Source organism: Apiotrichum porosum (assembly GCF_003942205.1).
Source record: "Apiotrichum porosum strain DSM 27194 chromosome Unknown scaffold_8, whole genome shotgun sequence".
NCBI lineage: Eukaryota > Fungi > Basidiomycota > Tremellomycetes > Trichosporonales > Trichosporonaceae > Apiotrichum > Apiotrichum porosum.
The window spans coordinates 1-211,449 of NW_021167115.1; the positions used below are offsets into that span (position 1 = coordinate 1).

Consider the following 211,449-nt stretch of genomic DNA (forward strand, 5'->3'; position numbering starts at 1 on the left):
CCCCTAACCCCCTAACCCCCTACCCCCTAACCCCCTAACCCCCTAACCCCCTAACCCCCTACCCCCTAACCCCCTAAGCCCCCTACCCCCTAACCCCCTAACCCCCTAACCCTGGTGTCGCTCACACTGCTCTTGAGTCACCTATTGCTGACACTCCTCTGGCTGGGCACGTGCACACGCGCACGCAGGTGTGATGAGAGTCGCATCACCCCGTGTAGGCCGCTAGTCAAATACACCCTCACATCTAGTATTTAAATTGTAATTTCTGTAGTTATATATCTTCACTCGTCCCATAGGCTGTGTGCTGTGCGTGCCCTTCACCCACTGAAGTCAGGTCTACCCGTCTGCGCGTTGATTTGGGCATGTGTGACATCCAGGGGCAATGTGTTAATGTGGAATTTGGGATGTCTTACATGGTATTGAGAGAGATAAAGGAGACGGAGATGGATATGGTCTTGAGGGCGACCGTCGGCGCCCACTGTACGGTAAGTCGGGTGCCCGTCTAAGCGTGGAATAGCAGAAAACGGTTGGGTCTAATTAACGACCATCCTACATTCATTGATTCATTGATTCATTCAGTCAGTCACTCATTGCTGTCTGTCTGTCTGCTCTTCACCCGTTGGCCTTTGCCTCCATCACCCTACGCAGCTACCTTGTGACCAACGACTTCCCCGTCGACAATCTTCTGCGCGTCGAGGATCTTGATGGCTTCCTTGGCGGCCTGGAGTATGAGCACTGCCTGACTGGCTGAGGACGCTTGCCCACCTTGACGCCGCTCGCGAGCATGCCTCCAAACGTCGCGCCCATCCGGTTCGCGCCGTCCAGCTCGGACAGCTCCATTCCGCCCGTGATAAGGCCCGGGACCACCTCGCGCGTGTTGTTGACAATGTAGTCCTCCGCCGAGGTCATGTTGAGCTGGGTGTGTGAGCGGTGAGAACACAGAGCCAACCCACCGCACGCATGTTCTTGAGCTGCTCCACCATGCCAGTGGCAACGAGGCGCTTGACGCTGAACGCACCGAACGGGCCGTCGTGTCCCGCAAACGAGCACACCAGCGGCGCAGTGATAGTCTGCGGGTCCATGCCTGGGGGGTGTGAGTGCTGCCCCGAGGGATCACCTTACAGCTCTGCAAACCGTGCGCGAGGGTCACGAGGGTCCTGTGGCATCAGCAGGTGTTTCCGGTCCCAGCACCACGCCGCTCACCAGTTAGACACGACGCCCGCGACGCGAAGCCCGCCGCCGAGCGGGTCGGGGCGCGTGATGAGGTCCTCGACCGCCGTGGCGTTGTACACTTGCGTTGTCAGCTCGCATCACCCCAGCACGTACGCACGCTTGACATTCGGCAGGGCAAGCACCTTGCTGAGCACGGTGCTGGTGAACAGCGCGGCGTGCTTGACGACCACAAAGTCGCCCTCGTCCTCGAACGGCACGCCAATGTCCACGAGGATGGCGTGCGCGGGCTTGCGCACAACCATGGCGCTCATGAGTTGCCCGCCGAGCCAGGCGCCGCCGCCGGGAGCGACGCCCGCCTCAATGATCGTGATCGCGAGGTCGGGCCGCGCGGTCCCCAGCGCCCACGCGCACGTGAGCCCCGCAGAGCCCGCACCGACAATCACCACGTCGCTCACGGCTGTGCGGTACAGGTCGTCCCCGTACCGCTTCGTCATGGCCCGCGCCACCTGCCACTCCTTGATCGGCGCGAACGTGTACCCGCCGTCCCAGTCCTCGGTGGGGATGCGGGCCTTGGCGTTGTCTGCGACGTCATGCGACACCGTCGACGCGGTCTCTGCCGTGCTGGGCGGCGGAGAGGGCGGGCGCGTGAACAGCCCCGGCGCCGCGGGGGCTGGCTCGGTGCGTTTGAAGGCGATGCTGGACTTGAACGACGTCTCGACCATAGTGGGAGGGGGGAACTTAATGGGGGAGGGAAGGTAGCTTAGGGGAAGAAGCACGTCCACGCAGGCTTATAACCCGACGCGCTGAAGCCTACCTCCCACATGCATGCATGATGCCAGCAAGCCGCCCAGCTGTCCAGCATGTCCAGCCGCCCATTTACCAGACTATGGCACTGGCGTCGTTGTGCCACACCAGCCACGGAACCCCGCACGCCCGCCCCGCCGGAGACCCGCGCCGCCAGCTCCGAGATAACTCAGCTCCGGGCGGCATTTCCCATCTGCGCACGATTCGATACGCTGCACGACACTAGTGCATCGGCGTGCGACAGACAGGCGGCAGGTAGGCGCCGCCGGCATATGCATTACCAATCGCTGTGATGAGGCCGGAGCTGAGGCGCCCAGCGGATGAGAGTCCCCGCGCCAGTCGCTGGCGGAGCGGAGCTGGGGGGTGTTCTTGTTCTTGGACGGAGACGTCACTGCGGTGGGTGAGTGCGTTGGGGACGTTGAGCCGCGGGTGCGGATGCCCTCGTTGGCGGCTGCGGCCCAATTCCACGCCTGCATGAGTAGCGCCGCGGCGACTTGTCGATGACGATTGGTACGGCCTGCGTGCTGCTGCCTCTGCTATGATGCCTGCGGTCTCGCGAATCCGCTCCGCTGCCCATGCTCCAGCTGAGCTTGGCGCAGTTGTGGTCGTCCTCGAGTTGCGTGATTCAACAGCTTTCCGAGGACGAGAACAATACGGAGGAACACTAAGAAACCCAAGCTTGTCGGCAGAAGCCGGGTTCGGATGTTGAAGTGGCTCAAGCAGCTTTTACATCACCACTACAGACAATCACCCATCTACAGCTGACGCTCCCCATCCTTTGGGCCAGCAGCCGTCTTCTCCCTTGTCATCCACATGTGACTGGCAGAGAGCTAACTCCTAACCCCCTAGCCCTCGCACGCTTTGTCTGCTGTACCATTCCGGGTCGCTCGGCGCCTTGATGGTCTGCTCCAGGGATGAGCGACAGCGAACTTGAAATAGCCAGCACATGCCATCACTCGCGACTCGTCTACCGGCTCGCGGTCTTTTCCTCCAGGACTTGCAAGCTATTGCAAGCCTGCCATGAGCGTCCGAAACCGTGTGTTACATTTGCCGACGACGCACAGCTGGTACACCGGCAGTACTGCCCTGGCCACCGATTTGCACTCTTCGGCACAGTCTCGTCTGCCCCTCACCTAGAGGCAGGGTCATGCAGCCGACCATGGTGTCGGTAGCCGGCGGCAAAGGCCATCGAACGGGCCGAACGGGGGTTATGGTTATTGGCCGCTGTAATCACAAAATCCCCGGCTGTGGAATGCGGCGTCTCGGGGCTGGTTGCTGGAGCTGCTGGGGCACGGAGCACGGAGCCATGAGTGGTATCATCATTGCCGATCGGTTGCATGTTGGGAAAATATAACCCCATGCCCATGTGATATCCGCTGCAAAGCTGCCATTGTTGGTGTTTATTCTCGGAGCTGAACTTCAGCAACCGCAGTTCTTCGGTGCTGGACTTATTCGTATTGTATATCCCTAAGGTACAAGACGCTGTTGCTCCCTTGCCGGACGAGGGGCGACCTTCCTGCAGACCTCACCAATGGTGTCACCACGCTCAATGATTAGGTGTGAGACGCCAAGAGCCTTGAGGCGGGGAGCAAGGGCGATACCGCTGACAATGTCAGTAACACGTTGACAAGGTGGACTCACTTTTGGCCACCACCAACGATCAGGACGTCGGGCTGGATCTCGTCGACATCCTTGGCACGCTGGCTTTCCCAGCTGATGTCGCCGGTCATGTGCCCATCGGCAGGGGGGAGCTCGGGGAAGTTGATCAAGTCCTCGGCCGCGGTGTGCACGGTCCAAAGCTTCCAGCCCTCCTTGGTGAGAACAGCGTTGATCATGGCCGAGCCATGAACAAGCTTTGTGTCAAAAGCGACTGAGAACTGGAGGAACGACAGGTCGGGGTAAGGACGCTCAATCTTGGGGGTAGGGGTGAAGAGGCGGACATTCATGACGGGAGTCGAATGCAGGAGGTCGGCTGCAGCACGTCCAATGTTCTCACGAAAGTTGAAGGTCCTGTAGTCCCAAGTGAACGAGAGCTTGTCGCGCGGGGTCGACGTAAAGTGGTGTTCTCTGATCTCTTCTGTCTGATGGTAAGGAGGTTGACAAGTCATCCACCTGAGGGCGAGCAGTATCCAACCACAACAAGCTCATGAGCAGCGTACATGTCGCCAGTTGTTGGCAGTTCAGCCGTCAGTCCGTAGCGCAGGTGTATGCAGTAAGGCCCAGCACATTCTGCATGTCGGTAACGCGTGGGGCGCGACGTGTATTTTTCACAGTGGCCGTCCTCTGCTCTCATTTGCTGCCTCCAGACCCTACATCAGTGTGCGCGCTGGTGCTCTGCGTGCAGATATAAAAATGAGTGGGGATCTGCTCTAGCATGCTAGCGGCTAGAGCGAGTTGAGCGTGGCGCCACGACCGGCGTTTGCGGCGTTTGCGCGCTCGTCTGCGTAGCGTCGAGCGTGGGAATCGACTGCGTTGTGGGCGCGTTTGAAGGTTTAACGCGCGCAGATGTAGATGGTGGGCGTCTGGTGGTCATGGCGGCGTAGGACGACGAGGTAACCTGGAAATCGACCGCTGGCCGGCCGCCCTCGTAGCTGTCGTCCGTCTTGAAGACGACCTTGCCCTTGTAGATGCGGAAATTGTGAAGATCGACGGTCCAACCGTGACGGCGTAGAGCCTTGGTTGAAATCGTCAAATCGGTCGTGTCCGCAGAATAGTAAACGTCATGAATAACGGTGGTGTTGTCGTCTTGCGCGATGCGCATAGAGCCGACAGTAGAGAGGATAAGATGGAAACGCGAGCCACCGAGGCGTACGCGCAAAGGAACCGGAACTGGCTTGACGCCAAAGAGAATTGATTGATCGCTGACAATGTGCTCTGTGCAGCCGGTGTCGACGAGGAACTTGAAGGAGGAGGAAGACGAGGATGAGAAACACTCGACGGTCATGTTACTGTTGCTAGCGACGCGATTGACAGGCTGGCGCTTAGTAGTGACGGCGTCGCAAAGGCTCGTCTGCAATCCTCTAACGCACTCAGAAACGGCGTGCGGCGCGCTGTGAGGGTGATACGCGCAGACGCGCGCGGAGGGCGAGAACAAGACGTGCTTGACGGCCATGCTGCTGCTAGAGCCATCGTAATAGGCGTCTTCAATCTCGACGATCGACGCGCTGCTCGTAGGTGCGGGCGTGGGCGCCTTGTCGACTTGTTTCTGGACCTTCTTCTTGTCGTTCTTCTTCGGCGGGCCTCTGACGCATTCAGATGTGTCGTGCGACGTACTGTTAGGGTGGTTATCGCAGTGTTTAGCGACTTTGCTGTCCTTGCCCTTTTTGGTCCTTGCTGCATTTGGCTGACCAGTCTTGCCGCCTTTGGTGATCGTGAGAGACGCGTTGCTCTCGACGGCAGGGATACGCTCGGTATTTTTGAGATCATTGATGAAGTCGTAGAACACAGAGGTAAAGTTGTCCCAAGTCTTGTCGCTCTGCGCGCGCCAGGTCGTCTCAATGAGGATCTTGTAGGTAACAGGTAGGGCGCCAATGATGGTTGACACCTTTTCCTCGTCTGCGTAGGGCTTTTGAAGCCTAGCCATGGCGGCGTAGTTCGTTACGAAGCTCTTGAAGAACGTGTTGCAGACGGCAGAGCTTGCGCCAGCCTGTAGACGCGTGCTGTGGACCTTTGCCTTGATTTGAGAGATTCTAGAAACATTCTCCTTGCGGAAACGCGTCATGCTGCAAGACACGCCTGACATGACACCCGAGATACCCCAAGTCCATAAAGGGACCAAAAACGAAAACTAATACCTCCCTCTAGGCGTCCCCATAGGCATCGAGTAACGAGCCATAGTCCTCCTCTCCCTCATCATCTGCCTCACCCCCATCGACCTTACGACGGCGTCCGGGCGATCGCTGGGGCGACTTCGGCTGGAGCGACGTGGCGTTCACCGCACCAGCGACTGCGGTGGGGCGAGCGGGCTCCACAACACTCGACTCTTCGATCACGGGCATCACTGTCTTGCGCGGAGTGAGGATGCCCGAAGCGACTGGCGCGGCTGCGGGACGGACCATGCGGATGACGGAAAGCAACTCGCGACCGGCCCGTCGCTTGATGACCGTCTTGCACTCAAGACCCTCGGCACGCATGCGGGCAATAATCTCGTCCGGCTTGTTCTGATGGATGGCCACGAGGTAGAACCTGCCGCCTGGTGCGAGGAGTGTGGGGAGACGTTCTAGCACGAGGTTGGTCACGCTCATGCCAAAGTTTCCCCCGGCCCATGCACCGCCAATGTCGCGACCTTGCTGGGTAGCAGTCATCTCCGCTTCTTCAGTCTCGACGTACGGCGGGTTGAAAATGAGCAGATCGACGCTTCCCTCCATGCGCTGCGATAACGGGGCGAGGAGGTTGGCCAGGACGGGGTTCAGCGGAACACCGTTGGCGTCGCCTGTACGGCGCGTTGCGTCGGTCGCGTACGGGTTGATGTCCGTAGACATCATTACCGCCGAGGCAGGGCCGAGCATGGTACCGATAAACGTGGACGCAATACCTGAACCAGAGCCAATCTCGACACAGAGGGCGGGCTTGGCGGCGCGGATGACGCGAGCGTCAGCCTCGAGGGCGTCGAGGAGGATGAAACTGTCCTCGGCTGGCTCGTAGACGTGGTCATAGTCTTCCTCGGTGAGATGGGCAATCTGCGGAGTCGGCAGTTCGAGGGGCTCCTCCGGCTCGGGTGCAGGAGCCGGCTCTGCGACAGCAGGTGCAGACTGAGTCTGCGCCATTGCTGCCGCGAGGCTTGGCATGGCGGGTGTTTCGGCCTCGATGGGCGACAGAGCAAGCCCACGGCCAAGACCGTTGCCTCCCTCTGAAGAGCGGACGGTGCTCGCGTCACTTTCGTACGGTGTGTAAGGGTCGTTGTGCCTGAAGTCCGAGTCCGACATGCTGTTGTTGCGCGAAGAGCGGCTGGCGGCCATGAACGCCGCCGTCGAACCGATAGAGTCTCCCATGTTGCCACGCTTGTTAGGCACGGGGGAACGGGGACGGGGGCCCATGCTGTTGCGGCTGCCAATGCGGTACAGAGGACTGTCGCGCTGGGGAGGGGAAGCGAGGCCAGGAGTGGGAGACCTCGACCGAGATGGGGGGATGTGCGAGTTAGACGCACGACGGGCCGAGGTCGACAGCAGCAAGGGCCGGGGTCCGGAGGTGACGCGCGGGGTCGTCTCGGTAGGGCGCGGCGCTACAGTCAGACTGGACGCAAGACCAGAGAGTTTGTCTTGCAGGCTGGTGACGGACAAGGCCGAGGTGGACGCGACACTGTCGCTGCGGGACCGCCTTGCTGCCATGGACGTCGAGAGGCCAACAGGGTATGAGAAACGCTTGTTGTTTTCTGGTGTGGGGGCCTTGTGCTGACGGCCCGGCGATTCGAGGTGGCCAGGAGTAGACGGCAACGAGTGGTTAAACTCGTACTCTTCACCGGATATGGATGCGTCGTCGTCGTCCTTCTTCTTGAACCAGCGGCCAGCCGCTGAGCCCAAACCCTTCCAGTCGGGACCCTTCCAGTCGGGGCTCTTCATCTCGGGCGCTTTCACAGGCGGAACAGCCTGCCACCTAGCCATGGCGTTGGCAGTAAAGTTGGTCGAGGCTTTGGAGAGCTGTGCGACAGTGTCGGACTGTGCGTACGACGAGAAGAAACGGCCAGTCGACGCCGACGCGCCCTGCGCGGCTTGACGGAGCCTGGCTGTTGCCCAACCTTTACGGTTGGCCGCTGCGTCGCGCGCCTCTGCCCATGCTACAGTGTCGGGATCCTCTCCCGCGACAAGTGCCGCGCGGCGGGCTTGGTTGAGCTCAAACGTAGTATTGAGGAGCATCCACACACCGCCAACCTGGTCGAGCGGGTAGTTGCGGAAGAGCTGCAGACAGCGCACAAATGCCTCGTCGGGGTCCTCAGGGTCGCCTGGAATGTCCGTGTCCTCAGCCCCGGTCCACAAGTTGGGCTTGGGTGACTGAGGGTGCGTCTTTTGGGGCGGGTACACGACCTGGTTCTTCACCATGACAACAAGTGCCACACACATGTCGATGAGAAGGTCCAGCTTGGGCGCCATTTGGTCGGCCATGGTCGGGGGCTGCGCAAACAAAAAGTCCCAGATGGGAATCAAGTGTGCGCGGTCGTGGGCGAGCAAGGTTGTGAGCCACCGGAAGGTGTAGAGTGGTAGCGCCGGGTCGAGGTTTCGCTCTTTCAGCACCGCCCACAGTGGCTCGTCCGCCCAACGAACACGGTTCCCAAGTCGCCTCAGCGCCGAAGTCACAGCGACATCGCCAGGGACTCCCGATACGAGGTCACCAAACTCGCTCATGAGCGACCAGAACGCCCAGTAGGTCTCCTCTTCGGCATGCCTGGCGCGACCAGCACGCTGGGCCTTGGCGATGTTGGCCTCGCAAAAGACCAGGTAGAGAGGGACGGCAATCTCCACAAAGGCGGGTCCGTAGCTCCACCGCGGGTTGGCACGGCAGAACACGTACATGAGACGCATAAGCGCCTCGGCATGAGTGTCTGGGAGCGCCGCTGCCGATGTGGGGGACACGGGCGAGGGTGGCTCAGATCCGTCGGCTGGGACTTGGGGAGAGAGGAGTGTGATGGGTGATGATGGGCGGCTAGCGCTGTCTTCGGGAATTGTAAGTTGCAAAGACGGTGTGGGGGCTGGGTTTCGTTCGCGTGGAGCCCTGTCGCCCGAAAGCACGATACGGGGCGTTGACACGCTCTCTCGTCGCTTGCCCTTGGCAGTGGGCTGCTGGTGCAGCTGGGCCATAAGCGCGTCCACGCGGCTGAAGAGTGCTCGGCGTGTAGGAATCGGAGGCAGTCGAGTGCGCTGACGGGCCGGGCGGCGTGGGGTGGCGCGGTCCTCACTCTCGTCGTGCTGCTGCTGTTCGTCGCCCGATGAAGACGAGGAGGTCGCTTCGCTCGAGTCTGTTCCGCTGATGGGGCCCGGAGGGGAAAGCGGAGAGAGGTGGGACGGCGCAGTGCGGGCATGGAGCACCGGCAAGTCGAGACGGTCAATGTCCTTTGCGATACGGAGCGCAAGTGCATCGACGGCGCTCAATGGATCCTCGGGCTGTGGTGCGGAGTCAGTGCTGTGGTCAAAGGGTGAGAGCGGGTATCGCGTACCGGCGGTGCAATGTCGAGCTCGTCCATAAAGGAGCGAACAAGGTCGTAGTACCTGTCGCGTTGTTGCCTGGCGGAAGTCTTCCATGCCTTCTTATCCTGAGGCAATGTGTTGAGCAGCAAGGAATAGGCGAGCGGGCGGAGGTGCGAGGGCTGGTCGGGGATGCCTGAGGGCGCGGTAAGTGAGCACAGCGTGTCGTCGGGGCCAAGTCTTCTCTTCTACGCACCTCTTGCACATAGCCTTCTAAGAGTGTTCGTCTCTACCCGGGGCTCGAGGGCTTCACGGGAGCCATCAAGCAGCGTCTGGAACGCACGCAGCCTGGGTGGTCAGCTTGTGAAGTCTGCGGCAAAGTGCGCGCCGATAGTATTCACCTCTCCTGGAGCTGGTCTTGATGGGCCGACATTCTTCACGGCCGTCTCAGAGAGATGGAGAGAAGAGTGTTTGTGTTTGGCCTCTGCTTGCTCTCGCTGTACCGCTGTCAAAGGCGATGTGTTCGAACGATATGCTCCCCCTGGTGCTCCGTCGCATGCGGTCCGCAGATCTCGGACACGCGGAGCGCGGGGGGTTGGGAGCACACCCGTGGGAAAGTCAATTTCATCGGAATCAGACGCGTCGCGTGGAAAATTCACGGAGGTTGGGTTCCAATGTCCGCACACTTACGTAACTCAACCCCCCCGGTAAAACTTTATACCCGATATTATCCGGGGCTCCGGTCCGTCCGGTCAATCGGCTTTCTGTCTATTGTCTGTCGCGCCCGTTGGGGTGGCCCGTTGGCCCGTTGGCTGCCTTCGTATCGTCACATCTCTTCTCATCTCTCTCTCGCACTCGCGCATCTACCACATCGCCATTGCAGCTATCTGTCTGTAGTCATACCACGCATCGCACTCTAAACGCACCACGACCATGCGCCCCATACAGCGCGTCGTCGGCGCCTTTCCTCGTCGCCAACTCGCCGCGTCCGTCGCCCCGCTTTCGTCCGGCCTCCCGCGCACGACCACTGCTCGCACTCTCCACACCTCTCACACCGTCAATGCCAGTTCGTACATGAGCAGGACCCCTTTCAATTTCAACGCCCGTCGTTGCTTTACCACCGCTGCGGGCCAACCCCGCACGCTCATCTCCAATGACGAAGGCACCGTCACTGTCGGCCCTGGATACGTGTCGTACGCTGGACCCTCTCCTGCCAGTGACAAGACTGGCATTGAGAGTGTATCCAGTGCAATCACCTACTCACGACTGCGAGACTGCTGCCCTTGCCCACGGTGCATCCACCCTTCCACAAGGCAAAAGACGCACACATCCGGTGAAGCGTTCCGCGAGACGTTTGAGCTCGGAAACGAAGTCCTGGATGGGCGCACGGTGCACCCGGCCACCAATGCCGAGGGCGAGCATGGAATCGAAGTGCACTGGCCCGTGGCGATTGACGGTCACCCACATCCGTCCTTTTACCCCATCTCGCTCCTGCAACGGCTGGCATCGGGTCGTGTCCGTGGCCACACCTACTTGAACGACACTTTGAGGCGCAAGCTCTGGGACCGCGAGTCGTTGCTCAAGGATGGCAAGGACTTGTGGATTGATTTCAGCGAACTCAACGGAGCTGCTGATGGTGAGCCCTTCCAACTCCGACCAGAGGTGCATCTACGTCTCCTCGAGCAGCTCCAGCTGTATGGTGTGGCAGTAGTTCGCGGCCTCCCCACAGACCGCACCGACAACACCGACTGTCGTCTGCGCGAGTTTGCAGAGACCATTGGTGGTCTGCGAAACACCTTCTACGGCGAGACATGGGACGTCAAGAGCGTCGTTAACAGCAAAAATGTGGCCTATACAAACCTTAATCTGGGCTTGCACATGGACCTTCTGTGAGTATCGCAAAGACTTTGGTTGCAGTGGACTCGCCTTTCCTTATGACGGCCAGCGCATCGCTAATACCTATACAGCTACTTTGCTCTTCCCCCACGCTTCCAGTTCCTGCACTCACTCCGTAACCGCGTCATTGGCGGCGCCTCATACTTTGTGGACAGCTTTGCAGCTGCCGACAAGCTCAGGCGCGAACAGCCCCACCTGTACGCGTCCCTCCAGGCCAATCCCTTGGAGTACGAGTACGACAATGACAACCACTACATGACTTTCCAGCACCCCGTTCTCCCTGCAGGTGAACTGGGTGGTTCCGACCTGCACCAGCACATCAACTGGAGCCCGCCGTTCCAGGCGCCCAACGTGCGTCCCACCAAGGACGCCAACGGCCAGTACCCAGTCGACCCTGCTGCCGCCGCCCTGGCCGAGGAGACGTTTTACTTGGCCCTCAGCGAGTTCCAGCGGGCACTCGACTCGCCCGAGTTCCGGTATGAGTTTACGATGCAAGAAGGCGACATTGTGCTGTTTGATAACCAGCGTGTACTGCATGCTCGTACGGCTTTCAGGGACAAGACCGACCAAGAAGTCAAGGCTGATGGAACCGTCATTGTCCCCGGGGAGCCGACACGCTGGCTGAAGGGCTGTTACCTCGATGGGTCGACCGTGTGGGACAAGCTTGCGGTACTCAACGACCAGGTGCGCGGTGTAACCTCTGTCTAAACCATCTCTCTGCATGGGTCTCTGGTGTATATATTAAATTGTACACTGCAACATGAATCGTCTGCTCCAAGGTTGACGCACACTATGCACATGCATTACCGCTCTCTCTGACTCTCTATCTACAAGCGCCCGGCCCATACTGCAGGTTCCCCTCTCGCCTTGCTTACATGAGACGCATCTTGGAGATAGGAAGACGGTAGCCGGGGAGCTCCCAGTACCTCCTCCTGACCCCACGCCAGACCTCCTCGGCGAGCGACTGTGGAATCGCGACGTCGTGCCACACCGTATCAAGGCCTACGTCGTCGAGGTGAAGTTCGGCGAGAGATGACGAAACGGCGTAGATTGTGGGGTCTGAGACATTAATTAGCCATGGGTCTCGAGCAGACACACGCTTCACTCACTGGTAGCACCCAGACCGTTCCAGAAGGAGAAGATGCCGTTCTCGGCCTCGAGAACGTCCGGCAGGGCCTCGAAGAACGCCTTGAGGTCTATTCTTTGTCAGCCATTACCGCCATGGTAAAAGTCTCTCAGCTGCGTACCCTCGTAACCCTCGGCGAACGTGTCCACAAAGATGGCGTCGAAGCCCATACCGCCTGGTGTGCCCTCGAGCAGTGTGACGAGCTTTTCGGGGTCGAGCACCCAGTCCTGCCACCTGCCCTCGAGAATAGTGACGCCAGGGATCTTGTCAACACCTTGCTCGCGCATGTGTTTCAGGACTTGAGGGTGCGCCTCGATAATGGTGTGCTGCACGGGCTTTGTCTCTTGGAACAGGCGGTCGACAATGCCGAGACCGTAGCCCACATTCAGAATGGCCATGCCTTCGCCGCCCTTGGCCACGGCCGAGGGGTGGTCGGTCATGAGACGGACATGTTCCTTCACTGTTCAAGGTGTTAGCCATCGGCGTCAGTTGACGGAGAGGGACTCACTGAGAGGCTCTTCCCACCCCATCATGACACCATTCCCGTCGGCGTCGAGCACGCGTTCCCTCCCATCCTCCCCAAGGTCCCAAGTAAGCTCGCTCCTGAGAAACTCGAGGTTGTCGCCAGCGCTTGTCTTGTCCTCTGCGCGCAAAGTGATACCGCCCTCCGTCTCAGCCTGCTGCGAGGCTCCCAGAGCATGGTGGAGCATCTCGGTACGCACACCTTCGTTGCGGATCATCTCCCAGCCTTGCTGGTCGCCGAGGGAGAGACATACTTCGCCGGCAGTGCGGCCCCAGTGGTCGACGGCGTTCCACACTGCTCCGCCACGGAGCAAGGCGCCAATCAACGCAGGCTCGCGGCGCTCGGCAGCGTAGAAGAGTGCGGACCAGCCAAGCGAGTCGTCCTGGTACCATGCCGGAGCGCCTTGCTTGAGGAGTGCCGCAACGTCGCTTGCGGACCCGACCTTGGCGGCTGCCAGAAGGGCGTTGGCGAGGACCAGGAACTCCTCCGGAAGCTCGCCATCCGTGGTGGGTGCTGGGGCTGCTGTGTCGTTGCTGCTCATCGTTACCGTTTGATGGGATGATGGGTGATGGATGGAATTCGAATTGGCCAAATGGAGAAATCATCCCGTTTGTGACTTTTTTGGTGGCAAAGAAAGATTGTGATTGTGGGTGCCTGTTTTGGGAAACTTGTCAACACACCATCACCATCACCCACACCGGGCCACACCCACACCGGGCCACACCCGTCCTCGCCATTCCATCCAACGAGCTCCCTCGCGATCGCTCGCCCACAGCACGTCATGGGCAAGAGAGCAAGGAAACGTTCGGCCCATGCAGCCCTTGGGCCGCCGCAGCCACCGCCCCCAAACACGACATCGGCACCTACTGCCGCCGTCGCCGCCGACGAGAATGATGTTGCCCAGCCTCGTGCAGCCAAGCGGCGCCGTCATCGTCAGGCCGAACGTCGCCTCGGTCCCGCACCAGGTTCGGCGTATCTCCAGCCGGCCCCCGTGGTGGGCCCACCTGTCCTCCCTGCCGAGCTGCGGGTGTCGCTCTCGCCTGTTGCGGTCGTGAAGAACGCCTCTCGGTCCAGCCCTCCGCCCTCCCCAAGTCATCGTCGTACCATCAGCCCCCCGCGGAACAAGATGCCCTCGTCCCAGGCGGCCACAATGGAACTGAACGAATCACAAGTACTAGCTCACCATCAAACTGCCAGTCAAGAGTTCGAAGACGAGCCTGAGCCCGAGCCGGTAGCCGGTCCGTCTAGGACTCGCAGCGCCAGCGCAAGCGTGCAGATCGTGGGATCGCGCGCGGCCTCTGCTTCCCCGACCAACTCTACGATGCCACCGTCGGGTTCTGCGACCAAGGGCAAGGAGCGTGCTGCTGAGGAAGCCGAAGGCGACGACGATGAGGTCATTGTTAAGCCCGAGCCGCATTCCTCACCCATGGCAGCTCCAGTAAGGCGCCCTACCGGCTGGCTCGCAAGGATGGCCCTCCAAGCCGCCCAGGTTACCCCGGCGCTGTCTATTCTGCAAGACATGCAAATAGGCCCCGTCCTGCCCTCGGATGTGCGTCTTGGTCTTCCTTTTTGCGCCGCATTACTGACTTGTCGTACAGGACCTGTTGATCTCTCTCCACGCGCACGCGGCCCGTTTCTTTGCCTCACACGACCTCCTGAGTGTGCCACCACCACTCAGGATTCGCCCACAGTTCAAAACCAAGAAGAGACTGGAGCTAGAGGCGGAGGGTGCCTTTGTCAGTGAGAACAAGAGATCATTACGATCACGAGCAAGCGAAGTCGACAGCCCAACTGGTGTGGGACGACGAACCCGCGCGACGGCAGTTGGCCATGGTGGGGAGGACCATGCAGCCGGTGAGGGATGGCAATCAGAAGGAGAAGGAGAAGAAGCGGACGGAGCAGAGCGACGACACAAGAGACGACGTTACCGGCGTATCGACATGCACACGTCAATGGAGGGTAACGCACTCCTTGCTCTTGGTGAGTTTTCATTTCCGCAAGGGAGCTAACTGTTGCTCGTAGGTGTCCTTGTCGAAGAACAGATTGCACACGAGCTTCGTGCCGCTGGCTACGTCTCTCAGGAAACCCTTACTCCCGCGGCGCGGTCGCACGCGTCTTCGGCTGCTTCGTCCGCAAGTGACGGCGATGACAGTTCCGCCAACGATGAGGACTAGGACACGGATGGCGAGGAGAATGACAACGATGGGGAGGTTGACGAAGAGACGCGGAACGAACAGTACGACAGCAACGAGAATGACCGAGACTTGACGGTGGCATTCCAAATGGTGGCATTCCAAAATGCATACATGTATTCCCCCATTCTATGCGGGTGTCTGTCACCCTCAGCTCACACCTCCTCGCGGGCAACAGGCTGATACCCGCCAGTCCTAGCCAGACGGGCGCGGTACGCCGCCCATCCCTCGGCCGGCACTTCATACAGGTGGACATAGTCGAGTTCAGGCGCGCCAGTCCAAAAGTCGGTGCAGTTCTGAACAAACACGAATATCAGCAAATGGTCCCCTATCGGATAGAGATTGTGTATTACTGACCTTGACAAAGCCGAGATCGAAGGGGTTCTGGTCCCTACCGGCCCGTGCCATCCCGCTGACTGCACGACCGCGCGTAAACGTGTCAAAGCCAACGAGGCGGAACAGAGGACCGGTGATGATGTGCCAGAGCGCACCACATACGCTGCCGACGACACCACACCGGTGGTTGTGGTTGTGTGCGTGGTTGTGGCCACCGTGGCCGTGGCCATGGCCCGGACCAGAAGGGGCAGACGAGTCGACACCATCGGTGCCATCCTCGGCGACCATGGGGCGGAACTGGGTGTTGCCCAACGCCCCGTGCTGGTCGCGCAGTGACGTTCCTCCGCGACCACCCATGTATCCGTACCTGCCCAGGTTGGAGACTTCAAAGGTGGTCATTTGGCGGGCAATCTGCCACAGGTGCGACAGAGCCAACACAAACGTCCAAGTGAGCTGGAGCATGGACCAAAAGGCCGCGGCCACGACGAACGAGTCATACCGAGTGGCGCGGCACAGCGTAACGCTAATGTCGCAGAGTGACAGCTCGGGCGTCTCGGGAATCTCGTAGGCGGGCGCATTCTCAACCATGTAGGCGGTGGTGAGACGGAGAAAGTAGATGATGCCTGCGATGAGGAAAAGAACGAACAGGAGGAAATAGCGATGGTTGTTGTACCCGACGCAGTTCCAGATCCACGGACAGTGGTGGTCAAACCGCCCGACGCAACGGTTGCACACGCGGCAGTGCTTGGAGCGGAGGGGCTTGCGAACCATGCAAAAGATGCAAAAGTTGGTACCGTTCAAACGGCCTTGGTCGGTAAGCTCCTCAATGGCCTCTTTGCACTCGTCGTCGTTCTCGGGCTTGGGGATGAACCCGGGGTCGGTACGGATCGATTTGTAGAACGTGAACGCGCAGAGGGAAAACGACACAAAGAAGCCCAGTTGGCTGTATAGGTATCCCGGAGTGCCGGTCAACAGACGAGTGACAAAGCAGTAAAACACCCAGAAGAGTGAAGCGGTGATGATGGCGGCGTAAAACGGTGACGAAGCCATACGCTCGCCGGCAGGCCTGTGACGAAGGAGCACTTTGATAGACACCTTTGCAGTTAGCTATGGAGACTCTCGCTTCGTCACTCACATAGTGCATGCCGTAAAAGTAGGCAAAGGTGAGTGGCAGGGACAAGTAGGCTGGTAACAGGGCAAACGTCTCAAAGACGGCACCAAGGGCGACGATCGGCACCAAAAACAGGAGGGCAAGGGTGGTACGCTGGCCGAACCTAGGCTGGATTGTCCTTCCATAGGCATCACAGTTGGCCTGTTCGAGCGCCTTTGTCAGTGGAACAGTGCTCTTGAGCTCGTCGGCCATGTCGCGCGGAGTTTTGCCCTGTTCTTCCTTGATGTTCATGTCCGCGCCGGCCTCGACGAGGTGCTTGATACACGCTGGCGAGCCCTTGACCACGGCCCAATGCAGAGGCGTCAAACCCGCATTGTCGCGCGATGCGACGGACGCGCCAGCCTTGAGCAGGAGGTCGGTGCTAATACCGTCGCCTTGGTACGCTGCCCACATGAGAGACGTGTGTCCATCCGTGTCCTTTTCGTCAACGGCAACGGGCTGCTGAAGCTGAAAAGACGAGTCAGCTATGGTGTCACGGGCGTGTTGGATCACTTACCATGTAAAGCAGCGGCATGACCGCGCTCGAGTGTGTCACCAAATGCAATGTGTTGAAGCCCTGTGCATCACGGATGTTGGGGTCAGCACCCCGTGTCATGAGGAGGTGCACCACGTAGAGGTGCCCATTGCTGCTGTGTCAGCACAACCTCACACTTCCTGCGTGTGCACTGTCAACCCACCGAGCAGCCCATTGCAAAGGCGTAGCCTTGAGCTCTCCGCCAATAGCATCAACGTCGGCTCCGTGGTCGAGCAACCACCGCGCCGCGGCGATGTGCGCATTGATAGCTGCCCAGTGCAGCGGTGTAACGTCCTGCGCGTCGCGAGAGTTGACGTCCACTTTAGGGTCGGCCGCCAGCATGGCATCAAGCGCGCGCACATCACCCTGCTGTGCGAGCTGGTGGATTGTGGGCTGGGGGACATTGTCAGCTGCGTGTCGTGGAAGACAAGGGCCAGAGTGCTTGGCACGGGCGACGTCTGGTCTCTGGGAGTGACAACGACGTGTTCCTCGGCCCCCATTACGATTTTGCGCTGCAAAAGCACCAACGCGTGACGTTACTACTCACCTCTGGCGGGGCTTCCTCCATCATGGTCTCAAGGCCGACCTCGTCGCTCATTCTGCGGTTGAGTGGGTCGTCTGTCTGCGGAGATGTAGGGAGGCCCGCAGCGTCTCGCGCTGGCGGTGTCGCCGTGGTGGTGATGATGGTGGGCACTTTGCTCATGGTGCCTCGCCGCCGGTGTGTCCGTTGTGACGAGAGCGAGAGCGATAAAGTGCGGGATGGTTGTTGATGAAAGAGACAAGGAGAGGGGAGATTGAAAATGACAAGAAGAGATGCGATGGCCAAAGGCGATGCGATGCACCCAAAAGAAGCGCATGACGACGGCGGCGGCGGCGGCTGCGACGCGTGGGCCGAAATCATCACGAGTAGCCCCCACGACGCGCCGACGCGTTCAGAGATGGCGAGGACATACAATCACAACAATAACATCACAACAACGTGTACAAGTGTATGCATGCAGGGGGGGAACATATGGGTGTGGGTGTGCTGGGTATCTACATGCAAGCGTGTGCGCCGTCTTTCCATCTCTCTTCTCGGCGTGGCCGTCATGTGAACCAGCCTACTCGTCATACTCAATCTCATCGCCGTCGGCCTCGTCCTCTTCGCCTCCACTGTACTCCTCACCCTCCACAAGCTCCACATCGTCGTTGAACGACTCGTCGTCCCTCGTCAATGGCCCAGGCGCCACAGAGGCGACAGGTGCCCCGTCCGCAGTGGTCGGCAGGCGGTCGGGCTTGCGGTCCGCGGTCGCTATGGCACAGCGTCAGCTAGACGGCCAAACGTATTGGGTGATACTACTACTCACCCCATGGTCTACGGTCCATTGGGCACTGGCCCTTGGACGACTCGGTGTCGACCCACTTGAGCAGGCAGTGCATGTGGAAGACGTGTGTGCACTCGCCCCAGACTGCGGGTGTTTCATGTCAGCACTGTTCGTAGCTGCTGGCCAGAGAGGTCGCGCCGCTGCACCATCCCAGCAGCTAGCAGCTGACCTTCCCCCGTCTTGACTCACTCAGTGGACAGTCGTCTCCTGGCACTTTGCACTCTGGGCAGCAGCTCTCAAATGCCAGGCGGCAGATGCCACACACGTCGTCCTCGTCCTCGTCCTCGTCGTCGTAGCCGCCAGCAGCGGCTGTCCCACTGCGTTGTGCATGGTGGTACAGCTTGTGGGGATCCGTGGAGGTGTCCCACTTCCAGACTGCCACCGGGTGGTACGCGGTGATGGTCATCTTCATGGCTGGTAGAGAGGGTTGTTGGGTGCTGGCCGTGCCGGGTGCTGGGCAGGAGGGTCGTCGTGTCGCAGTGCTGGCCCGTGGCGAGGGTGTGATCGTTTGCTAAAGAGGCGTGGGAGAATGGGCAATGAAATTGTTTGCTGAAAGAGTGGAGAGTGGTTGATCGCCTGTTGTCGTCCTCGTCGCCGCCGTCGCGCAAGTTCAATGTGTGTCTCACTCGCACAACAACAAACGGAACGGTCAGCAGACCACAATTTATCCGGCCGGCCCAGTTAAGGCGGCGCCGACGCCGACCGTGACGCCGAGCATGCATAGCGATGGCCTGCTCGACGATGACAGTCGGGGGTATGCATATGTGACAGACTGTGTTCACAATTCTACAGTGTCTACAGGCCTTTGTGGGCCATCAAACGAGCCTTGTTCGTCATTCGACCCACCCACACCCAACCTTCCCTTGCGCGTGCCTTCTCTCCGTTTTCCGCCGCCGCACCAACTCGGTTTCGTTCGTCTCCTCCTTTCCATCTCGACAACTCACAAACCACAACCATGGTCGTCCGCATCCGTCTCGCCCGCCACGGCCAGCGCCACACCCCCGTCTACCACGTCGTCGCCATCAACGCATCCAAGCGTCGCGACGCACGCCCGCTCGAAAAGCTCGGCGAGTACGACCCCATCCCGCGCACCCCAGCTGCCTTTGCGGCGTTGCCTCCCAAGGCAAACGTCTTTGGCCCGCAAAAGTTCGAGGTCCCCAAGGAGAAGCGCATCGAGTGGAACGTCGAGAGGATAAACTACTGGCTGTCCGTCGGTGCGGAGCCTACCCGGTCCGTGGTCAAGCTCCTCGAGCGTGTAAGTAGAGGGGAGAGATTGCAGATGGAAGCGACGACGACTGACAGCCCGCTCACAGGGAGGCGTCCTCACCACTCCTCACAAGTGGCAGCACCGCTGGTCGCCCGCTCCCCCCGTCACCGAGCGTGGTATCGTTGTGGCTGAGGAGTAGACTGGCGACAAAGCAGCAGCAACGAGACAGACGAGAGACAGGGTCGACGACGCGCGGGGGGAAACGAGCGACGCAGAGAGGACTCTCTTTTCAGATACAGAGGTCTTTCTTTGGTTTTTCCGTTTTGTATGTCCCCACTTGCATAGAGGCGAGGGGAGGCGTCACAAGAGGTCTGCATTTCAACCAACATGCATTGTATAGCACACGCAGGACTGCATGCAGCAGCAAGCAGCGACGAGAGCATGGCAGAGCACGACACGGGCGTGGAGGGAAATGGCCCGTCCGTTATTTTACAGCCGCAGAGGCGCGCGGGTGCCCCGCTCGCTGCAACTTTTTTGGGCACAGTGAATTCCATCCACACCTAACCATTTCCCTCTCCTCCATCCATCCCACCATCGTCCAACTCTCTCACACACACACAATGTCCCTCCCAAACGCAGAGGCAAGCTCCTCGAAGCACAACCACAAGCACAGCCGCGACGCAAGCACAAAGGTCTCAAAGTCCAAGTCTTCAAAGCATGCAGCGGACAGCAAGAAGAGCAGCAAGAAGAGTAGCAGTAAGAAGACTGCTGCCGCCGCCGCCGATGGCCCCTTTGAGCACCGCGTCCAGCACATGCGTCTGAGCGTCCCACCAAAGTTCTCTGCGGACTGGCTCGAGGGTGTCCGCGAGACTCTCAACAGCATGCTCATGCAGTGAGTAGTGGACTGTGGAGACTGGGGGCAGCTGTTGTTTTGTTTCCTTCCCCATCCCACTTGCTAACCACCCGCACCAGGTACGTTGGCCAGCTCGGTGGTGTCCTCCTGGCCCATTGGGAGCACGAGTTTGCCGACGACACCGTCAAGCTCATCAACGAGTGCCCCTTTGGCGTCGTCGAGGTGCAGTTCCACTCGATCGTGTGGGCTCCCAAAGTGGGCCAGCTGCTGTCGGGCACCCACTCGCTCTCGTCTCCTTCCCACCTGTCCCTCCTCTTCTCCAAGACCTTCAACGTCTCGATTCCGCTCAACCACATCCCCCAGGACAAGTACGAGTTTGAGCACACGGACGAGGGAGCCGACGAGGACGACATGTCGAGCGACGATGAGAGCGACGATGGCGGTCTGTCGACCCCGTCGGCCGTTCACGAGGTCGGCCGCTGGAAGGACAAGAGCACCGGTGCCATCCTCGGCAGCGCTGGTGAGCGCGTGGCCTTTACCGTCATTGGTATGCAGGTGACCAACAACATGCTCTCGCTCACGGGCTCGCTCCTCGCCGACCCGTCCAAGGCCCCCGCCATGCCCACTGTTGTCGCCTCTGCTGTCGCACGCTCGCCGTCCCCCGACCTCCCCGAGCCTCCCGCCAAGCGCCAGGCAACTGCCAAGGTCGCCGCTCCCAGGGCCACCAAGGCCCCTGCTGCTGCTCGTAAGAGCGCGGCTCCTCCAGTGCCCGAGGTCGACACGAGCAACATGAACGCCCGTGAGCTCAAAAAGTTCCGCAAGGAGCAGGACAAGCTCAAGCGCGACGCCCGCAAGGCCCGCAAGGGAGACGCTGGTGGTGGCGACGAGGAGAAGGAGGACGCGGATGCCAGGGACCTGGAGGTGTCGACTGGCGGCAAGCGCAAGGCGGAGGACCAAGGTGGAGAGCGCAAGAAGAAGCGCACAGACTAGATTGTGTGTGTGTGTGTGTGTGTTTTGCATGCATCTTGGGTGTTACTATAGATTGTGCTGGGTGAGAGAGCAGTGTGTAGGACGTTGCACGAGGGCGAGCCCGACTGTCGTCCTGTCCTCGTCAGCGAAGGGTGGTGGTGGGACGGACCCGGCGGCAGATGCTCCGACCGTCCGTCGCCTTCGCCAACCAGGTGTCCATTTCTTCCAATTCGACAACAACAAATCCTGCATCTTTGATCTCATCCGCTCCATCCTTTTTGTCCACCCACTTTCCACTCATTCTCGCTGCACACGATGGGCTACGCCATTCTCATGCAGTGGACGACAACGGTCCCGCCGGGCCCACGCACAAACATCTCGGACCTCGTCCTCTCGCGCGTCCTCGAGCACTACAACATCACACACCCGATGCGCTCCAGCGTCCAGCTGCGCACCTTTCGCGCAATGTTCCCAGAGGCCATCACACCGGCATCCGCGGCCCTCGGCGCGGGAGCCACCCCGCCAGCACCGCGCTTGCTCACGACGATCACGTATTCGCTCCCCATTCCGCCAGTCCGCGATGTCCCAGTCCCACTGGGCGCCAGGGACGACACGACCTATCTGTTTCTCGAGGACAGAGGTATCCCTGCTGCTGCTCCTGCGACATCGACACCGGCTGGTGCTACCCCAGTTCCAACTCCCACTCCAGCAGCAGCTCCAGCAGACCCCAAGGCGAACGGCACCGGCGACAAGGACGGCGCGATCGAAATCAAGGACACGCTTGAGGATGATGGGTTTGAGATCGTTGACGTGACCATGACCGATGGCGAGAAGCCTGCTGCTGGGGACGCGGCCACAGCTACGACGATCGAGACTGCACTACCAGCAGTACCCGCGGCCAAGCAGGCGGCACCACCAGCACCACGGAGGGAAAAGTACAAGATCCTCGCCGTCAAGCCCGCTACCCTCGTCATGCCCACACTACACAACTTGCTGTCGCCCTTTGTGCTAGGCCTGTCCAAGTCTGCCCGTGCAGCAGCGTCCACTACGGCCCAGGCAGCAGCACCGACACCCTTGACAGGTACACCTCTGATCCTCACGACACTGGCGTTCCCGCCCACCGCGCACCCCCACCCCTCGCTCAGCCTCAGCGTGCACATCTTGCCCAACGCAAACGCGCAAACCATCTTTCTGGAGGGCGAATGGGACGGTGCAGTGCCTGCTGAGGCGGCCACGAGCGTGTTGAAAGAGTTTTTGCTCGGCTGTGTCCCAGAGGGTGTGGCTGGTGACGCACGCTTCATGAGCTGGGAAGGCGCCGACGAATGTGGTCTTGAAGGGTGGACAAGTGTGGAGAAGACAAGGCGGATGACCATGTTGCTTACGCGCGCGCTGCGCGAAAGCCAGTTCATCTAGGCAGAGGGGGTATACATGCATTGGTAGTTAGGTTTTTTCGTCTAGGTCTTTGTTCTACAGATCATCCCCCCACAACACTCACACGGCGGTCGCGTTACCATAGGTCGTGTTGGCCAGACCACGAGCGACGAGGGCAAACTCATGCAGCGCCTCACGCATCTTGCGCGTCGTTCGCGAACGCAGGATGTGGCCCTTGAGCCTGGACTTGGCCTCGGTTGTGGCCCGAGCATCGGGAAAGTTGGGCTCACCCAAAATCACGTCGAGCCAGGACGACATGTCGGGTCCGGAAACGCGGGTGACGAGCGAAGCCAACAGTTCAGCCAGGTTGGGAATGACAGAGCGCGGGCCCTCGGAGCCAGCGGACAGCAAGAGCGCGCGTAGGATGCGGGGACCAAACACGTTGATCAGAGACTCGGTGGCGCTCTCGAGTGGTGATGGATAGCGCGTGTTGGCAAAGAGAGCAATGAAGAATTCGGCGGCCGTTTTCAGTGAGAAGCGCTCCTGCGTGCCAAGACCCATGACGCCGAGGGACATGTAGACTTGGACGACGGGCTCGGGCAGGCGCAAGAGGACACCGGGGTAGCGCGAGGCAACAGCCGAGGAAAACTTGAACCACGACTCGACGACGTCCGGGTTATCGTGCATGCCGCCGTCAGGACCCAGCATCTGCCCCGCCATGGACGCCAGACGCTGCGCCGCGTCGGCGACAACGTTCCAGCGCTCGCGGTCCTCTTCAAGCTTTTGCTGCTCTTCAACTTGCGACTTGTCCTTTTTCAGCTGGAGCGGCGAGGTGGCGGTACCGATCCTCAAGGTAAGAGTCGATGCGAGTGACATCCACAGTGCCGACGGTGAGCGCTCGCAAGCGGCGCAGACAAGGGAAAGGAGTGGCAAGGGGGACAGAGAGATGAGAGTCTCGGTCGACGACAAAGTGGCCTGTTTGAGCAACGACGAGATAGAGTCGGCCACCTCGCTGTCGCCGTTCCATACTGCCACAACGCCAGAGATGGCCTGCTCGGTCTGGGCCCTCAGCGCCGTCATGCCCGGGTCTGCGCGGGCCGTGGCAATAGCAGCAGCCTTGACGTCATCGTCACCGTCCAGCGAGTCAAACATGTCGTCGTCAGAAGGGGACAGGCCCTTGAAGCACGCCGTGAGCGCGTTCATCGATTGAACCAGGAGGGGTGTTGCGTCGGCTCGATTGGGGGCAGTCGCTGCGGCTTGGCCGGCTTGGCCGAGACGCTCCACAATGGGCCCAAGGATACCTTGCACGGGGCCTACGGCGTCAATGGGTTGCAGCGCCTGGATGACGCTTGTGATAGCCTCGATGACTTTGGTCTGCTCGTCACCGCCCAGGTCGCCAATCTTGCCGTGGAGCTCGGAAAATGCGCCAATATGTTGAACAAGTTTTGTGCGGCAAATGTCACACAACGCCTTGAGTGAATCGGCGGCCGAGCGCGATACGAGGTGCGAGGTAGTGAGCGAGGGGACGAGGTAGGAAAGGACGGGGAGGAGGTGTTCGGGGTGAAACTTGAACCATTCCTCGTACGCGCGGATGAGGCACACGACGGTCAAACGAAGTCGCTCCTCACCCAGGCCAGCGAGTGGCCGTTGCAAGAGACGGTTGATGACCTGCTCGGAGAAGATGATCGGCAAGCTCTTGTCCTCACCAAGGGGCACACCTTCGCCAGAGTACCGGATGCAGTGGAGAGTAGCCTCAATGTCTTGCCATGGAGCGCCGGCTGCAATCTGCTCCGTCGCAGTCTGAGTCAATGACGCGAGCATCTCGTCGCGGAGAATGTAGTAGGCACCGACAATGACCTCGCCAGCGTCTCGGCGCCAAGTGTCGAATGCCTCGCGTTCCTCGCGGTCCAAGCCTCCCAGGCTAGACTCTTCGCCGCTGCCTGGCCACCGCACTTTGCGCCGCGTGACATCGACGAGCTCGCGGAAAAAGCCCTTTGCGATCGCCCAGCTGGCGCTTGTTTCGTGCGGCTCTGAGAACACGTCCGAGTCCATGATGGCTTCTTGGATTAAAGGATAGATGGGCAGTGTGAGCTCCGATACCGACTCGTCGACACCACCGCTTCCCTTCCATCCCGTTATACGCAGGATGGTGCGCAAGAATGCCTGCACGTCGGCCTGTTGCAGCCGTGCCACCAGCCATTCAGACGAGTGCTCGACCAGTGCCGCCAGCATCTTGGTAAAGGCCAGGACTTCTTCAGAGTCGTCGTCGTTAAGGAGGGACTGTCCTGCGGGACTGATGACCCATGCGAGAAGCGGCTCGGTGATAATCTTGGTGCCCTTGCCATACTTGAAGATGCTTTCGGACAGCACCTCGACGAGTGTGGATGACGCTGCTGGCAGTGGAAGGAGGGCGTAGAGGTGTGGAAGGAGGGCGGCGAGTTCGTCGGCGCCGAGGCCATAGTTGATCCATGACTCGGCGCACTTGCATGCCGCCTCGGCAGCCTTTTGGTCGAGCTGGCCCGTCATAGATTCTGTGATGGTGGTCATGACTGCAGGCATGTCCGTTTCGATGTGCTTGCGCAGTGCGTTGCGCTTTTGCTCGCTGATGCCGGCGCGGGCAATCTCCTCGACACAGATTCCACACCATTCGAGCGCCCATAGACGCATACGTGACCGCAGACGTGCCTCATCGTCAAGGGTGTGATGAGGGTGGTGCGTCGGTGTGTTGTAGCCGGAGACGGGGGCGCTGGGCGGCAGCTGGGTCGCACGGGCGAGGGCGGTGGACAGAGTCTGGAGAACGGTGGAGATGGGGTCGGGGAACTGGTAGAAGGGGAGGCGGAGGAGAAGGGAAGCGAGACAGCCAAACAGCTTGCGGACCACGACGGCGTTTGCAGGTTGATAGGTGTTTGCGTTTGTGGGGTCAATGGCGGACGAGAGGGTGCTGAGGAGAAGACCCAAGAGCGACGGCTGGAGCGGTGCTGGGAGAGTGTCCCAGTCGCGCGAGATCTTGACCTGTGCAGTGTGCGCCGAGAAGAAGCGAACGTTGGCGTCGCTGTGGTTGGCGAGACCGGCAATGAGACCCCATGCCTCTGGCCTTGCCTGGAGTTCTTGCAGCTGTTGCTGGAGCTGCTTGGCGAGGGTCGGGTTGGAGGCCGTTGCCGGGTGGAAGAGGTGGAGGATGGTGGCCGCGACGTGGTCAATGTCGGACGGGGCGAGGACGGGGAACGACATGGTCCCCACGGGTGTGGGGGTTGTGCCGTCGGCGACCATGGTGGTGTGTGGGGATTGGGAGATGAACAGTGATCCAGTGAGCAAACAAAAGCCCAACAGGAACAAAATACGCGCGACGAAAGACCCCATCATATCATCATGGCCGCCCCTGGGTGAGCGTATTTGCTTCCGTCGTCGTTGGGTGGCGAATATACATCTCCCCGGACGACTGCGGCATCGCTATCCAGTGTGCATCCACGACGCATCCACGACTTGACTTGAATGTACACAATGGCAGCGGGGAGCGGGGGCGGGGGAGAGAGCATGGTGTGTGATCGTGTGTGAGACGGGTAGTTGTGTAATGATCGGTTGTGGCAGCCCATTGTGAGATATGACCACATCGGATACCCGGTTGGAATTCAACAGTTTCGCTACAAGTCTCGACTCTGGTTGCAATTGACAGGAAGCAAGACGCATGTGTATGTTCAGGACCTCGCTGATTACCTCTAAATATCTCTATAGGCCGGTCATGCGCGCCGTGTCAAGAAGAGGACAAAAATACAATTACAAAAAGCATTATCGACGTATTTATTGCTCCGCAAGGCAACTATGTACTCGATGCGTTCTCTGGATCCAACACCAAGAGCGCCGGTCCGGCCTGGTCCGTTTATACCATTCATGCTGACGGACGACGAGTTGCCCGCAACCCTCGTCCTCGACGACTGGGTTTTGCCAAGGGTGGATCAGGCCAGGGGAAAACACAGCTGTTTACCAGCCCACGGAGGTGCAAAATCGGTGATGGCGAGATCCATCCATCTGACGTGCGAAGAGAATCAAAGGATCAAAGGATAAACTCTCGTTTCAAATAACGAAGATGTAGTTGTTTGTGCGGCGGCGTGTGTATGTGAAAGTTGCAACGAGGGCCCCACCTCACTGCCTCAACCGGCCCGAAACATGTCTCAATCAGGATCTAGAGGATCTAGTTGTTGCATTGGAGCTCGACGTTCTGGAGCGCAGCACCCGTTGACGTTGATGAGTCGACAGACCCGACATGCTATTTGATCTCCCAATCATGGGTTGCTGTGTAGGCAATACAGACACGTTGAATACAGTAATGCTGTGCAACATACCTCGCCGTTGACCATTCCCCGAAGAAGTCTCTTTGACACGGGCTAAGTATAGATCATTGGTTCGTCACATGCCAGACAGTCCCCGTTCTATTCAGCAGACTCTACTGTAGATATTGTAGACATGGTAGCCACCCCATAATAAGTGGCGGCGCCGTACGTGATCTCAACCTTTAGCCCATCACCGTTCCCACTGCCGCTCTCCGAGATCAATCGCCATGCTCTTTACCAAACTACTTCCCCTCGCTTCATTGTTCATCGCCACAGCAGCCGCTGATTCGTTCAACGATGGCGGCCACAAGCCCCTTGGAGGCTTCAAGAAAGTGCCCATCCTTTGCAAAGGTCTTAAGACCGAGGACAACGGGTGCACACGCTGTAAGCTCGGCTCCTTTCGCCAAGTTGATCGCCAACCGGAATCGTTCCATAGACACCCAAGGTTTCGACATTACTGGGGTCGTGACGACACTCGAGCTGTCGTTCCCTGACGTCAAGAACGTCTGCGACTGCATCCAGGAATGCCTCAATCGCCCTGGGACCTGTGCCAATTACGTTTTCGACTTTCACGATGCCGACGCCATCAAGAGCGGCCACCGCACCTGTATCCTGTACTCCAACTTTAACCTCCCCAGCGACGTCACCGTTGTTTTCGCCCCCGACGACCCGCAGAACATGAACATCCAGACGTTGGAGGATAACCCGCAGGCGGGTGGGCCGGTCCCGCAGGCATTCACCGACGACCAAGGCACAGTCCCGGATGATGGGGCCTTCTCCGGGTAGGTGACTCAAGCGATTGCACTGGTTGACGCATTCAGGCCTGTCTGGCAGCTGGCAAACGGAAATGTCCAGTGTTGAGGATGCAAGCGCCTCACAAGGAAGTAAGACTATGCTTGAAGGTATATATGATGTCCCCCCGAAGTTTAGCTTTTCATTATTATCCCGTAGTGTTTTCGTAGTAGTGTAATGAATGTTGCCCAAGCAGATGTACTGTAGGTACGGCCGCCACTCAAGATAGAGCCGGGTGTAGTGGCACGCACTTGGGCAGGGGGTGAAGGACGGTGGCTAGAGGATACATTGGGTACAGACATGACAGTTCCAGCTCGGACTCGAGAAATGCGAGTCCATTGATATGTATCCGGTGCGCCGGTGTCTGTGGTATCTCCAATCCATGGTGCTGCTTGTCAAGTGTCGCCATGCCTCTATCTGCAGTTCTGTGATCTGTAACATGCCGTCAGCCAGCGTCAGCCAGCGTCAGCCAGCGCACCGGATATAGGCCATGGGCCATAGGGGGGTAGGTGTAATCTCCCCGTTCCGTCCGGCCTCCGACCGAGAATGTGAAATGATTGGCGTGGAGATCGAGACCATGTTGCTCTGTTACTCAGTGTGCGGGGGAGTGGGGACTGGATAGCGATAGTCTTCCAGTACGTCCCATTACCCAACACACACCTCAGCCCATCTCTTGAGGTCTTCATCGTCCATCGGTCCCCTCCCACCATACACTGTATCGCTGCACCACCCTCCACTCTGTCTAGAACGACAGGTAGCCTCTCAGCTTGCTGGCCCCTCGTACATACCCCACACACTGCCATGCCCAAGACCGTGAGCGGACCAACCGGCGCGAGTCGTGAGTCCTACACTGGCCGAAGGCTCCAAGCTGACCCCTTGCCCCAGGTGCATGCGTGAGCTTTGCGATGGAGGGAAGCAGTGAGCCAAGATCTGACCTGCAGGACTCGTGCCACCGGATGAAGATCCGATGTATCGATCGAGCCAGCCCGCCATGCCGACGGTGCTCCACGATGAAGATCGACTGCACGTTCACGCTCGAGCAGACCCCCTCATCTTACCGGATCAAGAGCAATCAGGAGTAAGGCCAAGGGCAGACTTAAGGAAATGGACAGCGCACTGACAGTCAGTCGCGTCGCGCACCTGGAGAACCAGATGGACGAGGTCCAGAAGGGTATGCGGAACATGCAGAACCTGCTACGGATCCTCGTGGAGCAAGGCAGCTCCAACACTCCAGACTCGGTGGGAGGACTTGGGCGGGTCAGACCAGCAACGCTTAACGAGTGGGTTCACTCGACTGCATCACCGTTAAATCGAGTGGCGTCGAGCGATACTGTCGACACTGAGCCCCACACCGCTCTCCACGCCGTAACCCACCATGACCACGGAAGTGTGCCGCTCTTCGCATCGACACATCCGGTTATGGCCCATGACTCAAACGCCGCGTCCGGGGAAGACTACGAGAAGGAAGACGAGGAGTTCTTGTTGGCCGCAGCGGCAGGGGCTGGGCTAAAGCACTTCATGCACCGCGACGAAGAGGAGCGACTACGACAAGAGAGTCTGGCATCGCCTTTGGGCGGTTCCAAGCCCTCGCCAAAAGGGAAGGGCCGAGGGACAACAGAGTCGATGGGGCGCCTCTTCAAACGTCTGGGAGTGCCCATTCCGACCCCGCGAGGCGACCTGTTGCACGATTTTCCAGATCCAGTCCAGTTGGGATACTGCACGGAGGAGGAAGGACACCACCTGTTTGACCTGTGAGATGGTCGTGGCACCCAGTCGCTAATCGCCAGGTATTTCCAAGGCGCCCACGCCTTCCTTCCTGTTTTTGATGTCACAAAGGATACTTGGGCTAGGTGAGGCTCGTCACCGGGCCTCTGCGGCTGACAAGAGCAGTCTTCGAGCCAGGTCATCGTTCTGTATTACCGCAATCATGATGGCCGGGCAGATTGCCGCAGCTGGGAGTGGTCAGTGCTTGACGGTAGAGTTAAAGTGCTAAACACCATCCCAGCTCGCCCATCAAGCGCTGCCAGCGCGTTGAGGCAGAAACTGATTCAGCACGCCGAGAAGATAGGTGCGTTGTCCTCTCAACCAGGACGCTAACACTCGTAACAGCGTTGACAACCGTCTTTTCTCCTGTCGCGAGTATCGAAGCTGTACAAGCCATGGGTAAGATCGCCAACCGCCATGCCATTCACTCTGGTTCTGACACAACATGTAGTGATTCTTGCCAATTGGGGGGATACAGCCTGGCGACCTGGGAGTGAGTATCAGCAGCCATGTACCAATGCATGTCACTCACCGCTCAGACCACACACTCAGCCTGGCGTAGGTCGATAATGTCTACTGGGGAACCACACCTGACAGCTACACCGACAGATACGATATGGACCTGCACCTTTGCATGCCTTACCTCGCCAACACGGGAATGGGTCGTAACAAGACTCCCGAGGAGCTTGAACGCGAACGGCCGCTGGTGGCGGGGGCACGCATCTGGCTTGCTGTGAGCGCGGAAGACTGTACTGCCTTTTCCTTTGTTCTACTGACCCAATAGACGATGAAGACACACACCGAGTACGTCAACAGCGCACACATGTGGCGGAAGCTGACCCACCAAGGATGTGCCTCAACCACGGCCGCCCTATATTGTGCTCTGCCGATGACGAGTCCATAAAGCTGGGCCGTCTTTTCTTGGAACACCCACTGGCGACAAAGGAGGATAGCCGTTGCCTAGTACTGTGCGAGGTCCTTGCCATGCGGCAGCCTCTGTTTCGAGCAATGATCGGTGGTGTGCAGGGCGAGGAGCTGGACCGCCTGGTCTCCGAGGTGATGCAAAGGCTACCAGAGTGGGAGAACTATTGGCTGGACTACTACTGTGGGTGCGGAAAACGTGATATATATACGCTGACGCTGCAGCCAGGATAGGGTTGGCAGACGATGATTTTATGGTGACAGAGTGTGAGTCGTTTCCAGCGCCAAAGTACTCACCTGAAGTGGCGACCATCAAGTACTACACCATGTGAGTCAAACAGGGATCCAGTGCAAGTCGGCGCTAATGTCAGCCTCCAAGTCAATATCGCACTGGTATCGGGAGTAAAGAGCAAACGAGACATTCGCCAGTTATCAAGCGAACGCCACGACGGCTTGGTATTGGCGGTGAGAGCCGCAGCTGAGCTCGTTGCGAGAGCTGCCCGTGGTACAGAGGTGAGAGCTTCCGGTGGGCATGCCGTCGATGCAGGCTGATGTCGACTGCAGAATGCCAAGCTGCGCCATGGTACGTGACTATCGAGATTGATAGAAGCTAATCCCCGTGAAGGAAACCGTAATGTCCGTGAGTATCCTGCGGACTTGTGAACTCGGGCGCTGAACGGCGAACCACAGGCCTTGGAATTGCTAGCGCGGCACGGTCACTTATACGCATGGCGAGCCTCATGCCTGAGGCTATCGACCTGCGGGAGGTGGCCAAAGACGTGGAGCTGCTGGCGGATCAGCTTGCGCGCTGTGAGTCGCGCGACACATTGGCAGAGAGGTGCCACTCCAGCTGACCCCTCAGTCCCAGACTTTTACTTCTCTCAGTTCCTTCACCACGTCGTCGTCGAAGCGCGGCGCAGACAAGAACTGCCATCGGTGTCTGCCGTTCCCTCACCCCCTGCGGCGTCGTCGACTCTTGGATCACTCGGCGGTGCAGAAGTGACCAACACCGGCAGGGATGGCGAGTTGGACTTTGACTTCACCATCGCAGATGACATTTTCGCGTCGGAAGACTGGATGAGCATCCTTGGCGCCGTCGGATCGAGGGACCAGCAACCCGCTGTGGAGCCTAGCGCGGCGTTCCCGTTCTTGCCCCTGGGTGCGTGAATGTTATCTACGCTCTAACATCCTGCAGAGACATCCCCTTTCCAATCGACCGGGGCCGCGCCATCGTCCAGCCAGCACCAATTCTCCATACCGATGGAATCCAGCGAGAACGGGAACATTTGGGACTTGGCTCAGAAGTGGTTTCATTAGACATTTTCAGGAGGAATGAGGAGCAAGCCCGTCCGCGGGTATCAGACTGGAAAATGGTCCTGGAGCATTCGTGCAGTTAACTGTGTCTCTTGAAGAATGCAGGGAGTATAAAACCCAGTGCGAGCCATTGTATTGCTTGAGTTGGGGAGGGAGACCATACATGGATCTGTGAGTGGCTGCTTCCATTGATCCCCGACATCGGCACACCATATTGTTCCAAGGCGACACAAGGTGCCAAGTTGTCAACCCAATTGAATGATGAGCTAAGGCATGGAAGCTTAGTAAGCCAAGAATAGAGCTTGACGAGGGGACCGGAGCCGTCGTGTGCGGAATCGCGTGACTGGCGGATTAAATTTCATTTTTCACCACTTTTCATGATAGTGAAAGCCCTTCGTAATGCTCAAACACAGGCCCTTGCACATTTCAATGACGAATCCATGAGCGTAATACTACTTGCAAGACTGGATACGGATAGTTCCCGTGGCCAGGGAGCCCGAAGTGACGACGAAGCCCATCGCTCCGCCGACGTACTGTTCATCGGTGGCTGTGAGAGTGACACCACCGACGCTTCCGGTGATGGTCGGCCCATTGGCAGCGAGGCTGATCTCGTAAGGGGAATCGAGCGTCCACTGGAACTCGGCCGTGGCAAGCTCGATACGCTGCTCGTCGAGCGCCTTGACGAGAGACACATACTTGCCCTCGGTGGACTCGGAGAACAAGAGGGCGTACCACCGCCGCAGGCCCCGTACGCGAATGGTGACGCCGGCGGGACTGCCCAGCTTCATGACAAAGTCGCTCACCGTGACGCGGTAGTCGGTCCAGTCACGCGTACCGTAGCTGACGAGGCCCTCACCGATGTCCTGCGCAATGAGGAGGGTCGTGGGCGGAAAGGCGAAGAAACCACTCACGTTCTGGACCCACTGCAGGTCCCAGAAGGTGCTGGCGGCGTGAGGCGCGCTGTTGGGGCGGGAGATGGTGAGGTCCGGCTGGCCGCTCCAGCCAAAGCTGTCAAGCCACACCGTGCCGCTGCTGCCCGTGGTGACGACCCCGGCCTCGGCGATGGGGTATCCATGGGCAATCTGAGGGATGGTCCATTCGAGCACGTGCAGCTCGTCGTCGCCGGGAGTCAAGAGGACAAAGTCTTCGCTGTCGACCGGGACAATGTTGTTGTCCGCGTAGAACACCTGGAGGCGGATGCGCGCCTCGACAGGCTGGCTGAGGTCCGCTCCGGCGCGCAGAGCAACACGGAGGCGCTGGCCGGGGTACACAAGCGGGGAGGACGAGAGAAAATATGTGGTCGGCATGGAGAGGTACTCCTTGGGTGCGCTAATGGGGGTGGTGACCTCGATGGGGCCGTCGAGCTCCAGACAGAGGGCTGGTCCGCGCTTGGTGTCGACAGCCTGGTATGCTGATCCCTTGGAGCTGCGAACACGAAAGCCCTGGGTTGAGCCGGGCAGGGTGAAGTGAAACTGCGCGCCGTCCTTGGCCGGCGGGAGGGGGGCCTTGCGAGCGAGGCAGCGGCCCATGTTGACAATGTCGGTCGCAATACGCGCGGCGCTGTTGATAGAGTAGCCGTTGTCCGCGCTGGAGATAATGGCGCGGTCACCGATGGGACCCCTCCAGTCTGGCGCACCGGGGCGGTCAAAGGCGTCCATGCCGAGCATGATGGCCATGAGACACCCAACATTGCCCGAGTTGCAGTCTGTGTCCCAACCGGACGTGTTGACAATCTCCATGGAGCGTGTAAAGTCATTTTCTGCGTAGAGAAGGGACATGACCATGATGCAGTGGTTAGGGACGACGTGGCAGTGGCCTGGGAACTTGTCATAGCCGTACGTGTCTTCGATGCGCTGGCGGGTCGCGACCCAGTCGCGGTCGTCCTTGACCCACGCGCGAACGTCGGCGACAATACTCGCAATAAGCGAGTCGCGAGGGATAAACTTCAGGCCGGTGTTGATGAGGTGGTCGACGTCGCTGGAGACATACGCCTCGGCCTCCATGGCAGCCCAGAGCACGGCGGCGTGCACCGACTCGCCGTCGTGACTGACCCTGCCTGCGGCCTCGGCAAGGCTAGCTGCGAGCTCGGGGCGGCCGGGGCAGGCCATGGCCCAGCCGTCGATGAAGATTTGAGCGCCAATCTGCTCCGCCACCGTCTGGCCGTTTGTCTTGATGCTGCCGCTGTCCGGCGCGGGTATGCCCTGCTTGAGGTTGAGGAACGCGGTGTGCTCGGTCGACAGGCCCCTGCCGCCCCACCAGAACACGCTCTTGTGCTCGACGACCTGGTTGAGCCACGTCTTGCCAATCTCCAGGCTGCCAAGTGAGTGCGCGTCGTGCTCTTCCAGCGCGCGCACAAACGCAAATGTGCCCGACACGTCGTCGTCTGTCACGACACACGGCACATTCAACTGCTCATGCACATAGTACTTGATGGGGCCTAGCTCAGCCATGATCCTCTGGTGCGTCCAGCCCTCAAATGGCCGGCCAAGGTAGACGCCAATCAACTTGCCAAGCACCCCAGCGTACGTGCGCTCGAGGTAGTCGGGTGGGAGCGTCACGGCCGGGGTGGTGGCGACGGAGGATGGCATAGTAAGTGGATTGTGGTGTATGAGGGGGCCTGCAGTCGTAGGTTCAACGCATGCGAGTGCCGGGTAGGACAAGGCCATAGGAGCACGCGGTTAGCGTTCAGCCTCAAAAGGAGCAGATGTCAACCTACCAGTGTCGAGCGGTTTCGGCCCCAGGTGTGGTCGTGGAAGATGGGCTAAGCGAGAGGGGGTGAGGGGTGAGGGTGGTGTCGTCGACGAAGAACCAAACCCCACATTAAGTACCACACCGCAGGCACTCATGGACTCGTATTGCAGCACATGTGATAGCAACTCAGAGACCCATGGCTCTCTTCCCCCTTCCGTCTCGCTCGCGCCCATCCACTCCCCACATAGCGCCGACCTCCGTCCGATGCATAATCTCTGGTCGACAGCAACACACGGCGCCGACATTGGCAATCGGCCGGACCGTGTGCGCGCCGACGTGCTACGCGGACGACTGGCCCCAGGTAATCCAGATGATGGGATGATCCATAGCCGCTCACCACCCGGCGTGAAGGGAGAACCAAGTGGTGTAAGCGTCCACACGACCGAACAGTCTGCCAGGCCACAGGCCACAGGACCGCGGATGCGACCGACTGTGGCTGTGGCGTGTTTCTAATCGTTGCCAATTGCCCGGTCGGAGGTCGGGGCCACTGTTGCTCTCCACTCTCTTTCGTTCCTCCAACTCGGGTCCCCACCTTTTCACCTTGCCCATGTCGTGGCCCCGCAGAACACCCTTTATAATGTGGTGCACCTCAATGCGATCCACATCTCGCCAAGGACTCTCGACTCTCACCGCCTCGCCTCGGCCCTCCTCTCCGCCACATACCTACCAGCCCGCCGCGTCTCTCCCATGTCCGCACCTGAGAAAGGCCACCAGCCCGACGACAAGGACCCCAACGGGTCTGTTACCGAGGTCGATATTTCAGAAGTCACGACCGTCCCCGTCGAGCGCATCGAGGAAGCGGCCGGTTTCCACGAGGCGGCGCGCCTAGCCATCGAGCGCGAACATGCCCTCTCCTTCCGCACCGCGCTCCGCCTCTACCCCGGCGCTTTCTGGTGGGCCGTCGCCATCTCTTTCACAATTGTCATGGAGGGCTACGACACATACCTGCTCGGCAACTTCTTCGCATACCCGCAGTTCGAGAAGAAGTACGGCACGTACCACCCAGACATGGACCGGTGGATCGTGGCACCCAAATGGCAGGTGGCGCTCACGGACGTGAGCCAGGCAGGTAACATTGTCGGCCTGCTGCTCATGGGCACTCTCACGGACCGGTTTGGGCACCGCATGGTCATCCAAGGCGGCCTGGTCAGCATCGCCTGCTTCAACCTTGTCACCTTCTTCGCGCCCAACGTCAAAGTCCTGACTGTCGCCATGGCGCTGGCGGGCATCCCACAGGGCATCTTTGGCATCTTGGGCTCGGCCTACGCGTCCGAGGTCGCACCCCTAGCGCTTCGCGGCTTTCTCACATCGTTTGTCAACATTTGCTGGATCATCGGACAGCTCGTGGCCGGCGGCGTGCTCAACGGCCTCGTTGACAACCCCACCGAGTGGTCCTTCCGCATCCCCTTTGCGATCCAGTGGGTATGGCCCATCCCCATCTTTGCTTTGGCGTACTTTGCGCCCGACTCGCCGTGGTGGTGCATCCGCAAGGGCAACCTTGCTGAGGCGGAGAAGTCGCTCCAGCGCCTGTCCTCTGGCTCGACTACTGCCGAGATCCGTGGCACCCTGGCCATGATGGTCCACACCGACAAGATTGAGACGGCCATGAAGACCGAGACCAGCATCTGGGACTGCTTCAAGGGCACCAACCGCCGCCGCACGGAGATTGCCTGCATGGTCCTCGCTGCCCAGTCACTGTCCGGCCAGCCCTTTGCGTACGGCTCCACATACTTTTTCACCCAGGCCGGCCTCAGCCCCTCCAACTCGTACAAGCTGAACTTTGGGGCCTCCGCCGTCGCCTTCGTGGCCACGTGTGGCTCGTGGATCCTCATGATCTGGTGCGGCCGCCGTCCCCTCATCCTCTACGGCCTGATTGCCATGACGTCCTGCCTCCTGCTCATCGGCATCCTCGCCTTTGTCAACACCCAGGCGGCCATCTGGACCCAGGCAGCCCTCACCGTCATCTGGCTCGGGCTGTACTCCCTCACACTCGGCCCGCAGTCATTCGGCCTCGCGGCAGAGGTCTCGGCGACCAGGCTGCGTTCCGCGACCGTCGCCCTCGCCCGTATGGCCTACATGATTGTCAGCCTTGTCGGCAATACTGTCGAGCCGTACCTCATCAACCCCACCGCTGCCAACCTCAAGGGCAAGACGGCGTTTGTATGGTTCGGCGTGTCGGTTCTGACAATCATCTGGTGTGCTTTCCGCATGCCCGAGACCAAGGGCATCACGTACGCCGAGCTGGACATTCTCTTCGAGAAGCACACCCCGGCCTGGAGGTTCAAGAAAGCCCGCGTGGACATCATCGACGACGACGAGGTTCACCAGGCCAGCGTGTAAGGTAGGGTTGTGGGGAGCAGCCCAGAGGCCAGAGGCTAGAGGGTTGTGCTGGAATAAAATAAGCAGAGACGGCGTGTAAGCGAGTCAAATCTGAAGTGCAGAAGTGGTGCCACTCGGGAATTATGTGTTGAAATGGGAAAGGTGGAAACGGGACATGCATACCATCGCGTCCATTCAGCTATAGAAGGGTTGACGTTTCGCGCACGAAACGAAAGGCAGCGTTAATCTCGGTGATAGGGGTGTCCGGTCAAAAGCCAAAACGGGTCATGGCCTAAACGGCTGGTCAACGTTGTCTGTCGCCTCGCAGTGATGCCGGGGGGTCGTCATCAATTGTGAAAACCTACTCCTCTCCCGGGAGGCTGGACCACGGATCCACGGACCCACAAACACGCCATCAAGGCCGGGGCGGGGGGGGGGGGGGGGGGGGGGGTTACAGAAAAAGAAGGCCACCGGTATCTCCTCCTTGTACTCAAGACAACTGCACAGTGATTACAAAATACATGTTCAGTCGCATTGAGGGTCATCCTGCTACACACATAACGTGTCGGTCATATTCCGACTGCTTCGTCTCTCTGTCTCTCTGTCTCTCTGTCTCTTCTCTCTGACGTCCGTCCACTCCATACTCGCGCCCCCTAGGCATTCAGTACAACGCTGTCCAGGCTTGTCTGGGTGAAAGTGCTGTCCTCCATGTGCTTGGAGCTGGCGCGGCGGTCGCTTGCGCGACCGGCTGTGGGTCGCTCTGGTGGTTGCAGCACGGGAGACGAGCCACAAGTCGAGGTTGAGGGCGAGCGCACTGGTGTGGTGTGGAGGGAGTCGCACACTGGCGCCGTGACTGACGTGTCCGTTGCCTCGGAGAACATGTCGTTGCCTGCCTCGCGCAGGAACTCGTCCATGCGAGCAGGCGAAATGATAACGATCCGAGGGTTGTTCGCGTTGAGTGCCCGAAGCAGAATTTCAAAGTCGCGGCGGTGGCGAGCGGAATTCCACAGAGAGTATGTGCTTGCCTCGGCGCCAAGAGGTAAGTCTTCGTCCAGACCAAAGTCGGCCATTAAGGCGTCGTGTGGACCTAAGGCTTCGTCTCCCGAACCAGCGCCGGATGGAGAGGCGTCATGTGGAGGGAGGTTACCACGGCGTTTAGAACCTCCAGAGCGGGGGCCAGAGCTACGGCAGCTACGGCCAGAGCCAGAGCCTGAACCAGAACCTCACGAGCTGCAGCCACAAGATCCGCATGAGGTTCCAAGCCATCATTCAACTTGGTTATCGTGTTCAACAGAGCCGATAGGCGGGAGGGGCTGAGGGGGCTTGGCCTTCGTAGGCATTCAGATGTGATCTGGTCGTTGAGCGCGAATGACGCCGCAAAAACGTTGAGATACACTTGAATGGAATCCGCGTTCAAGCGACGCCAGGCGTTCGGCATCGCTTCGGGAAGGAGGAAGTCGTGGGGCAGTCGATCGGCAAGATCCAAACGTTTGAGGAGGTCGGAGACGCCCATTTCTCCCTCGGGAAGCAAGAGGTCGAGAAGGATTGTGTCTTGGCAGGTGAATACTCGTACGAAACGAGTGCAGCAGACGAAGACACCAAATTGAGCTCCAAAGGCCGCGTGCGAGGACAGAGAATAAATGAGCGTCTGCGCCAAGCCCAGCCTTGCTTTTTCACGCAAGTCGATCCGCATCAGCTGGTCCAGCCAGGATTGCCGATGGCCAGGAGGAGGGGCGAACTCATCCCATCGGAACAACCCGGTGTCGCCTGGTTTGCTGTACTCGAACAACAGCCGCGTAGCGAAAACGTCTGGAATGTCACAAATATTATTGAGCACATCCACCACAACTGGCACTGCAGTGACCAGATCGTTCAACTCCTGGCCCTCGTCTCCAGCTTCCTGCGCCTGTTAGTTCGGAATCAATACCGTAACATACGAGAAGAGGCTGCGATTCCCGCGGGTTCGCTTCAGGGGTGAAGTCCTTGTTCGGTCCAGTTCTGCTTGCGTGCAGGAGGAGGGCCGCCTTCCGGAGGCGATACATAAAGTCGGCATCGTCCAACGGCCTGGAAAACGACGACCTAGCCGACTCGACCTCGATAGTAATTGCCGGTACCACGTGGGAGTTGTTGTGCCGCATGGCACACTGAAGGATGCCGGTGTAGATGACGCGCTCATGCTGTCAGGATTGCCGTCCGAGTTGAGTATGGCCGACTCGGCGATGATCAATTTCTGGAGAGAGCCCTCCTCATACGGTATGCCGTCCCAAATGTCGAGTGACGTGAGGTCCAGTTTGGGGTATATCGCAATCGAGCGGTCACACTCCTCGACGGGTCCATGGAGAGCAGAGTCTAGCTTCTGTTTTAGGTGGGCCTCATATCGCTCAATTTCGTGCTCTACAGCACTCGCTTGCGCAATAAGAGCGTCCTCAAAGGCGCCAAGGCCGTGTCCGAGATGTCTGGCGTCGAAGGCCGCACTGGCGGCGACAAGGGTGTGAGCCCAAGAGCCAGGACGAGGCCGGTGGTGGCTGTGGTGGCTGAGGGACTCGAGATAGGGTCGTGTATTATTTGAAGACGGAAGACGCTGCATGCGGGGTAATGCAGGAATACTTGACCAGGAGGAAGACGAAGCGGGATGGTGTGTGCGATGGTGCTGTTGACACAGTCAATGACCTGTTGTTGTTGTTGTTGTTGTTTGCGGTTGACGTAACCTGTTGCTGGCCACTAAAGAGATTACGTAATTATTGGTTATGACGACGTTTTCTCAAACCCGCGCCCCGCCTCTCATGTGCCTCCTCTCATCCGATCGTCCTCTTCTCCGTCACCTTTTCATATCGCCCACCCCATTCGGCTCCACCATGCTGCCTCTACGGAGTCGGGCTGTGCTCGCCTCCTCAAGATGGATAGCAGCAAGGGCAAACCATACCGGTACACGGTCTCCCGATACCACCACAAAAACAACGCCCAGGCCAGCAGCTCTCACGGGCGCGGCAAAGCTCCTCGCCGAGGCCGCAGAAGAAGAGGCTCGTTTGCCATCCGAGGACCGGTCGAGAGACCACCTCGTCGCATCCCAAGGCCCCGTCTGGTCCGGCGACGAGTCTCAACATGATGCGGTCTTGCGCATGCTTGTCGATGCACACAAGCCACATCGTACCGGTGAAGGAATCAAGTCCGATTCGGCCGACAAACGTATCTCGCAATGGATGGTCAACCTCGACATGAGCCCGCGGGAGCCGGTTGTCAAACCTCGCTATGAGGTTGATGGGTCCGCTCCTATTCCCCTCCGGTCGGACAGCCAAGGCATCAACCCCCACCGTACCAACATTCCACCGCACCTTCACCGACCATGGCACGCGACTTATACGGGCGACAACCAGGAGGTCGTCGATGCGCCAAGAGTCAAGTGGGGCACGTTCGAGTCCACCCAGGAAGTCGAGAACCTGTTTAGCGACCTCGAGCTCCGCCTGTCGCCAAACGCGGATGGCACTACACGCCAAAAGAATCGCCAGGCGAGGCGAACTGCTCGCCTCCAAGGAAGGCTTGACGGCGCAAGAGAGGGCGCGCTTGACTACCACTTGGGAGTCAAGGACGGCGACCTCACAGACGGCGGCAAAGACGACGACGACGATGTCGGATCGACGTTCCGCGGCAACCGCCAGCTGAGGGGTTTGAGTGTTCTTGGCGCCCAAAGGGGCGGCGCGAGCGGGATGCGTGCGTGGACTGGTCTCGTTGAGGACAGAATCCAGCGTGCAATGGATAACGGACACTTCAAACATGTCCAGGGGCGAGGGAAGCCTCTCGTCAACGACCCAGAGATGAGGAACCCAACTCTTGAGCCTGCAGAGGTCTTCATGTGAGTGCCAGGTGCGATGGGTCCAGTACTGACGCCCCAGGAACCGCATTATCAAGCGCCAAGGGGCCCTTCCTCCGTGGATCGAGATGCAAAACCTCGTCGACACCAACCTGTCGTCGTTCCGCACCATGCTCTTTGATTCATACACTCGCCACCTCGTCCGTTCGGTCCTCTCCGCCCACGGTCTGCACCCATTACCACCCCGCCATGCCATTCCAGATCGCGACGAGACATGGGAGGCCCGGGAGGAAAAGTTCCACGACGCAAGTGTCAAGTCTATCAATGACTTGATCTTCAAGATGAATGCCCAGGCCCCGGCTCCCGCCCGCCGTCCCAAGATCACCCGCGAAGTTGAGCTGAACCGTATCCGCGGCGACCCTCTGCGCCAAGCGGTGTGGGCTGGAATTGAGCAGCGGGCACAGGACATCAAGGACCTCGAGGCGCGTGGACCACCCCAGCGTCACAGTTTTTTGACATCGGGTCAGAACGTCACCTCGCGGTTTGGAGACCACGTATCCAAGTCTCTTGGCTCGTTTGGTGCAAGCCAAGGCGACGGCCGCGGTCACTCTGGCGGCGACAATGTATCTGGCGGATCCATGTCCCATGACTCCCACCACGCTGGTGGCGGCGGCAAGGGCCTGCTCATCTTTGCTTGCGTGGGTCTGGGCACTATCGTCTATTTCCGCCGCCATGAGCTCCGCACCGAGTCCCTCGACCCCGATCTTATCCCCTTAATCCCCCTTCACGATGACGAGGAGGAGCCACCATCTGACGAGCCTTTTCTGGTTTCATCGCCCAAGGAGCCCCACTATTCCGTCCTCCAAGTCTTGAACGCCTACATCCTCGAGCCCTTCCTCACTCTCGTGCGCTTCCTTCATCTTGCGATCCTCTTCGGCCCCGTCATCATTACGGCCCCGATGCTGTTCGTGGGCTCTACACCCAGGCGCCGCCCTGGCAAACCGGTGGCAGAGCAAGAAGAAGGTTGGGGCGCTGTGTGGTGGTATGGCTTCCTCGTTGCCCAGATGGAACACGCTGGCCCGTCATTCATCAAGCTCGCTCAATGGGCGGCATCACGTACCGATCTGTTCCCGGCTCCGCTTTGTCAGAAAATGTCCAAGCTCCACTCGAACAACGACCCGCACCCGTTCAAGTACACCAAGAAGGTTATCGAAAAGTCGTTTGGCGTGTCCTTTGACGACATTTTCGAAGAGTTTGACGAGACACCCATTGGTTGTGGTGCCATTGCTCAGGTGTACCGTGCCAAACTCCGTCCCTCTGTCTGGGCGCACAGTGACGCCGAGGCCCAGACTCTTGCTCTCGAGATTGCCGAAAAGACAAATGGTGACCAGCGCCTCGTGACCACTGTGGCTGTAAAAGTTCTCCACCCGCGTGTCGAAAAGCTCGTCAGCCGTGACATTGCCATCATGTCCATCTTCGCCAACATTGTCAACGCCTTCCCCGGTATGGAGTGGATCTCTCTGCCCGAGGAGGTGCTCGTGTTTGGCGAAATGATGAACCAGCAACTCGACCTGCGCGTCGAGGCCGCCAACTTGTATCGCTTCGAACGCAACTTTTCCCACCGCGGCAAGATTGTCACCTTCCCCCGCCCCATCAAGGTTGGCGACGACAGCCAGACGTTTGCCAGCCGCGAAGTCCTCATCGAAGAATTTGAGGATGCTCTCCCGCTCAAGTACTTTTTGCGCAACGGCGGCGGACCGTACGACGAAAAGATTGCCAACTATGGTCTGGATGCCTTTCTTGAAATGCTGCTGCTGGACAACTGGACCCACGGCGATCTCCACCCTGGAAACATCATGGTCCGCTTCATCAAGCCCGGTACCACCCACATTATCCGCCCGCTCCTGAACCGCCTGCATCGAAACTTGCCCCCGCAGGAATCGCCCATCCCCATGGAATCGATTTCGGCCGTCGAGCTGGTCCACGAGCTCAAGGACATTGCGCACGACAAGGACAAGTGGCTTGAACGCCTCGACGAGCTCAGCGATGAAGGGTACGCGCCGCAGCTGGTGTTCATTGACGCTGGCCTCGTCACCTCGCTCAATGAGAAGAACCGTCGCGACTTTTTGGACCTGTTCCAGGCCGTCGCCGAGTTTGACGGCTACCGCGCCGGAAAGCTCATGGTGGAACGCTGCCGTCGTCCCGACCTGGCCATTGACGAGGAGACGTTTGCGCTCAAGATCCAACATTTAGTCTTGAGCGTGAAGTCGAAAACCTTTTCGCTTGCCAAAATCAAAATCTCGGATATCCTGACCGACGTCCTAGTCGCTGTCCGTCAGCACCACGTCAAGCTCGAGGGCGATTTTGTCAACACTGTACTCTCCATTTTGCTTTTGGAAGGAATTGGACGTCAGCTTGACCCGGACATGGACCTGTTCAAGTCTGCTCTCCCCATCCTGCGCCAACTGGGTAGGCAGATGGGTCCGCGTGAAGCCATGGCCGGTGTGCAGACCGGTAGTATCTGGGCTATGGCCAAGCTGTGGGTCTGGGCCGAGGCGCGCGGTGTCATGGGTGAGGCAAGTGCGATTGATAAATGGGTCAAGTATGACTGGCTGTCGCCGAATATTTGATTCACCCACTTTAGAATTAGAGAGAGAGAGAGAGAGAGAATGTGTGTTGCCAAGTAGGAAAGAAAGAAGAACATTTTTGTAGCCTTGTATACCGCTCATTCTATGCAACAACATCGTACCAGTCCTATCGCTAGCCTAGTGCTGCGCAGGCTCAAACTCAAACCCGATACCTTGGCACCAGTCGGCAACGTGACCGACAATGGCCGACCATCTGTATCCAGCCGGGACACGAGCCTCCCCTGGTCCACCGCCGGTCCCATTACCAAACCACTGGCTGACGCGCTGGTTAGTGACGACCTGGATACCGTCCACCCAAGCGCCGTAGCGCAGGTTGAAACCAATGACAAACTCTCCGCCTTGGAGGTTGAAGTCGGCTGGGCGGCCGCCTCGTTTGCCAAAGATGAGTCCACCGGGGAAGAGCTCCACGCCATCCAGTGCCATACCGGCGTGGACTCGGATACGGTTGAGGTTGGGCGGGACGGGTATGGTAACTGCGTTTCCGTTCTGGCGACCCATCTCGTTGGTCCGCACGACTCCAGGCCGGGTTGGGTACATGCCGATGGTGTCCTTGAGCTGGACGTCGTTGAGCCTGCCGCCGTCTGTGGTGAGCACGGTGATGCGGTCAAAGCCTTTGCTGTCGAGGTACTGGCGCTGGAACGAGTGTGAGTTGGGCGGCCCGTTCTGTTGGGTCGTAAAGTCGGTGAACGTGTCTGCCGTCTCCTTGCCGGGCATACGGTACTCGATGGCCAGAATGCGGGACGTTGGGGTGTAGACGTGCAGCATGTCGTGAGTGGCAGTGAGGAGGATGGGCTGTCGGGCTGCGTCAATGCCTCTTGACTGCTCATATGGTGAAGCGAAGCCTGGGTGGCCGACGTAGCGGAGAGCATCGAGACGGTGCCACGCGCACTCGTTGTTGTCGTCGGCGTCAACGGCGAGGAAGCTCTTGTGCAACCGGGTGTAGTCGCGGAGCATGACACCAGACGACTGGTGTGGTGAGCCGAGCGAGTGGCCGACCTCGTGCATCATGGCGCCAATGCCGACGTTGGCAGCCATGCCGTACACTTTACCTTCGCAGTCGATGCCGCAGTACCGCGTGTCGACGGGCTGTTGGCTCAAGAACGCCTGGGGAATTTCGTCGACACAGGTTGGCCACGAGAAGCAGGTGTGGGAGCCAAAGATGGCAAAGGGGTTGCCCCCAATGTTTCCACCCAGCGCAGCATGGCCCGTGATGAGGCCATCGCGAGTGTGTGTCGCATCGATGATGAGGGCGACAAACTGGCGACCTTTGAGCTTGTCACCCGAGAACTCGGGAGCCTCCTTGACAGCGTTGCCGGCAATGTCAAAGAGCGACTCCTTTGACTGGGCATGCTTGTTCTGCTGTGCAAGATTGGTGTTACGGATCTCGGCCATTGTACGCTTGCTCCGCACGACCGTAATCTTGGCGACGCTCGCCTGTGGGCCTAGGCTGCCTGGCGGACCGACCGTCGTGTCGTTGCCGCGCTCCTCTGTAAACTGAAAGGTACGCGGTCCAAACCCGTGACGGGTCATCTGCTCGCTCGTGTATGCTTGCCACAGGTATGCAGCCATGCGGTAGCGACGCACCGCATCGTCGAGGGTGGTAGGGCGCACATCGTCAAAGCGCAGGGGCGAGTCGCGGCCGGCGACAATGACGAGGTCGATGGCGGGGTTGTTCGGCTGGGGCTCGTATGCAAGCATGTGGTCGGCAGTCACGCCGCCAACGTTAAAGTGCAGTGCATTGGGACCGGGGACAAGAGGTGCGACGACCTTGAACCTGCCCGAAGCGTGGACTGGAAAGTTGTACCGGAGCTGGGCAGGTGTTGTGACGGTGACGTACGAGCCCTGTGGAGGTGCGGGGCTTGCTTGTCCGATGATGATGACGAGATGGGAGTGGACCGAGGTGTTGGTCTGGGGGGAGAGGATGGTTATGTGGGGGCTGGCGGGTGGCATGCTTGGAGCTTGGAGGGTGATGATGAGGATGTCGACAGTGGAATGGAGGACCAAGGGGGGGTTGCAGCAAATGACGCACCCACCCCGCGCGGAAACATATATGGGGGGGTGACTTCAACACCTCTCTCTCTCGATGTCATCAACGTCCATCGTGCCATCGTGCGAGTGTCAATGGGTTGTGCCCTGCTACGCTCCACTTTGCTGCATTCCATTGCATTTTCATCACACTTCACCTGCTCAGCCCGAGTGTCGACCCACCGCGGCCCATTCCGGAACGCGTCGTGGCTGTCGGTTTGTGGTTGTCATTTTGGTTGCCGAGTGTTATCGTCGCGCTGTGATTGTTTTTTCTGGTGTAAACTCTATTGCCAACTCTGGCGGCAAGTCGCGTCCACGCAAAGCAGTAGCTGCTCCCCCGATATGTATGTACAGACCACAGATTGCGATGTGTGGCCGAAGTTTGCCTGGTGCTGCGACGGGGGCCGCGGGGGGGCCAGTGCGGCCTCGCTTCTTCGTTGACGCTGTTGGTGGTGGCGTCAACCCTCCTTCGTCGACTGTACTGAAACACACCAGGTCACACCCAGTTTGGCTTTTGTCTCATTTCCACCGCACCAACAACAACAATGATGAGGCAGCAGCATCCACCACGGCCACCCACAGGTCCTCCCCCGCACCACCACATGCTCCACCCCCTCCACCATCGCCCCATCGTCACTCCAGGAGGTCCTACACCGCCTGGGCCTAGCTTGTTCTTCTTTCGAGGCCCTCCTCCTCCTCCCCTCTTTCCTCCGTTTGGGGGTGCCATCCCACCACATCCACCCATCCCGCTACCCCCACTACCGTCGCCATCCTCCTCGCCATCAAGACCCCCACCAGATCCCATGACCCCAACACGGTCTCACTACGAGGTGCTGGGAGTGGACACTGCGGCAACAACAGTAGAGAGTGAGTGGCAAGGGCCGGCAGCAGCAGACACAAAATAGCCTGACAGTTCCCAGTCCGTAAAGCATACCGCTCGCTCGCACTCGAGTCTCACCCAGACAAGGTAGACGAGAAGAACCGCGAGGCAGCCACGGAGCGGTTCAAGTGCATTGCAGGTGGGTGGTTGTTATCATTTTACCCGTCCGGCGGCTCCTGTGACCCTGTATTGGTACTGATGATGGCCCACAGTCGCCTACAATATCCTGTCCGACCCCGAGCAACGCGCCGAGTATGACCTCCAACAGGCCTCCCCCGTCCCCCACCCAGCCTCTGCGACCAGGGCAAACGGACCCCGGACTTGGGAGGAAATGGTTCAGATGCACGCACAGGCTCGCTTCCACGACGACTACCTGCGGCGGTTTGGGCCGATGGCGGCGGAGCGGATGGGACCCGGTGGTCACGCCCGTGGCAATAACATGGAGGGGTTCGACCATGACAGCTGGTTTGCTGCACAAGAACAAGCCGCACAGGCTGCCCAAGCGTCGTTTGCCCGCAGTGGTGAACGTGCACGCGAGCATGTGCGGCGTCAGTCGGCATCGGCTCCGCGTCGCCCGCCCTCATACAACGCGCCGCCGTTCATCTTCCCGGGTCGCTCCCCTTACGTTGACGACTGGGAGCCGCCGCTTGGTACGCTGGATACACCGTTCGGCCGGAGGGCCAACCTGGACGAGCTCGACGTATTCAACCCGCGGACGCTGGAGGACATGGACCTCGAGTACACTGCCGTCCAAATCCAACACGAGATGGATCGTCGACGCCGTGTCCGCCAGCATCAGCGCCAGAACGGCGGCAACGCGCACAGCCCAATGCCTAAACCGCCACCACCGTTTTTTGACCAACACCCATCTCTCGCTCGCTCGCGGTCTACACAATACATGGCTCGTCAAGCGCGGCCTTCCCCGCCTGGAGCTGCTCGTCCGGTTCCTGCTCCTGTTCCTGCTCCAGCCCCATTCGTCTACTCAACCTATCCCCAGTCCCGTGGAGGCATCAATCCGGGGCCGAGCCGCTTCCCAATCCAGCACTCTCCCGCTCGCGAATTCCTCTGGCGGTAGCTATTGGGGACTATGAATGGCGCATGGCGGCCTCGGTGAGATCAAGGACCTGGCGAGTGTCAATAGAAGTATTTTCTTGTATCTGTGTAATTTCTCTCTCTTTTGTTTTGGTCTTCTTACCTGCTGGATATCGGGTCGTTGTTCTGGGTCCACAACGAGCATGGCGTCAATGAGCTTGGTCAGACGCTCAGAGTAGCCTCCCGGGTGTCGGTACCTGCCCGACATGACGGCCATGGCAAGCGAGCTGCCGTCCGTCTCGAATGGGCTGAATCCATATGCGACGGCAAAGAGGGTGCACCCGAGAGACCAAATGTCGACCTTTTCGTCAAGCGTCTTGCCCGTCTTGACGTCAAAGAGCTCGGGTGCGCGGTATGGCATGGTGGAGTGCTCGGCCGCAATGTCCTGCTCCAGCAGCGCCTGTTGCCTAGTGGTAACCTCGATGCGCGCTTTGATCGTTGAGCCAAAGTCCATGAGGATCGGCGTGTCGTCGTCGGCGAGCATGATGTTACCCGGCTTGATATCCCTGTGAGCGTAGGGGACCAGCTCGCCAACTTGTCCAGGCTCGTCCTCTGGCGCGTCAAACACAAGCTCGTCGGGCATGAGGGGGTCCTCATCGCGTTGGGGCGGGTATGTCGCGTTGACTGCAGGGAGGCGGTACTGGTGCATGGCGCGCACGCTGCAACATGTGGTTAGCTAGTTGGCCAGGGTGTGTGTGCTGCTGCTGCTGCACAGCAAAAAGCACCACCACTCACCCAAGGCACGTGCCGTGGAACATACGCAGCAAGCGGTCCTCCTCGACGCGGTTTCCAGTCACCGATACCTGCGCCATGAGGTCTTGCAGGTTGCCGTGGGTGTAGTAAGGAAGGAACCTGTGTGGCCGTCAGTAAAAGGCCTTGCTTGCACGGGCGCCATGGAGCCAGCCTGTGCTGATGTTGCTGCCGCTGCTGCGCACATGTAAATGATCTTGCCGTCAGCCGACTCGTCCTGTACAACAGCAGAGTCGAACAGCTTGATAATGTTGGGGTGACGGAAACGACGGTAGGCCTCAATCTCGCGCATGGCGGCTTGGACACCTTCCTGCCCAGTCATGATGATGACCTTTTTGAGGGCAAACAGGCGGCCGCTCGACGTGTCGCGGATCAAGTAGACAAACGAAAAGCCGCCCTCGCCCAGCAGGCGTTCAACCTTGAACTGGCGTCCATTGATCTTGAGCGTCGCGTCGCTGGAGCGTTAGCCATGCATCTGGGTGTCCGGGGGACCGAGTTTCTCACGGCCTGCAGATACACTGGAGCGGTGTCAGTGGTTGTTCCGAGACCCCAGATGGTGTGTGGGGTAGCTAGTAGCATGGTTACGGACCTGTGTGACAGTGACCAAAGCATCGCGTGCGTAAAACTTGATGCGGTCTAGGGCGATGAGGAGGTTGTGCTCGTTCATGGTGGGGGATGGTGTGGTCCAGTGGGTGGTGTGCAGTGAACAACATTGAGAGACGTGGGTTGCTCGCCATCTGATTACACGTTGACCCGCATTCCGAGCCCCGCATTTTGCGTTTTAACACGGACTGTGCCGTGTTCTTGCAACCGTTTGGCTTCTGCATCTCCTCTCTTTTTTATTATTGCATGCTACGCACCCTCCGTAGCTGCACCATTGCCTACACCCGTCTAGCCCGGCCACGCATGATGAGCTCGTCCACCGCAGCCACATCGCCCCTCTACGCGCCGCCGGGCTCGATCCACCTCAACGACAAGGAGGAGAAATTTGTCCAACTCCTCGACCAGTTTGCCCGTTCTCTCCAGCCGCCCATCGAGTGCCGCATCGCAGGAGGGTGGGTACGCGATAAGCTGCTGGATTTGCCTTCGCACGACCTTGATGTCGCGCTCTCTACCACATCGGGATACCAGTTTGCCGTCGACTTTGCCCACTTTCTCCACGCCCACAATGTCACGACGGGCTCGGTTGGACGTGTCGCCGCCAACCCCGAGCAGAGCAAACACTTGGAGACGGGAACGACGCGCGTAATGGACCTCGAGTGCGACTTTGTGGGCCTCCGCAGCGAGACGTACAGCGACTCGCGCATCCCGGACCAGGTCCAGCTGGGCACTCCACTGGAGGACGCAGAGCGCCGTGACCTAACCCTCAACTCGCTCTTCTTCAACGTCCACTCGCGCCAGGTCGAAGACTGGACTCGTCATGGACTCGAAGACTTGAAGAACAAGGTCGCACGCACTCCCTTGCCCCCACGCCAGACCTTTTTGGACGACCCGCTCCGTGTCCTCCGTGCGGTCCGCTTTGCCAGCAGGTTTGACCTCGCCATTGAGCCCAGCGTCGAGGCCGCCATCAAAGACGCCGACATTCAGACCGCGCTCCAGTCCAAAGTGTCCAAAGAGCGCGTCGGTATCGAGACTACAAAGATGATGCACAAGAACCCCCTCCTCGCCATCCAGCTCATCCACAGGCTCGGCCTGCACGAGCCCATGTTCACCTGCTCCGTCCCACCTCCTCACCCCCGCTCCGAGGCCCTTGCCGCCGCCGAGATTCTCCACGCGGCCATTGAACGAGGTGCCGGCGAGGGTACCGAGCTGCTTTGGCTTGCTGCCGCCACTTGCCCTTACCGCGACGCAGAGGTTCCAGGCAAAAAGCCAGTCCCTGCCGTTTCCGCGATCATGGCAGAGGGACTCAAGCTCAGTACCGAGCACCGTAATGGTGTCGCACACCTCTTTGACGCTGCCAAGATGCTTGACCCTTCGCTCGAAGGCCGCTCGCGTATCGGTATAGTTCTCCAGAACACGGCGGTCCGGCCCTGGTGCCAGTCGTTTGTATGGGCCGTTGTCATGCGCATCCTCCCCACCTGGAAGGGTATGTGGACCAGCGAGCACGACGAGGTTCTTTCAACATTTTTCAGGTTCCGCGACCACATCGAGGAGCTCGGTCTGCCAGCTGCTATTGACCAGCACCCCATTGTTGATGTAAGTTGTCTCGTGTGTTGTTTCAGTTTTGCTGACGCACTCTCAGGGCAAGCAAGTGCAGGCTCTGCTAGAGATCAAGCCCAGCCCACTGTTCGCCGTCATCATGCGCGCGATCAACGAGTGGCAGCTTGACCACCCATCAGCAACCGCAGACGACTGCCGCCAGTGGCTCCTGGCCCAGTGGCAAGGCGATGGTCGAGTCACTTGGGAAGGACAAGTGCCAGCTCCGGTCAACAGGAGCAAGAAGACGGCCAAGAGGTAGGAACGCGCCGCGGCAGCCGAGGAGGTCTCGTCGCGGACCAAGAAACAGAAGACTGCAACTGCAAGCCCATAGACGCGGCCAGGGATCCAGGCAGAGGGGAGCAGGAAGCCAAGCCGCAGCAAATGTACATCACGAGGCCACTCCCAGAGGAGGTGCGCTCTATTCTATTCATCACCATATACAATCATGGGCTGCAGTGTCAGTGGCAGTGGTAGCCTGGGAGCAAAATTCACTCACAGGATAGTGGCAACGACCTTTCGCCCATCTTCACGACCGCCCCATCCGCTGCCCGAGTACTATATCTGTCAGCAACATATCGGCTTGTGGCTCAGGCATACCCTAAACTCGGCCAGGTAGATTCCCTGCCATGTGCCAAGGACAAGCTTGCCATTGGAGATGGGGAGGGTGATGCTGTTGCCCACAAGCGAGGTCTTGAGGTGGGACACTGAATCACTGCGGACGGGTGAGCTGCGCCATGAAGGAGAGCGGTGGACTCACTCGGGTCCCTCGTCGGTGTGCTCCCACGGAAAGTCCTCTGGGACGATACGGTCCAAAGCCATGTCCATGTCTGTGAGGTGTCAGCTGAAAGCCATCATCAGCCATCTAGATGACATACCTGTGCGGACCGAGCTGCAGTTGGGCGTCAGATGGAGAGGGATCGAGGGACTAGATGTGGCTCACGGGTCGCAGTTTTCGTTCACCTGGTCGTCAGCAACACACATGATCGCGTACTCACCGTCAGACCGGCGCTCGTGTGCAGACAGTTAAGAGTGAAGATGCCGATCTTGACGTCCTTGAGCCCCTCCTCGCACTCGCGGACGACGTCGCGGGTGACGAGGTGCATGCCCTTCTTGTGGAACGGCAAGCGGCTGGTGTTAGAGATGATGAGCCACTTAGTCGGTCAGCCCATGGGGACCCACAATGTCTTCTGCCAGGGCATTGCTAAAGAGATGTGTGTGTGTGAGATACGTGAACAATGCAGCAAACACTGCTCGTCACTGTCGTTCATGCACTCCTCACTCCTCGCCGGCGTACCGGCGTCGGACCGGCGGCATCGACGGCGAACAAGTGGAGGTCGTCGCATGTCGCGCGCCTTCCACCGTTAGCGCGCCTGTGGCCATTTTCATGTTGTTTCGAACGGACATCATCATCATTAACCATCATCATCCACTCGTCCATAATCAACAGCCACAGCAATGGTGAGCTCGCCGCATCAGGTCTCTCTAACATACAGTCTCTCGTCTACCTCCCACAAGAAACAACACCCGGTATGTCGTGCTTATCCGCCCACAACCTCCTGCGTTCCCCCAGTCGCCGCCTTCCCTGCCTTCCCCGCCTTCTGTTGACAACCGACATGCTAACCCTTCTCAGTGCAAAAGGATGCTCTGTGGGCACTGACATGGGCCGGTGACCGCCTTGTCTCTGGCGGTGCCGACGGTATTGTCCGCCTGCACGACCCCGCCGACCTGGCCTTGCCCCTCAACGAGCTGCCGGCCCTCCCGCTCGCCGTCGGCTCGCTCACGTCCACGCGCGACGGCAAATGGGCCCTCGCCGCTAGCCTGGATGGAACCGCAGCCTTGGTCAACGTCGGCCGTGGTCGTCTGAGCAGCAAGGTCGAGACGGGCCGTGAAGGCGTCGCTCCCGGCGAGAGTGGTGAGTTGCCAAACGAGGGCGCCAACAGCGACGTTACTGACAGGCTCTCTGCAGAGCTCGCGGCGTACGCTGCTGCGATCCACCCCACTGCAGCGTGCTGGGCATGGACTGGACGTGGCTCCAAACTCGCCATTCGCTCCATTGACACGGCTGCGCTCGAAGCCGCCGACGCCGAGACGCAAGACGAAGATGGCGAGCAGGCCACCCAGGCTGGGCCCAGCAATGCTCTGTCCGGCTCGGGAAGCGTAGTGGACACTGTCAAGGGCAAGTTTGGCATGGCTGTCGAGTTTGTAAGTGACCCAAAACATGTAGCCACAGACTAACGCGCAGTCCCCCGACGGAACCCAAGTCGCCGTCGGACTCGAGACCGGCCACGTCGTTGTCGCGGACGTCGAGACCAAGTCGGTCGTGGCCACATACTCTGCGCACGCCATGACCGTCCGCTCGCTTGCGTGGTCGCCCGACAGCCAGTGGCTGTACACTGGCGCCGACGATGCGCGTATTGTCCTGCACGACGTCCGCGCTGGAAGCACCTCGGGCGCCAAAGGAGAAGGAGCCGTGGCCATCATGCAGGGTCACAACGGATGGGTTCTGTCAATGGCTGCGAGCCCCGATGGCCGCTTGCTGGGCAGCGGGTGAGTCAAAGGCTATTCGCCAACGTCGAAATGTGTAGCTGACACTTTTTGCAGTGGCGCAGACTCTACGGTCAAGCTGTGGGACGTGGGCCAGCGTTCGTGTGTGAGCACCAACAACCTGGACGCCGAGGTGTGGGGCTTTGCCTGGCAGGCCGAGTATGAGGGCTCGCTGGCTCCGGGCAAGCAGTTTGCAGTCGCTGGTGACGACAAGAAGGTCAGCCTCTTCCGCGCTGCAGGTGCAGTTTAAGCGGGAGTTATCAAACGCGAGAGAATGACTTTGGAGAGTTTCTTTAGGAGCAGAGGGATGCCTGTAGCTATGACAAGAACAAGAGAGACAAGTAGAGATACACTTCTGGCCACCATCATGCATTCGTGATCCGGACACGTTTCACGTTACCGCCCCTCATTACAACTGCATACAGGTATATACGTCCTTTTAACCGGCGTGCTCGACAATCTCCGTAACGAGCTTGCCGTTGACGACCTTGGACCTCATCTGCTCGGGTACGGGGGTCTCCTTGTAGTCGCCCTCGTCGCTGGTGGGGATGGAAATGTTAAGCGCCGAAGTCTTCGAAGTGATAATCTCGACCGTGTCCAGGCATTCCTTGGACAAGTAAACCTGACCCGAGTCGGTCGTGTCAATCTGGATTGTGGGTACCAAACCAGTGATTTGGACCTCAAAGCTCGGGGACGAGGTGATCGAGAGACTCGAAACGGCAGCGTCAACGATGAGCGACGTCTTCTTGCAGTTGAGCATCGTAACCGCGTTGATCTTGCCGTGGACGCGGATAACCGAGTCTTTGCATCCAAAGATGTGAACAGTGTGGTGCAGCGCAGTGTCGGTGATCTCAATCTGGCGGTTGTCCTCTTGGTACTCGACAATCCACTTGTTGCCATCCTCGAGCTCGAGCTTTGGGGGCTTCTTGGCCGGCTGCTTGGTAAACGCCGAGGGCTTGGCCTTGATGGGGGGTGGGGACGCGCGCTGCGGCGATGTCTTTTGAGCAGTGTCAGGGACAGTGCCACCGGCGCGGAGCTCGGGGTTCTTGTGCGTCTGCATCGACGAGTCGACCTTGCGCAGGCCCGAGGTGATGGCACCGCCCTTGTTGAGGTCGGCGAGAAGAGCCGCAGTGCCGCCGCCACCACCACCCGACGAGGGAGCAGCAGCAGCGGGGGGAGGAGGGGGCGGGGGGGGAGCCGTGGCCGAGGGGACAGTCGCAGGGGGGACGGGCCCCTGAGGGTTCCAGGCGACACCGGTGGTGTGCCACTGCTTGACATACTTTTGCAGCGCGTCAACGAGACCCGTGAATGAGCGAGCCCAAGCAACAGCGTCGGGCTTGGCGTCCTTGTGACGCTTGATGACACGGTCGACCCAGAACTGCGACGCATTCTTCATCTCACCGACGTAGGGTGCCGGGGCAGGCTCAACCTGCACCCATCCCCATGCGCCGGCACCCTCGGCGAGCACGCTGAAAGCCTCGGCCCAGTCACGGCCCTCCTTGGTGCGACCAAGCTTGTCCTTGGCCTCCATGATCGCGCCAATGGCGTCAGCCTGGGGTTTGAGGAGGCCGGGAAGGGCAGCACCGGTAGGCTTCTGGACACCAGACGCCATCTTGAGGTAGGCATACTGAGCGTCGACGAGCTTGGGAACGAGCTTGGACTAGGGTGGTGTGAGCAGAGTAATCAAACTCGGGCCAGCTGGCTGCCACAGCAACTTACGTGCTCCTCGACAGGACCGCCGACCTTTTGGGCCGCCGCAGTAAACTCGGCGAGCGCGCCATCGACAATGTCAGTGGTGTAGGCTTGAACCGCGGGCGTCAAAGTCTCCTCCTCGACAACGGGGGGAGGGGGAGGCGGAGGAGGGGGAGGAGGAGGGGGAGCACCACCGGACTTGGATGCGTCCGTCGCTGCAGCCGCAGCTGCGCCGGCAGCAGCACCAGCACCGGCAGGGGCGATGACGCCGGCGAGACCGTCGTGAGTGCCGCCAGTAGGAGTACGGAGGGACGCGCTAACGGCGGCCGACTGCTGCGAGATGGCCACGTCCTCGAGGCGGGACGTAACGGCTGAACGAGTTAGCTAACGGTGCCGTGCAGAGGGCAGAGACATGTGGTGCGTCCATGTTTACAATAGCCCAGAAGCGAGCGCCACAGTCCACACTTGTATGCACTGCAAGTGTTATCGCAAAGATAACCCACCTTCAAGACGTTTCCTGCGCCCGAGGTCAGTTGCTGTGCGGACGACGCGAGAGATGTTCAACTTACAGGATCGTGCTGAGCGAGTGGAGGCCCTGCGGCTGCTGCGCCTGGGCCATTGTGCTCTAGAATCTATGTATGTCAGCTGCTGCTGGAAATAGTATGAGAGACTCACACGCTGTTGCGGAGAAGAAGGAGAGGGAGAGACAGAGAGAGACGGGAGACGGAGCGACGACAAGATGCACGATGACGACCGGCGACCCCCAACAGCCAACGCGTCACTCAGTGACGAAGCGAGCAGCGAGCGCCGATCGCCCCAGCCAAAAAATGACGTGTGTTTTATTTGATTGCATGCTGTGGCGGGCCGACCGGCGTATGGTATGGCCTTTTGGCCTTCTATGGAGACGCTCATAAGGGACATGCATATGTTTGCATGGACGGGGTGGCCATGCTTGAACGCAATTCAAATGTTATATACACGGAACATCATTGTCCTGGGGCTCATTTGGGCTCATTGTTCGCTATTGTCCGTCACTTCGTTTTGGGGTACGCTTTGGATTGGTTTTGGATTTGCGCGGGTTGGAGGGTGACTGTTGCCTAGACCTTGGTCGTGGTCCAGATCTGGTTCGTGTTTCCAGTCGAACACTGCCAGAGCTGAAGCATGTTGCCATCGGTCAAGTCGCCGTTTGTCAGGTCAAGACAAAACCCTTTGCCCTCGATGGCAATGCGGTCGTCGTCAGTGTACCACCACGACTGGCCGATGTCGCCCTGCGCGCAGTACTGGAACGAGATGCCATTGCCGTTGCCACCTCCAGTCCAGGTGTGCGTGAGGCCTTGACGCAAAGTTAGATACAGCAAAAGGGTGGCTGCTGACTCGAGAAGACTCACCTTCGCCACCGGTCATGCAGTACGACGGGTTGTCGCCAAACTTGATGCTCCCAATGCCACCGTAAACATACGTGGCGCCACAGTTGATGTTCCACTGCTGGTCTGGGTTGCTACTGTTGCACGTCTGGCTGAGAATATTTGTTGGTCACCGCGTCGACCCCGAAGGAAGAGCAGATACTCACATGGTGACGCCCCGCAGGTGCTGGTGGACGTTGGGAACAACACCGACGCACTTGTTGTTGTTGCCGTTCGGGTGGATCCTGACAAACGCAGCCGAGGCGAGAGCGGCGTAGAGGACTGCAACAAGGAAGAACTTCATGGTTTTGGAGTAAGGTGAGCGAGAAGATGGGAGTAGAGTCACTTGTCACTTGCAGTCGTAACGTTATTTGTAAGGACGCCCGAGGCGGTACAGTCCTGTCTCACAAAAAGAAGTTGATGTTGTTGGTTCTCGTCGGTTCTCATCGGTACAAGTGAGAGACAAGTGAGAGACTGGGACGCCAGTACACTGGCACAGCCTCGGCGCTGTATACAAGCGTGTGCTAAATAGAGACTGAGCCAAGCGGGTCCACTGCCGGGTCTCAAAAGCAACAACATGCCCATCGGTCATTTATGGTTCGACTACCAAAACCGGGGATCTTCTGACGTTACCCTCAGATCCGCTGAAGACGCACACGACGGCCCAACACCCGCGCCGCATTCCTGAAGCACACGTGTACACCTGACGCGCTCCACGACACAAGTCAATGCCCGTTCCGAACGATGCAGCCGATATGTCGGCTCCGAAGGATGTTAGGCATAGGTGGGACCTGTCAACTAAGCTTGTTCCATTCCCTCGGAGCATACCCGGCCCTGGGCCGAGAGGCTGTGCAGTGATCGTGACAACACTCGTGATGATTCTGAGCAGCTGACTCGCGGCTCCCAAAGCGAACGAAAGCTTCTGGCAACGTCATCACTGCCACCTGCATGCGTTTCAGGCCACCAGGCATGTCCGAAACCCGACCAGAGACCTGAACACCCCCAGAGAGTGCTAGTTGAGTTGTGTTCATTCAACAGACCGGGTTCCAGGCTTTCCGCCTCCGGTACAGTCCGGGAGGTTTCTTGTCACAATACATCAGAGAACCATTGGCTGATAATACAGAACCATGACAAGAACAGATTCAGAATGGCAAGGGACGCTGACCAAAACCTACATGGGACATGACATCGCGGTGTGGTCGGAATTGGCCGATGTTGGCAGGCAATTCCTCCTCGGTCCTCTTCCACGCGTCCCTGATGTCTAACGGTCGCCAATAGATCGATAGATCTTCTTCTTTCACACTCTTGTTGAAGTGGCAGCGGGTAGGGGCGGTGGGTTCTCGTCGATTCCCGAAACCCACAATGTTGTACCCATTAGGTATGATGATTATGACCTTCTAGGACTCGTAGGTGATCTGTGAGCTATGATGAAGTGGATATGTCCAAATGAGGCCTAGTCAAGGGCGACCATGATCTCCATTTGAATTCTCTTCAACACAGCCCAGGTCCCCCACTGAGAGGATCGCCACAAGACAAGGAGGAATGGAGGGAGGTGCGAAATATTATTTAATATCCAACTCCATGAGGTCTGCTTCGATTCCACCGACAAGGACAACGAGGACATTCCCTAGTGCATGACGGCCTTAATCGCTGAGTTGACCCCCGGGGAATGTTATTATGGCACGAATTGGCTCAGCAAGTACACAGAAGCGCGAGGTGTGAAAGACACGCAAAGCTCTCCCCCCGAATCAGTGGCACTTTTTCGCCCCGAAATGTGTGGTGGATCGATTGCGACCGCTACGCTCGAGCCGCCCTCAATCCTCCTGGCTGGGAACGTCTGTCTGATGGAGACGGCCCGAGCCAATCCGTGTCAGCTGGCCCGTAAAGGATTATGAGAGGGAGGAACTCGACACTGCCGCCTTTGCTGCGGCCCTATCCACTCCACTGCTTCCTTTGTGTTATATGCCTCATAAAAATATACATGCACGGGTGTGGGGCCTCTGCTCTGATGTCTCTCTTCGTGTTGTCGTCCTTCTTCTAAATGCTAATACCCGATACAAATAACCTAGTGGTGGCTGCCGCCCGAGGGCTTGAGGCGCAGAGTCTTGTCGGTGGTCACTGAAGGGTCAGCTTTCTGAAGTTGCCTCAAGGAAACCAAAGTACTCACGGTGCTTGATGCACATGTAGACGGAACCGGTGCAGGCGACAGTGACGACCGCGACGAGTGGGTAAACATCAACTGGGAAGGCTACAGGACATGTCAGCGTATGATCAAGCAGGCCATAAACATGTTCCGACTCACCCTTCATGAAAGGCATAAACTCCTCCGCGCCCTGGGGGACCTTCTTGCCAGCAGCAGTCGAGGCGTTGCGACGAGCAACCATAGAGAGCGAAGTGGCGCGGGGCATAGCACGGGGGATGGTACGGAGACCGGCCGAGGCGACAGTGCGGGACATGGCGGGGAACATTGTTGACAAGTTCTGTTGGGGGATGAGGAGTGGTGGTGTGTGGTGGTGGTGGTGAGGCTGTTTGGGTTACTGTTGTTGGAATGGAGGGTGAGACGCCGTCGACTAACGCGTCTCTTATAGCTGCGGTGAGCACGGCACGCAACGCATCGGGAGGCCTCGCGGTACAGCCAACAACAACAGTTAGTGATTCCCGGCCACACCGGCCCACTGAAGCGCCTGGTTCCCTCTCGACACAATAATGATTGCAATGGTCGGCCAGTGGACGCAACATGGCTGTCATCCCCCGCCGCACCATTGTCCTCTAGCACCCTTCCCAATGTCCCGCCCGCAGGCACCCGGGCCGACACCCCTTCGCGCTCTGGCGTTCGCGCGCGACGTCATTTCCAGGCTGGCGAGCGGCGGCGGTGGCACGACGACGGCGAATTTCTCTCGGCGTCTCTCGAACCCCGGCGAGAACCGGATCGACCTATTGTTCTGTCCACCCCCGCCTCCCGCCCACCGTTTCCCTTTTCCTGGCAAGCATTTGGTCCCACAGCCGGCGGCACGACAGCACGCACGCATCGCCCCCCAGCCCCAGCCCAAGCCACAGCAATGGGGGCTCCGCTTGGGTATGATAACAGATGGGAGGTGAGAATTGGTATTTCCCGCAGCACCCCCCACGTGGCATTGGCTCTATTGTTAATTGTTTCCTATTGTTCTTCGGTGGCTGTTGTGTCCCCCCACCGCGACGAGGACAGCCGTACAGCCCGACAGCGTGACGCTCCCAGTGCATTACGTGTCCTGTCACTGGACAAAAGGCTTGTCGGCAGCTATTGTGTGCACAAAATTGAGTAATCCACCAGTGATGTGCGGTCGATGGACTGGCAGTGGGCGTGGTGACTCGTTTCAGTCTTCGCTCGGACCGACTCTGTACCGTGTGGCTCACGGTGACACAACATGCAATGCTTCTACAGACGGACAATGTACAGCGTTTCCCCCCTCCCTCTCAGCGCTTAACCCAGAACTCGCCATGCACAGGCAGGCCGCCGACTTGGAGCAAACCACCACTGAACAGATCGGCCTCAATGTCAGCCACCCCACCTATGCCCGCCATGGCACCGCCCTTGAACACGACTTTGCTAACAAAGCCGCGCAAGATGCCGTCGCGCCCGGGGAGCACATCGAGTGCCAAGTCCGTAAAAGGTGCTCTAACGATGAGAATGTCTGGTCGGTTGGGGTCCGTACCGGGCTCAGTCGTAGAGTTGAGAAAGACGTCGGGTGAGATGCGGCCAAATGCCTTTGGCGGGGGGTTCTCGGGGTCGTACTCGTCGCCCCCTTGGTCATCTTCAACACCATCCGATACCATGACGTCTGGTTTGATGGCGGTGACGTTGATATGAATCTGCTCCAACCCGCGTGGCAACTCCACGTCGGCGACCACGGTCCCGCTGGCGATCATCTGGCCGTTGGCTTCACCAATCTTCATTCCCTCGATGGTGACTTGTTTCACAATCTCGGGTTTGGGGTTAGGACCAGGGAACTCGAGGTCAACGGAGAGAGAGGGGAGCGTCTTCAGGACCCATGGGGGCGGGATGTCGGAGTGTTCGTAACCATGTGGCATCGCACCATGGCCGCGTACGGTGATGGGACTACCTTCGCCCCGGAGGTAGTGTTGGAGCAAGTTGTTGAGGGGCTCGCTGTTGGCCAGCGTGGACACGTCTCCGCTGAGCTGGATTTCAATAGTGCTGGTAGTCACTCGCGACGCACGGGCGACTACCTGGGCCATGGTCGTCCCCTCGACGAGGATTGCAAACGGAAGGGCAAACGGGACGGAACGGAGAGATGGGTTGGGGACAGAAGCGGTGGCTGCAATCTTGATACCGCCCGCGTTGTTGGACAAGGCGTACTCGTGAAGTGTCACCAGTCGCGTGAGGTTGAGAGGCCGGCCGGGTGGGGGGAAATTGGGTACGGCAGGCACTGGGCCGTTAGAGCTGGAAGGAGCGGGGTACTTTGGCAGTCTCAGCACGCGCAGGGAGACAGGCGGGTGGGGCGGGGGCGCGATTGTGACTTACCTGGCATTTGCAGAGGGACCGACAGGTCGCGTTGAGTGACTGTCGCCCATTGGCTCCACCATGCGCCGGGGACAGATGCCTGGGCCTCGCGCACGCTGATCACAACATCGAGTGTCCCGTTTGCCCACACGTGTTGTCCCCATGTCCACAGCTTACCGACCGGTGCCACGGGTGTACCCACCGCCTCGATCGAGAGCGGTAAAAGCTCGCCGTGGGTGAGTGGGACGACGACCTGGCCGGGGAGAGACACGTTCAAAAGGGGCAGGTTGTCAAGACCAACGCTGGCTCCTGTGGCCGCATAGAGGAGCACCTCGGGGACGTTGACGTGGACGGCCTGTGTTGGTAGCACACCGAGGACTGCGTGCGCCGTTCCCCGACGCAGGGTTTGCCACCATGAAGCATCCTTGCTGTCGTCCAGTCTCAGGGCAACGTTGACATCGACTGCTCCATGGAACGTGACGTTGACATGCACGCCGTCGTCTTTAACGTTGAGAATGTCGACCTGCGGGTCGATGTACTTGAACGCCGACTGGAGGTGGGCCTGGTCTGTCTTATCGGGAATCAACGAGGCCACGAGGATGAGTGTTATGAATATGGCCAACCCCAGAATGAGGGATCCGGCCACAGCAAGCACTGCAAAGCGCCGTGTACGTCGATGTGAGTGTCCTGTTGCGGGAGTGTCGACGGTGTACTCTGCCGAGTAGGTGGAAGAAGACTCCGAGTCCACCCCGTTGTGCAGGAGGGGTGTGCGCTCTGCGGCAATGGCGGCAGCTGTGCGCTCGAGTGCGGGGTCGCGAAGGGGTCTGGATTTGCCCTTGGCGAGGGGTGGCATGGTGGATAAGAAGAATGGATGGAAGGTGTGTGGATGGATGGAAGTGTGGAGCCAGCGAGAGATATCGGTGGGAACCGCAGGAGTCGTTTGTTGCCACCCAGAAAGGGGAGACGTCGAGTTGCCGGTCAGAGGTGTGCTGGAGGCTGGTTTTCGGCGTCGGAGAGGGCGGTGTTGGGTCACGTCTGGCGATGTTGGTTGTTGGGGCCAGTGGCCAGTGAGAGCCAGTGAGCGATGGTGTAAACGACACACGGCGGCCACACGCCGGATCTAGCGTCGGCACCATCTCACAGCAGAGCCAAGAGCGGGGGTTTGTTGTCGGGTTGTCACAACGTCATTCCTGCTCCCGGTCTTTTTCATTTCCACCCAATTCGCCCTCCTTCTCTCAACCTCGGATGGCCGCCTTCCAACCCCCTCCCCAGGAGGCCCTCGCAGGTCGCGGCAGGGTAGCCACCCTCGGTGAGCACCACTGACGGGGACAATGTCCACGCTGACGCCGCTCCAGGCATGCTCATCATCGACCACTTTGAAGTCCGGGACGACCAAGGCAACCCCGTCCCGCTGCCAGACGCCGAGATTGTAAGTAAACTCTAGTTTTCCGACGAGACGGTACATGCTGAGACATCACGTCCTTTCCTTGTCGCGCCTAACTCCCTACTCACCACCGTACTTATTGTTCAATACAATGTCCTCGTGTTCTTCACTCGTCATCGTTAGCTGGGCGGTGGGGGAGTCTACGCAACGAGCTCGGCACGCATGTTCCTCCCAGCAACCCACGTCGCCTTCATCGCCGATGTCGGGCCAGACCTCAGCCCAGCCTTTCGTGACAAGCTCAACGTCCTGGGCGACACAGTATGGTTTCGGCCGCGCGACGGACAAACCACTCGGGCTGTCAACCAGTACACGGGCAGGAAGATTGGGTTCGTTTCGCTGTCAGAGTACAACCTTGAGAGTACAACCGTTGACAACCTGACCAGCGAAGGACATCAGTCTTTCAAGTACATCTCACCCCAGCTCCACCTATGGCCCCACGACTACACTGCCCCTCCCAGCCCGTTCACGTCTCCTCCGCCAGAATGGATCCACGTCGTGTGTGACATCAGCCGCGCCGGAGACATTCTCGATGACGCCGACCAATGCCGGAGGGACGGGTGGAAGGGTCAGCTTGCATGGGAGCCACTGGTTCGGGTAAGCTCACAATATCCTCTGGTGATGGCTGACGACAAGCCCGCTGCCCCAGATCAACGACCAAAAGTGTCGGCATACATTGCTCTGGCTCGGAGGTTCGCCGTTTTCAGGTATGTGATGGCGAAAACACCACTCACTAACGTTAGCCCAAACCACCTCGAGCTGCAGACAATTCTCGACGAGGACGAAGAGGACGTCGAGACGTGTGCACGCATGTTCCACGGCCACCTCGCTGCCTCACCCGGACCCGTACCGGCCATTGTCGTGCGTGCCGGTGAAAAAGGCGCGTTTACCCTCTCGGCCAACTGGACGGGGTGGGTGCCCGCCTTTTGGCAGCCAGGCGAAGAGGCGCACGTCGTTGGTGTCACGGGCGGCGGCAACTCATTCATGGGTGGTCTGCTTGCGGGTCTGCTGTTAACAGACGGCGACCACCGCGCAGGTAAGTAAGCTCGTGCAGAACGGCAAAAGCTCGGCAAGGGAAACGCGCTAACTGCCAGCGTCAATCTACGGGTCCACGGCGGCGTCGTTTGCCATTGAACAGCGCGGACTACCTACCCTTACTACCAGTCCTGGCGGCCACGAACTGTGGAACGGCACGTTTGTCTGGGACAGACTGCGCATAATGGCACGGCGCGTCGCAGAGCTGGAGAAGGCAAACGTCACTTTACCGTCACCTATCTAAACAAGACGAAACACTTGCGCAGCACACTATGCAGAAAGCTGCATTGGCTGCATAAAGAGGGAAAAGTAGCGAAACGAAGACACTGTCCATACACACGAGCGGGGGCGAAAAGAAGGAGGAAAAACGACGGCGGTAATACAGCACCCAGGACCACGCGCGGTCCAAGGAAGAAGAAGGGGGCGCGCACGCATGAGCTAGACCTTCTTGGCGAGCTTGGCCTGCTGAGGAACCTTGGAGACGAGGGACTGGGAGAAAGAGGTGAGTATACAGACACGAAAGACAGCGAAGACGCCAACATACCTTGTGGATGTGCGGGAGGACACCACCACCAGCAATCGTTGCCCGGATGAGGAGGTCGAGCTCTTCGTCACCACGGATGGCCAGCTGGAGGTGACGCGGGGTGATACGCTTCACGCGAAGGTCCTTGGCCGCGTTGCCTGTGAGAAGGATGCTTTAGCCTTGCTGTAGGGTAGAGGAGTCATAGCACGCACCGGCAAGTTCCAGGACCTCGGCCGTGAGGTATTCCATAATAGCGGCGACATAGACGGCAGCCTTGGCGCCGACGCGAATGTTGTTGGCGTTCTTGTTACGGAGGAACCTGAAGACCGTGTTAGCAGTGTTGTCAGGAAGATGGGTGTACAGTTGACTGTGCGCGCGTACCTGTGGATACGACCGACGGGGAACTGGACAGAAGTCAGCATCGTCTACAGGGTGGCGACGCGACTGGGTGTGCACGTACTTGAAGGCCGGCCTTGGAAGAGCGAGTAGTGAGGACTTTAGTCTCGGAGGAGGTCTTTGCCTTTCCGCCCTTTCCGCCGGTGGTCTTGGATGACATTGTAAAGGTGGATGTGGTGTTGAAAGAGGGAGGTGGATGTGGGGGATGTTACAGTGAGTTGCAAGCAACAGTTGTTGATATGTTTGTCTTTGGGCCGCGGGCAACGCGCGGATTTGATTCCGTCAATCACCCATGCGATTTGCACGTGCAGATCACGTGATAATTATGACGTGTAATGCACGCATTTACACCACGTGTTTGTTATCACCCTCCCCCGCCGCGCTTGGTTGATGCGCCGTTGTTGAGACTTTCTAACAACCACAGCTCGCGCTCGCCATCTCTGCCTCTCCTCTCACCATCACCCAGTCTCCATCCCTTACCCCAGCCCCTCCCCTTCTCCTCTCCACTCTCGAGCGCCCACCATGTCGCGGCTCCCACTCGCGCAGTGGGATCCCTCCCTCTTTACCGAGCTCCAGACCCTGCTCGCACTTGTCGCAACTCAACCGACAACCTCCCTCGTCCGCCGTCTCTTTACAAAGCTCGATGAGGCCCGCCCATGGATCCTCGCTCTCACAGCCCTCCCAACCCCCAATGAAGAGGACAAGAAGTTTATTTCGGCTTCCCCCATCGCCACGCCAGACGGCGCCGAGGTGCGCATCACCGATGAGCTTCTGGTGACGACAAACACCATTGCCGACAACCTCAACGTCTCCCATCTCCTTGCCGCCATCCTTGCCCTCCGCGCCGTCCAGGCTCGTCCTCGCTTCCCATCGCGCTCCGACCCCGAGATTGCAGTCTATGTGCTGCACGAGGCACTCCAGGCGCTTCTCGACTTTGTTAAGGAGCTCCTCCGTCTGACAGTTGGGCCCGAAGCCGAGGCCGGCGAGCCGTTTGACGACCTTCGTGTCTGGGTGTATGATCTGCTGGACGACAAGGGAGCTGGAGGCTACGTTGGTGACGTTGTGACGGACCAAATCGACGCCATCCAGGCCCGCTTGGCGACACTAGTTCGCAGCCAGGCCTCCGGAGCGGCCCTTGAGCTGGTCAATTTCCGCGTCGCCGCCCTGCGCGGTGAGCAGAACCGTCTCGCCGGTATTCTCGACACTCTGGCCATTTCCGGCCTTCTCAAGGTCAGCCAGGTCGTCAAGATTGTCAAGTCGTTGAAAAAGTGCACCAGACCGGACGCCGTCGCTGCAAGCGTGCTCGCGGCCTTCTTCGCTGCTACCCCGCCAATCGACTCGTTCAAGGAAGACGTTCAGGACGCCCGCATCGAGACGGTCGCCGCCTACGTGACCAACGGCAAGTTGAATTCGGTCGTGACCAACATCATCTTTGGAGAGACGTTTGCTGTCGAGCCCATCCGCGAAGCCCTCCGCGTGCACTGGTCTTTGTACCTCACCGCCGCATTGGCCGAGGAGCCGTCGCTGCAAACCAGCGTGGGTATCGAGCCCGGCTCGGTCGAAAAGCAGCTCTACGACGGTGTCGCTGCCGGAGCGTTCCAGTTTATTGCTGGCCTCGTCAACCAGCTTCACGCCACACCCGAGGACCCGACCTATGCGCTCGCCTCGCGTTCCGACGCAGACAATGACCAGTTCCTTTTGAACCAGTTGGATACCCTTGTCCACAACCTTGCCCGCAAGCGCGGGTTTGTTCGTATCATCAAGAACCGTGAAGAGGATACGTCGCTCCGCAGGTCATCACAGGCGCCACCTTCGGCCAACTACCAGGCCTTCCTCTCCCTTATTGCTGCAGTGTACACCAACCTGCCACCAGATAGCGCCGGTAAGCTGTGGGACGAAACCCAGTTTACCGGCGTCGCGTTTGATCTGCGTTCCATGTACCCGGCGCAGCCATTCTGGGACATGATCAACGCCATCTCGGTCGGTCCTGCGTGTGCAACGAAGTGCTACGAAAAACTCAAGGACACTCGCCTGTCGTGGCAGTCGCTGTTCAAGTTTTTTGAGCACTACGTCGAGATTATGCCCCATTTTGTCGAGACGGTCAAGACGAACCGACAGACCTCGAGTGAGCCCATGCAAGAGGACGAGTTCCTTGTCGCACAAGGTTGGACTAAACTTTTGGCCACCATTGTTGGCGACTCGGCCCTTGCTCGCGGCGCGCTCCTCACCCAGCCAAAGCCCCACCCCATCCAGACTCTATTTGCCTTTGTCAACTGCGACATCCCTGCCGACCTCAAGGCCACTGTGTTTGAGGCCATTACCGCGTTCGTGAAGCGCCGTGGCGACTCGACCGACGACGACGTCGTTGCCCGTGCTGTCACCGCGTACGAGAGCATTAGCTTTGCGGACCCGACCATGGAGGTGCGCGAGGGGACCCGACTTCCGCAGTCGATTGGATGGATCTCCCGCATGGAGTACAACGAGCAAGAGGTTGGCGCGTACCCTCTGACTCGCGCATACATTGGCTTCCTCACCGCGCTCATCCCTTCGGATAAGCCAAAGGTCAACAATGCGCTCCGCCGTGGTGCCATCTACATTATCGACTATGTGGTGGAGCGTGTGCTCGTAGGCATACGCCAGACGTCGAACCAAAAGGAGTACTTTGAGGTTCTTGACTCTGTGCTTGCGTTCTTTGAGCGCGCCATTCAGTGCTTTGACCTTACCGACCTCCTCACCCCGGCGCGCGGCACGGCGCAGGCCCTGGCCGACCAGCCTGGTTTCCTTGTTCTGCTGCGCCTCCTCTCCGACCCGGCCGTCTTTGCACCCCTCGCCAACGTTGTGGATCACGCCAACCTCCTTGCCGGCTCGCGTCCCAAGGTTGTTACCGAGTGCCTGGGCCATGTTTTGCGCCTCTATCACCGCATCCTCGACGTCCAGCTCGTCTTTTCTGACGTTCTGCTCCTCACGCTGCAGTCGTCGTCTGGATTCAAGCGTCCCCTGGGCTTCCAGTCCATTGACCAGTACCTCCTCAGCCACCTGTCCAACGTGACGGCCATTGCCCTGCTGGTCGGTGACGACGACTTGGCCGTTTCATTTGTCGCGCTCAAGATCATCTACGCCCTCGCCCAGTCCCCATTGTTCTCGAGTACCGACGTTTTCCGTGGCGAATACTCCAAGGCCATGAACCGTCTTGCCGGTATCATCGACGCTTCCGACGAGAGCCTCCGCATTGCCCAGGCCTTTTGCATCCGCCTCGAGGCCGAGGGCGAAGACTTGGCTCCCGAAGAAGTTGAGGCCGAGGCCAAGAAGGTTCTCCGCGGTGACGAGTCATCAGACTCGCTGCCCGTTGTCATTCGCTCGACCATTCTCGACCTGCTTGTTGACGGAACCGCCGAGTCGTCGTCACCCAACATTGCCCATTTCCTCCTCGGGTTCGACTTCCGTGCTCGCGAGCTTGGGCTTCAGGACCCGCGGTCGCCATCATCACGTCTCTCGTGTCTCGGAGTGATTCTCGAGCAACTCAACACCACCCCTCCCATGATCCAGCTCCACCCAGTGCTTGCGGCCAAGTGCGCGCAGCTCATCCACCAGCTTTTCGCCAACACTGTCACTGGTCCTACAACCATGTCGTACGCCGAGTCCTACCACGCGTTCCCGGCCCGCCAGCTCGAGATGCTGCCCCGGACGTGCCCCACTGCCACACGCGAGGTTCCCGGCATGGGCGTGGCGGCGACGTACACGGACACCGTCGAGACCTCGGCCGGTACCCTCGTTGCCTACCTGGACTTTGAGCGCTACATCCTCGCTTCGGTTGCCCTCCAGACCTTTGCTTTCGAAGGTCATGGAGCGTCGTCAGAGTTTGTTGCTGCTCTACTCTTGTCAGACGAAGGTGACGAGGATGACGACCAGCGCCCTCCTCTGCTGATCGACCTTGTCTCGACCGTGGACATTACGTTTACCGAGACCGACGCCGGCGATGCCAGCCAGAGCAAGGTCCTTGAGTTTTACTCTGGTTTCCAGTTTGACTCGTTCAAGCGCCCCGACAGCGAGTGGTTTGACCTCGAGATGCTCTCGCGCGCCCTCCGTTCCCACCGCCGCCAACTCGAGCGCCAGGGTGCCGTCATCCCCGGAACCTCTGCCGACGCCATGGCCGCAGAGGCCGACTATATCCTCCGCCGTCTTGCTATCAAGAACCGCGAGACCGACATTGCCATTGCCAAGGGCTCGTTCTTTACAGCTTGGAACGAGGCTCTCAAGGTGTCACTCGCCATGCTCTTCCACTATGTTCCCGAGGACCGCCAGGAGGTTCTCATTTTCGAGCTTCTCGATGCGGTTCTTGACCGCCTCAACACAGATCTCGCCCCCGGTGTGCTTGAGATCTTGTCCGAGGCTGTCCTAGTCTCCTTTACGACCCTCGCCAACCTCCTCTCGTCCCACGATGCGACCAACCTCCCCATCGACCGTCTCTCGACCACACTGCTCAAGGTTGTCGACGGAGCCGTTCGTCCCGGTACCACAGAGACTGCCCGCGGCAACCTCTACGCCGCCGTGAGCCAGTACCTCCAGCTTGTGCCCGCCGATGCCGAGTCTGCGCTGCATAAGGCCACTGTTGCCGCTCTCTCGGCACGCAAGGACCGCTTCGTTAGTGTCCTGTGCCGTGACGCCATGGATATGCGTGACGTGTGGAAGACCGAGTGCTTCTCCCTCCTCGCTGCTGTCGTCTCCCTGGGCGACCGTGGCCTGGTCTCGCCCCTCACCCAGGGTGGTTTCCTGGCCCAGTTCGTGCGCAGCGTCAAGGACCGCGAGATGGCCCTCCAGGAGTGTCTCTCGCCTGAACCCGAAAACCTCCACGCCTTCTGGGTGTACGAGACCAAGGTCGCTTTCCTTACCGCCTACGCCGCCACCGCCAAGGGCGCCGACGACCTTGTCGAGGCTGGTGTCTTCCAGACGTTTGCCATGTGCGGCTTTATCACTGTCCAACCATTCAGCGAGGACGTTCTTGACGACACGATCGCTTCCGAGACTGTGCACCGCCAGCACCACGTGCTTATTGCCGCCCTCCAGCTGCTCGTCCGTGTGCTGTCGTCGCCCACTCGCAGCGGCCCCGCCCACGCTCTCAGCTTTTTGAATGCGCACCGCGAGTCGTTCCTGGTCCTCTTGCGCGAGAACCAGGCCTACGTCACGCCCACCGGTATCGACGAGTCACGCCTCATTGTCGGGCTCATGTGCCTCATTGTCCCCAAGGTCTCGGCCAAGGACCTGCGTGAGCCATCTGCATTTGGCGCGTTCCACTTTGCGGTTTTGTCGCTCGCTGCTCGCTTCTTTGACCGTTCGTGGGTCGACTCGCTGCATGACGCCGATCCCGCGGATGGAGACTCGGTCGATACCCAGGCAAAAGTCCTCGCTCTCAACCAGGTTATCATCGCCTACTTGTGCGCCACTACTGTCGGGCTCAAGGCTGGTCAAGGATCACCCGTGCTCGTACTCGGCGCGGCCCGCCCCAGCGGTACCAAGTACATTGGTTCGGCACCCAGCCTGCCCCAGGCTGTCGAGCTCGTGGCGGACCTCGCCGAGGCTGCCACCGACGTTGGTGCCGCGTACGACGACGTGGCCGACAAGCTCGAGGCTGGCGAGGAAGTGTCCGTTCCCGGTCTCGAGGCCGACACGATCGAGGAGCTCCAGGCCGCCTTTTCCGCTCGCATTGGCGCAATCTACAACATGATCGAGTCGTTGCTGCTCCTCATCTGGAGGCACATGCTCTACTATGCGACCGACGCCGCCGGCGAGTCAGTCCGCCCCGACACGCTGTCGCTCAGCTTTTCGACCGCTGCTCTCGCCACCAACCCTTATGCGCAATCCACGGCTGGGCAGACCAACCTCAAGGCCCTGGAACGTGTTGCTGCTTCGCTGCGTGGCGTGTTAGATCGTCTGGACGATGTCGAGTCGATTTCCGGAGGCGGTAGTGGGAAAAAGGAGGATGCGTATGGCGCCATGCTGGTGAGGCGGTTGCGCGAGCTGTGTGCTGGGTTGATTGGGGAATAGAGGGAGACCAGTGGTAGTAAGTAGATGATTAGCATGAGTAATGCAGAACTTGAGTACGTCGTGTACGACCTGTATTTGTCTGTGCCACTGATTGGGAAGCGAATCAGCTGGAGGTAGAAAAGGTGTGCACAAGGTGAACGACCTTGGGTCATAAAGCGATCCATGAATGAACCATATGCCGGGCCGACGTCAAGCTTGAGGTTGACAGCGTTGACAGTATGGCTGGGTGCGTAGCCTGAGCAGCCTGGATCGTCGATGTTGGAATCAAAGATGCTTCACCCGGGGGGTTAGCCCGAGAGTGTTCTTTCGTCAAGTTTGTCCAAGAAGATGGTAAGCAGTGGGAACACGGCCGATTACGTGCTACTCTCGTAGACACCAACAGTGCCTCCGCCCGCTCAGCCGACCAGTGTTCCAATCCATGGAATAGCTGATAACATGTTACTTAATATAATATTTTATACGATTTTTATCCACCGACCGACCTCGCCAGCGGCGTTGCGAGAGTTGCAATCGAGTGACACAATGGCCAAGACGTGTTTTGCTTTTTGTATCCTCTGTATTCTCTATATTAGCTGCCCTTTGGGAGATGCAACGCATCTCCCGTGTTGATCTGAACTCGTGCCCCGTGCCTCCAGAAGATGGCAAGATGACACTGACTGCCGCGCAAGCAAGCTGGCTAGTAATGACATGGCCAGTGTCAGCAAGACTTTTCATTACCCTTCCCAAAGGGCTCGAGGCCTAATGGCGGCTAACCGTTTGGACCTTCTTTTGCGATGGTAGGAGAAATAGATCCGTACGCGTGTTTACTGTGAGAACCCACGCAACGTTCACAGAAAGGTGTTCTTCACGACGGCCGCCAACTCTCGCTGTCAGACTACATTCAAGCACGTTGGTTACAACCTGCATACAGTTTGCATTTAACGGTGCCACTGACTAGGAAACGAATAGGCTGCAGTTGACGATTATTACCAGAGCGTTACAATCATGTGCGAGGTGTTTGAGAGTTTGTTCACTAGGATGTACGTCTTTACAGTGAAGAGCATACATGCAACTCTACACTTCCGCTGTCCGTGTGCCGAAATCATCAGCCACAGAGGAAGGCGGAGCGATAACCATGATTCATTGTCGTTGTTCGGGTGCCATTATCTCAAAGTCGGCGAAGTTGACGGTTCGTGAAGGTAGCCTCTTTCAAGCTGAATTCAAGCCCATCACGAAAGAGGTGCTGGCCGCATGGGCACGAACGTGTCCTTGCTGCCGTGTACATATGCTCGGTGAGGAGCTCCATCTTCGAATCTCATGTGGTTGATTACGCTCGAACGCTCAATCGCCTCAACATTAGCAGTGACCTTTAAATGGCACGTCGTGTCTTTTTCCATCCTTTTACTGTCACTGTCCCCGCACACCAGACGTTTATTGACCCCGTCGGGTCGATACATGCCGTCTCGTCACATGTTGACAATGGGAGCCTCGGCCGGGAGCAGCCTCGGACGTTTTTATATGTGGCACACACATCAAAAGTCCTTGATACATTATGTACTCGATCACTTAGGAACGCAGACGCCGTCTACAAGCTTGTACCCCCTCTTGCACAGCCACGCATGACACTCTCCACGGATGCAAGTCACCCCTGTTTTCGCGGTACCATCGAGGGCGGTGCAGCTGTTAACAAATGTTAGATAATAACTGACAAATGTCGGTAGGACTTGTCTACTCACTCGACTCCAGTGGCATTGTTCACATCCTTCATAGTCCCATACAGGCAGCCGCCGCATGACTCGACCTCGGTTTGAGGGTTGATGCATTCAAATCCCGAATTGGAGCCCAGTCCGTTTACGCGGCACGCAGACAGGCCTGGCGGACAGTACGGGTGCTGCTCGGCAATCATGGCGGCCTGTTGCTGGGCTGCGAGCTGGCGGCGGCGGGGGATATTAGATACGACCGTGTTGGGGCCGTACTGCCACACGTATGTGGAACCCGAGCCACAGTTGGTCATACCGCCCGTAAAGGAGCTGAAGCACTGGCACTCAAGTTTACCGTTGGAGGCTTTGTAGGAAGCGTATCCTGGCGGCCCGGGGCGCGAGGCGCACAGGTCCCAGCATGCCGCGACGGTCGGCACATCCTGCTGGACGTAGGGGTTGACAATGCCATTGGTGGCCGAGAGACACTGTAGAAACATGCCATAAGGTGAAAAGATCTTCCTTTCCTGGTCTGTTCAGCATGTGTGTGTTGTAACTGCCACTCACATTGAACTGGCCCGACGGGCAGGAACCCCCGAGGTTGGTTGAACCGACCATGCTTTGGATCGGTGTGGGGCTGTTAGAGCATCGGCACGCGCCGTCGCCCGAGCGCCAGTAGACGTAAGCATAGGTGTAGCAGAAGGACTGTAGGTGTTAGTCTTTGAGGCCTATGGGAAGGGAAACGACTCACGTCACAGGCCAGCGAGCTCGACTTGATTGATGAGGTGGCATAAGCTGGGTCGTTGTCACAGTTGATCCAGACACTGTCCGCGGACGTGAGGGTTGCGACCGTCGCGAGGACTAGGAGTGTAGGAATGAAGACCATGGTGGTGAATGGCTATGGAGAGAAAGAGAAGGTTTCCCACACAACATGAGCCCCCGATATGTAATGGAAAACGAGCTGGATAAAGGTGGGCGTGTGGGTGGACTGCCGTCACCCGCAACCTACCCATGCCACATCCCCCTCGTGAGGCATATCAGCTGGGCAACGTAAGCTTGAGGGCAAACAAGTCCGGCCCATGACCCACTTGTCGCGTGGGCCAGTTAACAGAAGCCTAGACCTGGCTGATACCCACAAGCCTCGACCGGGTCTGTGCTGTCGATTGAAACCCCTTAGCGAAGCAACCACGTCTGGCCTCACTCACACTCGCTGTTGTCTACTTTTTTGTTTCTGGGTCGAAGCCCAGCCATGCAGCCATTGCCTCCAACCCTCCGAATTGATGGCGTGGCACCGCTTAGGGGCAGGCGTCTCGGACCTCGGTGGCAACTCGGTACAAGTCAAGGTGTGGCGCTCGGGTGCGTGGTGGCCCTTGACTTGCTACGTCTGTTGGGTCTGTCTGCGGGCATGCGGCGAGAGCGTCGTGCGTGCGGTGAGCGTTGGGGAAACAAGGACAGACATCACTGGGAGCAATGTGCATTGCTGTGTAGGCGGAACGCGAACGCATGGCAGAGAAGATGCTGACAGAAAGGGTAAAAAAGGTAGAAGACAGAAAATAGACTCGTGCGGCCCTGCCCCGAAGATGCTGTCAATTGTTGGGCCACGGGTACCTTTCTTTGGCTGGATGTCTTTGGGGTCACGATCGTAAGGGTTGTGGATACGAGCCGCTTCACCCGTTGAGATCTCGGCTTGTCTGTTTATCCCCGCGGTGTCCACAGCGCCACAGCCTTTGCAGCAAGGGCTGAGACAGTTGTGTGGATTTCCAGGATAAATGGTGGAAATGGATTCCCGGGAACGAACTCGCCCACAGGCAAAGTGCGACGCGCCTGGCTGACGTTGGCTGACACATGGTATGGTCTATCGGGTGTGGCTAACAATAAGTCGATCATGTCCAGCGGGCGTGGTGGTAGAAACGTGAATTGCCGTTTGGTCCAACTGTCTGCTGGAAGCTGTTGATAAGGGCAGGACAGCCATGCCGCTTCAAGGACGGTGACTGGTGGTGAACCGTGGTGCAACCCGAGAACTAACTCACTGCTGAGGAGGGATACGTAGTCGGGCTACGGTAGGTTCAGCGCACTCTTGTACCGATTGCTGATGCCTGACTGACGACAGTGAGCGGTGCAGTGGCAGAGAAGTTGCTTGCAGTGTGGCATGTTGGAGGAGTCTCCCTTCAAGTGGATGCAGGTGAGAGGCGCACCGCGCAGCTAATACTTACGGCAGTGAAGAAACAAGCTCGCCGTGGAGGAGTCCTTTTCACAAGCACTATCCACTACCCAGGAGTGGCCCTCCTCGTCCATACGATGAGGTATGAGTGACTGCATGATCGACTGCACAGGAAGGAATGGTACCGCACACACACGACCCCAAGCAGTATTGAGTAAGAGTTGTCTGGCAAGTGTCTGTTGCTGCTGCTGTTGCTGCTGCTGGTGGCGCCAGATCTCGGTGTGTGAGACGTCCGACAGGTTTGGAGCGATCCCTGGCACCGAATCGAATCTCGGTTGGGTCTGAGACCCTATTCCCGCGTGTGAGAGGCAAATCTTCCCGCGTCGCCTGAGACAGGCCGAGATCAATCATTATGGAGAGAGGGCGCGGCATGCAAGGGGGTTTGCCGCCGCGCCGCGAACAACCATTGCATTTTGATTTTGTGAGCGACCGCGGAAGGAAAGGAAAGGAAAGGGAAGGGAAGGAACGGAAAGGGTGCTCGTTGCTCGTTGGGTTTCGGACCACACGGGGTTTGGCTGACGGCGTACATGCTGTGTGTGCGCGACGTATTGAATGGAAGGCCGTCGGGCGTGGCAGTTGCTGCCGTGGCCATTGCTCGGCACCCGGGAAGACCTCGACTTGGATGGCAGTTAGAAGAATGAGTGTCGCACCTTCAGCCCACGCAACAGCACTTCACATTATACACCCACAACAAAGATTACGACGTTCTCTCGTCCCAGCTCCGTCTCCTGCTCTACAGCCATCTACCATTCTGTCGCAAGCGCAAACTTGGTTGGCTCAGAAACAGCAAACTGCGCCCGTGTGACAAAGTTGAGCTTGTCCCTGCAGCGCACCAAGACACGGTCCGCAAGTCCGTCGTCGAGCGAGTACCCTTCGTGCTGGACCATGGGCTCGACGATAGCCTCTGCTGTACGCCGACACAGTGTCCTGAAGCTCAGTCTTGTCTTGGTCGCTGGGGAACCCGAATGCCTCCGATGGTATCTCGCACGCGCCCACAAGAGTCACCTTTCTGCCAAACCGGATGACGCCAAGGGCTGCGTACAAGGACGTCCACGTACTCGCGTTGCGAAGGGCGGGGGGGCTGGGCGACTGCTTGTCAACGGGGGTAAACACGACAGTAAGCGCCCTGAAGCGCACTCCCAGTGTTGCGAGGTGGAAATTGAAGTATTCTTGTGCAGAATCGGATCCTTCGGGGTCTACAGCCTTGAGGAACCGTTGTACTGAGGGACCTCGACGTTGAGGATGATTTCGTCCAAGGTTGCCTCAAAACAAAAGTTGGGGACGGCCAGTTGATCACTCCAACCGGCCATAGGGCTTGCAAGCACAACAGTGCTTAGGCTGACAAGCGTGGTGAGAAGGTTGGAGGTCGGGGGTCCCTGTTCTCCTCGCACTGCTCGCAGGGTGCAGATGTTGGAGATCCAGGTTCCTCCCACGCGCTCCAGATCTTCTTTGTCGATTGGTCCGCGTAATGTGACCACGCGCGTGTTGCGCTCAAACGTGCGGTCCGTTGAGCCACTGGGGAGGTAGGGGAGGGGGCCATGGAGCCCAGTAATGGCGAGTTCCCCTTCCGCTGCTGTCCTGGTGAGAACCACGTGGGAGCATAGGTCATCGACGGCGGTCCGGAGGCGGCTCGAGACGGCTCTGACGGTGGCCAGCTCACGTATGGTCCATGTGGCCAGGGCGTACTGGAAGATGTCTTCCACAATGTGAGGATAACTGTCCTGAGCGATCTTCAAGGCGGGCATTGTGGGATGATGCGTTGCAGACGCCGGATGGTTTCGTGTCAACATTGACGTTTGGCGTGGGATGCGTGAGATGAGCTTGGCTAGGCGGAATCAATTCCACGTTGTTGCCACCGCATCCGGCCATATACATCTGCTTCTGTCCTGCACACAGCATCTGGGCGGCGATGAGGCTGTGAACGACCCAATGTACCACTGTACCACTGTCTCCGCTCAACCAAACGGAGAACGGTCCATGACCTTCGCGGCCTCATATTTCTCTCAGTGGTTGGTCTTTTTATTTCGTTTTATTTTGGTTTATTTTTCGCATACGCAACTGCAATAACAACCAGTATTGCTCGCGTCACATGGCGTAACCGGCATATACGGGGCGTGGAACTCTATAAACACTATGCACATATCACTACGGGATGGAGAGTCGCAACAGCTGAGTACTTTGAGGCGAATCAAGCGCCCTCCTGCCGAGGGTGGAAACTGAGCTGGGCAATGTTGTCGTCGAGCTCCGACTGCGTCGCCTCCTTGTCCTTGTCTTCTTCGGCGGTGTCAGGTGGTGGGACGCAGGCATTCTTGTCGGCACTGGGGCCATCAAAGAGCTCTGCCATCTCTTCGAGGGTACGGTGCTTGGTCTCAATGAAGTAGAAGAACATGATGGTGCCGACGATAAGGATGCAGCCGATCCAAAAGATGTACCACTTCCACGCGATGGCGTCGAAAGCGATTGGATCTGAAGGTGGGTCAGCTTGGAGGGAAGACACTCGACGACCTGCCAAGTCGACACACTGATAAATGTGTTGAGGATGACAGAGAGCATGGAGCAAATGAAAAAGATGGACAGGCCCTTGCTGCGCATGGTGTAGGGGAGAATTTCCACGGCATAGGCCAGACTCAACGGTGTGAACTGCGGCAAGTCAGCAACTAAGACATGGCCAACTCGAGATATGGAGACTCACGGCAATGGCGTAGAAAAAGAAGTAGACGAAGAGGAACGCCAGGACAACATAGCTTGCTGCGTGGCTGCCTTGGGCGAACAGTGCCGAACAAATCGTGATGACAGTGTAGGAAATCAGCTGCCCTTCACAGGAGATCAACCACATTGGGCGACGACCAGAGCGCTCGCACAGCAGAGCACCAAGCATGGAGGCAAACCAGTTCCACATCTGGAGGCCAGCGTTGTAGATCATCTGATCTGCCGGATCGACGATGCCGACCGAGAGGAGAATGGGCACGAGGTAAAAGGTGATGACGCTGTTGCCGACCATCTGCATGCCCAGGCCGCAAGTGATGACAATGAGAAGACGGTGCCGGTTGCCCTTGGTAGCGAAGAAGCTGCGGTACTTGACGGCCTTTGCCAACCTCTCAATCTCCAGTGCGGCCCTGATCTCCTTGAGTTCGTGCTGTACCAGTTCGTCGTTCATATCACCGTTGGAGTGGAACTTGGCGATGACACGGTGGGCCTCCTCCATGCGACCGTGACTGGCGAGCCAGCGAGGAGACTCGGGGCAGAACGGCATGAGGGCAAGACCGAGAATGGGTGTCCACATTTGAAGGAGCAGTGGGAGACGCCAGCTCCACTCGCCTTCGATGTACCAGCAGGCGTAGCAGACCCAACAGCCAACCACGGCACCGAAGAATTGACAGGATTGGATAAGAGCGGTGCACTGAGCGCGGTTGCGAGGGTGTGCAATCTCGGTCGTGTAGGGGCCGCCGGCAAGGGAGGTGAAGCCAGAGAAGATACCGTGGAAGAAGCGAGCGCCAAAGTGCTTCCAGGCGCCAAAGGCAAAGCACAGAAAGACAGAGGCACCGAGAAGACCGACGTAACCGACGATCATGAGAAACTTGCGGCCCCAACGGTCGGAGATGAAAGCGCCAGGAATGAGGCCTGGAAGTGCGCCGAGCGGGTTGGCAGCAACAACGCAACCGATGATAGCGGGGGAGGTAGTGCCAAGTGCAATCCAGAAGAGCGGGTTGGCTTGGAGGTTGACGATGATGGACGAGTCATAACCTGACAGGAGTTAGCCCCGAGTTTTCGACGTCTGGCTGAAAGGGAGGATCTGCTCACCGGTTTGCATTGCACCCAAGAAGCCGAGTAGCATTGGGGCAGCCAGCTTGCGCATGCCAGGGTCCTTCCACCACCAGTCGGCGGTGTTGTTCTTGAGGTGGCCGAGGGGGTTCGGCGCGGTGGAAATGGGCATGTTGCCGTGTAGAGGTAGTAGGGCGGTGGGAAGAGGGAGTGCTTCGACAACGGTGCGCGGGGATGGGAAGAAGGTGCGGGTTAACAGACACCTTCCATATGCTTTATAATCCAAAGTGTTCGTTTGGGCAGCGCACTGTGACATGTCGCAATATTGCACTGAACATTCTGCTCTCGGCATCTCAGCGCGTCATGTCGTTGCATCCGACAACTTCATTTGCCGAGATGCGGGGCAAACCCAGGCAGGCAAGCAGGCGTCCTCTCGGGCACGTTTGGGGCCAAGGCTCACACACGACGAGCGGCATGCCCGCTTGTGCCTACCACCGGGACCCGGTCGGGGTCGTTGCTATCGGAGAGGGGCATGATGCATTGCAAGTTTCCAACAGTCGATGTCAGCGGCTCGACGAGCCATCACGGCCAAGTAGGTGGTTTGTCCCAGGCCTCACTTGATCACTTGGCTTTCTGTCGGCAGGCACCGAACGCCTTTGTGTGTCCGTCTTCCGAGTCTTTTCCGTCGCATGGGCTTGTCCCCTACTGCACCTGGGACGCACCGTCTTTCGCTCCCTGTGTGCCCAGGATACACAGCAGTGACACTTCTCTACCCCACTCCAGGAGTTGGCATGTTCTATTTCCATGTCAGCCACATCCGTTCCCTTGCCGGGTGGGCAGTGGCGTTTTGGGGGGGGCGGGGCCTCCTCAGGCTCCTCGGTGCAAGAATGAGCTGTCACGTTGGGGGTGTCGATGGGCTCCCACAACACATCGTCCTCGCGGATTCTAGAATGAAAGTGTGTTAAAAAGCTAAAGCCAGCTTTTCGGAGATCGGACATCGGGTGTCGGATCGGGCCAAGAGGTGCTGGGACACCCAACGTAAACGGGTACGGGTTGGTAAACAGCGACGCCTGGCAGCGGTGACGACGGTGCAACACGATCTGAACAACATTCGCTGCGTTTTCGAACCAGACCTAGTGGCTGGTGTTCACGTGCCGCACATATCTAATATCAGGTGCATGTGCAAGGGAAACCAGAGCGGTGGCGTGCTGACAGCGGCCACCTCTCCACCAGGCCAGTAACACCATTAGCCTTGGGCAGACCAGTTTCCGCCTCTCGCCGGCATCGGGCATGCCACCTCCGCGGGCCCTTGTGCCCTTGTGAGAGTCTCTTTACCTCGGCCAATCAACTGTGCTCTCCATGCCTCAACGCCTGGGCGGGACGCAGCACGGGGATGAGATGGCCGAATGTCGGCTGTCTTGTTCGGCGCCGAGCAATGTAAACACACGCCTTGAAGGCTACCACGGTCTCTCAGAGCGTGGATTCGGACTTCTAGGAATGACCCAGTGCCTCTGACGTACTAGACCCCATTCTGCACAGCTTGTTCGTCGTTCATGCAACCTTGCAACCCGGCAATGTTCGTTGCCAGGCGCCGATCCCTGATCCGTAAACCTCGGCAATTATTGTAAAAGCCCCGAAATTTAACAGACACACGGACACACACCAAGGATGACGTCCGCAGATCGCTGACATGGCCCTGCTGATGACACGTCTCTACGCCGCTGTCTGTGCCGTCATTCTAATACGGAGCTGAACGAGCAAACGTTGCGCCGAGCATGTGCGCCCAGTTTTCGGCGTTGGAAGACATTGCACAGCGAACCAGTCGCGATCCTGACAGTCCAGCTCTCCTGCGGTCAAGTGTGGTGCGCGCACTGCAAGTCATGCATCAGGCCTTGACGGCGGCCGGTCTTCTCAATTCCTGGCACTTGTTCCACAAGGGTTGCAAGAGTGTGGGCAAGTTATGCATCTTGGTTCTGTGGAACAGATGCACCACGACGGTGACGCTCGTCTTGAAGCTCTTTTCTTTTCGTTTTTGGTGCATGTGTGGCCATTGCCAGGAACACGAATGTGTGGCACACGGGAATGTCGGCATTGATCCCCCCCGTTGTCCAGCAATATCTCTCGTGCTCTAGCATGACCTGTTTGCGTGCACAAAATGGTCATAGTGGACGATGCATGTCCGTCCTTTCCGGTGCCTCATAGAAGTGGTCAAGTGATCAAGACCCATTAGCGCTGCGCAGATGTAGTGGACACTGCATGTCCGTCCTGTCCGGTGCCTCGTGGACTAGATCAAGTGGCCTAGTGCCCGAGAACCGGTATTTTGTTTATGGCGCCGGCGTCTAGGTTATGTACTTGAGTGCTGCGCGCCGGCCAAGTGGAATTCTCAACCCCGTCTTCTTTCCCCACGGAGCACCAAGGGGTGATCAAGCAGACGTCATTATTCAGCCATGAACTACTTCTCGTGATCGTATGGTGTACTCCTTCACAAGTGGGCAACGGGACTCTCGGAGGCGTGACACCCGTGATCATTCGTGGCAAGCGCTATAAACAGTGAGAGTGGCAGGCCAACTCTCATCAACTCACAAATCGATCTTGCCTCACCTCCGCTCTCAAGTCTATCTCCCGCCATGCTTCTCTCGACTGCCTTTGTCGCCACGGCACTGTCGTATCTCGCCTCTGCTGCTCCCGTTCGGCGCTCACTGTGGACCACCCAGACCTGCACGGGCGACTCGTCAGGAGACATTGCCATGGGTGCCGACATTCCTACGGTCATGTACTCGTACCTCACCTCTTCTATTAAGTCTGAGCAGTATTTCACTGGGTCAGGCAACGACTCTTCCATCAACTATAAGTCGCTGTGCACTAGCCAGAACGACACTTCAGTCATCGTGGTCTCTGAGGGCGCCTCGCTCACTCTTAACAATGTCAACCTCCTCAAGTATGGCTACACCTCGGACCTCAACCAAGCGTCGTTCTATGGAGTCAATGGTATGTACATATATTGATGGACCTGCTCGTCTACGCAACTGACTTTGCAGCCATCCTCAATGTTGCCAACGACAGCAGTCTCACGGCCCACCATGTCAACATGACTGCCCACAACGGCGCTGCCGGTGTAAGTGGCTTACAGTTGACAGTCCTGACCCTTTCAGATCTACTCGTACGGCACTGGTACCGTCGTCACAGCCTCCCACTCGTCATTCTATGCCACAGGTCCAGTGTCGCACGGCCTTTACGCTTCCGGCAACGGCACCATCAATGCAACCAACTTCTATTGTGAGACTTATGGCTACCGCTCCTCTTGCTACTCTGGCGACGGTCCTGCCGGATACCTCACTGTCAAGGACTCTGAGGCCTTTACCTATGGTCATGGGTCGGCTGTCATGTGCGTATTTTACCCTTGGGCCAATGAACGTTGCCACACTGACCGCCCTCAGGTACACTTTGGGCCAGTCGTACCTGGAAAACGTCCACGGCTACGCTGACCTTTCTCCCTGGACCTTTATGGATGGCAACCAAGAGATCATCGCCACTGGGTCTGACCTCGAAGGAGGCTACCTTGCCGGCGTTGTTCTCTTCTCGTCGGGTGACTACGCAAACTGCAAAATGAACGCTACCAACTCTATCCTCCGTGTTCACGGTTCCAACGCCGCCGCCATTGCTGTGGGAGGCACAGGGGCCACGATTGGCCTCGAGTCTGTCATCATTCAATCTGAGAGTGGCTTGCTCCTCGCGTCCAACACCAGCACTATTCCCCAGTCTTTCCTTGAGTGGTCGTCGCCCGAGGACGCTGGCAAAGACATTGACCCTGCTGGTGCTTTGGTTACCATTACCAAGTCCATCATCAACGGCGACATTGTGGCCATCAACGGCAGCACCATTGACTGGAACCTCCAGGAGCACTCAGCTTGGACTGGTGCTGCTGTATTGGACAACATTGTCGCCACTGGTGCCATTGGTGTCTACCTCGATGCCACCTCGTCCTGGACCCTCACCGCCGATGCCACTCTTCAGAATTTCACCGTCGCCAACAACGAGCTGATCAACATCGAGTCCAACGGCTTCAGTATCTACTACAACTCGTCGGCGGCGGCCAACTCGTGGCTGAACGGCGCCACCAAGGCTCTCAGCGGTGGTGGATCGCTTGCCCCGATGTCGTGATCGTTCCTTCGGAAGGGGGGGGGGGGTTCAGTAATTGGAATACTTGGGGCGAACCCGCCACAGCTTCTTTTCAGAAATATCATACTTTTGAACGGTCGTAACTAGTCACTTTTTTTTTTGAAGGACAGAATGCCACAGTTGCAGTTACACTTGGGGACCCACTGACCTGCGAGGTATGCTAGATGTGTGCACTCCTGGCAGGGCCTCGAAGGCTTGGCGCGATGCTTTCGAAAGCAAGATCCTCTACCGCGCGGGTCGCCGTCGACCTTACTTCAGGTAGCCACCTCGGCTGGCGCATTTTTCACGCCGACCGGAAACATAAGGTGGGGTCTGTCTTCCTCCTATCACCACCTGGTAGTAAACCAGGAACCCGCTCACGATATCCATGATGCTAGGTTGGCACGTGCAGCATTGATTGTTTTTATTGGCTTCATAGCCTCCGAGCTTCCTGCGTGCAGGGATAGGCTCGCTAGGTCTTTGGCACGCCACCACTATGTCCCTGCTCGCCATTCTCCCTGATTTTGGGGCCATTGTCCTTTGCCTCACGGCCATCTCAGGCGCCACAGTTCGCAGGTTAATGCGGTCAGGCTTCAGATGCGCCTCAAGGGATGGTTGCCGAGCGGGGCGAGAGCGGTCTGTGGTGGTGTCCAAGTTTAGCACCTCCTGTACCTGTGTGCTGCACCACCACCGCCGATGCTGCATAGCGCCACAAGTCCTTCTTGTTGAGAGGCCACAAACGCTACATTCACTTCGGCCTTTGTAGACAACTCGGGATGTGTATTAAGACAAAAGTTCTGTAGCCTGCCCTCAACTGGAAGCGTTGAGGCATGTGGCGCATCATAACCTCTCCAAGCCATGCACTGCCGCCATTTAGGCAGCCGGGAGGAGGGAGGACGATGGCGCTTGTGCTGAGACCAGCCCAAACAGCCAAAGTAGAGGGTTACCTAACCCCCTAACCCTACCTAGCAATCACAACAGCCTTCCTTTACCAGAGATGCCGGCGTTTCCTCAGCCATTCACCTCAACCGTGTCCCACTGGCAAGCTACCGTTCGTGCAAGTCGTTTGTTCTCTTGTTGTCTCCTAACTCTCTCTCTCAAGAACCGGGGTCCCACGTCTCTATGGAACCATGGCCGCGACGACCCCCTCCCAGAGACTGCCGACTACGTTATTATCGGGGCTGGAATCACAGGCGCCTCACTTGCCTATCAGCTTACCCGCCCCGGCGCGGCCGGCGAGGGCAAGACGGTCGTGGTGCTCGAGGCCAAGGACGTTGCCTCCTGCGCATGTGGGTGTCGAGGCAGCAAGGTATGCCATCGCTGACATTTAGCAGGACGCAATGGCGGTCACATTGCGCCTCGTTCGTGGGACCTGATGGGCTCACTGACTGCCCCGCTGTGGGAGGGCCCAGGTGGGAACGAGGTGAGAGGCTCCGGTCTCACCCCAGAGGAGGCACTCGACGTCTACTTCTTCGAGCTGGACAACCTCGACTTGGTGGAAGACATTGTTAAGACGGAGAAGCTCGACGTCGACTTTTGGAAAGGAAGCCGCCTAGAAGGTGGGTGACACTGGGACCCGCAGAGGTGCTCACCCCGCCCATTCGCCAGTCTTTTCCACCACTGCCGGCGCTGACAAGACACGCGAGAACCTCGTGGCGTTCAAGAAGGCCCACGCCGCGAGTGCCAAGCATCGATCGCGTCCAGCTCAGTGGGAGCATGTCGATGATGCCACCGAGGCGAAGAATGTGTCTCGTGTTACCGACGCAATAGCCCTGAACAAGGGACCGGGTGGCAGCTGGCATCCACACCGCGGCACGATGGCGTTGCTCCGGCTGGCCCTCGAATCTCCGTGTTCGGACTTTCGCCTGCTGTCTTGGACACCGGTAATGAGCCTCGAGCAAGTCGACGGCAGCGGCTGGAGTGTCGACTGCGGGACGCGTGGGCAGATCAAAGCCCCCAGGGTGGTCCTCTGCACGAATGCCTACACCCGCCACCTGTTCCAAGACGATCTCGCAGCAGGACAGGGTGTGCCAGCTCAGTAAGGGGCCGCGTCGAGGTCCATCGTGGCGGCGCTAACATTATGGACAGCCTTGTCCCCTATCGTGGTCACGCAGGACTAGTTGTGCCTCCCACCACGTTTGCGGGCCGCAACAGTCTGGGCACCACGTATGGCTTTGAGAATGGCGCCTACCTGATAAGTACTGTGCACTCGGGCCTCGTGCTCGGGCCGTACTGGCAGGCCGTCCTTGACACTGGGCTGGGCACCATGAGCGATATCTTCTTTCTTGAGGACGACTCGGTCGTTGTTCCAAAGTTCCGCGAGTGTATGTGCAGTTGCCTTGTTTCCTTGTTGGCCGTGGACGGGTGGACTGACCTGACCACCACCACCCCCAGGGATTGAAACGTTTTGCAAGGACCGATACAGAGGATGGGGCCCTGAGAATCGATCCGAGGGCCCGGTGCACGCTTGGACCGGCATTATGGGTGTCTCTGTCGACCTGCTGCCGCTGGTGGGTCCTGTCCCAGGCAAGCCTGGACTCTTGGCAGCCGTGGGGTACAGTGGGCATGGCATGGCCATGGTTGTCAACATCACGCGTTGCCTCGCCGCCATGCTCAGGAACGAGGCCGACGACCGGTCTGCTGCTGTTGTCTGGGACCCTCGACTCCCACGCAGCTTTGAAATCACAGAGAAGCGCCTGAAACGCGCGCCACATTTGGCGAAAGCGTTCAGCGATCCAGTCGGGCCAGTCCAGACAACGTCCCGGTCATGACGATATTATCCATAGAAATGCACGAGAAAAGAAATGAACGGGAAACAGAAACTATACGACCCCGAAATCTACACAACAAGAATGATGGTCACCCGCGCGCGCGTTTAGAACGCGCCGCTGTACGGCTTATCGCCGTACGCAACCGGCTGAGTGAGGCCGACCTCGCTGATGTTGACCGTGGCGTCCTCGTCATCGGAGCGCTCAAACGATGCCTCCTCGTCGATTTGCTTGACCCCATACTCGTCCCTGATCTTGGGCTTGAGAACATTGTTGACGTGGTGTGGCTGGAAGTGGTGCATCTGGAATGCGTCAGCGACAAGCACAGTGACAAATTGACCGTCCACTCACCTCGACATAGGTGTCAGTCTGCACGTGGATTCCCGAGGGACCGCCGTCCTGTGTGCGGCTTCCCGTTTGCTTCTTGAGAGTGTACGCCATGGCACCACCACCGCCACCACCGCCGCGGCTGTTGGTGTGAGTCGGGTGGTTGATGTCGCGACGAATAAGTGTGCGCGAGTTAAGAACGTAGAGCATACCAATCGAGTAGAACTGGGGCTCGAGGATACTGTTCATGTGAGTGGGGGGCACGTGCTGCCGATCGTGAGGACTCACCCGAAAAAGATCAGGAAGAAGTTGACACCAATGGCGGCATACGTGATGAGGAAGGCAAGAGACAGCAAGGTTGGGGGGAGCTGAGACTCGCAAGAGATGCGGATAAGACGCAAAACCAAGTTGTCGGTCTGTTGGAAGTCGGAGCGGTTCTTGAACAATGTCCACAGGACAATTGCGGTGACGACAATGTCCGACGCCAGCATGCCGGCAATCCAGCACCACATAAAGTTCATGTAGATCTACGCGGTCAGCTTATGAAGCCGATCAACATTAATTTTACTCACGGGACCTTGGATCTCGTTGGTGATGTTGCTGAAAAGCAAGATACCAGTGCCTCCGACGCAAGCGACCATGCTGGCACATTAGCTCGTTGGATCCAAAGGTGCAAACTCACAGAGGAACAATGACCAGTCCGATAACAATCTTCTTCTTGCCCATCATCTTGTAGGCACGCTCAGCGTAGAAGATTTGGACGATGCAGACGATGATCGAGTTGAGGAATGGGAAGCTTGCGTACCCTTGAGTGGCATCAGCGTTCGTGCTCTGGGGCCAGCACACTTTTGACATTTGACTTACAGCGATGTTCCGTGAAGGGTACGTACTTGCCGTAGTTGAAGCCGAACAGGTAGCAAATCCACACTACGGCACTAGCGTTGTCAGTGGTTGAAAGTTGACAGTGTGCAGGGCAACACTCACACAAGCCACACTGCAGTTGAGAAAACGACCAGACCGATGACAGCAGACTTGATGATCGGACGCTCATTGTGCCGCGAGTTGTTCCACCACCAGTATGCTTGGCCCCATAGAACACCTAGGAGGAGGCCGTCTATCAACACGCTAGTCTGGGTCAGCTAGGTCCGACCGCACAGGTGCTGGCGTTGTACTCACCCCATCATCAACGGAATGAATGCCTGTCCTGGTCCTCCCGTTTTGTGCTGTTGCACTCCGATGGGGTGGACAAAGTAGATCCAGGAGACAAACTCCTCAAAACTCCACCATGGGGTTGAGATCGGGTACGAGTAATTGGTACCCGGGACTGTGGTCCAGTTCATCGTGGCCAGCTCTGGGTACATGACCATGACCTCGGCGACCATGGCCTGCAGCTGTTCGGCGGTGAAAGACATGGTGACGAGCGGGGGCCGGGGGGTGGTGGTTCGAAGAGGAGTGAGGGCAAGGTCGCTGTGGATGTTACGGCTCTGGCGAAATGGTAATGGGTAAAACGAGTGTGTGAGAAGGATGTATGTGGTGCAGAAAACGGGGAAACGGGGGTGGGGGTGGTGGTCGTTGTCGTCGTCGTCGGATGAGGGGGACAGGGCTGGTAGGGTCGGTGCACAGGCAACATATATGTTCACGGCCGTTGTCGTGATGAAAAACCAGCCGGCGCGTGCGTGCGCGACCGGGAGCGTGGTGGCCGAGATGGTCGAGGTCGCCGTGTGCAAGGCAGCCCGCGAGAGACACTGGCCAGCTGGCGGGCACGCATACGGGCATAACCGCTCTCGCTGTCTCTCTCCTGTATGTGGCTGCAGCCCACCCACAGGTGCTCTCCTTCACACCCTTTTCCCTCACATGGCCCTCGCCCAGTGCGGCCAGTGGCGCCGGGTTGGCACAGGCGCACAGGGTGGAAAAAAGTCTGCACTGGCAGAACAAGCAGTCCACATACCCCCCCGATCGCCGAACAACGGCGGAGGCTGTTCTCTCGGTACGGCCCGGGCCGTTGGGGGTGGTGGCGCCGCAGGCAGCTCGGCGTTGGGCCGCGGGCCCCATGTCTTGCTGCCCGGGCGTTCGGATGGAAGCTGTCCGTAGTCGCTTGCAGAGTGGTCCCTCCATTCCACTGTACACGACGGGGCTTTCGAGAGTGCCAACATGCCCTGGTGCTAAAGCGTTCATCGTGTCAGGTGCGGTATAAACCTGCAGCAGGAAAGCAGGAAAGCCTCAAAGCCAGCGGTGCAAAGGCGGGCCATGGATAGCAGCCAGACAAGTTCATGCACCAAAACTGTCGCTGAAAACCGGACCCCGGGCTCTTATCCAGGGAATCACAGGGTCATCACACTTTTTGGGTGACCGACATGACCATTTCGTCAGCGCGTCAGCAGCCAAGAAGAGATTTTTCGGTGGTGCTCCGAACACCTTTTGCACTCTTGGACCTCGGGGGTGGGCCGTGAGTGATACAAGAGAGAGACAGAGAAAGACAGAGAGAGTCACACCAGCGCCCACTCAAACACGACGCCGCGCAGCTGCGGTTTGTGAAAAAACGACGCACACAAAAGCCCCCAGCCACATTCCTGTTGCCGCATGAAACAGGCGCAACAGCCATCCCGTAGGCCCGTAGCTCGTCGCTCGCTGGCCGCCGCCGCGTCTCCATCCTCCTTGGTCGTCCCCAAAAGTCCTGGAACCGGCCTCAGTTTTATCTCGCGGATACAGAACCATCGTTCCAGGCTTCACGTGGTGCTAGCAGAGTGATGCCGCGGCGGCATCAGAGGCCAGAGACCCCTGTACGCAATTTGCATGGTTTTGTTGGAACCGTTTAGCAACGCATAGGGTCAACACCCCAGCTCTTTGCCACCGCGAATAGGCTGACGTCCACAACGTGCGCCACCACCCAGGACATGGTGAAGCGCCTCACTCAACGGGGGGTTTGTGGGGCGGCGTGGGCCGACGAGGTCGGTCAACTCGGGCGGTCTGGCCAGTCTTGCAGCGTCGCAGTCGTGCAATGGCCTCTCGCAGTGGCGGCCGACAGAGGGAGTGCATGCCGCAGATAGAATTGTCCAGGGAGTGGGGGCCAGGGAGAGCAAAACCGATCTCGGAATAGTTGGTCCCGAAGTGTGGATTCCCAATGGAGCCAGTCCACCGCACCTCCGTTGGCGTTGAACAGAAACGCTAGCATTGACAGCGAGGCACAGGCGCACAGAATTGTCACAGATAGCTTTAGTTGATGGGGTTTCAGAACTGTGGCGAGCAGCTTGGCTCATATCGGTGTGCAAAGTGCATCACACTAGCAGTCGGTGTATAGGCGTCGGCTAATGGCTCAGGTATGACATGGGGCGATGGCTCAGGTATGACACGGAGAGCCTTGCTTCCCGCTGGCGGCTTATCTCATGGACCAAGAGGTTCTGTGCTGTCACGGCCACCAGTTCCGCTGGCCGCTGGTGAGATGCAGTTCCAGAGGATCCGTTTCATGGCCACAATCGCACTGACCGACATGAGTCCCCCCCCCCCACCGATCCACCGGGGACCCACCGACGTGCTTGGCATACCAAGCCAACGACAGAGGTGCGCAGCAGAACACGGATAATGGCACCACGCCAGTTACCGGTTTCGGTGTGGAACCGCCAGGCCTGCGCAACGCCTTCGGTCGCGAATTCGCAAACGAGGGAGACGTGCCAGACGCGACAAACGGCTGCGTGCCAGGCGCCTTAGTGGCGCGCCGTCATTCCCCGTGTTCTGTTGAGCAGTCCATTCCTAGGAGTCAACACCACATATCGATAATGTTCTTATTGTTAGTCCATTCCGCGGCTGTATTGCGGGTTCTTCGACAGGCCATGAAGTACAGGTGGCATTGCCTAGTAGGTATCCTTCACAGTGAAGGGCTCCATGGGGACATGCTCGCCCGCTTGGTCCTCGCGGGGGAAGAAAGAGGCGATGGGGACAATGGAGAACAGCGCCAGGGCAAGGATGACCGGAAGATACTCGAGGCAAGTAAAGAGGATCTGGGATTGGTTGGCTGAACCAAAGTAGCCTACAATCGTTAGTCAATGGTCAATGTTTACAACTCACCTTCAATCTCGACAGCGAGACGGTACACAGTACGCAGCAAGACAAGGAGGGCAGTGAGCAAGTTGAGACACAGCAGCCGACGGATGTTGCGGTGCTGGTCAGCAGGGAGTGCGAGTTTCTTTGTGCGGAAGATGGCGACCACAAGCAGGAAAAGGAAGCCAGTAAACGAGGCGGTCTGGTTCACAATCAGCAAGGCGCAAAGGCGCAAAGATGCGCAGTTGAGCCTCAAACAGGTTGTGGCAGTGTGAACAAGCCAGTGGCAAGAGTGTGTGGGGAGAATGCGCTCGTTCCCACGCGCACACGCTTCGCCCTGTTCGTCTCTCACTCTGCTGCACCTCTTCACTCACCTGCACGGCAAGACCAGCTCGAAGAATGTTGTTGGCAGTCTCGGTGGTCACGGGGGTCGACTCGCCGCGGGCCTGCTTTGAATAGACAATGCCGACAAGCGCGGCGCCGCACACCTGGACAGCAATGGTCGCAACGTCCATGAGAACGAAAACTGGTCATCAGCATGACGTCCAATTGTCACTGGTGGGCAGTCTCACACCACAGGATCCAGTTGGGGCGCATTGCCAGCAACGAGCGGCCGTTGGGGAAACGTTTCGAAGCATAGGTGAGAACCAGGTAGATGGCGGCCGCGATGGGAATGGGAGCCTGGGAGGGATGGTCAGAAGACGAGAACAAACAACTGTACGGTTTGACGTGTACGCACGACAACAATCAGGAAGTATTGCACGATGAAGACATTGATCTGTGCTGTCAGAACCAGCCACCGGGGTAAATGCACTGCAACTCACCAAGAACTGGTTCGCATGTCCTCTAATCCTCGCAGCATATCCTCCGACTTCCATCAACTGTTGCAGCGCGTCAGCACTCGCCAAGCAGAGCACCGTCCGATCCGAAGGACACTAACTGATCCCAAGGCAAGCAACCCGTGGAACCATCTTGTGCGCTTGTACTTGAAGAGGAAGAAGAGCTGGACACAGAGGACGATGCCAAACGTGACGGCACCGGCGATTGCGCCGCCAAACCACGGCCGGTAGAGGTAGATGGAGATGCGGGTCTCGCCGTGACCGGGTGTGGGGTTGATGTCACCCTTGTACCCGGGGATACTGGACATTACGGGTGTGGGAGAGGGAGAGAGTGGAGCATGAGCTGTGCAGTTGTCTGCTGGGAGACATGCATCATAAGATTCTTGGGGCAAAAACACAGTGACACGGGGGGTGTCATACCCACCCCACGCGCTCTGCGGCGGCGGGCGCTTGGCGCGCTCCACTCCAAAGGCTTGGCTCGGCCGGGGAAAAGTCGGGCCGAGTTTACTTCCGTTTGTTTGGTTCCGATCAAAAAAGGTAGTCGCATCTATTTGGGGTTTTTCGTAGTTGGTTTCTATGTTTCTATAGGGAAGAAAGGGGAAAGGGGAGGGGATGGGAGGTTACTTGTAAAGAGGGCGGATGCGGAGGAGGTACGTCATGCCAAACGCCACGGCGACGTTGGACACGACGAACAGGATAGAAAGACCCCAGTCACGCCAGCGCTGCGAGTAGTGGTAACCGGTGCCGTCCATGTAGTTTACACCGGTGGTGTACGGGCAGTATCCACAGTTCGAGGTGTCATCGGGGTTGGCCAAGTATCCCACGGCACTGGTCATGAACGAGGCAGCGTCTGGAGATCAGGTCAGTAAAAGAACCGGAACGAAATGCTAAATCGCCACTCACAAGTCGCGCAGGTCTGTCCGCTGGGAACGTCAAAGCGAACGAGCTCAGACTCCAGGCATGTGACCTTGAGAGTGGAGACGTTGGACAAAAGGGCCGAGAAGAAGTAGCGAACCGGGCTGAGCCAGCTGAAGAAGTAGTGGAAGGGGCTGGGCAAGAGGTAGTAGCTGAAAAAGGCGTTCGAAAGACCCATGTACACGTTCCAGAAGAAACTGAGAATGTACGCGATGCTGAAGGGGGTGGGGCAAACTGCACCCAGGAGGACACCGCATGTGGAAGCGAAGCAGCCCCAGACAATCCAGGTCAAACTGAAAGGTCAGCCATAGTCACTGTGTGAGGACTTTGAACCACTTACAAGGTGAGACCGCCGACCTCGGCAGAAGTGTCAAGACCAATGGTCCAGAAGTAGCACAGGAATGACACAATACCAGAAGTCACAGTGGCAGGCAACTCAACAATCAGGATGGATGTGACGAGTGCCTTCCAGCTGTAGATACCGTTGCGCTCTCGGGCGACGAACAGGTCAAACTGAATCTGGTAGAAGAGGGCGATATCGATCATGAGAGGAGGAGCGGCCTGGAGAATGACGATTTGCGAAAGCGAAAGGGCCTGAATGCCGACCGCAGTTGGTTTAAGCTTGTAGAAGTAGAAGCCGACAAACAGGCCGAAGAAAATGGCAGATGCGTAACGGCTGACGAGGTACGATCCGTTGCGCCACTGCCACTTGAAGTGACGCCTGAGGAGCTCGCGGCACTGCTCGACGTACGAAGCGGCAAAGACACTGGCGTTGTCCGATCCGACATCGGCAGCGGCACCCGAGTTGGCGACGGCATCAATGTCGATGAGCATCTGCTTGGCCTCTGGAGACTCGCGCCACAGACCCGCCCAGTCAATCTTGGAGCCGCCGACGGGGGCGACGGTGGCGAGAATGTGTTCGGCTGGGTTGGCCTTGGGAGGGCAAGGGGCACCGAGGCGTTCAAAGTAGTCGCAAACCGTCTTGGCGTGGGCTCCAGTCTCACCGGCATAGACAGTGTTGCCGCCGGGGGCAAGCAGCACGACAGAGTCGAACATTCCAAAGAGATCGCCAGAGGGCTGGTGAATGGTGCAAAGAACGGAAAGACCGGCGGCCTTGGCAATCTTGCCGAGGAACGTAACAATCTCAAATGCGGCTTGCGAGTCGAGACCCGATGTAGGCTCGTCGAGGAACAGAAGCGACTCGGGGCGGGCCGCGAGCTCGACACCGATGGTTACACGCTTGCGTTCTTCGATACCGAGGCCACCAATGTCGGGGTTGCCAATGAGGGCGTCCTGAATTTCACCGAGCTCGAGGAGTTCAATCACCTCGTCGACGTAGGCCAGCTTCTCCTCACGGGAAAAGCTGGCATCCTGGCGAAGAAGAGCGGAAAATTCGAGGCACTCGCGGACAGTGGCGTAGCCGTCGTGCAGGTCGGCCTGCATACAGAAACCAGCACGACGACCAAATGAAGAATCCAGAGGCGCGCCACCGATGGAGAAAGAACCCTCAACAACACCACTGGTCTTGCGCTGGGAGATGACATCGAGGAGCGTAGTCTTGCCGGCACCAGACGCCCCCATAAGGGCGGTGAGCTGGCCGGGAACGACCTTGCCGCTGACCTTGTTGAGGAGCTTCTTGTCGCCGCTGGGGACCTTGACAGTGTAAGAGACGTCCTTGAACGTGAAAACCGATCCGGCAGGAGCACCCTGCGCTACACGCGTGCTGTGCCTGGTGAGGTTGGTGCGGACCAGGTCGGACTCGGCGGCCACATGCGAACGGTACTGGGACAGCTCGAGCGAAGTGTCCTTTTCAGTCTTCTCAGCGACGGTGCGCTTGGTGCCACGCTTGAAAATCTTGCTCGCAGACGATCCGGCGTCCGTCACAAGAAGCGAGCTTCCCCAAATGACCAAGATCGAGTAGATAGCGTACATGCTGGATGTCAGCGGAATGGCCGGTGCACTGCCCTTGAACTCACGCCCAAATAATACCGACGTTACGCCAGATGTGGCTGGGGGAGAACTTGTACTTTGCGAGGATCTGGTTGTTGTTAGTTTACCCAAAAATAAATAAATAATAAATAAAAATAAAAAGGTACTCACGTAGTTGACGCCGGAAACTGAAGCAGATCCAAGTTCGGCACCAGTGATGGAGCACGTCTGGAACATGGCGTCCGTGTATGAGGAGCCGTAGGGGACCATGTCACTGTCGCCGCACACCAGGGTGCGTACACGGAACTCGTTGGAAAGAAGGGCCTCGAGAGCGTAGGTAGTGGGAGACGCACGGCCGAGCCATGAAATCCAGCGCAGCTGGTATGGCAGGGGCAACAAGTAGCCACAGGTGGTTAAAACGACGGCCAGGGCCAAACCACCGTAACGGACTGCGACGGAAAGGTTGGGAGACCAAGAACCGATGGCGCGGTACATGTTACTGATGGCCATGTAGAGGGTGAAGGTGACGAACCAGAAGGTAAAGAAGTAGCGGGCGCCGGCATTGAGGCCGACCAGGAAGTAGTAAATGGCCGAGAAGAGGAGGGTCTGGAAGGCGTAAAGCGGCACGTCGATGAGCATTTGGGCAATAATGACAGCGCCAGGGTGGTAGAATCCGAGTTTACGGTGCTTGATCTGGAGAGGGCGGGACTGGACGGTGGCGGCGACCTCGCCGAAACCGAAGATGACAAAGTAGAGAATGGTGAAGAAGATGGCACCGGCGACAGTGAAGGCACCGCTGGCATTGTTGGGCGAGTTGTAAGCCATGGCACCGATACACGTGGCGTTGAGGATGTTGGAAAGGACACGGACGAGGAACGTCGTCTTATCGGCCATGGTGAGGCGGGTCTGGCGGACGCAGAGTGAAGCGACCTGCTGGAAAAAGTTGCGCTTGTAGGCACCGTTACCGGCGAGGGGCGCGCGGCTCTCCTTGACGGCGACGCGGAACTGCTCAGTGTCCTGAGACGCCGCCGACTCGGTCTTGTACTCTGCAATCTCAGCCTGGAGCTTGGCAAACTCTGGGCTGGCGCGGAAGTAGGCGGCCATCTCGTCGGGGGTCTGGGGCACACCTGAACGAGTAGCCTTGCGTTCGCTGGGGCTGGTGCACGCAGTCAAAAAGTCGGCAGTGGTTTGGCGGGGCTTCTTGTGCCATCCCTGGTTGATAAAGAAGTTCTCGGCGTCTGTCGTGAGACCAGAGAATACGAGGCGGCCTTCGTAGATGACCACGACACGGTCAAAGCACTCGTCGTACATGTCTTGAGAAGTCTGGTAGATCGAAACAATGTTGGTGATGCCTGTTTCCTGACCGAGGCGCTTGGCAAGGCGGAGGAAGTGGAGTGCAACTGCCGAGTCGAGGCCACGTACACAGTTGTCCCATGAGATGAGTGCCGCATTGGTGGTGAGCATCTCCAGGAGGGAAACACGTTTGCGCTCGCCACCGGAAACACCACGGACGTAGCTGTCACCAACGAGGGTGTCCTTTGTATGGTTCATGCCAAGGGCAGTGAGGAGCTTGTCGATGCGGTCGCTGTTGTAGGTGCCGCCGGTCTTCTGGCCGGGTGCCTTCTTAAGAGACTATGCGTGTTAACAACGAGGGGCCCGGACGTAATGCATGTACTCACAAGGTCAGTGTCGAGGGTCTGCCCAACAGTGAGAATAGGGATGTGAATTTCCTCCTCGTTGTTGAACACGAGGTCACCGGCAAACGATTTGGCGTCCTTGCCTTGAATGTTGCCCCACTGGATGTGGCCGTCGATGCCCGAAAACGCGGTCGTGTCGTTGGCGATGGCACGGAGAAGAGTCGAACAGCCCGAGCCGGGGCGACCGAGGACGAGCATGCTCTCTCCAGGACGGCACAGTCCGTAAAAGTCACCTGAAAGGGTTAACTGTTTGCATGACTTTTGTGTATGCACTCACTGATAATAGGACGCTTGGCCCCAGACTTGATGCCCGCAAAGCGCTTCAGGAGCGAGACAATGTCCCACATCCTAAGGGCGGCGATCTCAAAGCTCTCGACGCCGCGCTGGGTGGCGCCGCTACCGTGAACCGTCAAGCCTTCAAAGGCCACACCGACACGGTGGAAGCCAGTCTCTGGGACGGGGAAGCCCTCCGATGTGGCACCCTTCTCGGCATCGATCGGCGTCGCAGCGGGCGTGGAGGAAGCGAGGGTGAAATCCGAAACCTCCTTCTTGTGAGGGGCATCCTGTTCAAAGGGAACAGGCGTGTTGATGCGAGTTTCATTGTCGTAATCAGACCCAGTGGCTGCAGACCCGGGCGCGGGGTAGTCCCTGCCCTCGTTCGGAGGGTTCATGGTGGAGGAGGCAGGTGTGTGTGTGGCGCTGTCCGCAATGGGAACGATGAGTTGACGCCTGGGGTTTTCGAAAGGAGTGTGATGAGGGGGTAGATATGGGACACAGAGGGGGACTGTAGAGCGTCGTGGGTGCAAGTGGGGATGAAGAAACTTACTCTGCTGGCTGCCAGCATAGATATACACGGAGCAGCAAATGACGAGGTTGATGCGGCGTCCGCCTCGGTGCGGAGGCCGCAACCTGCGGTGTCCGCACCCCTTGTATAACTGGCTGTGGTCCTCCGCATGTGTGATCGGCCCCTTGCGGCAGCCGCAATCTTACGGTCTGGCCAGGGCGAGCAGGCAGGCGGGCGCCAGTATGGCCGTGAATGTCACCAATGAGACATGTGTCGCCCAAAGATGACCAAGCCCGAGGCCAGAGGGCGAGAGGGTGCTGCGGTTTTTAGAATAGTGGCCTGAGCCAATTTGGGGGACTTAACGGCACCCATCGAGTCTAGATGAGAGAGATAAAGAGTCACCGCTGGCGTTCCCATGCGTTACCGATAGCGCTGTGGCACCATGTAGGCTTGTCGGCCAACGTGCAGCATAACAATGGATACATGTTCCGAGCTCCGACCCGATGTTCTAAGTGCTATCATACATATACATGTCGGCGACGCTGGGGTTGCAGCCTGTGGCGCACTGGTCCACATCAATCCAGGCCGCTGCGGGGCAACGGGTAGGTTGACAGCCACTGATCAACTATCGCACTAGAAGCCAGCCAGCTGCGCCAACTGTCCCGTAGGTAACTGTCCAGTGTCCGGTATGAGCAGGCGCCTGGAGCTGTCAGTATGACTCGCGCGATACCGAAACTCACCAGATATCGTCATCTGGTGCGGGAAACAGGGCGTCGAGCAGTGGAGCTTGACTTTCCTGCACCTGTGGAACTGGATTGTACGCATACGGCTGTGGCGCTGACACGGGAGTGTGGTGCCAGAGCTGTTCGCGGATGATCTCAGACGTGCTGGACACTGTCCATTCGGGTGCGAGTCCCGCGGGGTCAACCACCGATGTATCGGGATCTGGCAAGCCGCGTGTACCGTTCTTCGCGCTGTCAAGGATGTGCTTTGTTAAGCGGAAGATGTAAGCAGACATGTCGTCATGGCTGTTGGAGGCATTCCCCGTAGCGGCCTGGATGGCAGTCAAGGAGGAAATAACCCTCGAGCGATGGTCGGGTGACATTGCGGTCATGTTCTGTCGAGGCCAGCGTCAGTGTATGTAGGTACAGAGAGAGAGAGAGAGAGAGATACAAACTCACGCGAACAAGCCAGATCATACTGATCACCAGTGCAACCCAGAGGAGATCAAAGCAGTACGACAGGTAATCATGTTGCACAAAGTCTGCGTGGAAGACGTCGCCGATGGCAAGGGCCGCGTCCACACACAGTGAAAATGCAATGGGCAGCTGGGTGGCTTCAGCCCTGTCAAAGTCGTCTTGGTTGTTGCTGTGACGGAGGGCGTAGAAGAAGCCATATTCACGCAGGTGGAAGAGGAAGAGTGCGTCAAATATCTTGACCATTGACACTTGGCCCCTTTCAAACCCGTGCTCGTCCGCTCTAAGCAGCCACTTGCCGCGCCACCGTCGCCAGTTTCCCTCAAGCCAAGCATGGACGGTCTGGGATGACGGGTTGTCAAACTGTCCCATGAGCAGCTCCTTGTACAGCACGGTAAGGCGCGCAAACTCGAGCCAGGGGACCAGTGTCGACTGTCCCGGGCACGTGTACGGGGTCGACGACATGTCCCAGTCGGCAACGTCATCGTCTTTGCTGTCGGCGCTTACTGTGCGCGGTAGCGAACGATGGATAGAAATGCTTACAAAGGTTAGCATCCGCTAGGAGAGCACAGTTACCTACTTGTGATCGGCAATGACAAGGACTGCGGCGTCAATATTTCAAGCATGTTTTGTGTCGTCCACTCCATGCACTCCACTCACTTAGCCACGTGCGTTCCGGATTGAGAACCTTTCTGGCCGCGATCTCGTCTGTGGGCAACGGCCGTGGGCCACGGACACTAAGTTTGAGTTCGTATGCCATGCGCACCGCGTAGCCAATACGACGGTATGCCGACTGGTCATCGACTTTGCGCCAATGGGTGAGAAGAATGATAGCCTGGACTATTTCAAGGTCGAGTAAACCGGCCTCCATTGCGTGGCCGAGGAGGCCGTTGGCGCGTTGAAGGACTACATCGTAATCGCGCGGACGAGTGACCTTGGATGTCACCGCAAGCACGGTGGTGAACAGTAATGGAGAGGACGCGGCACATGCTGCCGGGGTGTGCAGGACGGGGTCGAGGACAGTGACGGCCCTGTTGAGATTGTCAAAGTAACTGCAAGTCGTCAGTTGTAGGATCTGCCGTCAGAGGAAAACAAACTTACAACGCAAACATTTCAGCAATGTCCACCTCTGTAAAGATGTCCCATACATCGTGGGTGGCAGGCGACAACGGCCGAGCATGAGCGTCTCCTCTAAGCGTTAACATACGCGGAGCGGCTGTGCAGGGTCAGTGACGGCAAACATGTGATGACGCGACGTTCTCACTCAAAAAGGAGGACCTGGTCCGAAGCGACGCCGCCGGCGTTGGTGGTAGCCTAGTCGGGGTATCCGTGGCCGCAGATGTACCTTCGGATCTAGCTGTCGATGGCGGCGGGTCCTCGGCTGCAAGCTTGCGCTTGATGCCTCGACAGTGTTGTTTGTACTCGCATAACAGGTCTTGAGACTTGCAGCGGCGACAAGTTGTCTCAGTGTCCGGGGTATCACATCGTCGCTGAAAGAGGTGAGCCGTGTTGCTGTCCGGAAAAATCAGAAATCACAAGGATATGTACCTTTGCTGCTCTGCACGCCAGACAGCTTATCTTGCTGAATGGGATGTAAGCCTCAGAGGGACTTTGCATGTGCCCACCTTGGTGGTAAGTCTGGGGGCCGTTGTGCCTGTCCCATTGTTTGCCTGTGTGCTTTGTTGTTGCTGTACTGCGTTAACGGGTGTTAAGACACGGCGAGAGCGATAGCAAGAGAACGTTGCACACCCGAGGTGCGCATTAGACAGTGCGGCCAACTGGTGCGGCCACTTGTCCTGCAGGAAATGGGAAATGAGGTGCGGACGCCGCACCGTGAATTGGGTGGTGTATGCGGTTTTAGTCGCCGATGGTTAGCAATCAACTACGTCATCGCCGGTCGTAGGCGGGGAAACATCACGTGACCGGCCGGGGGCAAGTCGTGTCTCTGTATATTCACAAAACACGTATGCGTCTCCATCTTTGTCTCGTTCGTTCACGTTTCGCGGCGGCCGTGCAAGTCGTGGGCTGAAACAAGACCGCGCACGCCGAGCATTGGAACCAAGGCGTAACAAAGCCTCAAAACATTCCTCCAACATCATGTGACCTTGGTGCCACCGTCCGGCCGGTGGCGCTGGCCGCCAGGTCAAGAGCAATGAGTTTAATGAGAGCAGCCCACCAGAGGCGAGTGGAATTCGGCATTCATACATGCGCAGCTCCAGCCCGGCTCTCGACATCGATCGTCCCCGAAGTACTCTGGGGCAGACGAACAGGTGCTGCTCCTTTATGCCCTTATGGATGCCTTATCTCCCCTTTTACTCTTCATCGCAACTTGCAACTTGCGAGTGACACAACAGGTCCTTCCTGCAGACTTACAACAGCCCCCCCCCCCAGGATGGATCAACTCAAACCGCGAACATACGCCGAGGGTACGTCTGAGAAGGGAGCGTTCATGTGCTGATCGGAACCAGCCGATGCACTTCTCCAGGCTCCAGGATCAATCTACGAGATTGAGCAGCTGGTCATTGAAGGCCGCAAGGTCAAGGTGTGGACCAAGGCGCCAAAGTCGATGCGAGAGTGGATGGTCGAGGGGCTCAGTCGATGGGCAGACAACGAGTTTGTGTCTGAACCGCTGCCTGAGCCCGCTCCTGCCTCTCAGCGTCAGTCCAGGACGTATGGCCAGGTGCTCGATGACGCGGTCACCTTTGCCAGCTGGCTCCGTGAAGGTGGGATTGCCATGGGCGACCGCGTCGCGATCGGGGGACGTAACTCTTCGCGGTTCATTTCGGCCTACGTCGGCACCTGCCTGATCGGTGCCGTGCCAGTGCTTCTGAACACCACCCTGTGAGTGAGCTGTGCTCCGGGCCAGAGGCTAACAGGTAGTACGGATGACAACCAAGTCCACTGCCTCACGATCACCCTTCCGAAACTCGTTATCGGTGATGTGCCCATGGCCAAGGCCCTTGCCTCGATCGCGCCGACGCTCGCTTCCATGGGTGTCACAAAGCTCTATTGCTGGGACTCGATTGGACATCTCGACTCTGGCATCCGCTCTGTCGTTTCCGAGTACGCACCGTCTCCCTCGTCGCAGACAGTTGCTACCGTTCGATCCGGGGCTGGGCTGGACAACCAGGACCCGGACAGCGACGCCATCATCCTGTTCACCTCTGGAACGACCAGCAAACCAAAGGCGGTCCTCCTCACGCACAGAATGTGGTGCCAGCAGATCTACACTGCCAGCTATACCAGTGCCCGGTACGCCATGCGCATGGGCGCTCCGTTGGAGATGGCTCTTGCCATGCACATTCCGGAAGCCAAGACTTGCATGTTACATGCCGTGCCCCTGTTCCACGTTACTGGAGGCGGCATGCTCACTCGCGCGATTGTCGTTGGCCAAAGGCTCGTCTTCCTGCGCAAGTGGGATGTGGACACTGCGACGGCCCTGATTCGCTCGGAAAAGGTCAACAACCTCATGGGGTGCGTTTCGCAGAGAAGGTCCCCCGTCTTTGCTGACAATGTCTGCAGAGTTCCAGCCCTGGCGGCCGGTTTGCTGGCCTCGCCCCGACTGACTGACGAGCTGAAACTTGAGACTGTGTCGTTTGGTGGTGCCCCAGCGCCATCCAACCTTGCCCACCGTGTGCAAAAGCAATGGAACCAGGCGCTTGTTGTGCACCTGTACGGTGCGACCGAGGCTGCTGGATTGTTCACGGCGCTCGTGGGCGCAGACTACATCGGCAACGTGAGCACGCCACTCTTTTTGGAACTCGGACTTACCCACAGCCCACGTCTGCTGGTCTTCCGACACCTATCTTGGACATGCGAGTTGCGGATCCCGTCACGCACAAGACTCTAGGTCCCAACGAGGTCGGTGTGATCATGTTCAAGGGCGGGAGTATCATGAAGGAGTACTTGAACAACCCGAGTGAGTTCACTGTGCGCTGCATGTAGGCAACGCTGACGATATGGTCAGAGGCCACGGCAGAAGCCGTCGACGCCGAGGGCTGGTACAACACGGGCGACGTGGGATACATTGACGACGGGCACGGGCTGCTCCACATCACGGACAGAGAAAAGGACTTGATCATCCGCGGTGGCGAGAATGTGCGTACACGAGGACATTGGCGTATTGGTGTTGACCCCCCACCTTAGATCCCATCCGCCGAAGTCGAGAACGCGGCCCACAGGGACGAGCGCGTGCTCGAGTGCGCCGCGATCCCCGTACCATGCCCCGTCATGACGGAACAGGTCGGGTTGGCCATTCGCCTTGTGGATGGGGCCCAGGCGACGCCGGAGAACCTCAAGGCTGCGATGGACCCTCTGTGAGTGTTGTTGCACCCCATGTACTGTACACCACGACAAGCTGACGGTGTGGCAGACTTCGACCGCAAGCGCGTCCCGTCATCATCCATGTCTGGGACGGACCGTTGCGTGAGTACCTCGCTTGGAGAATGCCCCCGCCTTATTGACACGACAGCGCGCAACATCAACGGCAAGATTCTGAAGAATGAGATCAAGAATGTTGTGGCGGAGAAATGGGAATCAAAGCAGGACCGTGGAAAGCTCTAGTTGTAGGATCGTTGGGTTATTGGGTGTTTTCATGTCATCAGCTGATCAGTGCCGTGTTGTGTCTGTGTGGCAAGTGGGAGGGGAAGGTTCAGAGGCACAAGGCGTCTCCGCCTGTCGGGGTTGGCGCAACTGTCGGTTGTAGAGCGATGCATCTGGCCGTAGCCCTTCCCTACTGTATACCTGGAGGCGCCGCCGCTGGGCGTTCTGACTGTCGACCCACGGCGTCTCGGCTATGTAGTTGTCGACAGCCGACCATTTACAACGGCGAGCACGCACTAGATCACTAGAATCGGGGGGATCTAATAAATGCAACGACGGCGGGGCAGTAATGAACCCGGTTTACCGGAATCAAAAAAATGGACCTAATTGACACCCCCATCACTCCCCCAGACTGCGTGGGCTGCGGATCGTCAAGAAACACACTCATCAAGGAGGATTAGGGTTGGGGTTGGAGCCCCCCTTGTCATGGATGGCGACGCCAGACGCGCGGAATGCCAGGCCAAGGCCAGGACAAAGGGGGGGGTTGGGGTTGCCTAGAGCTATGCGGGTAGTGTTTCTGCCTATGGATCGGCTAGAGCTAGGTAGAGTAGTGCTGCATTAGTCGTTGGTGGTCCACACGGCCGTTGTATGTACGACACGGCCGTGTCGGCGTGCGGGTGTTTCTCCGCCCCCGCCGGCTGTGTCGTTCCTAGATCCCGGCTGGCCCCGGCCCCCCACGGCCCTCCCAACCCCCCCTTCGGCCGCTTCCTTTCTTTCTGCTCCCCCTGTGTGCAGAATGGCTTGGCGCAAAAAAGGGCACACGGTGGTGAATGTGGTGAATGTGGTGAATGTGGTGAATGGCTTTTCGGGCTGGCACGCTCTCCTTTTAACCGTCATTCTATACGTGTGGCGCCACACCATACGCGTCCCCAACTGGGCCGGGGGGGGGGGGGGGGCAACAGTCATCTCGCTTGGGTGGCTGAGGCCGAGGCTCTCAACTAGGGAAGGACGAGGACGACGACGAGGAATCGCCTGTTCTGTCTGGGTGTCTGCGGATCCGTGTGGGTACCTGGGGCGGGGAGAGAGGTGGGTTGCGGGGGGCAGCTTTGCAAGACGCGTCGGTCCTGTCGATCTGGGACACGTTCATTGCATCTCTTGCTTGCTCTCTATCTCTGTCTCTCTCTGTCTCTCTGTCTCTCTCTGTGGGCAACACACCTGTGCCCCCACGAGCCACACGGGACACGGCCGCCACACAACCCAACACCCCCACCCCCCCCGGCACAATGCTCATGGGACACGCAAACATGCGCGTGGCTCGCCCAACGCTCATCATCGTCCTCACCCTCGTCTCGGTATGGTTCACAGGCTTCATCCTCCTCCTCGCCCACACCGGCTCCCTCTCAAACCCAGTCGAAGCCGGCCGCTCGCTCCTCGCCAACCTCGCCGCCGGGCCCCAAGTGTACACCCAGGCGCCTGCCACCCAGGAACCTTATCAGTATTCTTGCTCCAGCCTGCCCTTCCACGCCGCCGAGCTCAGCGACCTGGATGCACGCTGGGGCAAGGTCGCGCTCGAGATGAGTGTCGCGCACCGTGGCTCTGGCATCCGCATGCGTCGTGCCCTCCGCCGTCTCATCAGTGGCGAACCGTTTCTCATCGCGGTCATTGGCGGCTCCATCTCCGAAGGCCATGGTATCCACAGGGACACTGGCGGCCTTCCCTACGCCGAACACTTGCAAAACACGCTCCAAAAGGTGTATCCCAACGTTACTGTTCACAACGGCGGCCGAGCGTAAGTAGACCGAGAGAGGAGAGGGGGGGCTGCAGATGGATGGGCCTGTAACTGATGTGGAAACCACCCCAGTGGACACGGCACAGACTACTTTTCCAACTGCTACCAACTCCATTCGCCCGTGGACGCCGACCTGTACATCCTCGAGTCGGCCGTCAATGACCTTGAAAAGTGAGGAGTCGCGTCCCTTTTTGGGTTACTCATTCCTGACACACATGCACAGTGAAATGAAGGTGTCGACCGCTGGTGAAAAGCTTGACATTGTCGGTTACACGGAGATTCTCGTCCGCCAGCTCTTGTCAAACCGCCCCGACAACGCAGTCATGATGCTGTCGTCGTTTGGCTCGGACAAGCCCTTTGGCAATGCCGCTCACTTGCACAACGTCGTCTCAGAGTACTACGTGAGTGTCGCCCAGTGCTCCTGCTGCTGCTCCTGCCGCTCCTCCAAATGACCAGCGCTTACCCTCCCCCCCTACCAGGACATTCCTCGCATGTCCATGCGCATCTTCATGTACCCGTACATGCTGCAGTTCCCCGACGAGCGCAAGTCGCACTTTGACAACCCGGACATTCGCCACCCCAACGGCCGCGGACACAAGTACATGGCGGACATTTTGCTGCGGTACATTCTGCGCGAGGCATGCCGTGCCGCCCATGAGCAGGACGAGGACATTGTGCCCCACTCTCTCGCCGAGTACGTGCCGGCCGTGGAAGGACTGGACCCAACCGAACCCGTCAGCTACGACCCGGCTCGCGTCAACGACGACGACAAGCAGTGGCTTCCTTACCCCGGCGTGGGCGGCTCGCTGCTCAAGTACAAGTGGGACCCCTTCACGCTCCCGTCGCTGCGTATCGGCCAGCACTGGCTGCAGGACAAGCACGCGCGCCCCGAGGGCGCTGCGTTCTGCACGACGGCCGACGTCCTCGCAGCCGATGGCCTGCCCACCATGCGCCCCGTGGCCAACAATGGCTGGGAACACTATGTCAACCGCGGCAAGCACTACTGGAAGGCCACGCAGCCCGGATCGACCATTACGTTTGACAACATTGAAGTGCACGCCGGCATCCTCTCCGTGTTCCACATGCGCTGCGACCAAAACTACGGCAACGCAAAGTGCTGGGTCGACAACAACAAGAACCAGGCCGTCACCATTGTCTCGACGTGGAAGTCGGTGTGCATCTCCGCACTGCACGTCGTCTCGGAAAAACTCAACCCGGGCAAGCACTCGCTCACCTGTGAGGTGCTCGAGGAGACAGACGACAAGAACGGACAGCACGACTTTGCCATTTCCGCCATCGTCTCGCACTAGACGCGCCGCGCGTTCGGCATTCTGGACAATAGACGGGGTTATTGATTTTATTTGATTGGGCTGATGTAGAGGGATGTACATACTTTTTTTTTTCGCCACGTGAACATGGGGGATCTGGGATCTGGGAATGCTGCGGCCGTGTGCCGCAGCTGCTGCGAGACCCGGCGTCCATGTAATGTACCTTAGAAGCCCGGGGGTATCGACTTCGGATGGAGATAAGACACGTCCGCGAATGTCTCGCAGTCAGGCGGCCAGGCGGCCAGGCGGCACAGTGTGTAGTGTTTTGTGTTGAGGATGACGCTGACGACTGAACCTGAAGCTGACAATGGTAAAAGCCACGGCGGCCGAACACCAAAGTTGAACGACCAGCTCTGGGGAGGTCCCCATCGTCACCACGCCCAACAGGGCGACTGGGAGGGGCAGACCAGTGGCCAGTGGTGGTGCGCAAAGAAGCGCTTTGCCATTCCCATCCGTACATGCATGTGCGGGTGTGTATGCTGTGGCGAGGGGTGCATGATGGGCCATTCACCGCTGCCGCTGGACCGGAACTGACGGTGATTCTTCGATCCACGGTGGCGTCACCGCAGTAAGTTGGCACATTTGCTTCGAGCTAACAGGCAGACCGCCGACGACGACGACGACGACGACGACGACGACGACGACGACGATGCCCAACCCTCTCACTGGATCACTGCCACTCACTCGTGCACAGCGGAGGTGGCAAGGAGATTCCGGTCGGGGCTTAGTCACTCCGGCAGTGATTATCTCATCGGCTCTGGCGGACTGCCTTTTGTTACCGAATTCCGCGCCCTGCGTCATCATCGATGGTATCAATGGTATGCCGGGTCTACGAAATTATATAAAGCACCACACACCACATGTCACTCAACCAGGCCGCATACTTTGTGCAAACCTACGACCACCACACCATGGCGCAAGTCTCATCTACGTACTCCGGATACCGACTCGTCGGCCAGGGCAACTTTGACTGCCTCGTGTTCGTCGAGGGGCAAAAGACACCCCAAGTGGAGCCTCACCAATGCCTCATCAAGGTCCATGTGTCTCGCTCAACGTGAGTAGACACACCCAGGCTTGACTCTCGCTGAACAGCAGTATCGCGACCTTGTCACTCTGACCGGCGAATACCCCGACAAGCCCAAGCCGAATGTGCGTATGCTCTCGCTCGGCAAGAGGCCGAGTATGTAGCTGACATACTGTCTAGGTGATCCCTTGCTCGGACGGCGCCGGTGAGGTCATTGCCGTCGGCTCCAAAGTCACCCAGTGGTCTGTCGGCGACAAGGTTCTCGGCTCTTTCCACCAGGACTGGATTGCTGGGCCCGACAACGACCACCCCCTGGGGTAGGTCACGGTGTGTCTGTCTACCATGCTTATTCTTAGCAAAAACGCGCTCGGCGTTTCCGTTGACGGAACGCTGTCCGAGTACATTGTGCTTCCCGAGGACGGACTGTCGCCCATGCCGGCTGGCATGTCGTATGAGGAGGCGTCTACACTTCCTTGTGCGGCGCTCACCGCGTGGAATGCCTTGTAGGTGGTGCTAATTCCGTCGCTGTGACGTTTTGGCTGACGGTCGACAGCTTTGGCCTTGGCGGAAAGTCGCAGCTCATTCCCGGCCAGACTGTCCTTGTCCAAGGCACAGGCGGCGTGAGCGTCGCTTGCGACTCAGATTGCCCTCGCCATCGGTTGTCGAGTGATCATGACGTCGTCGTCAGACGACAAGTTGGCTCACTTGAAGACGGTCTTTGCAAACGGCCACGTCTCGGGGGAGTTCCACACGCTCAATTACAAAACGTACCCCAACTGGGGCGACCAAGTGATGAACATGACAAACGGACAAGGCGCCGACCATGTGCTCGAGGTCGGAGGTGCCGCCACCGTTGCCGAGTCGTTTAAAGCTCTTCATTTCGGAGGCACAATCACGTCGTGAGCATTTTTCACTCCCCACAAAAGCTGACCATGCCTAGAATCGGCTTCCTGGCTCAGGCTTCGGACATGCCCAACGTTTCCATGCTCGCCTTGTTCAAAGCGGTGAGTGTGCTCGGGGGTGTCGCTGGTTAGGCGCGCGCATTCTAACGCTGCAGGCCGTCTTCCGTGGCGTGCTGATCGGATCGCGCTCCCAACTGAGCGACATGTCGCGCCTGTTCACGTATGCCAAGATCAAGCCGGTCGTTGGGCAGACTTTTGCTTTCAAGGATGCCCGACTTGCCTACGAGGCATTGAAGAGCCAAAGCGTGATCGGTAAGATTGTCATTACCGTCTCAAAGTAGACGCGTCCCAGATGAGGCAAGAGGGTAGCACCATCGCCACGAGCGGCAGGTGCTCCACTACTATAGAGTTGACCCTTTACCGTAAACGTCAGTATGCGAATGCACATGTTGCGTCACACTCCCAGCCATTTCACCGAGAGCGCACCGACGGGCGGGCCGGACTCTACTGGGCCCGGACCAAAAGGAAGAGGTTCGAAGAGGACTGGTGGTGGCGTGCAAGGAGCCTATTTTTTCCCCATTCAACCGTGCGTGTCTGTGCGGGGTTGGGTGTGCGGCATATTGGATCTTGAAACGCTTTTTGCATTTGGAGTCATGGCAGTCACATGATGGTTCCTGTCCATTCACAGTTGGACCGACGAAACTTACCGAAACTTACGCTGAGATGTGCCGCACAGAAGTGCACAGCGCGCAGAAGAGTAGTACAGTAGTGTGTAGCTAGTCTGTACGAGGAGAACGGCGACAATACGCCGACACTACCATACACGCCGACGCGACAATACGTCGACAATACATCGACAATACCACGACAATACCACGACGCGACAACACGCCGACAACGCACCGCGCTACACAGTCTAGTCTAGCTAGTCTACGAAGCATAAACCCCATAAACTGTAGCGTGCATAGCAGCAGCGCAGCAGCAGCGTGCATGCATGAAGGTACCCGGCGGCGGGTGCAGCGTGGACCGAGAGGCATATGGGCATCATGGATGTGTTCTCCCTGCCCACTCCTGTTTTCCCCGTCGGCCCGGTTTCATGTTTTAACTTTAGCTGCTCGGCGCGCTCAGACTCGGCGGCGGTGCGGGCCGTCACAATTGCAGCGTCAATGCAGCGTCACTCAAACGGCCCGTCCGTGCGTCCAAGCGTTTCTCGCCTCAGTTTCAGGTGGGCAGCCACAGGCCACATAGGTGTGTCGTGCCGGAACAACAGGTGGCCAGGTGGTGCGGACACTGTTGCGGGCCGCGCAGCGTGGTATGGGCGAGGGCGAGGGTGGTGCAGCGAGAGCACACATGATGGAGGGTATAAATGCTCGACGCAGCTGCCGTCTGTCTCGGTGCTCTGCCAACTCCCTTCCTCCTCCAACAACAACACCTCACTCCCCAAACATGCCCGCCTGGCTCGCCCTTCCTCTCGCCCTCCAGGTCCTGGCTGCGCTGGTCGCAGCCCATCCGGGCCACCACGCCGTCTACCCGGCACACCAGAAGCGCGACAGCTGTGGAGCGGTATCGTCGTCGTCTAGCACGGCTGCCGCGTCCTCGACGTCGGTGTCGTCCACCACGATCATCACGTCGTCCACCTCCACGACCAAGGCTTCCACCTCGAGCACTTCGACGACAACGTCCGCACAGACGTCGACGTCCTCGTCGACGTCAGGATCCACGCTCGGTGCCCTGGCGGCGGCGGCCGGCAAGGAGTACTTTGGTACCGAAATCTCGTCCTACTACATGGCCAACACCCAGTTCAGCTCCATCACCAACACCCAGTTCACGCAGCTCACCCCGGAGAATGAGATGAAATGGGACACCATTCACCCGTCCCAGAACACCTACAACTGGACGGGCACTGACCTGGTGAGTTTTGGATTTGTGGCGGCTGGTTCCTGGCCACTTTTCGGACACCACAGGAGTACAGGAAGGCGCGCCTTGCTGACGAATGACTAGATCATGGCCACGGCCCAGGCGCACAACCAGAAGTTCAGGGGACACAACTTCTGCTGGTCGAGCCAGACGTGAGCACCGGAAACCGTTGTGTGTTGTGCCCAGTTGCTAAACCATTTTGCAGTCCCAGCTGGGTCACCAGCATCACCGACGCCACCACACTCAAGTCGGTCCTCGAGGCGCACATCACCGCCGTCATGGGTCGCTACGGCGGCAGCATGTACGCCATGGACGTGGTCAACGAGCGTAAGTGGCACAGCACACGTGTATGCCAGTCCAGGGCCCCTGCTAACACAAACCGCCACAGCCCTGCTCGACGACGGCACCTGGCGCTCGTCGGTCTGGTACAACGTCCTGGGCGAGGACTACATCGCCCTTGCGCTCCAGTACGCGCACGCCGCCGCGCCCGACGTCAAGCTGTACATCAACGACTACAACCTCGAGGGCGTGAACGCAAAGTCCAAGGCGCTGCTGGCCATTGCCAAGAAGCTCCTCGCCGCCGGCGCACCCCTGCACGGTATCGGCTTTGAGGCGCACTTTATCGGCGGCAGCGTGCCCACCGACCTCGCGGCCAGCATGGCCCAGTTCACCGACCTGGGCCTCCAGGTCGCCATCACCGAGCTCGACGTCCGCATCCCCGTCGACTCGAGCGGCGTCGCCACCGCCGCCAACCTGGCTCAGCAGTGAGTGGAGAAGGCCGCAGGACAAAAACGCGCGGCACACTACTGACACACCGTTCGCAGGGCCAAGGACTATGCCTATGTCACCAACGTCTGCCTGGCCAACAGCCTCTGCCCCGGTATCACCGTCTGTGAGTGTCATGTGGCCGCGACCGACGCGACCGATGCGACAGCGCGCTGACTTGGACACAGGGGGCTTTTACGACCCGGACTCGTGGGTGCCCTCCACTTTTGCGGGCTACGGCGCCGCCGACCTCTACGACTCGACCTTCACCGCCAAGCCTGCGCTTGCGTCGACGCTCGCGGCCCTGGCGGCTGCTTAAGGAGGACGAGATCCACCAGCGTGGGGGGAGGAAGTGTGTCGGAAGAAGTTGCAGCACGATTATATGCCAGTTAGTATGCATGAGTTGTGCGGAGGTCTGGTGGATACTGGTACATGGGGGGCAGGTGGGCGGAACTGATGAGTGCCACACTCGCACACCGGCAAAATGGGGACCGCAGTGCCTCGTAACGACGTTCTCTTGCAGTACCCATCCCCGTGTGCTCCGGCTTCGACGTGCCCATCAAGCACAGCTTGAAACGCTCTGCCAGGTGTTCTTGGTATGTATCACAACGTCTCTCTTCATAATACTGGACCTGTGCTGCAGACCACGGACGACGTTGGCTGCGCGCAGCAAGAGGGACCAGGTGTGTTTGGAAACTATACAGCAGCGTCAAATAAACCCCACACGTAGCGGCTCAATAGACCTGGAATGACGAGGAAGAGTCATGTGGGTGAGACCAAGGGAGGAAGCATAGGCGAAGTATGGTGGCCGTGGCTGGGAAGTGTGAACGCGTGTGGTCGGTGGGTTTGAACGAGCATGAGGAGAACGTAGGTGAGCTGCCTTGGCTTTAGCATTACCCGTGTGGGAACAGTGACTGTGGAGATGGTAGTGGCAGTCTGTCATGGGCGAAATGGTCGGCCCCGGCGTGCAGTACGGCGACGACCGCCGTCCCACTCCATGGCCCAGTCGGGGATCGATTGGATATGTCTAATCCAGTCGTCAACGGACAGGTAGTCGTCAACGGACAGGTAGTCGTCAACGGACAGGTAGTCGTCAATGGACCGCGGCTGAAGAGTGTCTCCGTCATTGCGGTGGCCGTGATTGCCGGCACGGTCACCATCCGCATCCTTGCCCTCCGTAGCCTGCTCTTTCTCCTCCTTGGAGTCAGACGAAGGCGAGTGGGAGAGGTCAAACGCGCTGGTTGGGGTGTTGTCAGAGTGCACAGTGGGCGGCGCATCGGTACCAAAGGTCGTAGTAGCGGCCGCGGAGTGCTGCTGGCTGGAAGAAGTCTCGGGGGAACGCTAAGCGAGTGAGCTTGGGGGGCAAAGGAATAACAACCCACCATTGCTCCAATGGTGTTCGATTGGCCTCGGGGGTGTGTTCTAGCACTTGCTTGACTTGGGGCGGGAATACGGTGTGGGTGGCGAGCTTGAGGACTCAAGTGAATGGCAAAGGCAGACAAGGTGTCTTGTGGCTGGAAATGTCAGTTGGAGGACAATGGGCCTTGGCGTACATACTGGGACAGGAGTGGACCTCTGACGGCCACTGCTGCCCCGACCGCGACTACTGCCCCGACGACGTCCAATGTTGCCGCGTCGAGGAAGCATGTGAGGGTGTTAGAGAATGGATGGTTGCGAGAGAGTGGGAGAAGACAGAAACGTCACGTCCATCCGAGGAAGGAGGAAGGAGGAAGGACACACCTGCGCACACGCGTGCAGACGACGGAGCGTCTGTGTGTACGGAAACGTCAGTGATCAGTGCCATCAATGGTCAAATGGTCAAAGAGATCAAATAGTCGTTTGGGTTCAACTGCTAGCTACCAGCCGCTGCCAGGCGACGCTCTGGGCGCTCTGCATGAAGTCTGACGCGTCGCTACAGCGCAGTAGCCGGAGCGCGCAGCGTGTGATGGCGGTGAGCGCGTTCTAATCAGCAGTGTTTGTGTCCCTTCACCCCACTAGAGCCTTGCAGCTCCTTTCACCTTCATCTCATCACCACCAACACTAACAGCATCCACTCTATCCACAACACCCCCCCTCGCCCACTTGGTACAAACGCCACTCGTCCTCCTCCATGTCCACCCCAGCCGACTCACTTTCTGCCACTCAGGCCCACCCGACCCCTCCCTTCCCCCACCCCGACACCACGACCTCTATGTCACTGCCTGACCAACTTCCTCTTGCGGCCCTCAACGCTCCCTGGTTCAGAATGGCTCTGGCTCGCGTGTTTGCTGAAGACGAACGCAGCATTGACAGCCGCCCATCGCACACTTGCCGCACGGCACCGAGGCGAGCATCCTGCGGCCCCGATGATGGCCAGCCCCCACGCTCGTACGCTTGCCGGTACAGCTCTTGCGTGTCCACCTCGACCGCCCCAACCGGCCCTTCACCACCGCTCTATCAACGTTTCTCGTCCGTTTCGTCGTATCCCGTCCTGGCGGTCAACGTGGGCCACCGTCTGCGCTCAGACCCGCGATCACAAGGTGCACTTTGACGAGCTGCGCCAGGTGCTGTTTATCGACAGAACCGAAGCGAGGCCACTCGCCCCCTCGCTACAACGACCATGTGCTCGTCGGTCAGCCTGCTGACCGAGCTGTCCAGGCTGTGGTGCAGCCCATCGGACTTGGGTACACGCAGTGATTGGTGGGGAGCCGCTTATCGACAAGACGGTTCCATCGTTCACCGTCCTCTCGACCCCTGTGTCTGATCCGGTAACGTGGGTACGCTCTGTGCACGCGCAGTCTATCAGCTGGGGGCCCGATCCGATCGTTGCGGGCTGTCGACACATGTCTCGACCGCTGCCACCGGGGCATGCGTTAGCGGCCAATGGATGCGGCCCCGCTGCCAAATGGTCCGGCGGCGCCACCAGCGGCGCAGCAGCAACACTGCCGACAGCGGAAGCAAATAATTTTCACCTGCGACGCGATGTTTTGTCCCACCCTGGGTGCGGCGGCGGGAGCCATTATATAAGACAGGACGACACGTCCATCTCCTTTTGGTTCTTGGGAAAGCTTCATTCAGACAAAATCTCGTCGCTCTCCCACCAACCTCGTACTTCGCTCGCCTGCATCTAGTTGTTCAACCCCCTATCAAGTACACACAATGTCTGCTAACGGCACCACCACCCCTGCTCGCTCGGCTGAGCCCCTCAACGCCGCCGATGCCGTGGCCTACCTGAACGAGTACAAGCGCGGTGACGGCCTCAGCCTCTCCGAGCTCATGGACTCGCGCAAGAACGGTGGTCTCACTTACAACGACTTCCTCATGCTCCCCGGCCACATCAACTTTGCCGTGAGCATCATGATCTGGGCATGAGATGGAGATTTTTTTGATCTCTTCCCCCTGCACCAGCGTACCTCGGCTGACCAAGCAGGCGCACGAGGTCTCGCTCCAGGTCCGCGTCACCCGCAACATTCTCCTGAACGCTCCTTTCCTCTCGTCGCCCATGGACACTGTTACCGAGGACCGGTGGGTGTTGTCTTTGATCTTGTCGTCGCCACCGGGCGGCGGCGGGTGGATCGCCACCCTTGACAAAGTCGTGTGACTGACAATTGATCAGCATGGCCATCGCCATGGCCCTCCACGGTGGTCTCGGCATTATCCACCACAACTGCACTGCTGAGGAGCAGGCCGCCATGGTCCGCAAGGTCAAGAAGTACGAGAACGGTTTTATCTCGGACCCCGTCTGCCTCGGCCCTGACGCGGTTGTCGGCGAGTGAGTAACAGGAGCAAGCACCATTCTCCGATCTCATCGGGCGATCATGTTAACTGATAACCCCAAAGTGTCCTGAGCGTCAAGGAGCGCCTCGGCTTCTGCGGTGTCCCCATCACCGGTTAGTACAAACACCCTGTGGCTTTTTGAGCCCACTTGTTCCGTGGCTGATCCCATGTAACAGCTACCGGCAAGATTGGCGGCAAGTTCCTTGGTCTCGTCACTGGCCGTGACGTCCAGTTCTGCAAGGCCGACCTCCCCCTCAAGGATGTCATGACCACCGACGTTGTCACTGGCAACGCCGGCCTTACCCTCGAGCAGGCCAACACCATCATCCGCGAGTCCAAGAAGGGCAAGCTCCCCATCCTCGACGCCGCCGGCAACCTCGTCTCGCTCGTCGCCCGTTCCGACCTGCTCAAGAACCAGAACTTCCCCCTCGCCTCCAAGGTCCCTTCGTCCAAGCAGCTCTACTGCGGTGCCGCCATCGGCACCCGCCCCGGAGACCGTGACCGTCTCGCCCTCCTTGTCGAGGCTGGTCTCGACGTTGTCGTCCTCGACTCGTCGCAGGGTAACTCGATGTACATGATCGAGTTTATCCAGTGGATCAAGAAGACCTTCCCCGGTCTCGAGGTCATTGCCGGCAACGTCGTCACCCGCGAGCAGGCCGCTCAGCTCATCGTCGCCGGCGCCGACGGTCTCCGTATCGGTATGGGCTCGGGCTCGATCTGTATCACCCAGGAGGTCATGGCCGTCGGTCGTCCCCAGGGTACTGCCGTCCACGCCGTTTCCGAGTTTGCCTCGCGCTTTGGTGTCCCCACCATTGCCGACGGCGGTATCGGCAACATTGGCCACATTGCCAAGGCCCTCTCGCTCGGTGCCTCGGCCGTCATGATGGGCGGTATGCTCGCCGGTACCACCGAGTCGCCCGGAGAGTACTTCTACCACGAGGGCAAGCGCGTCAAGCTTTACCGCGGCATGGGCTCGATCGAGGCCATGGAGCACACCCAGAAGCCCGGCTCCAAGCCCAACACTGCCGCCAACAACGCCGCCACTGCCCGCTACTTCTCCGAGGGCGACACCGTCAAGGTCGCCCAGGGTGTCTCGGGTGACGTCGCCGACAAGGGCTCCGTCCACAAGTTTGCTCCTTACCTCTACACTGGTCTCCAGCACTCGCTCCAGGACTCGGGTGTCCGTTCCGTCACCGCCCTCCAGGAGGGATGCCGCGACGGCTCGGTCCGCTTCGAGCTCCGTACCGCCTCGGCCCAGCTCGAGGGTGGTGTCCACGGCCTCAACTCGTACACCAAGCGTCTCTTCGCTTAAGCGCGTAGCGGTTGGTGGTTTGTTCAGATGATAAAAATGCATCTTTCCCATTGATGAAGTAGATAGAGCGCATCTCGTCTTCCTTGCTCACGCAGAGTGAGGGAGGACGGGAGGCAGAGAGAGAGACAGAGAGGGCGACACATATGTACTTTCATGCATAATTGGTACAACTACAGGACAAACGGCGGCAGGACGGCAGGAGGGCGGCGGGAGACAGGAGACAGGAGGCAGGATGCGGGTGCCGATGGTAACTGAACAGGCTATGCGAGAGATGCTGTAGAAGATGCGAGAGAACGAGAGGGCGATGGACCTGAGGTGACTCTCTCTACCTGGTTCGCTTCCTGGCTGCCTCGGGTGTGCTCTTGCCCGCATTGTCCGGATGTCCGACATCTACCATGTGCTCCTCGATCATCCTCCTCACCAGAGCCTCGGCATCCTCGGGGCCAAACTTGATCCCAGCAGGCTTGGGGGGTTGGTTGCCAGCCGCGGCCGCTGCTGCTGCGGCAGCAGCACTGGCACTGCCATTGACGCTCGCGCGTTGAGGTGTGGGCTCAAACGCCTCCCATACGGGGTACAGGCAGATAATGTCCTGTACGCACGCAAACAGCGTCGGGAGGGATACCTCAAACGAGGCGAGGAACTCGGCAGGCGAAGTTGGGGGAGGAGGGAGTCCAAGGGCAGTGTTGGTTTCCAGACTGTTGGCAACCGAGGAGATTTGGGTAGACGAGCGCGTACGTGCGCTGGCACCCGACATGGTCGTGAGCGTAAACGCAATGTAGACGGCCGCGAGGGCGATAATGTATGGCGGGTACAGGAGCGGAGCGTCGGTACGGAATGTGTCGTTGATGGTGAACCTGAGAGACTAGTTAGCGAACTCCAGTGCCGCGCCGGTCGTCGTCCTCACCATGCAATCTGCATTGTGCCCTCGTCGATCTGTAAAGTGAAACTGTCAGCAGAGTCCATATGTTGTGTTGTGCCGGAAACACTGTAGCTCACCTCCATCAACCCCTCTCCCGACCCACGATACATCAACCGCCTAACCCTCTCTGCCTCACTCTCCCCTTCCTCCTCGGGCAGTGCGAGCGCCTTGACGCCGGCCGCACCAGGTCCAGCCGCGCGTCTAGCCTCGTCTTCGCGCTTCTTGCGGTCTTCAGCCTCTTGTTTCCTCACGTCCGCATCTTCCTCAACGCGGGTCTTGGGGTAGCGCCCGGCGTCGGCTGGTTCGCGGCCCAAGATGTTGGCGAGGGCGCGGTATGGATGGAACACGACGAGGTGGAAGTCGAGGTCTTCGAGGAGGTAGAACCTAGGCCGTTTAGTTTTGGGACGAGGAGACGCTGCAGCACATCATGGGACTTACTCCATCTCGCCGAGCTTGTGCGCCTCCGCAGGAAACATCTTGATGTTATGTTCTGCAGCGTCAGATCGCTTGCCAAGACTAGTCGTCACTCATAGCACGCAGACTCACCGGCAAACACCACCTTTGCCTCAGCTACGACACTCTTGATGTGCACCGGCGTCTCCTCAATCTTGGCAGCGACAAACACGCACGCCGCGAGAACGAGGTATGGGTTGGTCTCGCACACGGCATTCTTGGTGTAAAAGCGCCGAAAGTAAACAGTCGCAGTCGCAATGGGCACTTGACGGAGTAACAGTCGCTTGCCGAGCTTTTGGATCAAGGACGCAAAGAAGATGTTCAAACAATAGAGTTGGTGTGCAGTTGCGTATTTCAAGTCTGTCTCGCGTGCTGTCTGCAGCTCAGAGCGGGTCAGGAGCCAGTATGAAGCGTGGGTTGAGGCGTAGAAGTTGGAGGACATGATGGGCGGCGTCTAGATGGTAGTGGTTCGTAAAGGTGTTGGATGGCTAGGACGAAAGGGCAGCGATGGGGAGATTCCGCATGGCTCTTGATGGGGTAATAGTGTGGATTGTGTTCGAGGCACGCGCTGTGCTGAGAGAGAGAGAAAGAGCGGGAGTGAGAGCGAGAAGTACAGAGGTAGAGATGAGAGACACAGTCGACTGAGAGAGAGGCGACCGGAAACAGGCACGAGCCATTTAGCCTCCAATTAGTAAATGCAACACTAATCACCATTACAACCGCTCTTCTAATTCAGCTGTCAGCATCACGTGACCTGACACGCGCTCGCGTCGTCGCCAAAGAGTCTCTCGAGGATCATCCTTCCACCTCATTCCAAAAGTGCTCTCGTCAGTCCCAACAACCACGTTACACGACAGACAGCACGCCGTCTACCACTTTTACGACCTAATTACAGCCCACGTTCACCCCGCATAATGAACGTCTTTGCCGAAGAGGTGTGTCTCTCAAACAACTGGTAGCGAGCGGACAGCTGGCCACTCTGCACCTGCACGCGCCCGCGCCCGCGCGACGTGATGGACGCAACTTGTCCGCTGCGACCAGGCAGTGCCACTGGACTCTTTCCGCTTGACCCCCTTGGCAATGACGCCAACTCGTGCTGACAATGTCTTAGGCTACTGAGGAGCGTGGCGAGAACGCCCGTCTCTCGTCGTTTGTCGGCGCGATGGCGCTTGGCGACCTTGTCAAGTCGACGCTCGGCCCCAAGGTGAGTACGAGTACACGGTCTCGCGATAGAAGACATACTAACTATCCGCGTAGGGCATGAACAAGATTCTCCAGTCCATGTCGGACGGCAGCATCATTGTCACCAACGACGGTGCTACCATCCTCAAGTCGATCCAGCTCGACAACCCCGCTGCCAAGATTCTCGTCAACATCTCCAAGGTCCAGGACGACGAGGTTGGTGACGGCACCACCTCGGTGTGTGTTCTTGCCTCGGAGCTGCTGCGCGAGGCCGAGAAGCTTGTCACCGTGTCGCGCATCCACCCCCAGACCGTCATCGAGGGCTACCGTATCGCCTCCAAGGCCGCCCTTGGCGCCCTCGCCGGCTCGGCCGTCGACAACTCTGCCGACCCCGCAAAGTTCCGCGAGGACCTGTTCAACATTGCCCGTACCACTCTCTCGTCCAAGGTTCTGTCCCAGGACAAGGACTACTTTGCCAACCTTGCCGTGGACGCCGTTCTCCGCCTCAAGGGTTCGACCGACCTCGAGCACATTCAGATTATCAAGAAGGTCGGCGGCAAGCTTACCGACTCGTACCTCGACGAGGGCTTTATTCTCGACAAGCAGATTGCCGTCAACTCGCCCAAGCGGATAGAGAACGCCAAGATCCTGATCGCCAACACGTCCATGGACACTGACAAGATCAAGATCTTTGGTGCCCGTGTGCGCGTCGACGGCACTGGCAAGCTCGCCGAGCTTGAGCGTGCCGAGCGCGAGAAGATGAAGGCCAAGGTCAACCAGATTGCCGCTCACGGTATCACCTGCTTTGTCAACCGCCAGCTCATCTACAACTACCCCGAGCAGCTCCTCGCCGACAACGGCGTCATGTCGATTGAGCACGCCGACTTTGAGGGTGTTGAGCGCCTCGCCCTTGTCACTGGTGGTGAGATTGCGTCCACCTTTGACGAGCCCGACAAGGTCAAGATTGGTCGTTGTGACCTGATCGAGGAGATTATGATTGGCGAGGACAAGCTCATCAAGTTTTCGGGTGTTGCTGCCGGCGAGGCGTGCACCGTCGTTCTCCGCGGCGCCACTTCGCAGATGGTCGACGAGGCCGAGCGTTCGCTGCACGATGCCCTCTCCGTCCTGTCCCAGACCGTCAAGGAGACCCGTGTCACTCTTGGTGGTGGTTGCGCCGAGATGCTCATGTCGTGCGCCGTCGACGAGGCTGCCCGCACCGTCTCGGGCAAGCGTGCACTTGCTGTCGAGGGCTTTTCGCGCGCCCTCCGCCAGATGCCCACCATTATCGCTGACAATGGCGGTTACGACAGCTCGGACCTCGTCTCCCAGCTCCGCGCTGCCCACTACGAGGGCCGCTCCGACGCCGGTCTCGACATGGACAAGGGCGCCATTGCGTCTATGCGCGACCTGGGCATCACCGAGTCGTTCAAGCTCAAGAGGCAGGTCGTCGTGTCGGCTTCCGAGGCGAGCGAGCTCATCCTCCGTGTCGACAACATTCTGCGCGCGGCTCCCCGCAAGCGCGAGGGTCACTAGATATGATGTAGTAGCACGCAGCGGCAGCCGTGGGGATTTGTGTGACGTGTGAGATTTGCATGCATGAGGTATACTAGCTCGTGGCGAGAGAGAACTCGAAATGGAAAACGATGCGGTTGGGTTGGTTGGTTGGAGGGAGGGAGAGGTGTACAAACAGGGGGGACGACAAGAAGAACAAAAAAACGACAAAAGCGAACCTCCTCACTCTCCAAACTACCGACGCGCCCACTTTCCAAGGGCAGGTTTCTCTCCTCTTGCTTCTGCGGCCTCCGTTTCCAGCTGGCGCTTGGCAGCGTATGCCCTCCGAATAACGGGCACGGGCGAGACATCATCACTAACACTCGCACGGCGGTCCCATTTGCCGAGATCAAGGCTAGTCGCGGGGTCGGAGTCCGAAGCCTCCACCCCTGCGCGGCTGACGCTGCCCATTGTCGCGGCTTCCTCTCGAGCGCGGAACTTCGAGCGAAGAATCCTCGTCACGGCCTCGTAGCTGATTCCAAACTGGTGACTGAGCTTGTCTCGCGTCCACATCGCGGGGTCCTGGGTATGCAGCTCGCGCAGACCCGCCATGGCCGCGAACGTGAGTTTCTTGGTCGGTTCCCATCGACGTTTGGGTGGAGGGAGTGCCGCGGAGCGGAAAGTCGTGTCCTCGTGCTGCTTGTAGGGCTTCTCGTACGGCTGACCTTGGGTGTCAGTCCGAGTCCGTCAAAAGAGAAATACACCCACCTTCTTGTCGGTCAAAGCTCGCAGGCTTGATGGTGCCAGGTAGCGGCTCGGGGCGCGGGACGTAAACAGCAGCATGGGGGCGGACCTTGATGCCTCTCTGCTTGCGCGGCTTGCGCACCTTGGGCTCGGGCGGCGCTCCTCCACGCTGAAAGTCTGCGGCCAAGCGCCTGAACGAGCCGGCGCTCTTGTGGATGTAGGCCTCCTTCCGCGAAGCGGCGAGACCGAAGTTGCCCTTGGAGTGCTTCTCTGCAGATCCAGCGTTGGGCTCGGCGGTCTTGTACAGGATCTTGAGCGTTTCCACACGGCGCTTGTCGACGAAACGCTCGCCCGATCCCGTTCCAACTGCGCGGCCGGGCGGGACGAACACTTCCCAAGGCTTCTGGGGCCGCTTGACAGACACGCAGGCCGAGGCGTGCAGCGACCTGGTGAGCGGGACGGTGGCGACGATGCCGCGAGCGGCAGCTGCTGCAGTAGCAGCAGCCACGGAGCGCGACGGCCCAGCGAGAGCGTTGAGCATGGGTGGTCGGTGGCCTTGGTGGGTGGAGAGCGAGAGAGAGAGAGAACGAGAAAACAGCGAAGGAGGGGCAGCGTGTGGAAAAAATCATGAAACCAAAGAGTGCAATACAAGCGGGATCAAACACTTTCTAATACAACTATATTGATGTTTCAGTTCGGACTAATCGGCCCGCCCAGCCCCGGCCAAGCGCAGCAAATGACCCGCCCACATGGACACTCGAGTCGTCGTCGTCGTCGTGTGATCGTCCATCTCACACCTCGATTGTCGACCCATCGCTGTCCCAGGCGCTGCATATTTCGTGTGTGCATCGCCAGCGCACCATCCTCTATCTCAGGCCCTCGTTCGTCTCGGTAACGCCTCCACCGCCGCCGGCCCAACCCCCCGTGTCACCTGGTTCAGGCCCCGCGCGCCCATACGCAAGCGCCAGCCTCTGTCGTCTCTTTTGCCATCTTGGATCCTACACGTTTAACCCCACTGTCCCACATAACCTTTCTCCCACACCAACAACCACCACCGCCTCCTCCTCCCTCACCACCCAGCTCAGTCTCCCTCAGGAGCACTCGCTCGCCATGGACGACGGCAACTCCACCGCGCCAGGCCTGCCCTTTCCATTACCGCTCCCTACCGAACCGGCCCCGCCCGATCCCAACGCAGAGCGATGTCATCTCCTGGGCCCTACGGCACTCGTTGTCCAGGCCCTCATGGGTGTCATGGTGATAACGTCGCTGGTGATCAAGCGCCAGTTGGAGAAACGGAAACGGAAATGGAGGGTATGGCTGTACGACGTCGGCAAGCAGCTGGTGGGCCAGGCAGTCATCCACGGCCTGAACATTCTGGTGGGTGGCGAGTGGCATGCGGGCCGGTGACAATGTCTAGTTGTCACTGTGCTGTGCGAAACGCACTGCTGCGTGTGTGCTTCAGGACCTCTAGGCTAACGCTACAGATATCGAGCGTCGTGGCCGATGCCGGCGACAAGAACCCTTGCTCCCTGTACTTTCTCAACATTCTCATCGACACGACAGTTGGTGCGTTGACTGGAGCGAGTCAAATGTGCTAACAGTACAGGCATTGCCATTCTCTGGCTCGCACTGCGGTCCTACACCAACCTGTTTATTAAGCACTACGGCCCGGAAGGGTACACGAGTGGACAGTACGGCCAACCCCCACAGTGGCGATTGTGTGTACCCATTTCCTCATGTCCTGCACAGCAAGTTTAAACTGACACTCCGCACAGCTGGCTCCGCCAACTGCAGCCTTACCTGCTCGCCATCGTCACAATGAAACTGGTGGTCCTGCTTCCCCTCACACTGCCGCGCATCTCGGCCCTCCTCATCCGATTCGGGCAAGAGATACTGTCGTTCCTCAGCGTGGACGTGCAGATTATCTTTGTCCTGGCCATCTTCCCGCTCATCATGAACGTGTTCCAGTTCTGCGTCGTGGACCAGGTCATCAAGGCTGGAAAGCATGCCGAGGCAAAGACGGAACACCACGACTCGGACTATGATGCCGAAGAAGACGTCGAGAGTGACGGCGGATACCGTCCGGTACCTACGCGTGAGGCCGACATTGAGGCATACGGATTGCCTTCGCCCCGACGACGCGGGAGCAGCCTGCGCGGCTCCAAGCCACCCTCGCGTGCTGGCAGCTTTATCGGAAGCTCGCCCAACTCGCCGTTGTTCCAGCCAGAGGACAGCCGTCTTCTCAACGCCGACTATGAGAGCCGCGCAATCAAGAGCCCCACCTCGGCCCGCTTCACACTCGGCGGCGAGAATGTGTGGACAGCCGTCGCACGCCAGAGGGACGAGGGTGCTGCTGTAGAATCGACATCGACAAGCACAGGGGCAGGGACCGAGCGCGGCAGGCGGTCCGACGCACCGTCCCCCGAGGCGGATGACCCGTTTGAGGAGGTCGATGAGCCTCGAGCGCTCGAGCCTGTGGGTGGCGGTCAACCGCCGTTTTCGGCCGTGTCGCGGCTGAGCACCGAGGCCCAGCGGGATGCACGGCGCGAGTTGAGCCCGCCGAGGCAGAAGCGGCGTGGACGGGAGGACGGTATCGGTCTGCATGCGATCTAGAACCCAATATTTAGGTGGTCGTTTTATTTAATGTTGTAGCCCTGTTGGGTGAGGAACGGAACCGCTGCTGCCATTTTCACTCAAATTTGCTTCCGTGCGTCCGCCCGTCATTTTCTGTGCGCCGAGTGATTTTCGTTGCCGTCCCCTCCGGTTGTTGATGTCCCTTCTCGCCCAGCGATCCAGCGACAACAAACACCACACCTTGACACCATGGGGCCGACACGCACACTCGAGTTTGTCCTCTACGACGCAAAGCGTCAGGCATACACCGGAGACCACGCAAAGCGCGTCGTCATGACCGCTCGCTCCCCTTCCCCAGTGTCCTCACCCGCTCCCAAAGCCGCCGTAAAGCGCGTCGCGCCCACACGCGTCTCCATCTCCGCCTCGGCAGCGGCGCCCTCGGCCCAGACCCAGGACAATATCTCAGATGAGGCCAGTGGGAGCAGCAGCATGCTGCCCCCCTCACCCAAGGGAACGAGCGCGACGAGCGTCAGCGCAGGCAGCGCCAACGCAACTGTGAACGGCACCGCCGCGACCACCCCGTCGAGGAAGGGCAAGGAGCGCGAGGTGAACACCCCCGGAACAACGCCTGTTGCGAACGGCCATGCCAACGGCCACGCCAACGGCGTGAATGGTACACCCAACGGCACGCCCAAGTCCAACGCCGCTGCTACTCCCAAGACTACCCCAAAGACAGCGTCGGCCGCCATGCCCAAGAAGGGCGAGCTGGACATGACCTGGCCCGAGCCGTTTGCAAGTGCCAAGCGTGCCGCGGGACTGTATAATGGCTCAATGGCGTGCTACACCAACGCGACCTTGCAGGTGTTGCTACACACCCCGCCATTGCTGCGTGTGGCTGTCGGCCACAACCCGGGTGACTGTGAGTCAAGCTGGTGGAAAGCCTCTCAGCGCGACGTCAGCTGACACTTGGGTTCAGGTCTCCTCGCTGCCAGGAGCAAGTTCTGCATGCTCTGTGCGATCCGCAAGATTGCCACCACGGAGCACTTTGCCGGCCAGAAGAGAGCGTACCGCCCTCTGGCAGTTCACAACAATCTTGGACGTGAGTGTCGGTGATTTGACACATTGATTTTTTCAATTTGTTTCTTTTTCGGGTTGTCAACACGGCTGACTTGTTTTGCAGAAATCAAGAAAGGCTTCTCGAAGAACCGTCAAGAGGACGCGCACGAGTTCTTCCGCTTTGTCACTGATGCGCTCCAGAACACCGAGTTGGCTGGCAAGCCGAAGTGAGTCGACGACCCTTCCCTCCTCAGTGTACATCTCGACTGACAAAATTCAGGGACTACCCCGAGAAGGAAAAGCTCAAGACATGGGTGTACAAGATGTGGGGCGGCCGCCTGCGCTCTCGCGTGCTCTGCTTGACGTGCCGCAAGCCGTCAGACACGTTCGACTCTGTTCTCGACTTGTCGCTCGACGTTCCGGCCCGCTCCAAGACCATTGACGACCTGTTCAAGGGATTGGTTCACGAGGACCGTCTGGACGGCGACAACAAGTACAATTGTGAAAACTGCAAGAAGAAGTCTGCTGCTACCAAGGCGATGCGTATCGCCGAGGCTCCCCCAGTCCTCACTCTTCACTTGAAGAGGTTTGGCTTCTCATTCCAGAACCCTGGCCGCATGACAAAGGTCAACAACCTCATCGATTACCCCCAAACCTTGGACATTGCGCCGTACATGACCGAGGGCCGCCATGACGGTACCCAGTACCGCCTCTTTGCGGTCACTTGCCACCACGGAACGTCGCTGCACTACGGCCATTACACGAGCTATGTCCTCGGCCCCTCGGGATCGTGGTACAGCGCAGATGACGAGGACGTGTCTCCCGTCAAGCTCAGTACGGTTCTGCACGACCGCTCGGCCTATTTGCTCAGCTACATGCGCGTACCCCGTGGCGAAAAGCTGCCCAACGGCACTCCTTCTGCTGCAAGCCGCGCCGACGCCACCGCCGCGTCGTCCAGCACCGAAGTCTCCCCGGCTGGTCCCGCCGCCAAGCGCAGGCGCGGAGAGGAGAGCGTGCAATCGTCGCCGAACAAGAAGAACGGTCGTCCTCCACTCGCAGCAGCGTACGGCTCCAACAAGGCTAACGGTGACTCGCCGGCACTTGCTCGCCTCGTGAACCAGTATGCCTCGGACGACTCGGACGAGGACGCGCTGCCTGCCCCCCATGCCATTCGCGGCGACGCATTCGCCTCTCCCATCTCCCGCCCGTCCCACCCGTCCCCCGGAGCAGCATTAAAGGGCAAGCACCACCGCGTTAACCACAAGCACGGAATTGCGGGCCATGGCGGTGGCAAGCACGGTGGTGGTGGTGGCAAGCAAGGCAAGCGCGGCGCGCCGATGCCGTTTGCAGCTGGTTCGCTGAAGAGCAACATGCGGGGCAATGGTGGCGGTGGTGGAGGCAGGAAGAAGGGCATGAAGAAGGCTATGAGGGGTAGGAACCACTAGATGGTTTCTGGTCACTTCTGGCCTTGGCTTTTGGATCGAGAGTGGAGAGGAGGGAGGGATCATTGCATGGAGGAGAGGGTACAGAGGTCACATTTCCATTTTTTTCACATTCGCTCCCATATCCTGTCCGATATCTTTTGTCACCTGCGGCGGACGCAGACAAACAGACAGACAATCACAGTACAACGACACCAGCAAACACAAACACAACATCACCTTCACTGCTGCATTACAGCAGTATGCATTTTCATCCACCTTTTGCACCCTCGTGGCAGCTACGTGATTCTGACGGCGTGTATACAAGGGAAACGAACAATCGCTGTATGTGATGGAGCGAGTGGAGGGTGCTCCACTGATCACACGTGCATCAGAGAAAGAGCGTCGATAAGAGACTGCGGGCAAGACGGACCCATATGGCGCGAACGAGTGAACAATGGCAAGTGATGAGAATAAAGGCGTGGTTCCAATGCGTAACGAGGCCTGCCCCCACCGATCCATCGAAAGGGAAGGCACCATTCCGCATCCACCGTAAGGACGCGAGCTTACTCAAGTGCAAAAGCTAACTCGGGCTTGGCCTCTGTGTGGCGGCCGTCGTCGAGTGGTCACAGGATCACAAGACATATAAGTAGCCCCCCAGGACATTTTTGGCTTTTACCCACACCATCACCACCCACCATCCGCCACCCTTGCTACATACCACCACCCTCCGTCACATCCACGCCAGCTACCATGACCCCAGTCGTACGTATGACTGGGATGATGGAGGGTGCTGACACATCGTCCCAGAACATGAGCGGATGGGTTCCCCCTCGCCCCGCCACGCCGTACCCGCACCCTCAGCCCAAGCCCCAGCCCAAGTGAGTCCGAGTCCGAACCCGACTCCTACTCCCCACCCCATCACTGAACGGTGACGAGCCCCCTGAGACATTGTGACTGACTATAAAACCAGCGGTACACGCTGATGGAGGCTGTGCACAATGTCACAGGCTCTGCGCAGACTGTACTGTAGCTGGAGGCCGCGGCGGGACTTGTTGTAGAAGAGGTAAAACGATCTCGTCAGTGGGTATGATGTAGTGGTGGCGGCAGAGTGTTGGATGCGAGATCGTGATTTGCTCTGTGAGCAAGATGGTTGTGATCTGCTATAGTACAACAGGTAGTCGAGCGATGGTCGAGGAATGAATGTCACAGCTTCAGCCCTCACTACTCCTTGCCATCAACGAACTACCGAGGAACAGGCCATCAACCAACTCCTCGCGCATGAATGCCACTAGGCTCCGGCCGGTGGCCAATGGAGGAATACCCCGTTGTCGCAGTATGAGAACCGACAACTCGTTCTCAGAACCCAAGAAGCAAGCCAACAGCACGCACAGAGTACACATCAGTTGACTCACTCACTCACAATCGCACCGTTGCATGGGATCTGGGGTGGCGCCTGGGCCGGACCATGCCCACCAGTCCCCCTCCCCGAGTCTCAAATCACATCACCATTCACACATCAAGCGTCAGCGCATCAGGTGCGAGACGTTGAGTCAACATCGTGCAGAGGTGGTTATATACGCCAATGGCGCCAGAGAATCGGTTGTATTCCCAGTACGACGTTTGTCTCTGTCGTTCGCCTCTTCGCCACCCGTCCGTCGGTAGCACCTCACCCGCACCCTCTCGAACCGACGCCACAAGTGAGTCCCAAATGCCAGCCATGCACGACGCACTGTATGTTATGTGCTCACTGGCAAGTGCCCAGCGCCCCCATCCCCATCCCGCCCCGCCCTATGCCCACGCCTATCCCGGACTCGCCCCCGCGCAAGCCCACGAGGTTCCCCCAGGCCGAGGCGGCTGAGTGAGATCAATGGTTGTAGCCTCTATCTGGTTTGATAACACACGAGGGTTTGTCTCAGAATGCAGTGGACGAGAGAGAGAGAGAGAGAGAGAGAGAGAGAGAGCGATGGATTCATGAACCGTCCTCATGTCATGATGAACGAGGGGGGAGTGATCGGCAAGGTGATTGAAAAATAACCGAAAACACTTCGAAAATGAGACACACGTCCTGCATCCTGGGGGCTCCAAATCCTTTTGTCTTTTTTTTCGCACGTCTCATGTCTCATACCGCAGTGTATCTTTGGGTTCCGCACTTGACCCCTCTGGGCGTTGGGTGGCCACTGCGCACACGCTCTCTATGTATGTGTAGGTGCAGGAGGCAGCATGCCGAGCGAACCGAGCGTGGCACCTGCCACCCCATTCCTCGACTACAGTGTGCTATTGGCATCACGTGTGCGTCATCACAAGCTCGCAAGCATGGGCGCCTGCTTTGATGCAATCAGTTGATGGATGTATTAGCAAGCATGTAAGCATGACCGCTGCTGAAATGCCTGGTGCACCTTTGCCATACAGTCACCCCCTCCTCAGCCCCTCACCACCACAGGTTGTGCTCACAGACAGCTCAAAACACAGGCAGGCCTATCTGGACCGGAAGAGCTGATGGGTTCCGGCGCCATCCCACCCCCACTTTCCAACCCTTCGTCCCTGCCCGGCGCCTCGTGGACGTCCCCCGTGTGGCGGCGTCGGCGTCGGCGTCGGCTTGTAGGGACACGGCAGTGGCGTGGGATGCGGAGGTGGAGGTGGCGGCGGAGGTGCGGGGACGAGAGGTTTTTTTGGGATAGGAGGAGCTGCGGGGGTGCGAATGTTGCATATGCAGAGGTTTGCGCTCGTAGACGGGGTGTACATGAGGCTGCTGGTGGAGATAATGGAGATAGGTGGTGCTTGGCAGGGGCTGCGCAGCGGACATGAGAGGGAGAACAATAACGTTCATCCACTGCTGCTTGGTTGCTCGCACCAACGTAACGACATCTGCGGCCAACAGGATGAACCAAAGTCTCTTCTTGTTTCATTGCGACGTCTAATAGGCCATGCACCTGTGGTGGTGGAGGCTGTGTGTTGAAACAGTTGAAACACTCGACATTTCAAGGCCCTAGGATTGACCACCTGGTCTTCGGCATCGAGGAACAAGGGCCATTCCTGAAAAGAGTGCGTGAGGTGTGGATGTGGCGACTTTTGCGCGATACTGTTGGAACTCCTTAGCGGCCAGCGGGCTAGTGGCCTGCGGTCACCTGGAGATGCTTTTGCCACGCGCCTGGAGTCGGCGGAGAGCTCCGCGGAGAGATTCAGACTCCCAGAAACGTCCAAATTTCCAGGGTTGCGACGACTCCAGGCGCAGAGGCAGTCACCCAACGCCTAGACTTGGCGCCACTTCTCATCGCCTGCAGGTGACAACAGACCAGAGATCCAGTGATTGCTTTCTTTCGTTGAGCATTGGCGCATTGGACTGCCTGATGGACCACTGTACCGCTCACGGCGGCCGTGTACTCGTCCAGACCACCTCACTGCCAGCCTCAAGCCGCGCCACCAGACAGCGACGCTGCCAACCAAACCCTACTTTTTGCCTCGCGCAGACTGGAACCCTCACTGTGAAGGGAGGTAGTACCACTCTCGTGGGTGTAGTCTGTGCAGTCTGTGCGCATGCACAGTTGGTTGTGCGCCAGCCACGCTACATTCCGTGAGCCACCGGGCGAGACCCTCGTTAGCCCCGGTAAGACGCTTCTGCAGCTTCGTTGGGGAGAAGAAACTCTGGTTGTGCTCCAAGAGGGTCGACGCGTACATCCACAGCGTTGATGTCTGACACGCGTAAGGCGATTCATTATCGTATCGCGCTGTGTCCGGCTACTGTCGCATCAAAGACGCCGGAGGATGGTTGCCACGGCACGGCACACCCATCACCCTGCACACCGCTGTAGGCACAACACCAGAAAACTCGACAGGATGCATGTGAGCAGACCGCGGGCCGGCCCCGCTATTGCGGACCTTGAAAGACAAGACAGCCATGCAGGTGAGGGGAACAGGCATGTGGGGGTGATGACGTCCTCCTCTGCCACCATACGCCACCACCAAAGGGAAAGCTTCTGGGACCTGTCAGTGTGTGGTCCCCCGTTTGTGGCCCGCGTCTGGAGGTGGTGTCCCGTCACTTCCGCACAACGTACACAGCTTGTATGCATGTAGGGGGGGGGGGGGGGGGGGGCACCCTTGCATATGCGTGAGCAGAGCCGCAAACCGTGTATGCAGACGGTGGGGTTGACCATGTGGGGGGCGAGCAATAAGTGGAAAAAAGGGCCGGGGCTGCAGAAGGGATGGAAGGGACCGAGGCCACGGAAAACTGGAGATGAAAAGGGAAACGACCTGTCGACGCGGTGCGAACGACCGCTGCGCGGCTGAAATTAGGCAGCGTGTGGGTCAGACATCAGCCCAGTCAGCCCGATTGCCCAGCAGAGTAGCCATGCTGGCCTCGTGAGTGGTGCGCGCAATGGGGTGCAGGTACAGGTGTGGAAGCTGGCCGGGGTGCTGGGCGTCTGGCGTTGGGCGTTTGGCGTTCTGCTAGTCGCTGACGCCCAGAAGGGCCATCGAGTCGTCGCCACCTTGAAGCAGCGTCTGTCGCTGTAGCCCCGCGTTGGAACAGGACAGAGTCCTAGAGTCCTAGATGCCCAGGTCGGGGGTATGCAGTGACTGGAAGCTGCCGAGACAGAGAGCGCGCTCGCGCGCGCGCCGGAAACGCCACAACCAGCGCCTGCAGGTCGACATGGACCGTCGTACCCGCTGGCCGCTGTGGGTATGCGGGGGGGGGGGGGGGGGGGGGGGAGATGCCATCGAACCTGTATGGTACCCGCAGTCTCGTGCGTTCATAACAGACGACCTGCCCCGTGTGGTGTCATTTTATCGACCTGTCCTGTGTTGCCGTGCTCAACTCTCGCTCTGTCTCTCCTTTACACACACACACACATACTCTCTCTTTTCTTTCTTTCCAAAACACCACCACGCATAACTTCAATGTCGTCAATGCTCAAGCGTCTCGCCAACAGACCCGGCAACTCGTCCAAGACGACGCCCTTCGAGCCAGAGCCAGAGAAGCGGCCTACTCGTGAGTGACTTTCTGCCCACCTCGTACCAGCAAGCCAGCGCACGACGTTGGAACGTTGGATACACACCCCGCTGGCCAGTGTCGATAAGTGCACGACTGTCACGGCGGCTCGCCGGCCGGCAAGTTCACGCCAGCATTCCTCGGAACACCCGGAGACATGCGGCGTTGCTGGCCGCCTCGACGTCTGAGCGTAGCCGGACCCTTCAGCGCGGTCCTGTTTTGTGGCAGGCGACAACCACGCCCACCGTGCGTTGCCCGTCTGAGCACGTTTGAGAACGAGAAGTCGAGCAGTGGCACGCAGAAGGAGAACGGTACCGCCCAGTTGCGAGATCCACGGGCGTGGGAATGCGTCATGTGCTGTATGGAGCAACGGGCGCCGTGTCCTTGTCCTCGTGGGCTTTGTCCGCTCTGACCTCTTGCGCTGTCTGTCACTATTCCCCCCTCCCTCTCCTCCATTCTACTTTGACATCAGCTTTCATACCCATTTCATCACCCTCTAACAACTCACCAGCCGCCAAAGCCATGCCTGGCGCCCTCATTCTCATCAACGGCTTCCCCGGCGTTGGCAAGCACACCGTTGCCCACGAGCTTGTGTAAGTTGGCCTGGAACTTGAAAAAGACAGGGCGCTGACTCTGTGTGTGTGTGTGTGTCATTTCTTTTCTTCTTCTCGTTCTCGTTCTCTTCGCCCTCGCCGCCCTATGATCAATACTCGCTGTCACTCCCACCACACCTCTTCGGCTGTCCGGTCGCACTACAGCAAGATCCTGCCCAACTGCAAGTTCTTCGACACCCGTTCCCTCCTCTCTGCGGCTTCGCAGCTCTACCAGTCGGACGACCCAGCTCACGGCCATCTGCGCAAGAACCTCGTGAGTGGCACGAACCCACAATTCCCCTTCCCAACTTGGAGACGCGCGGATCCGACGATCCCTTTGTCCCGCCTCCTTTCCTCTGTGGAGCAAGGAAACAAACGGTGCCATTCGTGACCCGCTTGTCGTTCTCAGCTTGCAATGTGATGTGCCCCCCTGTCCCCACCGATCCACCAGGTGTGAGCGACCAGGCCAGCAGCCTGTGCATTTCGGGGCTTGGAATGCTGCGAGGTGGTTTCGCGACTGTGGACCGGCCATGTGCCACACCGATGCCGTTTGGCCCATGCGTCCGTGTGTCCGTGTGTCGTGCGGCCGCTGGGCCTCTCCGCACGGTGTTACGGCGGTAGCCGCTGGCCAGCTGCTCGCAGAATGTTCTGCCTGCCCTTGGTTCGCGTCTGGCTTGGCTATTCTCGGCATGGTGTCTTCTTTGGACGGCGGTTCACTCTGTCTGTGTTGTGGCACTGGTAACTGACGTTGCTACAGAAACACGCAATCTTCGAGTCCATTGCGCGCAACTACTCGGTCTCGTCGCCGACGGGCCCCACGCCACCAACCTATGTGCTCACCGACTTTTTGTCCGTCGCCGCTCGCCCAACCGACTTGGCTATCATGCACGAATTCATCGCTTTCGCTCGACGTTCCGGATTTGCTTTCATCCACGTCATCCTCTCTGCATCGCAGGACGAGAATGTCCGTCGTCTAACCGACCCCGCGCGCGAAGAGGCTCGTGCCAAGGGCGCTCTCACGATCTCGACGGACCCAAGCGCGTTGATCCAGACGCGTATGGAGGAGGAGATCGGACACATTGCCCCCGTCAGCGGTCTTTGTGGCGAGTACGAGCTGGACACTACGCGGATGGACGCCAGGACGACGGCCGGTGTGCTGGGCGAGTACTGCCTGGACACGCTGAGAAGCGAGGGCTGGTGGCTGCAGCTCCAGTCCGCTACGGCTGGTCACAAGAGCGCGGCTGTCACTGCTGGTACCGGTCGCAAGTGAGCCGTGACAGTCAGCGACGGCATGCGGGCCGTGGCGTGAAAACGACAAAGGGGAGCCGGAGGGAGCATACGACAACGACGCGGATATCCGCAACACCACACCACACACACACACACACGCAGACTAATTTCATGTACCCATTTGGCGTAGAAACATGTACATTACCTTTCACGAGAGCAGGATCTTGAGCACAGTGCAGAACTTCACAGATCACACTCCACACATGATCCACGAGCCATGAGGCAGGTAGGTATAACCGAGGTACCCCTGCGTAGCAAGTGGGAGGGTGGGACTCCTGCATCTGATAACCCTCGAACCTCGCTTGTCCAGAACACCTGGTCGCTGGTTGTCGACCACCTGGGCCTGCGCAGGCACACCCAGAGGCCATGAGCAGCCTCCAAACTGCACACCAAGGTGCCATGCTACGGCCCCTATGGCCTATGGGCTGCACATGACACACCGTTTTCCGGCCGTCCCGGCCCCCCTCCTGCGCAACGCCATAGCCGCCATTCAGCGGATCAGCGGCAATTCAACGGCTGCTGTGGCCACAAGCAAGACCACAGACACGGGAGAGCCATGTCACGCGCAGGCCCAATGTCTCGGACTGGTGGAATAAGAAACCTTAAAGCAGTGTTTTGCTCTATGGTGACTGATTTTTATTAATCCAATTAGAAAATGTTTGCGGCTATTATTCCCCCTTTTGACAAATTCGCGTCTGGCACCCCCCCCAAACTCTAAACGGGGGCCAGACAGAGAAACACAACACGCGTCTGGCGTCTGCCGTCCGTGTTTGCGTTGTTGGTTTCTTTCAATCCATCCCACCCCTATCACCCTGCCGCCGACGCCGCCTGCGCCTGTCACGCTCCCCACCACCGACGACGACTAGCGCGACTCGCTGGGCAGGTCAACAACAACAACAAGCAACAATGTCAGCCCAACACACTCCTTCACCCTCTTCTTCTACCACCCGTCGCTCCCAGCGCTGGTCAATTCACGCTCTCCAAGACCTCGACGGCCTTGCATTCCACAGCACGACTCCTTCTCCGGCCCGGCATAACGGCGACCCCTCCGACATTCCCACACCACCGCCGCCCAGCCAACGGTCCGTCAACAACAGAAGCCACAGGCGCACATCGAGCAGCTCGTTACCTCGCTCACTCCGACGCATCACTTCCACCAGCGCATTGTTGCAACCCCCTTCCTCCTATTCACCATCCGTTGCGGCACCACCGTCCTCCTCCCTCCGCAACCTGCCGCGCACCCCTGCGTTTGAGCGCGCCTACGCCTTTTTTGAAAACCGCGGCTGGGACAGTGATCGCGACCTCGCCTTCACCGCCGCCGCCGCCGCTGCCGAGCCGACATCCAAGAGGATCGTCTCGCGCTCGTCGACGCTCTCGCTATCGTCTCGCGCTCGAGACCAGCAGGAGGAAGCACCCCAACACCAGCCATCACCGTCGCAGGACCGTGGCCACAGTGGGGACAGAGCAGGAGCAGACCGCGACTTTCTTACCTGGCACAGCATGGGTGAGCAACCCTTGCATTCACCAACCGTGCGACCTGCACCTGTGCACCAGAGCTACGACCGCGAACACCGTACCGCCGGCGACAGACATAGCGGCGAATACAACAATTCGCCCTCGCCAAACAAGGAATCGAGATCGTTTCAACACGCACGAGGCTGGGTGCGCACCCCTCGAGCGACGGCAGCGGCGGCGACCACATCCACCTCGCCGACGGCATTGACGCACTCGCGCACACCACACAAAGAACGCATGTTCCGCGACGAGCGAGCGTTCCCGGCACGCTCGCCTGCAGCGTTTATGGACCGCCTTTTCATCCAGGAGGAATCCGGCGAGAAGCCTTCCTCCACTTCCCACGCACAACAACGCCATGTGCGCCGCCCGTCGTCCCAAACATTGCTGAACGTGTCCATGCTTGACGCATCGTTCCAGGCCGCGTCTATCGGCGACAGGACGTATGATGCCCTCGAGGTCGCTGTCGAAAGCAACCGCGAACGTCGGAGGAGCATGGGACTGACTCTCCGCCCTGCAAACACTGCTTCTGCGCGGCCGTCGTCCCCATCCAGCACGGGCAGCAGCACGTTGAGCGTGTCCACCCCGCCTTCCTCTACATCCGACTCGTTGCTGTCGCCCGTCGTCCCAATGAGCAAGCGCCGGCCATCATGCACCAACCTCACCGCAAAGCTCGAAGCCGCACAGCAGGAAGAGGAAGTGCTGCAAGACGAAAACCGCTTCCTCGCCGCAGCACCGAGCCATCGTACCCCTGCGCGCCGTTCCCCACTGCGCCACCAGGCAACCACAAACTTTGTTGGCGAGGCTCCGCGCCGCCAACAGTCGGCCATCTTTGAACCAAACGCCAGTGTTGGGGTGCTCCTCGACTCGGAGAGCTTCCAGCTCACCCCGCCATCCTCGGCCCGCACTCCAGCCCCGTCGCGTACGCAGGCAGCGTCCACCCCGTCGGCGGCTACCGCGTTCACTCCCCACCGTCGCCACCCCGTTTCATCACACCGTACAACACACGCCGCCGACGTCACTGTTGACATCGCTACGCTTCTTGGTCGCGGGGCAAGCAGGCCCAAGCGCGCCAGTGGTACCGAAGAGAGCTTCCTCGTCGGCGCAGGGGCCCAGGGCCTTCAGCTCGCCGACCTCTCGGATGCGGAAGGAGACGACACCATCGTAGAAGAACCTATCGTCCCTGCATCTCTTCGTCCTTCTCGTCAAGTGTCATCCACCGGCGGTATGAGCAGGTCGGCTACGCTCGCGCACATCGACACACGGGGGTTGCCCGTTGCAGGCAGCGGCAGCCTCACTAGTGGTGGTGGTCTTCCTCGCTCCGACTCGACGCGTACCATCACCCGGTCGGATTCGACCCGTACCATCCAGCGCTCCGATTCGACGCGCACCATCCAGCGTTCAGACTCGACGCGTGCCATCCAGCGATCGGACTCGACCCGTGGCAGCGGCCTCACGCGCGTGGGTTCGTCACGCGTGCCCGGGTCCATGTCGAGCCGCGCTCTTCCTTCCTCGGCATCGACGCGGTTTGTGTCATCCCACCTCGCCCGAGAGGCGCACGCGAGCACCACCCCGCGCCGTGTTGCTGTGGACCGCCCAGACGTTCCCCTCTCCATGCGTCGTACCCCCGCGACTCAGTCTCGGCCAGGCAGCTCTGTCCCCGCCCCATCCTCGGAGGACAGATGGGCCGACGCGGTCGAACGCTTCCCAGCACCGATCCTGACCCCGGCGACCCACACTCCCGCTGCAGAACGCCGCATGCCCACGTCCGTCTCGTCGCGCCGCATCTCGGTCGCCGCCACCGGGTCGACTCTGCCGCGCAGTGGCTCGACACGCGCGCTCGAACGTACCTCAACTCTGCCTCGGTCGGGATCGACACGCAACGCTGTGGCCACGGAACAACAATCCCGCTCGACGCTCCCCCGATCTGGCTCAGGCAGGGACCTGACGCGCGGCGACAGTGCTGCATCGTCATACTCTGAGACCCCCGGCTCGGGTATGACGCGCACATCTTCAATGAAGCGCCTCGACACGCGCCGCACTTCACTGGCGCCAACACCACGCCAGCCGGTCGCCGAGACTCAAAGACAGTCCATGTCCCTTGCTCCGACTACCGCTACAGCTTCGCGCCAGACTCTCCCAGCGCCGACCCCGCGTCGCTCCCTCGCGCCTACCGCGTCTTTGGGACACAGGACGGTCACAAAGGTCTCGTCCCGCCCCTCCCTCGCGCCGCGCACAAGGGCCCTCGCCGAGGCCACGCCGACAGCCACCAACATTGCCTCCCGGCGCACGCCTTCGACTCCTGGTGCCGGTGTCGCCCTCGCCCGTACGAAGCTGTCCTCGCCCCCACCACCCGACCACGCTGCCGCGCGACGTGCCGGCCCCACCGCCGCAGTGGGATCCGCCGCTGCACGCCTCGAGGAAGCCAAGGCCCGCCTCGCTGGCGGGACGGGACTGGGTGGCGGTGCTGGCGGTGCTGCTGCTGCTGGTGCTGCCCCGAGAGAGAGCGCGATCGCGCAAGCGCGTATCGCGGCGCACAGGACCAGCAGCACTGTCTCTGGTCTTGCGGGGATTAGGCAGCGGATGGGTGCGATTGAGGCTGCGAGGGCTGCGAGGTACCAGTGAGCGTGCAGCGAGCCCACGCAAGTAAAGGAGGGAGGGAGGGAGGGGGGAGGGGAGAAGGGGGAGGAGAGGGCAGAAGAGGAGAAGGAGAGAAAGAGAGAAGGAGGAGTAGGTGACAAGAACCAGAACAAGGAGAAGACCGGAGTCGCGCAGAGCGCCACACATTCCCGACAAACACAAAAAGCATTGAAAGCAAGAAGACCAGAGAGAAAAAGACTGTTGTGAGGCGCAATTGTACAGTACCATGTTTCCACCCACCACCACCACCTCCCCCTCCCCCCCAAACCACCATCCAGCGTCCCAGCTGCCCACCATCCGGGTCTTCTGTATGCCTGCATGCAAATTCACTATGTTGGTGGTACAAACACAAATTTTCTAGAGTTTTAAATGACGTTGGTGCGCTCGGCTCGCGAGCTCGTGCTTGCCGACAACGGCGAGGGACCAGGAGAGCCGAACCCCACACGCTCGCCGTTGACTCCGCCGCCGCTAGTCATGCTGACAGGACTGCTTTGCAGAACGGCCTGTTGCTGTTGCTGTTGCTGTTGCTGAAGGGGCAACGGGGTGACGACAGACGGTTGGCTCGTAGCGTGCGGGGTCGGCACGTCGTCGCCATCGGTACTCTCCCCACCACCGGTGCCGACTCTGAGCAAATCGTCCAAGCCGCGCTCCACGACATCGAGCCACCGCCGCAGTCCATCGACTTGCATATCCAGCTCGGCGAGGGCCGCGGTCGTGTCGTCCACCCTCATCAGGTCGAGCGGGAACAGCGCCGCGCCTGGCTGACCGCCGTAGGTGTGCGAGTAGGTGTGGTTGTAAGTGTGCGCGTATGTCTGGCCATACGCTTGTGCCGGGATCTGGACGGGCGGGACGGGCGGAGGCACCTGGTGCGCGCCTGTAGGCGCTCCCGGTGTGGTGGGGAGGCCAGGTGAAGGGAGGAGGGCAGGTAGCGAGATGGAAGAAGTGTTGGGCGCGATGAGGGTGACCGGTGCACCGAGTGTGGCTGGTGGGGGAGCACCAAATGACGCCCCTGGGTAATTTGGCATTCCGTTCTGAGACGACAACAAGCTTGGACCGTGGGTCGTTCCTTCGCTTGGTGGCAGTGCGAGAGGGGAGGGGAGCGCGACGAATGGCTTTGGAGCGACAAGGGTCGATGGTGAGGGCGGCAACAGGTCGCTACTGTCGGGAACGGCCGGGGAGAGTTTGAGCAGGTCGCGCAAACCCATCCCCATTCCACCTAGCGCGGCGTCGTCGACGCGTGATCCGGACCGGGAACGCATCATGCCCACTCCCATGGCCGGTGGACGGCCAATACCGAGGGTTCCGGGTACACCGAGACCCTTTGGCGGCGAGTGGGGCGTGTCGGCATTCAAAGCCAACTGCTGAGCAGCAGCCTGCGTCGCTCGCCCTTCCATGACCGCCACGCTCGCCTGGCGCATCATTGGCGTGGTGGTGCGCGCAAACGGCGGGATTGGTGCACCCAGTGGGCTAAGTTCACCAGACTGCAGAGGTTGAGTTGAGGCCTGCATGAGCGGATACTGCGGCGCTGGCGGAGAGGGTTTGCCCGTCGTTGCTGCAGTCATGAGCGGGAACTGGAACCCGCGTAGCCCTGCAGCGTCGCCAGAGGGCTTACGCGCCTGCGGTCCTCCGAGCCCGAGGCCGATTCCTGGACCGCGGAGGTCCGTCGCCGATCGTGCGGTTGGTGCGGCCGTGAAGGTGTCAAGGGACTGTTTGGGCGGGACTTGAGGCAGGGGTAAACGCGCAAGAGGAGTTTGCTGCTGCGACTCTTCGCTACCCGATCCCACGGTGTTGGATGCGCTGGTGGTGCCTGCTGTGGGACGGAAGGGGTTGGTGACAATGAAGAGGTGGGAGGGTTTCCGCGACTGACGAACGGTGCCGCCTGTGTCCGACTTGTCATCTGGCAAGTCGATGGTGTCGATTGTGGGCTCGACAACAGGCTGAATGGAAGCTGGGGGAAGTGGAGGAGGAGGGGGTTGGTTGTAGCTGTGGAAAGGGTCCGAGTCGAGGCTGTCATCGTGGAAGAGGCGACGAAGGGACTCGGGCGGGGGCATCTTGGCAGTTGCTTCATCCTGGGGAGTGTCGGTAAGCATGCTCATACGTGAGCGAACCGTGAAGTTCCAATCATCACTCGAGACTGAGACAGAGTCGTCGTCGATTTGGGCGCCGACACCGGGGGCGAGGGACATGCGCTGTCCTCCTTGATCCTTCCACTGCTGGAACCGTGTGATCAACTCCGAGAGTGTCGTGAGCGGGGTCCTGGCGACGCCCTTCATCCACTTCATCTTGCTGAGCTCTTCTGCTGACAGGCGGTCCGAGGGCTCCTCGTTTAGACACGCAACCACAAAGTCACGCATGTCCTTGCTCCACGTTCCGCCCTCGAGGCGGGGGGCCCGCAGCTTCTTGTCACCGAGAATCTTGACGGCATGTGCCGCCGGTTGGCCACTCATTGGCGGCTCGCCGTGGGCCATCTCCAGTAAAGTGATTCCCAGAGACCAGATATCCGCCTTGACATCATACAGTCGTCCTTGGGTAACGACCTCGGGCGCCATCCAGTACGGTGTGCCCACAAACGTTGAACGCTTGGCACTTTGCGAAACGAGGAGTGCGGCGACACCAAAGTCGCACAGCAGGATACGCGGAGGTTGAGCCGTGAGTAGGATGTTGGCCGCTTTGATGTCACGATGAATGATGCCGTTTTTATGCAAGAACTGGAGAGCAACGAGCGTCTCGCGCATGATCAGGGCGATATGCAACTCCTTAAGAGGTTGCGCTCGCGACTGTGAATGGGCGTCAGCGGCCGTGTCTGTCTTTGCTTGGCTATACCCACCACAGTCCTAATACTGCCTCCGTCGGCATACTCCATAATAATCCACACTTTGGGGCCCTCCATCATACTCCCATAGTACTTGATGACATTGGGCATCGGTCCCGTCGTGCCCGGTCCCGCGCCACCGGTACCGGTAAAGCTATTCATGAGCTGTTGGAGGAGCGACACTTCCTTCTGGATATCGCTGACGTCGTCGTCCTCTGTATCGAGGTTGATAATCTTCAACGCTACGACGTGGTTTGTGGCCGTGTGTCGACCCTGGTACACTGCTCCGTAGGCTCCCTTTCCAACCATCTCGAGTTTCTGAAGACATCAGCGTGAGCCGAAAGGGGTGGGCTCACCTCGTAGATCTGGTCTGGCCGAGCATCTTTTGGCTGCCGCGCCACGGCGGCGAGGTATGCCGCTTCTGTGGAAACCATGGCTACTTCAAGCAGAGGCGGTCTGGCTGGGGCGTGATGTGGTCGTGCGACTGAGGTGTAGAACTTGTCGCCTGGAGGTGATCCGTGAGCCGAACAGGGTGCAGCCCCCCGTCTAGGGGAGCTGGGAGCGGGGTTGTCCTAGTGGACGAGGTATGCCGAGTGCCCACAATACGGACGGGATGGCCGCCTGCGTGTGAGGATGCTGTGGTCGTTGCAGGTGTGGGGTAGAGAGCGAGAGACAGAGAGGTGACAAGTGAAATGGGAGATGGGATGGCCGCGCACCAAAGACATGTCACCTCCTTAATGACGCCAGCCAGCCAGGAATCTATTACGTAAGGATAAGTTCAATTATGAACATGTTGCTAATACGCATTAGGAAACCGCTCATAACACGGATTTTATTGCTTTACGTAATCTTCTGTCAGCTCAAAAGTTGGGATCCTGCACGAGAGATGATCGACGAGCTCGACAACATTGGTGACATTGAACACTCTTCCACCGCTGCTGGCCACTGCGAAAACAGCCCGTCAGCGGTATCTCTATTCTCCACCAACCGTGTCCTTCTTCCGCTCGCTCCTGCGGGCCCTTCCATTCACCACTCCTCGCATCATGACCGTCACTCCACCCGCCCCCGCCGCAACTGCTGCGCCCGTTGCGGTTCCCCACGTCACTGAGGCCACCGATGCCGCGCCCGCTGCCGAGGCTTCCCTCCCGCCTACTGTCGTTCCCAAGCATGCCAAACTTGGTGGCTACGACCTGTACCGCTCAATTGGTTCCCCCAAGTACGTCGTCGCGCCCATGGTGGACGCGAGCGAGCTTCCGTGGCGCCTCCTGTCCAAGGCCCCCCTCGACCCCGAGCTCGCCGGGGAGCCCGAGACGATCACCGGCAGCACTGGTCGCACGTTTAAGCGTTACAAGGGTGGAGCGCATCTCTCGTATACGCCTATGATCCACGCGCGTGTTTTCAGCGAGTCGCGCGCTGCCTCGAGGGGTGGCGACCCCCAGTTCAACCTCACGTTCGGCGAGGAGGGCAGTGAGCAGACGCTGGCGGGTATCGAGGGTGGTGACAGGCCACTGTTTGTGCAAGTGAGTTTACTGGCCAACCATCTTCCCCCCTTTTTCTGACTGTCCAGTTCTGTGCAAACGACCCCGACGTCCTCCTCGCTGCCGCCAAGAAGGTCGAGGACCGCTGCGATGCGGTCGACATCAACTTCGGTTGCCCGCAGGGTATCGCTCGCAAGGGCCACTACGGATCGTTCCTCCAGGACGAGTGGGACCTGGTTGCCAAGCTCATCTCGACGCTGCACGAGAACTTGAAGTGCCCTGTGACCGCCAAGTTCCGCATCTTCCCCGAAGTGGAGAAGACTATTCGCTATGCCAAGATGATGGAGGCTGCCGGTGCCCAGATCCTCACCTGCCACGGCCGTACGCGCGACATGAAGGGCCAGTTTACCGGTCTCGCCGACTGGGAACAGATCAAGGCCGTCAAGGCTGCTGTCAACGTGCCTGTCTTCGCCAACGGCAACATTCTCTACCGCGAGGACGTTGACCGCTGTCTCGAGTTGACCGGCGTTGACGGTGTCATGACTGCCGAGGGCAACCTTTCCAACCCCGCGTTGTTCATGGATGCCGACAGCCCTCACGCTTTTACATCGTCAATTGCCCTTGCCAACCGCTACCTTGACATTGTCGATTCCCTCGAGTCGCCCACGTCGCCCAGTGCCATCAAGTCGCACATGTTCCGTGTCCTCCGCCCCATTCTGGACAAGCACGACGAGCTTCGGGTCCTCATCGGCAAGGTCGGTCTTGGCGAGCAGACGAAGCGTATTGCCCATTACCGCGAGTGTGTCAAGACCATTGCCAGCTACGTCCCCGACGCCGGCACCACCGTGGCCGCACCTCCCATTGACCCCGCCACTGGCTACCGCGAGCTCCCCATCTGGATTGCGCAGCCGTACATCCGTCCCACGCCCGTGTCGTCCGAAGTCGGCGGTGTGGCCGAGTTTGAGGGCGGCGTGGCTGCTACGGACGGCGACGCTAGCGCTGGCCCTTCCCGCGCCATGTCTCCGGCCCCGAACGCAAAGCTCCTGTCCAGCCAAGCAGCCCGTATGGCGATCACCAACTGCGCTGGTCCCGAGTGCAAGGATGCCGCTGCGTCGCGCTGCTCGTCGCGCGCGTGCCTCGTGCACTGCCGCCAGATCCGTGCCATTGAGGGCGGCATGGACCCCATCGAGGCGGCCGCTCAGGCCCTGGCTGGCGGTCTCGTCGGCGTCGGCTGCGAGGCCCACGAGTCCAAGGCGGCCGAGAGGAGCAAGCGCCGTAAAGAAAAGTATGCGTCACGCGAGGAGGCGCGCAAGGACAAGAGGAGGAAGTACCGCCAGCGCAGCAGGAGTCGCGAGAGGGAGCGTAAGGAGGCAGAGCAAGCGGAGGGAACGGCTGCGACCGAGGAGGTGCCTCACGTCGCCGCCGAGACGAACCCCGTCGAGGCCCAGGCGGCGACCGCCTAGACTCCCACGACACTCACCACTCCTGTGTAGAATGCCGAGCGTTGCTGTTCATAGAGAGACCACACACACCACACCATGCATGTATTCTAGAGAGAGTTTTCTTCTTCTTCCCGAGTCACCTAGTCCACCTTCCAGCGCGAGACGCTGTCTGCATCGTCTTCCGCGTCGAGGAGCAGCTCCAGGCTCCACACGGAGAGGAAGAGGGTAATGTTGACCCAGCGCCACCACGTCTGGGATCCAGCGTCGAGGTCTGCGACGTGAGCACAAATCGTCAACAGGGCCACCTACATAGCAGATGAGTGTAGACAGCAATGAGAATTGCGCGGCGGTACGAGAGGACGACAGTGGTGATGCGCATGTTCTGTGAATGTCAGCTCATTCATTCTAACCCATGCTGCTCACAGTCGGCTCCTCGCCAAGGCTCTTGCCGTCCCAAAAGGAGGGTGCCTCTGTGCCGTCGTCATAACCGATGCTAGCCTTGCGAATCATGGGCACGATCCGGGCCGCAAAGTGGAGGACCACGACACGGAAGATGAGAGACAGGAGGAGATGAGGCGGCAGTGAAAGTGAGACGTTCCACAGCGAGTCAAAGACGGACGAGACCGCGCGGTCGGCAAGGGCGTTGACGTTGGGAGCGGACACGTTCTTGGGGACAGCCCACTCGTGCGAGAGCCAGCCGGAGCCGTACGAGCGGGGCCTGGGGTGTTAGCTGTGGGTACGTCTACTGTCTAAGCCCAGCTCACTCCATTGCGCTCTCTGCGCCCGAGAGCCATGCCGAGTATGCGACGTAGAACAACACCAGGGAGGTCTCGAGAACATTGGTCCTGCGGAGGGAAAAGCCAATGAACGAGAGGAACAAGGTGGACATGAGGGCTGCGCCGAGGAGGAAAGCCGGCAAGGGGGCCGTGGGGAACGACCAGACGATGAGGTAGAGACCGGCACAGTAGACGAGGGCCGAAAAGAAGAGACCGGCGAGGGAGCGCCACTCGAAACCTTCCTCCTTTTCGTCGTCCTCTGCCCAGCCTTTACCGGCGCGGCCGAGCACCTGGACCGCGAGCAAAGTGCTGATGCCCTCGAGCAGCGTAAAGAGCGGGGAAACCCATCGGAGCGTGCTGGCGTACAGGTACGGGAGGACGTCGACGAGCAGGTGGCTCAGCGAACTGCTGTCTGCGCCAGGAGGGTACAGGTAGTAGTAGAGGGTGACGAAGACGGCGCCGGCGGAGATGGTTGGGGACAAGAAGGAGAGGACAGTGATGAGCGGTGCAATAATAGTGTTCTTGCACAAGAGCCTCAGAGTGGAGTATGCACAGTGGTGGAGCGCAAAGAGCAGCGAGAGGAGAAGGAATGATGGTGGGCCTGGATGATGGTGGGGGTTGTCAGCCAGGAACACGGAGGGAGGACGTACCGAGCAAGTCGAGTGCCATGGGGAGGGCGAGAAACACCTGGGTGAAGGTGGCCAGCCCCCCAAAGTAGGAGAGCACTTGCAGGACGACCATATGGGAACGGTGAATCGAGTGGTGGAATGGACAACGGTATAACGGCGACGACGGCGACGACGACGATGATGACGATGGCCGTGTTGGAACTCGCCGTCCGGCGTCGCGCGCGTCGTTGTCGTCGCCAGTGGCCAGTGGTCCCCACGCGGCCCTTATTTGTTTGGATCCATTCCCGATTCTGCGGTTCGCTTCTTCCTTCTTTCTTCTCCTCCATCACTGACACCATCGACCTCGCCCATCAACAATGTTCACACGGCAGCTCATGCAGGCGGCACCCATCGCGGCGCACACCCGCGTCGCCGCTACCCGTGCATGGCCCTCCACCACCCCCATCATCCGCAGGTCCTTGGCCACCAGTCGTCCCAACACGTCGCGGGCTTCGTTCCGTCAGCACCCTCCCCCTCCCCCGCAGATGCACGACGTCACACCAGACACCACACGCCGCAACGCCATCATTGCTGGCATCCTCCTCAGCGCTGCCCTTGGCGCCTGGTACTATGAAACCACCACCATGGGTGCATACTCCAAGGAGCCCGAGTTTTCTGTCACGGTCGGCCGCGGTGCCAAGACGTGGTCGTTCCCTCGCAAGCCCATGGCCGAGCTCGAGCAGATGATGCACCAGCACGAGAAGACTACCAGCCCTGGACGCAAGGGCAACCCCGTCCTGCGTTGGGACACCAACTATGTCGCGTCCAACGAGCCGTGTGAGGACCGCAGCGCCGCTGATGTGGTCCCCCGCGGTCCGGCTCGTAAGAGCTGGTGGAGCTGGGGTGCTGCTCCTGCTGAGAACACCGACGCTGTGGGCTCGCGCGACCTCGTCCTGGTCTCGGTTGTGGACGGACACGCAGGTGACGCCACCTCCAAGCTCCTCGAGCGTACCCTCCACCCCACGCTTGCTCTTGCCCTTGCTGGTCTGCAGGCCGGTATCGTTCCCGGTGCCAGCTGGTACTCGAACCTCGCCGATACCCTCACTTGGGCCAAGACGTGGTCCCCCTCCAACGTTGCCAAGACGCTTCAGAATGCGTGAGTGTGGTGCGAAGCGTGGGTTCATGAGATTTGATCTCACGCGCCTTTTGACACATGCCCTGGGTCAATCGCGTTGCACATCACTGACTGACTCGACAGCTATGTCCAGCTCGACGACAACATCTGCCATGAACCCATCAAGATGCTCCCCGAGCTTCTCAAGACCGACGACATTGTCAAGACGGTCGAGACGCGCCACAAGTTTGTCGCCCTTACCGAGCCCGCCTCGCACGGTGCCGTCGCGGCCTCAGCACTGGTCGATGCCGAGAACAAGGGTCTCTACGTGGCTGTCGCCGGTGACTGCCGTGCTGTTGCTGGCTGGCAGCGTCCGGACGGTTCGTGGCGCTGTGACACGCTCACCGAGGACCAGATGGGCGACAACCCCAAGGAGGTCGCCCGCATGCGCTCCGAGCACCCTGTGCACGAGGCAGACACTGTGATCCGCAACGGTCGCGTGCAGGGTGGCCTTCAACCCACCCGTGCGTTCGGTGATGCTGTCTACAAGTGGACGACTCTGCAGGGCGAAGCCATTGCCGCTGTCTTCAAGGACGAGGGCGCCAAGCCCCGCTCTATCCGTCCGTGGAACTTTACCCCGCCCTACGTCACTGCCAGGCCAGAGGTTACATACCGCAGCTTGGAGGGTGAGGACAAGTTGCGCTTCGTCGTTCTTGCCACCGATGGACGTGAGTATAGACGTGTAGAGACTCCGGCGGACCAGCTCTCAACTAACTACCAGTGTGGGACCGTATCACGTCCGAAGAGGCGGCTCTCCTCGTTGCCGGCTACCTCGCACACCCCAAGGCCGAGCCCATCTCCAAGGAAGGCCTTGCCACAGAGATCCCTCTCGCCCTCACCGAGCCCCGTCCTTACCCCGTCGAGGCGTTGCCCGGTACAGGCAAGCGTGCCAAGGGCACCTGGGCGTTTGACGGCGACAAGAACGCTGCCACTCACCTGATCCGTAATGCGTTTGGCGGCGCCGACCGTAAGGAGTTCCAGGAGCTGCTGAGTCTCCACGGCCCTGCGGCGAGGTACTTCCGCGACGACATGACTGTGACGTGAGTGATCTAGAGTGGCGTTGAAAAGCGATGGCTAACGGGGTTAAAGGGTTGTTCTTTTCGACGACGAGGGCAAGAGCAGCAACTAATGCATGGACTCTGTAGATGGGACCTACCGGCCTGCGTGCCCTTTGCAATCTCTCTGTAATACACATCTCCATGCATGAATAGCACTCCCCGTCATCCAAGAGACCAAGAGACCTGTTGGCTCTAGCTTGCTCGTAGCAGTGTGCCTACAATAATGCCTCCGTCTGCCTCCACCTGCCCGATCGGCGACACGCTCTCTCCCTCTCTGGATCCTGTTGTGTCTCGTCCTGTCCGTCGTCCAACCCATCATTCTATCACATTCACGCACTCCTTCTCTCATCACCCTATGGACGATCTCCTAGACCTCAGTTGGTCAGACAACGCCGCATCAGGAGGCGGGCAGCGCAGCGGCACCGGCAGCGCTTCTGGCAGCCTGCCCGCCAGCGCGGCTCCGTCACGAACAGGAAGCGCGTTCGACCTGCTCTCCAAGCCCGCCGGGGGACCCAACTACTCTCGAACCAGCACCCCGCTGGCTCCCACACCGTCATACCCGAATGGTTCTGGCGCCAGCTCTGGCCTCGGCGATATGGGCGGACTGGGCGCGTTCGGCAGCGTCGGAGCCAGCCCCAAACCCGCCGGAACACCGAGCGGCTCGTCTGGCCTGAACGGTCTGAATGGCCTTGGTGGTGGCATGGGCGCCATGCGGCCGACAAGCACCGCGAGTCGATCTGGTGCGGCATCTCCAGCTGTCACTCCAGCAGCCACGACGACGCCGCCTCCAGCCAGCGACGCGTTCAGCTCCCTCCTCGGCGTGACGTCGTCGACCCTGGGGGGAAAGAACCTGACAATGGCGGAGCGCCAGGCGCAGCTTGCGGCGAAGAAGCAGGCCGATGCAGAGCATCAAAAGGCCCAGTGGGACTGGGACAGCTTTGGTGGTTCTGGTGCGGCACCAGCAGCTGCTGCGGCAGCGCCGATCAAGGCCACTTCGGCAGCGCCGACTCCTTCCTCGGCGAGCGCCCTGCCAAACATCGGGCTCAAGCCCACTCCCCCGACTTCGCGACCTGCCAGTGCGGCACGGGCCCCAGTAGCGACCACCACTGGCAAGTCCTCGGCTGGCTCGTTCTGGGATAACGATGATTTCCTGTCTTCCTCGTCATCCAAGCCAAAGTCCCAGTCCCCTTCCCCGCCCATCGCTACTCCCCCTGTCGCAAAACCATCGTCTCCGGCGCCTGCAGCAGTCGCAGACCCGTGGGACTTTGACTCGCTCCCTGTGGCGACACCAAGCTCCCGCAACACGGCCCAAACCGAGATCGAGTACCCCGCAGACGGTGGGGATGAAGACGACGACCTGCTGGGCGAGTTGGGGAGGCCCGTGCGCACCGTGAGTACTAAACATGGGTGAGGAGTGGGCACTTAACTAACCCGTGCAGAGAGAACCCCCCAAGCAGACGCCGGCACGGAACGACACGAGCACCTCGTCGCGCCGTGCACTCTCTCCCCCACCACACGTAGTGGGCCAGATTGTCGAGATGGGTTTCTCGCCTGCGCAAGCACGCACGGCACTCGCCGCTACGCCAACGGGGTTGGACGTACAGGCTGCTCTCGACAGTCTCCTCCAAGCGCAAGGCGCCGCGGCAGGCGATGACGAAGACCTCGAGATTGACGACGAGGCTATTGCGCGCGCCATGCAAGCTCGCGAGGATCGGGAAGCGCACGAGCGAGTGGCGAGGCATGCCGCTCGCCGCGCAGGTCCGAGTCGGGACAGCGTGCGTGCGCGTCCTGAGCGTGAGCGCCCACAACAGCAGGGCCACGATGGCGAAGACGACGACGATATTGGCAAACAGGTCGACCAGGTCATGGCGCAGGCATCTGAGATTGGCGCATCTGTCCTCTCGAAGGCGACGAGTTTCTGGAACTCGGGCAAGGAGAAGGCTCTCAAGGTCTATGAGGAGCAGAAGCGTGCGTACGAGCAGCAGCAGGCGCAGACTGCTGGTAAACGCAGGCAGCCTGTCACCGACGGCCGACCGCGATGGATGGTCGAGGCTGAGGAGGCCGAGGCTGCTGAGCGCGGTGAGCAGCGTGCCACAGGCGACGGCCCGCGTCGTGGTAACGGTGCTGGTCCCACCCAGAATGGCGGCGGGTTCGCCGACAGTGCTGCCGGAGGCTTCCGTGACGACTTTGATGACGATCACCACGATGATGTCCTCCCACCTCGCCCTACGAAGCCGACCGCCAAGCCCACTGCCCCTCAACCTACTCGCGACCAGCCAAAGTCGAACCTAAGCGTCAAGGAGCGCGCCGACCTGCTCTTCGCCGAGGAGCCAAAGCGCTACGTCTCCAAGAACCGTCACATCACAGGCCGTGGCACGCCCGCTGCCACTCCTGCCCCCGCCCAGGCAACACCGAGGCGACCCGCCACTCCGCTCGTGCAACGTCAGCTCGTGCCTGCCACACCGGCGCAGACAGCAACCGCAGCTCAACACAAGCTCAAGGGTAACGAGCACTTTAAGCTTGGTCGGTTCGCCGAGGCCGACGCGGCATACACTTTAGCCATTGGGGCTCTCCCGTCTGGCCACATTCACCTCGTGACACTGCACAACAACCGTGCAGCTACACGCCTCAAACTGGGTGAAGGTGCTGGGGCAGCTGCAGACTGTACGGCCGCTTTAGACATCATCGGACCTGGTTACCACCCATCCAAGGAAGCTCCCCTTCCGGCAAGTGTTGCCGACGTTAAGCTCGCCGATGCGCTTGTCAAGGCTACGACAAAACGCGCACAGGCATGGGAGATGGCCGAGAAGTGGACCCAGGCTCTGGAGGACTGGCAAAAGGTACTCGGTTTCGATGCCGGTATGCTTGGTGCGGCCGCCGGTGCGGGCAGTGTCAAGACGCTCGCGAGCGACGGCACTCGTCGCGCCAAGGCCATGCTGTCTCCTTCGCCCAGTGCTGGCCCCAGCAGCGCCGGTGCAACGCCGAGCGCCCGCCCTAAACCTGTCTCCAAACCCACCACCCCCAAGCCCTCGCGACCCGTCGACGTCGGCCGATCCGCCGCTGTCGGCGAGCTGCGCAAGGCCGCCGCCCAAGCTGCAGGGGAGGACGAGGAACGCATGCAGCTCAAGGACAGCGTGGACGCGCGTCTCAACGCCTGGCGTGGTGGTAAAGAGACCAACCTGCGCGCCCTGGTGGCTTCGCTTGACACCGTCCTGTGGGACGGTATTCTCGCTGGCGGCCTCAAGGTCGGCATGCACGAGCTCATTACCGAGAAGCAGGTCAAGATCAAGTACATGAAGGTCATTGCCAGGTTGCATCCCGACAAGCTCAAGACAAGCGACACGACCGTTGAGCAGAGAATGCTGGCGAATGGCGCATTTGGGACGTTGAACGAGGCGTAAGTGGCAGTTGTGTAACTGTGAACTCACGAGTGCTGACAATCGTTTGCAGGTGGGCAGCCTTCAATGGCTCATCATAGACGTAGATCTCATGGCATATCATCTGGTGAAGAGCAATGGGAGTACAGTAAGGTGATACTAGCTGAGCCCCTCGGAGATGCGCTGCACCTCCTCGGTTTGTCAGACAAGCACCAGGTACCTCCAGATGACACTGACGGTCGAGCACGCTGGCAGCTGGCTGGTGGGTGTCGTGGCCACTGTCAACAAGACTGTTTATTACACTTCCTAATGGACATGCGGCCTAACCACCTAACCATTTGGACCCTTCTTCGCGACGGCCAGTAGGAGAGATAGGTGAGCTCACTTGACCAACTCTCTGCTCAGTTCTGATTACATGTTGAGCTGGTGTGAGGCCATGGTGCCCCCCGGCATACTCATCGCAACCTCCAACACTAGTACTCTGACAAGTCTAGCACTTGATTGCGCCGATTTGGCGGCGTTGTTGTAAGCCTCACACGACAGTGACGCACCCCCTGCATATGTTCGTCGTTCGCTCTGTCGTTCATGCTTAGGTGCGTCCGCCACTGTGGACAGCTGAGGCGACGAATGACCCACGGATTAACCACTATATGCTCGTAATGCCGTTAGTCTCTGAAATCTCTGGGGTGTAGAACACGGCACCTTGACCCGGAAAATCGAGGACCGCACCTAGCGTGGATCCAGACACTTCAGTCACAGACTTGAGACTCTAGTCGTCTTACCTTTTGCCAGCTGCAACGTCGCATCTGGCGAACCAAACTCGCCTACGGTCTTGTATCCTTGCACTAGGAAACGACTTAGAGCTCGGACGACGCCTACGCCCGTGGTATGTGTTCAGGCGGCGAGGGCCGACGCTATCGCCAGATTGGAATCGGAGAATGGTGCGCTGAATACACCCGACGATTGCACCGTGTTGACGGCATGGCGGTGTCTGGGCGTGTCGGAAAGTGCTGGGTAGACCACCCGCCTCACCGCCACAACCCGTGACTTGCAGCTTGGAAACGGCAGGAAGCTGGACCCATTTCACCAGGCTCAGTACGCACTTACTGGGTCGTGTCATGATTTTAGACCCCCGCCGACATGGTGCATAACGATCTTGATCGGTGACTCATTGATCAAAGCGCCATTGTCAACGTGAGGTATGACCAAGGCACGCCGGGACAGCATACGGGCAGCGGTCGAAACTGCTAACTGGACGTCCCGAATGCTGTCGCCCCTGTGTGTGCCAATTCCTGTGTTTCAACGCGAATCTACTAATGCTCTACAGTACACCCTGCCCGAGACCATGGGTCTGGACCACACGCCAACATGTAATTAACAGCAACCTCGCTGTCACAGATCCTTACGTTTGGCGTGTTTGGGTCCCACGTTTGTGAAGTCTGAAGACAGTCCAGTGACCGTGCGCGGCAGTCGACTTCCCTCCATGGCCCCCCTCAACACAAACTGCCCTCGTGCTGCCTCCATGGCAGTGGGACCACGCGACCTGCACTAGTGACTCCAGAGGTCGAGTGTGCCGTACATTCTCGGACTGGATCTCATGCTCGCGCTCATGGGCTCGGCGTGGATACTTTTGCCGGTCCGGTGGCCGGTGATCTGGTGGCATGCCCGACTCTAAAGACAGTGGGTCTTGCCAATTACGTAGAGCAAACAGTGCAGCAGTGTTAAGACGGGCGATGTTAATGGTCATTAGGACACGAAAAGGGGGGAAATGGGTGATGCATCTGATTGAGATTACGGCCGCCGTGTTGGTCAGTCACCCTGGAGTTCCTTGACAAGTGGTTTGGGAGTAGCACACGCATAACATTGGCACTGATCTGAGGCTTGACTGGCTGCCTTTTCTCATAGAGCAATCTCGTTGCTTTATCCGGATCCGGCGGTCACCTCGAACGACGACTTTCGCCGCTTTTGCCTCTCCAAAGTGTTCTGGCGACGGTCACGTTGAGGGTTTTGCCGCTGCTCATGCAGTGTGCGAGTTGTGGCTGATATTCCATACACACAACTCCCAAGCTCCCGATGGCACTAGTCACGCCGGTCGTGTTCCAAGTACCTGGCAAGAACCGGCTCTAGGTAGTCTTGGCTCGGGCCAAGCTTACATAGCTCGTTAGTGTGCCTTGGCCTTTACTGTTGTTGCTGCGCTGTTTGCCCAGCAAAGTGCCATGGACGTCGGCGAAGGGAACACATCCTGTCTGTGTGAAAGTCCAGAAGATCTAGGTACAGGGCATACTTGGACAGTATCGGCGCTGTTCTTCGGACGGCGAACTGTTGGAACAGGGGAACGCGCCGGGTCCACGTGACCTGTTGCTGACAGGAACCTGGACGCTAAATAGATCCCATAGATCCATCTACATCTCTTGTGGTACCGCTGTGCCTTGTGTGGGAGGCTATTTGGCATCAGGAGATGACGATTTCTGTTGTCATTTGTTGTACAACTACGAATGGAGGGCTAGACATTGTAGTCCAGCGCCGGAATGGAGTAGCGCCGGTACATCTCCACTGAGGTAACAGTGCTATCCGGCTTGAATGGTTACGCCGATGCCACACGCCATGCAAAGTACATTTTCTGTCGTGAGTGACCGCATGACGTTTTTGCCGTCACTCACAATCCCGCAACAAGCTAATGTACTTTTGGTGTTTAGCGCCTTCTCAACCGTAGACCGTGGTGTTCCCCGCTTTTGATTAATGTCCAGACTGGTGAACCGCATCCCGGATGGCCGCATGCGTTACATGTTCTGCAGAGGGTTGGACTGGAACCTGTCAAAGACTTTGACTTGCCACAACCCAATTGGGAACACAACATTGCGGCATTGTCACACTGCGGGGATGTGGCCCTAACAGTATACGGGACTGTAAAAACTTGCTAGGTCTAACGGTTTGTGGTGAGAGTAGGTGAAGCCCAGGCCGTTCAGATAATGGTGCGAAGGAAATAAACAGATTAAGCTTGATGCTTACCACTTTCGATCGAGGGGCATGGGTATTGTCAGCTGTATGGTTCAGCCGAGATTTGGGCCATGGTCTATGGTTGGTCCTTTCGGTAGCATGTCCTATTCAAACGTGATGACGATAACGCAGTCACTGAACCTGCCAGCGAAACAGAACGCCATCGCGTCAGTCACTGGACACAATCAAGATGATTTAACAGGAACATCTGGAGGTGTGTACATATTATGGTCTCTTTAGAATGGTTTTCAGTTGCAGTAACAATTGCCACACACCTTCATCCACTTTCCGCCACATATCGCTACGTTCTCAACTCACACTCTCTGCCTTAATCGGTGCCACTGGACCCTCTCGCCTTTCATCTACCCATACACACGTACGTCGGTATGCGGAGCACCTAGTGAGAAATCGACCCTGTATTCCTGCACTTTCAGACGCCGTACTGGTTACTCGGCTCCCAGTGTTCGGGTGCCAATCCACTGTGCACGGACGGAAAGGTGTTGATCCTGGACTCCATGCCGAAGTCTGCCTGCTCGGCATCGCTTCCACTCCCTCCTTGGCATCGATGGTAGAGACTAGATGCTTGCGTAGGAGCTCAAGCGTATGTGCTGGAGCAACGTTGTGAACGCTTTGTCATCCGCTAGCCAGTATACGCTATAACATGAAGAACAGCACTGCAAACGGAGCGATGTGCGGGATTGAAAATGTAGCTAGCTATATAGAGGCAAACCTTCAGCCCAAGGAGAGACGAAAAACCAAGTCGGCTTGGCCTACAGCCCCACGCCAAAGTAAGTAAGATTTACCGGCGTCGTCGTCGGAAAACGGACGGCGCAGCCAAGCCACGCATGTTCGGTGGAGGGTAGGACATGGGCATTATCGAAATGTATATTGCAGTCGTGCATTTGTAACCCAGTGGGCAAAGAAAACAAACCCATCGCCCGTCGGCTGTACTGGACTATGGCGCACATACCTATGAAATGGGCGGAGAGACGGAATAAATTAGAGGGCGGAGACAGCAACAACGCTTCGACCGTGGCTGTGCAATGTGACGGACGCATCATATTTATTCACGCAGCTGGCAGTCACCAGCATGTCACTGTTACGGCACTGCGTGATGGGCGGCTGACCGTACCAAGGTTTTGGCGCTGGTGGGGGTAGTTCTTTTTTATTTCTTTACATAAACGCACCTAAGGCAGTGTGCCCCGTCTTCCAGCAGACGGATACTGTCGTCGGGGCCGGCCATGCCGAAGACAGTGACATTGTGCTGGAACCCCTCTGCCTCACCTTTACGTTGCTCTGTGGACTCTGAAAAGGTTGCGTACACGTTGTGCTTTTGGCTGTGAGTACGTAAAGGCCGGAGATATGGGCACGGGAGCCAAAAGCTGGAGCTTAAAGGTGGATCAAGGGAACAACAAGCTTTCGCCGGGAGCCACAAGACGAGCCTCTTTGGGACCACACACGACTCCTCTTTTAACTTTCCTAAACACTATTTGATTTCTGCGGCGTCTTCTTTCTTGGTGTCTGCTCGTCGCGTTTGCACTGTTATTGACCGATTTTTAACGAAAAGGACAGGCCCAAAGCCTAACAGCGTGACGGGTGTGCGGATACATACTTCGTCGGCGTTCTTTCGCTACCCCCATCACCGCCAAGCGCACTCCAACCGTCCTCGGGGCAAGGACACTCGCTGAACCGTGGGGTCCCAGGTGACCGACTGCGTTTGAGCACCACGACCTCTACGACGAATTCCTGCTCAACAAGCTTTACCCGCCTTCAACTGTCCGCCGCCCGCCGCAAGACAGCACGTCGTGCTGTACTTACAACAGTACATGTGACAAACCTGACATGCGCGCGTCACTTGCATTAAATAGGCACCGGTCCAGTGGACGGAACCGCAGATATCGGGACCCGACGGCAGCGGCATTGAGGGTGATCGCAGGCAGGGCCGAACACACGAGAAGCAACAGAACGGGATTCCAGTAGTGGTATAGTGCGCACTGTAATTCACAACACCTGATCCTCTCGATCACAAACATGCTCCTGTATTGACTTACACCGTCGTCCGTCCGCGGCGACCCTTTCATATCAATGCCAGCCCGCCAGGTCCGCCCGTGCGCCGGCGCCGTCATTCATGACGAGCGAGCCGTCCTGCGGCGGCATACGGCGGGTAGCAGCAAGCTCGTGGCTGGTCGTCGCGGACGATACAGTTGTGGAGCATGCCGGACTGGACACGTTCCGAGCCGAGCCTCTAGCCTTAGTGCAAGACGTAGGTATCGACAGCCACAGTGAGTACCAGGGCTAATCCGACGTCTGAGGAACTGGGGTGGAACGTATGTCTTGTGGCTGGGCGGGGAGAACGGACTCGAAGACAATGTCTTTGCTGTCACGCCCAAAGGCATGGTTCGAGGTTGAACAGACCCTCTCCAACAAGTGTAGAAAACAATTGGCGGTGCATGGCCGCTTTGAACATGACGTCGGGGATGTGATGTACGCAGCTGTGTAGCAAAGGGACAACACCGGGAGGCAGCAAGTGCCACCGAGACGGTCCAGACGCGGCTGAACCCGGCGGTCTCTGCGGGATGATGGTCTTGGCTCGCCGCGCACACATTGCACAGTTGGACCATGAGGTATGTACACTGTAGTATACAGTCAGAGCAAAGGCCGTGGCAAGCGAGTGCCCATCTTCATGTGTGCCTGCTATTACCAAAGGTCTAAATGTCTTTTAAGCAAACAAGCCTCCAGTCGCCATCCCATCAGACAGGCGGTCTGTGGCGCAACCACGCGACTAGCGTGTCGTGGGATCGTGGCAGTGCTTCAATTACTCGGCGCCCTTTCGCACCTCTACAAGTGCTTCTGTCAGACGCATGCGCACTTTGGCAGTGACAGCGTCTTCGTCTCGTGAAGGCGGCGGCTGTGCATCAATCAGTACACGTTGCCATTTTCCCATTTCCCAGTCCAGACTGAGGCGGCCCGCAGCAACCCATGACGAGCGCAAGGCCAACAGGTGCAGTTCCCATGACTTGGAACGCCGAGAAGCGGATGGCATGACGGGCAACGGGCAAACGGGCAGCGGGGTACCACTCCTCTCCTGAGCTCGAATGCCCGAGTTGCCATGTGCATGCACGCTGGCATCCCACAGCAATGCCCGACCAAGTGGTCAGCAGACAGGAATGCGCGGCGACGTCCACCAGACGATGATGCCGCCGAACGTTGACGCAAAGCACATGCCTGCGCTAGCGCAGTCGTTCGGCGTGCACGCCGCCGCGTGCCCAGCCATACGACCTCGAATGGATCAGTGGTGGGAGCCATGCGATGACTCCGGGAACCAAACCTCGCGTCCCGTATGATCGACGTCCTGTCCCGCCACCACGCATGGGCCATGGGTGGGGCCCACGCCACGCTAGTGAGCGCAGAGGCTGCACTTTTCGTTCTGGCATTTCTGGGCACAGATGTCGAGTGGCCGCCGCCGCCCGTGGCCAGTGGGCCCATGCGTGCGAGGTGTAACCATCGTCACTAGCACCCGCGCCGCCAGAGCACGCCAGCTGCTTGCGGTCACGCCTCCGCCAGCCTCACCGAGCTATCGCACGCCCGAGCTGTGCGCTGTGCTCGCTCATTGCTCACAGTGACACGTTGCTCGGGCATGGATGGTCGCGGGCACGGCACGGCCCAGCCTTGCATATATGCTGCTAACGCCAAGACGGTGGTGACACACCAAAGACGGCGACGACACGCTACTCTACTCACGAGCTGATCGAGGAGGTATCTGCGCATCGCGTCAGCATGTTTGCCCCGCGGCTCGCCCGTCACAGATCACAGAGTGGGCAATGTGGCACTCACTCGAGCTCGTCAATAGACTTGAGGCTGGTCAGCCAGAGCGGGAAGGGACATGGACGGCGGGGGTACACACGAGCACAACGGGAATGCTACTGCGTTAGGGACATGCAAAATGGGACAAACAGAGTGCTCGGCGACGCGATGCTGCAGCGCGGCGGCGGCGGCGTGCGCCGCGGGGCTGGCTGAGGTGAATGGGTAACGGTGTGACGTACCGGTTCATGATCAAGGACGAGATGGATGGACAAGAGAATGAGTTGAATGCGACCGAACGGCGCGCGGGTCGAGATGCTCCTGGCCGCGCCGCCTGGGCCGCTCCGACGCCGTGGGTAGCCGCACGAGGGCTGTGGGCGGCTGGGTGGGTGCCTTTTGTGGCTCCCCCACGGCGGCGGCGCTGCAAGCACCAGTCCGCTCACGACACACGGTGCTGCCCAGGTGGTGGTGCATGTCGCCGTCTACCCGATACAGCCTCGCACTGACTGAATGCATGGCGTCCCGGCGCGGTCCCCGACTGAATAGAACCTGCGGTCCCGCCTCTCAATCCAAAAATGTGCATTGTATTGGCCCCTGTACCTGCGCGCGTCTCTCGAGCCCCCAAGTGGCCAAGTGGCTGACTGCGGGCGAGAAACCCTTAAGGCCAAGACTCCTTGCTGCCATGCTGCTGCTGCTGTGGGCTGGGGTTGGTAAATCGTGCATGTCATGATCGTGTTTCCTAGCATGGCATCTACGTGTGCTATGGTGTGGTTGGCAAGACGCGTTGGGGAACAGGGGTGGTGGTTGGTGGTGGTTGGTGGGGGGTGCTCTAATATGCAGTGTCTACAACAACATGGTTTCCCATAACATGCCCGTGCTTGTGTGGGTGGGGTGGGGTGGTGGGGTGGTGCACTGTCCAAGTCATCCAGAGAAGCCTTTGCCAGAAAGTCGCTCGTCATCGTTTGTCCGTATCAAGTCGAAAAAATGTGTGTGTGTGTGTGTGATGTGTGGTGTGGTCGTCGCGGTGGTCTGTCGTGTGTTTAGAATGCTGTCCTCCGCCCGACAAGATGTGCCTGTCGGAGGCCAAGCTTCCTCCAGTCTGGTGAAGGCCCAGAAGGAGGAGGGGTAGCGATGGCGATCATCTCGTCGGCGTATCCCTTCGAGGCAACCTGCTGGTGCGTGGCGTTCACCTGCTGCTGCTGCTGCTGATGCTGCTGCTGCTGGTTCTCGTCGACGCGCCAGATCTCCGGGGTGCCGCCGTTCTCAATGGTAGAGCACGACGAGCACGACGAGCAGGTACTGGCACCCGAGTCGCGGCGAAGGAGGCCCGGGGTGGCCTCGTCAATGTGCAGACGAGAGAACGAGTGGAGCGGGGAAGGGGCATGGGCCTGGTGTTGTGCGAGGTGGTGGGCGTGCAGGACCTGGTTGTGGTGCTGGATGGAAAAGTAGTCGCCTGATGGTGACCTGTCCGAGACGGGCGTGGCAGGGAGAGCTTTTGATGGAGCAGGGGTGATGGCAGGGAGGGGGCGGCGGAGGGTGTCGCTGGAGTATGCACGAGGAGGGACGGGGACGCGGGATGATGATGGGAGACGAGTGGTGGTGGCCTGGTTTGGTGGGGTCGGGGGAGGCGACATGCAGCCGGGCGAGTAGGCCATGGCAGCGCGGGCAGCGACCATGCGGTTCTGCTGGGCAATCCAGAAGGGCTGCAGGTGGGTAGCGAGGGCGACCTCTTCGACGCGAAGGTCAAAGTCGAGAATGTACAGGAGCTGCTTCTCCATGAGGTTGACCTCTGCGAGGGAGAAGAAGCGACCGTAGCGCTGCCAGTGCATGTTCTTGGGCGACGAGTCGTTGAGGTACTTTGCGGCGCAGATGAGGACAGCGAGGAAGACACGGTGGCGGGTGCACTTCATGCCGTGAGCGACTGGTGGCAGACGCTCCTTGAGGCGAGCGAGGTAGACGAGGACGACTGCAAGTGTGGGCATCTGCACGTTGGACTGGGCGACGAGACCACGGATAAAGTCTGCGAGGGATGGCAGCTCGTCGTACTCGCCGTTGGCCTTGGCGGGCAGTGGAGTCTCCCACCAGCGGGACGTGGACGATGTTGACGCGCCCGCAAGAGGCGAGCTTGGTGGCGATGGGAGCTCATCCTCGATGCGGATGACAGTCTCGCACTTGTGGGCGACAAAGTCTGTGCGGGATGATCAGCAACCTGTGTGGCTGAAGCGAGCGGGGGTGGGGGTGACTGCGGGGGGGAGACTTACCATAGAACTCGGGCTGCACCTTGTTCTTGAGCGAGTGCACTACTGCGGGGTCGTGCAGTGAGAGCGGCATGAGCGATGCTGGGTGGGTGGGATCGCGACGAGCCATGGTGAAGTGGTGTTTGTGGCGGGGGGGAGGGGGGGGAGGAGGGATCGGCGGTGCCACTGCTGGTGAGTGGTGTGTGTGTCGCGCGGTGTGGCTGTGTTTGTTGTTGATGTGCGCCGGTATTATCTATTAATGTGCAATGGGGGGAGAGAGATGGATGGTGTGTGGGGGGGAAACGCGCGAAGGATGTCGCCAGGACAGTCGATGCGTTCAAGTAGTAGTAGATGGTAGATGAGGAGGAGGGATGGAGATGATCGGAGTGAGCTGGCGTATATGGGTGTGTTCTTGATCGAGCCCACAGCGGCGGGCGGGTTGGGATATTATATCAACGAGGTGTGTCTCTGCCTGCACTCCCGCGCGCGCACCGACAGCGGGCGGCGCCCCCCAGGCGCCCAGAACGCGCACATTTGCTGCGTGCGGCTGGGCAGAGGGGGAGAGAGGGGTGCCGGGCACCAGCCGCAAGCAGGCCGCCAGCGCAGAGGACGACGCAACAAAGGCATGCGAAGGTTGAGCCAGTGTGGGGTGCCTGGGCCGGATGGGGGCTGCCCAGCGGGTACGACGACGGCCCACCCGCACCAAAAGGGTTTTTCCTCATTCTATGGTGGATATGCCAGTTGGACCCTGTGGGCGAGAGCCCATTCATCATCACAGCCACCTTGTGCACCTGGTGGCTCTCCCAAGAGCCAAAAAAGCTGCTCTGGCCGCTGGCGCTGCTCTTCCGCTGCCCCACAGCCCTTTAGGGTGTGCGTGGTGTGGTGGCTCATCGGTCGTCGTTGCAAAAGGGCCAAAGGGTGCGCGCGCGGGCGCACGCGCACACAGGACAAACCTCATCCCAGCATTTGCGCCACCCGTTTGCGGGACGGCGGAGAGGCCATCGAGCCATCGAGCCAAAGGGAAAGAAAGGGAACGGCTCTGTCCTCTTGATCAATCTTGGTATAGCCACCATCGAGACGCGGGACGCAGTGGTGGCGTTTCTCGCATCATTTGGTCGTCGTCGTCGCAGCAGCAGCATGACGCGCACCCGCTCCAGAGACACTACTCACTCTACACGACCGCATGCAACGAGGCCCTTTGCTATATCCTTGCTGGCTCCGCCCAATGGTCGACCCGCGGAACTTGGGCTTGAATAGATTCTCCTCCCCCCCCCCCCTCCCCTCTCGCTCCCTGCATGGGCACTCCCACTCCGACACCTCACGGTCCCGGGTGCTCTCTCTCATCCCACAGATCCAGATCTGTCAGCGTTTGGCCGAAACACGGGAGTCTCAGAGCATAAGCAACAAAGGAGTTGGGTGTACATGGGGACCCAGCTCTCGTAGTAGTTGCAGTAGCTTCGCAGTAGTAGTACCAATTTTGCAAGGCAGCACATGCCGTTGGTAGGAGCGGAGCAACAGAGCGCATCTCGGTCCCATCGCCACTGTCGATCCCATGGCCCACGTCTGGCGGGCCTCACCGCAGGCTATGAACGGGGAACCATCGACGTGCGTGGCTCACACACTCATCGTCATACCATACATGCCTAGGGCAATAGGTGGCTACCGACGGGTAAAGAAAGTGGATCCTGTGCTGGTACAGCTGTCCCAGTCCGCCCACCCACAGCGGCACCCACTGCGAGGCTATGCGTGCAGTAGAGCTTGGCATACAGCACACCGAAGAGAGAAAGCCGACCCGCGGGTTCCTGTGACTAGCAACTAGTCGGTCTCTTTCCCTTGCCTGTGATCACCTCTTTTTTATTTTTTTTGTTTTTTTAGCACTCGCGTGATGCAGTGCACCTGCCTCTGCTGCGGTGAGCGAAACGCAAAAAAAAAGGTCGGTCTAGACGCGACTGCCGCACCGGTTCGGATCTAGCCAGAACCCGTCGGGTTCCAGATGCGACAAGGTTTATGCAGCAACCAAGGGACACAAACTGGGGATGGTGTGGATGTCCGGTGGCAATGTGACCGACTGGATGATGATGGCCGAGTAACTGCGCAGCCAACCATCACCACAGGATCCGAGGTGACGGCAGCGGAGATGAAAACCACAGCTTGCATGTTCGTTATTGTCGAGGAACCAAACGAGGGCGAGGAACAGGCTTCATTCCAGTCCAAGATTATGCTCGCGACAGAGTGCCTGTAACCCAGTAACGCTGCCGCGATTGTTGCCTCTGATGTTCTTTTTCGTCCCTCGCTTGCCTCTGGCTGGACACTGTATGTACATACGCTTGTCCCTCGCATGCATCGTTTGGAATGGCACATGGGGTTGTCACCCACCGCCATCGGTGCCACCGAGTCCGGCCGTCGGACACATCCTGGCCATGGTTGGGTCTCTGCCACATGCCACGACGGTACCATGGTCCTGCAATCAGTAGTGGAGCAAAGTGGCACAGTGTGCACCGCACAGCGAGCCGCCTACCCGTGTGCTCCGCCGCATGCCACCGCAGATTCCGTGTACCACTCTGTACCGTGTGCATGGCGCACCAGACTATGCAGCGGCCGCCGTTACAGGCACTCGAAACAGTCTCTTGTGTAGGTCCAGCAGCGTCCACTTGCCAGTCCCGTCGACGTCCGCAGCGCATAAATGCGCGTAAATGGCCCGTTTAACCAGCACAAATTGGTCTGTCCCGCTTGCAGCAGTGACACAATGTCTGCGTGGAGACGTGTGGTGCCCATTGAACCAACAGGTGATACATGCCTCTCAATCAGTGGTGGTATTGCATCCGCACACATGTCCGCCGCCAAACCGGGCATGTCAGGCACCTCCGCATCCAACCCACCGCACGCACCTTTGGTCCTCTTCCCGCATCAGGACCACTTGATGGGCCATGCCCTGTGAAGCAAGCGCAAAGTAGTGTCACGACAAGCGGTTGGTTCGGTGCAGAGTGGGAGCAGAGTGGGGGGATTAATCCAGAGAGTGGGGGAAGGGACATGGAGATGGAGGCACAAACGAGTGGACGAGGACCGAGTCGTGTCGTGAAACGCACACGCTCCGACCTCTTTGGAAACGAACAAGCCCAGGCAGTTCATTAAGGCCAAACACCAACGTTATGGAACCTATCGCAATCGCATCAAGGGCTGCACCAGTGGTGCGGTAGTAGGTGCGGCTTGGGGGAAGGCACCACACGTTCCAAGATCGTTCCTCACAAAACGACGCCCCGCACAGCGGCAAGCAGTGCGGCTCCGGGTACCTTTTGCGGTGGTGGTGGTGGTGGTGGTGGTGGCCACTGGCCACCGGCCACCGGTGCCGCCAGATGGGTTCGTTTTGAATGCCACAGTAGGCTGGCATTTGCATTGTGTCGTGAGCAATCTGGGTTACAAGTGCAGGGGGGGTTAGGGACCATGATATGACTGCCCCGGCGTCTTCTGCCTGTTGTGGCAGCAGCTCGGTCCCGTCTTGGCACTATGTGTTGAGCCACAAACGAAGCTGTCACATTGCATCCGACGCCCGGAAGCACAACCTGCCTCATATGCCTGTTCAGCTGATCTGCACGGGCCCTCTTGCCCTCTTGAGGCTCGTTTTGGCCATATCCATCGACGTGTTCTGTGGCTGCTGGTCGATGACGACGAGGCGGCGCGACTGCGGGGTTTGCATTTTATGGGGGGGGGGCGGAATCCAGCGATCTCAATGAATAGCAATAACGAGTCACACTGTGGCGTCAACCCCTAACACCACCACCCACCGCCGCGCGCAGAATCCCCCAATGCGGTTGGCCGTCCCTTGAATTTTTAAACACCAGTTATTCCAGCACAGAGAGCGACGTGCAGGCCATGCAATGATGGGTGTTAGAGGGGTGCTACAATGGCCCTCGGCATCTCTCCCGGCAGGTAGAGGGCCTCTGGCCGGTGGGTGTGGCGGCGCCAGCGGCGCTCCGGGGTAAGACGCGGAGAAGTGTACGTGGTACGCGCCGGTGGCTGCTCTGGCGACGTGTCCATCCAGATTTGCGCGCTTGGCATTGTCTGCTTGGGACGGGAAAACAGCGGCTCGCGACGTCGATCGCGGCTATGCGCGGGTGCCACAGGTAATCGCTGGCTATGGGTGGGTGGAGATGCAAAACTGCGTGTGGCACTGTCGCGACCTAGTCTCGACGAGAGTGTGCACCGCTCCCTCTCCCCTGCTTGCTTGTTTGAACAGCTACCTTTTGTGTGCCCGCTGCGCATGTCCAGACGCGGTCTGCAGTGTAGGAAGATGCACCCCACAATGACACCCCTTTGGCTGCCCTTCATTTGCGGTCCACCAGCTATGCTGCGGTGCCACCCCAACGTCTGCCCCGCGTCCGCGACAGACACGCGCTCAACGCCTCCACAGCCCGGCCACAGGTGACACGATGAGCCTCCCTGCACATGTTCATCAACACCCAGCCTGTGCCAAGCTCCCTTACCCCGCACCGCCACTGTCTCTGTGCATGACTCCTGATATCATGTCCCGGGTTCTGTGGGGGATCGTCCCCTGATTATTCTTGTTTCCTAGTTTCCTGCGGGGTGGCGCCACGGGCTTTTTTTGCTGCCTGGACAATTGCAACCCACTCTGTCCTGCATACCATACCTGTGCGCGTCAGGCCAGATGCTGCTTCGAGACGGGTAAAGAAAAGCACTCTAGCACCTGGTGTCCTTGAATACGTTAATGCATGAGTTTTTGCGTTTCATTTGGTCCAGGTTAACCCGGCATATGCGCGGCAACACCCTCCAGAACCCTCCGACTCGTGCGGGTCCAGTCTTCCGGTATCCTGTGCACGGCCAGTCTGTCCTCGGCGACACGATCTGGAATGTCGCCGTTCGGGGTAACCCCCCCCCCCCCCGGCCCGTAGATGGCGCCGTGCTGCTCGTTTCCCGCGGGACACTCTGATTTCCAAGATGAGGGTCCTTCAATCATATTCATATTCCTCAGCTGTTTAGAGGCGCCCCACCACCAGCGTCGGTCAGTAAGATACTACAAAAGCAACGAGACAGCGGTACCGGCGAATGCTAATGGCATAAGGAATGTGCATCCCAAGCAAAGGCCGGTGGATGCCGCAGTGGTGCTCGGCGACTTGCGGGTAGGCTGGGCAAGTCACTGGATAGATAGGCTTTAGCGAGCCTTCAAACCCGCGGCGCGGATCTGGGACGCCCAGCGCCATGGTACCCGCGCACACATGTCATGGAGAACGCGAGGTAGGGGCATCATGTCCGAGACGGGGTAAACTATGGGCATTGCCTTGGTTGCACACGTCCGACCGCGGCGGTGCTCAGCGGCAGGCAGTAAGGGTGTTCTCGTGCCACATGCCAGAGCTTGGCTTGGAGGCCCAGACTGGGGGGGGGGGGGGGTTCCACCGCAGTGTGGCTTCGTCACAATGGCCTTTTGTTTGTGGCGGTCATCCCGTGCGAGACAAGCGAGACATCGGTCATCACCACCAGGGTATCGAGACGCAGGCCTGAGAGTGCTCCACATCACGTTGTCAACCCCCTCTAAAGCCAAGCAAAAGTGGCCAAATGCAAGGTGGTGTCCAGCTGCAGGTGCATTGCACTAGCCAGACGCTGGATGTCACAACGGCACCTCTCGGCGAGGGCTCGGTACACACGGAAATTTCGGAGCGGTCCAACCACTCTCCCTTGTATCGGAGCAACTTGGTTTCCAACTCAGTTCACTCGGAGTGTCCGTCGCCGGAAAAAGCAAGACCTGAGCAGGCAGGAATGTCACTCCAAGCACGCCCTCCATCTCTGTATGCCGAGAGCATGCCGGGTTTGGTGTGGCGTGCCACGGGGATAGCTTTTGTCGAGCCGCGGGACGGGGATTACATATGTGTGGTGCCAAGGTGGAGTGGCAGTATGGAGCCCACTTGGCGTTGCATTAGGGTGTCACTTGCTGGATATTTGGCTGGTTTGGATGCGCGCTGTCTCGTGCTCTTGGCAGCCGCGTTGTGGAGCACTCGTCGGAGACCGAAGAACGTCTGTCTCAACCCGAGCCCGAGAATCACACACACCCGCACATTTATTGAACGACTGTTACGGGTCGTGGTGTGGAGTGGATTGCACTTTGGCTTGTGTGGCAGGTGCCACCTGCTGCAGCTCGTCGACTACCTCGTTCCCATAATACACTTTGGTGCCCCCCCCCCCCCCCCCCCTATCCTCTGCACACAAGACTCAAGCTCCTTCAGGGGAGTGCAAGCGAGCTTGAGTTGAGCCGAACGCTTGTTCACTGACGTTCCAGTCGTATGCAAACCGTATGGTGCAGCGGTGAGCTTCTTGGGGTCTCGGTTTCAGTGAGTCGAGGTTGCTTGAGAGTCACCTGTTGACCTCAGCCAGTCACCAGACAATGGCAACCCGCTCCGCCTGACCCTGTGGCCTGTGGCACACCGGTGTCGAGGTCACGCGCAACTGCATACAGAAACAGGTACTGAACACCGGTGTACCGGTGTGCGTTGATGAACAAGAGTAACGTAACATTCTGCGGATGGCCACACGCAGGACCAAGGAGGAGGTCAGGAGATACTGTATCTGGCCGCATGGGTGCACGGCAGGACAAAGGACACACCCATCCCTCCACACCTTAGCCTTTGGCTGGCCCTAATCGGAACGGCTGCTGCTGCGGTGGCGTTTTCCGACCCGCACTTCTCATGGCAACCATTGAGACACCTGTGCCGAAAGACAATGAGGGAAAACGCGTGTGGTGGTAACGAGGGTTAGAGCGTTGCATGGTATCGCATATGCCGAGCAAGTGGTAGGTATGCGGTTCCCGTTGCCTGGCACTTCCCTTGTGCTGGTTGTTCAAGGGTGACTGAAGCTGCCGACACCAACGCAGCATGCTTGTCACCTCGGAGAACACGGGTGGCGCATCGCCCCGCGGGAGCGTCGCACCCCCGTATCTTGCTATCTCTCGCCAGATCCTTTGCGGCATGTACGTGGCACCTCCCGACTGCCGACATGTTCGGGCAGCGTAGTCTTTGTCATCTCTTCCTCACCATTTCTTCGCTCTCGCTCCTCTGTACATACGCTTCAGAAAACCGAGTCCCTTTGCCTCTTGTTTTCCCGGACGCCCGTTCCGCGGCCGCCACTCGGCCATTTTACGCCTTTCCACTGGCCACCCAACTGTCCGCAACGTCCTCCTTCCTAGCCTAGCTTCCTTACTCGTGCACATGTGGCATTGACCATTCCTTGTGCACTTGCTCTGCCGTCACCCAGGGTTTAGGACAAAAACCGGGGTTCATAGGTTGTTACGACGAGGCCATAAGGCCATAAGGACGTGACCCAACGTTTTCTGGATCCGCCGTCGGAAAGACGGCAGCGTACGGCAACATGCAACTTGATTTTGTGCATGTTTTTTGTTGCAGTCCAGTTCAGTCCGACAAACACGGACGGTTGGTCCCTAGGATCCAAGATGTTGGGAGGGACGTAAACCCATCCTGGACACATGACGGCAGTGGCCAACATGCATGAAAGTTCAAGTACATACTCCTCCGAACGAGGCTCCGAAGTCTCTCTCCATGGCCCTGCATTTGTGCTCGCTCTCTCAGGACACATACCCAGATCCTCGTACTGTCCCGCCATGTACCGTGTGTCCTGTCCGCATCACTCTTCCCGTACACATTTCTCCATGGCAGCGCCTCTGAATGTCCAGCAAAGGTTGCTCTTTGCATCAATCGCCCCCTCTCCCCGTTGTTTTTTTTCCAGCCCTTGCTTAGACCCCCCCCTTGCAGCCAAGATCTCGAGTTAGCAGGTTATACTGGCGTGCGCGTGTACGTAAATTCCCACTCGACAAACCTGCAGGACACTGCGTGCGTGCGTGTTGGCGAGTGGAGTACGTTGGCCCCATTCCCGCACCTTTTAGCTGGCTTTCCGCGCGCATATCAGGGCTCTCGACACTGGAATCTGGGACTCGAAACTCTAGCAGCAGGCAGGCAGAGAGGGGACATGCAGGCTAGTACGTATGATACGTACGTCCCGACACCGTGGCAGCATGTGGTGACCTGCTGGAACCTCCACTTGGCGTTGTCTTGCTGTGGACAGGTGCCAGGCCGACGGCCACGCTTTTAACTTGTCAGCAGCCGGCTGTGTTTGGTGGCGAGTGATGTCGTGCATCGTCTCGGCTCCATCGCCGCAGCAGCAAGCGGGAGAGCGTGCTACAATGGCCCGTGTGAAGGATGGCCAACTGAACAGGTCCTCTGAATCTTTCATAGGCACAGCTGTGCCTCAACGCCTGTTCGCTTGCATTTCGATACACCCTCCCCTCGAAACATTGGAGCCGCACCTCGAACCCCTTCACCATGTGTCCTGCGAGTTCCTATGCTGCTCTCGAGGCGTACAGTACTTACAGAGACGTGAAGTATTGCTATACTGATTACAAACCCAACCGACTTGGCATAACCGTTCCTTGCCAGCCCGTGTCAGAGTGAAACCAGATCTCCAATGCATTGAGCACAAGGGTTTGGTCTGGTCCGTAGGGAGTGTAATGCAATTGACAGGCCTGAACCAGTTACGACTGGTGGCGACTTACGGCAGCCCGTGCCAGTAGGAATATCATCCCATATCCACCAACAGATCTGGGGGCGCCGCTTGGCCCATGGCATGGGCCCGAGATCTCATCAAAGATCCCAGAGCCGCTAGTACGACTGCAAGGCCCCCCCCCCCCCCCCCCACTGCGCACCCGTCGCTCATGACATGACCGACTTGTGTGATGGCCATGTGTACCCCGGGGAATTTCGATCGCGGACGAGTGTGGGGGTGATATGCAAGATGAGAGGGGTTCTGGGGATCTGGGATGGCCTGGAACAATATGGACCGCTGCAGGAGACTGTATCACCACTGCCCATCACCCGCACTCCTCGTGACCTTTGGCTGGACGAAGACGCGCGGGTCGTCGAGATGAGATCTGGCAGACGTCGACTGGAATGACGTGAGAGATCGAGCCAGCGCCACCCCACTCCACTTTCATCCGCTAGTCGGCACAGAGGGCATTCGCTGCTCTACGAATAGATCTGAGCGTCAGCAGAACCGTAGTTTGCATCATTTGGGACTGTGGATATCCACGTGCATAGCCGCCAGAGAGCAGAGAGTACTAGCTACTAGAGAGTGTACCCATGTGGACCCACACCACACGGTCAATTGACACCGTTGGAGCGCAGGGCACCCATCCTCCTTCACTCCCGCTGTCTTTCAGTAGTCACCTGTCTGTTATCAGCCGCGAAATGAACGGGTTAGTCACCGGCCCTCCCCATTAGCTCCAACAAAGATGGCGCGGGATCTCTGACGGATCTGGTCCGACAATGCGTGAGATCGCGCGACATAGGGGGATGTTCCGCAAAGTTCATTGATCATTGGAGAGAGTGTACCCCACCAGTGGAGTGGGTGCCAGCGGTGTCAACAGCGTCTGGTCCTCCTCACCTCTCTTCCCCGTTCACAGACGCTCCTACAGTACACTCTCCACTTGGCTTAGAAAACCTTGGGTAGTGGTGGACTTTGGCGGCTTGACCCACCTGTCCCAAGGGCGCACGTTGAACTCACCGCTTTGACCTCGCTGTGGCACACGCCTACTGCCACACTCGCTCACTCACTTTACTGACAAGCTGACGGTCGCCATCTCTCCCACTGGCCAGGACACCATGCGTCTGACGATGCGCCGTCTGCGCCAACCCCTAATGCGTACCGAACAACCTGCTCCCTGCTCCCGGTTCCCTGCCCACTGGTTCCCTCAAACCAACACCTTCAAAGACGAGCCTCTTCTTCTCTCCTGACATGGTCGCCGAGGACCTTGCTGCCAGCCGTAGTCGATGCTTCTGGGGTCGCTGCCACCCTTCAATCTCATTGCGTAGACACGGTCCCACACGAGACAAACCCAGGATTCCCAGGACCGCGTATGGACTACGGCCATTGCGCGCACGGTCCTCGCATCCAGGTTTGGCAGGCTCCCCCCCCCGCATCACATTCCTGGGGGTGGCGGCGTCGACCATCCTGGCCTGCGGCCTGGCTTGATTCCGGGGCAGCGCGTCGTCCCCATCGGTCTCTTCCGATAATGTCGCCTCGGAATGCGGCAGCGACGCCAACAGCAGCAGCGTCACCGTTGCTGTTGAACATGGTCAAGCAGAGGTCTGTGCTGAATGTCATGAGTCTCAGGTCAGATGGTGGCCAAGGGTAGATAGAGTGGATGAGGCGCCGGGCTCATCTCCGGCCACACGCCTCATTCACAGCGCCGCCGCCGCCGCCGCCGCTGACGAGGGATGGGCATGCATAGATGGTACGATATGCCGTGCGTTGTACCGGACGCGCGGTGCCGAGTCCGTTGGGACCGGGTTCTACTGCGCAAGGTGCGCAGGAGAGAGTGCGGACGCCGCTCGGGGCCATACTCGCGCCGTCGGCCGCCGGCCGCCGCTCTCAGGAGAGACTCTATACCCTCGCCGCCGGTCCGAGACGCGACTAACAAGCAAGCGAGCAAGCAAGCAAGCAAACAAACAAACAAACACCTGCACCCCAGGAACTCAACTCTACGGCGAGTACGGCCTGGATACGGCCGACCTTTACCTACAATTGCTAGACTCGGCGTCGATGCAGGACATCCCCGTCCAGTCGGACGGGACGACGGACGGGCGGCGAGCGGCGGGCGGGTCGGTGGACTGTAATGCCGTCTGTTGACGCCGCGGCACCGCGACGGCGCGACGGGGGACCTGTACGCCTCATTGAACTCTACGACCGGCATACATTCGCGTCCGTTGCGTCCGTTGCGTCCGTTGCGTCCGTTGCGTCCGCCGCCGTGTCCGTCGCAGTCTCGGCGTCCCAGCCTGTGGGGGGTTTTTCTCGTCATTTCAGTCCACCAATTCCACCAGCACGACGATCAGGCGGACCCCGCGCTAGCGTGCTCGCCCCAGCCACAACACCCTCACACAGGATCACAGGGCACTGTGTGTGCTTTTCCAATGTCGTCCCATCGTCCTATGTCCCCACCGTCTTCCCCGTCGTCCGAGCGAGCCGGGAGCGAGCGAGCGAGCGAGCGACCAGCGCCAGAACCAGGACCAGAAAGCGAAGAAGCCAAAAGCCAAAGTGGCCGTGGTGGTGGTGGTGGTCGTCGCCGTCGCCGTCGTCGTCGTTGTGAGTCTAGCGCAGGGGCCAGCCACACATGAAGGGCATGGGCGATGAGGAAAGAACATGTTGGCATTGTCAAAATACTGCGGCGGGCGAGGGTTTGTGGGGTTTGTCACTAGCTACTAGCGGCGGCGTGCGCGCCGAGACGCGAGTAACCTTGTTTTTTTCTTCGCCTTTCTTTCACACTTTCACCTGGCAACCCCGCACCAGCACCAATACCTGAACCTGACATGTCGGCTTGGTGAAGTGCCCGGGGATGTGGCGAATGGCTTGGCAGTGTACGAATGTTAGCTCGGGCGCGCCGGACTGGGTGGCGTTGGTTGGTGGTGCCATGGCTGGCGCCTTTTTCGGTTCTGGCCGTAGTCGCCGTCGTCGTCGTTGCCGTTGCCGTCGCCATCGTCGTGGGCGAGTCTATGCAAAAAGGGCTTGCTTGCTTAGGGGCGTGCAGTAGTGACTGCGTGGCGCTGCGCCGCCGTGGAGGGAGTGAACCCGGGAAACGAACAGAGTGGGGAGGGTCGCTCGACCCAGGCGGACATGGCGGTCAGTGGGTGAGTGTCAGTGGTCGTGTCCTGTCCTTTCCTGGCCTGTCCTGGGGAGGCGGGAGACAGGGCATAGCAACGCATTCAAGGAGATCAAAGGGGCAGTGTCTTCTAGCATCGAATAGAAGGGTGATCCGATATGCCTTATTTGTGATGGAGGTGTGCTTTTTCTGGCATACGCTCGGGACACTGGTGGACGCAAAAACAAACACCACTTCCCTAGAGGTGGAGGGTAAGAACATTGGGGGGCGTGTGTCCAGAGATCCAAAGAGGCAAGCGGGCGAGCATGCTGGATCTGCAGGGCAAGAATAAAAAAAGGTTAAAAAGTGAGATTAAGTGAAAGCCACCATGTGCAAAGTGCGCAGGCGGTGGCAGGGAGTTACAGGTTCAATACATCTCAAAGGGAAGGCACAGGACACATCAACATTGTTCAGACACACAGAACTGATTGGAAGCTGGATGGATGGTCGGTAGATCGTAACGCTCTGTCATGAAGCTGATGTAATTGGAACGTTGGGCAGGTTGGGACATGCGATGACTTGTGAGACTGGCGGATGGTCACTGTTGTGAAGATTACGGTGGGGGGTGGGCCTGTGGTATGCGAGGGTATGAAGGAGGAGGAGGAGGTAGGAGGTAGGGGGTGGGCCCAAGGTGCCAGAGTGGAGACGGGGTGGATGACTTGAGCAAGGAGCACGGCATGAGAACGGTGTGCTTGAGGAGAAGACGCGGGACATTCTGCTTGTCAGCTGACGGTCTATGATTGCCGAAGCTCACCAGTGTCCCATGCCAACTAGACAGCCAGTCGATAGATGACCTGCACCCTCCATACCCGCCTCAGAACATGCTGCGGGAAACGGGCACGTCAGCGGGCGCTTCCATCCACAGCGTCCTCGCCACGCCGCCACCCTCTGGCGCGACTTTGGTAATGAACGCGAGGGTGGCGAGGTCACGACGACACATGGGACAGGTGGACGCCGAGGGAGTGGCGAACCAGGACTGCGGTGGCCGTTAGCACGATGGTTACGAGGACACAGCAGCACGGCTCACCTCGAGACAGCTTGCGTGGTACATGTGCTTGCAGGCGGTCACTGCGACCTTGTCCTCTGCCTCGTACTGTATATTGTCAGCTGCCACGTACACGACGCTTGTATTATAGCTGTAACCCACCTCGTCCTGGCACACGGCACAGCACTCGTCCCTCTCCATCCCTTCCTCACCACCATCACTGCCACCATCCCCAGTCTCCATCTCGCCCCAAAGCACGCGCTCGAGGGTACTCGCCGCGAGCGTCCGACGCTGCGGCGCAGCCATACGCGCCACCACGCGCGCAATGTGTCGCACCACACGCGCGCGCTCCGTCTTGTCCATGTCGGGCGTGATGGTCAGCGCGCACAGCGACGGGACACGCCGCGAAGGGTGCGTCTGGCCGTAGTGCGAGTTGGCATACTGCGCAGTCTGCGCTTGGGACTGGGCGTATGCCTGTGCGAGGGCTGCACGCGCGTGGTGGGGGGCGTGCGGATAGTGGTTGTGGTGGATGGCGTTAGCAGCGAGAGCGTGAGCAGCGTGGGCGTGACGCGGCTCCAGGTCCGGGTGCTGGTGTGCAAACGACCCGCTGGCGGCGCTGTCGCTGCCGGGGTCCCCTCCAGCAGCGGCCGTGTCGGCGACGGGGTGGTGGTACAGGCCGTACAGGCGCGAGCTGCTGCGCGCCGTGTCCATGAGGGCGTCACGCGTGCTCTGGCCGGCAGCCACGGCCCGGCCCTCACCAGCAGCAGCGCTGGCGGCGCGCGCGAGGAACGCCGAGAGGACCGCCTCGTCGTGCGATCCGGCTCCGCCGCCTTGCTCGAAACGGGTGAGGGCCTGCTCGAACGCCGTCGAGACACGGCGCCAGCGCGCGGCGCGCTCTTCCGGCGTCGCGGTCGAGGGTACAGGTCCCGCCGACTCGTGGGCGTGCGCATGAGCGTGGGCGCGGGCTACACCGGGACCCGCGACGTTGGGCAGCGGCGGCGGCGACGAGTCCAAGGGAGAGTCGTCGCGGCCGAGGGCGGCATCGTGGTGACGTTGACGGCGGGAAGCAAGCGAGCTCGACAGACCAGCAGAGCGGCCAGGTGGCACCATGCTTGGTGCGCGCTCGCCCGCGAGTTCCCGTTCGTGCCGGTCGATCATGGTCCGCCACATGGATGAGTCTGGCGCGTCCGCGTGGCTCCTCGACATGCGCTGCTGGGTGGCGCGCATCTCCATCTCCCTATCTATCGACGTGCGACGTCCGCCCAGGGGGTCGCTGGCCTGCGTCGGGTCGAAGTTGTCGCTCGTGTCAATAGGGAAGAGGTCGTTGGGCCATAAGCGCACGCCGCCATCGCCCATTCCTGCACGGAGGACGCGGTGGGGCCGACCAGGTTGCGATGGTATCGGGTCGCCCACCAGCGCCGAGGCGGAGACAAAGCCGCCGAATACAGCAGCTGCCTCGGCTTCGACCATAGAGGAAGGTGCGCCGCCAGTCTCGCGCCAAGCCGGGCCGTGTCGGGCGGCTCGCGAGCGGCGCTCGCGGCTTGGCGAGTCGTCGTTGGGCCCTCCTTGCGGGTGACGTTCATGTGGCGGGGGAGGGGGAGCGGGGCGCGATGGTGCGATCTGGGGGGACTCAAAGTCGAAACGGGGGAGGGCTGGGGGGCGTACAGGTGCGCTTGTCGTGGCCGTCGACGACGTGCTGCTCGTCACTCCGGCCGCGGCCGGAGACGAACTCGAGTGGCGTGCAACGGTACGCATCTGGTGCTCGTGTCGCACCTGTTGCAGACTGAGCTCGCTGCCTCTGAACGGCGGCGCAGATGTACCCGAGCCCGTGTAGGGGAGCGGGAGGGCCGGCAGAGCAGGGCGTCCGCGCGGCGGGCGGGGGTAGCGCTGCGCGCTTGTGACGACGTCGGGGGCGGCGGCGGACACGGTGGCAACTGGCGAAGCCGTCGAGGACGCGCGAGAGTGCGAGGAGAAGGAGAAGGAGGATGAGGAGGAGGAGACCGGAACCGGTGGATCACTGCGTCCTGGGACGCTCCAGAATGCCTCGACGTTGTCAGACACCAAGTTGTACCAAGGTGGATGAGGAGGCGCTGCAGGGGCAGCCGCTACAGATGCGTGGCGAGCGCGCACTGCCGCACGGAAAGCCGAGGCAGAGGACGAGCTGTCGGTGTCGACGTCGATGGGCGTGGGCTGTGCCACAGCAGGAGCAGAAGGAGCAGAAGCAGCAGAAGGAGCAGGAGCCCTTGGCGGCGATGCAGCGTATATCTGTGACGGATCGCTTGTGGAACTGGTTGTGGAAGTGTTCGAGTAGAGCGACGACACAAACGGCGTAATGTGATGGGTGGACGATGGGTGCGCCGGTTGCGGGAAGCGCGGTGACGTCACACCGCGATGGATGCTTTGAGCAGTCGGCTCCAAAGTCGGCCGGTGGTAGCTGTGGCCGTCGCCGGTGCTGCTGGTGGACAATGCACTGCCCGTTGCATGCATGGGGGATGTCCTCTCGGCAGTGCTCGTCCCACTGGTACGCCGATACCTTGTCCACCCCTCGCCGCCGTCGTCGTCGGCGTCGGGGGCCCGTCTGCGCACCGAGTAGAGGTCCGACCGCGACAGGGGGCCCATGTCAGTGAGCATGCCCCATTCCTCGATATGCTCGTCTGCGAGGCCCCTCGACATGGGGCGGGAATACATCTCGCTCGTGCCAAACCCGCCCAGTTCGTTGATCGCACCGGTGAGCGGGTGGGCCATGTTGTACATGGCTGTCGTAGGGGACACTGGGGGCGATTGGTGTGGAGCGGAAAATGTCTGGCGGCGGCGGTGGTGGTGGGCGGCGGCAGCGGCGGGAATCTCTGCGGTCGGCGTGGCCGCCGGCGAGCTGGACGACGAGGACGGCGAAGCAGCGCCAGACGACGGGGACTGGGCTACTTCTGGTGCAGCGGAGACGGACACGCTCGAGGAGAACATGCTCGACATGCTTGCGTGTGGGCCGTGGCCGTGGCCGCGGGAGAGGGGCCGGGGGATCCTCGAGGTGGTGCCAGGACTCACGCTGTGGGTGGTTCCCGGCAACCTCCTCTTGCGTTCGTGCTCGCGCTCGCGCTGACGCTCGGCATCGCGCCGGTGGGGGCTGGTGTACTCCATTGCAGCGGCACTGGTGCTTGGTGGACTGGCTCGGCGCTTGGGACCGGGCACAGGACCCGTCTCGCCGTCCTGTTCTGCGCGCTTACGTGCGCAATGCGAGTGGGAATGGGGGTGGGAGTGGGGGTGGGAGTGGGAGTGGGCACGGGGATGCTGTGGGGTCGTTGCTGCCGACGACGACGACGCTGCCGACGGCGAGGGTGATGGCGATGAAGGTGCTGACAGCGGGTGGGTGCCGGCGGCGGCAACTGCAGAAGAAGCTGCCTGGGGCGGCCAGTGCGGGCGAGTGCCCACTTCTGCTGGCGGGGTTGCGGCCGTCGCGGGCGCCGGCGGAGTGATGCTCATGGACGACGATGCCGCGGGCGATAACGAGCGCAGATCGCCCATGGGCCCAAGACCGACACTGAGGCCAAAGTCCATGTCCAGAAGCTGCTGCGGCGGCGGCGGCGGTGGTGGTGGTGGTGGTGTGATGTGGTGCGGGGGTGGTGCCACCGCAGGGTAGAGCGCGCTGGCACGACGGAGTAAGCCGAAAGAGTGGGAAGCCTGTTGGGCGGCGTGGGCGGCGTGATGGCGATGGTTGGTGTGACTGCTGGCACGAGACAGCCCCCAGGACGCGTCTGTTTCGCTGGATGTGATGGGAGAGATGTGTGGAGATGTGGTGGAAATGCACGAGCTGTGATTGACGAGCAAAGACGGCCCCAGAGGTGGACGGACGGTGAACGGTGTTCGGTCACCGAAGAGAGGCAGAAGCGACCGGCCGACAAGACCCAGAGCGAGAGCCAAAAGGGGCCGAATACAGGCCAAGGTCGGCGTACAGCCGAGCGAGCAGCAGCAGCAGCAGCAGAATGTGTCTGCCAGCGAGGACGACGGCTTCCGAATGGGAGCCTGCGTTCGACGGACTGTGCGTGTAGTGTCGTGCTCGCAAGAGCACCAACGGGGGAAGGAGGCGGCTGTCGGATTTTGTTACTCCGAGCGTGGTGTGGAGCGTGAGGGAGTGAGAGGGAGTGAGGCGTGTCGTTGCCACCAGCAATTTGGGTCGTGCGTGCCGTGGGTGTGTGCGTGTGTGTCGAGCCACCCTCTCCTCTCTTGGAACGCAAGCGTCGCGGTAAACTTCGGTCGGCCTCGCTTGGTCGCTTGGGAGAGCAAAGGAAGGGAGGAGCTGTGACCTCGGTGTGGGTGCTGACAGAGGCACAGGGGACGTGGGCTCGTCCGCGGGTGGAGGTGGAGGTGGGAAAGGGTCGCTTGGGCAAAATGGGTCGGTCGTCGCAGCTGTGGGCTGCGCCAGAGGCCGGACAACGGGGGTGTGGAGGGGAAGAGAGAAGAGGAGGAAGAGGATGGTGGTGGTGGTGATGGGAGTTGGGTTGAGAGATACGTCTGGGCTGTGAAGCAAGCGAGATGGGCTGTGGCGTAGGTAGACGTGTGGGGGAAAAGAGAGACCCAAGCGACGACGACCGACGACGATAATGAAAATGGCTTCTTCCTTGGCGCCACTTTCCGTGTCACTGGACTCACTGTGCCGGATGTGATGGATGATGGGCGATGATGATGGGCGATGATGATGGGGTTGATGTGGATATGCCTCTTGTATATGCGATCAGCGCTGGCCCAGAACACCAGGCGATCACACAAGCAAGAACAACTCCACTTTCTGACAAACAAACAACGACATGGCCCTCCACTGGCCACTTTCCTTGTGCGGGGTGGAGGAAACGACGGCCGGCGGCCCGCGCAGAGACGGACGGACAAGGCAGAGTTTAAGCGTGCTCGTTTTTCCGGGGGCTCGTCTGTTATCGACGACGGCAGAGGCAGGTTCGGGCCACTGCTGCGGCCGCCGCCGGCCGGCCGGACGACGAGGGCTGTTGTCGGTGTGCCCTGCAGGACGCGTAGGACGCCGACCACGACGACAACGACGGCTCTCGCCCTCTCGGTCATCTCCCAGGATCCCACCCAAAGCCTTCACTCATGGCCGCCGCCGCGGCACACCCACTGCCCACCGGCCACCCATCCCGTCACCCATCGTCGCCTCGGCGCAAGGGACAACCGTGCATACTATAAGACTATTCGCAGGCCGTCCAGCGATCAGCGACAGCGCGACCCCCTTCACAACCACCCGTGGTCCACAGGTCCTCCCCTCCCCCCTGCGTCGTCGTCGGCGTCGACCTCCCCCCTCCTCTGTCACAAACAAAAATGTCCGTCTAGATCCGGTTACCGTTTTTGGCCGGCACCTGGGGAGCAGCACGCAGGTGGTCCGCAGTCTCGTCTACTGTAAACGATGTCTGTAGGTGGGTGAATGTCAGTAAACTGTGTGGAAACATGGCAGGCAGCCTGCCCAAACCCCCTCCCTACTCACTACCTGAGGGAGATACGCCCCCGCACCGAGGTCCAGTGCCCACAGGTCGTCAAACACATTGACGCCGTTGTAGCCGCCTGAAATGAAGATGCGCGCATCGTGCAGGACCGCAACGTGGTATCCTCGTCCTGGCGGGGGCACACCGTGCGGGGCCTTGGACTCCCACGCCAACGTCGTCAGGTTGAAGAGCAAGACGTCTTGCGCGTATGTCTGGCCGTTGTGGCCGCCGATCACAAACAGATACGAGCCCACCTGGGTTGCCGTGTGCGACAGGCGGTTGTGCTTGATCTCCGTGTTGACCAGTGTCCATGTCAGGGTTTCTGCAGCAAACGAGTCAGCCCAGGGCATTTGGGGGGTAAAGCCTTCCTCCCTCCCGCAATGAAACACCAATGCACACGCCGCCGCCTCGCGTGACATTTGCTCTCCTCTCACTCGCGCGCACACTGCACACTGCACTCACTCAGATCCAACACATGCACGTCTGCAAAGCTTGCGTGCCCGTCGCTTCCGCCAAACACCACCATCTTGTCGCCGACGAGGTTGGCCGTGTGGTAGCCCTTTTTCTGAGGCACGTCGCCGTGCGTCCTCCATTCGTGCCATGTCAGGCGCGCAGGGTCAGACACGTCCAGAGCCCAGACATCGTTCAACGCTGCTTGGCCGTTACCGCCGCCAAAGACGACCAGAAAGTTGCGATACAGGACCGTCGTGTGTGCGCGACGTGGTGGAGGCAGCGACTTGGGCGGGGTAGCGATTGTTGGTCGCGAGAAGCGGTGCGTGACAGTGTCAAAGACCCACACGTCGTTGGAGTATGTAGGGCCGTCGCCGCCGCCAAAGATGTACAGTTGCTCGCCGACAAGGGTCGTCGTGTGGGCACGAAGTGGCGGCAGGGCCTCGCCGTGGGTCTCGACCGTCGACCATTGCAACGACTCCGAGTCAAAGCTGGCCACGCCGCGCCAGCAGCTCCGCGCATCCACGCCACCGAGGAACCATATGCGGTCGCCGACGAGCGTTCCAGTGTGTGCGCGCAGAGCCTGTGCTGGCGGGCGTCCGTGCGCTGCGACGGGCGAAAAGTACATGGCACTTGCCGGCGCTCGGGGAACCTTTGCAGAGGGCAGCAACGGTGTGAGAACGGCGTCGGCGTCGGCGTCCGCGTTGCCTGTCGCGTCGCCGCGCTCTCGGGCTTTGGGAGGGCGGCGCACTCGGGTGCCGCTTGTACTTGCGCCGCCCCCAGAGCTGTCGTTTGTGGGACGACGCTTGCCAGTTTCGTCCGTGCTGTCTTCTGCGTCGCCCTTGTCGCGGCGTGCGTTGGAGACACTCGACTTGCGGCCGCCAGACTGGCTGGATCGACGCGTCCCGGCCGGCACGGGAGGCGGCGCTGGGGCCGAGCCGCCAGTGTTGTTGCTTGCGAGCAGCGCCGGGTCGACGGGACCACCAATGGCCGGAGTCGCGCCGGACACGGCCCCGGCTGCTGGGGTTGCTGATGCGCCGCCAATGGCTGGCGTACTACCGGGGTGGTTGGCGTTGCTGCTGCCGCTGCCGCCACCGCCCCGCCAAACGGAGCTGGGGATGGCATGGGCAGGTTGGATGTTGCGAGGTTCATTGCGGAAGCCAGCGCGGCGGGGCTGGATCCGAGTGTAAAGTCGCGGTACCGGTGGGCGCTGCGAACGGGGACGGCGGGCGCCTGGGACGGTGGGGGTAACGGGGAAGGGATGCTTGCGCCGACGGGGGAAGTTCCTGTCGACGCGCTTCCAACCACACTTGAGGGAGACGTGGATGCAACTGGCCCGTCGGGGCGGGTGGTCTGGGCGAGACGCGCGGGGTATGTGATGGGCTCGAGACCAAAACCGGGAGCGGTAGGCGCGACAGCACTAGCCGGGAGGTGTGGAATCGGCTGCGGCGGCGTGGGCTTGTAGGGCACCGGTGAGGGGATCGGGTACAGGCCAGATGGACTGGATGCACGCGCAGGAATGGACTGGGGCGCGCCGAGGTCTGTCTGAGACGCGACGGCGGGGGATGTGCCGGTTGTGCGAAGACCCGAAGACGACGTGGAGGAGAGCTGGGGTGAGCCTGGGTCCTCTGCAATGGCGGGGATGGGGGTTCCAAAGAGGGCCGAGGACAAGGAAGAGTCGTCTACGACAACCCGCGCGAGGCTGGGAAACGTCGATGTGCGTGTGACCGTTTCGACAGACGGGTCTGGCGACGAGGATGCGCTCTTGTCGGCGCGACGAAAGGGTGAGCGCGTGAGGGTCGGAAGGCGCCGGAACGTCGACGACCCCGGGATGGATGTGCGATGCCGGCCTGGAGGGGGCGAGGCGGAGGCGGGTGATGAGGGTGGGAGTGAGAGGCGGAAAAGGTGCGTGTGGGTGGGATGGATGGAGGATGGATGCACACGACGAGATGAGATGAGGATGGTCGACGAAGAGAAATGGATGCACGTAAAAACGGCGGGGGTCGAAAGAAGCAGGCGCGCGTGGGTCAGTGCGGGTTCTGGCGGGAGATGCGACACAGAGAGGGGGAGGGGAAGCCAGATGCAGGATGTTTGGTTGCAGCGCTCGCTCGCTGCAAACGAGACACGGCGGCGTCGGCGGCGGCGGCATGCGAGCACGCGCGCGCGCGCGCGCGTGCATGCCGTGTGGCCAGCGCGTGTGTGTACTGTATGTGTAGGCCCAAAAACTCACCGTTAGAGTCCATCCGTACAGCGTGCTTGCGGGGCGCGTGCGCGCACCAGGGTTGCTATGCTGCTGAGGGAGGGGGGGGGGAGTGCGATGCACAGGGGGGGGGGGCAGGCAGAACAATGAAGCGATGTTGCTGCAAAGTGTCTGCGGGGTGGGTGCGTGGCGTGTGGGGCGGAGGGGGGAGGAAGGACCGCTTTGCAAAAGGGACGCCTCGACGCGTAAGGGAAGAATGGAAGGGCGACGAGAGGGGTGGCGAGGACACGGTGAGTAACGGCGGGTGGCAGCTGGTGGATGGGGACGGCGGGTATATACTGTGTATGAGGGAGTAACGGGGGGAGACAAGATGTGTGAACAAGACCAGAGGGGGGAGGGGGAGGAGGGGGAGATGGATAGCGACGATGAGGCGATGGGAGATGGATGTGAGTGAGAGGGAGGGAGAGAATGAGATAACAAGGACGACGAAAAGGAAGACTGACGAAATGCGAGGACGCGCCGCCGCCGCCGCCCTGGGTGGGGCGGAAAATGAAAAAGGATGGATGGATGATCATCTGTCTCGTCCCGCAGCTCCCAATGTTTTTCTTCGTTCGACTCCTCCCAATCCATCCGTTCCCCATTCCTACATCCCCCCTCCCCTCCCCATGTCTGCCTCTCACATCCCTCACGTGCACAGCTCCACTCACTTTCATCTGCACACAGAGACTGCCATCCTCGATGCCCTCTACACACGCTCCAGACACCAGCACCGCGCACAGCTCTTTCTCCGTCACACCGCACATGTCCTCCGCCTGTGCAAACCAACACTGGCTGCTTGGACCGCCCTCGGCACCTTGCACCACCACCAGCCCCAGCCGCACTCGCCGCACTCGCTCCCGCACCAACAGCCGCACCCACACCTGAGCCCCTCAGACGCCGGCTCATCACCACTCCCAGCGCTCCTCCACAAGGTAGGTGGACCCCCGCCCGCGCGCGCGCTCGCAAGCTGCATCGCTGTTGTTGTGACGTGATGGATGAAACGGGTCTCGCCCTAACCCCCACCACAGCTCGTCCAGGCCATCATCGCAGCCACCGCGTCCACAAACCGCATGCTCCAGCTGCACCACTTTGTGCCCCTCCAGTCCCTTCTGCTCGCGTCCTACGCACGCCTCTTGGCTGTCGTCCTCCACCTCGCGGCGTCATACGGCCTCGACCAAGCGGCATTACTGACCGGCAAGGCTGCAACCAACGCCTCGAGCTCTCGCCCCTCGCACACCGCAGGTACCGCCGATGCCACTGTCCATCTCGACAACGGGCTCGCGGCAGTGGAAGTCGGCGAGCGTATCGAACGCAAGCCAGCAACTGTATCTGGAGGAGCACCGGTGGCCAAGTCGGGCCCCCCACCACCACAACAGCAACAACAAAAACTGCTTCCTCGCTCCCGACCGGGATCCGTGGCCACGGACACCTCCATCGCGAAACGCGCGCCGCTTGCTTCAGAGTCGCGCTCCAGCTCCCCCTCGTCGCCTCACCCTTCACTCGCGCTTGAGGCTGGCCGCCAGGCTGTCCTCAGCACGGACAAGCCCATCTCAGGGCTGGCGACCTCGTCGTCCGTGTCCGTGGCGGCGGGCCGTGCCAGCGACACCGATGCGGCGGACGGTCCCGGGCCGGGACCGCAGCGCAAAAAGGCTCGCATGAGCGTCGTCGATCGGGACCCAGCCGCCGAGTGGGAGCGCCCCAAGGCCGCCGAGGCGTCGAGCGCGAGCGCGAGCGCGAACGCCAGCTCGAGCTCAAGCTCCATGGCCATGTCGATGGCGATGGCGAGCAAGAAGAGTAAAAACGGCAAGACGACAACGACGACGACCGCCGCCACCGTTTCATCACGCGCGATCGCGTCTGGACCGGCTGTTGCCGAGGCAAGCGGCAAAGCTGGCAAACGCGACGCTGGCGCGCTCGGTAGCACTGGCGCTGCCGACGTGCCCTCGCCCACGCCCAAGCTCAAGGCCAAGGGTAAAAATGTAGACTCGGCTGTGGACGCTGCCGGCATGGGCGGACCCAAGGACAAACCCAAGACTGGCAAAAGTCTCAAGGACAAGGACAAGGACAAGAAGAAGAAGAAGAAGAAGGACGCAATGGACGACATCTTTGGTTTCTGAGAGAGGCCTTGCACATGGCACATGGCACATCCGCTCGCGCCGCTCGTGCGGCGTCCGTTCGGCCACCTCCACCATACCCATCGGACACACCCCCGTACCCCAACAGCCATCATCCCCCAGGTCCCCCCCCAGGTCCCACAGCCGTGCCGCACCGTTGACGACGTGCGCGTCGAGGCACCATCACGCCGCATCCACGCTTCACTTTCACCCATATAAACGGCGGCACCACACCACATATCACATGATCACATAACGGCGCGCGTTCATTTGACCACATGTGCGCGCGCGCAATGTCAACAAACCAGCCACATTAGCACCCATATTACAGCACAACATCACACACACACACACAGAGGCACACCCCCTCGCAACGGCACGTTCAGCATGGCAACCATGACAGATAGCATAATGTATGTATATTTCCGGGGCACAATACAACCAGAGGGGCATGGGGTGTGTAGGCAGGTAGTGATACAACATGTCAGAAGGACAAGGACAGACAAACAGACAGACAGACAGACAGACAGACAGACAGACAGACAGGGAGGGAGGGAGAGTTTGGCGGAGATGGATGCGCGGTGGGGGCAGGGGGCTGGCGTTAAAAAGGGCTAGCAAGGGCTGTGCTTTGACGTTTCTGTGGCGGGTCGTGTCGCGGACAGGCAAATGGCGATGGAGGGAGGCCGAGTAGAATTGAGAAGGTGTAGGAAGGTGTGGGAAGGTGCGGGAGGTTGTTGGACGCGCGCGTGTCAGAATGAGACATGAATTGGGCGGTCGTCGTGTCTCGGGCGGGGGTTGGGCTGGGGGCTTGTATTTGGATCTCGTATTTGAATTTAGGTTTTGGGATTTAGCTTGGTCTTGGCGTGGACACGTTTTGGTATCCCAGACGACGAGACGTCGCGATCACGCTCAATCCTCGCCCTCGGCGTCCTCGTCCTCGTCCACGCCTACGCACAGCTGGTCCCATGCGCCAACCACATCGCTTGCAGTGGGCCGCATCTCGGGGACGGGGTCGAGCATGGCACGAATGACATCCCGCACGTCGTCGGGCACGCGCTGGCAGTCCCCGCCGAGGAAGAACATGGCTGGCGCGCCGTCCGAATACGCCGGCGACGGCTCGACGGTCGTCGCAGCGGTGGGGCTGACGGAGAGCGGGCACGGGACGGTCGGTGAACCTGCGGGCGAGACGAGGTAACCCGTGGGACTGGTCGGGTTACGGTATGTGGGGGACCTGAGACTTGGCGCACGAGACATGACGCTGCGGAGCGACGACGAGCGGCTGACTGCGCCAGTGGCACTGCCATGGCCTGCAGAGCTGGGCGACATGGGCGGGGAAGGCGGCTCGTCGTCGGAGCGTAGCAGGCGCTCGATCGGGCCCAGCTTGGACCCGTGCTTGCGGTGCGCGCCCCCGCCGCCCTTGACCCAGTTGTGCCACAGCTTGATGGCTGATGGAGACTCGCTCGAATTGTCACCGGCCACAACGTCGTCGCTCGCCTTGATGCTCTCTGCCGAGCCGACGCGGTTGAGGCGGGGCCGCTCAAACGAGGTCGACAGCGGGCCATGCATGTTGGAGCCGCCGCCACGAGATGGGCGCATGGGCACACGGAGCGAGCCGGCGCGGCGCAGCGACTGGTCTGGGTACACGCTCGGGACGAGCTGGTTGACGGCGTCATCGTGCCATGCCGAGGGGTAAGGGCTGGCCAGCGCAGAGGTCGCTGGGGTGTTGTCGGCAGTCCCGATCCGGCCGAGACGTTCGTTCTCCTCCCAAGCCCACAGGCCACCGTTGCGGACGTGCAGAATCATCTCCACAGGCCGAGATCCGCGGTACGGCTCACGACCTGTGATGCACTGATAGAGCGTGGCGCCCAGGGAGAAGACATCCACAGGGAACGAAAACGGTTTCGTTGGGTCGACCAACTCGGGAGGCGAGAACGGCAGCGTACCCAGTCCCACGCCATCCGTTGGCGGGTGCGCCGGGTGCACGAGCAGCGAGGATCCAAAGTCGGATAACCGCAGGTGGAGGTCGGCAGTGAGCTGAAAGAGGGGGAAAGGAGGATAGGGAGGATAAGGGAGGAGAGAGATAGGAGGCCGCGGATTTGTAGATAGCGCAAAAGATAAGGAGGTGTGTGTCAGCGTCGATTCGACTCGAGAGCAATATACAACTTACAAGGAGATTGCTGGGCTTGACGTCGGCATGCACGACGCCGCGCGAATGCACCCATTCGAGGGCCTCGGCAGCCTCGCGCGCCCACCTGCCCCAAAGCTGGTCCCCCACGAGCGCCGGCGACGTCCTGAGTAACCTGTCGAGGGTTCCAAGGGGCGCGTGCTCGAGGACGAGGACCAGCCGGCTTGCACTGGCGCCTGGGGATGGGATGCCGCCATTGGGAGAGTCGCCGTAGGCCAGTTGCGGGAGGTTTGGGTGCGACCCGGACTCTTGCCTGTTGGAAGCGTAGATTGTGCTGCTGCGCGGCCGCTGCCTCACCAAGGTCGGAGACGTCGGGGGGCCGTCGACAATCTGGTCGCTCGCACTGCGGGTATGCGCGTACGCCGATAGGGACAGTGACGGCGTCTCAGAGGCCTCCTTGACGGCAATGAGCTTGACGACGTAGACGCGACCGTTACGTGCCTTCCTGCCCGTGGACCGGAGGGGGGAGCTGGCGCGCGCTGGCATCGCTCCGAGTCGGTTGAGGAAGAAGGCCTCGCGCAGGCCCATTGTTTGGCTTTCGCGGTCTGGCGCCAACCGCTTCGCAGCTGCCAACGTCCACTCGGGCCCCATTCCCTCGCGCTTGTATGCAGACAGGTAGACGCGGGCATAGCGCCCTTCCCCCAACAGATACGTCTGTTCGGGGAATAGACGGAGCTGGATGTGGTCGGCGGCCGGCGGGCGTGGTGGGACCCAGTTGCTGGTGTTTGTCGGCGGCAGCGATGGCGACTGGTGCAAGGGGCTCAGACCAGACGGAGCAGCGTCACCCAATCTGTCAATGTCGTCGTCGTCGGCGGCCAGAGGAGGAGGCGGGGACGGCAATGACGGAAGGGCGCGGGCTCGGAGACTGCTGGCTCGTGACAGGCTGAGCGGCGAAGGCGCACCGAGTGTGCTGCCCAGGCGCGGCGCTGGGGGCGGCGTATCGGCCGCTGCAGACTCGAAGAACGAGCTCGTCTTGGACCCACCAGGCGGTGGTGCCGAGTTGTCGGCCATAGGGCCGTTGTCGAGGACGGCGCTTGAGCCGGAAGCTCCAGGGATGCCGATGGCGGCCGTTGGGCCAGCTCCACCGGTTCGCGTCGGCCCGGACGGCGATGTTGGGGGCGACATGAACGGCGGCGGCGTCGTTGGCCGACGGTAGCGGTACGACGATGACGTTGCCGCTGCATAGGCTGCAGCTCGCGACTCTGCAAAGGCGGGCGGGAGTGACGCAACAGAGAGCGGAGCTGGGGTTCGGCGGGGTGACGACGCCCGCGCCTGTTGAGCCAGTGGGCGGGGTGGGGGCAGCTCTGGTGACCAAGATGTGTTGAAGAGGTCGTTGCGGGACACTGCTGCTGCTGCTGCTGCTGGTGGCGGGGTCATTGAGGCCTGCGGGGCGAAGGAGGGGTGCAGTGGGGAGGAGGGAGAGAGGTGGTGTGGGGGTGCCGGAAAGGCAAAGTGGGCCATCATGTTGCCGGACGGTTGTTGCTGGTGCGGCTGGGGATGTTGTGGTGGTGGTGCTGGTGCTGGTGGTTGGGGTGGATAGGTGCGTCTGTTTGACGGTGGCACAAAGCCTGCTGATGCCTGGGCCATGGTTTGTGGGGTCGAGGGGTGGCCTTTAATAAGTATGCTGTGCCAAGTGTGCGATGTGGTGAATGAGAATGAGAAGAAGACGAGAGAGGGTGACAATCAACGGCCAAGAGCCAAGAGCAAACGGATGGGCAATCCTCCTTCCTCCTGGCCCCCGGGGCAAACTCTGTGCGTGTCTGTTTTCTGTGTCCTCTGTGTCCTCTGCTCGCCTCGCGTGTCCGCAGCAGACCCAAGACCTTGCTGGGCTGGGCATTTATGCAGTGCTGCATATGCATCTTCTGTCTCTGCCGCGTCCCTGTTGGAGTCGAGACCTGCGTAGCTGTGGGCCATCCCATCTCGTTGCTGCTGCTGCTGCATGCTGTTCGCTTCGGCTGCGGGGCACATTACACCCATGGAACGAATGCCTCTCTGCCCTGGGGGTTCCCAGAAATCCACGCCTGTGCTCTCGCCGCCGCCGCCGCCGCCGCCGTCGCTCCTCTCGCGCAGTCACCCAGCCCCCAAGCGGCCAGTCAGCTGCAGCAGCCAGTCGCCTGACCGGCCTTCAGGACCATTGCAGGAAAAAGAGAAAAAAAAGGAGGAGACCCAACGGAACCGGTGGATCAGACACAACTGCGGGAGGCGTCCGCCCAGTCGCTCTCACCTCGCAGCCGTCCCGTTGACCGACTCGAACAAGACACCAGTGTCCACGAGTTCCTATTCCTGGCCCATGGCCCACACCACCCCTGGTGGATTCCCGGCCCACAGCGCACTGCGGGGGTCTTGGCACATGACATGCATGTTGTGTGAACCTAGCCAGTCCGCAGCCATGCAGGGAGGAGTCCACCACACTTCGTATCGTTGTTGTTGACACACACTGGGTACACTGGTGTTGCGCAGTCTCGCAACAGATACGCAGCGGACACATGGCGCGCAGCCATCTCAGTCTCCCACCCCCCTGTCTCTTGCGTAACCTGCAAAACCTAAATTCCTTGTCTACCGGATACTACCCACGGTCTAGTTTCCCGGAACGCTGCCACGCACGCTTGCTCGCTCGCACTCTTTCAGAACTGCAGAGCCTTGAACTCGTCGGCCGCGGCCACAAGCAGGCGGTTGATACCCTTTTCCTGCGCACTGTGGCCCGCATCGTCCACAATGGTGAGGCGCAGACCCGCACCCCAGGCCTTGGACAGGTCCCATGCCGACTTTGCCTGGACACAGTTGTCAGCAAATTGATTCGTCGCCGCTCTGTCCACAACTCGTCCCCAGCCGCGGGCCGGCCACGGACGTGTGGCCAGCGATAACCCCCCAAGGACTGACGGCCCCGTCCACAGACCACAGGACCACAGTTCGTCTTGTCCGTCCGTCCATTTGGTCCTTTTCCTCGATTTCAGGACATGCAGGACCGCAGAAAAGGACACTGTGCGCCAGTGCGTTTGTGGCGCGGCAAAAGCGGCGCGTTTCAACCCGCCAGCCGGATCGCACCCAGACGCCACACCCGGTACCACCGGCCACCGGTCCGGTCGCAGCAGCCCTCTCCACAGCCTCGAGCAATGAGGGGTGGAGTGTGACCTCCACACACTGCTCGCTCGCTCGCAGGCGCTCTAGACGTTCGGTCGCGTAGTCGCAAACCACACCACCATTCACCGCATTCCATGAAACCCGCAATCCGAGGCCAGTACTCACGGGGCAAACGCAGTCGTAACGGCCCTGCACAACAACAGTGGGGATGTGGCGGCTACGGCCACAGTGTTAGCGTGCACTGCAGTGCGTTTCGTCTTTTGGGGCGTCTCAGCTGCGCGCGGATGCAGGCTGCGCGCGACAGAGTCCACCCCCGTTTGCGTCACTTACATCTTGGCGAGCTGCGCCTCGGACACGAGGTGGCCTTCGGGGAAGAAGCCTCCGTTGACACTGCAGAGGTCAGCTACATGACATTGCGTTGCCATGCGAGTGGTAGCTCACAAGTAATGGCACTCGATGGAGGCAAAGGCGCTGCACGTCAGCAATGATCTCGAGACTGCGGAGGGGCGGGGCGGAGGACAGGGAGCGACTTCAACAAGGGCGGCGACGGTGAGCGGCACAGATCCACCGAGGCAACGCCAGACAAGGGCGGCGCCGAGATGCACCTGCAACTTTGCACGCCGCCGCTGTCCTTCAAGCCATCCCCATTCTACTCACCGGGCCCACTTGACATCATTGTCCGCAAGGGCTACCATGGCCGGGTCCTGGTAGAGCTTGCTTGTGCTCTCCTCCCAAGTGGCCCATGCCTTGGCAGCGCGCAGCGAGATGGTGTCATCCTTGTCTGTCAGGAGGCGGTAGTACGCCGAGATGAGGTCATGGCGCTGGTCGGGCTCAATGGCGTCGCGGTACTTCTCGAACGCGTCGGGCCAGACGTCTTAATGCCGTCAGCTCACTCTTCTACCAGCAGCCAACTGAACTACACTCCATACTCACGGCTGGCACCGTCCTGGTAGAACCACTCAAGCTCTGAACGGCGCAGGAGAAAGATACCACGCAGGATAAGAGCGACAACGTGCTCGGGGTGCGTCTGGGCGTACGCGAGCGACAGAGTCGATCCCCTGCAAGTTAGCTGAGCTGGTGGCGACCTCCGAACAGCTTACCATGAGCCGCCAAACACGAGCCACTTGTCAATACCAAGCTCTTTACGGATGGTCTCGATGTCCTTGACTGGGAATTCAAGTCAGCTCAGCTATACACACGCCAGTGCGAGTGCAGGGAGCTACATACCGAGGTCCCACGTCGTGTTCTCGCGCAGTTCAGCGGTGCTACACCGTCAGCTGTGTGAAAGTGGACTGAAAGTGGACTCACGGCTCGCTGCGGCCTGCACCGCGCTGGTCCATCAGGACGACGCGGTACACTGCCGGGTCAAAGTAGACAGTGTCCGAGGACGAAGTGCCGCCGCCGGGGCCACCGTGGCTATCCACGAGTCAGCAAGGTTGTATTCGTGTGCCTATAGGCATAAAGGCAGCTTACAGGAAGATCACTGGGAGTCAGTATAGGTATAGGTCATGTGTTGTGGGACAGGAGGACGCTACCTACCAGGCTTGCCGTTGGGGTTACCGGTCTGCCAGACGCTATCGTTATCAGTACGCCTGCAAACAACACATCCCAGCGCAACCACAGCTATTTTGAACAGTCTCGTTTCCCAGCAAATGCTGGGAAGTGTGGCAAGCGTCTACACATACCGAATGGTGTGAATGTCCGAGACCTTGAGCATGCGGTCGTCGAAAGGCGCGGCCGGCGGGTAAGGGTTGTTGCCCTTGCCATCGGCGGTCTTGACAGTGGAGAAGGAGGCCATTGTGCGTCGAAGAGTTGTTGCTGTTGCTGTTGTTGTTGTGGGAGGTGAGACGAAGATGCGAGCAGAGAGACGTCGCGCTACTTGCATTGATTGATGCGAGAGGATGGTTGGACTCGCGCTGGTGGACCCGCATGGGCAACTCGTTGCAGCAGCGTGCGATCAGCGCGTCATAGGTCACGTGATTTTGTGAGACACAGGATAATGTGCATTAGAAACAGTGGTTCAAATGAGTGTTACATCCTTTAACCTAATCAGGTATTTCCTTTATTTGGAAAAGGGTTTCAAATAGCCATTTCACATCCCGCTGTAATTACGGGTAATTTTTTACGTAAGCTGCTTGATGAACACCGCACGGCGTCGCGCATCTCCGTGTCCTCTCGGTCACTTTTGCTCGCCACCATCGACACGCCGCACAACCTCACCGAGACGCCGGTCGCCCTGCACTGCCACAAGCGAGCAGCCAAGCAAACACTTTGCTGTGTTATGCCTCTTGCCTCTCACGTCGTCATGACACTCTTACAAGTCATCCTTGTCGACATGAATGATGTACAGCAGCGTCCAAGCACCATCTACGGCCTCCACTTGACGGGCCGGCCAGACGGACCGGAGTATCGGACACGACCGACTGACATTTGACCAGCATGGCAGTTCACGACCTCTCACTCGTCCACAAGTCCTTGGATCCCACGCCATTCTGCTGTCACCTGCGAGGCGCGGGACCGGCAACTCTCGGTATGCCGCGCATGACATATACTCATCTCAGGTGGCCTGGTATGACATATCATAGTGCTGAGGCGTTTGAAGGCGGGGGCGAGCGCAGTGGCTGATGTGAAAGAGCAGACGAGAAACTCACCTACATCCGACATCGCGGCCATTTCTACTGTTCCTCTGCTCGTCCACCTTGGTTTTGTTCGTTCCAGGACGTGTACTGCGCCGGTCATCTGCGAGATGATCACGAGGGTACGTGGCGCTGATTGGGAGGCTGTGGGCCAGACCCGCCAGAACCGTCTCCAAACACGAATAGGCGAGTCAATCAAGACAAATCACATCTGGGATCATTGCCATTGTCGCACGGCAATTACCTGTCCCTCACGCACATTACACCGATTTGGCCTGTTCCACACACGCGATGGCATTCATCACAGCACATACCTAACGCACTTATACCGCATAACGAGGCGAAGACGGTAACAGCGCCATCCCCCGCGCACCCCCCCATCTGGTCCTACCTTTTTGACTGCTGCTAGCCACAAGACGCCCACCATGAGCCATTCTACCACGCCTAGTACTGAACATGTGGCCACCACAGCCCCCACTGCTCCCCTTCCCGCACATACGGTGTCTAGTACAGACGATGATGAGCCATCGGATACGGAGACACATATCCGACTAAGCCTAGCCCGCACCACCACGCCAATGTCTACCACCACCACCCTCTATCACAGCGGCCCCGCCAGCACCCAAGATGCACCGACTTCCACTCCCACCCCGGCTCCCACCGCCCCGCCCATCCCCCCTCCCGACATCATCTCATTCTTCGACCCCGCCTCAGCAGGCGGTGGCGGTCCCCTCGTCCGCATCGCCACCCAACATTCTGCCCGCTCACTGGCTCGAGAACGGAGCAGGAGTGGCAGTACAGCCGTCCGACCCACTCTAGTACCCCTGACGCGGTGCACCACGACATCAGGAAGACGTGGCAGCAGCAACACCAACGGCAATGGCCGCCCCGAGGCGATTGCTGGCAGTCCTACAGACGAAAAGTTTACCGCCGTGTTCATAGAAGACGATATCCTCAATGCGGGGCCGAAGGATACGGGCTCCCCGGCCATTCACGAGCGGGTCATGGTGCAGAAGACGCATTCAGGTCCCTCCCACGACGGCGAGAAGGGTACCCTCGTCCTCGACGTGACTGCGTCGACACCGGCCAAGGCGGAAGCCGGGCAGGCTGAGGTCGATGAGGTGGATATTAACATTGAAGCACATGTGTATCCGGACGGCGGGTACGGCTGGGTGGTGGTTGCCTGCTGCACGACACTGTGCGCCTTGACAAACGGGTGGGGTATGAACTATGGCGTGTTCCAGCAGGTGGGTCGACCAACGTTGGGCCCCAGACGGGGTCGCATAGCAGGTCCATGTGCCGCCAACTGACGACCACAGTACTATGCCGAGTACACCTTCCCCACCGCCGACACGTCGGTTCTCAGCCTAGCAGGAACCTGCCAAGGATTTGTAAGTCGTTACAACCAGGACTCGGCTCTGACGCTCAGTTCCTCGGTGCCACGTCCTTCATCTCTGGCCGCATGGGCGACCGTTTCGGTTTCAAGCGCGTCATGATCATTGGCGCCATCGTCAGCTGGCTGGGCCTGTTCTGCTGCTCGTTCAGCAAGGCTCTGTGGAGCACCATCCTGTGCCAAGGTGTCATTACCGGTATTGGCCAGGGCATTGCTTTCCCCTTGTTTATGAGTCTCCCAAGTCAGTGGTTTTACAAGAAACGCGGACTGGCGAGCGGCATTGCCATGGGCGGTGCTGGATTGGGTGGTGGTGTGAGCACTTTAGTCGTGAGGAAGCTCTTGACAGCGGTTGGCGCGAGCAAGACCTTGCTGTGAGTTTTGGGAGGGTACGGCTTGGTGGCGTCAAAACGAGTTTATCGTTGACACTTGCCCCCCCGCAGCATCATGTCATTCGTCAACCTCGCAGGCATGCTCGTCTCCATCGCTCTCATCCGGACCCGCCCCACTTCCCCGGAAGCCAGCCACGGCCGCGGTTCACTGATCAACGTGGCGGCCTTCAAGCACAGCGAATTCTGGTCCATTGCAATGTCCTTGGTCGTCGGAATTCTCGGATACGGTGTTCCCTTTACGTTTTTGACCCAATGGGTGGCCCTGCACTTCCCCGACGCAAGCACCATGGGCATGACTGCCCCACTTACCATCTTGTCCTTTAGCGTCATTGTTGGCCGTGGGCTTGTGGGCTTGGCCGCCGATAAAGTCGGTGCGCTCAACACGTACATTTGCGTGCTTGTGCTCTCCGGCGTCATCCAGCTGTCGCTTTGGCTTACGGCCAAATCGTACGCGTCCGTCTGCGTCTTTGGCGTCATGTATGGCCTCGTGGCTCCGGGATACCTGGGCATCCTGCCACAAATCGTCGTGACGCTCTTCGGCCCTGCGGAACTGGCGTCCAACGTCGGCCTGCTGCTCCTCTTCAACTCGCCAGGAAACCTCGTCGCGGGACCCATGGGCGGCGCAATCTACGATGCTACGGGAAGGACTACGTTCAAGTACATGATCATCACTATGGGGGCGCTCCAGATCGTTGGCGGGCTCATTGCCTGCTGGGCTCGCTTCCGGACCAGTCCGTCATTGCTCGCGCGTGTCTAGCGCCTGGACGGCTGTCCCCCTCTCCCAACCTGCAATACCATTTTAGCATAATAGGACAATGTAATCTGCACCAAATGCAACGTCTTCAGAAGCAAAACTGGGGCAGGTAACAGGTTCCACTAACGCACGCAATGTCGTTGGGTGCCACCAGAATGCCTTAATGCCACATTTAGGTGCCACGTGGTGATCGGCCTAATATTATAATCTTTTTTATTAGTCACATTACACTGTTGATTAGCGGATGTTTATGTTTCTAATGACCCCCCCGGTTTTCAGTGCCTGGCCCGCGCACCTCCACGCGTCGTGCAACGTGCGATGGTAATCCGGGCGCGCCGGGGGCCGGGGAGACAGTCGTTGTCGTACTTTGTGGGTCTCTCTTTGTCGTTCGTTTCCAACCATCGCACCATCATGATCGCGACAAGGACCACCCCGGCAGAGCCACTGTCGGCCAAAATCCTCACCCTCAACGCCGGTGAGGACGCTGCCGCTGCCCAGGCAGCCTCGGCTGCAGCCAAGCGTGCACCCCGCCAGCTCCCACCACTCACTCGCGCGGAAATCGCGACCCGTATCGCTTCCGGCCAGGCGCTCGTCCTCAAGGGCCCCCTCGTCCTCAACGTCACGGCATGGTCGGCCCGCCACCCGGGAGGAGCACTTGCGCTGCTCCACTTTGTCGGCCGGGACGCTGAAGATGAAATGGCCGCGTACCATTCCGACGCGACGCTAGAGTACATGCGCAAATACGCTGTCGGCGTCGCGAGCGACTTTGACGACGAGGTCGGCTGGAAACCGCTCACCCCGCCCATTGCGCTGGGCCTTGTGAGGCATTCGGACGGGATCAAGGGCCACTGGGCGCGCGAGGGACGTGTGGTTGCAGCCGAGGGCCTGGTGCCCGAGAGCGAGAGCGCACTCGATGACGTGGTTACCCTCACTGCCGAGCAGCTCGAGCCTGTCATTGTCCCAGCAGGACTGGACAGGCGCGTGGAGCGTACCAGGTCCAAGGCATACCACGACCTCAAGAAACAGGTCGTCGACGCTGGACTGTTTGTGCCCCCTGGCCCGCTTTCCGGCTACGGCAAGGACATTGTCCGCTACCTCTTGCTTGGAGGTGGCTCCCTGGCGCTCTTCTTTGGCACGACGGGTTGGGCCGGACAGATGGCGTCGGCTGCGCTTCTGGGCTTCATGTGGCAGCAGCTTACCTGTGAGTTGAAAGGAAAAGACTGTTGCAAATGACTTGCCAACTGACACTGTCTCAGTCGTCGTCCACGACGCATGCCACTGTGGCGTGACTGGTAACTGGTGGTGGGACCGTATGCTGGCCATGACGGTCGCCGACTGGATTGGCGGCCTGTCCGCTGGCTGGTGGTGCGACAACCACGACATTCACCACCTGGTGACCAACCACCCAGAGCACGACCCGGATATCCAGCATATCCCCTTCTTTGCCATCTCGGTCCAGTTCTTCCGCAACCTCTGGTCGACATACTACAAGCGTATCATGTGGCTGGACAAGTTTAGCCAGTACATGATCCCCATCCAGCACAGGCTGTACTATATCGTCCTCTCGCTCGCCCGCTTCAACCTCTACGTCCTGAGCTACATGCACTTGTTCGGCAAAAAGGTAAAGCACGACTTTTTCTGGAAGTACGAGCTGTCGGGACTCGCATTCTTTTGGCTCTACTATGGCTCCATGCTCCGTTCCCTCCCCACATGGGGCATGGTCTTTGGCTACCTTGTCGTGTCGCACGTGTGCGCGTCGCCCGTCCACGTCCAGATTGTGCTTTCTCACTTTGCCTGCTCGACAGACGACCTCGGCCCACTGGAATCGTTCCCGTCCCGCCAACTCCGCACGACCATGGACGTGGTCTGTGGCGAAGACATTGAGTTTGTCCACGGCGGCCTCCACCTCCAGGTCACCCACCACCTCTTCCCGCGCCTGCCCAGGCATAACCTCCGCAAGGCGTCGTTGCTCGTCAAGGACTATTGCAAGGCCTACGACATCGAGTATATGGAACACGGCTGGCTCGACGGTAACCGCCAGGTTCTCGACACGCTGCGCGACGTCGCCAACCAGCTCGCCATCCTCAAACAGGTGGCCGACAAGGAAATCGCAGAGAAGATGCACTAGACCTTGTTCCCCCTATAGACAATTCAACAAAGACCATGTAGATGAATGATGTAGACTATTCCACTCTGATGCAGAGTAACAACGCTTCCCTTTTTTGGTGACTTCCTTCCATGCTCCCTACAATGTACACACTAGATTAACAGCACATCCCGTCCCGTCTCCGCCATGAGCACGTGCCACCCATGGAACGGCTCTCCCTTGTCTTGCTTTGCCCACACGTCGTAAATGAGTTCCTGTGCGATCTGGAGGTCGCGGCAGTCTGTTTTGTGAGCTCACACCAAACGTGACGCAACTCACATTGGTCGGCATACGACGACAGCAGTCCCCTCAGCCACTCCCTCTCCATCATGTTACACACCCTCGCGAGCCACAGAAGCGGCCACACGAGCATGACGGGCTGCATGCTGATTTCTGAGCACAGCTCCAGCGCGGCGGGGACAATGGCCCTCACGCGCGGGTGGGACGCTGGCAAGCCTAAAATGTCGGTGATCAGGTGCAGGCTCATGGTCATGCGGTAAATGTGGTCGCCGTACTGCACGCGCCGGTGGTAGGGCAAGGAGCGGAGGGCGACGCCGAATGCCTCGAGTTCGGTGATGAGCGTCTCGGCCTCGTCGCGCAGGAAACTGGCGACGGGCGCGAGGTCTTCGTCGTCGAGGTTGGCGTCGGGCCCGAGACGGTTGCGGCGCGCACACAACGAGCATACCTGAAATGTCAGTTCTGGACGGAGACTTGGGAACTCACCCTCGCGACAATCTCGAGCATGGCGCGCGAGATACCAAACTGGTTCTCAACACTCTCCCACTCCCACGCCGACCGCGAACTGCGCTCCACCTCGAACCACCACTTGGCGCCCAACGTGAGCAAGGTCGGCTCGTTGCCCGTCGTGAAGCAGCTAAACACTTCGTGGGTAGCCAGCTGTTCGAGCACGAAACGTTTGATGAAACTCGGGTCGCGCGCCATGAGGGCCTCGGGCCCACCACGACGCCGGACGGCCGCGAGGGCATAGTCGAGGTTGTGCCGCCACGTACGGTCTGCGTTGAGGACGTCGCGCGTGAGGATAATGACGCATGCCGCGAGCACCACGAGCACATTGTCGGCGTCGGCGTTCTCGGACAGGACAGTGTACCCAATAGCCAGGCGTTTCAGCTTATCGCACAGGGCCTGCGCCTCGGGGTCGTTACCGCCGCGAAGGTGGAGGATATGTGCTGCCGACGTGGTGAGGAGCGCAAACCGCAACGCCGTAAGCGCAGGTGAAGCCGTCTCGGCCAGGACAAGCGGCAGGGAAACCTGAAGGAAAGGGTTCTGGCCGGGCTTGCCTCTGCCCATGGCGGTGACGATACCACTCGTGCTGTCGACATAGTGTCTGAACAGACCGCGTGCCGAGTCTGAGGGGAAGGCGTGGGCGTAGGGGTCCAGCGAGCGTGCCAGTGGAGCAATGATCTCGACTGATCCAATGTCGCCCAGAGGACTAGAACCGGGACCAGGCTGCGGCTGGCGTCGACGGGCAATCTGGCCACGAAGCGCCAGACGTACGTTGGGAGCTTCCCTAACGACATCAATGTCGGTCACCGTGTCTCGAGTGAGCTCAATGATGTCCGAGTCGGGCGGCGACTCCGACTTCTTCCTCTCCATCGACATGGGCGAATCCACGGCCGTCGCATTCGGTGTCCAGCCGCCAAACGGACTTGCGCGCATAAACTCGTCCCATGCCGCTGTGCCGTAGGCGACGGGGATATTGGATGGCTTGGAGGTGGGGTTGGGCACGGGGCCACTGCTCGAGGCACTGGCATTGGCACTGACCCCAGAGGAACTGCCCGTATCGGCGCGTACCCGCTTGACGGCCCTCTCATGCTGCTGCTGCTGCTGCTGCTGCTGCTGCTGGCCAGCCGGGACACTGGCAGGAAGGTCGAGGGCCCACGGGTAGAGGTGCGAGGGTACGGGGAGAGGGGGAGAGTGAACGTTGCGTGAATCGGCTGACGGAGCAGAGGACGACGTCGCCGTTGTCGTCGTTGTCGGTGCGGTGGATTTACTCGACTGCGTTGGTGTTTGGCTCTGGCTCTGGCTCGAGCTGCTGGCTGCGCTGTCTGCCTGGTTGAAACTGGGCATCAACTGAGCAAGCGCTTGCAGCGCAGGCTGCGGAAGTGGGAGCCCGCCGCCAGCTTGTGCGGCTTGCAACGCAGGCGCCAGCGCCGCAATCTCAGCAAGAGCTGCGGACACGGTCGGCGGGAGAGACAGAGGTGGGTTATCGCCGTCGCCATCGTCCGGCTGCTTGCGCTTATTGCGATCTTCCTTGTCCCAAGTACACTGGGGAAGGAGTTGTCAGCAGAGGAACCAAGTCGCCCACGCTCATGACCTCCTCGCTCTTCTCACTCACCTCTCGGCCCATACCCGCGCATCGCAGGCATGTGGGGCGGACCTCGTCGCACTTGACCTTGCGGCCACGACAGGTAAGGCATCCACGTCTTGAGCGGGTATACTTCTTCTTCTTGTCCCCGTCTGATGTCGGGTGTGAGAGGACGAGAGAAGCGTGGGTGATGACATCGGCGAGACGGACAAGATCCGGGCGGGACGACGCAGCTGCTGCTGCTGCTGCCGTCGCCGCCGCCGCCGTCGACGCTGGGCCGGCTGTCTGTGCGGTTGACGCCGAGCCAGTGGCGATGGGAGGGTCGGGGGACGACGACGACGACGAGGGGCCAGGCATAAACGACGGTCCGGCACCGTTCGCATCGCGCCCGGCACCAGGTGCGACACCGTTTGCGCTGGGGAGACCAATGCCCATCGCAGACGCGAGGGCGGCAAGCTCGTCGGGCCCCAGACGGGAAAAGTCAAAGAGCTCGCTCATTGCAGAGCTAGGCTGAGATGCGCACCAACGTGCGCAAGTGGGGCGTTCGCGTTCGTCGATGTGGGTGTGTGTTGTGTTGTGTCTTTAAACTTTTGATTAACGAGACGACCGAGAGGGGGAGTTGGATTGGGATATCGAGGCAACAAACCTAGGTCGCCGTTATGCCCGGGTTTTGGCGCGCCTGGTAATGGACGACCGAGACGGAATATCCGCTCCCACATGGGTTCGGCTTTGTGGGGCACCTGCAACGAGCGCTGCCCAGGACGGCCAGGACGGCCAGGACACGGTGCGGAATGCATGCGTGGTCCGACGGGATTGCAGCCAGTGACAAGACCCAAGTCGTCCCGATAAGCATGGACATGTCGCTTGGCCAGTCATAGCTTGCGAGGTCGGCAACCTCTCGCCCCTTCTCGCCCCAACGATGCCACAGCCCAGCTGCCAGACAATTTGACCATGTAACCATGCCCTAGGACCATGCCTAGGTGTATCATATTGCAACCGTCCTACTACTGTGACAAAAACGACTCCCATTCTCCACATGCACACTTCTGTCTCTCCCTAGTTCAGGCGCTTACTCTTCCGGGGTGGTGGCCAGTTCTCATTCTGCGTAACCGATACCTTGGCTGCCTTTGCGCGTGGCGGGGTTGGTCCTTCGGCGGCTTTGGAGCCACGCGTCTGGGGGGTCGCCACAGCGGCCTTGGCGGTCGTCGCACGCGTGAGGCGGCGAGTGCTGCTGCCGGCAACAACCTTGGGGGTAGCGTCGAGCTCGGTAGGGGGAGTTGGTGGCGGCGGCGAGAGGCTTCCCGAGCTGAAAAAGTCCATCTTGCGCTTGACACTCAACAACGAGGCGCCCTTCGTCCTGGCGGTGACGGGGGGCGGCCTGGCCGTGGTAGCGGTGTACAGGCCGTTGCCGTTGGCTTCGGCTTCCATGGCCACGGTCATCTCGCGCACGTTCCTGTCGGCGACGGCCAACCCGTCCATCTGCTCGTCCTCGTCATCGCCGCCGTTGGTAATTTTCAGGTCGTTATAGGCAGGGGCTGTCGCAGTGCTGAGGCGCAGCTGCTCCATGGGCTGGCTAACGCCATCGCCGCCAGAACCCATGCTCTCGAGGTTGGTGACAGACTCGGTCATGGGGCGCGAATAGTAGCCGGTCGTGCGCTCGTCCAGGGCGTCGTCGCCATCGTCGTCAAGGTCATCATCGTAGCTGTCAAACGACTGGATGTTCCACGTAGAGTCGCCACCCAGCACTTGCGAGGCAGACTCGTTGGGAAGAGAAGATGGTCCAGCGAGCCACACGTGTTCAAGAGCTTCACGCATCGTCATGCGTTTGGACGGGTCGCGTTCCAGAAGACGAGCGATAAAGTCGATCGCCTGGTCCGAGATCTCGAGCGTGTGCAACGGCTCACGGTCAAAGTCCATTTCGTAGCGTTGACGAATACGCTGCTCCATGGTGAGCTCTTCCGATTCGTCGAATGGCAACGCCTTGGTGAGCATGCTGTAGACAATGATACCGATAGACCACGAGTCGACAACGCTTTCGTATCCAGGTCGGGCCTTGGTCTGCATGACAACTTCGGGCGCAAGATACTGAGGTGTGCCAACCATGGACACGAGCATGGTCTTGTCCGTGTGCTGCATCTTGGCTAGACCAAAGTCTGCAATCTTGATGATACGGCCTTGGGTAGCCGTCTCTTTGGTGAGGAGAATGTTCTCCGGCTTGAGATCGCGGTGGGTGACACCGTTGTCGTGCTTGAGGGGGGTCAGCTTTTTGCGACGCTGTATCTAACTCACGCAGTAGGCCATGGCACGGCAGATCTGGAACGTGAAGTCGGCGGCTTCCGTTTCTGGGAGGCCCGAGCCTTCCCATTTGATGATATAGTCGAGCAGATCGCCGCCGTCGATGAACTCGAGCACGAGGCAAATCTGCTGGGGATCCGTGTACGAGTCGAGCAGACGACAAATGTTCTCCTGAATTTCGGTTAGAATGCTGTTGGGCGAACAAGAGAAAAGGAACCTACGTGTTGTAACTGCATGCAAATGTCAATCTCGCGTTGGAACAGGTTGAGCGTCGAGTCGTTGTTGCCAAAGCGATGTGTGACGATTTGCTGCTGTCAGCGCCTGCCGCATCAACTGTCGCACTCACCTTGATCGCACGGAGGTCGCCCGTCTCAATGTCTACAGCCTTCTTCACCTCGGCGAACGTTCCCCTGCCCAGACTTGGCCATCAGCAGCGGTTCTCGCACACAGTGTACTCACGTTTCAAGCATCTGGTAGCGCTCGTACACCTGACCAGGGTTGTTCGCAGCATTCACCTTGGCGCCCTTGCAGCCAACAGAGCGGAAGATGTAGCGCACCTCGTGGTTGTCTGCCGTACCGACATGGCCTAGGGAGATCTCATCACCGTGTTGGAGGATACGGCGGGGCTGCACCTTGACCCCGTTCACCTGGATGGAGCGTTTGTTAGACGAGCATACCGCGCACACTTGTGTGTGTCCTACTCACAAAGGTACCGTTACTGCTCTTCATGTCCTCGATCCAGACTTCGGGCTCGGCCTCACCGTCCTTGAGCGCCTGCACGAGAGCAGCCTGCGCGTGGCTCGTGGCTCCCTTGCCGCCTCCTGTGCCGCCGCCGTGCAGCCCCAAGTAGATGCGACAGTGACGGTTCGAGACGCGCTTCTCTTGAAGAACGGCGTCGTTGCCCACGCCTGCATGGTCCCCGCGTCCGATCTGGAGCCTGTGCTTGGTCCATGGGATCTTGAGGATGGCGTGCTGGGGGTTGGTGGGGATGAGAATGGCCCCTTGCAGTCGCGTCAGCTAAAACAGAACAGCAAAACTAGTGGCAAAAACGCTGCGCCGACGCCCTTTGCTACAAGCAATAAGTGTCGATGCTATGCTACTTACAGTACTTGCGACGAGGCTCGACCTGGCTGTTGGGGAACTGGGAGGCCTGCGAGTACACCGGTTGTGACATCTGGGTGGGCTCCAGCTCATAGTCGACGTACCGCTGCGAGAGCGACTCTGGCAGGGAGTCTTGCACGTACGCCATGGTGGGCGGCGACACGGGTGCGTCTCAACCTGTGGCTACGCTACGCGAAGGGGAGTGGAAAGGAGGGGGCGGCGGCGGCGGGGCAGGGGACTGTGGATACGAGGTGACTGCAGGAGTAGATGCACAAGGGTGTAGGTTTTCCGGGACACAGGTGTGGAGGGGTGCAGTGTGCAGGTATTTTGTATTGTGGTTGTGGGAGAGATGGAGAAAGAGACAAGAAGAAGAAGACGACCAGAGCACCCAACCGACCACCACCAGGCCAAATGAGGCACCCACACCGCACAACGGCAGGTAGCAGCAATGACGGCGGGTCTGGAACGCGTCGCGGCAGGGGATATAAATGGTTACGTAATAAGTTGGATCCACGCAAATCCCACGTGGTGACCACATGGCGTCTGGCTGGGGGGCTGCCAGGCGGGACCAAATCTGCCCCCCTCACCCCCCCGCCCCCCGTTGCATTCGGTGACGTCCATTCCCACCCGACGCACCAACGGCACTGCGATTCAGTCTTGACATTCCACTTTTATCTCTCGCTCCATCTCTCAAGCACTGGCTACACACGCACCATGGAGCAAGCCGCAGCGCTTACAATGTCCGACAAGACCCCGGCCCCCACGCGCGAGGCCACCCCAGCACCACCGACCACCACCGACGCAAAGGCCACCCCGCCGACACCGTCTGACACCGCGGCTGCGCCAGCCACCGCGTCCACGGCAGCCGACGCATCTACGAGCCCCACCATCGCCGAGCGTGCTTCGCAACACGGCCTGTACTCGGGAAACTTTGAGGAGGAGGTCGGACAGGTGATGCGCGGCCTGGGCAGCTTCTGGGGTGGATTCAAGGCAAAGGTAAGTAATCTCACAGAGATGCGATGAGAGGGGGATCTGGGTGGCGGCACCGAGGCCCGATTTGGCGCGCGACCCCCGCAGCACAGTGCAAATACTCATGGGACAGTCTGCGTCGACCCTCACATCGTTCAAGGAGGATCTCGACAAGACTGTGGCCCAGGTGCAGTCTGATCTCAAGCATCTGCAAGAGACCAAGGTGGAGGTGGTTCGCAAGGAGCCCGAGGAGTGGGAGAAGGAACAGGAAGCCGACAAGGAGAAGGCCCGTATCCGCGCCGAGGAGGACAATGCGCAAAAGGAGGCCGAAACAACTACCAAGGACAAGGGCAAGGGCAAGGCCCGTGAGGGCGAGGGCGAGGGCGAGTCTGCGGCGGACCCGTCGTCGTCTGCGACCGGTGCGCAGGCCATCCTCAGCCGTCTGTCAAGCTCGACAAACCAGCTCCAGAGCACCCTCCAGTCGACTCTGGCCAGCACCCTCGCTGCCGCCAAGGCCAACCCTGCTCTCTCCAACCCTACACAGCTGCGCGAGCAGCTGGCAGAGAACCTTCGTCTCTCGTCTGCGCGGGAAAACCTCACCCTGTCGCTGCATCAGGCTGAAAAGCTCGCCGAGGATTACCTCAAGAAGGGCGAGGGTTTCCTCAAGCAGGCCGAGCGTGTGGGCGGTAACTTGGTCAAGGACGCCGAAAAGTGGGTCGAGGAGAATGTCCGTGTCATCCCCCCCGGCGACGCGACCTTTGTGCCCACGTCGGGCTGGGACGCTGGCGAGTGGTATTCGTTCTCGACGTCGGCGCCGGCAGCGGCCGCGAGCTCGACCTCGACCTCTGCCGACGCCACTGGCGGCGTTACCCCTCGCGCATCTCTGTCGTCGGCTGCCATCGCCGGATCCCGCAAGGAGGCCCTGCTCCGCCGTCTGCGCGAGGACAAGGAGCTCCTCCTCGTCGACCCGGCATCCGAGGCCGAGACCAAGGAGCGCCGCGACGAGTTTGCAGCTTGGGTCGAGACCAAGTGGCCCACGGCCAAGACTGTCGGCCGCGAGGCCGAGGAGGCCAACGTCGGTGCGATCCGCATGGAGGTCGTGCCCGAGCACCTCTCGGACGAGCAGTTCTGGCAGCGCTACCTCTTCCACAAGGACATGATCGAGGCCGCCGACGCCAAGCGCAAGCTTCTCCTGCAGGGTGAGTAGGAATAGCTGCTGGGCTACGATACCGTCAAGCTAACAGACAACTCCAGTGACGCAGGACCAGGACCAGGTCGACGACTTTTCATGGGACGACGAGGACGATGCCCCCGCCGAGGCAGCTGCCGAGGCCTCGGCCGCCCCCTCTGGCGCGTCCACCACGCCCACCCTCACCACGGGCCCCAAGGTCGCCGACGCCGACGCGGCGCCCCAAGAGGCCAAGGAGACCAAGGAGGCAGCAAAGGAGAGTGCCCCCGCACCGGTCGTTGCCGCCGCCGCCGCCACGACCCCGGCCCCGGCCCCGGCACCCAAGCTCAGCAGCGCCGCCGCGTCGCCGCGCGACTCGGAGGAGAGCTACGACGTCGTCTCGGGCCAGGTCAGCACGGCCGCCGCGACCGAGGAGGACTCGGACTCGGACTGGGAGTAAAAAAACGCCTGGTCCTGGTCCTGTATGACGCGCACGCCGCGCGCCGGGCGCGAGCGGTGTCACCTACTCCCTTGTCCTTGCTATTTTCTTCTTCTTCTTGTTCTTCTTCATAGGGGATAGGTGTGGGGCGTGGCGCTGTAGACAAATGTAAATACCTGTACGAAGACGGACGACGTGGCAACGACGGTGGCGACGACGTGGGGACGACTCTGGGGAAAACGAAAAGAGAATAATGCTTGCATGCTGTACACAAAGAACCCGGGCGGGGAGGAGAGAAGAGAAGGTATTACAATAATAGATCTGCGAAAAGGGGTTTTGAGGTGGTGGTGAGGAGAGATAGGAGGGTGTGTTGGAAAGGGGGAAGGGGAAAGGTTTGGTACTTCGTACTGGCCTCAAAAAAAAACATGGGAGCATTGTGTTCTCCTCTATCGTCATCTATGGATCTTGGTCTCGTTACGGCTTCCTCCTTCCTACTCTGCCTTGAGGTGGCCGACGGTGGCGGGGCGCTCGTGGTCTACACACTCGTCGCAGCCCAGGTCGTGCGCGTCCGCCGCCTGCTCCTCGGTCATGGCAGTCGGGACGTCGTCGCCGTCCTCGGGCTCTTCAATGACGGGGTCGGTGGCCATGCGCTGCTGCTGCTGCGGGTGCTGCTGATACTGGCTCTTCTCGTCAAAGGCCGGCTGGAGGGAGTGCTGCTGCTGCCTGCCCTGGACAGGGGTCGTGGTCGTGGTGACGGGCTCGGTGCTGACTTCGGTCATTTCGACAATGAGCGGCGGGGTGGACAGCGGGCGGGTGCTGCAGCACACCGACTGCTGGAACGAGGGGCGGCCCTGGACGGGGTTCTTGTCCAGTTCGCAGCCGACCGCAGGCTGGGCGTGCGGGTCGGTGAGCTTGGCCGGCGTCTCGAGTCCAGGAGGACGAATGTTCGGGTCGCCACCGCGCATGACGCTCATCAAGAAATCGATAAAGCGGTGGCCATAGGTGACGGGGTCGACACACGAAATGGTGACGGCGTTTTCCGTCATGCTCTTCCATGCGTGCTCGATGCGCTTGGATGTGTTGTACGGTGTGCAAATGTCAATCACACCCAGGTAGTAGATGGCGTCGAGCGGGTTGTTTTGCTCGTCGGTGGCACGCAGACCGCCCTCGTCCTGGTAGAAGAGGAAGTGGCGGCGGTCGTCCGAGCCATCCTGGGGCAGCTGGGCGACAGTGTCGAGACGCTTTGGGTCGGCGCGGACCACGGCCTTGCGGACGTTGTGCGCCTCGCCGTGCGACTTGACGGCCGACGGCTTGCGGCGCACAGGCTCAGTGTTGGGGTGGAAGACGGCAAGGGTGTTGGCACGCAGGTTGTCACGGTTTCCGCGCTCCATGTTGTGGATACCGATCAAGAGAGAATAGTCCATGACGTGGACGCGCTTCAGGAACTCCATGTCGCGGCGAAGCTGCTCGGTGAGGAGCGCGCGCTTCTCGGGACCGAGCTCGAGGGTGCGGCCGCGGTTGACCCAGTTCTTGTCCTTGAGGACTGCACGCGGGTTGTTGGCAGCCTTGTCCTCGGGATACTCGCGGCCAAATGCCGAGCCCTTGAGGTCGTAGGTCTCGTGAATGTCGCGGTGGGGAGGGAAGAGGTTGTTCATGATCACAAAGTGGATCTTGCGGCCACGAGGAATCTTGACACGGTGCAGACCATAGAAGCGCGACAGAAGCGTGTGCGGGTTGGAGCGCACGTGCTCGTGGTAGTCCTTGAGGATGGATCGGAGGAAGGCGTGCTCGGAATGCGAGATCGTCTTGATGATGAACCGGTAGTCGCGCGAGTAGTAGAAGAACGAGCCTGATTTGCCCGGCGAGCCCAGCTCGGACAGAATGTACTTTGCCGTGAGAGAGAGAAGGTAGTCTGCCGGGTCGAGGTGGAAGTGCTCGTCACGGAGCTCGCGGAAGACCCATGGCGCATAGTCTTTAAACTTGAAGTCGTAGCGCGCCGACGGCGTCAACTCGTTACCGAGCATGTCAAACGAGTACTTGTGGCGGGCAAGGTAGTCTTCGTCGGTGATGGGACGCTTGATCTTGGCCTGGCAACGCGAGACTGCCACACGGATACCCGTGAGCATGTTGTACATGAGCACATAGTTGCGGTGGCCCTCGCCCACAAGGTTGCCGACGAGAACCTTGGTCTCGTCCGTCTCCTTGCGTCGGACAGTAACCTTGCGCTGAACGGTGGTCTCTGGCACCGAAGGCTCCGCCTGGGAGGGGGACGTGCTGACCATCAAGCTCATCTTCTTCTGGCGGCGCTCCAGGCGTTCACGCCGCAGGATCTCCGTCTGCGCCAGAATGTCGGCGGGGAGGTTGAAGTTGTCATAGCCTGCCGAGGTTGGTGTGTTGGCTGAGATGGAGACCGAGTGCGTGAGCCGGCTGCCACCCGTAGGCAGAGACTGGATGGGCGACGTTGGGTTGGTGTTGCGCCGAGTCAAACGAGGTGCCACACTGCCCGTGGAAGCCGGGGATGAATTGGCCGAATTGTTATTCTGGAACGACATGTCGAGGGGAGGGGGGAGGGGCATGGGAAAGCGGGACATGTCAAAGCTAGCTCCATCAGTGCTGAGCCGCCCCCGAGGGTCGTCTTGGATCTCGAGTGTGCGCTGGGTATCAGGCGAGCCCGGGTAGTCACGTTGTGGTGCTAGCCTGCCTGAGCGGACCATGGAGAGAGATCCTGCGCGGGACGAGGTCGAGCTGGACGAAACACGTCGAGGAGCACTGATACCGAGGAATGGTGGCTGTGGTGGGCGTTCAAAATCGCGGTCGCGGCTGGAGGCACGCCCCTCGCCGGCGGGGGACGATGCCCGAGCACGTTCGGGTTCGCTAGTGAGGCTCATGGCGAACGAAGGTGGCTGCTCTTCCAAGCCAAGGGTATGCGTGCTTTCCCCCGCCTCTGTTACAGGCATGAGCAGTTGTGAGCTCATACTTGGTCGTGGTTCTGGGGTCTGAACATCGCGGGGGCGATGCGCAGCGTCATCTGTGGCCGTCTCTTCCGTGACAGCGATGCTAGAAGCCGCATCTTCGTTGTCACTTGCGTCCGACAGAGGAGGGCTTGGTGGAGGACCCTGCATCATTGGCGAGCGTTGTCGTTCCGGTGTGGTACCGAGCATGAGCGACGCCTTGTCCTTTGCCGAGTCGCCGCGGCGGAACACGTTCGAGACCTTTTGCATGATCCGTTGCGGTGCCGGCGGGGTTGTAGCAGCAGCAGCAGCAGCAGCAGCAGCATCGGCAACGGCAGCTTCTGCTGATCCCTGTTTGGCGGCGGTGGCGGACCCTTCAGCTTGGACTGTCGACGGTGACCCCAAACGCGAGCGCATTGCTGCGACGGGTGTCGGGAAATTGCCAAAGTCGTCGTCGTCGTCGTCGCTGCCGCTATCGATTTCACTGTCCGAGGTGTCCGACGAGCCCTCGTCGTCGGTGGCTGCTTCTCCCGAGGCAAGACGCGCGAGGTGCGGCGGCAGCGGCGGCAACACCTCGTCGCTGTCTGGGTGGTGGATAAAGTGATAAGGGTTCACGCGCTGTGGGGAGGCCCCGCCTGGAGAGATGGTGAGTGGGAGTGGTGGTGAGGAGTGGGGAGAGGATGAGGATGAGGACGCACGAGCGGCGATGGCAGGCGGTGGTAGCCAGTCGGCGTCACCGTGCGCGATGTCTCCCGACAGACGGGGGACGGGTGTTGGGCCATGCACTGCCATGTGGTGCAGAGACTGCGCCGTGGGCGATGGGGGGGCGGCGGCGGCGGCGGCGACGACGGGCAGGCGTGTGGGTGTGGGGTGAGTGTAGAGAGGAAGGGGGGAAGGGATGTGTGTGCGTGCTGGTGTTTCCAGAGGACGAGGACGAGGAAGAGGATGATGAGATGGGTGGACGCGAGTGCTCGACAAGACGACCGAGGGGACAGGTGTTGCACGCGGCCGGCCCGACTGCGCGCGGAGGCGCCAAGGCGTTCACGGGGGGAAGGCGGGCGCCGGATTCTGGCCCAAGTTTTAACTTGAGCGTGCGTGCCAGGCGCGCGACGGCCGGGGGGGTGCCTCTGTCTATGCAATGCACGCGCGGTGGACCGGGACGGTGGGGGTGGGTTGACGCCGACGATGTGTGGAGCGACGAGCGTGTGTGTGCAGTGGGAGAATGCAACGAGGGGACAATGGGTGTGTGGTTGAGACAATCCACGGAACGAGAGCGAGCGGAGGGAGACAAACAGCCGCCGCCGCCGCTCGCTGGCTGCTGGAAATTACGACAGCGGGCGGCAACAACTCGAGGGGAATGTGTGAACAACACCCACACACTTTTGACCAACACACTCGCATCGCACAAATGCTCGTAAAGTCACAGGCGGCAGCTGCTGCTGCTGCTGCTCCACGATGGGCACGCGCACTCTCAGCAACTGCACCCACAAGAGACGCCTCTGCAACCACGTCTGCGGCACCACCACGAGCTACCCCTCGGGCCGCGCCATTGCCGACTCGTTCCGTCCTCGAAGTGTCTGGCCCAGACGCACAAAAGTTCCTCAAGGGCCAGATGTGCAAGGACGTAGAGTCCCTCGGCGGCGGCTACAGCGGTTTTCTGAACGCAAGTGTATGTTTTAAACGCTCTTGCTCTTGGACGAGGAGACCCCCACCCCACCCCCAACTGACAACGAACTAGGGCCGCGTGCTGCACACTGTCTTTTCCATCCCGACCGAGCCGACGAAGTACCTCATTGCGCACGACAGCGGCCCAGACCAGCCCTCACCACTGGACAAGCTCCTCCCGCCGTTCCGTCTGCGCTCCAAGGTCCGTATCCGCGACGTCAGCGACGCGTGGGACGTCTGGGGCGCATGGGGAAGCCAGGATGTCGGTGACTCACCTGCCCCGACGGCGACATGGCGGTTTGGCAGTGGCGGCGCCGCGGAGCGCCTGTGGACGTGGGAGGACGGCGAGCGCGCGTCGCTCAACCTCGCAGACGGCGAGGTGGGGTGCTGGGACCTGCGTGCTGGCTGGGGCCAGTATGGGATGGGCCGCAAGCTGTTTGTGCCAAAGGGCCAGAAGCGTGAGTCAGCACAGCGTTTTACCCAGTGGCTGATTGGACCCCCGCACAGCGTCTCTACTGGCACACCATGACCTCGTCACGCCAGACGACTACGACCTCTACCGCATGTTCCTCGGTGTCCCAGAGGGTTCTGCAGAGATCGTCCCGGGCACGGCCTTGCCGCTCGAGAGCTGCATGGACGTCCAAGGCGGCGGTGAGTGAAAACAGCATATGGTTGAGAGCAATGACGCACTGTTGCGGCAGAACTCGGTCGTCGCCACAGTGCCTCATCCCCCTTTGCTGTTATCCACGACACCCATGCTGACCTCGCAAACAGTCGACTTCCGCAAGGGATGCTACCTCGGCCAAGAGCTTACTGTGCGCACATACCACACTGGAGCCACTCGCAAGCGTATCCTGCCCATTCGCCTGTTCCCCCTAGATGGCTCTGCCTCGCCCCTCGCCGCCGTCCCGGCCTCGTACCCCGCCATGGGCCCCGCCCCGGCCGCGGTAGACATCACGTACACGCCTCCCCCGACCGCGGCGAGCAAGAAATCGCGCTCGGCAGGCCGTATCCTGGCGCTGCACCCGATGGCGTCCAACGTCGGCCTCGCCCTCGTCCGTCTCGAGTTTGCAGAGCGCGTCTGGGGCCACGGCCTCGACCTCACCGTCGCAGACTATGCGTCCGGCCTGCACGGAACGCTCACTGCCGAGATTGACGGCAAACAGTGGGGCGTGTATGTCGGGCACGGCGAGGCGTACGCGTCTGCACTGGCCCACACGCCTCCCCCTCCCCCGCCAGAGGAGTAAGGTTGTAGACGCCGGGTGTGTAGAGTCATGGGGAGATGACGATGAGGTGAGAGGATTGTCATGGGCAGGGAAGTGATCAGTGAGGAGACGACGCGCGCGCGCGGCCTTGACCTAGAGCAAGTCCAGGCGCAGTCGGATGAGCCCAGCCCTCGAAGGAGGCAAAGGCTATAGCAGGCGGACAACAACATATCAGAAGCGCCACTACTGCATGCATTCATTCACCAGTCACAAAGGGGTGCACCCCCGCACATGGGCCTGGACCGGCGCATGGGTTTTAGCTTTGTTCTCTTTGTTGACCTCGAACGGCGGCGCGACGCGTCGTCGTCATTGCCCATTGATGAGGACATTGAGGATTCAAAAAGCCAACAGAAGAATATGGTGCCCCGCATTGACATTTCTGGAATGACCGTCCGACGACGGTGACTTGCAATGTCGCATCGTCAACAATCTCTATTTCACCATCAACCAAAAAGGGCCATGGCTGACAAGGCGGCCTCGGTACGCGCACGCGACGAGGTGAGTGGATTGAGAGGGCTATGGCCGCGAGTGTACGAGTGCGATGTTGGGTGCGGGCGTGCGTGCTCGTCACCATACATTTGCCTCGTACCTCTCTTGACCTCCGTCCAACCTCCATTGCCGGCACTGACAACCTGCTCTAGGGCAACGCCTTCTTCCGCAAGGGCAAATGGGCAGACGCGGCAGCAGCCTACGCGCGCGCAGGCGACGCGGACCCCGAGGACGCTGTGCCGTGGGCGAACCGCGCACAGGCGTGGATCAAGCTCGAGCGGTGCGTCGCTGGCTACTCCCAGTCACAGCTGCTTGATGTTCCTCTTCGTTCTCAGCTGACAGCCACAGGTGGGCGGACGCTGAAGCCGACGCTTCCGCCGCACTCGCGCGCGACCCGGCCAGTCTCAAGGCGCTGTATCGCCGCGCCGTCGCGAGCCGCGCCCTCGGCCGCCCGCTCGACGCAACAAGCGACCTGCAGGCCGTGCTGGCCCGCGATCCGAACAATGCCATGGCGGCGGGCGAGCTCGCCGAGGTGGAGATGGAGGTCGCCACGGCCGCTGCCAAGGAGCGGGCCGCGGCCAAGATGAAGCAGAAGGAGGAGGAGGAGGTGAAGGAGAAGGAGAGGCAGGCCGCCGAGGAGGACAGGCGCAAGGTCGCCGAGGCGGGCGCGGGCGCAGCGTCGTTGGTTGCAGCCCCGGCGCCGACATTGCAGGCCAAGGGTGGTTTCGCCGCTTTGCGCAAGTCGCGCGACGCTCGGCCAGCGTATGCTGGCGCTGGAGCCCGCGAGTCGCCTCCTGCAGCCGCAGGCGATGTCGTTCCTCCCGCCGAGCCTCGTCCAGTGACAACGACGACCACGGCACCTCGTCGTGAGCCCTCACCGACACCACCACTCGCTCCTATCGCGCAGGTCCCTGCTCCTCCTCCTGCTCCTACACCTACTCCTACTCCATCCACATCGACTCTCCCACCGCCACCCCCGCCAGCAGACCCGGCGTCGACCGCGCCCGGTGCGGGCCTCAACCTCCTGCGCGCACTCACGAGCTGCCCGGCAGAACACCGCCGCGGGTACCTGCGGCACTACGCGCCCGGCACTGTGGCGCGGATCGTCGCGCCCGTGCTCGAGCCCGACGGGCTGGGGTTGCTGCTCACGGCGGTGGGTGGTGCGGTAGCCGACGACGACGACGACGACAACAACGACGACAAAAACAAAGAGTGGACGCGTACCCTCCTTGCGGGGCTGCGGACCGTGCCGCGCTGGCGTATGACTGCTGCCATGCTGAGCAAGGGCGAGAAGGCGGCCGGGGAGCGGGCGTGGGCCGCGGCGGGCGGCGAGGGCAAGTTCATCTAGTCATCTAGGCGCTGGAGACAGGCATGTATTTGGGCATTGTGGGCCGTTGCCACGCGCGCGCCAAGATGGCGACAGGCCACAGGCTAGAGGCAGGCTGACTGCACTTCGGCTAGCGCAGCGGGGTACTGTGGCTGTTGGCGTAGCTGGGCCAGTCGTAGTGCGTCTGGGAAGAACGTTGAAGGTTGCGGCTAGTGTCTGGGTTGACCTCGTGAGCACTCTGTGGCCTCTGGTGACGAGGCAGTATACATCACCCGGGGGTCCTTAGACCAGGCAGCATGCACGCGTGCAGCATGTACTTGGCGGGCTATGAACGCGTGCGACCGCATGTAAGCGCTGAGAATGGCGCAAACAGTACCGCGCAGTGCACCAGCTCGGCCAGCTCGCTGTCGTTGGCATACAGCAGGCCAGTGTGGTGGTGCCACATCCCACCACCAAAGTGGCGACAGTGGCTTTCATAAGCCCAAACGGTCATTCACCCAACATGTCAACATGACACAGCGACGCACCACGCCAAGGGGGATCTCTGCTTGGAAGCACGACATGGTAGGAGGCGGCAAGAGGACACCCACCCGTTGCAGCACCCGATCCGCCGGGGCCTCACCTACGGCACGCGGCACCGGATCGCGCAAACGGCGGCGTCGTCGCCGCCGCCGTCGTCAACGTACGGCGTAGACAACATTTGGGATCACTGCAGGTAGAGTTTTAGGAAGCAGAGCAACCCCATGTCCTGTGCATGACGACGACGGCGGCGACGAGCACGAAGCCGAGCGGCCGAGCGGCCCGCCGGCCACGCCTTGCGAGAATGCCACCACCCAACCTGCCACCGACATGACATGAACTTAACCCCCCCTGACACGGCCCGTCCACCTACGTTTTGCCCGCCCCGCGCCGCCGCCGCCGCCGCCCAGGATGGAAATGAATGGCTGTATGCCTGTGAAACCCTCTCTGTGACCCCCAAGACGAGGCACACTTGTGGCGCAGACCCTGCTCTTGTCGTCGCGTCCCGACCGACAAGAGAGGTTTCTCCCCTTTGCGTCCGATGGGACGGGATGGAATGCCACAACACCCGAAGAGTCGGGCAGAGAGAAGACGAGGGGGCCGTGGGCGCGCGTCCACCATGGCCACCATGGCCAACAAACAGGGTCACCTTCAACCCCTCCCGCCTCCCCGGCCTCCCCCTCTCTAGGACACGATACCGCTCGCCGCGCTGTTGCTCTGCGCGCGCGGATGTATCGTGCCCGTTAGTCTTCTTATCAGTTTGCCGCGCCACCAACGCACGCACGCACCGACGCTCCGAATTTGTGCGTGCCAGACGGCCAAACGGCGAAACGGCCAGGGCGATTGGCAGGTTGCAGGTAATCCACATCCCTGGTGCGGACCGACTTTTTGGCATGTCGCCAGGTCGACAGGTCGCCGATATCAGCACACACGCGCTGCCCTGGGACCAAGGCATGCCGCATGCCGCATGCCGCAATGACATGACATGACATGAGAATTGGCACTGGGACTGGTGGTACGCTGCTGACGGCAATGACGCAACGTTGACGTCCTCCTTCACTGGGCTACCGCACCCCAACGCACGCATCACAAGTGACAGTTTGCGACCTTGTTTCACCCGCGCGGCTCCACCAACACACCAAATGTTCTGCCGCTCTCGCTTCCATCCAGCCCCAACTGACACCTCGCTTGGACGTCGCCTTTTGCGCTTTTGCCCCGCGCTTAGCTGTGTGTGTTCTGTGTGACATGGTACGAATGCATGATTACCAATCTCCATGTGGCGGTATCTATGTCTCTCTCTGGTATCGCGAAATGTCCGTGGCCTGTGGGTTGTGCCAGGTGGTGGGTGGGTGGGTGGGGGTGAGGGAGATGCCGAAGGGAGAGGATGTTGGGAAGGGGAGGCGCAGTGGGTTTGCGAACAGGGGATGTGGTGGGGGTGGGGTGGGGGGTTGATGCCGGGGACAGCCGGCAGTACATGCAGTTGTTGGTTTATTGGGAGGAGAGAGAGGAGGGAGAGAAAAGAAAAAAAAAGAGGAGACCAGAAGGGGGGGAAAAAGGAAAGAAAGAAAAGAAGAGAGAGAAAAAAAAAAAAAAAAAAAAGGAAAAAGAAACACATCTATTCGTGCTTGATGAAAGCTGCACCTGGGGTCAGCCCGTCCACCGTGGTCGAGGTGTTAGACCCTACCCTTGGAGTCAGTGTCCTCTGTGAGGCTCGAGACGGTTGTGCGGTGGGCGCCGAGGGCCGGCGCGCCATCACGCCCCGACTGGGTCATGCCGCCAGCGTTGTACGCGTAACCACCGCCATTGCTGGCCGGGTACGCATACTGCTGCTGCTGCGACACGTTCCCATACGAGGCGCGGGGCGCCGCGTTCTGACCAGTACTCGTCGACATGGGGGCATGCTCAACGACACTGGGAGCGATCATTTCAGCCTGTTGGGGAGGCGTCAGGCGACGTCCACGGGGCGATTGCGCACGAGGAGCAGTACCACGGTACCGGGGGTCGAGCTCATCATGAGCCGCTTGAGAAAGAGGCGTGGACGATTGCGTCCTCGCGGGGAAGCCGTTGCTCATAGGAGCCTGGCTAGCGTACCCACCCTGGGTGATGACCGAGTACTGCGAGTCACGCGAGTGCTGGGCATAGTTGTTCTGGAGGGGGCTGTACATGTGCTGCTGGTCGTGGCCGGGAGCCATGCCGGGCGAGTACATCGAGTGGTGCGACGAAGGAGGGCCGCCGCCGTAAGGCGAGGGCATCGAGGTCTGGGGGCCGTAGCGGTACGGCTGGCCGTAGTTGGATCCCGGGTAGCCGCCAGCGTAGGCCGGGGAGAACTGCTGCGAGTAAAACTGCTGGTGGTGGGCAGAGGGCATCGAGTTGGTGTTCGAGTGGCCGTTGACGGGCGAGGGAACGCGGCTCGACTGGGCCGACTGGGGCTGGGCCATGCCGCCGACACCGGGGGGAGGCAGAGGAGGGTACGAGGCGTAGCCGTGCTGGCTGGGGTCGTACATGTAGCCTCCGTAAGGAGCAGCAGCCTGGGTCGGGGTCTGGTAAGGCGACTGGCCGTGGGCGACGCTAGTGCCCGACGACGAGCCAGGCGTGCCGACCTGCGAGCCCTTGGACTTGCGGGGCTGGCGCGAGTTGGTCGACTTGAGGCCGGCAGCCATCATGGCAGCGGCGACGGCCTGCCTGGCAGCGGTACCCGATCCGCGACGAAGCGTCGGCGAAAGGTGGGTACGGTAGTGCTGCTGGAGGTTGTCCTGTCGGCTGGTGCGGGTCTCGCAGCCCGGGTAGGGGCACTTGAAGGCCTTGATACCGGTGTGTATCCTCTGGTGACGCTGGAGGTGGCCGCCAGTGGTGAAGCCGCGCTGGCAGATGGGGCAGACGTGAGGCTTGGGCTTGCCCTCTGCGGGGCCAGTTGCACCGTTCTTGCCCTTGGTTGGTGGGGGCACGGCAGGCGACTCTGGCGCCGAAGGAGCCGACTGGGCGCCAGAGCCCGAAGGCTCAGAGTCCTGGTACGAGCGGTTGCCCGAGTCGTTGAGGTTGCTGAGCTGGGGAGGAGGGCCCTGGCCCATGGGCGGCTGCCCGTACGCAGACGACATGTGCCCAGGGTGCTGCGGGGACGCGTCGGTGGACATTCTGGAGGAGAACAGGATGGAACGAGTAAAAGGTGCACGCGCGCGGGGCTGAACCTCGAGCGATGTGCGTAAAAGCGGGTTAGAAGGGGGTTGCGCGATGAACGGCGGTAGGGCTGTGTTTGTTGACGACGGCGATCGTGATGATGTGAGAGGATGGGGTTTTAAAAAAAATCCACAGCGATTGGGTTGGGATGGATTGGGG

General features: G+C 59.7%; 74 protein-coding genes across 74 annotated transcripts; 36 read left to right on the forward strand and 38 right to left on the reverse strand.

Annotated features, from left to right (window-relative positions):
• Positions 1-640: 640 nt before the first annotated feature.
• THI4 (thiamine metabolism- protein) lies at positions 641-1,895 on the reverse strand (the record flags this gene model as incomplete). Its single annotated transcript, XM_028624093.1, has 6 exons — positions 641-721; positions 766-915; positions 954-1,084; positions 1,123-1,157; positions 1,204-1,291; positions 1,331-1,895. The coding sequence occupies 6 exons, from the start codon at positions 1,893-1,895 to the stop codon at positions 641-643; spliced, it is 1,050 nt and encodes a 349-aa protein (XP_028475165.1).
• Positions 1,896-3,444: 1,549 nt separating this feature from the next.
• EHS24_008792 (uncharacterized protein) lies at positions 3,445-5,698 on the reverse strand (the record flags this gene model as incomplete). Its single annotated transcript, XM_028624094.1, has 3 exons — positions 3,445-3,580; positions 3,619-4,058; positions 4,388-5,698. 3 exons carry the CDS (start codon positions 5,696-5,698, stop codon positions 3,445-3,447), a joined length of 1,887 nt encoding a protein of 628 aa, XP_028475166.1.
• Positions 5,699-5,777: 79 nt separating this feature from the next.
• Positions 5,778-9,525, reverse strand: EHS24_008793 (uncharacterized protein; the record flags this gene model as incomplete). The annotated part of the gene is made up of 4 exons (XM_028624095.1): positions 5,778-9,071; positions 9,125-9,288; positions 9,349-9,440; positions 9,494-9,525. 4 exons carry the CDS (start codon positions 9,523-9,525, stop codon positions 5,778-5,780), a joined length of 3,582 nt encoding a protein of 1,193 aa, XP_028475167.1.
• Positions 9,526-10,025: 500 nt separating this feature from the next.
• On the forward strand, positions 10,026-11,696 carry EHS24_008794 (uncharacterized protein; the record flags this gene model as incomplete). The annotated part of the gene is made up of 2 exons (XM_028624096.1): positions 10,026-10,981; positions 11,060-11,696. 2 exons carry the CDS (start codon positions 10,026-10,028, stop codon positions 11,694-11,696), a joined length of 1,593 nt encoding a protein of 530 aa, XP_028475168.1.
• Positions 11,697-11,811: 115 nt separating this feature from the next.
• On the reverse strand, positions 11,812-13,178 carry RMT2 (Arginine N-methyltransferase 2; the record flags this gene model as incomplete). Its single annotated transcript, XM_028624097.1, has 5 exons — positions 11,812-11,815; positions 11,864-12,047; positions 12,098-12,184; positions 12,236-12,574; positions 12,623-13,178. 5 exons carry the CDS (start codon positions 13,176-13,178, stop codon positions 11,812-11,814), a joined length of 1,170 nt encoding a protein of 389 aa, XP_028475169.1.
• Positions 13,179-13,418: 240 nt separating this feature from the next.
• On the forward strand, positions 13,419-14,811 carry EHS24_008796 (uncharacterized protein; the record flags this gene model as incomplete). The annotated part of the gene is made up of 4 exons (XM_028624098.1): positions 13,419-14,186; positions 14,236-14,377; positions 14,540-14,617; positions 14,660-14,811. 4 exons carry the CDS (start codon positions 13,419-13,421, stop codon positions 14,809-14,811), a joined length of 1,140 nt encoding a protein of 379 aa, XP_028475170.1.
• Positions 14,812-14,984: 173 nt separating this feature from the next.
• AKR1 (palmitoyltransferase akr1) lies at positions 14,985-17,553 on the reverse strand (the record flags this gene model as incomplete). Its single annotated transcript, XM_028624099.1, has 6 exons — positions 14,985-15,125; positions 15,187-16,260; positions 16,301-16,783; positions 16,833-16,962; positions 17,014-17,243; positions 17,398-17,553. 6 exons carry the CDS (start codon positions 17,551-17,553, stop codon positions 14,985-14,987), a joined length of 2,214 nt encoding a protein of 737 aa, XP_028475171.1.
• Positions 17,554-17,950: 397 nt separating this feature from the next.
• EHS24_008798 (uncharacterized protein) lies at positions 17,951-18,626 on the reverse strand (the record flags this gene model as incomplete). The annotated part of the gene is made up of 3 exons (XM_028624100.1): positions 17,951-18,141; positions 18,197-18,298; positions 18,404-18,626. 3 exons carry the CDS (start codon positions 18,624-18,626, stop codon positions 17,951-17,953), a joined length of 516 nt encoding a protein of 171 aa, XP_028475172.1.
• Positions 18,627-19,169: 543 nt separating this feature from the next.
• Positions 19,170-19,620, forward strand: MRPS16 (37S ribosomal protein S16, mitochondrial; the record flags this gene model as incomplete). Its single annotated transcript, XM_028624101.1, has 2 exons — positions 19,170-19,469; positions 19,528-19,620. The coding sequence occupies 2 exons, from the start codon at positions 19,170-19,172 to the stop codon at positions 19,618-19,620; spliced, it is 393 nt and encodes a 130-aa protein (XP_028475173.1).
• Positions 19,621-20,041: 421 nt separating this feature from the next.
• EHS24_008800 (uncharacterized protein) lies at positions 20,042-21,264 on the forward strand (the record flags this gene model as incomplete). Its single annotated transcript, XM_028624102.1, has 2 exons — positions 20,042-20,313; positions 20,394-21,264. 2 exons carry the CDS (start codon positions 20,042-20,044, stop codon positions 21,262-21,264), a joined length of 1,143 nt encoding a protein of 380 aa, XP_028475174.1.
• A 294-nt stretch (positions 21,265-21,558) lies between these two features.
• EHS24_008801 (uncharacterized protein) lies at positions 21,559-22,656 on the forward strand (the record flags this gene model as incomplete). The annotated part of the gene is made up of 1 exon (XM_028624103.1): positions 21,559-22,656. The coding sequence occupies one exon, from the start codon at positions 21,559-21,561 to the stop codon at positions 22,654-22,656; it is 1,098 nt and encodes a 365-aa protein (XP_028475175.1).
• A 78-nt stretch (positions 22,657-22,734) lies between these two features.
• EHS24_008802 (uncharacterized protein) lies at positions 22,735-25,884 on the reverse strand (the record flags this gene model as incomplete). Its single annotated transcript, XM_028624104.1, has 1 exon — positions 22,735-25,884. The coding sequence occupies one exon, from the start codon at positions 25,882-25,884 to the stop codon at positions 22,735-22,737; it is 3,150 nt and encodes a 1,049-aa protein (XP_028475176.1).
• Positions 25,885-27,169: 1,285 nt separating this feature from the next.
• On the forward strand, positions 27,170-27,904 carry EHS24_008803 (uncharacterized protein; the record flags this gene model as incomplete). The annotated part of the gene is made up of 4 exons (XM_028624105.1): positions 27,170-27,326; positions 27,379-27,724; positions 27,777-27,844; positions 27,894-27,904. 4 exons carry the CDS (start codon positions 27,170-27,172, stop codon positions 27,902-27,904), a joined length of 582 nt encoding a protein of 193 aa, XP_028475177.1.
• A 631-nt stretch (positions 27,905-28,535) lies between these two features.
• On the forward strand, positions 28,536-31,586 carry EHS24_008804 (uncharacterized protein; the record flags this gene model as incomplete). The annotated part of the gene is made up of 20 exons (XM_028624106.1): positions 28,536-28,572; positions 28,620-28,627; positions 28,676-28,812; positions 28,862-29,485; positions 29,522-29,584; positions 29,625-29,695; positions 29,740-29,802; positions 29,844-29,897; positions 29,950-29,991; positions 30,038-30,056; positions 30,108-30,231; positions 30,283-30,302; positions 30,347-30,603; positions 30,645-30,686; positions 30,723-30,747; positions 30,791-30,932; positions 30,984-31,002; positions 31,045-31,059; positions 31,110-31,229; positions 31,288-31,586. 20 exons carry the CDS (start codon positions 28,536-28,538, stop codon positions 31,584-31,586), a joined length of 2,181 nt encoding a protein of 726 aa, XP_028475178.1.
• Positions 31,587-32,185: 599 nt separating this feature from the next.
• EHS24_008805 (uncharacterized protein) lies at positions 32,186-34,321 on the reverse strand (the record flags this gene model as incomplete). The annotated part of the gene is made up of 1 exon (XM_028624107.1): positions 32,186-34,321. The coding sequence occupies one exon, from the start codon at positions 34,319-34,321 to the stop codon at positions 32,186-32,188; it is 2,136 nt and encodes a 711-aa protein (XP_028475179.1).
• Positions 34,322-35,171: 850 nt separating this feature from the next.
• EHS24_008806 (uncharacterized protein) lies at positions 35,172-36,824 on the forward strand (the record flags this gene model as incomplete). Its single annotated transcript, XM_028624108.1, has 1 exon — positions 35,172-36,824. One exon carries the CDS (start codon positions 35,172-35,174, stop codon positions 36,822-36,824), a length of 1,653 nt encoding a protein of 550 aa, XP_028475180.1.
• A 632-nt stretch (positions 36,825-37,456) lies between these two features.
• On the reverse strand, positions 37,457-39,390 carry EHS24_008807 (uncharacterized protein; the record flags this gene model as incomplete). Its single annotated transcript, XM_028624109.1, has 4 exons — positions 37,457-37,965; positions 38,031-38,703; positions 38,741-38,867; positions 38,918-39,390. The coding sequence occupies 4 exons, from the start codon at positions 39,388-39,390 to the stop codon at positions 37,457-37,459; spliced, it is 1,782 nt and encodes a 593-aa protein (XP_028475181.1).
• A 309-nt stretch (positions 39,391-39,699) lies between these two features.
• Positions 39,700-43,241, forward strand: EHS24_008808 (uncharacterized protein; the record flags this gene model as incomplete). The annotated part of the gene is made up of 3 exons (XM_028624110.1): positions 39,700-39,728; positions 39,769-40,653; positions 40,694-43,241. The coding sequence occupies 3 exons, from the start codon at positions 39,700-39,702 to the stop codon at positions 43,239-43,241; spliced, it is 3,462 nt and encodes a 1,153-aa protein (XP_028475182.1).
• Positions 43,242-43,376: 135 nt separating this feature from the next.
• On the reverse strand, positions 43,377-45,209 carry EHS24_008809 (uncharacterized protein; the record flags this gene model as incomplete). The annotated part of the gene is made up of 1 exon (XM_028624111.1): positions 43,377-45,209. One exon carries the CDS (start codon positions 45,207-45,209, stop codon positions 43,377-43,379), a length of 1,833 nt encoding a protein of 610 aa, XP_028475183.1.
• Positions 45,210-46,087: 878 nt separating this feature from the next.
• Positions 46,088-47,001, forward strand: EHS24_008810 (uncharacterized protein; the record flags this gene model as incomplete). Its single annotated transcript, XM_028624112.1, has 4 exons — positions 46,088-46,151; positions 46,205-46,303; positions 46,377-46,948; positions 46,990-47,001. The coding sequence occupies 4 exons, from the start codon at positions 46,088-46,090 to the stop codon at positions 46,999-47,001; spliced, it is 747 nt and encodes a 248-aa protein (XP_028475184.1).
• A 248-nt stretch (positions 47,002-47,249) lies between these two features.
• On the reverse strand, positions 47,250-48,673 carry EHS24_008811 (uncharacterized protein; the record flags this gene model as incomplete). The annotated part of the gene is made up of 6 exons (XM_028624113.1): positions 47,250-47,288; positions 47,360-47,915; positions 47,992-48,108; positions 48,192-48,461; positions 48,511-48,524; positions 48,596-48,673. The coding sequence occupies 6 exons, from the start codon at positions 48,671-48,673 to the stop codon at positions 47,250-47,252; spliced, it is 1,074 nt and encodes a 357-aa protein (XP_028475185.1).
• A 242-nt stretch (positions 48,674-48,915) lies between these two features.
• On the forward strand, positions 48,916-50,464 carry CCA1 (CCA tRNA nucleotidyltransferase, mitochondrial; the record flags this gene model as incomplete). Its single annotated transcript, XM_028624114.1, has 2 exons — positions 48,916-50,202; positions 50,249-50,464. The coding sequence occupies 2 exons, from the start codon at positions 48,916-48,918 to the stop codon at positions 50,462-50,464; spliced, it is 1,503 nt and encodes a 500-aa protein (XP_028475186.1).
• A 184-nt stretch (positions 50,465-50,648) lies between these two features.
• Positions 50,649-51,404, reverse strand: EHS24_008813 (uncharacterized protein; the record flags this gene model as incomplete). The annotated part of the gene is made up of 8 exons (XM_028624115.1): positions 50,649-50,655; positions 50,702-50,760; positions 50,803-50,917; positions 50,963-51,032; positions 51,081-51,094; positions 51,146-51,165; positions 51,201-51,333; positions 51,385-51,404. The coding sequence occupies 8 exons, from the start codon at positions 51,402-51,404 to the stop codon at positions 50,649-50,651; spliced, it is 438 nt and encodes a 145-aa protein (XP_028475187.1).
• A 330-nt stretch (positions 51,405-51,734) lies between these two features.
• Positions 51,735-52,999, forward strand: EHS24_008814 (uncharacterized protein; the record flags this gene model as incomplete). Its single annotated transcript, XM_028624116.1, has 5 exons — positions 51,735-51,765; positions 51,836-52,117; positions 52,172-52,407; positions 52,448-52,752; positions 52,807-52,999. 5 exons carry the CDS (start codon positions 51,735-51,737, stop codon positions 52,997-52,999), a joined length of 1,047 nt encoding a protein of 348 aa, XP_028475188.1.
• A 189-nt stretch (positions 53,000-53,188) lies between these two features.
• EHS24_008815 (uncharacterized protein) lies at positions 53,189-55,060 on the reverse strand (the record flags this gene model as incomplete). The annotated part of the gene is made up of 4 exons (XM_028624117.1): positions 53,189-54,409; positions 54,469-54,812; positions 54,945-54,958; positions 55,011-55,060. 4 exons carry the CDS (start codon positions 55,058-55,060, stop codon positions 53,189-53,191), a joined length of 1,629 nt encoding a protein of 542 aa, XP_028475189.1.
• Positions 55,061-55,538: 478 nt separating this feature from the next.
• EHS24_008816 (uncharacterized protein) lies at positions 55,539-56,148 on the reverse strand (the record flags this gene model as incomplete). Its single annotated transcript, XM_028624118.1, has 3 exons — positions 55,539-55,774; positions 55,830-55,957; positions 56,012-56,148. 3 exons carry the CDS (start codon positions 56,146-56,148, stop codon positions 55,539-55,541), a joined length of 501 nt encoding a protein of 166 aa, XP_028475190.1.
• Positions 56,149-57,909: 1,761 nt separating this feature from the next.
• Positions 57,910-58,312, reverse strand: EHS24_008817 (uncharacterized protein; the record flags this gene model as incomplete). Its single annotated transcript, XM_028624119.1, has 3 exons — positions 57,910-57,962; positions 58,012-58,092; positions 58,147-58,312. The coding sequence occupies 3 exons, from the start codon at positions 58,310-58,312 to the stop codon at positions 57,910-57,912; spliced, it is 300 nt and encodes a 99-aa protein (XP_028475191.1).
• A 985-nt stretch (positions 58,313-59,297) lies between these two features.
• Positions 59,298-61,195, reverse strand: EHS24_008818 (uncharacterized protein; the record flags this gene model as incomplete). The annotated part of the gene is made up of 2 exons (XM_028624120.1): positions 59,298-60,268; positions 60,364-61,195. 2 exons carry the CDS (start codon positions 61,193-61,195, stop codon positions 59,298-59,300), a joined length of 1,803 nt encoding a protein of 600 aa, XP_028475192.1.
• Positions 61,196-61,587: 392 nt separating this feature from the next.
• On the forward strand, positions 61,588-63,062 carry EHS24_008819 (uncharacterized protein; the record flags this gene model as incomplete). Its single annotated transcript, XM_028624121.1, has 6 exons — positions 61,588-61,651; positions 61,698-61,771; positions 61,910-62,380; positions 62,420-62,490; positions 62,527-62,819; positions 62,878-63,062. 6 exons carry the CDS (start codon positions 61,588-61,590, stop codon positions 63,060-63,062), a joined length of 1,158 nt encoding a protein of 385 aa, XP_028475193.1.
• A 194-nt stretch (positions 63,063-63,256) lies between these two features.
• Positions 63,257-63,897, reverse strand: HTZ1 (histone H2A.Z; the record flags this gene model as incomplete). The annotated part of the gene is made up of 5 exons (XM_028624122.1): positions 63,257-63,307; positions 63,363-63,499; positions 63,554-63,660; positions 63,723-63,745; positions 63,802-63,897. 5 exons carry the CDS (start codon positions 63,895-63,897, stop codon positions 63,257-63,259), a joined length of 414 nt encoding a protein of 137 aa, XP_028475194.1.
• Positions 63,898-64,259: 362 nt separating this feature from the next.
• On the forward strand, positions 64,260-69,779 carry EHS24_008821 (uncharacterized protein; the record flags this gene model as incomplete). The annotated part of the gene is made up of 1 exon (XM_028624123.1): positions 64,260-69,779. The coding sequence occupies one exon, from the start codon at positions 64,260-64,262 to the stop codon at positions 69,777-69,779; it is 5,520 nt and encodes a 1,839-aa protein (XP_028475195.1).
• A 1,541-nt stretch (positions 69,780-71,320) lies between these two features.
• On the reverse strand, positions 71,321-72,341 carry EHS24_008822 (uncharacterized protein; the record flags this gene model as incomplete). The annotated part of the gene is made up of 5 exons (XM_028624124.1): positions 71,321-71,438; positions 71,495-71,977; positions 72,023-72,160; positions 72,207-72,250; positions 72,318-72,341. 5 exons carry the CDS (start codon positions 72,339-72,341, stop codon positions 71,321-71,323), a joined length of 807 nt encoding a protein of 268 aa, XP_028475196.1.
• Positions 72,342-74,872: 2,531 nt separating this feature from the next.
• On the reverse strand, positions 74,873-75,466 carry EHS24_008823 (uncharacterized protein; the record flags this gene model as incomplete). Its single annotated transcript, XM_028624125.1, has 1 exon — positions 74,873-75,466. One exon carries the CDS (start codon positions 75,464-75,466, stop codon positions 74,873-74,875), a length of 594 nt encoding a protein of 197 aa, XP_028475197.1.
• A 398-nt stretch (positions 75,467-75,864) lies between these two features.
• Positions 75,865-77,610, reverse strand: EHS24_008824 (uncharacterized protein; the record flags this gene model as incomplete). Its single annotated transcript, XM_028624126.1, has 4 exons — positions 75,865-76,142; positions 76,199-76,316; positions 76,369-77,420; positions 77,478-77,610. The coding sequence occupies 4 exons, from the start codon at positions 77,608-77,610 to the stop codon at positions 75,865-75,867; spliced, it is 1,581 nt and encodes a 526-aa protein (XP_028475198.1).
• Positions 77,611-80,065: 2,455 nt separating this feature from the next.
• EHS24_008825 (uncharacterized protein) lies at positions 80,066-81,599 on the forward strand (the record flags this gene model as incomplete). Its single annotated transcript, XM_028624127.1, has 4 exons — positions 80,066-80,426; positions 80,477-80,553; positions 80,591-80,823; positions 80,876-81,599. 4 exons carry the CDS (start codon positions 80,066-80,068, stop codon positions 81,597-81,599), a joined length of 1,395 nt encoding a protein of 464 aa, XP_028475199.1.
• A 994-nt stretch (positions 81,600-82,593) lies between these two features.
• Positions 82,594-84,367, forward strand: EHS24_008826 (uncharacterized protein; the record flags this gene model as incomplete). Its single annotated transcript, XM_028624128.1, has 6 exons — positions 82,594-82,647; positions 82,699-82,885; positions 82,928-83,155; positions 83,205-83,634; positions 83,685-83,920; positions 83,991-84,367. 6 exons carry the CDS (start codon positions 82,594-82,596, stop codon positions 84,365-84,367), a joined length of 1,512 nt encoding a protein of 503 aa, XP_028475200.1.
• Positions 84,368-84,471: 104 nt separating this feature from the next.
• Positions 84,472-86,103, reverse strand: EHS24_008827 (uncharacterized protein; the record flags this gene model as incomplete). Its single annotated transcript, XM_028624129.1, has 8 exons — positions 84,472-84,666; positions 84,716-84,932; positions 84,980-85,218; positions 85,264-85,333; positions 85,374-85,497; positions 85,556-85,626; positions 85,676-85,816; positions 85,868-86,103. 8 exons carry the CDS (start codon positions 86,101-86,103, stop codon positions 84,472-84,474), a joined length of 1,293 nt encoding a protein of 430 aa, XP_028475201.1.
• A 2,436-nt stretch (positions 86,104-88,539) lies between these two features.
• Positions 88,540-89,873, reverse strand: EHS24_008828 (uncharacterized protein; the record flags this gene model as incomplete). The annotated part of the gene is made up of 7 exons (XM_028624130.1): positions 88,540-88,715; positions 88,754-88,928; positions 89,101-89,252; positions 89,299-89,407; positions 89,466-89,504; positions 89,551-89,607; positions 89,667-89,873. The coding sequence occupies 7 exons, from the start codon at positions 89,871-89,873 to the stop codon at positions 88,540-88,542; spliced, it is 915 nt and encodes a 304-aa protein (XP_028475202.1).
• Positions 89,874-90,185: 312 nt separating this feature from the next.
• Positions 90,186-94,777, reverse strand: EHS24_008829 (uncharacterized protein; the record flags this gene model as incomplete). Its single annotated transcript, XM_028624131.1, has 7 exons — positions 90,186-90,415; positions 90,469-90,773; positions 90,821-92,413; positions 92,457-92,518; positions 92,581-94,041; positions 94,089-94,339; positions 94,384-94,777. The coding sequence occupies 7 exons, from the start codon at positions 94,775-94,777 to the stop codon at positions 90,186-90,188; spliced, it is 4,296 nt and encodes a 1,431-aa protein (XP_028475203.1).
• Positions 94,778-95,523: 746 nt separating this feature from the next.
• Positions 95,524-97,291, reverse strand: EHS24_008830 (uncharacterized protein; the record flags this gene model as incomplete). The annotated part of the gene is made up of 6 exons (XM_028624132.1): positions 95,524-95,590; positions 95,631-96,007; positions 96,072-96,624; positions 96,667-96,688; positions 96,747-97,138; positions 97,188-97,291. 6 exons carry the CDS (start codon positions 97,289-97,291, stop codon positions 95,524-95,526), a joined length of 1,515 nt encoding a protein of 504 aa, XP_028475204.1.
• Positions 97,292-98,478: 1,187 nt separating this feature from the next.
• On the forward strand, positions 98,479-100,649 carry EHS24_008831 (uncharacterized protein; the record flags this gene model as incomplete). The annotated part of the gene is made up of 9 exons (XM_028624133.1): positions 98,479-98,512; positions 98,555-98,927; positions 98,967-99,560; positions 99,609-99,822; positions 99,864-100,005; positions 100,054-100,184; positions 100,233-100,402; positions 100,459-100,511; positions 100,558-100,649. 9 exons carry the CDS (start codon positions 98,479-98,481, stop codon positions 100,647-100,649), a joined length of 1,803 nt encoding a protein of 600 aa, XP_028475205.1.
• A 1,262-nt stretch (positions 100,650-101,911) lies between these two features.
• CAP64_2 (capsular associated protein) lies at positions 101,912-103,727 on the forward strand (the record flags this gene model as incomplete). The annotated part of the gene is made up of 4 exons (XM_028624134.1): positions 101,912-102,417; positions 102,490-102,588; positions 102,641-102,818; positions 102,897-103,727. 4 exons carry the CDS (start codon positions 101,912-101,914, stop codon positions 103,725-103,727), a joined length of 1,614 nt encoding a protein of 537 aa, XP_028475206.1.
• An 878-nt stretch (positions 103,728-104,605) lies between these two features.
• EHS24_008833 (uncharacterized protein) lies at positions 104,606-106,012 on the forward strand (the record flags this gene model as incomplete). Its single annotated transcript, XM_028624135.1, has 8 exons — positions 104,606-104,785; positions 104,841-104,894; positions 104,950-105,086; positions 105,126-105,272; positions 105,323-105,389; positions 105,466-105,668; positions 105,710-105,773; positions 105,827-106,012. The coding sequence occupies 8 exons, from the start codon at positions 104,606-104,608 to the stop codon at positions 106,010-106,012; spliced, it is 1,038 nt and encodes a 345-aa protein (XP_028475207.1).
• Positions 106,013-107,117: 1,105 nt separating this feature from the next.
• Positions 107,118-108,672, forward strand: EHS24_008834 (uncharacterized protein; the record flags this gene model as incomplete). Its single annotated transcript, XM_028624136.1, has 6 exons — positions 107,118-107,582; positions 107,673-107,740; positions 107,794-107,915; positions 107,977-108,352; positions 108,413-108,480; positions 108,542-108,672. 6 exons carry the CDS (start codon positions 107,118-107,120, stop codon positions 108,670-108,672), a joined length of 1,230 nt encoding a protein of 409 aa, XP_028475208.1.
• Positions 108,673-109,292: 620 nt separating this feature from the next.
• Positions 109,293-110,000, reverse strand: EHS24_008835 (uncharacterized protein; the record flags this gene model as incomplete). Its single annotated transcript, XM_028624137.1, has 3 exons — positions 109,293-109,694; positions 109,736-109,867; positions 109,911-110,000. The coding sequence occupies 3 exons, from the start codon at positions 109,998-110,000 to the stop codon at positions 109,293-109,295; spliced, it is 624 nt and encodes a 207-aa protein (XP_028475209.1).
• A 1,491-nt stretch (positions 110,001-111,491) lies between these two features.
• Positions 111,492-113,421, forward strand: IMD1 (inosine-5'-monophosphate dehydrogenase; the record flags this gene model as incomplete). Its single annotated transcript, XM_028624138.1, has 5 exons — positions 111,492-111,680; positions 111,763-111,857; positions 111,949-112,104; positions 112,173-112,222; positions 112,286-113,421. The coding sequence occupies 5 exons, from the start codon at positions 111,492-111,494 to the stop codon at positions 113,419-113,421; spliced, it is 1,626 nt and encodes a 541-aa protein (XP_028475210.1).
• Positions 113,422-113,746: 325 nt separating this feature from the next.
• On the reverse strand, positions 113,747-115,235 carry SSN8 (RNA polymerase II holoenzyme cyclin-like subunit; the record flags this gene model as incomplete). Its single annotated transcript, XM_028624139.1, has 5 exons — positions 113,747-114,275; positions 114,326-114,354; positions 114,418-114,724; positions 114,779-114,830; positions 114,887-115,235. 5 exons carry the CDS (start codon positions 115,233-115,235, stop codon positions 113,747-113,749), a joined length of 1,266 nt encoding a protein of 421 aa, XP_028475211.1.
• Positions 115,236-115,707: 472 nt separating this feature from the next.
• CCT2 (T-complex protein 1 subunit beta) lies at positions 115,708-117,508 on the forward strand (the record flags this gene model as incomplete). Its single annotated transcript, XM_028624140.1, has 3 exons — positions 115,708-115,728; positions 115,905-115,997; positions 116,051-117,508. 3 exons carry the CDS (start codon positions 115,708-115,710, stop codon positions 117,506-117,508), a joined length of 1,572 nt encoding a protein of 523 aa, XP_028475212.1.
• Positions 117,509-117,709: 201 nt separating this feature from the next.
• Positions 117,710-118,751, reverse strand: RRG9 (Required for respiratory growth protein 9 mitochondrial; the record flags this gene model as incomplete). The annotated part of the gene is made up of 3 exons (XM_028624141.1): positions 117,710-117,712; positions 117,848-118,191; positions 118,235-118,751. The coding sequence occupies 3 exons, from the start codon at positions 118,749-118,751 to the stop codon at positions 117,710-117,712; spliced, it is 864 nt and encodes a 287-aa protein (XP_028475213.1).
• A 569-nt stretch (positions 118,752-119,320) lies between these two features.
• Positions 119,321-120,823, forward strand: EHS24_008840 (uncharacterized protein; the record flags this gene model as incomplete). The annotated part of the gene is made up of 4 exons (XM_028624142.1): positions 119,321-119,587; positions 119,695-119,776; positions 119,817-119,928; positions 119,986-120,823. The coding sequence occupies 4 exons, from the start codon at positions 119,321-119,323 to the stop codon at positions 120,821-120,823; spliced, it is 1,299 nt and encodes a 432-aa protein (XP_028475214.1).
• Positions 120,824-121,033: 210 nt separating this feature from the next.
• Positions 121,034-123,285, forward strand: EHS24_008841 (uncharacterized protein; the record flags this gene model as incomplete). The annotated part of the gene is made up of 4 exons (XM_028624143.1): positions 121,034-121,703; positions 121,761-121,883; positions 121,965-122,067; positions 122,121-123,285. 4 exons carry the CDS (start codon positions 121,034-121,036, stop codon positions 123,283-123,285), a joined length of 2,061 nt encoding a protein of 686 aa, XP_028475215.1.
• Positions 123,286-124,014: 729 nt separating this feature from the next.
• On the forward strand, positions 124,015-125,126 carry EHS24_008842 (uncharacterized protein; the record flags this gene model as incomplete). The annotated part of the gene is made up of 3 exons (XM_028624144.1): positions 124,015-124,026; positions 124,072-124,142; positions 125,027-125,126. The coding sequence occupies 3 exons, from the start codon at positions 124,015-124,017 to the stop codon at positions 125,124-125,126; spliced, it is 183 nt and encodes a 60-aa protein (XP_028475216.1).
• Positions 125,127-128,157: 3,031 nt separating this feature from the next.
• On the forward strand, positions 128,158-130,111 carry EHS24_008843 (uncharacterized protein; the record flags this gene model as incomplete). The annotated part of the gene is made up of 4 exons (XM_028624145.1): positions 128,158-128,248; positions 128,760-128,841; positions 129,007-129,115; positions 129,599-130,111. The coding sequence occupies 4 exons, from the start codon at positions 128,158-128,160 to the stop codon at positions 130,109-130,111; spliced, it is 795 nt and encodes a 264-aa protein (XP_028475217.1).
• A 926-nt stretch (positions 130,112-131,037) lies between these two features.
• On the forward strand, positions 131,038-134,268 carry EHS24_008844 (uncharacterized protein; the record flags this gene model as incomplete). Its single annotated transcript, XM_028624146.1, has 1 exon — positions 131,038-134,268. One exon carries the CDS (start codon positions 131,038-131,040, stop codon positions 134,266-134,268), a length of 3,231 nt encoding a protein of 1,076 aa, XP_028475218.1.
• Positions 134,269-134,648: 380 nt separating this feature from the next.
• EHS24_008845 (uncharacterized protein) lies at positions 134,649-137,529 on the reverse strand (the record flags this gene model as incomplete). The annotated part of the gene is made up of 3 exons (XM_028624147.1): positions 134,649-137,060; positions 137,111-137,413; positions 137,452-137,529. The coding sequence occupies 3 exons, from the start codon at positions 137,527-137,529 to the stop codon at positions 134,649-134,651; spliced, it is 2,793 nt and encodes a 930-aa protein (XP_028475219.1).
• Positions 137,530-138,138: 609 nt separating this feature from the next.
• EHS24_008846 (uncharacterized protein) lies at positions 138,139-140,036 on the forward strand (the record flags this gene model as incomplete). Its single annotated transcript, XM_028624148.1, has 2 exons — positions 138,139-138,615; positions 138,663-140,036. 2 exons carry the CDS (start codon positions 138,139-138,141, stop codon positions 140,034-140,036), a joined length of 1,851 nt encoding a protein of 616 aa, XP_028475220.1.
• A 119-nt stretch (positions 140,037-140,155) lies between these two features.
• On the reverse strand, positions 140,156-141,532 carry EHS24_008847 (uncharacterized protein; the record flags this gene model as incomplete). The annotated part of the gene is made up of 5 exons (XM_028624149.1): positions 140,156-140,286; positions 140,325-140,397; positions 140,439-140,733; positions 140,780-141,392; positions 141,442-141,532. 5 exons carry the CDS (start codon positions 141,530-141,532, stop codon positions 140,156-140,158), a joined length of 1,203 nt encoding a protein of 400 aa, XP_028475221.1.
• A 244-nt stretch (positions 141,533-141,776) lies between these two features.
• On the forward strand, positions 141,777-143,702 carry EHS24_008848 (uncharacterized protein; the record flags this gene model as incomplete). Its single annotated transcript, XM_028624150.1, has 4 exons — positions 141,777-142,555; positions 142,658-143,241; positions 143,295-143,613; positions 143,663-143,702. 4 exons carry the CDS (start codon positions 141,777-141,779, stop codon positions 143,700-143,702), a joined length of 1,722 nt encoding a protein of 573 aa, XP_028475222.1.
• Positions 143,703-143,986: 284 nt separating this feature from the next.
• EHS24_008849 (uncharacterized protein) lies at positions 143,987-147,109 on the forward strand (the record flags this gene model as incomplete). The annotated part of the gene is made up of 3 exons (XM_028624151.1): positions 143,987-145,021; positions 145,071-147,028; positions 147,082-147,109. The coding sequence occupies 3 exons, from the start codon at positions 143,987-143,989 to the stop codon at positions 147,107-147,109; spliced, it is 3,021 nt and encodes a 1,006-aa protein (XP_028475223.1).
• A 7,737-nt stretch (positions 147,110-154,846) lies between these two features.
• On the reverse strand, positions 154,847-156,173 carry EHS24_008850 (uncharacterized protein; the record flags this gene model as incomplete). Its single annotated transcript, XM_028624152.1, has 2 exons — positions 154,847-155,994; positions 156,068-156,173. The coding sequence occupies 2 exons, from the start codon at positions 156,171-156,173 to the stop codon at positions 154,847-154,849; spliced, it is 1,254 nt and encodes a 417-aa protein (XP_028475224.1).
• A 12,391-nt stretch (positions 156,174-168,564) lies between these two features.
• On the reverse strand, positions 168,565-172,287 carry EHS24_008851 (uncharacterized protein; the record flags this gene model as incomplete). Its single annotated transcript, XM_028624153.1, has 3 exons — positions 168,565-168,726; positions 168,778-168,843; positions 168,898-172,287. The coding sequence occupies 3 exons, from the start codon at positions 172,285-172,287 to the stop codon at positions 168,565-168,567; spliced, it is 3,618 nt and encodes a 1,205-aa protein (XP_028475225.1).
• Positions 172,288-174,062: 1,775 nt separating this feature from the next.
• EHS24_008852 (uncharacterized protein) lies at positions 174,063-176,908 on the reverse strand (the record flags this gene model as incomplete). The annotated part of the gene is made up of 5 exons (XM_028624154.1): positions 174,063-174,143; positions 174,218-174,537; positions 174,678-175,720; positions 175,774-176,515; positions 176,896-176,908. 5 exons carry the CDS (start codon positions 176,906-176,908, stop codon positions 174,063-174,065), a joined length of 2,199 nt encoding a protein of 732 aa, XP_028475226.1.
• Positions 176,909-177,974: 1,066 nt separating this feature from the next.
• On the forward strand, positions 177,975-179,021 carry EHS24_008853 (uncharacterized protein; the record flags this gene model as incomplete). Its single annotated transcript, XM_028624155.1, has 1 exon — positions 177,975-179,021. The coding sequence occupies one exon, from the start codon at positions 177,975-177,977 to the stop codon at positions 179,019-179,021; it is 1,047 nt and encodes a 348-aa protein (XP_028475227.1).
• Positions 179,022-179,927: 906 nt separating this feature from the next.
• EHS24_008854 (uncharacterized protein) lies at positions 179,928-182,790 on the reverse strand (the record flags this gene model as incomplete). The annotated part of the gene is made up of 2 exons (XM_028624156.1): positions 179,928-181,052; positions 181,186-182,790. The coding sequence occupies 2 exons, from the start codon at positions 182,788-182,790 to the stop codon at positions 179,928-179,930; spliced, it is 2,730 nt and encodes a 909-aa protein (XP_028475228.1).
• Positions 182,791-183,827: 1,037 nt separating this feature from the next.
• EHS24_008855 (uncharacterized protein) lies at positions 183,828-186,082 on the reverse strand (the record flags this gene model as incomplete). Its single annotated transcript, XM_028624157.1, has 12 exons — positions 183,828-183,974; positions 184,249-184,501; positions 184,615-184,674; positions 184,726-184,755; positions 184,942-185,158; positions 185,218-185,342; positions 185,385-185,451; positions 185,512-185,549; positions 185,593-185,700; positions 185,758-185,767; positions 185,824-185,876; positions 185,970-186,082. The coding sequence occupies 12 exons, from the start codon at positions 186,080-186,082 to the stop codon at positions 183,828-183,830; spliced, it is 1,221 nt and encodes a 406-aa protein (XP_028475229.1).
• Positions 186,083-187,498: 1,416 nt separating this feature from the next.
• Positions 187,499-189,459, forward strand: EHS24_008856 (uncharacterized protein; the record flags this gene model as incomplete). The annotated part of the gene is made up of 4 exons (XM_028624158.1): positions 187,499-188,167; positions 188,240-188,311; positions 188,350-188,684; positions 188,754-189,459. The coding sequence occupies 4 exons, from the start codon at positions 187,499-187,501 to the stop codon at positions 189,457-189,459; spliced, it is 1,782 nt and encodes a 593-aa protein (XP_028475230.1).
• Positions 189,460-189,867: 408 nt separating this feature from the next.
• Positions 189,868-191,584, forward strand: EHS24_008857 (uncharacterized protein; the record flags this gene model as incomplete). Its single annotated transcript, XM_028624159.1, has 2 exons — positions 189,868-190,657; positions 190,713-191,584. 2 exons carry the CDS (start codon positions 189,868-189,870, stop codon positions 191,582-191,584), a joined length of 1,662 nt encoding a protein of 553 aa, XP_028475231.1.
• Positions 191,585-191,715: 131 nt separating this feature from the next.
• On the reverse strand, positions 191,716-194,426 carry EHS24_008858 (uncharacterized protein; the record flags this gene model as incomplete). The annotated part of the gene is made up of 4 exons (XM_028624160.1): positions 191,716-191,843; positions 191,882-192,287; positions 192,326-193,888; positions 193,959-194,426. The coding sequence occupies 4 exons, from the start codon at positions 194,424-194,426 to the stop codon at positions 191,716-191,718; spliced, it is 2,565 nt and encodes an 854-aa protein (XP_028475232.1).
• Positions 194,427-194,984: 558 nt separating this feature from the next.
• On the reverse strand, positions 194,985-197,472 carry EHS24_008859 (uncharacterized protein; the record flags this gene model as incomplete). The annotated part of the gene is made up of 7 exons (XM_028624161.1): positions 194,985-196,175; positions 196,218-196,394; positions 196,445-196,531; positions 196,570-196,642; positions 196,683-196,870; positions 196,929-197,224; positions 197,328-197,472. 7 exons carry the CDS (start codon positions 197,470-197,472, stop codon positions 194,985-194,987), a joined length of 2,157 nt encoding a protein of 718 aa, XP_028475233.1.
• A 566-nt stretch (positions 197,473-198,038) lies between these two features.
• EHS24_008860 (uncharacterized protein) lies at positions 198,039-199,921 on the forward strand (the record flags this gene model as incomplete). Its single annotated transcript, XM_028624162.1, has 3 exons — positions 198,039-198,320; positions 198,427-199,492; positions 199,548-199,921. 3 exons carry the CDS (start codon positions 198,039-198,041, stop codon positions 199,919-199,921), a joined length of 1,722 nt encoding a protein of 573 aa, XP_028475234.1.
• Positions 199,922-200,391: 470 nt separating this feature from the next.
• MSS4 (Phosphatidylinositol-4-phosphate 5-kinase) lies at positions 200,392-203,643 on the reverse strand (the record flags this gene model as incomplete). Its single annotated transcript, XM_028624163.1, has 1 exon — positions 200,392-203,643. The coding sequence occupies one exon, from the start codon at positions 203,641-203,643 to the stop codon at positions 200,392-200,394; it is 3,252 nt and encodes a 1,083-aa protein (XP_028475235.1).
• Positions 203,644-204,259: 616 nt separating this feature from the next.
• Positions 204,260-205,763, forward strand: CAF17 (ccr4 associated factor; the record flags this gene model as incomplete). Its single annotated transcript, XM_028624164.1, has 4 exons — positions 204,260-204,520; positions 204,590-204,974; positions 205,024-205,167; positions 205,291-205,763. 4 exons carry the CDS (start codon positions 204,260-204,262, stop codon positions 205,761-205,763), a joined length of 1,263 nt encoding a protein of 420 aa, XP_028475236.1.
• Positions 205,764-206,240: 477 nt separating this feature from the next.
• EHS24_008863 (uncharacterized protein) lies at positions 206,241-207,618 on the forward strand (the record flags this gene model as incomplete). The annotated part of the gene is made up of 3 exons (XM_028624165.1): positions 206,241-206,279; positions 206,423-206,550; positions 206,619-207,618. 3 exons carry the CDS (start codon positions 206,241-206,243, stop codon positions 207,616-207,618), a joined length of 1,167 nt encoding a protein of 388 aa, XP_028475237.1.
• A 2,171-nt stretch (positions 207,619-209,789) lies between these two features.
• On the reverse strand, positions 209,790-211,247 carry NRG1 (transcriptional repressor; the record flags this gene model as incomplete). The annotated part of the gene is made up of 1 exon (XM_028624166.1): positions 209,790-211,247. The coding sequence occupies one exon, from the start codon at positions 211,245-211,247 to the stop codon at positions 209,790-209,792; it is 1,458 nt and encodes a 485-aa protein (XP_028475238.1).
• Positions 211,248-211,449: the final 202 nt, after the last annotated feature.